Source organism: Cinclus cinclus, chromosome 3, assembly GCF_963662255.1.
Source record: "Cinclus cinclus chromosome 3, bCinCin1.1, whole genome shotgun sequence".
NCBI lineage: Eukaryota > Metazoa > Chordata > Aves > Passeriformes > Cinclidae > Cinclus > Cinclus cinclus.
In genome coordinates, this window is record NC_085048.1 from 59,989,124 (window position 1) to 60,277,481 (window position 288,358).

The window sequence follows — 288,358 nt, forward strand, 5'->3', positions numbered from 1 at the left end:
AGTGGAGAAGACCAAGTGTTTGATTTGTTGTGCACATGGTTTGGGATTAGATTTGTCAGCTGAACAGCTGAAACGTGTGTTTTTTGTCAGCTTTGTTTTTATTTACACTGAAGTAAAATACCTTTTGACCAGACAGAAGTATTTCTACATGATACTTGTGAAATATAGAATGTGGGGTGGGGAGTTCTGTTTTCCTCTGGTTTTGTGTAAGAAGCTGTCTGGGTGAGGATCATAACAACCTGCAGTTTTGAGACAGGCAAAACTTGATGGTGAATGTCTGCCTTTTGGTATTTTTTTCCTATTACATAGCTCATATAATTTCACAGAAATTATTTTATTGTCTCTTTTGACAGAAAATATTACATTTTGTTTAGTTTTTTTCTTCCCCTCATCCTCCAAGTACAAAAAGGAACTCATTGCTGCACACTGAACAATGTTATTAGTAAAACCAAATGTTTCAAACATTTCTTTATATAGTATAATAGCAGAGTCAGTGCACAGCAAAGCCTTTGTGTATCTAAACAATTAAAAATTAGGTTGATTTTGTTCCCCCCCCAGCCCCCCCTCAATCCCAGATATAATAATTTATGCACAGCAGTGGTTACTTACATCTGCAGTTACTTGCTTTTCTTTTTCTGAATTGCTTCCTCTATGAACTACTTGCCTTTACCCAAATTGGAGTTGGAATATGTCTTGTATTAAAAAAAAAATAAAAAAAGATTTGTTTGCTAAAGTTAGAAACCATTCCTCCTTCCCCTGGAAAACATGGTACATATAATTCTGGACATGACAAAGAACAACCAGTCTTAAATCCTTGTGGTAAATTGTCTCCAACAAGCTCCATGTGAGATTTTTATCTTTTAAAGTTGTTACTGTTGAGTTTGCAGTTCAAATCTAGGAAATGTCAGCTTCCTATGTGCTGAGTTGCTCTTTTTACATTCAGCCTTACCCCTGTACTATTTCTGTAAGTTAAGGTTAATTTGTGCTGATACTTCCTTAATGAAATTTTCTACATAAGCTGTAAGCCTCACTATTACATTCTTTTCCACATACAGGCTCGTGTTATGTATGATTTTGCTGCTGAGCCTGGAAACAATGAGCTGACAGTCAGTGAAGGGGAGATTATCACAATCACCAACCCGGTAAGAAAACTGAGATGGAATTGGTTTCAGGGCACTTTTCTGGCCTACTTCTACCAAGATATGAAGGAAAATGGTGCTGGTGACATCTGAAAGCCCCTGGCTACCCTTCCCTGAAGAATTAGCAAAAAACAAAATATGAAGAATTTTTAATAATCTTGTGGAAACAAGCACAATGTTTTGGAGGATGGGGCCTTCTCAAACTGTGCCCACACATTTAAGAATGTGCTCAGCTCTGTTTTCCTCTAAACAGAGCTGAGGGACAATTAAAAGGAAGGAACTAATGGTGGTGATAGCCTTTACATCTGAATGCCTTGTCTATTTTTGTGTACCTAATATTGCACATTTAGTGTGTCTATAATCTTTCAGGTGCTTGTCACTTACATTTAAATGTGACAACCAGCTCACTATTAGGTTATGAGTTTCTTAATCAATGACTTCTCCAAGTTTGGTAAAGAACTCACAACAAACATTTTTTTACTGAATTTTTGTGTTCTTTCATAATTAAAGAAATATGGACAAGGTATAGGGAAGAAATGGTGACAATACTATCACAATGCTGTCAGGGAGTTGTTAAATGAATAGGACTTTTCGACACTGACATTTGATTTATGTCCACATTTTGAATTTCAGTGTACTTTAATTGTCCTGTATAATTCTTACCCTTGGTAACAAGGTGTTTGTTGATTCTGCTTTGATTTTTGTGTAGTGATATAGCTTAGTGAATAGACTTGCCTTTTAAAACAAATACAAAGAAAAATCACCTGATCATGAAGCCAGGTCTTATTTGTCTGTATAAAACACATGGATTCTGCAGAATAAACTTAATTCTTTAAAGATCCTAGTCATGTGTAATCCTGATATTTTTAGTTCCACTGATCTTAAATACTTGAAGCAGATATTTAATAGAGCAAACACCCTCTTGAATAGTGTGCTGTGCTATGGTAGGGGTAACATTTTGAATGAATTTGGGAGCTTAATGTCATTTCACAAAAGTAAGACTAAATATAAATTAATAGATTACCACTTTCAGTGCTGTCTGTGATCAATTGCCACTAAGGTTCTTGATCTTTTTTGATATGATGAGTTTAGATGGCAATAGCTTAAGTCATGCGAGTCCACTAATGATTGCTTTCAAGTGTAGGAGTACTAAGATGACTTCTGGCTCAAGACGTCACTGCTCTTGCAGTTTAAACAAGATAGTTGAATTTATAATCTGAGATGTCTAATTATTTTTGTGTTCTTGAGTATTAAGCTTTTAGATATGTAAGAAAAAATAAATGCAAGTTGTTATTTCACTAACTGCTTGATCTTCACTGAATAAAATCTTGAATGCATAAGCAGGCTTCTTCTTATTGATGTGCCTGTAAAGTGCAGAATTACATGAAAGTTTGTAGTGAAAGAACAAAATAGTGACTAAACAAATGCATCAATTAGAAAGCAAATTAATAGAACCTAAAATTCAGTAATTTCTGTCTAGTGCATGTTGTCTCCAATTTTTATCTGTGAACTAGTTTGGCATGTAGCTATGTGTTCCCTAAACACCTTGATTTAAAACAGAGCTGGCTTATTCCAGATAATGTTGTCCTGGAATTAACTTTGCTTAACTGCAAAGGTCTACAGAGCTTCCTTAGGGATTTTTAAATACATATTCTACATACACTGACAATATCAGGATGTCCCACTGAGATCAGAGCTGAACTGTTGTTAGTTCTTCCTAAACTAATAGCATAAGACTGCCTCTGAAAAAAACATGAAGCAGAAAGACTGAATCCAGACCTTACATGGCATGTGGCTCTTTTAATCTTGAGAATAGCCTTAATATTTCCGTGGGTGGTAGCTACCACTCATCCACATCTCTGCACCTTCAGTAAATGAGGCAGAGGTTTTACAGATATCACCAACAGCTTAATTGAGTCTTGTTTCTTTATAGTCTATTGATTAAAATTAATTCATTGAAACTGACATACTAATAGCTGTTGGCTGACAGTTGACTGTGGTTTCATAAATGATCAAAAGTGCTGAAAAATCAACCATTTTTCCTCTTCATGCTTGTTAAAATCTGAAGACGAGAATAGCTGTGTAAAACCAGCATGGTCTGCATTGTGTTTAAATGAGTATGCTGCTTCAGCAGCTTTGAGCGAGTTTGTTCAGTTTTGCAGTCATAACTGTGTTTTGAACATTTGACAGTAAGACAGTGCTTCCTGCTGAGCTGTTTGAAGCGTGTCATGCAATCTCTCTAGCAAAATTATTTCTATGATACTTCTTTTAGGATGTTGGTGGAGGCTGGTTAGAAGGAAAGAACAGCCAAGGCGAGAGAGGACTTGTTCCAACAGATTATGTTGAGGTAAGTGACTACACTGCTCTGCACTAAGAAAGCAGAACTACTGAAAAGGCCATCCTCTGGTTTGCTGACCAGACTGAAATGCTCAAACAGAAAGCTTGGAATATATAATCTCATGGTAGCAATTGTAGCTGGCTTTGTTAATCAGTGCAAGCATGCTGTCAAAAGCTCCTGAGCTTCTTAGTGGTTTTCCAAGAAATGCAGCAGGAAGCTGCCTATAGTAAATACAGCTGATCTGCAGAACATGAGTTTTGAATCTGCTTTGGAATTTGGGGGTCTCAGTCCAATAATTGTTTTTTTTTTTTTTTTTCTGTCTGAAGATAGAGCTATGGAAGTGAAATGAGTAATGCAAGTTTACACTGGTGTTGCTGTGGCAGACTTGCCACATGCTCATAAATCTGGAATGGAGCACATTTCTGGGGCTCAGGCTGTGGGTTACCAAATCCAGGGACTACTCAGTCTTCTCACTGAGTTTTCTTCTCACTGAGACCCTCTGTTATCTCTTCAGTTTGTGTTGTTCTGATTTTTGTTTAAAGACCAGTGGTATTGTTTTGGGGATGGAATGGGATCTCAGTGCAAAGACTGGAATCTCATTCACTCTTGGATGGCCCAGTGTCTGCATGTATGCAGCTTGCTGGTTAGGTGGGTGAAGACCTTGGCTGTAATTCCTGCAGCTTCTTAAGGCATGTGCTTCTCTTCCTTCACCAGTGCTGTGTTTATTAAAAAAAAAAAAAAAAACAAAAGGGGGAGGAGGGGAAGGGAAAGCAGGATCATGCTGGCTCACGTGACCTTGTGTTTTTACTTCAGTTGGTTAGTTCATGGTCTGGTAGCTTTTGGCTCTCTAAACTTACAATCCCAAATCTACCCTTTGAGCACTGAGTTCCCAGTCTCCAGGCACTTATATTGACAAACCTTTAATCTCTAAGGAATTTATAGGTAGGTGTCCACTGCCACAACTGTCTTGCATGTTGTAGTTGTAAAGCAAACTAGTTCCATCTGGTGTGGAAGTAACTCCTCCAGAGTATCATGTCAGATTCTTGTAAAAAATTCAATTGAATTTGAATTTTAAAAAGTTGTATGCAAACATCTTAAAGTCTATCAGTGTGAGTGTTAGGGTGATTATATATGATAAAGCATAATTTAGTTAATTGAAGCATGAAAAATCTTTCTCAACCTTTTCCATTTCAGATTATAACTGAAGGTGCAAAAGATGGCATTAGCTGTGGTAACTCATTAGCTGACCAAGCGTTTTTTGATTCCCTTTCTTCAAATACAGCTCAGAGCAACTCTGCTGCCAAAAGCAGTAATCAGGTATGTCTTGTGGTTTTTCGGGCACTGTGGGCATGGAAAGTTTTATTGACGTAATTGCTTGCTGTACTGTATTTGTGAACCTTCATGAAAGTACTAATTAAAGTAATTGTGTTTTCATTAGGGAACGCTTTTGTTGAATATTAATGATGTGTGTGACTGCTCAGATATTGTCACTGCTGGAAAATTTAGTAGTTTTAACACTTTCAGGAATGGAGCATTTTTATTCTTTCCAGTCTACAGTGATATAAATCTGTGACTACTTCAGTCTCTGTAAGTGCACTCAGCAAATATATCTTCAAGCTACTTGTTTTACTATGCTAACCTTATTAAGGAACCAGAGCTTTCTTTTTTTGATGTCTGATTAGGTGATCTATACATCAGCAGCCAGAGTGAAGGGATATATTTCTTTCTCAGAATTTGAGTAAGAGTAGTATTTGGATTAAAAAAGATGAAGCAAATTCATGCATTGTGAGTTGAAGAAGAGGCTGACTTGGGTTTGCTGAAAGAGTCTTTTTGTCCCTCTATTCATAACTTTTTGCCTGATGCACCAGTTCATTAAGCAGCAACTGTTTAGTTTCAGGTTAGATATCTGAGGACACATTATCCTAAACACAAGCTGTTTATTATGGTCTACAGACTGGTGCATATCTCACATGTAGGAAGTTAAACATTTCTAAGTCCATAGGTCAACAGAAGAATAAAATCTGCCTTTTTCCCAACAGCAGCATGCAAAGGTCTTTGTGTTGGAAAGTAAATGCTTTACTTATGGTAACAGCTGGCGGGATACATCTGGTTTGTAGGTCAGTTAAATATCAGTTATTAGTTTTCTTAATTGCACCACAGGACTTCGACATGAAGTGAGATATTTTGAAAACTACATGGGACATTCTTGTATGACAATGAATGTAACTGTTCATTGACTATATAGTGTTTGATGTGGGCTTCCTTATAGTCAGCTGGACAATGCCAGGATTGTTACTCTGTGATCATATGTTCTCACTAGAGGACTCCAAACCTCACTCTGACTGTCTCAATGTTTGGGTTTGTTTTTTTTTAAATGGATACCTGGTTAATATGTAAGGCTAAATGCAGAACTCTTGAAATGTCTCATGAGTTTTTCATGTCAGACTGAGACAAAGGTATTGATTATGGGTTAATTTTCCCTCAGTAAAAATTGCAGTAATTTGAGCACAGAGTGGGGAACCCCTTCTCTTCTGTGCTGTTACCCTTGCCCCATTTTTTTTCCCTGCTGTAGTGTTTCTAGCAAGACTTTGCATCTGAGGAGGCTTGAGATATTTGCACCAGCTACTTGCTGCCAAATTGGAGAGTACTTTTTCTCAGAGGAGAAACAAAACTTAGTTTGATCTAGGAAGAATTATGAAATAGAATACTTTGAATGGTGATAAATGTATCTGTCAGAGCTTGTTCTGTGCTTAATACAAGGTGCTTGTGCTTGGAGAAGGGAAGAATAAAGGTCTTGCCTGCATAGAGGGAAAGGTTAAAATAAAGGTATCTGTTACATTCTGAATAATAGGGAATTCCTCTGGCAATCTAGTCCTGGAAGTTGTATTTCTAGAGGAGTGAAAAGCTTGAAAATATGGTCACTTTACACTGTAGTTTACACAAGATCAACAGTATACTGTCTCTGTAATACATGCAGATTGCAGGGTTTTTCATGGATTTTGGAAAAGAGTAACTTCATGAAAACAGCTTGTCACATTTGCATCAGTGCCCTACTCTTAGAAATGTCCTGTTCCTCTCAGTTATCCTTCAAATGCCATGTGAGATAGCTGGGAGAACCACTGTACTGTAGTGCATTACAGTAAAACTGTATTACTGATGGAGAGGGGGAGAGGAGGACAGTGTGCACCTGGATGCAGTCAAGGCCATGCAGGATGCAGTGGGGGCAGATCCCATCAGGCTGATGTCCTTGGGTCTTCAGTTTTCATGTTTTATTTCATAGAAGGAACCATTCTGTTGTGTGGTCAGGATTTAATGTCAAAAGTTATTTTCATTTTCTGAAGTATTTTTTTGTTTAATTGAATTCAGTTACTGCTATTTGGTTATATGCATTTTCTAGAAAATTGTAGATCTTGATTAGAAGACTGGTTTACTCAGCTTCTGACATATATCTGATAGCTTTTTTCTAGTGGCTTATTGCTAATGGGATTTTAATTTGTATACTAAGCAGCGTGGAAGCAGTTCTGGCTTCCACTTCAGGCTGTTAGGCTTTTCTCCCAGATCAGAGAGCTCTCTAGTGCAGGCATTTTCTCCTTGCAAAAATTCTATGGCTAATTGTCTTCTTAATTAAGAAATTCTGTCCGTTCATTGTGTCTGTGTGGTGCAAGAGCCTGTTTTCATGCTCTCAGGAAAAAAAGCAGGTTTTCTTCTGCAATGACTTTGGTCTCATGACATGCCTGTGAAGCGCGTGCATTGCTCCTGTGTGCATTGATTGCATGGTGTCAAATGGGTTTGAGGTTGCTGCATTGGTGTAGAAACACCTGACAGAGTGAAGTATTACATTGGTTCCAGTAATACTGCATCAGGAGGTCAGGCTGAGTCACTCATCCCCTGCATACTGATATGTCTCTTTGGGCCACTTTCAGTAAGAATGCAATCTCCTACTTTGTGGGTATGGCCCTTCTTCCTAGATATATTACTCTGAATTTGGTTGAGATAACATTTATGTTTTTCAACACGAGTTTGCTGAGGCACTTTGGCTTGAGTTCAGATGCACAGTTGCAAGCAAGTGACAGCCTGTTCAAGTGCTTTAATGACCGACTAGGTCAATATACAAAGTTTTTAATCTTAAACAAAACTTACATCCAGGCTATGGAGAGTTAAAAAAGAAAGACAAATTATGTCTCAGTGTAAGGGGAATAGATGCTGGAGGTGGCACAGTAGTGGAAACTAAAATGTTTGTAGATAGATTAGTCTGGTAGACTGAGTAAGAAATAGCAAGTGTTCCTAAATGCTGACATTTGATGGTATCTATTATATTCTGCAGTAACACGGTGGGATTGCAAGTTTATTACAAGAAATCTTTATAAAAGCAATTCTAAATAAACAGGAAGCTTTAGAATTTTTTCTTACTGCTATTGTATTGAAGAAATAGCTTTCTATAAACATTTTCACTCTAACATACACATGGTTGCACAACACCCCCACTCCCCAATTCAGTAAGTCAGAAGATGCTTTAAATCTTCAAATACCTTCCATTCTTCTAACAGTAAGTTTAAAAAAAAAAAAACAAACCAGGTTGTTGTGTAGTCTTTCAGTACCAGCTTTATTAAAAAAAATAGATCTGTCTGAATTGAAATGTGAGTGTGGTGCTTTTTCCTTTTCTGTTTTGAGGAGACCAATTAAACCAGTGTTGTGGTTTAACTCTGGTAGACAGCTCAACCCACTCAGCACTTATTACCCCCTCTAAGGAGTGGGGGAGAGAACCAGAAGGGTGAAGATGGGCAAACTCTTGGCTGAAGATAAAGACAGCATAATAGGTAAAACAAAAGCTTCACATGCAAGAAAAGCAAAATAAGGAATTAATTTGATGCTTTCCATGGACAGTCAGGTGTTCAGCCATCTCCAGGAAATCAGAACTCCATCCTGCATAACCATTACTCAGGAAGATAAATGCCCACTCAAACAACTCTTCTTCTTCCCCCATCCCTTTTTGCTTTCCAGTCAAACAAGAGACTTTTTGGTTTCCCGCTCTGGAAACCATAACTTCTTGGTGTTAAGTAAACATCGACTCAAATATTGTTCTGTTCCCTGTCTATTTTCCTAAGGAGGTTTTTGTTGTTGTTGTTCAGTAAATAGTCTCCCGAAAATTAATTATAAGGCAATAATGAAAAACAGTTTCTTTTCCTTCCTTTTCTTCAGTGAGAAAGACTCAGTAACAACAGCAACACTTTGATATTGTATCCTGCCTGGGTTGGCCATAGATGTGACAGCAGAAAAGGGGCACAGAGATACTTCCTAAGGAGAAGAGAATTCCACCTGACCCTTGGTGTTTTACACTCTCCAGCTCATTCTTTGCCTCAGTAGTGTCCCATCAATGGCTGCCTTGGTAAAGTTTGCAGCTGCTCTTTTAAAGAGCTATCTGAGAAGGTGCTGGGGACGTTGAAGCAATCAGAGGAAGCAGTGAAGCTAATTAAATACAAAATGAGAGAAAAATTTGACTCAAGGTGACTATTTACTCAGAAGAAAATAAGCAGATAGGAAAATTTAATGTTGCATCTGCTCATAACATTTGTGCTTCAACGTCTAAAAAGCTTTATAAAAAGTATTTAAGAAAATACCATTTAAGGAAGCCTTAGTTGCCAAGGATGGAGGTTTGGCTTGGCTTTTGTATGAATGTCATCTGGTCTTGACCTGGTAGCCCTTGGATATAGAGAGTAGAGGGAATGAGTAATCTTTCTTCTCCATCAATCCACTGTTCCTCAGAGCAGCAATGCGAGGTGCTAATTTTAGACTGTCATTTAGAACAGCCAGTGAGTAAGTATATCAGCACTTATGCTGTTTCTATTTGTTAGAGTTGCAAATATATATATATATATAATCTTAAAATAAGTTACCAGAAGATTCTTGGTATTGGAATAATACTGGTAATAATGGCACTGAAATGAATATAAATTTTGTCAGTTAAACCAAGTGAACAAAAAGATCGTAATTTTTGATGTAAAATGCATCACGTGTTTTTCACTTACAGTATTTCTTTGATACTGAGGCTGTAGCAATAGAGAATATTTTGTTTCACACTTTTAGATAGTGCTTCTTATTGCAGTTAACCAAGAGGTTATTATCTTGGTGGCGTTTGGAGCCTTCATAATTAAAGTATGTATGGAGATAAAATAATTAATGTAAAATTCATTCTGAGTTGTCTCCTCCAGCTGGTTTGGTGTGGGTTTCTTTGTGGTGGTCAAGACTAGTACTTTTCTCATTTCAGATGTATTTGCATTATTTTGCTTGTGTTTCAGGTTCAGAGACTGCTGTTTTAACAGAAATTATCTCTCTTCCCGTATTCTGAACCACAACTTGTGGTGGTTTTTTCATTTATCTAACCTGAAACTCCTTAAAAGTTGTGAACAAGCATCAGCTCCCTTTTAATGATAGTGTTTATCTGAATTGTTTAGATTTTGTTACAACTATATTGGCCCAAGCTAGTTCTTCTTGTTGAAAAGTTAAAAAAATGCACTCTGTACAGTAATTTCTTTAGTGGTCTGTAATCAGACTGTATGTACAACTAGCCATAATGTAGTCCAGCTGTTTACAGCCTGTGTTTACAGCTGTAGCTGTAAACATAGGATATGTAGCCTTGAACATAGGATAGAAATGCTATAAATTTTAGTATACTGCATATTTTAGTTTGTATGGTTTCTCCTCTGTTCCTTCTAGAACTCAGGTTTTTTTTTTTTCATTTCCCTCTCTGCAGAATAGAAAGCTAGTATTAGGAATGTATAAATGAAAATAAATTGGAGTACTGTCTGTTTCAGGGTGGAAGTGGATCACAGCTACATTGACGTAAGGAAGTAGATGTGGCTTCCCTATATTTAAGATATAGTTTGGTACAAGAACTATTTTTGTAAATTGCACTTGTAGAGGAGTTTGTTCCCTTTTCTTGACACTGATTCTCTAATCACTGTCAAGTCTAGTTCTCTATGAAGATGACTGTACAGATCTTCTTAGTTTGGGATAAAATAAGTATCCTGAGAGTTTACATTTTTGTGAATTACAGATTTTTCCATTTATTCCTGTTGATCCTAGAGAATCCACCTGTTTTGTGTCTTCAGTTATGTTGTGGGCAGACCAGCAAGGCCCAATGGATAGTGACAGTATGCACTTAACAGAAACCTCTCATGTTTGTATTGTTTTATCCAGTGGTAAGAGTGAAATCACCTGGGATAGTTTCTCTCACAGAAGAAAAGTAAGATAAATGGACTCCTATGTGTGAAAAACCCTTTCCCTTCCAAAAGCTATGGGACTTATGTATAAATAGGATGAATAAGTAGTTTGTGAAAACACTTAATTTGTTGTCCAGGAGCTGAGGCAACTCAAGTTACTTGGTACGTAGACATTAGCTGATGAACATGCATAAGGAGAATGCTAAGGAACCTATTCTCAAAATTTTGCTTTATATCTTTCAGGCTTCTTGCAATGATGTGCTGGAAAGGCTAATTGTCATTGCTGAATTTGCATACCCCACTCCCACTCCCCCTCCCTGAATTGCTGTGAGCAGCAAGAAATGCTAAGATTGAAGAAAATAAATATAGTGCTTCTAGTAAGAGTGCAGTATTCTGCTTATGTGGAAATTCTCAAATGCATGTTATTAAATTCCTGTAACAGCATTTCCATTCTCAGATGATTCTGTGTGTATAGTAAAGCAGAAGTATCATCACAGGAAGTGTAAGTCACTTGTACTCAACTGGGTCCAGTTTGTCTTGTTAAACCAGTATGCTAAATTATCATATAAAATATGCAAGTAGGTTCCCCATGGGAGTTACAATTACAATTGTTACTTCTAGTTCCTGTTACAGGTAATGGCACTACAAAATCCTCTGTTGCTGCTCGTGATTTGAAAGCAACTCTTTCCCTTCTACCATCTCAGTCACAATATTTCATTCAGACTGCTAACAGGAATTTGTGATCAACTCTCATTTAAGCAAAGTATGAGGCAATGGCTTCTCTACAGTGCTGGAAACAGCTGACTTGCTTGCTTTGAAATTAATCACATTCACATATTTAAAAAAAATCCATCCAACATATGACAGTGGTTTTATCAATTCCAGTTACAGAGTTGTCTTGAGCTTTTTTGTGGATGACCCAGTGGAATGCAAAGATTTAGGCAGGAAGTTGTTAAACTGGTGTAATACTGTGATCACTTCTCTCCTTCATCTGCACCCATACCCTCAGGCAAAATCTGAGTATTGAAATAATTTTCCACAATTTAGTGTTGGTATGCTTTTTTTCCTTGTCCGGTTCACAGAATTGCAGAATGGATCAGGTTGGAAGGCACCATAGTGGGTCATCTGGTCTGACCTCCCAACTCAAGCAGGGTCATTCTAGAGCATGTGGCACAGCATTGTGTCCAGATGGTTGTTGACTATCTCCAGTGAGGAAAACTCCACAACCTCTCTGGGCAACCTGTTCCACTGCATGGTCATTCACACAGTAAAGAAGTTCTTCCTGATGCTCAGGTGGAATTTCCTGTGCATCACTTTCTGTTGCCTCTTCTTCTATTACTTGGCACCACTGAGCAGAACCTGGACCCATCCTCTTGACACCCTCCCTTTCAGATATTCATAGAAATTGATGAGGTCCCTTCGGTCATCTCTTCTCAAGGCTGAACAGGCCCAGCTCCCTCAGCCTTTCTTCATAAGAGAGATGCTCCAGTCCATTCATCAGCCCTCCTTTGGATCTCTTCCAAGGGTTCCATGTCTCTCATGTTCTGATAGTCCCAGAACTGGACACAGCTCTCCAGATGAGGCCTCATCAGGGCCGAGCAAAGGGGCAGGATCACCTCCCTTGACCTTGGCAATGTTCTTCCTAAAGCACCCCAGGATGCCATTGGTGTTCTTGGCCACCAGGACACACTGCTGGCTCATGGACAGCTTGTTGTCCACCAGGACCCCCAGGTCCTTCTCTGCAGAGCTGCTTCCCAGCAGCTCAGCCTCCAGCCTGTCCTGGTACCCAGGGTTGTTCTTCCCCAGGACTCTGCACTACCTTTGTTTTCATTTTACTTCTTATTTCATTGAGGTAGTGGTCTAGTTCAGCACTGACAGTATAAAGAATGTTTTAACTTGCTAATGGTGACAATATTGTCAACCCTCCTGTGAGCATTTCTGCTAGCTTGCACATTTACAGTGCCATGTGGCACAGGTGTGTTGCAGGGTCCCCTGCACCACAGCAGGGGGCTTACTGCAACATGTAGTTTCCTTCCTGATTTTTTTTTATTTTTTTGTTCACTGAGCACTTCACTTAAAGTAGGATCATGGGCATTTGTAACTGAAAGTGATAAGCTGAAAAAAAACCAAAAAACCAACAAACACAACTAGGGAAACCCCTCTCTTCTGTTTCCAAGCAAAAATAGAGTGCTTTTCCCAAACTGGAAGGATAAAAACCTTGTTTAATTTTTGTAGCCTGGTCCTGGGTTGTCTAGATGACACTAGACAACATCAAAGGGGAACAGGGAGTCTTTCTTCTCTTTCTGGCATTGCTGTGATTGCTACTTAGAAAACTGTCTGAAATAGCTCATCTCTGTTTCAATAAGAAACCATTAAGAATTGGAATCCGCTTAAGAGAAGACAAGGATATAAAGAAGTGACTTGATTGCCATTTACCTGTTCAGGTGTGAGTAACAAGAACAGAAGCCTGAGAGATCTCCATTGAATAAATTATATAGTATTTTTAGTGTCTGAAAGGTGAAACTAAACAAACTTTAATTTAAAAAAATCCTTGAAGCAGTTAGGACAACAACAGATGTGTTTCCCTCCCCTCACCCTATGACTGAGTATTCTTTACTCAAGTCTAAATTATGTATCTTTCTAAAACACCATTCCATACTTCAGAGATGGATTTTTTGGAGCTGAATCAGGAGATGATGGATGGAAATCCTGTGCCTGCACTGTGCACAAGCAATGCAGCCCCTAGTACAGTTTGGTTGTGAATGACCTTACAGGTAAGGAGATGGGATTTGAAACAGGAAAAGAACAAAAAACTAATGGCTCTGCTCTTCATGGCAGTATCTCAGTTTGTCCACCGGTAGTTTAGATTTATTTCCTGCTGAAAACAAGGAGTGTCCAGTGGGTGTGTCTGAGCTTTGTGTTTGTGAGCAGGCAAAGCCCAGCTCCTGTGCAGAGTTATGAAGGGGGCAGGGGGGGTCGGTAGTGGAGGTGTTAGATGATGGTTTCTTCTGGAAGAAAGTGAGAAGACAGGAATGGCTGAGGGACAAATGGGTTCCTAGGACAGCATTACTACAGCTTCCTTGCCAGCTGCTTCTGGAGGTCATGTTGCTTTCAAGTATTTTTCTTCAGGAACATTCTAGTATCTAAGTCCATAAGGTTGGTTATTCTTTAAAACCTAGCCCATCTTCACTTTTGCTTTTCCTAGAGGATTTCTTTAAGGATGTTTATGTTGTACTGTAGAAAAGAGGGCCTTCCTTCAGAAGTGGAAGAAATGCCCTGGACCACAATGCTAAGGTAATGATCTACCAAGAAGAAAGTGTAGCCATAAAATATCATGGCTATGGCAGCTGCTTCAGTTATTTGCTAATGTACACACTTTATCTGTCTTAAACAGCACTGTGAATGCAGCTCTGTAATTACTGTGAGTAGGCTTTTAGCCCTTCATCTTTCTTCCTGGAGAAAAACACTTGATTTTTAAGCTATTTGTCTATATACTTGCTTAGTTGTTTGGATTTTTTTTTTTTAATGTATCTATCAGAGACTGTTATCCAAAGAACTTAAGTTTAGTGTAATGTCTGAGTATGCTTAAGGCTTTGTTTCCATGCAGGTAAATAAGGCAGCTGTAAAACTGGAGAGGTATGTTCATTCCTGTGAGCTATTCACCTGAGTCACCTTGACTTTTCTTGTGTTTCGTGCCATTGCTCTGTGCTGTCTGTCTCTTTTAAAGCCCTTTTCGAGAGCATAACACTTCTCCTTGCAGCTTTGGTTGTCATGAACTTCCCTTGATCTGATCGGGCTTACTTTTGGTACTCACTGCTTCAGCATGGCTTCTGTCTCTAAGTAGATTTCAAGGTGTATTTCTTACAGTTGGAGGTCATTATTTTTGATGGCAGAGTTAACCTAGGTCTTTCTGGGTACTTAAATTAGTTTTACCATCTGAACGTTGTGCTTTTTTGGGCTTTTGTCCTTCAGCAGTAGAACGGATCTATTGCTCCCTCAGAGGCATGCATTAATATGAGGAAAGAGTGTGCCAGAAACAAATTAGTTGGCCAGGAGATCAAATAAAGAATTTTAGCAAGGGCAGGGAAATACCTCAGTGCCTTATCTTAGCTCTGCTGTCTATAGCTTTGGATTCCCTGGAAAATAGGAAATATGTCACTTCTTCTATTTAATTCAATATTCATTTGGTAAAGATAGTGACCTTCCACTTCCAAGCTGAAGACTTTTCTGTTGTGGTGGAATTTTTTCACATTCAACTATTATCAGATCTTTAAATACATACTAGGCTTCTCCTCCCATCCCCCAGGCCCCACCAGTAATGATCTGTTTCTGTAGTGAGTTTGAATCTGCCCTTAGTGGAATCCTCTTAAAACATTCAGTAATGGTTCCCTCTGTTGTCTGTTCCTGACATAGCCCTTTTGTCTTGTTTTTTCTCCTGGGACAGTAGGAGTGAGCAAGTCCCTCGCAGTCTACAAAAGGGAGAATCGGCTGCCTTTTAGGAGTTTATCCTTGAATTTAATCTCAGTGTACTTGTTTGATGTTACCTTGGGGAGCAAGGAGATGCAATGCTTCATTTGAAGGCTGACCGATTTCTTAGTTGTGTGGTGTGGCATTTCTATTTGTGTACATTTGAGAAGACTTGAATACTTAGATATTAGGTGTGCTATATCAAATTATATTGACTAAATATCAGCTTCTTCCAAGGGCTCTTCACCTTTTTTGTGATACCTAAGGAGAGATCAGAGGATTATCAGTTTCAGTTATGGAAAACTAAAGCTGTAGGAAAGTGGCTTTTAATCACCTGCAAAATACTTGATGGTTTAATTAGGGTTTATTCAACCAGAGCTAGGCCACATAAGTGGCTTCTTGTATGAAGATTGTCAGATGCTGAGATCCACAGAACTGTTCAGTGGAGCTGAGATTACCCTTTTAATAACTGGCATGTCTTTAGTTGGTCCTCTGTGATGCTCTAAGACCTTGAGGATGGCAGGCCTGATTCCTGAGCCGTTCTCCATGTTTACTGATTGTTGAGGGCCACTTAGGAGTGTCCACAGTATGTGTGCATGTAGGGAAACATTTCAAGAAAGTTGAAGAGAGTCCTGTAAGTGCTTTTGGAAAGTTGTTACTTATAAATTCCTAAGCCATCTCTTACTGTCTTCTCCAGTGCTTCAGAAAGAAATGGGGACCCTTTGGCTGAAAGGAACAGAGGGGAGAGTAGCATATTCCACCCCTTTTATAGCCTATAGGTGATACACCTAGGGGCAAGAGCTTACCCCACAGCTTTCTTGGACATCTCAGAAGTAAATTTTTCTGATTTGAAGAGTGCTTCTATATAGGTGCATGGAGATAAGACATCTAGGAACACAATTTGAGTAAGACATTTCCCTTTGATGTACAGCATCTGTGTATATCAGCATTTGTCTGCAAGTGTGATGATTACTCTTGACAGTCATTCTTTAGTAGTGTCAATATTATTGCCTTCATCTTTTTTTGCAGCAGATTTTAAGGTTTCTTTATCATTTATTCATGTACCAGATTTCACCTGAACTACTACAGAAAAGAGGAAAAACTCAGTCTTTTGGTGATCATGCCAATTCTGAGCTTTCATTTGCTAGTGATCAGCAAAACATATATTGCAGAAGTATAGGAACATTAATATTATGCAAACTAGTCTTTTCTAGGTGCTCCAAGTTATGTTAGAAGCAAGCATGCTTTTCCATGTGGTTGGGCCCCAGCCCTGCATGCTTTCATTTAGTAAAGAATGAACTCTGACAAACGCCATGTGTTGGTTATTTCTCTTTACATAAACTCGTATCAGGTGAAGATAGGAAGAGAGCGGACTGGTGTAAGCTACCAGCAACTTCTTTGTAATTTGCTGAAAGTAGCACTGGGTAGCAGCTATCCAAGGATGTTGCTGCTGCAGGGAGTACTGTTCTTGCATCAGTTTCAGCCTCAAAAAAAAAAAAAAAATCCCCAAGCTATCACTATGGAATCTGTCCACATAATCTGTCTCTCTATGTCAGTTCCTAGAGACCCACTGACACTTGCTAGTCTTCTGAATGGTGATTTTTCTCCCCAGCTTGGGGACTTGGTCTTAATTTCCAGATCCTGGAAGGAATTGTGAACCTAAATATATAAAGGTGTTATGTGATAGCATAATTTTTGAGTCTTTATGGTTTGATAGTGTCTGTGAAATCTGTCAGATGACTTTATTTGAGGAAAAACTGAAGAAAGAATTCTTATTCCCAAGGAGAATATCAAAGTTGAAAGGAGAGACTATTTAGTGGAGAAAATTGGAATGTGGAGTAGCTGTACCTTTTTTGTGTAAGACATGTAACATTTTTACAGGTAATTAGTTTTTAGTGAGAGTTTTATTAAAATTCCTGTATTGACAAATGTTCTGAGATACATGTAAATGTTGTGGTCTAATAATAATTAACTTATATAAGGCACTTCTTTCATATGCTTCTTCATGATATAAATAATGCACTAGCATCAGTAGGATTTGAGACTTCTTTTTTACAAAACTCAGTTTCTCCCTCTGCTGAACAAGACAAGCCTTCTCAGCTTTTTTTGCTTTCCTTCCTCTTCTCTTTCTTCCTCCTACACTTTGGGTGTGTGGGTTTTGATATGTGTGCAGTTTTTTCTTTCTGCTGGCAAGTCTCTGCACTAAATGTCTAGAGTAGACTACACTTTACTGGTCAATGCTTTTTCAAAGTGTACTGTTAAAATCAAGGAGCTGAGCAGGATGCTAAGCTATTAAGCCAAGATGAACTTGCCAAATGCAGCATTTAGAGACTCTGCACTGCTTCACTGAGGTCTCCAGCCTTAGCAGAAGGGAGTGTGTGAGTGCCTTCACCACAACCTTATGCTGAGAGAGCAGGTCTACAGGGAGATACCAAACTGTTCCCTGGCAGATGTCGGTTTTCTTCCCCATCTTCACTGTGAATGAGTTAAGCTCTGATAGGGAAGCTCTGCAGGTTAGGCTTTTAACTCCCTAACTGCCACACCAGTAGTGATGGCATGGGTGGGCAATTTATTATTTGCTTTTAGTAAAGCCACTAATGTCAGTTGACAAAATAAGTATTTGTAAAAACCTAATTCTTGACTTCTGAGTTCTGGTTTTAAATGTGCTAATCAGCCCGTGTCTTTAGGTAATTAATAGTTCACAAGTACCATTCTTAATAAGGTGTCAGTGTAAAATAGTTATCATGGGTGAAATTGCTTCCTAACACTGTTGCAACAAATAATTTAATTACCCTGAGGAGAAGCACTCTTATCAGTATGTATTGGTGTCACATTGCTGGAAAGCTGATCAGTTCTTCCAAGTGCTTGCTGCGTGCAAGAGTTGTGTAGCTGGAAATGCAAGATTTGGCAGCTGCTTCTAGATCAAACAAGTGAAGTGCTGAATGCAAAGTCAGCCTACCAGAAGGAGATGAAAGACTTCAAGAAGAAAGTACGTGGTTGTTGCTCATTTCTTCAGCATTTCTTCTTTACTTTTGTCTTTATACAATGTAGGCAAGCATTGCCAATGATCCTTGGTCCAGCTGGAATGTTGGGAAGTCTGGGAACTGGGATAATGGAAATACTGTTGACAGCTGGGGAACGAAACCTGAAAGTACAGCTGGACAGAGAAACAGTGCTTCAAATAACTGGGAGGCAGCAGCAGCATTTGGTCATCCACAGGCATATCAAGGACCAGGTATGCTAAAAATGCACTTTTTTAAAAAATAGAGTAGGTGGACAGTAGAGGTAAGAATTATTTTCTCTTTCATAATTATAGACCATGGCTTATTTAAAACACAAAACCAAACCAGTTTCCTAATAGTACATTCCCATGTGGATAAACTGGGTGCTAAAATAATAAGGGCTTTAAAAATCAAATAATTTTTTAAAAAATTGGATCCACAGTAACAGACACCTCAAATTTTTATGTAAATCTAACGAACCAAAGTCTTGTGCATACATGATCTATTCTCAGGCATGTTGTTCAGCTTGCATAACTGGAACTTTTAAACTCCCTTGAATTTGTGCTCTCAGGCCTTTGAAGGAATAGTCTCTTAAATACTTAATTCTAAGAAGTGACTAGCCTTTTAGAAGGCCTCTCTACCTTTTTGTAGTAACAGCTTAAATTAAGGGGAAAGCTCATAACAAGGGAATGATAACTTGGAGTCTGTGGATATGGAACACAACTGAGTTCATCTTAACACACCATCATCTCTTCTTTATTTTTTATTCTATTGTTTTTTCCCTCCTCCTCAGTGGATTTCTAGTTGCTTTTCAGGTTGTATTTGATGGAGGTAGTGGTAATTGAGGAGGAATCTTAAAATAGAAGGCTGAAAGAGATTTTAATATATTTACCTGGTTGGTTATTCCTATGTGAGTGCTGAAAAGCTGCTTCTGCTTTTGAAGAGAAATTATGTAACTTTCTCCTTTCCCTATCCCCTGATCCCTCCTGTACTTAAGCAGCTGCTGATGACGATGACTGGGATGATGACTGGGATGACCCAAAATCAACTTCACCATCTTACCTTGGTTACAAGGAGACTGAAGCATCAGAGGCTGGGGGGATCCAGCGTGGAAATTCTCGTGCAGCTGCTATGAAGTTACCACTTAACAAGTAATGGAAAATGCAAAGGAAATGTATATATATTGAAGAGAATTGGAATTTGTCAAGATGTGTAAATTCAACATCCTTGAAATAAGCAATGTAAATATTACAGTTTTGGGGCAGAAGAGCAGGTGGATTTGTAGTTCAGAATACTCCTTAAGCAAGCAGAGGACACAGATCCCTGAAAGCTTGAAAGTACTTGACAAAGCTGTATAATTTTTGGAGGTGTCATACAGGCAGATGACACTTTCACAATGCCTGAACTTCAAGTCTTTAAAATTTAACTGTCTTTGACAGTTTGCTCTTAATGAAAGTCAAAGGTGGTGGATGACTTGTCCATACAGTAGAAACTGATCAGAGATGCTGACCCAGAGTTCTTGAGCAAATTGAGTTTCTGGTGGGGAAAAGTTCTGTTGTACTGTGAGCATCATACAGGTTGATTCTTGAGCCACAGAAAGTTTGATTTTATAGAGAAAAATCGTAGAGTAGTGTCAAGTTTTGTCAGGATAGCTAGCATTATCTTATGTTGCAGCTTAATATTTGTTTATTCTAAAACTGCTGTTACTCTGAGAGCTAGTATGTGGTAATCTCTAAGTGGATGAAAGGCAGAGTGGAAAAGGATTGTATAACAATGGTTCCTTGGATATCTAACTAAAATCAAGTGTCTCTGCATGATTAGTTAATTTTGTTCATCAGTGGGTTCTTATGTCCAGTGTTGCATGATTGCATCATTATTTACTTGTTGTAAACTCACAAAAATTCTTTATTTAAGAGATTTTTTTTTTGTCTATGGTGTGTGTCCTACTTTACTGCTCATGTTTCTGCAAGCAGGTTAGAAATACTTCAAGGGCTAATTATCTTCCTAATTAGAAGGAAGCACCATTTGCTTTTTATAAGAACATTTCCTTTTTTTTTTTAAGAACATTATAGTGATTGTTTGGCTTTCTTTTAATTGGTGGATAAATGATATAAAATAACTCATGTTTAGAAGCACGTAATAGATCTTCTGTTTATCATTCTTTCAGATGGTTGAATTCTCATAATTTGAAATCTCAGGTGCATGAGCATCTGTGTGTGTGTGTGTGTGGTGTTTCCAGAGAGGGTGGGGCTGCAGAGAAGTGATAGATGTTGCTTTGTGTCCTCCTGTTGTGTTTGGTATGATGGACGGCAGAGCACGAATAACCACTTTGCTCTGCCAAGAGAAGGGACCTGTTAAACACACAGACACGCAAGACACAAAAAACTTGGATGTCAGTAGCCAAAAATTTTCTGCTTTTTCATTGCAAAATGTTGATTGTTACATTAATTCACATAAACTCTTTTCTATACTTGAGAAATACTTAGTGTGTTTTCCTGTAACGGCAGTTAATTCTGCATATGTCAAAGGAAGGAGAATCTGACAATAACTTATCACTTCATTTTCCTGTTAGATTTCCTGGATTTGCAAAACCTGGAATGGAACAGTATCTGTTGGCAAAGCAGCTAGCAAAACCCAAAGAAAAAATTCCCATAATTGTAAGTAGTGGTTATGTATAATTTTTTTTTGTATGGGCGGTATGGGATTTTTGGTTTTCTTTTTTTGGTTGGTTGGTTGGGTTTTATAATCCTGCTTACCTTTTCCTGTTTTTCAACTGAACTTTTATCCTCAAGATTACTATATATATTTGGGTCAGAAGAAATTGATACTGAACATATAATTAGAAATACAACTGTCATAATAAAATCGTAAGTGTAATGATGATTACTATTTTCAGTACTTTTTTCCTCATGCTGTATCTGCATTACTTGTGATGAACATAGGCTCTTTTTGGGATTGGCATGCAGAGCAAATGCATTACACTGTCTATTCATTATCTAGATAGTAACATGGAAGAGCTACATTTGTAGAGGTTTGCAGTATTCATGCAATATGATGGTCAGATCATTTTCTGATCTAAAAACCAAACTCTCCTGTGTATGTGCCGTTCTAGTGAAATGTGGTTGAAATAGCCCTAGAATTCACCACTCCTTTGTTATTTTGGAAAATTTGGAAAACACATAGGATAAAGTCAACTGTGGTAATTTGTCCCTGCTTGCAAGAAACCCCTCTTTTTTCCAGACTCTCCGCCTCGTACTGAAATCAGTGGAAACTCTCAAGTGAAGAAAGAAGATATTTGTCTCCTGTTTTGCAGCTGGTGCAAAATGATGTATTTAAAGATAATATTTGCAATTTCTTACAGATTGGTGATTATGGCCCAATGTGGGTATATCCTACCTCTACATTTGACTGTGTGGTTGCAGATCCCAAAAAAGGTTCTAAAATGTATGGTCTCAAGAGCTACATTGAGTATCAGCTGACCTGCACTGTAAGTGTATCTGAAACAGGATCTTTTGCCTCGCAAATATGTGTCATTTGTACATATTAATAACAGTTTGTATGACTTGGTAGGAGTGTCGTAAGAGTAAGTAGTAGTTGTCATATTTTTTTTATCCCAAGGATTTGCTTTTTTTCCTAGAATTTCAAATTCTTCTGTATTAAGGCTCTAAATCATAAATTTTCTTTACATTCCATGTGCTTACCATTCTGGTCATGCTTGTTTCTTGTGACTAGGCACCAAGGGAACTATTGGTTGGATATTAGGAAGAAGTTTTCCATGGAAAGAACAATGAAGTACTGCAATGGTCTGCCTGGGGAGGTGGTGGAGTCACCATCCCTGGATGTGTTTAAAAAAAGACTGCATGTGGCACTCGGTGCCATGGTTTAGTTGAGGTGTTAGGGCATGGGTTGGACTCGATGGTCTTGAAGGTCTCTTCCAACCTAGTCATTCTGTGATTCTATGATAAGTGTAGATGCCTGTCCAAGTTCAGAGTTGTGTTTCTCTTACAGAACACTAATCGGTCTGTCAACCACAGATATAAGCACTTTGACTGGTTGTATGAGCGGCTCCTGGTTAAATTTGGATTAGCCATTCCAATCCCTTCTCTTCCAGACAAGCAAGTAACAGGTAATTATTCCCAGTTCTGAATTCATGGAATGGGAAATAAGGAAATTGTTTTTTTTATAAGATTCCATTATTTCTTACTGATTGTTTTTCCCATTATTTTTAAAGAAGGTGTCAAAGAAACCCTGACCTTTCTCCACTCAAAACTTATGATGAGTTGTTATGACTGATTGATAACACATCAGTACTAGGAGAATCACTTCAAAACTCGGGTTCAATTACCTAGTCCAGTGGTTTAAAAAGTAGGTAAATAAAAGTAAAACAAATCCCCCTAGATACTATATGAAATAATAATTACTATTGGAGAGAAGAGATAGCTATTTATGTTCAGTATTTGCTGATTGGCTGGGCGAATGTTTTTGCATGGGGTTTTTTTGAGGGAGAGGTGTGCATTGTGTTTGGTTTTGTTTGGGTTGTTCTCTTTTGCATTTGATTGTACATATGTTATGTCATAGGGGCTTTTGACAGAAAGTTCCCTGAGGAAAGGGAGCATCCCCTGACAAACCGGGGGCTTTTTGCTTCCAAGTGAAATGTTGCAGCTGTTTCTCCTCTTGCTTGATTTCATACTTTATTTAGAAAGCATCTTTCATTCATATAGTGTTCTGCTGTGGTTTGATGTCAGTTCAGCTTGACCAAACCGCCTGAAGCTTGTGGAAATCTCGTTCTGACTTTAAGAAAAGTGGGATTGAGTCCTTTAAATGCACATAAATTTAATCATTGCAACAGTATATGACAATGCCTATGCATTTTCAGTAGTCTCTGGCTCCCTTTCTACAAGACTGTGCTAGAGTGCATGTGAAGAAAAGAATCAACACCTGTATAGGAGGAAACTTCATTACTTTAGCCCATTTTCACTTGTATGTTTTTGGTCAGATTATAGCACATTTAGGATAAAGAGCCAAAACCAAACATACAAGCATTGGCATGTCGCCAACCATGTGGCTGTGGGCATCACTCAAAATGCAGCAGCTCTGCTGTGTTCGAAGAAAGCTAAGCATTGATGAAGTTGCTGGGATAAATGCCGAGGAAACTGAAAAGTGAGGAAGTGACTCCTTCCCCTTAGCCTTGTGTTTAGAATTGACCAGCATTTTTATTTAAACATGTGCATCTCTACTAAAAGGAAACCAGAAGATACGATGGGGTCTCTAGATTTCATTGTAACTATTTCTTAAAAGACCCAAGAGTCTGGTATCACATCTTGGCAAAATTTCTGTGAATTTCTGTCTTCTGGCATCTGTGGGAGAGAATACTTTGCCCCATGCAAAAAAAAAAAAAAAAAAACAAAAAAAAAAAAAAAACAAAAAAAAAAACCACTGTGTCTCTCGTTTTGAAACATGATGAAACTGTAACAGGGGTGCTTATCTTTCACTGTGTCTAGGAGGCTTCTTTCTGAAGACTGTCTATAAAAGCATTTCTGTCAGTGGGTCTTGACAAAATAAGACTCTAGACTGACACTGTTAAGATCCTGGTTTTGATAATACACTAGCAATGATATGCTCAGTCACCAGCATGTAACATCCAACTGCTACTGTTCTGCACTGTCTGCACTCCTTGCATAAATGCTATGGAGATTTCTGTATAGATTAAAAATGAAACAAAGGATTACTAAATTGTATAGAATGTCTCTTCCTAGTGGTGTTTTGTTGCATTTTTTTTTGTTGTTGTTTTTTGGGTTGTTTTTTTTTTTTTTTTGCTGATTTGCAGGCAAAATACCCATAGACAAAGTCCATTTTCCATTAGTTCTGTTATTTACCTGCTAGTCTTGCTAGTTTCTGTATTTGCAAAAAAACGAAAAACCCAAACCTCAAAAAACTCAACTTTGTAGATCTGCTGCCATAGTAACTATGCAGTAGAATTATATTGAAACAGTACATGTGTTCAAGGTTTGTCATCTGTGCTGCTATGGAAATCAGAAGAATTAGGTGCTGGAGGACTCTCTTTCCTTTCAGATCCTGTTCACTGTATGCTTTAAAAGTTTGTTGTTGTGCATTTTTTTAAAATTAGAAAGGATTCTATCAAGAAGACAGTTTCTATTAGAACTAAAAGGTTCTTATGCATACACAGTGATGATGCATTTCTGATTTAAGAAAAAAATGGTTACTTATTTAGTTTGTATTAAAAATATCTTAAGTACAAAAAACATCACTTATAGTCATACATGTATGTGTATATTCTAACCAGTTTATGCATATGATTTATTGGTATTTTTTTTTATTTTTTCCCCAGTTTACCTATATGGAATTATGTTTAAAGGAGGCACTGCTTTTTAAATCTGTGATTTGTATTTGAATAATTTAAAATATTTTTGAGCAGTCCAATTTCAGTGATTTTGGGCATTTTGATTTCAGTGCTTTATTAGCTTGTACGTGGCAACTTGGATTGTAATTCCTTTTTCTTCAATGTTTTTGAATGTCATATTGACCAAGACTTAACTAAACTGTACCAGAAAAATACCTGCATTCCAAGCCTGTGCCTGGCTTTTTTCTTGGGTCATCTGAATACCTAATTTTTCCATCCAAAAGTTTATTAGATTAAAAAAAGAAAATTGAATTGTGAGTGGGTATTAGGTTTTTTTAATATTTCCCGGCTATATTATAAAGGAGAACTCTTGATCAGTAATCAATATACTGTAATTTAAGGTTCTTTTGATTTGTTAGCACAATGGGCCATTTATACACAAGTTGGACTCAGTGATCCTTGTGAGTACGTTCTAACTCTGGATTCTGTGATTCTTGTAAGTTCTGAGTCATTAAATTGTTAATAACTCACCAGATGAATTACAGGTAATTTCAATTTAAAGTAAAAAAAATAAATAAATATGAAGGTGCTAGCCCGTAAATGTAACAATTATTGTTCAATGTCTTAACAGGGCGCTTTGAAGAAGAATTTATCAAAATGCGCATGGAGAGGCTGCAAGCTTGGATGACGAGAATGTGTCGCCATCCTGTCGTCTCAGAAAGCGAAGTTTTCCAGCAATTTCTCAATTTCCGAGATGAGAAGGTTGGAAATGAAATAATGTTCATGCACAGACTGAGATTGAGGAATTGCTGTTCCCCTTCAAACCAAGAGTTCGGCTCTGTAGCCGCCCCACTGTGGGCAGCAGTGACAGGCTGGAAACTGCTGGGATTCCTAGCTCAGCTGATTGGTCAAAACAAGGCATAAAATTGCTCCTGAGAAATGGCTACACACCATTCCCACACAGTTGTGCTCTTCAAAGTAACTTTGTCGCCAGCCTTTCAAGGGACAGTTTGTATCCTCCAGCAGAATAGGAACATACATAAAACTGTTTTGGCCTTTGCCCTGCACTGTCCCTGATAGATTTACTAATCACTGTGATCCTCTGAGTGGTGCTGCTCTTCTAACAAAAGCTACTTCATAGCAGATCTAGATTGTGCCTGATCCTCTGGTATATTTAAAAACAACCCCCTGCACCATCCCCATCCCTCAAAACCACTGTTTTTCACTGAAGTGGGTTTTAATAGCACTGTGTTGGAGCCTTACCTGATATAACCAGCCATTTTTTATTCACACATACACTTTTTAATGTTTTTTTAAAAGACATTTTAATATCTTCAGTAAATGATAAATTAAGTTAGTAACTTATAGGAGATAATGGTTTCTTCATGATTGAGCTCCAGCTCTGTTACTAATGAGGAAATAAACAGAAAAACTCTCTTGGTCTGCTCTGCTCTGCTCAAAAGAGTCCTACTTCTAAATACAGATAGAAGTTACTGAAAAAGTAAAATGTCCAATCTGGTCTTAAAAATTTCCAAGGATCAAGTCTCCTGTGACTAAAGTCACAGCTGACCAGTTTTGAGTCAGAGGTTGAACTACAAACATCTGGAGGTACTTCTAACCAGAATTATTCTGTGATCCTGTAAGCAGAGGCTTAAGAACATAGTAAGTAGTAGTCCTGGTGAAATGTTGGTTGAATGGTTAGTGGGGAGTTGTATAAGTCTGCCAGCTCATCGGCACTTCCTAGTTTCTTATTTATAGATGTATAAACAGAACAGATGTTGCAATACACAGGGAGTTTTCAGCCACTAAGAACTTAGTATGATAATTGCATAATAGTTTCATGATCTTCTTGAGCAGCTTCTGATATGAGACTTACCCTGTGTGCAGAGACAGCTGAATATCATTGCTGTTACACTGTATTTCAATATACAAGTAATACACAGGAAGGGTGTGCTGATCCCAGAATTTAGATACCAAGTGCACAAAGGAGGAGGGGGAGAACTTTGGGAAACTGTAAAAAGCCTTGGCTCTTCTGAAGTTTTCATTTCTTAATGAAAGGTATTAATTCAGGGGTGGTCTGTTGGTTAACAGTTCTCCTAAACCTTTCTTTCATTCACTCCTTAAGCACATGCCCTTAAAGGAGGATGAGTGGTGGTCAAACTTTGTGTGTCTCTTTTCTTTTTTCTTTTTTTTTTTTTTTTTAGGAGTGGAAAACTGGAAAGCGGAAGGCAGAAAAAGACGAAACTGTAGGAGTCATGATCTTTTCTACAATGGAACCGGAAGCTCCTGACCTGGACATGGTAGAAATGTAAGGTGATTTCTTTTTGTATGGGCATTATGCATCTGGGTATACAACAGATGCTGAAATAATCACATATATTCATTAATTTGAAGAGGTATTCATCAAGGCAGAGCTGAAAAATTGTTTAAATAATAAGATTTTCATATCAACCCCTCCAATATTTTGTGGAACACTGTGATGTCTTTTTGACCTCAGTGGGTGAATATTAATCGGAAAACAATTTATGTAAAACTAGTTGATAAGATGGAGTACTGTCAGATTCTATGGAGTTATGTTTTATATTGCTGTGGAAGTATGTTTTGATATTTAATCTTTCAACTGTTCCAAAACATGCTAAACTTACCAAGTACCTTAGGATAATTGGAGATGGACCAATAAGCTGAACAATGTTTCTGTAAAATTGTTGTATGTAATATACACACAGTATGAATTGAATATCTGTAATCCGTGGAAAGCTGTTAAAGATGAAAAGTGACTTAAATGATCAAATTTCATTCTGGAAGGGCAAATGGATGTATTTCTTTTACACGTGTGTATATTACATATATATGCACTTTTAAATGTATATTATGTAGGTGATAAACCTTTGGGTTTCACAGATTTAAAGACTGGATTTACTATGCAGCCTTTATTTCAGTCCTTTAGGCTTAATATTTTTTCTTAGGAGATGTAGTATGTATGACATGCTTTCCTTGCTGTTGTGGAACACAGAAACCTGGATAATGTTTTGTGTATGTGTGGATAAACTGGATAGAAGTGTTTTTAGTAGCAAAGCAGTAGTGTATCTACACCCAATACAGGATTTATGCAAGTGATGCAGTGCATATTGAGTGGATATAATAGCTGTGTGGTAGCACTTCTGTACCAGCAGAAAAACATGCACATTTTTAGGTGACTTACACTTCAGCCGTAGGGGTTTCAACCTTGACTACTTTGCTTAAGTGATGTGGTTTCTGTATATCCCAGTGGTGTAAAAGCTGAAGGGGTGAATGAGGGAGGATTTTGTCCCCAGGTTGCAGGAGAGGGGATGTACTGAGTACACATGCCTGGCAGAGAGTGCCCAGCACGTGGTCTGCTAAACAGTTTATGCCCAAGCAGGGAGGGCACACCAGACCAAGGAGAATGCTCACCAGGGGTATGGGTTCCAGGACTGGGGCTGGCAGCCTGGAGTAGTGCTGGGGACTGGCTGTAGCCATCTCAGATATCCACATGTTCTAGTGCATTAAATGTGGGTGTGAGACTTGAAAAGCATTACTCCACTTACAAAGGGGACAAACCATCTTGTTCAATAACTCTTAGGTTCTTCAGTGTGAAGATGTTCTTTACTGAACAATTTTGCTAGTATTTTGATAGTCCTGCACAGATTCATGAGCATTTTTGGTGGTCTTGATACTATGAAGTATGAAGTTCAGAAAATTAAAGGATGTTTTGCTCCTGAGGTAAGGGGAGTAAAGCAAGAGCCTCTTAGAAAGTCCAGGTGCTGGTTTTGTGCAAATAACTACGTGTGTGTGGTTTCCAGCTGAGGGAGGAAGTGCTGGTGGGGAAGTGGGAACATCTAGGTTGTTGGGCCGCAGCTGGAGCTGCTGTCCTGGCTCTGGGACACTGTGTCCCCTTGCTGTCAAATCTGTCTTGTACAGGCTTTGGCTGAGAACATTTGTAAGATCTGATGCAGTTTAAATAAATCTCATTGGAAATGATAAAATATGTTTAGTTTTCTTTTGTGGAGTTCACAAATCACTGCTATGTATGCAGTGCTGTGTTAATGGAAAACTCTGATAGCTGCATGAAAACAAGCTTAAAGAGGAGAATAAAGGCACATACTATTTCAGAATTCTTTTTTGTTGCTCCCTATAATGTAACTCAGCACAATGATATTGACAATATAATATGAAAGTATGCATATATATTTTCCTAGGAGAGTTGTTATATTAATTTTTATTCACTTTGTTAGACTTCTATCAAAATATCTGCTGACACAGTTATTTTCTTTTTATTTTTTCAATGTTGTATGAATTTCACTGCTTCTATTACACTGTAATAAGAGTGCTAGTCCAGTGCCACATGTCTACAAGTCTAACAGAGGAGGAAAAATGGAACAAATAATGCCTTTATCTAAAGAGGGGAATTCTGAATTCAGTGAAATGGCAGAAATTTCATGGAATTGATTTTTTATCTCTCATATTTTTTAAGACCTGGTTGACATTACTAAACATTTCAGTATTGTAATTAAAGTTAACATTATGCATCTATTAAACTGCCTTTTGTTTTTGCTTTCTCAAAATGCAACAGAGAACAGAAATGTGATGCAGTGGGTAGGTTCACCAAAGCAATGGATGATGGAGTTAAAGAGCTGCTGACAGTGGGACATGAGCACTGGAAGAGGTGTACAGGACGTAAGTGTCCTTCTGAACTCAGCAGTCGTTGCTGTGGTGCTTTTCTCCTTCTTCTTTTTTTTAAATGTGTATAATTCAAGGCACATCTTTAAAAAAACTCCTAAATTATCATGGGAATTACACAGCATTCTGGCTGTTTTCAGTCTAAGAGTATAAAGTGTGCAAGTTCTTTGTTATTATGTTTGATGTGGACCTTTTTTCGGGGTTGTTTGTTTTATTTCTTTATCTCAGAAATATCTGTTCCCTGCCCATAGGTTTCAAAATACTTAAATAATTTTGGTAATGCAGCTAAAGCCCCTTGTTGGACCTGTTCTTATATATTGGTCATTTATTTACATTTTAGTGGCATGGGCAAAATAGACTTGTTTATTTGATGAAATAATATTTTCAAATAATTGCATCTTATTAACCCCTTATTTAGGATCCTTGCATGCTAGGAGGAGTGATTTAAAGATGAAATGAGTTTAAGAGAAAAAGAAAAGAAAAACCAACTTGATTCTAACTTAATCTTTAGCCCAATTCTTTTTTTTCCTATCTTGTCTCTTCCTTCCCACAGATATTTAGGGTTGCAGAACTTCACACCAAGTCCCTATGACTCTGCCTGGGCTCTAATTTCCTAGTCCACAGCAGTGTTCAGTGTTTGTGGCCACCACAAGGCAGCTATTGAAAGGAAGCAGGTACTACAGCTGAGGATCATAAGAAACACTTCAGGGCAGGCTGTAGTGTCTGGCAACCAAAGACCTATCACATAAATCTCCTTGAATCTCCCTAAATGTTTTTACTCTCCTTTTAACGCCCTCAAAAAAACCCAAAACATTGTCCCCAGAACTTGAAGTATATCTCCTGAGTTATGTTTTTGCCTCTTGCTCATCTAACACTACAGTTGAGTATTTGGGGCTGACCAGAGAGAATGGGAAATGTAAAAGCTCCATCTCTTGTCATTACATTAGACTTTAGTATCTATAGGATATTAACTTTAAGTTATTTCCATTTCCCAACTTTGAATAAATCGAGTTTCCTTCTACACACCACTGACACTCCTGCTGGTCAAAAATAGTCTAATGCATGACAGAGCTCTAACGTGATACAGAACTTGCTTCACTAGCAAATTATACTGAGGGGAAACTGGAGAACAGGGGAAGGAATAAGGTTCCTCAGAGGAGACTAGAAAAACAGCATTGCTTTCCAGTTACAGAAGCAATGATCAAATCAAGGGCTGGCTGTGACTTGTGCTTACAGTAGAAATTCAGTATGTTTTTAACTGCTAAAGTCTTCCTGAACTTACAACACTAGTGCTTTAGATAGTGAATGACTCTTCTAATACTTACAACTACTAATCAGTTAGCTCAGATGAAGCAATACAGTAGTGATTGTGTCAAAAATTTTGTTTAATTTTCCAGATATTCATACTGAATACAAAAGAGAGACTCACAGACTGGAACATGCAAAATTTTAGTAGTCTCTTAGGTTTTAAGTTCCTTGTCAGCTGTAGACTTGACTCTTAATCGGAAGTATTTTTGGCGCTTCCTGAGCAATAGTTACATGCCTTGCATTCACTGAGATTTAAAATAACTGACAGTGGAAACTTCTTAAATACATGTAAAAGGAAAACAAAGGTTCTTCACTATAGTTTCCACTGGAGATTCAGTATCAATGTAGTGGCTGATAACAAAACTCCAGTACTCTAAATTGTACTCCTTGTGTAAGACATATCAGTTATCATAAATAGCCTGACTTCTGGAGAAGAGCTTGATCAAAGATAATCAATAAAATTCGGCAGTTGGGGTGGTGGGTTGATTTGGGGGCTTTGTGGTGTTTTTTTATACCACACAAAGGGGTTCTTCTGTAAAAATCAGATTCTGTGGGATGCTAGGGAAGCTAAAAACCTTCTATTTGCCGGGGCAGTTTACCCTCTGAATACAAATATTTGATAACAAAACCCATATCTACTTGTTTTTTTTTGACTAGCATTGGCAGCATATAAAAAATTGCTTTTGCTTTTCCGATTGCATTTTAGGCCTCTGAAGTGGTGTTGTTCAAAGTGTTAATAATGAATGTGCTCATAAATCATAGCTGATTGATTTAATTGTGATGGAGCAATTTATGCATGCATATTCAATAAATAGATTATAAAACCAATTTTATTATTCAGATACTTGCATAATTTTTATACCTAGATAATCTTGTTTTTTAGTGCCTTTAAATTAAAATTCATGATTTGAAGACAGTTTAGATATTATGGATCTATATAATAATCTCCTCTCTTAAAATATTGAGACCTATTTTCCATATCACACTGCAGCACTTTCCCCTCTTCTTTCCCCCACGAGGGGGAGGGAAAAAACCTCACTGTATGCATAGGAGGACTGAGCTAGAAATGCAATGAGATTTCATTTTTTTTTAATAGCATTCACACACCATTTCCCCAAGTGTTTGTACCTTTTAAGAATCCAGATTGCAATTGCTCTATCTAGTTTTAGAACACGTGTAGCAGGGGAGGGGGTGAAGAATATTATTATAAACGTGTCACTAGAGAAAATGTAAAACCTTGGTTTTTTTGACATCTACTTCATCAAGTTTTGGAAATGCTGCAGATTTAGTCTCACTTACCCTTGTTGGTTTTTTGCTTTTGTTTCCCCTCTTTTCCTCATCCTTTTCCCACTTTCAGCACTACCCAAGGAATACCAGAAGATTGGAAAAGCATTGCAGAGCCTGGCACTTGTCTTCAGCACTAGTGGCTACCAAGGTACTTCTATAGCTTCATTTGTATTTTGCTTAAAAAGAGGTATTTTAATTACATCATGCTACATTTTTCTTTTTCTGAAGATCTTAGTGCTTTCCTCTTTGAGATTTAAATGTCAAACATGGTTCTGGAAAAAAAAGTGAAACATTTCTTCTGTGTATGTTTTGGGGTTTTAATGTTCTAGTCTGCAATCTTGTCTTCTCTCACTGTATAATCTTGTGGTGCGTTAGTGGTGGTGGAAGAGTTTAGTTTGATCTCTTAATATATAATCTGGCCAGTGACCTGACTGACCAAACATGCTGTAGCATTTCTGTGATATCAAAGGGAAAGGAGAAAAAAATGCAGCCTTGAAAAATAGCTGTCACAGGACAATTGTGTGACTCTATGATACAACAAATCCACATGATGATGGAAAACCTACAACGTTTTGTAACCCATTATGTGGGTTGAAGGGCTGGCTATGGTAGCCTTTTCTTGTCCTTCACCTTTGCTTCTCCTTCAAGAGCCTTGAAAAAGAGCCTGTCGTGTTAGGTATGAAAGTTGTGGGAGGGAAAAGGAGGGTGTCAATTGCTCAAGGTTTTCCTAAAATGTAGTCTTTAGACCAAATTTTAAATTCTTCTTTGATTTGTTAAGTTCTATTGATGTTTTCCAGACAACTGGTAAATATTTCCTCATATACAGAGAGTGCCTGTTGAGTCAGTTTTCCTTTGGATTCTCCTTTCAAAGGAGTTTGAGGTTTTGTTTTTTCTTTCTAGACTTGATAGCAAAATTACTGTGTTCTAAGACCTTAAATATTGTAGCATAGACGCTTCCTGAAATGTTTCCATCTTAGAAATTTCAGTTGACCAGTACTGACTCTGACTACTTATCTGTCTCTTGCTTTATAATCTTAAACCATTTAGTCCCATAAATGATGTACTAAAATACAGTCTTCTGAAATGCGATCTTCTCTGTCCTGTACTTCAACAGGATGACTGCTTAGGATTGAGCATAGCATATTGCCTAAAAAGTCACTTTTGGATGTCAGAATGAAATAGGGGATTTGCATGGTTATGCATTTTTAGCATGGGTTAGAAAACTGTAAATCCTGCCTGGATAAAATCTGTAGCAAGAAGTCTTGAGAAAGGACTGAAAATTGCTTGGGCTCTAGCACTTTCTTTTGCCAAGGTAAAGGGAAAACAGTATGTCAAAAAGCTAGGATACAAAATTTTATATCAGCCTTAGAAAGGAAAGCTTCGAGTTGATTTCCAGCATATTTGAATGGTATGAAAAAATAGATCCCATAGTTAGTTTGGGAACAAGGTAAGCATGTCTTTGCTCTTTGCCTAGTCCTAGTTGGTTGTACCTGTATCTTGTTGAGAAAAGTGCCCTTCCTACAGATGCCTTTGCCTTGATTCCACATTTTGCTGTTTTCAATAACTTGTACCTTGTATTATTTCCAACGTAATAATATATGAGAATATTTGCTTTTTAATTTGAGTTCCCAGGAAGACAGAGCAAGTAGGATGCAGATATGGCTTTAAATGGCTTCTCACTGCTTTTCTCACTATGTCCTGCCTGCTACTCATGTATGGACTTTTTTGATCCTTCTATCAGGTTCAGGTCTATGGATTAAGCAGATTCTGTGCAAGAGATGTAAGCACTTGGATTTAAACTGATGGGACATGGCTTTCCAGATCTCGGTATTTAAAAGAAGACACATTGCTTCCAATGTTGTAGTAGCTAGGCTGAGTATGATGTATGATTTTTCTGGACAATCAGTAAAGAGGAATGGCTCATTCAGCCATGCTTAAGGACACTCAGTTCAGTTTCTGTTGGGAGCTGAATCTCTTCATCCTTGTCTTTTTATTTTGGTTGGGTCGGTTTTTTGGATTTTTTGTAATACTGAAAGTTCTGAAAATTTAAGCTTATAGGCCACTAAAGATTGCAATGACTGATTTGATGACAGAAACATTTCTAGGTACTGGTAGGTGACTTCTGACATACTGCATTTACTGTTAGTTGGTTCATTTGCATAGTTAGGATGGGATGTATCTACTGTCCATACCACTTTCATTAGTGATGCCTGCTTGCTCTGCAAATCCTTATGTGTGGTGATGTCTACTGCCTTATCTTCTAATTTCTAGCTTAAAATATTTAAGATTGCACCAGGCAAGATACACTTGTCAATCTGACTCACTCCAGCTCTTGTTCTCATGCTACAGAATGAGCCTGATCTATTTATTGCCAGCCCCAGTGTGTGCTTTGGGGATCTTTCCCCAGTATTTGCAGAGGCAAGGTTACCTTTAAAACTATTAAGGACACACTGAAAGGTTCTGATTTAACTTGGCAATGGGCTTATGTACTGCCCAGTTGGTTCCAAGTATGCACACTTGGCAAGCATGATCTGGTCCAAAAATGTGTGTTGGACAGTACCAGAATATACCTGGAAGTGTCCTGCAGCCTGGCAATGTGTTGCCTATGTTATTGTACCATAGGATACTCTAAGGTTAACACAGCCTTAAATAGCATGGCTTCTCTTTTGTGGCACCAAACCTGGAGGAGTCTTTCTCCTATATTAAGAAGTGTGAATGACTGGTATGCCATTCAACCATAGTAAGATCTCCTAATCCTACATCACCCCTCGGGAATTCTGTTAGGCAGTTTCACTATTCTGTCAGCTAGCAACAGGCAAATCCTGCTTTACAAGCTGCTTGTGTGCTGAATGTAGCAATTTGAGGTGTACTTACCAAGCAAAACGTTGCTCTGAAAAACTACTACATCAAACTTTGTGATTTCCCCTACTGAATTATATTAAAATGTACTTTGAAAGAAAAGAAAACAAAAATACTTATATACCAAAAAGAAGTCATCTCTCCCAATCAAGACTTGGAGTATTACTTCCCCCAATATGTCTGGTGTATTCCTTCTGAAATAATTATCACCAGCATTTACCAAGCAGCTGATCTGCTTAAGCATCTCCAATAGGCTCCTCATAGTTTTACGTCTTTCTTCATCTCCTTGTGACGGTATGCAGCCTGTAAATCAGTGAAAATATCTGTTTCTCCTCGTGGTGGGGTTGAAATATCTGTGGAATATTACTGGCCATTTTAACTATTCTTTTTATAGTTTCATTAAATGCTTTTAGGCCCCCTCTGTTTCTTCTGGGAATATATGTACTGAACACTAACATAATTTTTATTATATACATTTGGGACTTTCTGCTATTCTGTTAATTAAAGAACCTCTGACATGCTGACGTATCCTTGCACTGGAACCCAACTCAGCTTTCACAGACTGAGTCAAGAAGGCAATTCCCAGCTTTGCATTGGTTCAGAAGCTGTGAATGCTGAGAATAAAAGATGATTGGTGTTGGGAGAGTTTGTCTAGATCCCTTGAAGCTCTGATACTTGAAGGTTCCTTGAGTGAGCTCGGCACAAAAAGGGAGGATTTTGCTGTTCAACTAAAATATACATAGTCTTCCTCTCTCTCTCTTTTTTTTTTTTTTTTTTTTTTTTTTTGTTCAGATTGGGAAAGTTACCATCTTTTATGGCACTATAAATTGAATAGCAACATCTAGACCAACCTGGCTTCTGACTCTGAAGCCATACCATGTTTTATCCCAAAATCTAAGAGTGAGTTGCCTAAGCAGCAGTTACTTCAAGGTTACCTCTAAGCAGACAAAAGAATTCTGAAATACTGGAAATACCTAAGCCTTAAGCCAGAAATAATAAAATTGATCACGCTCCAATTTTTTTTGTTGTTTTACAAAAAGATGAATGTATCTTATGAATTGTGAACCTCTTGAGTCTCACAATGGGAATTAGTGTTGGTTTTATTTTTATTTTATCCTGACAGGCCCAAATAGGAGAAAAATACTGATTTGTTTAGCAGTGTTTGTTTTACTGAACTTATTAGTTCTTAGGATTGGTCACTTTGTCTCACAGCTTTTTGACTTTATGAAGCCAGTCTAATGGAAAGTAGGAATTGATCAATAGAACTGAGGCAACATTCAGTCATTACCCTGCTTCCTTTAGGACATGCTAAAATGAAGGAATCCTAATAAATATATCTCTATATAATAATATAATATAATAATATATATAATATATAGTGTATTATAATATTATATATAATATTATATTATTATATATAACATCTGTAATAAATCTCTAATGGAGATTAGACCATATGTTGTAGTAAAACAAGATACTTTAATGTTCAGATTAATCATTAATGAAATCTATGTTACTTTTCAATTAAGTCACTGATTAATATCTATAGAACAAAATTTAAAAGTTCATAAAAGACTAACCACTGCCTAATATCAGGACATGTCTGAAAGCATAAGATTTTTTTTTTTTTTTGTAAACTGAAGCTTGATATTGGCAAACTATACCTTCGCCTTTCTACTCTCTACCTCAATTTGCTTTCTGTACTGTTGACTACGGGCTTTGGACAAGCTAACATGGATGGGAAGGTGAAGTGGCATGAAACATACCAGAATGTAAGGCTTGTTTCCATCTTTGTCCCACGTAGCCTGTCTTGTTAGTAATACAGTGTTATGTGGTGTTGTCTATCTTAGGATTTATGGTGATGTCTTTATTGTTAAGCGTAGATTGTAGGGCCCTTTTATCTGTTTTGTATGAGGATGAAAGTTAGAAACTCACTGTCGAAACCAGTGATTTTTGCAGAGCTTGAAAATATTATCTAAGAGTTCCCTAAAGGATGAGAAGTCTTGTTGTCAAGGAAAAAAGATACTTGAGCCTTCTTTTGCTTCTTTGCTCTTTGAATAGTTATGGTCCAGGACTGTCAGAGAGCTCAGGGCTAGTAGCACATCAGCTTTGCCAGTCCATCTTATGTAATCTTCCCCATTCTTTCTTCCTTTCCATCCCGGTAGACTTCCTGTTGCCCCACGTGGAGGAATATCTATGTATTTAAACTGCATAAAATTATTAAATGTGGAAGTAAGTAGTGCTAGTACTGTGGTAGTAGATTAATTTTCTACTAGACCTTCAGTTTTCCTCCTTTAATGTTTTTTTTTTTTTAAATTCTTTACTTCTGCTGGTTATAAAAGGATGGGTAGGCATTTATTATTATTAATAGGCTATTTTATAAATTTGCCTTGAAGCAAGGCAAGTTTCTTGTTGCAATGGACTTACTGTAATTCAAACCCTGATGTTTACTTCTAGGAGAATCTGATCTCAATGGAGCAATAACAGAAGCAGGGAAAACTTATGAAGAAATTGCCAGTCTTGTAGCAGATCAGGTAGGAGTATTGTGAATGCAATGGCATAATGTGTACAAACATATCACCTATTTGGATTACTTCTGACTTTTCTTTTTTCCTCTTTGATTAAAACATAGCTGCTAGTGCTATCGACCAATTAAATGAAATTGCTATTAACACTTTTAAATGCATTTTCATCTTTTCTATACTGTGTCAGCTCAGGGGGAATGTGATGAGAAGGCATTCCTGTTGGTCAGAAAGCCCACATTCTGGTTTCTAAGATACTAAAATGATTGTTTGCTCTTTAAATGTGTTCATTTTCTCATGTCTGTGAACTGTCTTCATTACTGATACAAAATAATGATATGTAATCAAGGACAGAGTTTCTGCCTTCCCTCTGCATTCCCCAAATATCTACAGGATCCAGATTTTGCTGTTGCTCCATCTGGGGAAATACCCGTGTATAGAACCTGTTCCACTGCTTTGACATGTGGCTGCCTGCTTCAGTAAAAATCTGGCTTAAATAAACCTTGACTGGTATTCAAGACATACAATGATGTTTAGCATGTTATGCCTAAAGTCTCCAAAATGTAGATCCTCTTTATCTCAAGGCTGAGTCTGAAAGTTCTTAAAACACATTTCCACATTGACAGCTAAGGAGGTGCACCTCTGCATGTACATATTTGTACATGTAATGAGAGACTGTACTGGAAACTCTTCTTGGGTGAAAACTTAAGGCAAAACCCCTCACTTCACGAGCTAGTGTTAAATGAAACAAAGAACAGAGACATCTGGACAATGATGCTCAGTGCCTTGCTCTAAAAAGCTTATATATTTTTAAAAACCCTTGTCATGTATTAAAAACTTGCATAAACAGTATTTTGGTTTGGGTTTTTCCGATTGTTTCCTTCCTTTTTTTCCCCTTGCCCTTTCTTGTCATCATAGTTTTTTTCCTGTGATATTAATTTGCCACAGATATTTCTACTAATGCTTATGCTTTGTTCATTAGCCAAAGAAAGACCTTCACTTTTTGATGGAAACAAATCATGAGTATAAGGGATTTCTTGGTTGCTTCCCTGACATCATAGCAGCTCATAAGGTATGTGAAGAACCTTTCTTTTAAAGGGCTGGGCAGTGGGAATAGCAGCAAAAGTGGTGGTATGGTACCCTGCATTTGTGCAGCAGCCTGGACCCTGCTGCTGAAACACTAGAAGTTTCTGTGAATCTGGTGTGTTGATTTTTAAAATAAGTAGTACTTAGAGGGAAAGAAAGCTAGAATTTCTCTCAAGAATATATGACTTTCTGCTATAGTAGAGCAGTAATAGGTTCATAATTTTCTTCAGGTTGACTTAATGTCCCACTGGGTTGAATAGCAGTAGTGTAAATTTGTAATATTTGAGCCTTACATGATAATAAAACCATACGAGTATTGCAGGAAAACTTGCGTACTTGCATGGCTGGCTTGCTGATATGTGATAAATAATCATGCACTGCCTAGAAGTTTCTTTAAATCAAAAGCTGGAGACCAGAGCTAAGCTCTAACATTTCTGGGGGGAAGGAAAAACAAACAACAAAATACCATCAACAAAACCCAACTGATTTTTGGGGGGTTTTTTTGGGTCATAGAGTTTTCCTTATGGTCAGGTGTCTGCTGCAATGTATTTTAGGAAACTAAATATTGTGTATATTGTGAAGTATTAAAGCAAGTGCACAAATACGTGGGGTTGGGGTTTTTTGGATCACTTGAAGTATTAAATGTATAGAACAAAAACATAAGAACATACTTCTGAGAGAAACAAAGATAAAAGCGTATCAGATTTGTGTATTCTTTCTTCAGTACATTTACAGTCCCTCATCCCACAGAATCATTGCGGGGAAATACCATAAAAGGAGAAGAAATATCTTTAAAACTTGAAACATAAGCCTCCTGCCAAGAGACATGTCAATGGATTCTCTTGCATGTTGTTTGGCACAAATACATTGTGTAGGGGAGATATATCTTTTTATGCAGGTTATTTATGTGACTCAAGGACTTTCCTGAATCAATGGCTATGCATTGCAATGAGTTGTAGTCTCTTGAAAAACGGTTTTATGTTGCCTGATCTTATAAAATGTGCAAATAAGGTTCTGCAGTCTTTTGGATGTTAGTTACGTTGGTCATCTGTAATTTGAAACTTGGTCCATTTGTCCTTTTTGTATATATCCTTGTGTATTACTGACTGTACCAAACTCAATTTGCTGATGACTCTGATCATGCCTGTGTTTTGAAGTCACTTTTTGCAAGGACTCTTGGAAGCAATGAAGTGAAATAACAAACTTTGGATGAAAATGTGAGAAGGCAGAATCGATGACTTTGTTTACATATGTGTACTGATTGCAAGCTCAAAATGTAGCTAGTGGAATTTTAGATTACTGTGAAGACCCCTACGTTGACTGCTCTTTTAACCTTTCTGCATTTGGTTTCTACAGGGAGCAATAGAAAGAGTGAAGGAAAGTGACAAGTTAGTTGCAACCAGTAAAATAACACCACAAGACAAACAGAATATGGTGAAACGTGTGAGCACCATGGCTTATGCACTACAAGGTAAACCAAATTTTGAGCTAAATGGCAGCGTTGTAGACCTCTGAAGGACTTCTGTTAAGCAGCATACTTTGAAAGAAAATCTTTTGCTACCAAGAATAAAACCTGGGCATGGGTTCTTCGTGGGGGCTTTTTTGTGACCTGCTTCAGTTTTTCTGAATTGTAGTTATTTTGCCTTCCCCCCCCCCCCTTTTTTTTTTTTAATCTCACATCGCTATTGCAAAAGACACATGTTTTGAAAATGAAATTTAAAAACCCCAAAACAACTACTCCAGGCTGATTCTCTGATTTGGAGGTGATAATGTCTCAAATTATGCCTGGTCCAAGAAGCAGGTGGTCATGAGCAGAAATGTTTTTCTGACTTGTAGTTTAGTCAGACATAACCCATCTCCCAGCTGAAATTCACGTTCTTTTGGATAACATTTTTATTTCCTGGATGTTTTTTTGATTAACTTTTTCCTCTTTAAGTTAGAGGTGTTGTAAATATAAGGTGCAGCACACTGCACTAGAAAAACAGGGGAAGTGAGGAGTCAGGGCTCAGTCCTACAGGATATCGAGCCATTAAGTGCATCCTGTTACTGACTTCAATGAGATTACTCATTACTGAGGAGTTGCATCATTTTTAAATTACTTAAAGCCAAGTGTACTCAATATATTATGTGACGAAGTCAGAGCAGCACCCAAAATTGATTTAAAAAACAACCAAGAGAACTTGCCACCCCCATCTTCTTAGTCACAGTGACGCAAGAGGATTGTGATTTATATGTGGTAATTGTGAAGAGACCTCTAGGATGACTTTTACAATGTAGAGTATTTCTTCTCCCTCCACTGATATCCCAAAATATATTTAACTTCTTTCAGCCATAAGCTGTGATCTGAGAAGAGATGTAGAAATTGGTGTAAGGTGTTACAGATTCAGTAATGCTGTTTCTCAGGTATCTATTGAAACAGCCTAAGTCAAGAATGGGTCAGACACTACTGGTTGTGTCTTTTTTTGTTCTCCTTTTTTTTTTAAGCTAAGTGTTTACAGATGTGGCTTGCATCTTGATATCCATATCCTTGGAAATATGAATGTCCTAGCCAAAATTCTGTTGGAAGCTATTCAGGAAGGAACAGTTACCTCAGTAGAAGAAAATTCTGCTTGTATTTTTTTTTATCAAATCTTTGTGCACCTGAGTATTGTAATGCAAGAACCTGGCTTTGGCCAGGAAGTGTGCAGGTTGGTGTGTAACTGAGCCCCTAGCAATCTGACAAACAGTTCCACTATAACTTGAGTGCTGCAGACAGAACAGGTCGTGGAAGCATGAGAAACAGTAACTGTGCTGGCAGGGCTGGACACAGATCTTGCTGCAGAGTAACTAACTTGAACTGAGTGAAACTGTTCCCAATTATAAATGCCTCTGTTAAATAATTTGTCTCCTGGGTCTGATTGCAGCTGAGATGAATCACTTCCACAGTAACCGGATCTATGACTACAACAGCGTCATTCGTCTCTATCTGGAGCAGCAGGCACAGTTCTACGAAACAGTAAGGGACAGGGCTTCAGCACTGTTTGCTTGGCATGTACTGTGCTGCTACTTTCATAGGAAGTACAGGGTTTAATCCATGCTCCCACACAGCACATACATGAAGAATTGTATAAAAAACTGTAAAAGGAATTGTAAAAAAACCTGAAAACTGAAAGAATGAGTTTAAATAGTGTTTTCCTATAGATACTGTCCTGTGTATGTGATTGTTACAATAAGCCCAGTAGAACTAAAAACCACTGTTCAGAAACCATACTGTTGATAGCTTGACTTTTTCCACCCCCAGTGCTGGTACTAGGGTTACAAAGAGCTTTAGTTCTCTGATGTGTAGTAAGCAAGGCCTGCTGCACTGAACAGAATAGCAAAATATTTCAACAAAACTTTCCTCCCATAGGATGGGAGTGAGAAGGGAAGCTTTTGTGATTTAAAGCCTGATGTATACAAGTGTGGGGCAGGAGGGACAGGAATGTTTCAGGTGATGTTAAATATGTTAAATCTGAGCACTCTCCCTACCACTGTAGTTCTCATTTAACAGTGTCCTTATGCACGTATTCCTTGTGATTTTTTAACGTTTTCTAATGTGGTGTGCTGGTAAACATTTGAATTTGAATATGCTGAAACCTGACTTCCATCACAAAAAGGAGTCTCATAAGTAACTTGTGCCCCCTTCACAGCTGTAAAGGTTGCCAGTGGAGTTTCAGAAGTATCAGGGTAACAACTGTAGGCCCCCCATCAGGTCACTCTTCTTGCTTTCCTTGACACATCTGGTGGGGTTAGGTTTCGATTTCCCCTTACTTTCTTTCAGCCCCTTGTCTAGTCTATTTATATCTTTCTGGCTGTAGCCTCACCAGTTTTCTTGTACCAGTCCTCTCTCCCCAGTACATGTTCACATGTGGGGTCATAGCCACCATGAGAACTGTGGGGAGTGCACAGGAGCTCTCTTCTGATGTTTCAGCCTTGCTTCAGCAGGGAGGTGGGATTCCTGGAAAATCTGGCTTTGTTCTTCTAGCTCCCTGGTGCGGTGCAGTGCTAGATAAACAGACTGGCAGAATAACAGCCCTGCCTACAATGCTTTCTCCAACACAACTGGAGCAGTGAAAGTACAAATTAACAAGGCAGAAAGTGTATATATGAGAAGTCTTAATAATGAAATGTTTTGAGAGTCCTGCATACACAAAACCTGTAGTAATGCCTGCAGTTTTTCATCACATGAGGGAACACCTAATTTCTTAGCCTGCAATCATATTTCTGCACAGTGTAAAGTGACTACATGTTAAATATCTTCTGTTTCTTTGTTTCAGATTGCACAGAAGCTGAGGCAGGCACTCAGCCGCTTTCCTGTGATGTAGAGAATAAGGAGTATTCAACAATAAAGAACAACTCCAAAGTGCTTTCCTGATGTGGGGGCAATGCTAATAAAACCTTGTTAGCCTTTGCAAAAAAAATTCCCAAAAACCCCCAAACCAACAAGAATCAGTTGTAATAAAAAGTATTATTTAAAATTTTACTTTTTCAGCCTAAATCATACAGTAAGGCTCTCCTGTCTTGAAAGCTCTCCCATTTGTATCATTATTTAAATAAAAACAGCTAGGTAATGCTGTCAGTTACAGGGATCTAAACTATCAAACTGACTTCACAAAGACATGTCTATCAGATGTTCTTCCAAAAACTCTGGATCAACACCAGAGTGACAGATTTGTAGCTTTTTTTTCCAAAGTGGGAAAGCAGACAAACTTAAGAAAATTTCTTAATACTTTATATTCAGTTGAGATCTCCAGCAATTCCGTAACCAGGAGGAATTATATTCATGTATGTTTCTGGCACATGTTTGTGATAATCTCCTGAATGAACGCTTTGTTCTTAGGTTTTGCTTCCCATATGCAGCCATGGCATCCGGCTCCCAGTATGACTTCTGGTAAATATAAATCATTCTTCTCTCTCTTCTTTTTCCTTCTAACTCAATCTTGTTCTTGTGGCGCACCACCTCAGAGCTTATGTCAGGCTCACTTTTTCACTATGCACTGTGTAAGATGACAAAGTACAAACAAGGAAAGAGCCATTCAGGAAAGTGTGAAAAACAGTTTTCCATACCAGCGCTTTGACACCCCCAATGTTATGCCATAAGGCACTGGCGTTTCTCAGTGCTGTACAGGGCCAGCTTCCCCTCTGACTGTTTGTAGTGTTTCAGCAGAGGGGACACTGCCACATCTAACCCCAACTAGTAGACATCCCCAAATTCCAACTAAGCTCAGGTCTTCATGTAGTAGTATGGTGTGCTATTGGTTCAGGTTAACTTTTTGTTGCCTTCTAATGCAAACTCAAAGGTGAAAAAAGTACTGAATAACATCATTAGTTATCACACAAACTCTGTTCTTTAATCATCTTTTATCATGTGACTCAATATCCTCTTCCATACTACTGAAATACCATTTGAGGCCTTGGCTTTTCACAGAATCAAACCAAAAAAGCCACCACCAACTGTGTTCACAACAGGCACCAAGTACAGTAATTCATTTCTTGCCATAGGCAAGCAGGAAAGCCAAAATGCAGTTTTTGCTAAAATGTGCCTACTAAATAAATATTTTAGTTTTAAAAAACAACAACTAAAAAAGGCATTTTACCAATAAGCCATTCTAAGTGACGGGTACAGTCTGCTGGTTCAATAGTTGCCTTACTCTGTTTTGCATTGGTGTTACTTTTTTTGTGCTAGAAGGAAGATCTGGGTCTGCCTGAATAACCTGAAACCAAACCAAACCAAACAAGACTATGCCTAAGTCTAGATGCTTCTCAGTGTCATGAATTTTGTTCACCTTTTATAAACCTTGTCTTTTCTCCTCTCAATTTTAGTTGTTTGCTTCCAAAATTCCATAGCGCAGTGTTGTTTTATACAGCCATTTAAATATGTACAAATTGTAAAGAATGTGTATAAATGTTTTACACCAAATGTAAGATCTGCTTGCATGTAGAAGCAGCTTATATAATAAATTGTTACAATGTGTACAGTAAATTCTGAAATCACTTTTTCAAGCCAGCATTTTTTTAGCATTTGTATATTCACTTCTTGGTAATGAAATCTCTTTGTAACAGACTCTTCATTTGGGAGGGGGAAGGGGGTTCTTTTTACCAATCCTTAAATAGCTCCATATGCACTAAAGTTGAAGGTTCTTTATCTTGAATAGATTGTTTTGGAATCTTAAGCATAAGCTCTGCATTCCCAGTGTAGGGAAGCTATGACAGTAGCAACTGTGTCAGATGCAACATTTTGGCAAAAAAGAAAAAGAAGTAAAAACTGTTCAAAGATTTCTAGTAAAATGAAGTTAAACTGATAATAAATATTTATGTATATCCACCAGACTATTTTATCTTTTTCTTTGAAATCATCATGTTGGTTTTTACCAGGGTGAATGCAGTATGAGTTAGATCCTCCCTGTAGCTTTTCACCAGTTTACACACGGGCCACCTGAGGAATGAGGAACTATCCATGTGTCTTCCATAAAGCAGGCATCCCAACTGGATGGTATAATAGTGCTAGTGACTGCAAAACAGCAAAGGCTACGCATATGTTGTAAGCTTTCTTTATTCAGGTCAGTTCAGCTTGTGGTTGATGGAACCCTCCTGACTGCAAATAAGTAGTAGAGCACAGTGCTACTGTGTATTCCTGGCTTTGTGTCAGCATGGTGTTGACTCAGAATAGAAATTCAATTGTCTTTGATACTTGTTTTTTAAATTAGACATGAATAGTGGCACGGTTTAATTTCATGAGTTAGGGGCAACAGAAAATGTGCACACTAAAGATGTAGTCATAAAACAGAAATAGCAAGTTAGTGCAAGAGTTGAGCAGTACTCTCCTGTGTTTTGTTTGTCATAGCTGAATAATTGGTGTCTGCAGCACCAACAAGCCTTACTACTGTTTCCTGGCTTACGCTGTCCTTCCAGGGAGAGCCAAACACTGGCATTAGCCCAGTGACTTAATAAAAGACATCAACTGCTCAAGCTTTTGGGTTTAACTTCATTTGCTTATTCTGTTACTGCAACTACCTCCATTTCTTAAAAATGAAAATGTAGCTGTACAGAGAGGAAGGCTATCTGCATTGTTTGTTTGCTGTTAATCGAACATGGGATTAGACTGCATCAGCAGACTTTGTTACAGGGCATGGTTTTGGAGGTGTTCTGTTGACTGCAATTAGAGAGTTCTTCAGTAAGTCCTAACTTTACGTGAGTATGGAAATTTTTACACTCCTGAGCAATTCCCGTTTTCTGCGACAAGATAATTGGGAAAGTACTACCATACACTTGATTCTGTAAATCCTAATTAAATAATACATCAATTTTACTTCCACCAAAATTAGTCTAGTTCAGGATCTTAGAAGGAATTCAGTCTTAACAGCCTTGTAAAGAAAACTCTCACAAAGGAAGAGATGTATCTCTTGTGCTGTGGCTTAGTTTTACATACACCAGACACTCTGCCAGTCTGGATTGGCCAAGATTACTCCCTCCACATCCTCAGGACATGTAGTCCAGCAGCAAGGAAAGCATTTGCTAGGCAAGTGTCCTGCTACTGCTGCTTCTGCCTTTCATAGGGCTTCCCTCTAAGATGTGAGCATGCACCAGGCAGAGGCCAGTTAGTTGGCAAGGGGCAGAGGGGTCTTTGGCCAGTTATTCTTTTCACATACTTTCCTAGAACACTTCTGATAAAACTAATGCTAATACCTGAGATAACCACTTTATCAGATTAAAACATTTTCTCCTGTCTAAGCAACCCTAACAAAAATAACTTTATAGCATTAGAAATATATTGACTGTCTGGTGACCAATCCAGCCATTCTGTTGTGTGGCAATGTCAGTTACACCCATACTGTTTTAAAGAACATCTGTGTCACAAACTTATGGATTAGCTGTTTTCTCCATTTATTTTCCTACCATGGCTCTTTGCACATGAGTTGTGACTCTGAGATCTTTGCCCTATCTTTGGTATACTGAATTTAAACTGGCTTAATTTCCTTGTCTTATAAAGAATGTGTTTTCCTATTTTTAATCTTCTGGGCCTTTTAATTTTTCCTGATTGGCCAGATTTTTTAAACTATCCTAAATTTTTTGTGTTCCTTCAGATTCCAGCTAGTATTCTTACTGCCTTCCAGCTGAATTTTCTTAACTCTAGGTTCTTCTCGTCTACAGGGTTAAAAACTTTGCTTCACAATAGGATTTTTCATTTCTTTGAACTGATCCTGCCTACCTGAAGCCAGCTTTCTCATTTTTACTAAATATTGTTCTTCCCTTATTCTAACCTGTGGCTGTATTCTGTTAAAATACATTTTTTGTATGTCACAGTTTTCTGTCGGAGCTGAAACATGCAAATTATTAAAATATTTATTTTCTGTTAACAGGCTTCTGCTACCCTTAGTTTTCATTTTATACCTACCATCTTCAACAACTATTCATTTTTAAATATGTTTGGTAATAAACTTTTCATAGCACACATTTGTCAATTCGAGGTCACTTTTAATTCACCTTGCCTTCTGCTGCAATTAAATCTCAGTAGATCAAAATCTAAAATTGTTACTCTTCACTGGTTTTTTAGTCTTGTGAAATGTCATTCCCATAAAATCTAAATATTTGATGAACTGTTTTCCTAATAAGTATGTAATTCTAAATATGCAATTAAGTTAAATTAAACCTCCAAGAGGTTTGTTGGAGGTTATCTCAGAAGATTAACAAACATCAGGATTTTAAAAATAACAGAAAATATAGAAAGACTGTGGGGACTTTTTAAAAAACAGTATTAAGTGGTTTGGTTCCTTTTGAATTGTATGTTAGCTATTTGACCTTAGTTACTGACCTGTCCCTATTAAATTGCTTGTCAGAGCATCCCCCCCACACCCACCTGTGTGATTATGTGATGCCTTAATGACTAATGAATTCGGTCACCCACAGGAGACACAAAAATAGTGGGACAGCAGACTGAAGTTTATAGGATGAGGATTGTAAAGAACGTGCTCTCTTCCTTTAGAATAAAGAGGTTGAAAACAGGACAGTAATAAATTGGAAGACAAGACAAGACAAGCCTTTTATTTGTGACCATTTGTAACGGCATATCTGTTAAAAAAATAAAAAAATACAAAACAAAAACAGTTGTGGATGAACCTGAATACTAAATACAACTACTTCCAATGGCAAAGCTAAATATTTATCAGCCTTCATTCAATCTGTAATTATATCAAGATTTAGATTTTTAAGGTACTAAGGTACTATAGCTGTTCTATAAGGTACTAGCTACTCTATACCACTTGGTATACAGGAGTAGTAGCAGTTTCTAAGACTATGAATTATTTGAAATAAAAATTATGCAAAATAATTTGCAAATAATATTGCCATTTCAGACCAAATTCAACAAACACAAACTCTTTGTAATATTTGTAAATCTAAACAGAAGTTGATATCTTAATGCTGTTAAATGAAAGGATTAAATGTATCACTTCATTATGTTCACTTTTCTGCTTCACATTTTGGGGGAAGAGTATCTCCTTGCTCCCATGTGATCCTTGTGCATTGCCTGCTCATCAAGAGCTTTCTGGCCCCATCAAAATTTATTGCACTTCTAACATACATTGCACTACACTCTCCTTGTTGGCATCTCTGAGACCCTCTATCTGCTCTAGGGCAGGAGGGGGCCATTGCTGGTATGTCCTTGCCATTTTATAAGACTGTCATGAGGGCCTTGGCAAGCACAGCAGCCCCTTACAATACTATAAGCACTCACAGCTGTACTACGAATCTGAAATATCTACTCACATTTTTTAAAGTCCCTTAAAATTCTTACCTGAGAACCCAAAGTTTGTGTTTGGTTGGGGGTTTTAAATATGTCACTATAAAGTCCAAAGACAAGCAGGAAACAAAGCCCAAATGAGTGATGCTGTTTATCCAATGTTCTCTCTATATTTTATTATTTTTAATTAAATTCTAAGCCAGATACAGAATCTTGTCAAGTTTGATGTATAAACTCTTGCAAAAGGAAAAGCTGCCTCAAAAGTAGGGGCCAAATAGGGATGAGGGTAATTTTTCCTAACTGTTGACTAGTTCCTGACTAGTTGAGTCATATTTTTAAATTCAGTAACGATTTTGTTTAAAAATTCAACAGCTGGCAGAGAAATGAAAACTTAAATGTAGCATCCGTTGTAATATAGTAGCAAAATATAAACCCGGCTGCTTGCTGCTGGGATGGATTTGCTGAGTTTGACAGTGCCCCAGAAGATTCCCATCTGACTGCAATCACTAGGACTGCACCAATCTGAATTGGTTATGCCAGCAGAGATAACTGAGGAGTAAGAAAACTCTTCATGTGTATTCCTTGTTTAAGTAGTGACACTCTTCTCCCTGGTTAAAATTTAGATCGACCAAACTTAAAGCAAAGACTTTTTTCCAAATCTTTGGGAAGGAAGTAGGTCTAGACCACTTCTTCCCTGCTTGGAGCATGTTTATGCTTGTTTGGCAATAGATAAACTTTATTGGGGTAACAACTTGTGCCAGTCTATCTGCTGCTTACAAGCACAGTCTTAATGCTTGGCAGAAAGGAAACAACATCCAAAAAATAAACAAACCCACAATGCAACTGTTCATTAAAGTCTTCCAAATTTAAACTAAATTCACAATCAGTAAGAGGAGTTTGTTGTCCCCAGACTGCTATACTACGAAAAAAGTCTGCAGGATGGCTGCAGGATTTGGGATCTATTTGAGTGTGCTGTAAAATTATCACTGGAAAAGGGCAACTTGCAGGGACTGCAGTGGTTTCACAGGGGATTAAGGGGCTGCTGGCTGCTCCTAGAATAAGAGCAGAGTTCAAAAAAGTTGTTTGTAGGTGCAGTCTGGCACAGCTCTCTTCTGAGCAAGGAGTTCGTATTGTAATTATGCATCATTAGCATCTAATAAGTATGACTAGTGGTCTTAAGTAATTTTTAAATAGTAAAATAAAACAGCCCTTTCTGAAGGGGATTTTCTGTCACATGAAAAAAACCCAAAACCCAGCCCACAAGTAAACAGTGTATTGGGTGTTTGCAAGGGAGCTTGAACAGACACCTACAGCTGCACCTAGGCTCTGGGCTATTTCTCACTGCTGTGGAGACAGAACAGGAATCAGTTCAGGTCCACTGCTGAACCCAGCTGGGTCCAGGTGTGTGTGTGGCACTCAGGTCTGGTGATGAACTCTGCAGCATGGAGAAAGACAGGACAGAAGTGCACTGTCACTATCTGGTTCCATTACAGCCCCAGGATGCAATGACACCTCAGCTGACCCTCCTCAGACAGTTAAGATCTTAAAGAGCAAAGTGGTTCTGCCCTGTGCTTTGCTAAAGGGACTGTGCTGAACAGCTGCAGGCCCTGAGGGCAGAGAGGTGTTGAGTGTGAGTGTAGCTGACTTCTGGCATGGTAGGGAAACATTCTGAGGAATCTGTCTTGGGATACTTTAGATTTTTTTCCTATGGGACTTCAGCCACCACTAAGTTAAATTCAATAGCCAGCATTAGATTATTAGTTCAAGTGCAGATAAACAAAAAGTAATGTAATCACCCTTATCAACGTGTATAGATGTGCCTCTTAAAGCAGCAGGTTGCTTAAAAGTAGTCATGAAGACTTCTCTGCAATATGGTTTATCCATTCTGAGCAGCAGCTTCTAGAATTAAACTGAGATTAGTTAATCTGACTTCCCAGAGGCATTCTTAAACTCACAGAGCATCTCTGCTTTTATTCAGTCATACTATGAACTCTGTGCATCAGTGTTTCCATGTGGAAAGGATCTGCACTGGTTCTGGCCCTTCCACATAGTTCAAAATAAATCTCCCAAGACCGGATGCAGTCTATTTCAAATTTCTGGAATAAGTAAAAAGAAAATTCTGCTGAACTCCCACAAAAATATGCAGGGAACATTGTTCAAGACAGCTAATCTGTAAGAGCAGCACAGGAAATTTGTCACTGCACCCATCTTTTTAAAAGGCATGGGAAGTAATTGCAATAGTTCTATGTATCAGAGTCACTAATTACAGAGTCTAACCATCAGTGGACCACTCTGGCAAAAAGCATCAGAGAATGAAGCAGGAGGAGGGAGAGAGAAGAGAAAGGGTAACAGGAGGGCAGCAAGAAAGGCAATCCAAAGAGCTACTGAAGTAGAGGTAACAACAACAGCAACAAACAGACATTGTGCAAGGTGAATCACAGTGGACAGGGTCTGTGACAGAAGGGCTCTTACTCTTGGCTTCAGAGGGATGACATGAGCACTGGTGTCATGCTCCAGCTTTCCCTGCCCTCTAAGTTATTTTACATGGCCCAGTAATTTTCACACCCCAGGAGCAGGCTTTCTTCCAAACCTACAGCTTTGCTGAGCTTTTCCAGTCACACCCATACAAGGTCTTTCCACTCCACGCCCCCTCCCCGCCAAACTGCTGAGATTATTTTAGCCTGCCCACACTCTGTGCTCCCCCCTTCCCATGCACACTAGCAGTCCCAGGTCACTGGTACTACTGGGGTGCCTGTAATGTGGCTGAAAGCGAGGAAATGTCCTAGGAATTGAGTGCAGCCTACAGAGGAAGATGGTTTCTCACCTCCGTTTCACCCAGGGAACTTTTGAGATAAACATGCACACAGACACACACCTATTTGGAGCGGGGAAAAAAGAATAGTAGCCTGCAAATGAGTTAAATGTAATTCCTGCAACTTTCAACCAGCTGAGTCAGTGAGCCCTAGCCTAGCCTACTCACTCAGCTATATGGAATAATCATTTTTGTTATGTGCACCATGACCCATCCCCAGGCTAACAGGGATTGCATGAGAGCTACAGGCATAGTGAAATCTAAACCACCTGTAACATGGGGTGGGAATGTATCATTCCAGTCAACCTCAGACTCACATAATGATTTATATGTTAATCATGAATGTGGCATGAGTTAGAAGTAAAGGCAATTCTTTCTGTGAAAGCAATACAAAAATCTTGTTTTACTGAAGCAGAACAGCACACCTAAATAAACAAGTCAAATTGTAAAAAAACCCCAAAAAACCAAACACTGACTAGCAAGCAGAATGAAACCTAATTATGTTTACTTGCACATATACATAGTCTGTGGATTTAACTGGTGCATTAGGAATAATGTAACATACCAAAATGTTTGTTCAAATAACTTTTAACCTTGGTATTCCCTCATTTCTTCTCTTTTCTGGTCTGTTCTCCTCATTCACACACTGTGCTTTGTCAGCTACCCCTTTACAGAAGCACTGACAGAGGTATCACCTCATTCTACAGTCCTCCTTTCCTTTCAAGAAAAACATATGCTATTCATTCTGTCTTCACCATAAATGGGGCTGTGAAATAGCTTGACTCCTTAGCCAGTTTGCTCTATTTTACCATTTTATTTTTTCTTTCATCTTCTCAAGTTCAACGCTGGTGGTATACTGAGAAACTCCATTAACTACTCTGGAACTAGTTCATAATCACTGTCTTTTCAAATTATTCAGTCCAAGTTATGTTGCCACAAAGCTGCTGAGAAGCAGAGAAACACCTGAGATTTATAGCCCAATGCCATTCAAACTTTACAAAAAGCAGTTGAAAAAAACCCAAACCCACACTCTTTCAGGTAAACAAACATGTTCTCTTCCTTCATAGGAATGTGTTATTACACTCCCTCTTGCTCCCCTCGCTCTTTGGTCTGAAACTCTCCCAAACCTGAAAATTAATGGACAGGCCTTTCTAAAGCATGGGGAGGCATAATACCACAAAGCATCTGTTTATAAAATAAAATGAGAGAAAGAAACCTAACTTCATTTTTAAAGAACCACATATGCTGTATTGGAAACAACTCAAATGGAAAAAATGTTGAACATTTGATCATAGAATAGCGAATCTATGCATGCAAGATATTTTGTGCTCCTTTTAGACAGTGACTGAATTACTCTTTTTGCTATGTGGGTTAGTGTCTGGCATACAACCAGTAGTCCATTATCAAAGGCATGAGCTAGAAATTCTGTATCTTAAGAAAGATGCAGCAAACAAATCCCAAATCTTAAACCTGGAGAATGTTTCCCACTGAATTTTGATGTACCAACTAGGATTCTGGATTGTATTCCAGATTTTGGAGAAATTAACCTACTCATTCCAGAGATGTAAGGCTTTTCTCAGTAGTGGTAGGGTGGTGGTACTGGTTGTGAGGTGCTTGATTTTATTGTATAAAAGATGTGTTCTCCAAATAGAAAACTATTTTTAAGCCTTTTTTTTTTCTCATGTAAATACCTGAATAAATCTGAAACTTTTAAATGGACAGGTTGTGTCCAACACTCACTTTTGTTCACACACACACAAAAAAAAAAGCCTTAGTTTTACTTCGGCTTTGTGATTTATATGCAAGAAAAAAAAACAGAACAGGAATGTGAGAGAACTTTAAGATATGAGCCTCCTTGGGTTTTTTTACACATTTCTGTTAACATAGAATATGTGCTCATCTAATTAACAAAATTCTGTTATAAAATTCTACGACTGTAAATAGCCGGTAACAGACATAACCTCAGTTAACACGTCCTATTATGCTCAATCAACTTCCACTAATGTTTGCACACAGGAAATTCATAAAAGATACTCTCCCTTGAATATCTGATCCCACTGAGGGCAAACTAGAGTTCAATAAGGTTTAAATTAATTAACATTAATTAGTTCTCAACTGAACATGGAAATGCCATTCTCTTTGCCCTCTTTTCCCAACCCCCCCATTTCTAAATGCCTCATTATAGGTCTCATCTACCTTGTATGCTCCCTTTTTCTTCCAAGTATAGTTTGTGTTACCCAATAGGACAAAATAACTAAAGATTTTTATATTAATAGAATTCATTTACAAATGGATCACAGTAAGAGGGATCAAAAATTAACATTTTCCTCAATAAACAGAGTGTACCACTAGAATTATCCAGAAACATATGAAGTCCTGCTGTCAATTGCCCAACTGTGTTTTGTCCTTGACTTTCCTGATTTTTGTATGATTTGGTTACTATAAAAATACAAGGGAGGGTCTTATTATTTTAAGTTATTTAGCTTTCAGGTCCATTGTCTGAATCCTGATCAGCTTTCTGCTGTGGTCTTACATTGTCCACTCTTGTATTCATCCATTTCTCTCTGGCTAGTTACAACATTTCAACAGAAAATAAAATTTAGGGGTTCTGAACAACCATGAAAGCTCTGTTTTTCCTACTTACAGATATGGAGCATCAACAGAATAGTTAAACTCTTATTTAAGAATGGAGTTAGGAATCACTTCGTTGCAGGCAGTCTCTTCCAGTAGTGCACTGTCACACCATCTGTGACAATGATGGCCACCATATATTGCTGACATGCCACAACTGGCAATCTGGTATTGCTCCTTCCTGGAGTTTTCTTCATAGCTGATTAATGGACAAAAGGAAGGCATTTCTTTTGCCTCATCAAATCCATATGCCTTGATATGGGGTAATCAATAAACTCTGCTTTCACTGTTGATAAGCAAGAGAGGTGTGTATAATTTTTCTTGATGAGGTATGTGCTCACTGAGGAAAAACTGCCAACATACTTGCTGCAGCTCTTTCTGTGCAGATATTAAGTAGCCCACATTAAATTCACTTTTTCTATTTTATTAAGCATTTTATTTTTCCTATCAGAAGTTCCAGAAAATGAGGCAAGGAGCAGTGGAAAACTCTGTGGCTTCCTAGTCCTTTGAACATGAGAAAGGGATACCTACAACTAATCATAAGCATGTCAGTCTGGAAGAAAGAATAAAAATTTTATCTGGTTGTCTAGTCACTATTGCTGCCTAAATAAACGCCATCTGACTAATGCTGCTCTTCTGCACATAGTTTGGGGATGAAGAATGTTAAACTTTAAAACAGCTGCTGTTGCTGAAAATAGTCTCTTCATCAGAAAAGGCTAGTGCCTGTGAATGCAGCCGATCTGCCTCTCTAGAGAGACCTCTTTCACTTAGCACACATGAGAGTTGAAGTACAGGTGGAAGAGGAAGTGAGAAATTCCACTGAACTCCCAGCAACACAGTTTTTCATTAGCAGTATTTCTAAAACCACTCCACCAGAGCATCTCTCAACCACTTCTGGTATACCATCAGAGATTTAATTCACAGCCCAATCTTCTGCCAGTGTGGAGCCACAGCCTGCAGCCAGATAGACCCTGGCTCAGTCTGAGCCTAGAGCTCGTTGGTTTCCAGTCCAACCACCTTGAGCAGCCAAACCTGCACTGTTTATTCACTTGAGAAGGAAGTTTATTCACCCAAGAAAGGAGCTGTGAGATTTAGGCTACTGATATACTAAAAGTCAGGCATATGTTCAGCTCCTGCTGAACCAGAAACTCGGGTCCGAGCCCATGCCCCCCCCCCCCCCCCCCAAATATTTGCTTAAAGAGTAATATCATACAGACTAATTAGCATAAAAAGTTTCTTTTTCCTGTTGTAAGGATCACAGACCCAGATGGCAAGGAATAATGGGAGCTTGTTATGAAAGGTTGTAAACAGGAGTGGAAATTTGAATATATTGTCACTAACTGAAGCAAAGAAAATGTCCCTGCATCACTCCTCTTACACTCATGGCAACGTCAAACGTTCTTTGTCAAAATCTAATGAACAAAGCATATTCATTTATCACGCATGTTTCTCATGCTCTTCAGTTATTTTTGAGGAAATGCAGTTGATGTTGGTGAGTAACAGTGATTAGCTCAAACTATATTGGCCTGTCTCTGTAACAAAGTACCAGGTGTCTTGCACACCAAGTTCTTTATTAGGCCAAGAGAAGTGTAACCAAATAGAATAGAAAGCTCTTCTCTCAATTTCACTGACAATGTAAGAGGTGACATTAAAACCCTACAGTTACTTTCAAAGCAACATTTTCACCACTTTAGCCTAAAAGTTATAAATGTTTCTCTGTATCAAATTCAGCTGTAAATAAAATTCATTCTAATGTTAATTAGAAAATGTGGAAACATAGTAGAATATTATTAATATTGCATATTAGGAGTAGTTACTTGTTTTGAATGACATGTGCAGGAAAAAAATGCTGAGATATTTCCCCTATTTCTTCTTTACTTGCTAAAGTCAAACATTTGTCATAAAAGGCAAAACCCAAACTGTTTTCAATGACCTTTTAAGCACACACATTTCCTGAGGAATTTGTGACCACTGAGGCTATGTGCAAGTGGCCAAAAATCCTGAGGAAATGCCATCATAAGTAAACTTATATTTAATCTCAGAGCTTCAAAAAGTTACTGAGAAAGCTACTTCAGTAGCATAATACTGGACAAAAAAAGTATATTTTGTTTGTTTCTACAGTGTATCACCAAAGCTTTTTGCAGAGCCCCAGACTGCAAAGTTCACTGAATAGTACATAAAGACAGACAAGTAATACTACAGGGACATCCATCCTATACCCCAAAGTCCAGGATATGGGGTTCACACATCTATTCTGGACAGAGAGCAGACAGCTAAGCCAAATACCCCTTGCTCTATCCAGTTTTTCTAAACTCTGTTTTGCAACATCCCTGTTGCTCCTCTTCAGATGGTCTTCAGACAAACAATGCCAGCTGCTAAGACCAGCATGCAGGACTTTTTTTCAGGGAGGCAATTAGCTGGACCCTGGAAACATCCATTACCAGAAGGACCTAGGAGCAGGAGCCATTATAAGGCATGGCAATGCTTCCAAGGTAAACAAGGGGCTGAGGAAGAGAAGGGATTGGACATTCAAACAAAATGGAGTGATTTTGAAAAAGATAGAAGTGTTCAGAAATTACACTGAGGTGATTTCTACCACTGAGTTAAGAGGTGAATGATTAAAACACTGCATAAACACAGTGTGGACATTGTCTTCAACACCATTTATGCCATAGGTGAGTTAACAGGAACTGAACTTGATTTAGTAGCTGAAGTTTGTGTCCTCCTACCATGAAGGCTGCTCCTAACATACCACTGATGCAATTTTGTTTGAACCCCATTGCACATAGTTCCACAGCCAGCAAACATCAGACCTTAAGGATCCTTCCCCTTCTGATACAGAGAGAGAAGGATCTCCCTGCCTCTATGAAGACAGGAGCTAGAAAAGAAGTTGGAAATAGAAAAGGTAAGCAAAGGGACACTGCTGCAGATGAGATATTCCACCCTCCAAAATGCAAGCCGAATAGCAGAGAGAGCCCAAAGACCCGTTGCTTTTCCCAGCTGAAGGCTGCAGGGGCAGCAGCAGATCACCTCCTACTTTTTAGCTGTGGGAACATTCAGAAAGCAATGCAAAACATTTGTGACTGCTCAAAGGTAGAAAGAGTGATAAAGAACCAAAAATGGATGAAGAGGGGCAAAGAAGCTAGGATGGTGAAAATGTCAAGGCAGGAGTCTAAAAGGAAGGAAGACTCCACAGAGAAAGGAGAACTAAATAAAAAATTGCTGAGGAGGTAACAAGGGTGTATGGCCTGGGTGAAAAGAAATGCTGGAAATCAGGGAATGAGTTCACCTGAGGGACTCATCAAAAGACTGCAGGAATTAATGCTTCCATGACACTCACATACATAAGGTCCAGAGCAAGACAGCTCAAACTCCAAATAACCCTGCTAAAAGATGATCTGTCAGTTTCAACACTTCCACTTAGAAATGGACTTCACGAACAGACAGTGTGGTTAGATGGAAAGGTCTTATCAAAAGCACACTTTTGGAAACATCCCCAGTATATTGAGGAAGCTTCCTATATGAGCCCTAAATCTGGATGTCATTCTTTGTGAAGGAGGTTTGAAAAATGAACGGTTTTATTTACTGCTACTCCTCACCATTTTCTGTTTGTTGCTTTCTCAGGCTTGTGTTTCTAGCAAAGTCTAGTTAACTGGTTTACTGCTTTTTGAGTGGCTGTACTGCAACTGGAAGACACTGAAGAGATCTGTTTGTAACAGATTAGAACAGACTCAATCAGAGAGCCAGCTATGAAGTAGTGTTTTGTCATACACACTGCTAAAGGTTTCCAGTTTGCCGCCTTCATCTGAGTTTTTCACTCACATCCTTATCCCTTCATAAAGATTTGAGGTTCTAAAAAAAATACTGTCCCGGATGCACCAATTCTTTCTTCAGTATTTTACCCAACAAATCCAACAATAAACTTTTTATTAACAATCCTAAATTGTGTGTTCTTGGAGTGAAAATAACTAATGACAAAAATTACTAAGGAGTTAAAACACAGGCAATAGAGAGGGACTTACTCATGTGTCCTCCCAGTGCGAGTTTGCTCTCATGATAGAGTTTAAAGGGGACTGTGAAGAATTATTCCTCAAGGGCAAAGAGACACACACACCGGGAAAAAAAAAAGTGCAGGGATTTTTGCTGCTATTTTTAAACACATAAGCGTATGATCCAGGGCAACTTTTTAAAGAAATGTGATAGTACTCTATTGGGCAGCACTGATTAAATTATACTTTCAGTGTTTCATCTCAAATGAGCACTTTACTCTAGGGAAAGAATGAAAGATGTTAAAGACATAAACCAAAAGACATAAACCAACTTTTGGTCTGCCATTCACATTGGGTAGCTGTTAGAAAGGCATCCCTTTTCTGTTTAAAACTGAGCATGGTTAATCTATGCTCTTACATCCTCTAAAACTCCCAAACTTTGAGCTATTTGCTGTCTTGCTTTTTCTATCCCGGTCACTTAATTTCTACAGCTTCTGGGTAATTTCTTTTGCTTTACTCAGTACTTTTAATCTCACCCTACGTACTATAATCAAAGTTTAGGATGGGGGGGGGGGGGGGGGGGAAAGCCCTAGGCAAACACCAATCCCACTTTCCATACCAGATCCTTAAAAAATGCTTTTATAGGGAGGCACTATAAACAACCATAAAATCAGTCTCTTTTCTGAATTACTGCTGGTTATAAAATAAATAAGCCGGATGTGTGAGATAGAAAGGTAGTACCTGCTTTTCTGTTTGTTTTCATCACATCCAAAAAAGGCAGGGACTGTGACATTCCACCTGGCAGTGCACAGCCATGACAGACATTCTCAACGTAAATGTGAGACAACAATAACCGATGGTAGTTTGGGCATTTCGAGTTTCTGCAGTTTTTCCTATATCTTAATTCAAGTTAAAAATCGTGATGTTAAAAAACTGGATTTCTGCTTGGTTTGCTCGTGTGTGAATAGGACTACATTTTCTGCCAGAGGTTACAGCGAGTTTTTCTCTCATCCGAACACACTGGCGTACCTGTGCCTACCTCCTCAATCCACTCCTTCTGGGTGAACTCCGGGAAAAAAAAACAGCGCTCACCCTGCACAGACTCACTACGGAATTGTGATGGGTACCCTGCAACACCAGAACTGTGCCTTTGCCCGAAACTCTTTATACCGTGGGACAGCGCGCAGTCGGAAAGCAGCCCCGAGGGGAGCGGCGCCGGGAGCCCGGGAAGAAGCAGGAAGGAGCGCGGCTTCTCCCCGGGCAGCAGCCGCGCCGGCCCAGGGAGCGCTCCGGCTCCTCAAGGCTCTGCTGGGCCGCCCGCGCTCCCGGCGGATGGACGGCGACCTTCGCCACCCGCGGGGGTGGGAAGCGGCCCCGGCGGGCCGGGGCAAGCAGAGCCGGGAACAGCCGAGCCGGGAGCAGCCCGGCCGGGCCGGGCCGGGTCGGGGCCCGTAGCGCCTGGCCGGGTTCGGCAGCGCGGCCGCCGCTCCTCCCCTCAGCTGCGGGCAGGGCGGGGGGCAGCGCCCCGCCGGCGGCGTCTACCTGCCCCGGAGGAGGAGGAGCTGGAGGCGCGGAGCCACAGGGACAAAGTTTACTCCGGAAAGTTTACCGCGGGTGGGAAGAGAAAGGCGGGGAGCAAAGGGGAAGGTCGCTCCCGCCCGCCGGCCGCAGCCGGGGCTCCCCGAGGAGGCGGACGCAGCGGCGGGTCCGCCCGCGGGGGACGGTCCGCTTCCTTCGCCGGGCGCCCCCGCCGCGAAGGCACTCGGAGGCCTACGGAGGTGACCGGCGAGCAGCAGCGGGGCACGGCCGCTCTCCTGGCCCCCCTCCCTGGGAGAAGCGGCCAGGACTCGGGACGACTGCCCGGGGGAGCTCCGGCGGGGCTGCCGGGGGCTCCCGAGTGTCGCGCCGTACCCCCGACAAGGAGGAGGCTCCTTTGCCACCCACTCCACCGGGACCCCCGCGTCCTCCTCCCCGGCGGTTCCCATGGCTCTGAGCAAGGGGCTGCGGCTGCTCTGGAAGCAGGAGCCGGGGCCGAGCGCGCTGCTGGAGGTGCGCAGCCGCCAGGACTGCCTGTTGCTGGAGGCCGGCACCGTGGCGGCGCTCAGTAAGTGCGTGTGGGGGCCCGGGGGTGTCCGTGGGTGCGCACCTCTGCCTGTGAAGGGACACTGGGGTGCGACGGCAGCGGGCAGTGCCCGGGAGCACTGGGGCACGTTCCTCCGTGTCACGGAGAGGGGAAGGGGAGCGCGCAGATTCACGTCCAGTGGGATGCTGGCTGCGGGGAGCGCCTCGCCTCACTTACACCCTGATCCCCAGCACGGCCCTCCAGGCCTGGCCGCTTGCTGGCGCGTTTGGGTGACCCCCGGTACGTGCCGTGCATGGAGGGTTGGACAGCATCTCGCCCCGATCCGTGTCCCATCGCTGCTCTGGGTGTCTTTAGCCTCCTCACCAGCAGCCGGGGTACAAGAAGCGGGAGAGGCCACCCGGCTGCCTGGTGGCGGTGGGGTCTCGGCACAGGGCACCTTTGGTGTACAAGACTTGTCCCCTACAGCCTTGACTGCAGAGGAGGGCCCGGGTGAAGGACTGGGGTCCACTGCCTCTTGAGGAAATTTCCACCCAGCTACATCATGTGCTTAACGAGTGAGGACAGCCGGCTCACAGCGATGGTGTTTTGGGATGACTGACTTGGGATTTGTCTCCCGTAAAAAATCCCGGCTTTCTTGCTCTGGCGCCCCAGTGGCTTGAATGGTGTTTGGTTACTTGAGAGTCTGGCTCTTACTGGAGCAGTCTCCTAGACGTACTCAGGGTTGTGTCACCTCGTGTTTTTGATGCTTGTTACACATGAATTAATGCAGTGCTGATGTTGCTAATGTTGAGGCAGACATAGAAAAATGATATGACAGAATGTAAGGGGCAAAAAGCAATGTAGGGGAACACATGCTGGTGCTATGTTCTTAAATTGGTTTCTGTGTAATACTTGCCTGCAGTCCTGCTGCTGTTCACAGCGTTGTGGGAGTCCATGTCAAGCAGCTCAAACTGCTACAGTAAGATCTGTGTGTATACTGTGGTTTGTACAATGTCAGTCACAATGTCACCTCATCATCTGGGTCCACTGAGCTGAATCTTCTGCAGTGTACACCAGCAGGACATGCAGACTAAAATGCTTGATTTTCAGGTGTTGGGAACTTTAGGAATGATGAAAGCCAGGAAGGTCATCAAGGGGCAGCTGATTTTCACAAGAATAGTTCTGATACTGGAAAAATTTTTACCAGTCATGGAAAATATGTTATTGCCACACTTTGTGGATACTTGTTTGTTTTGTTTTGTTTATTTTATTTTATTTGAGTCTTATATTGTGCAGTATTTTGGGGATTCCATTTCTTGCTAAATTCTCCAGTAATAGTGGACATAAATGTGTTATATTTTTCTGGAGGGGGTTTTTGTGTCAGTTTTCAGTGAACTGGCAGTGAAAAGTCAGTTAGTACTGAGCAGCACTTTATTCACTTTCCCTGATTCTGAAACCTGTTGACATTAAAACTCGATATTGATATCAATGGGGTTTGGTCTGTATCTTGTTATTCTGATAAAAATCTAAAGCAGCTCCACTTCCTAAAGCCAGTGTGCATGTATAAAATGGTGACTCCAGTACTCACCTAGCAAGCCCTGAGCCACCTGTATGACCAGTGGTTGGAAAGATTTGAAACCTCACTAATTAAAAGAATCAACATAGAGTAGTTTTTTTCTACCCCAGTGTTGCCATCCCCCATTTGAATTGCTATATCTGAAATTATTCAGTGGCTGGAAAGTTGTCCAGCTGAAAAGGACCTGGTGGTGCTGCTCAGCATCCATCTGAACATGATCCAGCAGCGTGCCCAGGTGAACAAAGAGGCCAATGGCATCCTGGTCTATCTCAAAATAGGAGCATGTCCAGAGAAGGACAGCAGAACCAGTGAAGGATCTGGAGCACAAGTCCTATGGGGAGCAGGTGAGGGAGCTGGGGTTGTTCAGCCTGGAGAAAAGGAGGCTCAGACCTTATCACTCTACACCTGCCTGAAAAGAGGGTGTAGCCAGGTGAGGGTTGGCCTCTTCTCCCAGGTAACAGAAGTGACAGGACAAGAGGAAATAGCCTCAACTTGCACCAGGGGAGGTTTAGATTTGAGATTAGGACAAATTTCTTCATGGAAAGGGTGGTCAGGCATATGGAAACAGGCTGCCTAGGGGAGTGGTGGAACTACTATGCCTGGAGGTGATCCAAAACTGTGTGGATGTGGAAGTTGTGGAAGATGGTTTAAATGATGAACACAGTGGTACTAGTTTAATGGTTTGGCTCACTGATCTTAGACATCTTTTCTAATCTTAGTGATTCTATGCTTATAGAAACTGTACAGTCTCTCTTAAAATGTGTTAGAAGAATTCTAAAGTAGTGATTTGTATAGGGTAAAAAGCCTGTTTGCCATGCCTTTTGGAAGTCCAGTGTCATGTCTTGAGATAACTGTAATCATGTCTGTGTTGGCACTCCACGGTAATAACTTCGTCATTTTATTTAATTTGATTCCTCTATTCCTTCCTGGGTCAGTTCCTGTATTGTAGGAAAAGCTAGTTTTTCCAGTAGAGCCTGTTGAGATAACTTCTGTTTATGCAGTGAAGGACCAGAAAAGGAGGGAAAACCAGTAGTAGGTATTGTGCTGAATTTAGAAGAATTGTGAAGAGGAAGCTTCACAGCAGGGTGGTAACAGAAACAACATTAATTCTGTTTTGTTTGACTTGCCTTTAGGTTGTTACTAACCATCGAATGCGACAGTGGGAGGTTAACATAAACTTTGTATATGTGTGGTTTCAGACATACTAGTCCTAGGATTGTGTTAGTTTTGGCCTCTCTGTCTAGTTTTCTGTTTCTAAAATGAAGTTCTTTAAGAATTGCATACCTGTGGTGAGGAGTTATGCAACTATGCCTTATGCAAACCTCTACACTAAATAAAAGGAGATTGGTATACCTGGAGCACTTAAGTGGTACAACAGTTCATGTAGTTTTGCAATTAGTAAACAGAACTGTAGAGAGGAATAATCACAGATGGACAGTGAAGGCCTGAGAACAAATTTTAGCCATTGTTCATTGTTTTTTTTCCCATAATTACCAAGTATTTCTGCCCTTGAACAGGCATGACATCTGCACTTGCGGAAAGTTTAATTGCTTCTATAATAATTTTGTACTAGAAGAAACTTTAATGTTGAATTTAACCTAGTTCAAGTGGCAAATGGGAGGGAGTTAGAATTGTCCTAGAAGAAGTGATGTTACAAAAAAAAGAAATCTGAAAAACCACGCACTTGTACAGACACAGTGTTAATACAGGCTATAAACCTCTGGCAAACTACTTATTAAAATAAACACTTTCAAATGCATAAGCTAATAATTTGATGCTGTCTTGTGAATGGATGACTTTATACTTTTCTCTTTCTCACTATGTTATAATGATGACAATTTTAGTTGCAAATTGATTATGTTTCACAATTTCCTTACTGCGTGCAGAGATTTAATACTTGAAAAATATTTGCATTCTTGATATCAGTAGTGGAAAAGTATTGTAAAGATCTCTAATTGCCTGAATGTCAGCAATTTGTCAAATGAGAACACTTGTCCTGTAATAGAAACCTAAACTAAAACCTTTTGGAAAAAATCAAGAAATCAAAAATCATTCCAGGAAATCTAGTTGCGTATCCCTAAACCCCGTAATCTGTATGGTGATGTGATATGAACAGAACAGTTTTCTGTTCAACTGTAAGTTAAATAGTATTTTTGGGGCTGGGAGTTTTTCTTCCTCCTCTCATGATGTCACTATAGGGTGGAGGGTAAAATTCACTGTTTTGAATTGAATGACACATTTTGCTGGAGGCTTTTTCTGGTTTGTTTTTTTGTGTTTTTTTTTTTGTTGTTGTTTGTTTTGGTTTTTTTTGTGTTTTTTTTGTTTGTTTGTTTGTTTTTTGTTTTTTTGCCACTGGCAATCCTAAAGTTTCAGTCATCTCCAAAAGGATGGGTGATCGCCCAAAACAATTCTTCCAGGAATTCTCTGAACTATAACATATTCTGTGGAAGAAACCTAGAGTCATGATGGATGAAGAAAAATTGTCATTGATTTAGGAGTTTTTGCATAATGCAACAGGGAGTATAGATACAGACACTGTTACTACTTTAAACACATCACAATTTCAGTGGTTTACAGGTGAAGTGAACTGCACAAGGTAGTTCTGGACTGCTGTCAAGGCAGCTGCTAAACTAAACTAAGGCTATGGTAATGAAAATATGGTGCTCTAACTTTATTATGGCAGGTAGTTTTAGTGAAAAGCTGTCAACAGGAGTGCTGTGCTATTGAATTTAAGCATAATACTGTGTTTTCTCAAGGGCAGAGCCAAAGGGTGCAGAGATTTTTATTTTTTTTTTGCAAGCTCTTTGATTCTGCTGCTGCTTTTATAAAGGATGTTACATCACCTATTACGTTAAATCCTAGATGACCATGTAGTCTGGAAAGTACAGAAGTTCAAAGCTTATACAGTGTGCGTTTTGCAAATATATCTGAGGTTTCTCCTGAGTTTTACCCATAGATGTGGGAAGTTAGCCTTTACTAGAGAGAAACTTACGTAGAGTTAAGGTGTGTATACACTCTGTGGAGGATCTCTGTGCCTCCTCTGTTGCTTCAGTTGCAGGTGTGTGTGTGTGTTTCCCTGATGCAGCAGAGTGAAATTAGGGTAAAGTCTTGCAAAACCAGGAAGCAACAGTTATTTACCTGTGCATCTTTTTCTTCTATTCAGAAAGCAGTTTCTGTGCTGTAGGTACATTCACTGTTTACAATTAGTTTTGGTTTGTGAACAGCCATGCCACTGAGTGGGGTATGGAAACTCCAGCACTTGTGTAATGTGAATGTAATTGTGAATGTATTTCTAAGCACTATACTCTGTCCAAAACAGTGAGCCCTCCACCATGGCTCATTTCTGCTCTTATGCTGGAATATTCATACAGCTAGGACAAACTTTTATGAAGTTTTCTGTAGTTTAGTGGTGTTCAAACTTTTCCATTTGTGGAAACAGTCTACAGAACAGCAGTCCTGTCTTGCTTGGTTATGCTGGCAGTGGGCACTTGCAAGCTGTGGTTTCTGAGGCTGAATTTCACTGTTTTAGAGTATAGGAAAAAGTGTGTGTTGCAATTCTTTCAGAAGGCAAATTGGGTACAGAGAAGAGGGAAGATGTATTTGTGTAAGTGTGTAGAGTGTTGATTACAAGACTTGTTTTCTGTGCTAGGAGACAAGTAGTGGTTGTGAGGGATGAATTCTTTGTAGTGGTTATGTCTGTAGTTGCTTGTATGCTTGTAAAGTTGTATTGTGCAAGTTTCTATGTAAATATGAGTCATATATGGTAGAAACCACATGAAGATAATGGCCAAGGTTCAGAGAAATCACTTAGGGGTTTCCCTTTTATTTTCTTGACTGCCTGCAGCAACATGGAGCTGGCCGGTAGAAACCTGGTGATTTCTTTGATTTGCTTGTGAATTAATATATTCATATATGCACATAATCTTTCACTAGGACCAGATTATTCTCAATCTAATATAGAAATCCAGGGAACTGATCTTTCCAAAATGCCTATTTTCTGTTTTGTTTGTTGTGTTTTCAACTAGAAATGTATCTTACTAGAAAATTGGTAAATACATTATTTATTTATGTTTAATGTTTCAGATATCTGGGCTCTCTGAACTGTAACTGACCACTGACTTTTCCCAACTCTTCACTGTTTGGTCTATATGGTGTTTCTGAATACAGTCCAACTTTCATAATGCCTTTGTAGCTTGGATTGAATGCGAACAGGAAGATTTTAGTGGTGAAAGATATTGAAATGAAAACAAAGTACTTTAAATGTGTCTGCAGATGACTGAAAAAACAATTTGGAGGCAATTGTGCAAACTTACATAATACCAGACACTGGACTTATTTCTAGGTTAGATGCTGATGGTAATGTATAGATGGGAGTTTTGGTATGAGACTTCTGTTTGATTACACTTTTCCCCTGTTTCTGGGGAAAGTTCACACCTCTTTCCCCCAAATGCTAGATAACACAAATAATGTCATCCCATGACACCAAGCCTATGTTTCTTAAAGTACTTAGAAATATGCTTGAGATTACATTTGTATAGCAGTACTGACAGCCAAGCAGATGACTATTTCCAGAATCAGGCTGAAAAATCACGAGGGAGAAACAGAATCCATAAGCCAGTCTCAGACACTTTTTTTTATTTTCAAGAGCTTTTCCTTCATTTTTATCTTTACGTTGCAGGTGTTTCTGTATCTGTCCTTAGTGTTGGACTTGGAATTATGGTACCTTTCTCTACTCTCTTACTACTCCTCTTACTGGCCTTTCTGGGGTCCATATGCTTGAGAGTTGTGCTGATTTTTGCTGAAGTCGGGAGGTTCAGCCCTAAGGAGGGGTTGAATAAAGGAAATGGCCTATGTTTGGCCAGTTCCTACTAGCTGGTAAATTGAAATGACAGCTTTTACAAGCAGGAAGTCACACTTGGTTAAGCCATATGGTATAATGTATGGTATAATGTATGTCTTTTCCTGGTGTGGGAGGTTTTTTTGCTCTGAGATATTTTATGCATGGAAAAGGTCACTTTCAATTGATTTTATAGCATTTTAGTATCATTGAATTATTGCATGCCTCTTGTTTCGCAAGGGTCAAAGTGTTTCATAGAAATTTTTCCCTTTAACTCTCTTCATCCAGCAAAGTAGCACGTAAGTTTTGTTCTCTGTGTAGCCACATTCTTTCTGATTCTGACTCGTGTCCTAGGACTCCTTGAATGCTCTGAGAGGTGTTTTAGGTTCTGATGACAGTTATTTGAGTTTTCAGTAAGATTTTGAGATTTATAAATGCTTCTTTTTGATAACAGGATATGAACCTGGCTTGAGCCCTCTGCAATGTCCTTTGTGCAACACCAAGGAGTGTAACAGGACGAGACTTCAAATTCTATCAGAATCTTTAACAAAGGGAATTTACACACACCACCCTACAAAATGTGGTCCATGGGCACGAAAATATTCTGGCCTCTCTGTTCTCATGACCCGCAGACATACCCGTGTCTGTTCAGCATGTTCCTTTCCTGCTCTTTCCTGCTCTTTCCTGCTCTTTCCTGCTCTTTCCTGCTCCTTCCTTCCAGGCAGCTCTGCTGGTGCTGCTGTCCTGACTGATGCTGCTGTGCAGGCATAGGTTCCAACAAGTGGCCTGCACCAGGACTGGCAAAACACAGCTGTTTGGCTGCATGTTTGGGGAAGTCCTGTGCCAGGAGCTGACATGTGTGTGATGCCACTGGCTTGACCTGGGACACGCCAGTGGCTTCCATCCATGCCAGTGGCTGGTACTCGTTGCCAGTAGTGGAATGAGCTGTATGTTGCCTAATTCCATGCTGAAATAAATTCCATTCTTTTGGATTGTTCTCTTACCAGACACTTTTAACAGCCAACTTTCCAACTTCCAATTCTATTTTGAACAGTGTCACCATGCTTTCAAAGTGACTTCTGAAATTCTTTCGGGTTGTGCCTAGCCTGCAGCTTTATGAGCTCCTGCATCCATCTCAGATCTGAATCTCTTGGTGTTACTCTTGTTTTAGATTTCTTCCTAAAGCTGGAATATTTGGAGCAAGAATTTTTGTTTTGGTTTTCCCTTTTCATTTTAAAGTAGCACAATCATTTTAATGTAGACAGCTTTTAAAGGAGGGAATAGATTTAAGAAAAAAATGTCAGTATATTGTTGCTGCTCTTTTCTACTTAGTAAAGATGCCATGGAAAGTGAAACGTCCCCTTTTTAAACCTGTTTTTTGTAAATACATAAGAAAGCCTTGACATGGAGGTTCTTTTCCAAAGACTGAAATGCTGCTACAGTCTATCTAAACTGGTTTTGTTAATTTATTTTTTTTTAAGTACTTGAGACCTGAGCTTGCTGTCACAGCCCTTAAATTGTACGGTTACTGAGCATTTAAATTGTTATTGTCCAGAGATTTATGTTACCCAATAAAAATTACTTTATCCTCTGCTGCTTATGCTTTGCTTCACTGGTATGTGCGTGGTATCAACATTTTGCTAGTTTCTCCTGATTTATCTCACTGATTTTCAGTGTTCTAAGAAAGTAGAGTATGTAAGTTGTAAAACTATGTTAGTAAAAACAATTAAGAAAAAATTAAACAAGTCTTCTTTATTTGTCACAAGTGAAAAAATTGAGATAAACATATTGTAATTACTCTTGGGGGTTGCCTCTGTTAAAGAATTTTGCAAGAGGAATTGTCCTTCATTTCACTTCTAAGTGTCAGCAATATATGAGATGTTTATTTATTTTCAGTGTTTCTCACTGAGCTTCTTGCCTCTTGAGATTTATAAAGAGAGCTGTCTCTTTCATTTCTCTTCTATCATCCATTGCAAGCAGTTCAGTTTGTGCTTTTTATGCCCAGAGGTTTCAGGGGTTTTTTAACGGCTGAAGTTAATTAGGAATATAAGATTGCATATTACTAGCAAATCTCTGCAAGAACTATGTTGCTGCTTATCTGTAGTTCAAGAAGTAAGAGGACTTTGAGGGTTACAGTCTATTTTCCTCATTTGGGAGATTAACCTTGCTCCTCATTGGGAAATATATACAAAATGCAGACTCATTCAGGAAGTATGATGGTTTTATGTTAAAGTAGCCAGTGGCAAGTTTGATCTGTGGTCTGGCTTAGTATGTAAATGTTCAGTATGTGCCCATTGAAGCTGCTTGTTGCAGAAATGCACAAATATAACATGAGCATCTGACCTTTTTTTATTTACGTAATTCTCACTTCAGTAAAATATGTTTAATTCCTCTTGAAATCAACACCTGGTGTTGTTTCTACATCAGATCATGTTATTCCTGCATAAAAAAGTCCAGTTCTGTCTGAAATTAGACTGAGAGTCTGGAAGTATAAACTCTCTCTTTTTGTACATCAAGAACAGATATTATATTTTCGCTTATGGCAAGACTGATTGTTATTTTTGTTCTTGTTTTAGAACAGCATAAATTTTACATGTGCAGAAGTATTTCTTTATTTATTCTGGATCTGATGTGGCATCTGTACCAGACTAAAATTGTTACTAACAATCAGGTTGATTTGAAAATAAAGTGAATGCTCTTTTTTTCTTCTAGGGTGGTGTGTGAAGATGTGCTTTTCTGTCCCACCATGTTTTAATGGCTATGGTTTTACAGCATTTTAACCCTACCTTTGTACTGTAGTATTATTGACTGAGAAAAATCAACCTAGGTAGCGCTGGTTCCTATGCAATAGGAATAATAGCAATCTGAATTTTTTTATGAAGACTGGATAACTAAGTTTCCTGCCTTTCTCTTTGTTCCTTAGCTCCAGAAGAAAAGGATGCAATTAAAGGACAGTATGAAAAACTCATGGATGCTTACGGCTGCTTAGGAGAGCTTCAGCTTAAATGTGGTAAGTCACTATCTGTATGACTGAGATTATAAAATGCTCAGAAAATGCTAAATAACAATAAATGGCTATAGTTGTCTAATTCCTTAAATTGTGAAAGCTAGTTGCACTTTGTCATGTACAGTCTGGAAAAGATCTGTTTCTTTTTCTGTTTTGGGCCAAAACCATATCACTGAATGATGGATGGATTTTTTCTTAATTTGTTTTGTCTAACATTCTTAGCTGCCTGAAGATAATTGCCATTCTTCTTTCCCTACCACATTTTTCCAAGGCAAGCTATGATTTCATAATTCTTCTCTTCTTTAAGGATCATGTTTAGAAACTGATTATCATGGTCATCTGACAGTGCAATACTTCAGATTGCCAGTTCTTGTTATAATGCCTAATTGCCCTTAATCATTCATACAGATAGGGATTTGCAGAAAAAGGCCTCTGTCTTAAAATAATATAGTAAGGAATGTTTATTGTCATTGATGTAAATTTTTGTAGTTTGGGAATCTTGATTTAGCAAAGGGCTTGTTATTGCACTTCCTGCAGGAATGTTAATGGAAATGACATGTTTTAAGAAGAGAACTGCAGTGATTGATTTGAAGGTAATAGGACCTTACACAATACTTTAAAATCACTGATGATTTAGATGCATAAATAAAAAAGTACTGTATGTGTTGTTCCCAACTTGTTAAAATGAGCCCTAATTTTCACTTGGAGAAATGACAAGACTTTTCCGTATAACTTGATGCTTGGTCAAGGAGTCTACTAAAGGCAGTGATGGTGTAGCACTGGTGTATTTATGCCAATAGATATAACTTGTGTCTTTTTATACCCCACGTACCATTTTGCAGCCTGAGAAATATGACTTGAAATTTACCTTAAGAAGCAACTGCAGTCTGAAGGATTTTTGTGTCGTAATCTAAAACTGTAGGTCCATCTAGTCTTTTTAAATGAATGTGGACTTTTTGTTTGTTTTGTTTCTTGTGGAGTTAATTAGACATTTCTCTGGAGATTTATATCAATTTGCTAATGTAATATAAAATGGAGGACTCATGATTAGTTTTTCTTGGCACTTGGGCCTGTTTTTCTTCATAGAAGTCCAATGAATCCTGTTGTAGTAATAAAGGAATGTTGAATTCAATCTCTTCAAGCTACAGATAAGGGTAGTTTTTGTAGATGGTATGAACCAAATATATCCAATTTTCATCTTCTTGTTAAAAGGTGAATAATTTCAAATGGGGTGTGAAATATTCTCAGCCTTACTTTTTCTCATGTCCTTATTTCTTCTGAGAAACATATGCTTAACTTCAGTGCTCTGAAAGTGTGAGGTTTTTCCTTTCTGAGCTTTGTCACTGTACCTCTGCCCTGTTTTAGCATTAGATTACAAGTTGTGGTACAGGACTTGCTTTGGAAAGGATTGTTAAAATTCAGTGAAAAGTCAGAGGGTCATGCTGTAATGGTAAGTGAAGGTAAGCAAACATTTTCTGCTTCTGAACATTTTGAAAAAAGCAAAGATGCATGTCTGCTATCTCACTATTCAAGATATAGCCCAGGTTTTTGTCAGAGTCTGGTTTAGACCTTCCATCTTACATGTGAGTGAGTTCCATCCCTTTATCTGTTGCTTACATAAAAGATTAACACTACAGAGGAATTATACTGGGTTTGTGTAGGAGGGTTTTGGTAGCAAGAGGGATTACAGGTGTGTTTTCTGTGAGAAGCTGCCAGAAGCTTCCCCTATGCCCAGTGGAGCCAAAGCCAGCTGGCTCCAAGACAGATGTGCTGCTGGCCAAGGCTGAGCCCATCAGCAGCAGTACTATTGCCTCTGTGATAACAGACTTAAGAAGGGGGGGGAAGATGCCCAGCTGAAGCTGGAGAAGAGCAGAGTTAGAATATGTGAGAGAAACAGCTCTGCAGACCCCAAGGTCAGTGAGGAAGAAGGGGCAGGAGGTGCTGCAGGTGCCTGAGCTCAGATTCCCCTGCAGCCCCTGGTGAGGCAGCCATGCCCCTGCAGCCCGTGGAGGTCCCTGGTGGAGCAGAGATCCATCTGCAGCCCATGGAGGACCCCATGCTAGAGCAGGTGGATGCCTGGAGGTGGCTGTGACCCTTTGGGAGGCACACAGTGGAGCAGGCTCCTGGCAGGACCTGTGGACCCATGGAAAGAGGAGCCCACTCTGGAGCAGGTTTGCTGGCTGGATTTGTGACCCTGCAAGGGACCCACCCTGGTCCAGTTTGTTCCAGAAGGCCTGCACCCTGTGTGAGGGACCCATGCTGGAGCAGTTTGTGAAAAACTGCAGCCCTTTTGATGGAGTCATGCTGGAGAAGTTCAAGGACTGTCTTCCATGGGAGGGTCTCCATGCTGGAGCATGGGAAGAGTGTGAGGAGTGCTTTCCATGAGGAGTAAGGAGCAGCAGAGATAATGTGTGATGAACTGATCACAGCCCCTGTTTCCCATCCCCCTGCACCACTGGGGAAGAGAAAACTGGGAGTAAAGTTAAGCCTGGGGAAAAGGGAGGGGTGGAGGAAGGTGTTTTTCTCATTGTCCTACTCTGTTTTGATTAGTGATAAATAAAACTAGTTTCACCAAGTTAAATCTGTTTTGCCTGTAACTGCTGAATTATCTCCCCCTGCCCTTTTCTCGACCCATAAGCCCTTTCTTTCATTTTTCTCCCCTGCCCAGATGAGGAGGGGAGTGAGAGAGCAGATTTGGTGGGTACTTGGCATCCAGCCAGGGAGAATCAAACGACCACAGGAATGCAATGTAACTTCTTCCTTTTTTGTATAATGTATTTTAGCATCTGCAAACAAAGGCATTATTGGCTAGCTCTTCACCGAGCTTCAGTGATTGCATAAACTTTGTTCAGGAGTATCAGCATTTTTTCTTACTACTGGAAACATGCAGGCCATAAGTATTAAATTGATAGTATTTGTGAAAATACATTCCACTGGGATATTAAGACTGGGATATTTGTAGAGCAGAAGGGGAAGCTTTTTGCCAATACATGAAAGATGTCTCTGAACATTTTAATTAATCTGTAAATATCGCTACTTAGGAATCCAAATAAATCACATTGTATGCCTGCCAAAGTAGATCGTGCTTTTCACAAGAAAGTAGAGGAAATATGTGAAACTGACTCACAAAGTTAATGTTTCCCACCAGTAATAACATTCACTTCTATGTACTTATGTCTGTTAACATGACTCACTAAGTTCTTCTGCTTTCTTTTGTGAGATGGATGGCAGCAGAATGAATTGTACAGTGTCTCTGAGCTGTACCTCAGCCAAGATTTTGCTGCCAAAGAAGATCTAGCAGTGACAAACACATCTTCAGCAAAGTGTTAAAAGAGCTGGCTTTACAGTGTTTTTTCAGATACTGTGATGTCAGGAAGAGATGCATACATAAGGGGATATTTTAACACCATCACCACATAGGTTGTTTAGTTTGATACAGCTGCTGTATTTGGCATTCTGAATTAATCTGAATTCAGGCATTCTGAATTCATTTGATTGTGTATATACTCTCACTCTTGTACATATACAGTGTGTAGTTGAAATGAAGAAATTACAAAAGCAAAAAGGACAGCTAAGTACCTGTCTTCTGTTCTTTTTGAACATTTTTTAAAAATGTAACTGTATTTAGAAGAAGGAGAAAGATGAGTATCTTTGATACTAAAATGGTAGTTTGGAAAGTCGTGGCTCTTTTCACAATTCTGCTGTAGATATCCTCAGAAATTTTCAGCTAGATGGTTAGAATGTATTACTCTGCTGTGTTCTGTTGCTATTTTTGAAGACAGATGAGAGACAAAATTGATTTTTAGTGGATTATAAAATGGAGTGGAGTATGTGTGGAGTGGAGATGATAAAGTCTGAGGGAACATAAGGCAATAGCATGACTGCAATGGAATGGAGAAAGAGCAAAAATTGGAGAAAATCCATTTTGAAAAGAAAAGGCAGTCTTGAGTGAAATAGTTACAGTTAAGAAGGACAAAATAAGAACTGAACATTGACTCCTTTTCACTGTAGCTCAAAATATTGAAATCATCCCCTAAGCTGCAGGGGAAACAATTGCTTTGAGTCATGTAGACAGGTTAAATACAGAAACTGCAGCTTATTATTGTGCAGTGTGACGTACCAGAACTGCATTTCCTGTTCAGCTTGGATAAAAGCAGTTGGTTTCACAAGAGCATTTGAAAAAATGATGGAAATTATTATTGTCTTGTTTCTGTGCTAAATATTCTTCATCCTCTGCCTCTCTTGTGCAACCTAATAAAAGGTCATTCAGCACATATCACACACAGTGAGCAAAACATTTCTTACATTTCTTCAAAAGTGTTCTTTACAGATTGTTATAGTGATTCATAGCTGTAATGGGGCAAAATAATGATCTTGGTTGCAGTCACAACACATGAACATTTGTGCCCATTTATCTGAGAACAAAGTTTGGTCCGTAAGCTTTGAAATTATTTTTTTCTTTAGTACTATATGTAAGTCTCGCTTTTTCATAGATGTGTTGCTGTAGAAAGCATGACCAGTTAGGAGCACTTCACTTCTTGCTCTGAAATTATTTCAGAGATTTCTTTAAAACATTCCAGATTGCATCCCAAGGTCAGGAAGGATATTTCTACAGTTGTGACCTTCAGTTGCAGTTCTTACATTCCTAAATCACTTTCATCTATGAGTACAGTTTAGAAAGGCTAATATGAATCAGGATTGTACATTAAACTACTTATGTAAATTAAAGGAAAAAAAAAAATTCCAAGGTAGGGTATGGTAAATAGTCTACAGCTGATGTGGTCAGTGGTTGCTACCAAGTGAAATTGACCTGAAGAGGCAACTGCAATCTGAAGGATTTTCATGTCATAATTTAAAACTCTAGGCCCATCTAGATGTTGCTGGTAAAGAAGGGAAGACAGGGAAAGCCTTCTCTGTGTGTAGCTTATACCTTAGTGGTGAGTAATTTCTTTCACCTTAATGGAGACACGACTAAAAGATTAATAGTGGAGTAGTGTTTTGGCAGCATTAATTCTGCTGTGTGAGGTTCTAAAAGGGTGAAAGGTTGACAGGAACATTACCTCTGTTCAAAACCCCATGGCTATATCTCTGCTGTGAATAAAAATGGGCAGGACACAGGCACAGAGCACTGTCAATAGGATATTGTGATTAGCTTGTTCCCTGTGCCAAGAGAACATGCACATCAGGCAAGGATAGCAGTGATATCCTTCAGTGCAGTGATAGCCCAGAGGTGGTTCTCAGGAACACTGTCCAAATATCATGTGGAATGAAAGTGCTATCAGAGGATGGGGCTTGGGACTTTTTTTCCAAGGTACAGAGTCAGGGAAGATTTGTGTTAAGCTGGGGCTGTGGTATTATAGGGTTTTTGCATTGTCTGTTTTGCAGCATATCCTGAGTGATTTAAGCAAATAAGAGGTTAGAGCTGGTCTGAAGAACACCTCAGCTCACAGTGCTGCCTGGGAGGACTAAGTGGCAAAGCAGGCTAGCTTTATCATGCCTTAAATCTCTCTTTTCATCCTTTTCTCCAATTTTCTGGGCTGTAAGTTTGAGCTCATTTGACAGCCTGTCTCTGTTCAAAGGTATAATGAAAAGTGTGTGGTGGCTGCTCTGTAATTTGGAATACTGTAGAGACTTACTCTTTGTATATAGAACTGTAGAATGGCTCAAGTCAGAGGGGTCCTTTATAGACCATCTACTTCCACTGCCACTGTCGTGGGCAGGGACACCTACCTCTAGACCAGGTTGCTTGAAACCCCTTCCAACGTGGCCTGGAACATGTCCCAGGGGTGGTAATCTATTCCACTGTTTGACCAAGCTCATTGTAAAAAATATCTTCCTTGTATTCAATCTAAACTTGCCCTCTTTCAGTGGAAAACTGTTGCCCCTTGTCCTGTCACTACAAGCCCTTGTGGAAAGTCTCTCCCCATCTTTTGTTATACGCCCCTCCTTTAAATATTGAAAAGCTGTAATAAGGTTTTCTCTGAACCTTTTCTCCAGACTGAACAGCCCTGACTCCTTCATGTGGAGTTACTGCCCACTGGCAGAAAGCTATCACAGCTTTAGAAAACCAATCTCCTTATGCTCAGGGACAATGCAATACCTTCTTAGGTATGATTGCATTTTTGGAGCTTATTAGCTAGTGATTTAAGGGAGTAGAGATGCTGGAGCTTTGAATATGTAGATGAGCATCCCATTTGGGGGTGAGTGGTTGAGTGGAGGAGGTAGTAAAAGGAGTTTATAGTCTCTGGTAAGCAAGAGCAAGTTTCTAGGTAAGGCAAATATTTCTACTCAATGCCTTCTTAAACTAGAGGATTATTCCATTTAGATCCAGTGATTTTCCACTGGTTACAAGCTCCTTGAAAGACAGAACCACAGGTAACAAGCCCTGTATTAAGTTTTTGTTCTCTTCGGCTGTTTTAATGTTGACTTTCTCATTTGATCTCTTCTGAACCATCTAGGAAAGCTTAAGGTCACTGAAGGCAATGAAAGTACTTGTACTCTTTGTCTCAGCATCACACCCAGGCAGCTCTCCAAGTCCTTCACTACTGCTTTTTTGTGACTAATAAAGCTGATTGATATTAAGGCAAACTAATAGTGTTTCTATATATTGCTTCCAAAGTCTTCTGAGTGAAGTTTACTTTGAGCTGATTAGTTTTACATGGTTTCAGCTAAGTCACAGAAGCTTTTAGCTATCCTGAGAGACAGCTAACTCCTTCTAACCCTTTCTGGAAGCTTCAAGGCAGTATTTGCTCAGTTATGAACTCTCGTGGTGATAAGTGATGTGTCTCCTATTCTTTATTCTTTCTAATTACACAAAGTCATGTGCAAAGGAGGAATAAGCTGTTAGTATTTCTAGCCCTCTGCTGTGATATCACAAGCACAGAAGACATACTTCTTGAAAGCACTCAAGACAGAGAACACAGCACAGCGTTGTTACAGAAAGGAATGTGATGAACAGAGCTCTTTAATAAATACCACCTACATTGGCCTTTATACAAAACTGGAGTCAGCAGAACAGAGTGAATAAGATCTGATCTCCCACCTTGTCCTGCCATTCCAGTCCCACGTGCCTACGCAAATATTCTGGCCCTGCTGAAAACCACTCCTAACTCTGGTTTCTGTAGCCAGCCTGTTATCTGAAAGCAAAGACTCCCCTACTGGTGTTTCAGAAAAAGAATAGTTGTTGTGTGAGAGCTTGTGTGCGTTTTCAGACAGTGGGTCACCCTGGAGGGTTGAAAAGTGATCCTAAGAAATGTTCCCTTTTTCTGTCTGAAGCCATACTGTCCCAGATTGTTACAGTGCCCTTAGCTAATTAACTTGCTCTTGGCAGGTCAGCTGTTGGTTCTGCTGTGCTAAATTAATAAATCTTGGCTCATTTCCACTTTTTCTTACTAACTGGAGTGACTAGGATGACATTGTCTCCACTACAGGCCAATTTAAGTGAATAAAAATGTTTCTTTGTAGCAAAACCAGCATTTCCTGAAAAAATGTTCTACTGTTTCTTAATTATCATTTCAGAGAGAATGAGCAGAGGTTGAAATGGTTCTGTGTACAAGAGATCTGATTACAGTGATGTTCTCAAGCTCCAAATTTATCTTTTGGTTTTGAGGCCCTGAAGTTCAGCTGCTTTATGATTTCAAAGTTATGGCAGCTGTAATTGTTTTAGTGATAACTGAGGTTGTCATTGAATCATGTGCATGCTTTAGTGATATAAAAAGCAAAATCTCAAGAATGGGTAATACTGAAATTTTACAGATGTCTGAACATGTCCAGCTTCAGTTGAAGCCAGTGAAGAATCTGAATGCTGTGTGTTCTCTAGGGTGATGAAATGGATTTTTTGAGTAGTCTCCCAATAGTAAGCACATTTCTCTTCATAAAGTCAGTGAGGAAAACACACTCTAGTGCAGCAAAGGATGTCAATGAAGAAATGTCATGGAATATTGTGCAATTGCAGCCACTTACCTACAATTAAGAGGAATTCAGAAGTGTGAAGAACGTGGCCTGCATGTCCATTGTTCCTGTTTGTTCTCTTGTGAAGCAAAAATGCTGGAGCCTCTGCTGGAGTCCTGTCGGCATAGCTTGTGACAGGACTGATGAGAAGCAGTCTCCACATGGAAATAATCCTTTTGTAACTGTCACTTTCTAGGTAACACTCGGCTGCACTTTCTGGTCCTGGTGACAGGCTGTACATCGGTGGGAAAAATCCTGGACGCTGAAGTTTACAAAATCACTGCAACAGATTTCTGTCCTCTCCAGGAAGAAACCAAGGAAGATGAGCGTGTTACTGCCTTGAAGAAAATACTGAACTCTGGGATGTTCTATTTCTCCTGGCCTAATGCAGGCTCAAACTTTGACCTGACTGTGCGGGCTCAGAAGCAGGGTGATAACAACTATGAATCTGGTAACTCGTTCTTCTGGTTAGTACTGCATGTTATACCCAAGTCTTCTGTTGTCCTCACCTGTATCTCATGGGTCAGACATTCTCAGAGGAAAATAAACATGTGCATTTCAAGTGCATCTCCTTTCATTTCATTGATACTTTCTTTTATGGGTCAGATGGCTTTAATGAATTCATGGTAACTTGTGTGCAATTATAGTGCAATTATAAAGTGACATTTTATGCTTCAAAGAGGGAAATACAAGATGTATATATTGCTCATACTACAGAAACATGTCTCTATATGTCATGAATAGTTTCCCCTGAAGTCCTTTCTACTAATTTTCTTTAAAGTTATCTAATAGAAATCTGTGCTTGAACTGTTCGTAAATCACATCATTTGCACTGAAGTATCTGTTATTTTTTTTAATTATGTGTTTAAAGTCTGTAGTTTATTGTTACAGTAATATGCCTTAGTTTTTATTGACATTGACATTAATATGTTTACAGCTTAGTAACATAAGTTGCTTTTTACTTTCTCATGCTTGTAAAGCCAAGGAAAATTATCTCGTATTGTGCTAAGTGTTGGTTGAGGGAAAAAGAGAAAACACAATGCTGGGTTGATGTAATTCAGTTTGTTTGCTTTGCAAGTTTTGGCATAATGCTTGCATTTCTATACCCTTCTCCTCCTGCCCACCACCCCCTTCTTTTTAAACAAAAAGATAGTCACACAGCAGGCATATCTGTTCTGGAAATAAGTGAGGGTTTGATGTAGGTGGAAAATAACTAGCAGGGTTAAATGTGGATGTGCTGCTAGAATGTGCAGTGAGGCTTGTGGCCCAAAGCAGGTGAATATTAAATAAGCAAAAAAGCTTATAATGGTTGATAAATTAACGTGAGAGAGCAGTTCAGTTAGGCTAAATAATCTTTCCAGCTATTATGTGATTTTGACTGGTAAGATTTAGTGGTTTGAGTTTAAGACTGAAGAAAGATACATAATAAATATTTGCTTTCAACTGTGCTAATGATGCATCCCTCTCCAAAAGCTCACCAAGCATTGTCAAGTCAGACACATGGCAGAAATGAGTTGTACTTCAACTATGAGACTGCTAAGATGGCAATATCCCATAATAAAGAAACAACATTTAAAGCAACTATTTCTCCCTCTACTGTCTTTTGAAATTTTTCCTTTTGGAAGATAAGTATATTTGAACCTTCCTTCTTTGCTGCTTCTGGCTAATCTAGAAGTAAATTCTAAAGAGTTTCCATTCTCCAATATGTTGTAGAACAGGGAAAAATGGTGACAACAATGCATTAAGGGAAAAAAGATGTTCCAAAGAAAATTTATCTTGAGGTAATTAGGTGATATGGGAAATTTCAGACCAAGCAATAGCTGCTTGAGGAAAGTAAACAAGGAGATAAATAGTTATACAATGAAAAGTATAGACCTTAGTTATAGGCAACACAAACTGCCTGTTTAATGAACTGCAACAACAACAAAAAATTCCACTGGAATTTGCCTGAGTGAGAACTTCCTTTGTGAGTAGAACTGGGAGAAAGAGGTGGAAGAGATAGAAAAAAAATTTTTAGAGCTGCTTTTCCTGTTACATATTTAGATTTAAAATGTAATAATGGCTTGCACCTTTTTCAGGTAAATGCTGTACTCTAGAGGAACAGTTCTTCAGGGGTTTCACTATCTTTTACAGGTCCTCTATTGAGCCATGCATGGTCATAAAAGATATTTTCCTGGTCCTCCTATGTGACTAAAGGCACATTTTGAATCATGTAATAAAGGACATCATAATAGACTAGCATCTTTGTTAACTAGACATGACAGGTTTCTTGAGTTGTTGATTTTGAAGGTTAGAACAGATGTTCCCCTTCATTTTAGTAGTACTTTTTGCAATATCTCCAGTGATGTACTGATCCAGTTTCTGTTGGTAAATTTTTTTTTCTGAAAATCCTGGTGGATTTTGAACCAGTTCTTCATCCTGTAGTGATGGCAAATACCAAGTTCCAGGCAGTACTTTTCCAGAAAAAGTAATTAGCTTGACAGCACTGTAATTTATGAAAAAGATTACTAGATATAAATTTCTGGGGCTGAAAGAGGTGACATTTGCATCTAAATTTATTAGAGAGGTACAAGATATAAAAACAGCACTTTGGTGGTAGTTGTGTGGTTAAAATTTGCCGTGTTCAGTTCACTGTTGTAGTTCATAAGGGTGAACTTTCTTCCTGATATTTCCTGGGTTTGGGTAGAGATAAGGTAGAGCAGAAAAGGGGTCATAAAGCATTAATTGATTAAATCAGTGATTGTTGTCAGGTGGTACTCATGCCTGTCTGTTTGTTTTATTCGGTAATGTGTCTGTCTGTTGTTGAACTTTTCAGGAACCAGCTATTGCATGTGCCCTTCAAACACTACCAGGTGAACTGCTCTGACTGGCTGCTGAAAGTGGTCTGTGGAGTCGTGGACATTCGCACTGTTTATGCTTCCCACAAGAAGGCAAAAGCCTGCCTCATCTCCCGCATCAGCTGCGAGCGAGCTGGTGTCCGCTTCCACGTCCGAGGGGTCAATGATGATGGACATGTGTCTAACTTTGTTGAGACAGAGCAGGTAAGTAAGTGGATGTATCCAATGGCTTTGCATAATTTAGTCTACTCATGTTTAATTGGGTCAAAATTTTCAACGAGAATTAAAGGAGCTCAGCAAGTGTTTTGTTTTTTTTTTCAAGAATATTTAAAATATTATTGCATGGCAAATCTGTTTGTTATTGTCCATTAAACATTTCTTTGCAATCTGTTTTTCTCTGTTTCTGACATTTTCATTCATGTAGTCTTTGCTAACACTTTTAATTTTTTTTCTTGAGTGTGAAAGTCTGGCCATTTGAAACTGTAGTGAAATGTTGACATGGGGTTTTAAACCATTCAGGAAGATGTCTAGCAAAGGTTCTGGGACCTCATCTTTGACTAGTAAAGTTCACTGTAAAATCATCTTTCCCTAGTAAAGAAAGTGTTGAAAAAATAACATTATCTCAGCCTCAGGCAAATTCCAGTTCATTTAATTTTGGAGGAGACTGCTTTTATATTCCCCATTGGTCTGTGGGGGACTCTCTCCAATGTGAGGTGGTATGACAATTTTTATACATATGTGGTAAAAGCCTCATTTCCAGCTGATGCTGAGACAAATTATGTGTGTGAAATGCATTCAGCAGGCTCCCTTGATTGTCACAGCCAAACAAAACAACAGAGTCACCTGGTTTTATTGCACATGGTTTAGCTTGCTGCCTTGAAATGCAGTAAAAAGCACTGGACCATGGAGAATCTGAAATCTTCTGTGCCAGCCGAAGTGAGTGCTTTCTTATTCAAGTACAATCACATTTTCCTTTTTGAACTGAAGTGGGAATTGCTAGCAGCTAGAACCATCATACAGAAATGGATAAAGAGAATAGACAAATGGCTGGTAGTTTTCAACAAAGAACAGGGATTTTTTTCCTAAAATTTGGTTGTTTTCAGCATCTTCTGGGCCTATCTATAGAGCTGCATAATGGGCCTATCTATAGAGCTGCATAAATGGCATAGATTGCATATGTGTGTGTCTGTAAATGTAGGTGCATGTACAATGAAAGTAGATTGCTTGAAACAGTGAGGGCAGCATTGAGATGCTTGAGCTGTCATTGAAAGCCTGTGCCTGTTGGCTGAGGAAGGCACCCCCTCTCAAAGGTGCCCACACTTTTGTGGGCTGACAACACTATTATTTCCTCACGTGTGAATGTAGTAGCTCTCACCCAGTGAGCTCCTTCCTGTTATCTCACTGCAGAGCAGGCATGCCTTCAGGCACCTCTTGGTCCAAAATCTAGCCATGTTTGGGTACATTCCACATTTCCTCTAAGATGTTGTCATAGTAATACAGCTTTAATCTTTTCACCTGGTTCTGCCTAAAGACACTAATGTAGAGCTACCTTAGATTTGACAGTGCTTTGATCATCAGGAGAATTCCTGGAGGAGTTGCAGACTGGTATCTCCCAGCCTGCTGGTGAAGTTTGATTCCCAAGAGGTACTCAAAGCATGCACAATGTTACACGTGTGACTTTGTGCCCAGTGGTCAAGAGTTCCCTCTGGGGATGTGAGTGATTTTTTGCTCATGTGCCTCCTTTTCCTGGTTTGCCTGCATTTTCAGTTAGGGTGACAGTTTTCCACTTAGTGTTCAGGCTCCCACAGATTCAGCTTGTTGAATGTGAAACTCTTCCCCTGCAGTGCTTGGGTCTCTAATGTCAGCCTCCGATTTCTCTGCCAATAATTCTTTTGTGTGTCACTTCTCCAAAGCAATTACAAGTCAAGTTTTGCAATATCTACACCTTTCTAGAAAGTCTGTCAGTTCGCTGGGAGGTACAGCTATGTCTGCTTACTCAAAAGTGGAATTTTCCCCTGGAACTTGGGAACAGCAGAAAGGAGATCTGCCATTTTAAGTGATACCTGGTACATTCTATTTTATATTTTATATATTTTAGTTTAATATCTCCTTAAGAATATTAGTGCAAAGCACTAATCCTGTTACTCAGGATTTGAAGAATGTTCTTTTGCTGAAATGCTGGGGAAAGAAAATGTTGATAAGGATTGTCAGCTTTTTTCAGTGGGTCTCACATTTGTGGCACTGCACTTAGCAGTTGACTTATTACGGGAAATACTTCTGTTCTCCTGCTCTTTAGGTGGGTCAGTAGTAACTCGTTTTGTTATATTCTTGGAGTACATCATGTTACAAATTATTAGCATGAAAAATAAGGTGGCCTTTGCATTCCAGCAGGAAATCTGAGGATTGGCTCCTGGTGAGTGGTAAAATAGTACTTGATTGCTGATGCTTCCCTTAGCTGGGTCTGGGTCAGGCTCTTCATGGGAATTGCTGTGTTTTTTTCCTGTTCAGCCAGATGCTGAAGTGGGAGAACTGAAGGCTTTTGAGTGTTTTTTCAACTGGGTAAGCAAAAGTGCAAGGATGAAATGGTTTTAGGCTGAAAGGCTTGAGTGGGTTCAAAATTATAACGAAAGTTTGCATTTTTAAAGGGTGTGTGTTTTTGTTTGGTTTCTAAAACCAAAACAAAGAGAAGAAGGAAAAGAAGGTTACTGTTAGTAATGGTGCTAAACGCTGGTTTTACAAAGCTACATGTCCTAAGAAAGCAAAGTTGGGCTAACCACTAGGATGCCTGAGATCCAGTTCAAGCTGGCATCCCCTTGCCGTTAGGAAGGAAGAGTCCAAGAATAAACTCTCTCCTACTTTCATAGTAAACGACTGACTAATCTCCTCTGAGGTAATATCTTGGCTGAATAAAATTTTGTTTCCATTTGCTGCAGCCTGTACAGTATAATGGCATGTTGGCTATGTGCTTTCATGGATAAATAGCACCCTAGGATTCTGAAAACCCAGGACTTTTCCCCTCTTTGCAGGAATTACTTATAACATTTTTCTGTTTTTAGAAGAGGGAGAAACAATTAATCTTATCTCCAGGCAGCTCTTTTACGCATAGATGGTATGCTTTTGTCTCCCACTGAGTTAGCCTTGTGGCATTTCAGCTCTTCAATGAGTCATTTTTTTGTGGGCTCACTTAACTGCTGTGACTCAGTGTTTGAGAAGAAGGGGGAAAATGTAAAATGTCTTCACTTTTTCCGCAAAAAAAAAACCAAAAACAAACAACAGAAAAACCCCAGCCAAACAAAAACTAACATCTTCTAATACATCTTTAAGCTTTTTCATCATTTGGCTTGTGTCTTTATGAAGAAAGAAAGAAAATATTATAGGAAAAAAAAATTAAGGAAAAACAAAATGAAGGGGAAAGAGGGCAATTCCTTCAATGTGTGCTTTCAGATTTGCTGATAAATATTTTTTGATAGGATGGTAGCCCTTTCTACTTGCAGTGCTTGCAGTACTGCTGTTAATTCTCAAGTAGCTTTTAAATCAGTCTCTGTTTCTCAGATGTAGCTTAAATGTTTCCCTTCACCTTTTCTTCCTCCCCTAGTAGTCGTTTGAAGTTGAGACTGTGTTGCATTTTTGTAATTCTTCTGACAGCTTTGAGGAACTAGAAATGCTTTCTTCATTTAGTTTGTGTGCCTGTTACTGTTTACATTTCAGCTTTTCTTCCAGTTTTCCTCCAAAGAGTTATGCTAAAATCTTAGTATGTTGATTACAAGGAACAATTCTAATTAACCAAAGGCAAATAAATGGTTTTAGTTTTTTACCCCCATCATGGAACTGTTGAAATAAAATTGAAACCTTAAGAAAGCATTAAAAGGAAATACCATTAATTTGAATTAACCATTCCTTTCTTCCAATTTCAGAAAAAAAGTCAGGCATGGATTAAGGAAAATGATGTCTATTTCACAATACCTCCTAGACTGTGTTGGATAGCTCTCCAGGAGAGGAATGGATGCAATCATGTGGTTGATTTATTTTCTGGATCAAGTTTTAGTATGACCCCAGGCAAGGCAACAAGGATTATTTTGGCAAATATGTCCTTGTGTCCTGTGGTCTGAGCTAAAGGGACTCACAGAGAGGTATGTAGGCCATCTGCTGTCCCTGCTCTTTGTGTGGCAGAGCTGGGGATCCCTGAATATGCCATCTGAGTAACCATTTCATCAGGGACTGTGTCTCTGTGTACCCCGTGAGTCTGTAGTGAATTTTGCTGTTTGAAGTTGTGACCAGATAATTATTTGTTTCTAATGAAGCTGAGTGATGGAGATTAGTGAATAATTTTTTCCAAGCAATAAATGGGCACAGCATGCTGGGATTAGAACACCAGTGGGTTGACACAGAAGTTTGCTTCTTGCCCAGAAGCTTTCTAACAGTAGCTATGCATGAAGCTTGTTTACCTGAAAGATCCTTGGATTGCAGGGGCAAGGTCTGGCCCTATACAACAGAAGAGGAAGATTGAAAAAGTCCTGTTGAACTGTCAGTACTATCACCCTTGGTCCTGAGCTGGAGAAAGAGACCACAAAGAGAGTCTAAGACCACAAAAGCTGAAAGAAAAACATGGCAAATTCTACCAGCAGAGGCCAGAGGCCAAGTAATCTATTGTTAAGGCAAATAGGTCTTCCACATGGGCTAGCTATCCAGTTGCTACAGTTGTCTGATGAGAACCTGGTCTGAAAGTTCAGGCAGATGACTGGGTTGGATTGCAGTATGGGCCAGAACCCTTGAGATTAATGAAGTAGTCCTCAAGTGTTTTGAGAAGTTGGTAGAAATGAACATTCTCCCCGGGGTACATAGGCACCAACTTGCTGTCATTCTGGATCTAAGACAAGAGATAGGACTCCACAAAGACAGAGATTTAGCAGTACGTATGAATCCTAATGGCCAAGTGATGTCCAAAAACTAACTGATTGTTGTTGAACTCATGGGAAAAACCAGTATGATCTTCTTGTCCATGAGAAAAGGAAAACAGAACAGGAAAATTCTGGACATAAGGCCTTTTCCTTTTCTTTAAGTTTCTTTTCTTAAAGAACTGTTCATCTTTTGTCTGGTACCTTGGAATAAGGAAAATGGCTCTGCTAGAGGGCAGGGTAATAAAGTCAAAACTAGAACAACAAAAAAGTGGGACAGATGTGCTCGTAGAAAACATGACATTGTGACAAAAACTGATCAAGGCTGTGAAGAGTATGAGAAAAGAAGCTATTCTTGCCCATCATAAGCAACAAAGTTGAAATCTTTTATTTATGAGTGTAATTTGTATCTAAATGTATTATCAGTGCTTACTTAAGATTTTAGCAAATAGGGTTTCTTACAGTGTATGGGGCTGCTAAGATTATGTGCATTTCTGATCTGGAAAGTTCTCTTAGTCTTTAAACCTGCTCGCTTAACAAGTGTGCTGGTAGGAAGTCTGTTGCCACTAATACTGTAAGATCAACAGACACGTACACTAAAAGGAAGTGTCAGGATTGAGGGTCATGTTCCTTGGAGTGGTAAACTAAGGCTAGTGGGTATTACTGAAATTGAGGGAAGATTTGCACAGTTGTAATGTTTAATGAAATGGTTAGAGTCTGTTTAGGGAGCAATGACTGGCAGAAAAGTCATTTTAATGAGTTTCCCACTCATTAAAAAAATATTAGGTCTTTTTGCAACTTGCTGGCAGCTTGGAAGAAAATAATTTTGGATTCATTTGGGTCATGAGAATGAGGTGAAAGGATTGTGAAAGACCAGAAATTGCTCCAGAGAACAGAATGATGAGCCCTGTAAGCGAACAGGAAAAAAAAAAAAGTACTTTCCTGTGAATGACTGTGTTGGAGAAGCTGTGCTCCCAGTTCAAAAAACTAGTAAGTTTTCTAAAAGCTACATGGCAACATACATAAAAAAGTTGGTTTCTTTAAAATGCTCTGCCATCATAAAAGAGTCCTGTATTAGGCCTTGACCGTGACACAGTATCCCCCAGCCCATCCCATCAAGGTTTAGGCATTGTGTTTAGGTTGTAGGGATGATCAAATAGTTTGAATATTTTGATTGTTTGTTCAGTTCTCCAAATAGACAGCTTAATAGAGCAGAAAACAGAAGATGTAATGGGTCAAAACCAGTGAACAGACAATATGAGTGGTACTGGTAGCAAATATCTGTTAAATCAATAATATGTGGAATTAGAGCATCCGCTAATGCAGAAATAAGTGTTTGGTCAGTATTTTTCTTCTGTATTTGGCAGGAAGAAGGTAGGTTATATATTCATGATTTGTAACTGAGGAAATTATTTTCATTTAAACTGTAACTCAGAAGGATGTTAAAGTGCAGGTACTGAATTAGAATTACTATCTGTTAATCAGTGGGTCTAGAGATTTACAGCTGGATGTCTAGAAAAGCTGGTCAAAAAAATACTTGAGTTTTGCAGTTAGGTGTGAAAGCAAGGACTTCCCAGAAAACTGTAAAGAAAATTGATCCTTTGTAGCAAGCTGCTTGAGGGGCCACCTTGTAGTTCAGGTAAAACTTTGTCTGTATTTGTCACCATTAGATGTTACATTTCAACTCATTAATTGCTAAGGTGATGATTGTTGTCAAAATTTTAAGTAGGCCAGCCCTGAATCTTTTTTGGCGCAGATTCAGATCCTGATCTTCATTTAGTATTAGTCAGGATAATGCTGAGGCTGTAGTAGCACTATTAATTTTCTTTACCTTGGAATAAGCTTCTTTGGGTCCATAAGTGTGAGTGAAAACATGATTCAGTGTGTAGAAGTCTCTGACTCATCTTGGCACGACCAGTCTCAGGGAGAGTGTGATAAAAAGGAAGAAGGTGGGGCTGCTTACTCCTCTAGTAGTCCAGCTGCAGGAGGAATGAACTCTTCTCAGCACAGATGTACGAAGAAAAGGCTTACCAGTGTGTTGCCATGGTAATTAGCTCCTGCACTCAGGTGCCAATAAGGTGCAGAAAACCTTTCTGGGAGAGCATATTTTAGAGCCCCATTACTCAAACTGTGACACAGGCCTTGCACAAAAGCTTCTCTGAGCAAACCCTCTCTTGCAGGGGGTTATGCTAGGATGGAATGTAACAGAGAAAAGGGTTCTTAATGCTTTGGTGAGAGGTTAAAAAGATCAAAATATAGTTTTGCACTATGTCTGGGCTGGCTATCCTTCTATCACTGACACTGTGTCCATGATGAAGCCGCTTAAATCTTTAATCTTAGTGAAATAGAGACAGTTTTAAGTGCTCTGCAAAAATGTGGTAAATATTAGATAAATGTCTTGTCACCAATTTTATCCAAATACCTCTCTTTTTTTTCACACATGTAGCTCTAAAAACTGTACGTTGATAATGCTTATGAAGATGAGAGGTCAAGGTTGGGCACTTTTGCTGAGCCAGCCATTGGCCACATCTAGTGGTAAATCCAAAAAGACTAAACATTTTAAAGCTTCAGAGAAATCCATTTTCATGTTCTATTCTATTTTCAAAGCTACTAGCCAGCTGGCAGCAGCTGTGCCAAATGATACGATGTGGTGAGTGCAGCTACCTGGATAACCTGGATACCATTCCTCCCCAGGGCTGCAGAGCAGTCATTGTCATGCATGAGATAACGGAGATGTGTATCATGTGTATCATGTATCCCCCGTGGAGAGCAGCCAGGATTCCACTGCTAAGTATAGGCCAGAGGAGTGAGCACAGTTGCTCTGTGGTCATACTGAATCTGAAGATAGTACTTTTCATACTAAGTTAACGTAATGTAACACTTTGATTGGGGACTGTGGGCAGGGGAAGGCAAAAGGGGAAATCAGTCTTTGTACTTCGTATAGGTTTGACCAAAATCAGCTTGTTAACAGTGATCATAAGGACGCATAAAGGGAGAGTTTGAGGTCTGAGTGGGAAAGCAAGTGGAGAATTTGGAACCTCTCACTGTAAGCCCCCTGGAAAAGAAGTAGATCACATTGCTGTTCACTGTACCTCAGGATGGGAGTGGCAAAGCTGCTGGTTTTACAAAGTTTTATTTGGATTCTCTGACAAGACACAGCACGCAGTGAAATAAGAAATGGTAAATGCAGCAGGAGATAAGCTTATCCCCCACCTGACATTACCCATCATCAGTCACAAGGAGCAATGACATTTTGCACAGTTAAGTTTTGTGAGAGGGACAGCAGGAGAGTATATGCCTGGTCTTTCCGAGTGTCTCCACCAGTAGATCAAACTCATCTCAATTGTGGGTGAAAGATGTGGTGGTGTTTTAAGTTTTCTCTTGTTTCTGAAGAGAAGTGAATTGCATCTGCTTTGATGACATGAAACTAAATATGCTGTGCTTTGTTCCACTGCCTGTGAGACTATGGAAAAGAGGCTGAGCGGTAAGTGGATACAGGGAGATACATGGTTTACTTTTTTTACCCTTCGAGTTCAGTGTCTTTAACTGTCACCTGACAAAGGGGCCGCAGACTGATAGCTCTAACTGCTCTATTTTGTTTTTGCAGACAATTTACTTGGATGAGAATGTCTCTTCTTTTGTGCAGATCAGAGGTTCTGTTCCACTGTTTTGGGAGCAAACGAAGCTTCAGGTAAATAATCAGAAAGCATACCTTGCTTCTCTCTTGCTACTTGCAATTTAGAATTAACATACATTTTTTTATGAGGTTCAAAGCTCATTCTGTGAAAGTGCTGAGCTCTTTCATTTTAGGTTTACCTTGTAGGAAATTTTGTGTGTTTAGATAAATAGAACTGTACCAGACTAATGGCTATAGCTGACTAAAATTTAAAATTTTTGTGTTTGAATGTCTCAACAGGGAGTTGTTTGTAAGGGACTGTGTCCTAATGTTATAAACTGAAGCTTACAGCTATATCTTTATAACACTTTCTGTTTTATTTGGAGTAACCTATTCCTCTGAAATGCCTGGTTGGCTTGCTGATATTGATCTCCACAATACAATTGGAGTATCTAGGGATACAAGTGCTCTATAGGAGCATGCTACCTTTAAACAAAGTAAAATGTCCTGATGGCCTGTTTTTGAGATTTCAGTCAAAAGGGTGATAATGAGCTAATCTGATCTTTTGTGAAGCAGAAATGTAGGATTTAATCACGGGATTATTGCACCAAATTTAGTGGGATGCTTATGGTCTGTGACTTGCAGTTTATATACAGTTATAAGCCCAAATAAGAATCTTCCTAGCACACTTTGCATTCTCTTAACAGAGGGATAAGCAACTGAAATGAGTATGCAGATATATTCATGTGTGTTAGTAGAGAAAGTACATCACATAACTGGTTTTTAAAGATACTATAAAGGTTACATGATACATTTTTGATCATTAAACAAGAACCTATTTAGTATTCAGAGGCACTGGATTTAGCACAAAAAGAAATTACTAAAGGATCTCTGTTGTCTGTTAATACCATCTAGTACAATACTTGCTTTTTTTCTATAAAACAAGTTTGTCTGTATGATTGTGCATGTCCTGCCCATGGTGTAGCTGTATCCAGCCCATGGTGTAGCACTGTTGTTATGTATTTCACAGAGCCATTGAGCATTCCCTCGTGTATTTTTTGCTAGTGGGTTTTCTCTAGTTAAACAGAATGTTTGATATTTTAGTAGGCCTGGGTTTTTTTGCCTAATCTGGATTAGATTATGTACTCTTACTCCTTGAGTGTGAATGTACTTGCACTGGTGTTAGAAAGAATTGCAGAATCTCACCTCATGAAAAACAAATAAAGATGATGAATATAGGAAAAAATACATGATCCTATACGTATTTAGAAGTGTAGTTTTTGGGGAGGAAGGAAGCCCTCTGTAATAAACTCATAAAAGTAGATACCATTCAAAAAGAACTTGAGGCTACTGTTGTTGACATCCATATCAAAGATACATTAGACCTGTTAGTTTGATGGTACAGAATTTCATCCTTCATCCTTCATCCTTGAATCACTGTTCTGATACTTTTGAAAGAAGTCAGAATACAGAATGCATGGAACTGGCATAAATGCAGCCCTCTCTACAAGGCAAGGGCAGTAAGAATGCTAGGCTCACAGAATACTCATGTGAGGCAGTGTGTGCTCTTTGCAAGAGGAAGCTGGCAAAGAGATGTGATTTGTTTGGCCATAAAAAGATGTGTAGGTATCCCTTTGCTTAATGGTAATTGTGTTTTCACTTGTAATTGTAAATGTTGTCTAATAAAAGCTGGGGCTTTTGTGTTAAGGATATTATGTGTGGGGGTGGTTGGAGTCTGTTAGAGATGTCTGGTGCTGTTAAAAAAATGTTTTTCTCTGAAGGAAAAAGGGAGACATCTAGTGACTTAGGATTCTTGCAGTTTAAAAAGTCTTTTCTCTTTCTTGGTCTTCTAATATTTTATTTTAGGTTGGTTCCCGCCATTTAAGGCTTAACAGAGGTCTGGAAGCCAATGCACCTGCCTTTGACAGGTAAGTTTCATTCCACTTTTGCATCAACACAGCAGCCTGGCATGTATCCAAGGTTCCACAACTTTGTCTTCCTAGGAAATCTTGAGCTATTTCACCACATGTGAATCATGTCTCAGATGATGTGGCAAATCCCCCAGGTGTGGTAGATTATTAAATTGGCTTAATTAATTTAGTCACTTTTTTTGGTGTTTTTTTCCTTATTGTTTTCAGTGGTAATTGAATTAATCTGGTCTTGCGACTCATTTCTGTAAAAGTTTAGAAGTACTGATTGATATGCAAAAGAAGGGTTTGTGCAATCCTTTGTGAGCCAACAGATGTGAGTTTACACTTATGGTACACAGAATATGTGTGCTTTACAACTTTAACAGAAGTAGTTAAAGATTTAACACTGCTTTCACTCCATTCTGGATTTGGTCTTCTCTTCATTGTTTTGCTCCTACACAGAAATAGCAGTGCCTTATTCTATGACCAGTGTTGTATGATGCTGTTATGCTGATGTTTTCTATTTTATGCAAAGACTGGCTTGTAAACATTTTAAACTATTAAGACTCTGTCAGCTGGAAACTGTAGAAAAAGACATGCATTAGCTTGATTCCTTTGAATGTCTGACTAGGAAATGCTATCCTCTAACTATTTGTACTGATTTCTACCTCTATCTGTATTTCTACTGATATCCATGGGAACAGTGCCTGAAAAACACATGAAGAATTTGGTCTGTGGGAAATTTTCACCGTGTAAGTGCAGGTCAAGTGATTAATTTCTGTTTGGATTTCATTTTGGCAGATAAGGTTGTATGTTGGTTTTGAGTAAGGGCGCTTTATTACCTCAGCTGTTAGCACACAGGACATTATTCACTGTTAATGGCTTTGCAGCACTGAAGACCCCAAACAGGGATTAGAATCTAAAGGGACTATGTACCATAGGAGTTTCTGCTCCAGAGGTTCTTGGCCTACATTCTCCGAGCTTTTAATGCTCTTTAATCCTACTGAATTGAAGTGCCTTTGAGACTCTTGGTCTTGTGGCCATCTGGTGCTGTGATAACTTACCCTGCCAGTGTCCCTGAAGATCCATCCTTAAAGGTTTGTATTCCATAACAGAGATGCTTCGTGTAAGAAGAAAGCAATAACTTATTCAACATCTTCTTGTTCTGTCCATGAAATTCAGAGTGCCTCAGGAAGGAACAACTTTGTAAGACCTTTTAGCCCTGACCCTAATACAACTGGTCAATAGCTTTCTCCTAAGAAAGGTGAACATAAGGATAAACTTGCTCTATTCCTTCTTTCCCTTGTGCCCATAAGTTAGATGAACTTAGGCATCTCTCTGCTTACAGATCTGCAAAAGACAGTCCTTTTAAAATGGGCAAGGAATAAGTGACTGCTTCTATGGAAAAGTACACTGGAATTTAACAATCTGCTACAGCTTTTCTGAGATGTTAATTTAACCTGTTGCATTTAACCATGTGAGAAATGGATGGTAATCTTGTTAGATATTTTTTTCATCCTCTGCCTCTCTGCCTGAGAAATCTGCAGGGAGCTTTGCTTACAGTATTCAAACAAGTGATTTGAGCGTCAGTAGTTTTGTTGTAAGGAAGCAATGCTGGCAGAGAAGTAGGATCTTGATACTGGGATCAGAGGGGTGCAACTACATGGGATGAGTTGGCATACAGAGAACTAATTGCAGAATCAAGAATGCACCAGAAAATATATTTAGCTGTGTTTCCTGAAGGCAGTACTGATGACTTCTTTCTTTTCTCCTCTTCCATGGTTTTCTGTGTAACTTATTTCTGGTTAAAGGATTTAAAGAGTAATGCCAGAAGATGTGTTTTCTCATACTTTGCCATTACACGCTATTTTGCAGCATGTAATAATTTCTCCTTTTTGTGAGTGTTTATTTTTCTTGTCTGTTTCCATCCAGCTTCCTCTTAAGAACTACTACAATGATGTCTGTACATGATGGAAATCAACTTTAGGATCTAATTTTTTCTTGATGAGCCAGCACAGCTTCTGCAGACCATGCACGCCAACTTGAAAAAGAAGTATTGAGGGGAGAATGGTGTTTCAAGTTAAGAGCTTTTAGCCAGATGCTGAGAGTCCCTAAATGTCAGACTTTGAGATTTTTGTGACATAGACCAAAAATCCAGCCCACTTGTCCTATTTTGTGCTTTTCCTCCAGAATATTGTCCAGACAACTTGGCTAAAAGGACCTTTGTTCTGATCCAGTGCAGGAGTTCTTATGATTATTCATCCTCCTGCTTGATCTGAGTTCAGAGTGAATATCTCCATGTTGCAGTAGCTCAGAGATATTTGAACCCTGTGACCTGTGACATGTGTTTGGACCTCTCTGGCCTTGGCACTGGAGTCGTAGGTCCCATTGCTGCTGCTGACTCTTAGTCTCAGCTCTGCAAAATGCCAAGCAATTCCTGTTGAAGTGTAGTACATTTTCCTCTCTTCTTGTCTTTCCTGTGTGGTTCCCAGGCTAACAGCCAAGAGGTAGGAATATAAAGGGCAATGTCAAAGCTAACAGTGACATAAAAGGTTTGCGGCCCATTTCATAAGATGCTTCTTTCTTTAAGTTCAATACAGAATATTGTATCTATTAATTGCGTATTTTCACCAGTTTTACTTCAATAATTGATTGCAAGGAAAACTAAGAAAGATGTCTGTAGATGATGTGGCTAAGACTTTCTGCTGGATGAAACAACTAGTGATCTCTACTTTGTATTTTGAAAATGGCAGTAGGCAACCTAACTTAGTTTTGTTTAGTACCTGTTATGGTTACTTTTGCTGTAGGCATATGATGCTTCTGAAAGAGCAGTATGGAAAACAAGTGATTGTTAACCTATTGGGAAGCAGAGGAGGAGAGGAGGTGCTCAACAGAGCTTTTAAGGTAAAAGCAATAATTTTCATTTTTAAAATAATTTTCTGATTTCCCTTGAGCCTCCATGTTCTTCTGTTTTCCTTCTGGCCCAGGAGGTGATGAATAGTATTTCTAAAAAGATTATGTTAACTCTTTACCATATGTTACATACTGAGAATAGTGCTTCTTGGTTTCAAGGCTTTCCAGCACTTTCTTTCTGCTTACTTCATACATTTGCATACATTCTCTTTAACCAAACTTAAAAAGAAATTGCCTGAACACTCCTCATGATAGTTCACATTTGCAGGAGTGAATCATAGCCAGCTTTGTATGCAGCCACCTATGTGGTCAGGGGCCCCCTGGGGTTGCCAGAGCTGCCTGGGGGCTGGGTCCTGATCCTCCATGCTGAGCATGGTGACTTAGCATCATTAAGCTGTCTTGCTCTGATAGTAATGGGAAATAGCTATCTAGCACTGACTGCATTGGGAATTGGCTGCCTGAGCACCAGATGACAGTTTGGTATATGGAGAGAGATTTTCCTGGCCCCTAAATGTCCCCAGGCCCAACTAATACCTGAAAGCATTGTTGAACTAAAGCTATGATGCTTTCTAGTGTGGTATTCTTTTTAAAACTAATGTGAGTTTAAATCCACAGATTGGCAGAGTGGGATTTGCAGCAGTGCAATAGCTGCCTGAATCTGGCTGGAGGCTGATGGAAGTCTGCCTCCTTGAGTGCCTGTTGCTTTAGCAAACTGACATAGATACTTCAGAGATTATGTTCCTAAAACGAACGATAGGATGGTTTAAGTACACACGTGTAGTAAATGCCATGTATATATCATTGGTAAAGAATGATACCAGCAGTTGTAGCTGAAACATTTACTATGTGAAACCAAGCAAAATAAAAACTATGGTTAAATAATATTGCCTGATTTCTTTCCCTCTCTGTTGCAACTTACAGGGAGCATCAAGTTTTTGTCAATTTTTCTGTGTGACCGTTTCCTCCTCCTGCAAAAGAGCTGGGAAGGACTATCTACTTCCCCAGCAGAAAAAATTTGAAGTGAAGGTCTCCCCTTTTACAGAATGTGGCCAAAGAAAGTGATTAATTACTAAAACTTGCAAAGCAGTGAGGAAGGCACAGGAGTGAAGTCTGGTCCTGGTTTCTGTTTTCAGCTTCTTACTCAATTTCTGCATGACACAGCTAAGCCTCTGTAATCTTTTGGTTTCCCTCTCTTTAAAATAATTTTTCTAGTTTGTTTTGCAAACCCCACTGAAATTTAAAGGTAAAAGATAACCAATTCTGAAATGCTGAAATAACTTATATGGATAAAAATATGATGTTCGTTGATAATTTGATACTGATACTGATATTTTCTCAAACTCGCATTCTTGTTGATCGTGCTCTAGGCAATATCATGCAACATTAAATCAGAAACTGGGTATCTCTAAAATAAAGACCTTGCATTTGTTAATTTAATTTAAATAAATTTTCTTTTGTTTAAATTGTTACATTTTTGCTTATTTTAAAAATAAACTAACTCTGAAAATGCCCCGTGAGCTCAAAGAATTTAGACTGATATCACTGAAAACCAAAGTTTTGTATTCATTCAGAATGACTCCTTGGTAGTTTCTTTATCTTTGTGTTTTAAGAAATGGATGTTAGGAAAGAATATAGAGTTAATTTTACTTTGATGATTTTCAAGGGCTTGAATTAAAAATAAAGTAATTCATAGAAATGTGATTAGGATTGCAAGCTTGCCTCCTCTTATTGTTTCTCCATCTTTTTTTTTTGCTTTTATTTTTTTCTCTTCACTTTTGTTTTAACCTTAGTAATCCTTATTAGCACTGGTTCAAATTATTCTTGTAATTACTGCTGCTGGGCTCTCTTGATCAGAATGTCATGGTTACCATTCATTTACTGTTCATTATCCATTACCTGAATCAAACCAGACCAAAAATCAATACTGTTCCCAGGAAATGCTGTTCCTCCCATAAGCATTTGCTATAACAGATGTAATTATGTTTACAGTAAAAGCAGGGCTGTAGTGTAGAGTAGCAAATACTCTGACAATAATTTACACTACAGCAGTGGGTAAATGCCATCCTCAAGTGCATTACTAGTGCCAGCATCTGTCAGGGCAGATTGGAGTGTCAACAGTAACAGTCTAACGAAATACATTTTACAGGTCTCTTTCCAAGCACTGCCCTTAAATTTCTTTCTGCAGGAAAGGCTTAATGGCTTACTCAATACAATTATGCTGGTGTAACTGCTACATGTACACTTTTAATGTAATATCTGATTTGTTTTGTCCAGTGTGTGCCACAATGTAAGTGGAGAAAAGCATCCATCTCTTGGGGTGAGAATGTGCAGGAGGGAAGAGAATAGACAAAGGCTTGCATAGTTTAAGTTAATGTAATGGTGTTCTCTGCCTTTCTTGTGGAGAACAGGATGTATTACTGTTGCATCTGTTATGGATACCTTAATGAAATTTGTGGTGATTATGGAAATGCATGTGAGGTCATTGGAATTGGAGATGAAATAGTGAGTCTGTTTGTGCCTCTTCTTTCACCTCTGCAGTTTACCACAAACACTTTATAGTACCTTTCCCAGGCTGTAATTGCTTACTTCCTCCCCCTGAGCCTGCCTAGAGCATTGCTAGTGCTGTCCATCCTCATGCACAGAGGCAGCAGCAGCCCATTGCTGCAGGGCTGCCACCAGCCAAGGCACAATTCTGATGTATACTTTGCAGTTACAGTTTGAGTTCCCCTGCAGGAAAATTTGGTTCTAACAGTCAGGTTTACTTCTGTGAAGAAAACCAACAGGGAACTTCAGTTGCTTTTTTCATGTCTGGCCTTTGAAAATTCCCTATGAACTGTGTGATTAGCAGTCAAGGCTTATTAATAATAAAAGCATGCTGGTATCAATCCTTATGTGTAGCTTGAGCGGGATTTGTTTTCCTTCATTCTGTTATCTAAACAGAAACTGCTATGGGCCTCTTCCCATGCAGAAGACAGTCCCATGATAAACTTTGACTACCACCAATTTGCAAAAGGTGGGAAAACTGAGAAACTGGAAAATTTGCTGAGGCCTCAGCTGAAGTTGCACTGGGAAGACTTTGGAATCTTTGCAAAGGGCGAGCATGTAAGTCCATGGTGAGTGTCTCTGCCTCTCTGTCCCAGTATAGCCAGGCACTGCTTGTCCTGGCCTTCCCAGCTTTCTTACTGTGTTTGGACCATGACTGTAAATTGACCATCTTGGAAAAAAATTTGGAGACAAAGTGTAGTCTTGGTGCTAAATCAATGATTTGGCTTAATTGCTCCATGGTTTCAAATCTGCAAATTTACTAGTGCGTGGATTTGCTAATACAGTATTGCAGATGCAGTCAAGTAATTAGATGTGTTAATGGAATATATTGTGCACAGTGGGCTTTCATTGTCAAAATGTTGGTGGGTATATTCAGGCTGAACATTTGATTATCTTGTTCAATCAACTCATGATTAGATGTTATTTTAAAATATACCATTTTCTTCTCCTTCGTCTTGTGTTTGGTTACCAAAGTCTGCAGACAGGTACTTTTCGAATGAATTGTTTGGACTGCCTGGATCGTTCTAATAGTGTACAGTCCTTCGTTGCACAGGAGGTGAGTTTGTCAGTGGACCTTCTGTGGGATACCTGTAGTACATATATTGCCTTTTCCATGGGAAAGACAGAAAAGAGGCTGTAAGTCTCAGTTAACGTGGGTCTGTCTTGCCAGCTCTATGATACAGAATAGTGCTGGCTGGAATACTGAGGGCAAAAAGCAAAAACACATTTAAAAAAAATGTTGGTTTCTTTTCTGTGTTTTTTTTTCTCCTGCTCCTAATCCAGATACTGTTTGCTCAATTAGAGAGCCTTGATCTGAACTCTAAACCTATAATTGAGCGTTTTGTGGAATCCTACAAGGAGATGTGGACTCTCAATGGTCAAAATCTGAGCAGAGTATTTAGTGGCAATCGTGCTGTTGAGGGGAAGAACAAGGTAAAGACAAATGGCAAAACTCTTTATTTACAAGTGAAGAACGATGTCCTGTTTATGCTTCAGTACCACTTGCATTCGTAATTCCTGTCTGCTGTAGGTTGGGAAGCTCAAGGATGGTGCCCGTTCTGTGTCTCGTACTATCCAGTCAAATTTCTTTGATACAGTAAAGCAGGAAGCCATCGAGTTGCTGCTCATGGGTGACTTCTACCGTGAGGAATATGCAGACAAAGGCAAGATGCTCATGGACCAGACTGCACTGCTGGGTAAAGCCAGTCTAAACCCTTCCCTTTGCTTTTGCATCTGCTTTTAGTTGTCAGATATAAACAATTGTACCCTTTTGAAAAAAAATGAATAAATAAGTGGCTTTTGCATAGATCTGTTGTTTAATGCACTACTTGCAGGTGACCACAGCACAACTCTTGTGCTTATTTCTCATATTTTGTTTTGAACTTTTGAGTATGTTTTTCTGTTCTTTGATAATGATATTCTCTGACAGTTTAGAGTTGAACCAGAGGGAAGGATTTTAGGGCTATATTCCCAGTCTGTCCTATTTGAGTTTGTCTTGAGGAAGTCTCTTAAACTCAGCCTTTTTATCTCCTTAGTCATGTCCTTGCTATTTGCACACGCTTTTAGCCATTTTGATCTTTAAAGGCACATCTCTGTTATTTTACTTAATTTCCTGCTTTATTCCAGGCCCCTAATAGTCCACAGCATGGACACATTTGTTTGCACCTATCTAGAATAAACTCATCTCTCTCTGAGAAGACATTTACATGCAAAATATAGGACCATTTAACCCACAATTGTGGTCAGTTTACTCTAGAGAGCCATTCAGCACCACTTCGGTCCTGGGCTTGTTCCCTGATGTCGACCACAAGGAAAATATAGATTACTTCTGTGTGTCTGACTGCCAAAGCAGTTTGAGTAGTTAAAGATTAACTCTGGTTCACTTGCTGAGACAGCAAAAGAACTCTGCTAATTTTCTATACTCAGAAAAAAATGAGTGAATATAGCAGGAGTTTTTTTGAGGAGTTCTTATGAAGCTAGAGAGCCATGGCAGTGCTAGATTTGTACTGGTGTGAGATTGTGCTGTTCTCCATCTTTCCTTCCACATTCTAAACTTCTAAGGGCTTCAGTTTAAGTTGCAACGTCTAACATAATTGATTGCTTGTCCTGGTGTCAGGAATAGAGTTCACTGGCTTCCTAGTGTATGGTATAATGTTGTATTTTGGATTTAATATGAGACTAATGAATGGGCAAGTGCTTGTGTGTTGTTCTTGGTTGCCAGCTGGGTTTAAGCCACAGCAGGCTGGTAACACACTGAGGGTTTCAGCTGTTGCTATATAGTGTATATACTAAGCCAAGGACTTCCAGGCTTCTCATGCTCTCCCATTCAAAAAGTTGGAGGGCTACAAGAAGCTGGGAGGGGATGCAGCCAGGACAGTCAACTCCAAATGGCCATATTCCATGGCAATTCCATGCCGTATTCCAAATGGCAATATTCCATCCTAAATGATGCCATGCTTGGTATATAAACACGGGGCAGGGAGAAGCTGACTGAGGGCTGCTGCTTTGGGTCTGGCTGGGCACTGTGCCAAACTTTTTTTGTATATTATAATTCTATTATCCTTTTCTGTCCTGTTAAACTGTCTTTATCTCAATCCATGAGTTTTCTCACTTTTACTCTTGTGATTCTCTCCTGCGTTTCACTGCGAGAGCAGGGAGTGAGCGAGTGGCTGGGATAAGCAGTAACAAGCACTAGTTGCCCAATGGAGTTAAACCATGACAGTGCTGCAGACTAAACTGAAAAGATTATAGGAGAGAAATAATTTTTTGGTTATTACTTGAAGAAGTACAGAAAAATGTAAGCTGAAAGTGAGTCATGAGCCATTCCCAGGCTTTCAAAGGGTGCCTGGTTTCTGGAAGAGAAATTGCTGACATCAACCCCAGTTATCTTGTAGCTGTTGCCATTGCCATAGGAGTTATTCCCTACCTTTTGTATTGTTGCTCCTTAGGGTCATGTTATTATTTCACAGTGTCTGTGCTGCCGCAGTGTGGATGGTTTCTGTCCTTTTACAGCACATTCTTCTTTTACACACTGTCTTTCTCTCTCCCCTCTTGTGTCAGTAACTCCAAGTATTTTGAAGGCCATGTCAGAGCGTCAGTTTGAATTCACAAGCTCCAAGCGTGTTCGGGTTGCCACGGGGACCTGGAATGTGAATGGGGGAAAGCAGTTTCGAAGCAACATCCTTGGTACCAGTGAGCTGACAGACTGGCTGCTGGATTCTCCCAAGCTCTCAGGGGTTTCAGAATTTCAAGGTAAGATTTCACTGTCAAAATGTGTAAGGAGTATTTGCTGGCATTTCTAGAGACAGTGAGTCAGGACACAAGATTTGACCAGCCTTTCAAAGGCAGTACATGTTGGTGGGCATTTTCTGTCAGTTCTTAGGGGTGTATTCAGCTCCTCCATGCTTTTGCCGCTGCCCTGCAGAGGTGGAATGGTGTGTGAGAGCTCCTGAGAGTCAGGGTTCTTTGAACACTTTAAAACAGTCCATGTGACTGTTTCAAACCTTCAGCAGATCAGAATTCAGAGCTCTCTTTCATGCCATCATGGGATGTATCTGCCTATTCTGCACCCTGTATGTAATTTTCTTCTTCCATATCTCTGTTCTTTGTACTTTATTGTGAGTGGAAGCTACTTGCTTAGGTTCCATCAGAGCATCTCCTTGGTCTCTCATCTGGAGTTAAACACATCTGTATAATCTGAACTACAAGCTTGTCTAGAAATGTTGCTATCAAAGCCTTCAGACAAAAAGATTTACTTTGTTGAAGGTGATATTTCCTTTCTTTAGCAGTATAAAAAATGCTTATGCTTGTGGCTTGATGAAATTGGCTGCTGAATTTCTTATTTATGGAACAAGGTCAGGTATTGTAATTGATTTACAGATTTTTTTTTTAATTGAGGTAAATGAAAAGGGAACATTCTGTCAGTTAAAAATTGAGTGGTTGCAAAACTACAGCAAAACCTGTGCTTTTGTTGTTACAGTGGAACATTTAGTTTCATGCAGGCATCACAGGCATAGTCCTGTACTTAGCCTTGTAGCTCAGGAATACATTCCTCAAATCCTTGGCTCCCTTATACAACTTGTCTCATTTGAACTCTTAGTTCCTGAGTGGTATATGATTAAGTGCAGACCCCTGTATTCTGAGCAACCTAGGTAAAGGATTAGTCCAGTCTAGTCTGTTTCAGAAACACTTCACATGTTAGCACATGACTTTGTCCATAATACCAAAATTTGTTGAGAGCCTGTCATGTATTAGCCTTGCCAGACTGTCCCCTGAGAGAACCAGAGGAGCAGGGCTTCATGGAACAGGCAGCTGTGACATGGTAGGTCTGAGCAGCTTCTGGAAGAGAGCTGAGTTATGTGAATGGGCAGGGCTAAGGTGTGACCATGCAAATGTCTGTATCCATGTTAATGTCAGTGCAGTGCCTACACAAATGGGCAAATGTTCAAAGACAGATGTCCAAAATTATTAATGGGAAATACAAGTGGCTGTGCTTGTCTGGTTAAGCAAGTAAAGAAGGCTAGCTGTCATCCCAGTTTCATCCTTGTGTCTGCACAGAGTTGCTGCATATTTTATTTTTATTTGTGATTTCTGACTCAGATCTGATTTAGGTTCCTATGTTTGTCTGTATTTAGATCTTCATGTTGAATTAAGTTACTATCACTGTGGACACACAATACTTAAAAAAAAATTCTTTAGGCAATGGACAGACCTAATGGGTCAATAGATTTGCTTCACACTATTTTATGAGAGCATCTGGTCTTTGGTGTTTCCTTAGAGTAATATCCACAGAGCTGGGGAAGTGGGGGGTGGTGGGCATCACTGTGCTCTAGGGTGATCTATCTAAGAAGGACTTGGAAGAAAGAAGGCAAGAAGAAACTTCAAAAGCGTTCTTAAACTAGATGAATTTACTAAAGGCATTGAGATGGAGGTGACATACTGGTGTGTGGATAATTAAGTTCAGTTACATAGGAGACCGTGTCAGAAAGGAAGAGCATGTTGGGTAAAATGACAAGCGGATAAGAGATGGTCAGTAGTGAGATGTTGTGGCTTTAGTGATGAGTTGGTGGGAGACAGAGATCTTAACACTGCTACAATATAATGTTCTGTTCTGAGCTGCTTCCTGCAAGAGAGATGGAGGCCAGCTGGTGGGAGAAAAGCAGGAAAAAATTTCAGAGGAACTGCAGGGGATGTTTTATGAGATTAGATTAAAGGAGCCATGAATATGTATAGCTTGGCAGGGGATACACAAGATAAAACTACAGGAAGGATCTCTGACAGAAATTAGAATACAAGTCATTAGAAGAAACAACAAAATAGTAATTCTGGTATGACTTTTCCTTCCTGCCAACAGATGATGATAACTGCCCTCCTGACATATTTGCAGTGGGATTTGAAGAGATGGTTGAGCTAAGTGCAGGGAATATTGTGAATGCCAGGTACGTAAAAAAAAGACCACCACACAAACAAAACCAACACAAAAACCTCTAATCAACCAACCTAAAAAAACCCTGCAACTGTAAACAAACCAAATCAGCCAACCAAACAAAACCCCAACAAAAAGAACATTATCTTCCCAAAGGAACTGGCCATGTTAATTTTTATGGTCACTTGTATCAAATACTCCATTCCAAATCTGTTGCTTGCAACCATAACTGGAAATATGTTTCCTATTAACAAATGTCACTGGGATGGTATTGAAATGCTTTTTCTCTGTGAACTTTTGTACAGTAGAATACACTGTTTGCTAAGTCTCTTAAGTCTTTATGTTGGCAGAGAAGAATTCTAATGGTTGAGATTGATTTAACACTTGTCCTTAAAGCCCTGATTGGTGTTGGAAAAACGTGCTCAGTTAATACAAACCTAATTGCCATTCATGTGAGGATTCTAAAATTGTCTAAAAATGTCTCTGTGACTAATTGTATTTGTGAAAATTATGGCTAGAGAAAATGTTAAATGCAAAGCCTAAGGTTGGCGTATCAGCATGTGCAGTAGGCTGTTGTGTTTACTGGTCCCTGAGAATCTGAATGGAGGTGGAGGCCTGAAGATAATGTTTCCAATGCTTATTCATCAGGATGGCCACTTAGTTGTCTGTTTTGGGAATGAGAAGTTACAGCAGTGCTTAGTCTTGCTGCTGAGCTGGCAGTATATCTGCATGGATATGTTGACTTTGGAGAAAAGAAAAAGCTAGATTCACTGAAGTGAAGATATATGCAGCTATTCACAGATCTTAGCTAAGGACAGCCAACAGCTGTGAGTAGATAGTCACCTTCCAGTCAAAAAAAATCCTAAGATCTCTCCACTGTGAGCGCAAGAAATCTTACAAGTCGTGAGATTGATATGGAAATTTGTTTTTATGGTTATGATTGCTGTAATCAGCTCCCAGTTATCCCCAGTGAATGGGTGTATCCAATGTCATGTGAGTGTGTATGTTTCTAAGCATAGTAAACAAAATCCCTCACACATCCAGAAAGCAGGATAACTGTGTTTGTGTGCTGTGCCTGGGCTCACTGACCCTGCTAACCCTAGGCTGGCTTACAAGGAGTTATTATCGGTCTCTGCCATGCATTCTACAGCACTTCAAGTTCTACTGCCTAATGGGATATCTGTAAACCTAAGGCAGAGTTAATCTGTTCATTTTATTGACTGTATGTGGTTTGTTTGGATTCCATTAAATGATTTTATGTTTGTTCCAGTACAACAAATAGAAAAATGTGGGGAGAGCAGCTTCAAAAAGCTATTTCCAGGACACATCGCTACATTCAGCTGACATCAGCACAGCTTGTTGGTGTTTGTCTTTTCATCTTTGTTCGACCATATCACGTCCCCTTCATCAGGTAAAAAAAAAAAAAAAAAAGCCAAACCAAACAAAAAACCCACCCAAAAACCCAGCGAACCAAACCAAAACCAATAAAACCACCCCAAAATAAAACCAACCTAACAAAAACAACAAACCCCAAACCAACCAAACGAAAAAAAACCCTGAAACCCAACCTGTGTTTTCAGTAACATCTGGTGTTGGAGTGTGGCCAGAGAATATGGGGGGGAGGGGTTTGCTCATCTTGGTGGGAGTCATGCAAACCTGCTCAGCATGGAGGAGAGGCATGCTTCCAAACAGCAATAGGCTGGAGTCCGTCTCCCTTGGTGGCACAAAGGCCAGGCAGCCCCAGTGTCTTCCTCCAGTTAGCTGAAAACCCAGGCATGCTCCAGGTGGGCTGTCAGGGTGGAGCACCCTGTTTGGGTGCTGTCTTTCTGGGAAAGGAATGACCTGGGCTAGTAAATCCAAGAGTGTTTGATGCACTGAGTGAAGGCAGGTGCCTGCCTCTGCCTGAAGGGCAGGTTTTACTTCTAGCCCTGTGCATACTGTTTTCTTGTGGAAGCAGGGGTGGTTCTAGACCTGAAAAGAATGGGGGAAAGAGACCTTATTTTGTCCCTTGGCATTTTATAGAATTGAGAGGTAAGAGAACCTGTGAAGTGTTTGTCTGTCCCAGATGTCATGAGAACCAGAACTGTGTGTGCAGTCAGGAGTGTGCAGAGCTGTGTATCCTCTGCTTACTAGCTCAGCGACCCCTGGAGAGTGACCAAACTCCTCCTAGATTACCAACCTATGGAGATACTTGCATTAAAATGCCTTTGCTGTGGGCAAGAATTGTGCAGGCTAAGTGTAAAAGAATTATGCAGGCTAAATGTAAATGGTTAGGAAGTTAATAATTAGCCAAAACTATCTTTGGGCATCTGTCTGACCTTAAAGCCCTGAGGTCCAGGTACTCCTCTACCCCCTATTAGGGCACTGATTGGCCACTGCATTTTGTGATTAAAATATCAAAAGCTGCCTCTTTCTTCCCTGTGATCTCATGTCTACTGAAGACCTCAGAACAGAGCTTGTGCAACATCAGGTGCTGTAGGCCAGATATAGCAATGCAATCCAGGTAACAAATAGTCTTGCTTTGCTGATTTCCAGTAATCTTTCTTCAAAATTATTTTAAGGAATTAGGTTTTTTTGCTGATATGAAGCAGTCCAGAGGAGAAGTGTTTTTATCAGTTTTTGACTTTTTACCCAGCTTACAAAAAATTGAGTAATCCAGTAGGAAATTAATATTTTAAATGGAAATTGGAAGCAGAACAGCACAGTGGTTCTGTTGCAGTTGTCAAACTGCCAGAAATTGCATGTAGCCCTTTGAAACCCAAGAGAAAAAGGGGAAGGGTTTGATTTTAGTGACCAAGTTTCATCATTTAACGCAAATGTATTACTATGTGAGGGTAATCACACCCAACCTGTGTGCTTGCATATTTTTTTCCCATGTCTAGGAAAGGGAAGGAAAAATGATCAGAAGTGCAAAAAAATGCTTCTGTGCTTACAGAGATTGAAGAGATTTAGACAGAAGATAGCGAATAGAAAATAATGAGACAATAGCTGGTTTATACATCAGTGGAAGGATTGATAAAATACAAGCAGTTGAATTTACAGTGGGTTATCTCAGCATACCCTTTGAATAACAACTTGAATACCAGTCAGGAGCTGGGTAGGCAGGCATAGGAAGGGAGAACTTTAGAGTGAAAAGACTGAAGTGCTTCTATAGGAGTGCTTAAAACCCATTGTTTCATAGAAAACTTTGATGTTCCTCCTTTGCCTCCCTGAGGGTGTCTTCTGGTGGTGTCCTGCTGCCAGGAAAAGACAGGAAATCAAAGAGAGAGAGAAAAGGTACAAAAGACAGGGGAGGAAGAGAAGAAAAAATGAAGGGGGTGGGGAAATGAGACCTTGTAACATCTTGCATCATTTAGATCATGAATTTGAGAATAACTCAAATAAGACTTACCAGTTTTCTGTGTGTGTCTTCTTAAAATCAGTCATATTCTAGTCAGCTCTTCTTGATGTTTTCTCTGGAAAGTAAAATTTTCTCCCTGGGAAAGCTATACACGGTGTTGGGGTTGGCTACAACAATGATCTCATCATTTACTTATCTGATCGGACAGCCATGCTTTGTTCTTGGAGTAGTCTGGCTATTTGGGAGAAATTACCCTGAGAGCAGGTGGTCTGCTTTATCAGGTTATCTTTCTGTAGTGAACTGTGTGCTAATCATCACACTGAAATACTGAGTAATTAGCAACATGGAGACCTTAAGCAATTTGTCCTCAGTACAGAACTCATTTGAGAAGTTACATATAAATAGTTGTATCAAATAATCTCTGATTTTATCACATCTGATTTAATGAGTTATGGGTTCTGATCTGTTGCTCTTTAATCAAATGAAAAATCCATCATGAACTGTGAAGTTCGGTTTCAACACATATGAACAGTAAATTGTTAACTGTCTGGAAAGCAGATTCCCATATGTTCAAAAGTAAAAGGAAGCTTAGTAGTAAATTTAGTTATTGTCAATATTTTAAGGATCATGGTAGAGGTAAACTTGAAAAGTATATTCTGTAGAAATTCCCATTATTTCATAAAGATCTTTCTGGTCTGCTTGGAAGGGACAAGAAAAGGAGAAAAATATTTTCAAATAGTTTTATTTCTCAACTGTTGTATTATACTTAATTTGAAGCATTAGTACATGAACATCAAGAAACTAAAAGATGTGCCTAAAAGCAGCATGCTTTTGAGAGGGAAGAAGACATGGCATTGTAAACTGTTTTTTCCCTTTATGTTGCAGTTAAAGTTACTTGAATATTTGTCCCTGAAGCCCTTTACTCTGTTGTCTTTCTATTTTTTTTTAATGCAGGGACGTAGCAATAGACACCGTGAAAACAGGAATGGGAGGAAAAGCTGGGAATAAAGGGGCAGTGAGCATTCGTTTTCAGTTCTATAGTACCAGTTTCTGCTTTGTATGCAGTCACTTGACTGCTGGGCAGACACAGGTGAAAGAGAGGAATGAAGATTATAAAGAAATCACGCAGAAACTCAGCTTCCCAATGGTAAGTGTAGATGTATGTGTGCTAAAAACATTGGAGATAAAGGTGATATCTTTACATCACAACAGCTGGTCTAGGGCTGCCTTTGATGACAAGTCATCAAAGAAGGCATCTCAATACCATGAAAGAAAATGTTAAAGAAAATATTAGCAATTAAAAAAATTAAATAAAAAACAGTGAAGCATTTTTCACAAAAGACTAGATACCATGCAATATTGCACTTGCTTTACAAAAGTACTAATCCTTTCAAAAAATAGAGTTGGTACAGTGCTTGAAAGGTCCTTGGCTTTGAGCAGTTAAGGTCTAGATGATTGTTGTTAGAACTGGAGAGCATGATATTGATAGCTCTTGCTGGCTCTAGTTAGTGAGAATTCCTGAAAGATCATCCATGCCATTCAGTGCAGCAGTGCATTGGCTGCTTCTGACTGGGTATGATAGATCAGTCCTGGGGCACTGACATGGTACCCTCTGTTCCCTTCGTTTTGTCCTCGTGAATGTGTCACTCTCCAGGAACTGCTGGCTTCTCTTCAGAGCGTGGCAAGTAGGCACCACTGGTCTGCATGAATAACTTTTCCCCTAAATTGTGTCAAATCAATCACCCTAGTGTTTTAATTCTAATTTGTCTCCTTAGGCCAGTAGATAACCCATGGGAATTGATAGCAGGACTCCTTTGCTTCCTTTAATGTTTATTGCTTTAATTTCCACAATTCTTTCTTGGACCTCTCTGAAAAGGCCCTAAGCCAGGAAGGGATTGGACCAGTTTGTGTATTTCAGCAAAAAATGACATTTAGGTTGCAAAGCATAAAATGTTACCTTCCTGTTGTTTGTAAGGTTTAGAGGCTTGGCACGTGCAGCATATCAATCAGTTGGTTTATGTAGGAGCTAATACTGACAGACTGGACGTCCTGCAAAGAAGATCTGTTCCAAATGGCCATAAAGTTGTGCTTATGGTAGTTTTTCCTTCTAATACCTTGTTAACTGTTTGATGTCCTTTACACTGAAAACAGCTTAAGGTACCATGTGTGTATAATGCATATAAAGAGTGCCCTCTAGTGCTGTGACTGCCACAGTCTGGAACGTTTCCCTTATGAATCTCTGGGGTTTGGAGGCTTATATCTGAAATGGGAAGGGGAAAAAAAAAAAAAAACAAACCAAAACTGGTTAGAGGATGGATACTAAATTTAGAACTGGAGTGAATTTTCATTGATGTTTGATTTCAGTACCCCTACAAAGCTGTGATGTGCACATAAGATCAAATTTGGAGCTTGTTCTTCTTACTCAGGAGCTTGTTGCTAAATTTGCCTTGGTACCAGAAGCACATTTTGTGTTATATTTAGAATATGCAAATATATGCATGTGAAATGTTAGGGAAACAAACATACATTTTGAATATTCATGACAGACAAATTGGGAATATACAGCTAGGTTCCAGCTTAGACATACCTTCAGGAAAGAGGGGTAAGACATTCTTGTTTACAAAATTCAGCTCAGTGGGTTGCCAAAGACAGTAAAAGAGCCATTCTATTTTATCACAAAATGAATTTTGATAAATAAATTGTGACAAGTAGGTCCAGTATTTTGTAATTCAGAGAGACTGAGTGCTACATTTCAGTGCATTTTAAAGGTGTTTTCATGAATGTGATTTAACATTAACAGTATTGTGTACCTCAAAACTAGGGGCAGAACATGTTTTCCCATGACTATGTCTTCTGGTGTGGCGATTTTAACTATCGCATTGATCTAACGTATGAAGAAGTCTTTTATTTTCTCAAACGTCAAGATTGGAAGAGACTTTTGGAATTTGATCAACTACAGAAGCAAAAATCCAGTGGAAAAGTAAGGCAGTGTGTCTCATTTTCTTAAATAACTGCATGTTGGCCACGTCTTTCTTGTTCCTTGAGAGCGTGAAGAAGTTGTGTTTTCAGACCCTTGTTTGTAGCACTTGAATGCAGCAACTGGTTTAAAAGTCAGAATATTGTTTGTGAGGAAGTCGATATGTCATGGTGGCACCTTCCTCATCTGTAACTTAGAGATGTTCTTTATTTAATTAGATTTTTAAAGACTTCCATGAAGGGACTATTAATTTTGGACCAACATATAAATACGACGTTGGCTCGGAGGCTTATGATACGAGTGATAAGTGCAGAACCCCAGCATGGACTGACAGAGTGCTTTGGTGGAGAAAGAAACTGCCCTTTGAAAAAACAGGTATGTAGGATCCTTCTTTATCTGTAAGTTGTTTTAGAATTCATCTAGAACCTACTTAAGGGGATTTAATCGAGTTAGTGGTGCTTTACTCAAGCAGATGTTCTTTCAGCTTCACTGGATTAAGTGTCAGAGATAGAGAAGGCTCTTTCTTCCTGTGTGTGTGAACAAAGGCTCCATGCTACAGATCAAAAAGGTGCTGGAAGCCCACTGAGGAACTGAAAACAGCCCAGCTGTAGTAATACAGAAATAATTCTGTTGTGTTTCAACAGAATCATTAGTCTACATAAAGTTCCTGTGTTATAATGGCTAGATTGTTAACACTGCAGTTCTCAGTAGATGTAGAAACCGTTTTCAGAGATTTTCTTCTGTACTGGTAATTCTTAAGAATATTTCTGCTCATTTATAGAATTGGGGGAAGATTCATTAATTAGTGCTAATAAAGTACTTTGAATTCATGAGTGGCCAACACAACAGAAAGGCCATTTTCACTCATTATTCAAAAGTTACAGTTAAGAAATAAAAGGTATTTCTTTGCGTATCCAGGGATAGTTTTCATAATCATTCTCTCAGTCTGCAGGAACATCTATCCCCCAGTGTTTCTAAAATCTGAATAAATTCATATTAAGAGTGTAATTGCTGGAGAATTAATTTGGTCTGTGCCTGCAGATGTAGTTTTTCACATGCCTGGAAATTTCATCTTGGAATCTAAGTCATACCATGACTAGGTTAAGTGTAAAAACTACAAAGCAAAACTAGGGCAATGAGAGAATATATATCATTATGATACAGTTATTTGCTCTTATCTAAGGAATGAAATACTAAGTAAAATGAGGAGCCTAAACCATTTATAGAGATGCAATCCAAGAAAGAAAAGCTGTATGAGACATATTAAGGAAGTTTAAACAGTCCTTTCGTGCTGACTATTTTCATTTTAGGATAAAGAACACCCTTCAGCTTTTCCAATGCATATTCCTTATTTTGCATGGCAAAACTTGCCCCTGGGGAAGTTTACAGCTGGAGTATATACAGCACATGGGACCTGACTAGCTGGTCTGCAAGATTCAAGGCAGGTCCCTTTCTTTGGAGTTTGCAGGCCTCCCACAGCTGGCTCACATGGGTCCATCACTGACTGGTACATTCCCAGCCCTGCAAAGCTTTCTTAGTTTGCTGCCAGAGTTCCTCTCTGTTACTGCTGGTGGCAAGGCTCTTCTGCCTCTCAGCTCTTATTGTTATTCTTATTGTTATTATAGGCTAAATGACTGCTCGCTTTATGAGAAGAAAGTGTAGCCCCAGTGTGAGTGATTAGGAGGAAATGCCATATTCCATATTAACTCATTTTGAGCTTCACAGAAAAGAGGGACAGAGTTATCCATTCATTCAAACAGTGACCTAAAAACTTCCTTGTTACTAACAACGATAGAGTACCTCACTCTAGCATAATGTCTGGAGCACTTTCTGTCACTTTAATGGGTTGCAATGGAATTATTTAGAGGTTGGATTTGCAGGGGTTTGGTTTCTCCTATCTCTTGTGTATTATTTCTCCAGTCTCTGTCTAATACTCAGATTTGCAAAATAATTTCCAAGTACAGTATCTGGTTTTATGCTCAGTGTTTAGGTAGGAGGTGAAATACTGTCTCTATCAACTCATGTTGTACAGATAATTGGGTGACACTCAGGTCAACAATTTTGCAAGTGTCTTACCCTACTGATCAGCTGTCTCAGTTGCACTCCCAGTTCTTTCTCTTTTTTTTTCTTTCTGATTGATAGATCTTGTAGGATATGAGCTCTTCTTTGAATGATATATATACAAGAACAAAAAAACCCCATGTCCCACTACTAGGGTCTGTGGAGAACTTCCTAATAAAATAATGTTTAACTGTTAGTAAAACTAGATTTGAGTGAGTTTTAAATCATGTTTTGTGCTGCATAGCTGGAGAGATCAATCTTCTGGACAGTGATCTGAGTGCTGATACTAAGGTCAGGCACACTTGGACCCCTGGAGCCTTGATGTACTATGGGAGAGCAGAGCTGCAAGCGTCCGACCACAGGTAACTAAACAATAAGAGAGAGGTTAAAATGTGTCATGCTGAATTACACCTTCAGAGTGAGGGACTAACTCTGATATAAACAGAAATTACACCGTTGTTCTGTGTCCAGTATCTGCTTGATGGGTTTTTTCCTCTCATGGTGAGTTTTATATCAGTGTGGCAAGTATCTACAGTCACGTGGTTATTTTTCCTGCACAGTGATTGCAGCAAGAGTTGGATAAGTTGCAGCAAGAGGTATAGAAAACTGAGTTTTTTGTTGCTTAGTTTTGGAAAAGCTCTGATACCTAAGGGAGCTGCTCTGATGGATTTTCACTCAGCTTGCTGCAGGAGAGGAGGAGGTTGGGACTGACTTGTGGTCTGAAGAGGCGTAAGGCAGGCCACACGGGGACAAGTTTGGCCTCTTCACAGTATTCAAGTGTGGGGCTTCTGTGCCTCCTTTAAAAATGGAGATGGGAGAAGGTAGAAAAATCAAAGGCCAATGCTTCTGGTTGGTCTGTATTATTAACTTCTTTTAAGGGATGTGACTGACCTGTACTTTGATAAACTTGTTCTCTGCTTCACTTCTGAGAAACAAATTCTGTAATAAATTCACTTTGAAAAGTCCCTTACATTCAGAGTATTTGTCTCACCCCTTGCATGCTTTGTGGAAATGCTACAATATTACCCCCAGTAGCTGTCTGTGTGCTTCTGGTGGTGGTCTTGCATGCCAGGACTGTTCTGTGCTCCTCTAGCAATGGAAGAACATACCTCTTGCAATCAATTTCTCTACGTCAAGGCTCTGACATTGCTGTGTTCTGCAAAGCACAGTGGAGCTGCTGCTCTCATTATATAGGACCCTGAGGATGTAATCTGTGAAACATGACTGTTATACATGGTTTTCTATTTCAGCAAACTTGACTCCAAAAGCTAGTTCTTAATTACAGTCAGCAGGTTTGCTTTCCCAAGGTTTGTGCTAGAAAAAGGGTATAGTTGTATCTTTGTGACATACAGAAATGCATTATGACTTACAATGCTTTTGGAAATAGTTCATGCTTCCTATACATTTTCCCCCCTTATTATCCCTTTCTTGCCCTGCTGTTGTTGCTTTCATATGTTCTGGTAATGTGTATTCAGGAGCCAGGTCTATTGCAAGTAGAAGGCAGCAATTTTGACACAGTTGTAAGAGCAACCATCTCAGTCACTGCTCTGTGTGTATGTGCAGGTGAAAAATCTGAGAATGTGGATTGCACCCACTGAGGTGAGATGAGTGCTGCTCCTTCAGACAGCTCTCTTAATTTTATTCAGATCTAACACACAAAGAAATTTTGTAAGAAATAGCTCAAAAAGTAAGTTTGCAGTGTTGACTGCTTATAGTGTAATGGATTGACACATATTTGCTACATGACAATGTTATAAATCTAGAATACCTTGTCCTTAGTTTTTGGAAGAAGATATGTGGCCTTGTTTAACAGAAATTATGTATTTCCATCATGATTTATAGATATTTGGGGCCACAGCTGTTTGATAATGAGTGAAGTATCCTGGTATTTTTTTGTCTGTAGGTTTACCACAAGTGCTGCATACAACTGTTATTTTGATTCACATATGATGTGTCTTCACTGTTAGGTTCAGCTAATGCAGGACTGGGAAATATAATTAATAGTGCTCAAGGCATGATGTTGACTGCTGCAGAAAAAAATTAAGATTACCTGTCCTCCTTCTTTATATAGATTTTAATTTTATATAAGCTCTTCTTATTTTTAAATAAGTACTTTTCCTTTGTTTTATGTAGGCCAGTGTTAGCTATTGTAGAAGTGGAAGTTCAGGAAGTTAATGAAGCTGCCCGTGACAGTGTTTTCCGAGAAGTGTCATCTTTCCAGGGACCACTGGATGCCACAGTAGTGGTAAATCTGCTATCACCAACACCTGAAGAGAAAAATGAATTTCCTGAAGACTTGCGTACAGAGCTTATGCAGATGTTTGAGGATTATGGCACTGTTGTTCTGGTCAGGTGAGTTTGGGATCTGAAATGGCATGGCATCTATTAAAAACCACAGACAAGAAGATCCTTTTTGTCCTGACAGTTAGCTTTGTATTGGAAGGAAGTAGGTAGAACTCCTTTACTGCACTTCATTAGAAATTGAATGCAAGTGTTTTGAATATCTTATACCTCTCAGCAACCTTTTAAAGAAATAATCCAACAGCTGTCTTATCTGAGTGGAAGAGAATTTTATTCAGTACAACACCATGAAGCAGAGAGTTTGATGTAAGTCATCATCGTTAGATTCAGGCCTTACTTCCAAGCATTGCTGCTTCTGCTGGATCCTCAGGCCCTGCTTCAACTCCTCTGGGTGGGGGGGGGGGGGTGGGGGGGGGGGGGGTCTGCTCTCTTTCCACCACTCTTTCACACTTGGCAGGATTTCCTGGCTGGCTCTCCTTCCTGTTGAGGGTCATTTTGCTTGTTTGTTAACAGTACGGCTTCTTGCAGAGCTATCACCTACTGGGTTTGAGAGGGAGAGTGTGATACCTTCTGTCAGAGCAGCTTAATTTCATTCTGATTGATTCTCTACAGGGCTCCAGCACAGCTGTGAGACTTCTGTTTTGAGAAATACAAGCAAAAGACCTAACAGTTGACCTCTGGGAAACACTGCCAAAAACTTGTTCATATTTACTTGATTCATTTATTAGTGGAGAAGGCTGATAACCTGTTGTTGTATAGTTTTATGAAGTACCAATATAAGATGAGGGTTCAAAAGCAGCCATGCAGGAAAAGCAGCACCCCCTTGCTTGTGAAGAAAAGGAGCAAGAAAATAGCATGTTTTGGTGGATAGTTCTTGGTGTGTTTTGTTTTTAATTGCTTAGATCCTGGTGAAATACTACTCCTTGAGAACATCACATGTCCTCTGAGGTGAAGGATATGCAGAACCATGGAAGTTAGTCCAGAGGGAGTGTAGATATTGGACTGGGTGTCCTGTCAACAGCTGCTGAGATGTTTGTCCTTTCCAGGGGTGATCCAGAAAAGGGCAGGGTGCTGGGGTCACACAAGGGATGACTGGGGAGAAGAGGAGCCCAGCTGGGATTCATAGATCACCTGCTTCTCCTCAAAAAGTAGAATTGTGAAGGAAAATGCAACTAAAACCTAAATGCAAATAAACTAAAATGCATAGCACTGCATGTGTATCCTGTATATTGATCTATATGATAGTTTTCTATCATGACAGCCTTCAAAGGGTTTTAATCAATGGTAAAATAAAATTGTTTTTCTCCCCTTTTTTCACTAGGATCTGTGGAGGTCAAATGCTGGTGACATTTGCAGACAGCAAGTCAGCTCTTCGTGTGATGGATATAGATGGTGCCAAAGTAAGACTTTCTCAAACCTATGATAATAATTTTATAACAAATTTCTCAGAAGTTGTTGCTTAGAATGAAGTACTTAAGTTTCTAACTAAATCAAGTAGCGTTATTTTGAGGACAGTTAGTGCTCATGAAGTCCCACATCTGCTGAGGCTATTAATGCAGTATTTTAGTTTCAGGATGGCATGAGGTGACTTTTCATGGGTCCCAAGCAGTGCTTAGGGTCTGGTTTCTGACACCACTGCAGAACACATCCACTTGTTTGTGATTGTGGCTCCTTCAAGCAGTTCTCCTGACATTCTGTGTGACTTTATACTGTTGCCAAAGCATCCTCATGATTGTGGATTGGAGATTTTTTGTTTCTCCAGTGTATCAAATAGGCTCCTTCTGCTAAGCTGTAACAACATGATTCATTTGCTTCCATGGCAAATCCAGCATTAGCAGTAGGCGTTCACCTTCCCATCCCCTTCTTTTCATTCCCACCCCCTGCTTTTCCTTCCCACACACATATTCTACCAATCATCAATCCCCTGTTGAAAGAGCAGTTTGTGGGGCTGCCCTGTGAGCCTAATGCTTAAGTAATGGATTTCACTCTCATTCTTCTTTCATATTTGCAGTTTTATCTTCTAGTTTGACTCCTGCCATTGATGTAATTTATAGCACAGACTGAAACACAGTTGTATGCACACAGTATGTGAAGGCTCTGGGAATCTGAGTTGGGAACTTTTCAAAATTATTTTCCTGTCAAAGCTTCTGGCTTGTCTGCATTTCACCCCAAATGTCATAGAGCAACACACATAAGCAGCTGAAGCCTTAATCTGTTTGAAAATACACCTTCCATATACATCATAGATGAGATTTTCTGGTCAGAGTCTCTTTACAGGTGGTAGCAGTACAAAACTCTTGTGTGTTTTAAAGCTGTTGATTCAAAAATACCACCTTCTCATTCCAATATTGCTATTCCAGTGTTGTTTTGACAATATTTGACGTTTCGCCTATTTCTCCAGTATTTCCCAAATGCAGCAGCTGTGCTTTTGAGTTGTGAAGCTCATTTCTTTCAAGAATATTGTTGCAGTCTGAAAACTTGGTTAGTGGAGTAAGAAGAGTGTTTCCTTTCCATTTAGCTTCTGAAGTGAAGCTTTAGTCGCATCAGTTTCTGAAGCAGATGTACAACTTGGTCAGAGCAAGATGCTTGGGGTCCTGGGTTGAATGCCTGCTTGGGCCATTCCCTAGCAGTTGGATCTGATGATCCTTCTAGGTCCCTTCCAACTCAGAATCTGTGATCTGTGTGATTCTGAACAGGCTGGCAGCACTTGCTTATCTTATTCTGTTCAAGCATTTTCATTTTGTGAAGGTGCTTGGCAAAGGGGAACAATTCTTTCTGTGCTTAGGTGAGAGGCAGAACAGTGAAGATCCAGCCCAAGACTAAGGACTGGCTGAAGGGCCTTCAGGAGGAAATTGCTCGAAAACGAGACAGCTTTGTCCCCATGTCCCCCACAGCAAACTCCCATCTTCTGGAAGAAAATTTTGACTTCTCAAGTTTGGACTATGAGTCAGAAGGTAAGCAATGTGTTTCTAAGCAAAGTAGAGAGAAATTGCTTTGCTGACTTTGGTTGCACAGAGATAGTACAGTATGAGTGTCAGTGGCACCTTAATTTGTAATGAAGCCATGCTTCTTAAAAAGATCACTGTAATTAAAGCCATGACCTGACTGTGCCTGGGCATAGAGCTGTTAGGTCATCCTGTCAATTTGGTGTCATATGTTAGCAAATCCAGTGTATGGTACAACTGTCTGTAGAAACAAACCAATGAAACACATGGGGTGGTTACACAAGAATCTTGCCCAACCTATATACTAAATTAACTGATAGTATAGATTAATTAATTGATAGTGTAGAGAGACAGAGTGAATTTGCTCATTAATTCTTTTTAATCTAATATTTTAATCCAGGTGACATAGAGGATGAAGATGATTATTTAGAAGATGCTCTGTGTCAACACCTAGTAACAGACACAGGAGAAGATATGCTGGAGCGCCCTGGACACTGTGCATCTGTAGCTCTTTCAAACAAATCTGGACAAACCCCTCACCTGTATAGAGGTAAAGTATCCACCTTCCTTAAGGTAAAACCTAAAGGATTGTTGTTTGTTCTCCTGTTGCATGTACTTCCCTGTTCATTTATGTTTTTATTCTGGGTTCTCCTGTAGTACCTATTCATGCTCAACTCCCCTTGAGTTAGTGACTGTAACTGAGGTCCTCAGGCATGATAACAGCAGTGCAAATGATCAGACTTAGATTCTCCTCTCTTGGCTAGGGCAAGGGAGGCTGGTTTACCTTTTCTAGCCAGAGGAAATGAAATCTTTTTATGCATTTGATGTTGTTTGGCACCAGAATGTACAACAAAAAAAGGCATGCTATTTTATTATTGGTGAGGGCCAAAGCAAAATCAAACCATAAGAATCCTGTTGATTCAGTGATTGGCTCAATTCTATCCTTTGAACAGTAGCAGTGGCTGAGCAGTCAGCTGTAAGCTGGGAGGTTGTGTTCAAATTACTTCAGAGGCCTGAAGTTACTCCTTTGTTCCCATTTGATTTATTTCTGAAGGAAACAAAGTTCATCGAATACATGTATATATATATATATATATATAATTATTTTTAGGTTCTTCATAATTGTGTTACCTTTTTCCTGGGTTACCTGGCTCATTTGCACATTATTGTGAAGTAACTTGCTAAAAAGAAGATAAAGTTGTGGAGAGAAAACTGATGAAAACTGCAGCAAGAACTAGCTGAGCCAGTTGTAGTCTTACAATGGGATGTGACCAGGACATGCTTCAGTGGCCAAGCATTGACAGGCTGGGATATGTATTAAACAACTCATTGTGACAGCAAGTGATTCAGTAGCTGTCATTCTGCACTCTCCTAGAAGTGCTTTGTCTTGTGACATAAAAGTGAAAACTTTCAATACCTTCAAAGGTTGAGTCATAAGTAGAGTTCAAAAAGATTAAATTAAATTCATACACTTACACAGACAGATTTTCCAAACAGAATGATTTATGGCTTTCTTGCCCACCTTGAGTCATAGGCTGGGTTCAGTGTGACCAGACTCAAAAGCCTATCCCTGAGTCAAGGAGTAATCGGTCATTATTAAATACTGTGAAGTCAATCACTTTGTATTATAGGGTGCCTTGCCCTCCAAGCACCTCTGGCCTACTGTGTGATGATTCATTAAGCCACAGAGAACTGCAGTGAGTCTTGTCACCCACACTGACTCTTCTCCACAAAAAATATCACAAAGTAAATCGAGGTTATGGAGTATAGTTTGGAGGAGGTCAAGGTGGGGTCATGATCTCACATAACTCAAAATATGATATATTCAATTAATCTTAAAGTGTCTGCAATTTCAGATTCCTTCATAAGCTTCCAATTCTGCCTGAGTAATTCCTAACTGAAGGTATGATGACTGTGTAGCTGATGGTAGACACAGATGGAAAACAGTGACAGGCACAATAGTGTGTGTGTGTGCTTCTGAGGTCAGGGAAGGGCACAGCTTCACAAAACTGATGTCCCTGCCAGCAGCCTTTCAGGGGCAGAATTGAGTGGTAATGGCTGACTTTTGTGGTGTTCAGTTTTACTGCCAGAACTTCAAACCATTCCTCCAGGTGCCTGCATGCTTCCTTGGGTCCTGCTGAGGAGCCTGTATCTGCAGCTTAGAAGTACTAAAAATGCAGAGAGCACGGGGAGGGCGGGCTGGGCAGACCACAGGCTCTGTCTCTGTGGCTGCCATCTGCTGCTGAGTGGGAGCAGGAAGCTGTGAGGCAGCTCATGATTCCCTGCAGAGCACAGCTTGCTGAAAAACAAGAACTTGTTTACAAATGCCTGAAGTGCAAGAGACTGCTTCCGCATAATTCCTTCCCCATGTCTCCAAAACATAGGGACAAAACTAAACCCAGTGAATCTTGGAGCTGTAAAGAACAAGAGCTGCATAGCAGGCAGCCATGGCAGGGTGAGAGGACTGAAATGAAAGTCCTCACTATAGCAGATGGAGAATAAAGCAATCCATACTTCTCCCCTCTCCAGCTGTTGTAAAGGCTTAGAGGAGATGAAAGACTGAGTAATTAGTGATCTAAGGTGCAGCCAAGAGCTAGCAGATTGAGGCCACTGTACCTGTTAGGAGATGTTGCTGGGAAGCAGAGACGTGATGATTGAGCCATTCAGACAGATTTTCCTCTGGTATAAAAACAGCTGTCCTGTGCAAGAAAAGGTGTCTAATCCTCAAATGGAATACCTGTGTTTGGGATGGAAAGCAAGGAATTCGCCATGACTAGCCATAACAGTTTGAATGGCAGCAGGTTGCCACTAAGTCTGGCTGTGAAAATTTCAGAATCTAACAAAGGTGCCCAGTAACCCTGGAATCAGATGCAGGAATTCTTTGTGTTAGTGCAAACAGCTAATAAATGGTGGAAAAGGAGAGAGAGAGAAAGAGAAAGAGAAAGAAAGAGGTATTTGACTAAAGGGTAGCTGTTTCCTGCAGTGGGAGCAGGCAGACTTCAGAGGAGAGCAAAAAAGTGAATGGAGCTGTCCTGTTGTTGAGAGACCTGGCTGAGGCTTGCCATTTATAATCATCTGTCTCCTGACCTCTCAGGTCTGGTGCCCCTCACCCAGTGTGTATCTAATGCAGACACTTTCAAAAATGACCCTAGATGATGCAGACCTGGCCGATTTGAAGCAGGAGCTGGAGGGAAGTGGGGAATGCCGGCGGCGGATTCCAAGCAGGTCTCTGTCCATTCCTACCAGGCCTCGGCCACTTCAGCCACCACAGAGGCCTCCCCCTCCTGGTGAGTTGAACTTTCTTTAATGTGGTGTTGGCCCCTGCTGAACAGTTTTTGCCTGCCATGTCTGGCTGACAAAGAAAGTAGTACCTTGTTCTGAAATGTCATGTTGTCGAGGGACTTGTACTTGCTTCCCAGCCTGTTCCAGCCTGAGCATTACTGCCATTAGTAATGGGAGAAGTATGTCTTCAGGATGACAGGTGCTCCACAAAAAAAAAAAAAAAAAAAAAAAAAAGTCAGTAGTCAGGACAGAATAGCCCATATGTTTCATACTAGCTCACCACTCAGGTTAGCAAGTTGAGCAGCCACTTTGTGGCAATAAAGATATCGGTACTTATGCTGCTGACTTCTGAAGTGTTTTCTTGCATTCTGAATTCTTGGATTCTGAATTAATCTTAATCAGAATTTAAAAAACCTTTGACAAAATACTTAATCTGGATAGTTCTCCTTTCTTCGCAAGCAATTCATGTGTTTATGAAAGAAATGCAAAGTGGATTATGATTTTCAGTGCGGCACGAATGGAAATGATGCTCATTACCTAAGCTCTGCTCCCCTGAGATGACATCCAGAACTGTGCTGCTCCTGTTTTCATAGCTACTTCTGGATGAAAGCTGATTGCTAGATGAGCATAATCATCTTTGCCTCCTATATTAGACAAGCCATACATCATGTTTTTCTTGCCCACAGTCTCCCTTTCATGTACATATTCCAGACTTAAATTAGAAATTCTGTGAAGATCACCTGATAGAAGATGAGTCCTTTAGGATTATTCCCATTCATTTTTGAGTCTGTTGCACAGAAGTGCTGACACTGGTATCTGTATTTCTGTCCCTAGAATGCAATGTTAATGCTCAGCTGAGGCTATCTAATTAATTAAATGAAAGAAAGACTAACTACAAAACTTCTTCCTGAAACAGTTCAAGATTTTTAGAGGGTGATGGTATGCACACTGGTTTTGTTCCATTGCAGATAAAATTTTGTACCAGCTCTTGAATGTAAAAAGCCATTTTTTATTCCTCTTCCAGCTGGAACATCAGGCAAAAAGTCCCCCTCAGATGGTTCCCTCTCTCCAGGAAGCCATTCCACCTGCTCCATCCTGGCAACGGCAAAGCTGCTTCCTGGAGCCCCTCAGCAGCCAGTGAGTCCTGCTGCTCAGCATGGCCCCTTGGCATTGTCCTCATCCCTCCCAGCCACACGAAGAATCACATACAGGATGCACCTGTCATACAAGGAAAGAAGTCCATCACATGTCTGAGCTGAAAAAGCAAAGTTAACTTCTTGTACTGCAATACTAAACTGTAGGCCCTGTTAGGCAACAGAAAAATGTTAATGAATTAACAGGAGTTAGGAAGGCCAAAGAGGGACAGAGAATGAATGACGTAAGACTAGATTTAGCACTGTTGCTAAACAGTGCCAGAAAACACTGTTGCTGCTTTCTGACAGATGCTAACTTGATTTTTTAACACCATCATTGTATGATTTAATTATTTTCTCACCTCTGTTTTGTTGGGCCATGCTAGTGCCCAGAATGCAGGAAAAGTCTTCACTACTGGCAGCAAGTTGTATTAGTCCCCTGAGGAAACCAAGACCAGAATGTGGAAATGTCTCCTCACTCCTGTCTTGCTGGATGAGGACCCTAATGCATTGAACAAGGGATGGCTAAGGGACTAGCTGTGGCACACAGGCACTGGCCTTCTGTCAGCTGGCAGCAAAGATGTACAATTTGCTAAAAGATTCCCACTTCTTTAGTATTTATAGGTCACTGAATAGCCACTTGCAAGAGCAGAATTTTACAGGTGTATGAGCTTAGCTGTAAAGTTAGAGGTGTACAAGAAAAATCAGTTCTCTCAAGAAGACTCATTCTCCTATGTTTTTTTAAAGCCCAAAGTCCGGACTGGAATAAGCAAACCTTACAATGTCAAGCAGATCAAAACAACTACAGCTGAGGAAGCAGAAGAAGCTATTAGATGTCTTATGGAGAACAAAGGAGGTAAGCACAACTTTCTAACTGACTTCTAAAGATCTTTAAATAAAGAAAACTGTTGGTTTATTCATCTCACCATAGCCCAGATGCACATATTCCTATTCAGAATTTCACCTGAACACATTCTTGCAAAATTGTATATAGTATTCTCTGTCAGTTCTGATAATATTAAGATGATTAAAATTTTATATTTTCAAGATGATTGAAAGTTTATATTTTGTTGTAGAACGTGCTACTAGGAGAACCTTGGGTTATTTATGTCTGGATTTAGTCAGACAAATGGAAATATAAAGATGGTATTTTACTAAACGGATGGTGCCTGTGTTAGCTCAGACTTGCATAAAGGATATTTGCTGCTCTATTTACTGAATGCTCACTATTCCAAGCAGAACTACACAGCAAATGCAGCTCTAGGAGAAATAATCTGGATTCTGTTCACATTTGGACAGCAAGTATAGCTGTAACCCAGATAAAACCTTGCACTACTTCATCTTGAATAGCTAAGCTAAAAGGCTACTCTGTGCTTAGGCTCTCTGTGTATTCCCTGGAGAAGAGAGCTTCTTGGAAGGGCAAGTTAGAGCACAAAACTAACGTAGATACTGTGAATGTACCCCCCAGGGTTGCATGCAGTCTTTCTGCTGATGCTGTATGAATGAAAATGGCTACCTGAATTTGCAAGGCTCTCAGTTTAGCAGAAAACCATCCCTTTTCATTTCTGTTGAATGAAATACTATAAAGGCATCTTGATGTTTGTTCCTTAGTGCTGTTCATTTCATTTTGAAATCAGATTTACTCTCCATTGATTTTGAAATTCACATTCACTTGGTTGGGGTAAGAAAACTAGTCTGGTCATCATCACTTCCAGTCCCTTGCACTGTACGATCAGTTGGTATTTACAGTTTTTTCCAAAGTACTCTAGAAGATGAACTTGGCATTGTTAATTTTGTTTTCCAGATAATGGCAAAAGTACGCTCAGAGCTTGAGCCCAGTACTCCTGAACCCCCAGCCAGTGTTTTTTCAACCTTACCAAACTGTGGCACAGCACTGCTGGTTTGGCATGAAGTTATTTCAGACAGGGAAGTTTTTCCATAACAGCCTATTAGAGATGTTACAGGTTTGCAAAGGTCTGTGCTTAGTTCTAAAACTGACCTTCTTGGCCTGAGTTGGCCCTATAGGCATGAACATTTTGGGAAACGTGGTTGTGAAAGAAATTATCTTGATCTTCTGATCAGGCTGAGATGCCATACTTGGTTTTGCTTTTCAGGAGTACAGGAAGATGCAGTAAAGCCTGTTCCAACCAAAAACCAAACTTCTTCCAAACCCGAGACTCTTCCCAGCATCACAAAGTCAGCATCATTTCAAGGGCCGCAGGCAGGAGCGGTGCCTGTGCCTCATCGTCCACCACCCAAAGTTCCAACTCCAAAGAAGCCAGTGCCCCTGCAAAGAACTGGAGTCAAGGTGGAAAATGTAAGAGAGTTGCAGCAAAATGCATCCAGCTTCCATTACACAGTGTGAATGATGGAGGGGTTGTTTTTTTGCAGGAACTTCTGTCATGTCAGCAGGTGCTGGAATAATTTTGTGTGTTAGTCACCAGGGCATAAAAATGCAAGAAAGATTGGAAAGAGAGCCATATTCAGCTTCTCTGTTCATCAAGCCATTCTCTTTTCTGGTTTGTCTAAACCTTGTCAGGATTTAAGACTCATCTGTTCTTTTGACAGTGAGTGGTCTGCTCTGTGAAGATTTGAGGCAGCTTCTTCCTCAGTTCTGTGTCTTGTGTCCTTTCTTGCCTTTCTTGCATACCTTGTAATGGGATTCAGCCTTTCAGTTTGAATTCTGGAGTCTACTCAAGAGTTCATGTTCTCAAAAATGCAAAGCTGTAGGTGTTCAGGTTTTAATATATGTCAGGTCTCTATGAGGGAGACAATAGTTCACCTCTAGAGCTGCTAAAATTATAATCTAATTTGTAAAGCAATTTGAGTACAAGGGAAAGGCAAATATAACCTTTTATATTCTTCCTTAGACAACATCTCACTTCTAAATTTTTAGGGCTCCTGCCTTACCTTCCTTTGGTGAAGGCACTCACCGCTTCTCTGTAATGGACTTAGTGCTATCTTTTACTTAGCAGATTCACCAAAAAACCCAACCCAGACAGCACAGTCTGTGCCAAGGAGCAGTCAGTTTGTTTTGTTTAAGTTGTCGCCATTCCCAGGTCACTCTTGAATGGTGCTGAGAGGGTTTGCTATTTTGGTGTTAGTTATGTGAGAGCTTCTGCAGGAACAGATCTATTTCAGTTTGACTCTGCCCTGGAATTCCACTTCTTCCTCCATCTGAGGGGGGTCAGGTGGGAGTTGTGTACTTGAAAACATCTGCCCAATCCCTCTCTACCACAGTCAAACGTAGGGAACTTAACAGCACATAGGAAGAAGTGGCAAAAGATATGTGCAGCATGAGATACTGACTAAATATATTTGCCTGCATGAAAAAGCCTGTACATTATCTTTTAATACTATGCAGGAGTAATAAATAATTTAAATGCTTTCATTCAGTCACACAGTGTGAGAAATCTGAAGCAGTCATTGCCCTCCTAGACTGAGCTGGGCTTATTTGTATGCTTTTAAATGCTGGATGTATGCTAGACTGGACTTTGAGAGCTTATTTTTATCTTCATTTGCCAGCATCAGTGAGACAGGACAGAGCCCTTAATGCATGTATTGGGTTAGCTTAAGCTAATTCTCCTTCAACCTTACCTATCCAAATAAGCTGCACCTAAAGGCATGGGCCTCTCTATGACATCTTGCTTAAGTAATATTAGTCAGCAGAGAGATGTAACAAATAGATAATTCCTCAGAACTGTGTTAATTTGGCCCAGAGCAAAATCCTAACCTGAAAGAGAGATGGTCAGACAGAGCTGTGAGTGAAGAGGTTGTAGAGTCCTGGTCCTTCCCTAGCTCTCTGAAGGTGACTGCAAGGCACAGTGCATGAGCCCAGAGCCCAGCAGGTACAGTGGAGAACTGTGCTGTCAAACCTGCTCTTTGTACTGCTTTTTTTTCTTCCAGGACTGTCAGCTTTTCTTAGTAATGCTGTCAATTAGACTTGCACCAGTTAGTGACTCAGAGTTTAAGGTCCTTTTTTGTTACCACATTTCTTCTTCCATTTCCTCCTCAGGCCATGTCTCCAGAAGAACAATTCGACCAACAGACAGCACAGTCTCCTTTTGGCTTGCTAGAGCCCCATCTAGAAGCTGGAGCTATTCTTAGTCCAACCAAGATCACTCCAGTCCCTAAACCCAGAACACAAGCTGGGAAGCCACAGGAGAGCAGGGGCAGCAGTGAAAGACAGCCCCTGTCAGCAAGCACAGCTGAGGCCATTGTACTGCCTCCCCAGAATGCTCCTTTTGCCCCAAAGGTGCCACCACGAAGAAAGAAGTCAGCTCCTGCAGCTTTTCATCTCCAAGTTCTCCAGAGCAGTGACAGCCCCTTTTTTAGTGGGTCACTGTTCAACTCCAACAACAACAACCCTGGGTCCTGCCCCCAGACTCACGGCCCTGTTCACACAGGTCCCACAGCCTCTGCCAGCCTAGAAACCAGCACCACTCAGCCCTTGGCACCAAGTGCTGCAGAACTGATGGCAAAGCTCCAGGGCCCTTCTGCACCAGCAGGCCAGCATCCACAACTGGATACCAGCTCCCTTCCAGAGAACACCAATCTTCTGGACCTTGACATACATTCTTCCTTCCCTCTTTCCATACAGGCACCATCAGCTACTTCTCCAGCACTCACTTCAGAAAATTTAAATCACCCCAATCTGAAAGATTTCAGTCACTGGGTTACATTTAGTGATGATGAAGACAGCAGTGCAGTGGCAGAAGGGTTCAACAAACTGCCTGTCTTAGAACAAAACAAAAATACTTTAATGAAAACAAATACTGATTTAGAGTTGTAAAATTTTGCTCCCTTAGTGTTGCAAAAGAAATCATAATTATGACGCAAAACAAAAAATAAATCTTTTTTTATTTAATGCAATAGATCATCTGTCCATGTCCATTTCATTTTCGTGTTTAAAATACAGCCCCTGGAGGGAAGTATACAGAGTATGTACAACCTAACATTACCTACAGTTCATTTAAAAACTTCCTTATTCTAAGTTATTTCTTTTTATTAATCCATCTTAAGATGTTTTATTTCATTTCAGGTACAGATCATATGTAAGAACACATAATGATGCATGGAAAAAAAGACATTAAGGAAAGCATTTTCCTGTGAAATATGTATTTTAATCAATTTCTGTTGTTTGAAATAAAGCATCATTACTTTGAAGAGTTAGGTTGCCACAGTTATTCTGGAATGAACATCCAAATGGAGAATGTACACCAGTATAACAACAGCTGTAACACTGGTATTGCTCTGCTACAAGTTTCCAAAACTCACCCTGGTTTTCGTTCCCAAGCCCATGTCCAACAGCATACTTTGAAAAGGGACTGCAGTTTTCCACATGCTGTTTCACTGAAAATAAATGCTACAGGCTGCTTGTGCATTGTCTGTGCAGTTCCTGAGGAAATATGGAGAATGCTTGAGACGAGCTGATGCCACAGGTATTAGCTTAGGCATGTCTTATGCTAAAGGCAGTTTAGCAATTCAGTGTTGTGTCCCTGTTTCCACTCAGTGTCTTCCTAAGCAAATACCATGTCAGTCCTCTAGTTCCACAGTACAGATGAGGAACAAGCTGGTCCTTTTTGCCTTGCCTGTGGGGTAGAACTGCACATAATAGATGCAATTTGTGCAGAGCAGGCAGTTAATAACCAGATTGCAACTTGTCATGGTAACTTAAGAGAAGCATCAAGATCTTCCATTATTAAAGGAAGGAGAACATTTTTAAGCAGGTGGTAAAGCTGAAAAAACAAATGTTAAAAAAAAATTAAGATAGATTTAAAAGTATTTTTTTTTCTTTTTCCATAGGAAAATTAATTGGCTTGTTCTGAGCTTCCTGAGACTGGGAATTCACCCATTTTCTTCCTTACAATGTCTACCTATTTCTCTGCCACTGCCAAATTCTGAACACAAGCCCTCCTGTAAGAGAGGATGCTGCCTTTGAGCACCTGTCATCCTCCTCTGCTCTCTCATTTGCCAGACACTTCAAAAAAAATCCCCAGAACCTTCAAAGGCCAAGCCCATAAAGCCCAGTGCTAGGCTTCTCCTATGAGTGTCAGTTTAATGTGGTTGCAGGCTGGTGAAGAATATAAGATACTAGTTTCCTACAAGATGACACAAAGCCTTTGCCTCTTAGTCCTCCTCTTAAAAAAAAAATACAGTGAATATTTATGGGCACATCTCAGTATAAAACATTAGCAGTAAAAAAAAAAAAAAGAGTACGGTATATGACCAGATCCAACATTTTCTGCAAAGATAATTAACAGCTCTAGGACAGCTAATTTACATGTTAATGAAAGTGTTAGCAGGAAAGCCAATTAAACTGGATTTATACAAGTCAAATAAAATCTGCTTTATTACTCTCCTTGAATAAGAGATGGATGTGGCCTTTAGCATTCTATCTTATGTCTGTGGCAAGCTGCCCACTGAAGGATGAATCCCAGCAGTTCGCTGGTTTATGCTATCAGTGACAGCAGATATTGCTCATTTGCAGCAAATCAAGGGAAGGGGACAGACAGTCCAGCTGAAAAGGTTACAGCACAGAATGAGGAATTTCCTGTCTCAATAAATTACCTTCCACACCGGTGCCCAACATCCCAGCCAAGTGTTTTCTCAAGAGGCAGGATCTTGTGACCGGCTTGTGACCTGGTTTTAGTTTCAATGGCCAGAGGAAGCAAAGCAGAGCCAGACTTGCTCCATGTTTGGGAAAACGCTACTGAAAACTCAGACTGCAGGAGGCAGTGATTCATTCCTTCTCATCTGGGATTAAGCCAGGCCCCATCATGTGAAAAGAGGCCAAGTAACCTGAATGCTTACTATCTGATGTCCACAACCAGGAAACCCACAGCACAGCTCTGTTCTCAGATATGCTGCCCATCCTCACAGGGACATAATCAATGGAAATTAGCATCCTCAGGGACAGCTGTCACTCTTCAGGGACACATAATGGATTGTAGGGAGTGGTTGTCCCTTGGTTACCCCACGGTGAACGTTTTTCCAGTCATGAACCCAGCACTTGGCAAAAATTGTTGATGGCAGCTTTGAATCCAGGTATGAATGATTTACCAGACACAAGTCTACAAGTGTCTGCTTCTTTAATGTGAGGGGCTTTGGCAATACACCACATGAGCTTGCCCAGGGCCTGCAGTACTGCAGTTTCAAGTTGCAGTAGGCACCCTGGTTGCTCTGCTGCATTCGTGTTTGGGGTGGGTAAGTGGTTCTCCTTGGTAAAGCAAGTGCCTGATTTAGCTTTTTTAGGGGGGTTACCACTGAAACAAACAAGAAGAAAGAGAACCAAAACATTGGTTAGAATTTTCACTCTGACAAAAACCAGCATTTTTGCTTTTCTCCTTTCATCCAGAATTGCCATTTTCACCAGATGGAAAATTTTTCATTTCCAGCCAGCTGCTCTGGATGGCACCAGGAAGCACAAGTCATAGCAATTGAATACTTGGTGGCTGCTGCTGCTATAAACACCAACACAGTTACACCAGACTGCTGGACAACAAGGGCAGGAGAGACAAACCCCTTTTAGCCCTTCCTTCCTGTCTATTTTACTCTTGGATGCCACAGTGCAGATGAGATGAAACATCATCACCTCTGACAACTCACACACAACCTGCCCGCCACACCAGCAGCTGAGCCACTTGATGGGATTAAAAGAGTAGTTTGAGACCTGAGAATTTACAGAAGGATACTACTCTCAATTAATGTGACACCAGGAAGCATAAAAGCATCCAATTCCTGTTGGGAAGCAGACACGAAAGCTACGCCACAGACCTGCTGGCCCTCGAACTCGTGTCTGTACACGCTTTAGAAGACACTGCTGCAAAATCCAAAATCCAAAATCCAAAAGCACAGCTGACAAAGTTTCGCAAAACATGCCTGACCAGCCATCCCCCAGCACTGTGCCTCTTACCCAAGTGAAGGGTAATGTTATATTCTCCCAGCACAAGACAACAACTAAAAAATATGCAGGCCATTAACAAAAATGAACATGGTCCAGAGTACTCAGCTGGCAGATCATTAACCTTTAATACACTTTGTGACATATCCAAGACATTTTAAAATCACGTTTTATTACTATTACTATATTCCAAAAAAATAAAACCCAAACCCCCAACCCAACAACCCCTCACCAAATATTAGTTTTAGTTACACACATATAAATACAGATACAAAAAGGAGAACATTGCCTTAAGAATTCCAGTTACAAAACAGATGCATTTACTAAGATTAATGTTTAATGTCACTGATCTGAATCTGTGTAAGCCAGAGGAGTCTATTAAAACCAATAGATTTATCACATGAAATAAGCATTCAGTTATTAGAAGTCCTGTCTATTCACCATTAATTCCACATACTCCCACATACTCTATTCTGTGAATACAAAGTGTACTAATATATTTACACTCTTAAGTCTAAGACAGTGTAAAAAATATAAAGCTCTTTAGAAATTAGGACATTTCTGTTACATTTTCTATACAAAATACTGCCATGCAGTGTTTTTACCTACATCTCTGGGGGGGGGAGGGGGGAAGGAATACTCTTTTTGCCAGTGTAGTGCTGTACAGTCTCTGTACCGCTCTTGCAAATTTTACTTTGCAACTCCCTCAATTTCCAGAAGTATATTTTGAGCTGCAGTGTCTTCCTGCACTGCTCTCAGGACCTGGTAGGACTGCACAGTGCCCACGGCACCAAGCCCATGCAGAACTGCAAGGTACATCCCACCTCCTTGGCAGCTTTCACAGCCATCATTTGAATGGCAGTCATATTGGATCCATCCCACAGGAGTGACGTGAAGAGACACCTCAAGTCATCAATATGGACCTTATTTAACAAACGGTCAGCAAAGGCAGTACAGCCTTATACAGCCCCTTGTGTTTTCAGAGAGGGATGCAGGTGTAAAGGAAGGAAGTAAAGAGCCCACAATAACATGAGGCTGCTTTTAACCACAGTGCAAACTATCTAAGACTTCAAAAAAGTGACTGTGCATTGCCATTTTTTTATCTGTTTAAAAATACTGATTTCTCATCAGTACTGGTAGGGTATCCTAAACATAAACTCAAAGAAGACACTGCTGTTTTCCTCTGTATCTACACCAACAGATTATTTGGGCACCAAGAAACCAAAACATTTGTGGTAATTTCCAGTGAGGCTTAACAATCACCTGGTATTTCTCCTGCTTTACTTTTTTCTACCTCAGCTCCAAACTCTAAGCATTAGCTTTCTTGTCAGGGCCTACATTTGTTGTGCTCCACCTGAGCATTTTCAGTGCTCTACTTTAAATCAGCTACAGAAAAGTTTCTGTATAAGTAACATTAGCCAGGGACTTGAATGTACCAACAACTTGGTGTGTCCCAAGAGCAAAGCAGAAAAGCTGAGCCCATCTTCAGTGTGAGTAAGCACAGAACTGCCCTGTCTGACCAGACAGACACTGTCCTAAGGAAAGCAATCTCACAAATTGTTAAGATTAGAAGGGAAATATATGAGAACATGAATATTTTTTCTTTTGTTTTCATTAATACAAACAGACTAAAACAACAACAATTTTCTAAGCAAGGCAAGCTACCAACCTGTCTTCTCATGCAGAAAAATAGATGCTGTGTCTGCTGACCAATCTGGGTGATCTATTAAATGAAAGGGCAAATGACAAAACCTCCTAAAATCAGGCCACTAGACCAAAATGCTACCCTCATTCACTTGAATACTACTTTTTCAGGCTCCAGTCAGGCTACCCTAATACAGACAGTAAACCAAAACTTTGCAGCAGTCACATGCTGCTTCTGCCCTTTGACACAACAAATAACCAGCTCATTTAATTGTTTCTAATCCTCTCTATAAGACTTTATCCCAGGTGTATATTTACCTGATTTGAAAGCAAGCTCTTTTTTTTTTTGTTTTGTTTTTTTGCTAAAAGAAGATACCCGGGGCACACACTTTGGTTTTGCCAAATTTGTATTTGTTTTGAATGTATTTTAAAAAATAAACTGGACAAGTGTCTGAAGTTCAAGATGCACAGGAAATTATTCAGCAGCAGATACTATTGACACAGCACCCTTATAATTCTGCAGATCCCCAAACAAATGTTAGAAATTTCTATGTTACACCAAACACAGGACACAAGCAGGAAAGGATGGCAAAACCTCAGTCTCACAGTTCTTGGGCTAAAACATCCTGAATGAACTTCAGTGTACGTTGATACAGGAAAGCATCCTTCTTCTTTGGCTTGCAAATATTTAGATGATTAACATCCACTGGAATAAGCTCTCCAATTCCTATGTCTGGGAAAGGGAAAAAACAAAGCAAAAACAAATAGAAAACTACCAGAGTTCATAAGATGATCTAGACTGAAAAGAACATCTTGCATTAGCAATTTCTCTCTCAAAAGCAACTTCTCCTATCTTCAATAAAACTCTTCGTTCATCATTATTTTTTCATGTGCTAAAAGCATCAGTACACACAGTTATGGCCTGATAGAGCTCTGTGTTGCCACAAAAACCCACACTGACACACTACATCATTAAGTCAGAGTTCTACTGTCTTTGTTTGAAATACACAAATGTACATTTCTCCATACAGACAACTTTGCTGAAACAAAACTTTTATTTACTGATAGCACAGTCCTGACTGGGGTTTAAGCATTTATATGATCAGGGATGTAGTTTAATGCATGGCATCTTCAATCTGATCACCACTAATGGCCCATATTCCTTACACAAATACTTGGACATGGACATTAAAATTTGGACTAGAATGAACCTGAAATATGTTGCAAAATCACTATGCACATTTCCAGGTAAATGAAATATTTACATTGCTTAATTGTAGAGTACAAATATTCCATTTTCAGCTACTGATTTTGGGCACTCTACAGCATTTATTCTTTCTTGACAGCCACCACTACTAACTTTCCAGTAAGGATGCTGTGACTGCCACATTCCAGTTTATTCACTCATCATCTAGAGGAATCCTCCATTTTTGCTTTGACTTCTGTATCTTTAACCATGCAAAATTACACTAGAGCAGGATGAAGCTCTGCGTTCATGTGCCCGAGCAGACATGCAAGAAACAGGGAGCTTCCTGCTGGTCAGCCTGTGTTCAGAACAGGGAATGGCCTGCTACGGAACTGCTGTGGGCCCTCTAAAGATTTTCAAGAGTGCTCATGTGTCATCCCTGTAAGAGGAGAGACATGCTACAAAATTACAAGTGCGCAATGCTCATTCCAGCTGTTATTCAGCCCTCTTTTAAACCTTATTTTGCTAAATAATAACAAAACAGGTCCATTTTTTCAGTCCTTGCAAATAAAATTGCATCAGTAACATTTTTGCAAAACATTGCTGCTCAAGAGGACATACTGTAAAAACACTGCTAAACAGTGACTCAGAAAAACAGGGATGTACAGTCCACCTTTTTCAGAGTATCTGACCTTGCACTCAAGCTAGTGGATTTAGCTGGTGGAAAGCCTGGTCTAAAACCTAAGAAAACAATGGTTTCTGGCTTTATAGATACCTTGAGCAGTGCAAAAGAAAGACTGAAAATACAAGACTTAAAACAGTTTTCTAAGTTGAACACACATTAAAAAAAGACAAGGGGAAAAAAAATGTCTGATTTCCCCTTCTACAAAAAGCAAAAATAGGGAGGAGACCCTCAGGGGATTTCAGGAGGCAAACTCTATTGCTGGAGTTCACGAGATGTGGAAGGTAAAGGATTCTTAACACTGAAAACCAACTTTGTGACTTTCCTTTCATTAGCAGTTTATTAATTTTCTTAGCTTTTTAAAGGAGAAAAATGGCTGAAATTTACAGAGGCACTGAAACACTATGCAGCCTACCTATACAAAGATAAACTACATCTAGTCATAATTCCAAAGGAAAGGACTCCAACATTAGACCAGGGTCTACCCTGCCTTTTTTTTAACAAATGCTACTCTCATTTAGAAAAATCAAAACAAACAACTGCTATTCTAAGACCTAAATGTAGCTGTCTCTGATCTCAGCAGGGAGGCCCAATCAAAAGTTTAAACAAAACCCCCCACACTGTAACAGACAGTTATTTTTCTAGGTTCTTACCATAATGTTTATAACCTTCTCTCGTTATTGATGCTTACATCAAGATATACCAAAATAAATAAAATAAATGGCTATTTCTCACTTACCTGCTGACTCCACAGGTACAACATGCAGTTTTATCATGCTGCCTATGTGTGTTGGTAGGGTTTCTGCAAAACTCAGCACTGAAAATTTCTTGTCTTTTGCAAAAGACAAGAAGTCATCATTCAGCTCTTTAAGGGCAGGAGAATCTGAGAAAGAACAAACATAACTTTTGCAGTGTTATAAGATTATAGCATTTTTTTTTTTTTTTTTTGGCAAGACTACATTGCTAGAGATGGTTTTATTACTATGACAGTAAAGGGAGTAGCATTTTATTTGAAATCCCTTTTTCAACTAGCATATGCAACAATTTGTTCTTTTCCCCTCACCTCCACAATCAAACAAAACAGCTACTTAGAATTACTTGCAATAATTCAACACACAACCCAAAACTTAAAAAGGAGGTTTGTAGTTTTTACCCAGCTTTTTCTGGCAGCATGACGAAAAAACCCAAAGCACCAAGAACAGATTAGCAGAGTTCCTGTTGCTAGATGGTAGCAAAGTGAACGTACCTGTGCTGAGCTCTTTAACCTCCACAGACGGGAAGAGGAGATATCTGGCATTTATAGAATATTCAGCCAGCTGGGAACCATGGTGAGGTACACTATAAAATATGATTCCTCTGGTGTTGCTTATAATATTATCCATTTCTGGATTCTTGGAAGCATCCACCAGCATTTTTTTGACTAAAAGACCTGGTAACAGAAGCTGAATTAATGCAGGGATTTAAATCACTGGGAAATAATGATCATGCTATATTAACCATGAAACAACTAACCGCGTTCTTGCCTTGGTTGATTAGTCCTTAGATTGTCAAATATGTAAGATTCAACTTGGAAAAAAACCCAAACCACGCCTGAGGAGGCATCAATATAAAATGTCAATGAATGATGCAAATCCAATTTTAATTTCCTTTATGTGTTGCTAATGACATTTACTATATGCCTGATCATGGAGAAAATTTTGCCTCTGGATTTCCATTTACATGAATTCCAACTCATTGAGTTTTTAAATCAACACAGTAAGAACAAACAGCAATAACAATCCTTTCAAAATGTATGCGCTATTAAATATAATGCATTAAGAAAGTAGAAATCTGCTTTTCATTTTTAGGTCTTTGCCAATTTTTTAAAATAAACTATTCTGAATAATTACATTTCTGCCTGAATTTGGTTAACGGCTTATTCTGAAATCTTTAATGCAAATAAATGCTTTACATCAAACAGGCAACATGCTTACCACCCATGCTATGGGATACCCACACCAGAGGTCTGTCTCCAATGCCAGCAGCTTTGAGCTTGTCAAGCAGCTCACTACTCCTGAAAGCAATAGACTTCCTGCAAAGAAAAAACAAATACAGGCATAATGGAGTATGACAGGTTAAAAGGCAATGTTAAAACACAATGAATTTTAGTGCTGTACATTTATGGAAGTGAATTAGGTAAACAAGTATTAATTTTTTGTTTCTACATTGAAAAACTTTTGTAAGGATGGCTTCACAAGGATAACTGGAATTAATCTAAATTAAATTTCTCACTCTTGCTAGAAAGTTTTATTTTAATTTCACTCAGCAAAGTTGTTTCCTGGAGTTTTAAATAGTTTCATTTACACATTGTAGCAAAACAGTTTTTATTCTATGAAAGCAACATCAACACATAATGAACTTTACACCCTGCAACATGACCAAACCTTAAATATTTTGCTAAACAATACTCAAAATGTGGAACAATGTACAAAAATTTAAAAACAAAGTGCATGATCAGACAATACATTAAAAAAAAAAAAATCACAACTAATGTCAGTTACACTTGCCAGACAATAATTTCCAAATGCTTTGTACTGGAATAGTATGAAAGCACAATAATCTCCATTTTATAAATGAGAAGATTGAGCTCTGGAAAGGCTAAGTTACACATTAAAGTTTGAAAACTAATCTGCAGTAGAACCAAAATAAAACCAATGCCAATGCCCAACCCAAGCTTGAAAGTATAACATTTGCACTTTACACTAAGGCCCTCAGGTAATGAAAACATCAGGATATGGGGGCAACCACTGTGCAAAATAATTCACTTCATCTCTATTTGTCTCAGCATTCTCACTAGATATTGCTTTATAACACATATGAAAAAAAAAGTCAAATGTGTCTTTTCAGTTGAACAGCACGCTCTAGGCTAGCAGAGAGACATAAAAAGTCACCTCTGACAGTGAATGAGACCGTACATTTAAGAGGAAACCCAAGGTTGTTTTTCTACTGCGACCTCACTGTTCTAGTTGATTAAAAATATCTTCAATCTCTTCCATTTATTATTAACCATATAAAATTATAAAACTATCAAATATTATGGTTAGATGACTGTAAGTAGCAGGTCATGTAATTTATCATTTTGTAATGAAGATGTTATCTTAGGAAAAAAATTAGGAAATATATGTTTATTTATTTTAACATGCTTACTCCAGACAGACACATGAAGAGTTTTCTTATAATCATAGAATAATTTATGTTAAAAAGACCTGTAAGATCATTGAGTCCAACTGCTAATCCAAGGTGAACAGCCAAATCCACCACAAACCCATGTCCCTAAGAGCCTTGCCTGCCTGTCTTTATATTATCTCCAGGGATCAGGACTCAACCACTTCCCTGGGCAACCTCTTCCAGGTGCTGGACAATGCTTTTATTGAAGAATTTCTTCCTAACACCCAATCTAAACCTCCCCAGGTGCAACTTAAAGCCAGTTCCAAACTTCTTTGGACCTGCACAGGTAACCACCTACATGCTTCTTACTGTCATTTTTCTGCCTAATTTCAAAGAGGCACATTAACAGTCATGTGTTCCTCATTTTCTCCCTGCTTACGTGCTTTTTGTTTTTTTTTTTTTTTTAATGCAATAATCGCAATGCTCTTTCATACAGCCAGAGAGAGGAGGGAATGAACAAGTACCAAGTTTCCCGGTCTATTACACACAGGTTGAACTTTTTTCTTCCCTGCACAAAAAACATCATGAATTTTCATATTCTTAACCTGTAAACACCCATGCACACACCTCTGCTGCAGTACATAAGTCAAGTTTACAGTACTAGTTACATGTTTAAACATTGACATAAATGTTTGAAGGATTCTGATTTAAAGATCACTGAACTTAATTACTAAATTCTGTTAAAGACAAAAAACCTCTATAGGCTCAAAGTGTTTTTATTTTTCAACATGTTTGGTGGTAGCATCTTCCTCTGATCTACCCTGTTCAAGGTCAGGTAAAACAGGATTCCTCTGGCAAGGGCAATTACACTCTGATAGAATAAGATACAGTTACTGTATTTTATCATCAAAGTAACCAAAGTCACATTTTTTTTTAAATAAAAATATGTTTGTATCAGAAACTGTGTGGCCAGCAGGACTAGGGAAGGGACTGGTGAGCACTGCGAGCCCTGTGCTCAGTTTTGAGGCCCTCACCACCACAAAGACATTGAGGATCTACATCAGGTCCAGAGAAGGGCAACGGAGCCAGTGAAGTCTGGAGCACAAGTCCTGTGAGGAGAGGCTAAAGGAACTGGGATTGATTAGCCTGGAGAAAAGGAGGCTCAGGGAAAACCTTACCACTCTCTACCTGAAAGGAGGCTGTAGCAGGGTGGGTGGGGGTCAGCCTCTTCTCCCAGGGAACCAGTGACAAGATGAGAGATAACAGCCTTACATTGTGCTAGAGAAGGTTGAGGTTGGATACCAGGAAAAATTTCTTCATCAAAAGGGTTGTGAAGCTCTGAAACATGCTTCCCAGGAAGTGGTCGAGTCCCGATTCCTTGAAGTTTTTTAAAAGGCACGTGGATGTGGCACTTAGGAACATTGTTTCATGGTGGCTTTGGCGGTGCTGGGTTAATTGTTGTACCTGATTATCTGAAGGGTCTTATCTAACCTAAATTATTCTATGAAAATATATGCTTCATTTTATCAGGAGTATAAACCCACAGTACAGTGATTTTTTTGCTGTGCTTATGAAGCAATATTGTGTCACTTTAAAAAACAATCCCCTTAATATATTAAAGTTGGTGCTGTATTTTCATTAACTAATAGCATAATTTAGTGTCTCCCTAAAATGAAGCAGAACAGACTGTAAGAATTCATGAAACTGCCACATGTAGCTGTCCATGAGGCAAAAAACTTAAGCGTACCATGACAATACTTAATATTTTTCCTAATTTGATTTTTCAAACTAACAGGAAAAGTAAAATTGACTCTTTCACACTAGATAATCCCAAGGATCAGCTTTACAGGTCTATGTCCTGCCCCGCCCCACCAAACTGCAGATGCTGCATTTGTTACCTGTGAGCCTCAACAGGACATTTTGCTTTCCAGTCACTCAAATGGGTGTCATACTCCACAGATATGATTCTAAGGGAAGGACAGTCTGAAGCAAGCCATGTCTAAATTACAGAAAAGCAAAACCAAAGAAGCTTATAATTGAGGTACTTAAACTCTTGAAAGCAATGGAGAAAATGTGTTACTATGGGGACAATATCAAGCAAGACTTTTGCTCTTCAGTTAATCCCCATGTACATTTTACACCTGGATTATCATTATTTTATGACATACTGGTGAACTCTAGATTGTTCCTGAGCCACAAAGCAGGCAAAGAATAAAGATTCATCTCTAACTCATGCATTCCAGGCTCCCTCTCCTGGGTGAAACAAGAGTTACTAAGATTACCAACAGGACTGATCAGTTCAAGTTTCACAGAGATACTTGAGTTGCTTTACCAGTGTGAATTTGCTTGGAGCAGTAATTACTTATTCACCAACAACACTTAAATAGCAATCTGCACTAAGTGAGGTACTCAGATACCTAGATAAGAAAAGGAACTTGATTTTAAATGTTATACTATAAATCTTTTCCTCAGCAATAACATTCCTTTAAAAAAAACAAAAAAAAGAGAGAGAGACCATAAGGAAAGAAGCCATTGCCTCCTCTTTCACTGGTATGTGGACAATGTTGGGAACATAAAAGTGAGGATTTTTCCTTGCAAGAAGAACAACAAACAACTCCTTAACAAAAAATTTACCATCAGGAACTTGAAAACTGCCACTTGTATAACAAATTACAAGTAATTTAATTCAAAAAAGACATCTCCCAGTGTTCTTCTAGATGCTCTGGACAGCTCTCATGAATGAGAAAACAGCAGCCACATGTGAAAACATTACTGTCTTTTTACCTTTGGCCAGCACTGACTATAGCCTTCTTCCCCCTCTGAGGCTTTTTTATCCACGTGCCGATCAATGTCTTGCTGTCGCCAGGTTTTAAATGCTGCTCCCAAAAGACCATGAACGAAAAGGATGTCTGCTCTGATAGGCTGGCTGATCAACCAAAAGGAAATTTTAAGAGATATGTGGTACATGTTCTTTTAGAAAGTTGGAACTTTTAACCTAAGGGATACCAAAATGCTTTTTTTTTGACACTACATGTGATTTATTATCTTATGGACAACCTTTCATGGTATTTCAAAGAACATACTCAGATAAAAACAAAAACTAGGGAACCACACAGAAGAAAGACATAAAATGAGGTATGACAAGTACCCACCTCACAAATCATCATTTTCTATAATGAAAAACACCTTTTCCTACCAGCTACTGTTCATGCAGCTTGGTAGCTCCAGCCTTAACATCACATTAGAACTTCACTGTAACTGGAGTAACACCAATGATCCAGGGAATAGCTGCCACTAAGTGACACCCACGCTGGAGACTGCTTAAGTTCCAGAAACACAGTCACTATTACTAAGGATGGAAATTTACTGCATCTTAGGCCAACACATGCCAGTAGAATAATTACAAGGCACTGCATCCCAAGACAAAGTGCAAAGATTAGACAGTAGCAACCCACACAAAGCAGTAATTAATTTCATGTTTTGTGTTCATTTTTCCCATGCCTTACAGTACTACTCCATCCACACCTATGGACTGCTCCAACCACTTCTATTGTTCTTCTACTTGAGAATCTAAATTCAGTCCTTTCAACCCACCAAAGAACAGAAGGGGCAAGGTAACATCAGTACAGCAGCACTCTGACGTCAGCTTTTCCAAACTTTTGCAACAGAACAGTAGAACAAGTAACTCCAAGTACAGCATGTACAATGACTCCTACTTTACCTGCTACGATATTGTGGATGTAAGACATAAACACCATCTGGATATTTTTCTTTCACCGTGTCCCTGTCTAGATTAGCCAAAGCTCTGGATGCATGAGAAGATTGAATGATGTGCGGGGATTTCATTACTTCAGCAAGGACAGAAACCCAACCTACATTGAGAAAATGAAGTGGCAGATTAACTAATAGAAACATCATCTGAACAACAGAATTCAGAAACAACCATCAAACGATACATCTGAAAATAGATGTTATAACTTAAATAATGTCAAAAAATTATTTCAATCTACTCTTTATTTCAGGAAAGTCAAGGCTAGGTAAGCAGAATCTCCTAAATTCAAAAATTCAGATGTATTTTACTACTGCTCAGCTTAAGACCTGAAGGAGACCCCTTCTCAAAAGAAAAAGCAAGTGTATCAGCAGGTTAGTACAACTGCAGCCAGAACACATCTCAGATCTCTTTTTGCAGGTAAAATGCCAGGAAGATGGAGATAATGACGCTTAAAACATAAGAAAGGCATAGAATACAACCTACAGAAGCAATGGCAGGTAAAAAAAATTATGCTTGCCATGAAAGTACAATAATTTCTAACTTTAAAATCCAGTGTAACAAAAACTCTTTATGTGATTAAACTATCTTTGCTATCCTAAAATTTGTATACTGCTGATATGCTAGAAACATAACATAATTGAATTGGATACAATCCTCAATAAAATTTTAAGTCAAAGACACCACGACTTACAAACACTTTATGATACTCTACCTAAGGTGTAAAATTTTCCTAAGCATGGATGGGAATTGTCATACACTACGGAGAAATGTAAAGGAATATCTTTTACATACATACGCATAAGTTTCTTTAAAATTCTGATGAATCTTAATGCTGCTAGCAAAGGTGGCCAGTTACATTACAGTTACATTACAGTCAAGTCCATAAATAAAATCTGTGAATTTACTTCATGAGCATTGTTTCAAAACCATGTACATTATGTTGCTACTAGTATAGTCAGTAAGCTACTAATTCAAGATTGTTTACTGTAGACTGAGGAAAAGAACAAATTGATATTTGAGTTTTGCCTTTAACAAACAAACAAACTGTTAGGACCTTTGAGGACTGAATTTTTTTAAAGAACAACATATTTAAATTACGTTTCTAAGCAGGATATATGCTGACCATTGTGAAAGTTGTACTTAAGAATATTGTCTTAAAGTCTACTTTCAGTAATCCAAACATAATAGAAGACTGCCAGGATAGTCTGACTAAAACTAGCTTGGTCACTGGTGTTGCATTTTTTGTAAATGAGCCAAGATGAAAAGTCAAAAAAAAACCTGTTCAGAATCAACAATAGGTGTTCTTCCCCCAGATACCCCATATACTCAGCTACTACACAGTGCATTACTGTTTTTCTTCTTCCTATGCCAGCAGTTTTTGCAGAAAAAGAGCCTTAGAGGTTCTTTCTTCTTATGCATCCTCCAGCAATAAAAGAGAAGCTTTATCAACTCTGGACTAGCAGTATCTGACTGCTCATCTCTGGAGTTTGATTCACTGTCTAAAATTCCTTTTGTACTGAAGAGCTGTCCCATGGAGCTGCTGAGTCCCCTGTTTCAATCTCTTCTACATGTACAGTTTCAACAATCATTAGAATTTAAGAATAGTGCCAGAGCTCAGGACAAAGGCCTTTATAGTCCAGCTCCCTTTCTTCAGAAGTGAGCAGTATGGAAGCTGCAGAACAGTATAAGGATAGAGTAATAGAAGGACAATTATATAGTTCTGATTCTAGTCTATACCCTTGGATTTTCTGCAGTCAACTTGGTTTCCTTGTGTAGAACTTAATGGATTTTTCCTTTCATGAATTTGTCTCATCACTCTTTGAAGCTTTTTGAGTCTTCAACTACCATAATGTTTTGTGGCAAGTTTTATTTTGGTCATGCAGTATATGGAAAATGCCATTTATTTGTTCTATACCTTTACAATTTAATGCAAAAGAACCTTTAGTTTTGCATTACAACAAAAGCAGATGACCATTCCCTCTTTGCCTTCTCTATGCCAGTAAAGAGAATTATATAAATCTCCGTCATATTCTCTTTCAGTTGCTTTTTCCATGCTAAGTATCTTAATCTAGTTATTTGTTCTTCATACCACATACCACTCTCACCCTCTTTTCCTGTGCTTTGCTACTTCTCCTTTGTGTAAAAATGCACACTGAAACTAACAGACAGGCATCAGCTTGGATTTACAGAACAGCATATTGATATTTTCTGTTTATTTATTTATCTGAAACTTTTGGAGTAGAAATCTATCACTGAGACAGCTTTCCTTTTACCTGCACGTACTATGGAGGAGTGAAGATGTTCATCCAAAGCCATATTCCCAATAATGCGGATTATGTTCCTCTGTATCTTTGCTGAATCTTTACGTAGCTGGTATATCCTCTGCAGTAGCTGGAGGCCTCCTTTAGCTTCAATTTTATCACAGTGAGAAGAAATCTGGCATTACACAGTAAATATAATGACAATAAACAGACATTCTGCAAAAGGTGTTTTAGATGCTGTTAATTCATAAATTAGGGAGTTGCAAAAGCAAGTATAACACAAGCTCCTTTTGCATAGGAATTATTATTAATCTAGAATTTATTATGCCATATTTGAAGAGGAAATAGATATTTTAATATGTGAAATGCATAATTCCTAGGAATTAACAACACGAAAATCTTTGAGTACCACCTCTCCACCCTTCTTCATGTCTCAGGGAGATTAAATGGTCTCTGCTTGGCATGATCAAATTTCAACTCAAGTTAGAGGGTCTGAACAGGTCAATTGTCTGCAACTGCTAAAGCACTCTCTCAAATAGAGCCACTTGTCCATCACCCAAAACACAGTCATTATCATTCCTTTTCTTTGAAATGAAAAAGGTTTTTTACATTACAAATAATACTGCTGTCATACTGCTGATCCTAAGGGCAACAATTTAGTCCAGATGAATGTGGTGCGGTAGCTTTGGAACTGCTGATATCCTCAAGTCTGTGACTTTCAACAGGCCTTTGGAATGAGTACAGTCACAACTTGCTTAAACTGAAAATCTAGAATATAACAAATTCCAGAGTAAGTCAGAATTTCTATGTATATGGAAGATGTGAAAAGAATACAGGAAACTGCACTTTACCCACCCCAGCTATCAGTAACCATTTGGCTTTCTCAACACTGTTTTTCACTGTTCTAGGCTTCTGAACAATTAAGTGTACACAGAGGAATGTAGCAATAGGAAACATGAAGCATCACTGTTACAAAATGTCTTCCATACTCTTCATCTGTGTCAGCAAAAAACAGACCAATCCTGGGAAGGCCACAGCATTAACTGCTTGGTATTCAATATTCTGTCTAAAGAATACCTTTGTGCATAGGTAAAGTTTGCATTCTGTTCTAGTTTCTGATTAGAGTGAATTGATGACACTATCTTGCTTGGTGAAAACCTGGCATTAGAGCCTCAGAGCTGCCCTTTTACTTCTTGAAAGACACATAGAGATATAGTACAGAGGAACTTGTAAGGGCGAATTCGAAACAACAACAAAACTTACATGCACTTCCTCATCAGAAAAAAAACAACTTTGTTACAGGAATGTGTTCATTTCACACTGGTCTCAGTAGTTTAAACATTCTTACAGAAATAGAAAGGGTTTGGAGACAAGGAAATGGCAACTCATTTCCAATACATGAGAGTGCATTAGAAAGCAATGTTTATAAATGTAGCTTTTCAGTTACAGTTTAAAGACAAATTACCTTAGAATGCTGTACTAAAGCCTGCAAGCAAAAGAGTTCCACTGTCTCTGAAGGGATTTTACTCAATGTCTCACAATATGGAAGTCCATTTCCTCCAAAGCACCATAAGCCTCCCTGAAATGAAAAACCACACAAATAGTAACACATTTCAAATGGTTACATTATAAAAGGATTGCTAATCTAGAACGCTAAGTGTGCAATGAACTATAGAAATTGCTTTAAAGAGTACACGTGCATGCACTTTACAAAATGTAAATATTACACAACAGTATATCATAAAAGTATTTACTATTTTTAAGTGGAAATATTAACTAGATTTTCAGTATGTAGTCTCCTTAGTCTATTAACTTCAAAGCATACAATAAAGGGGAAAAATGTAGTATTTTCATTTTGTTAATGAATGTCATCTTTTAAGACCATTTGCTTAAGCATAAAAAAGCAAGAATCAGATTAACTCTAGACTTGCAAAACTTAGAGGAGGAAGAAAGGTCTTCAGTATGTGGCACAGCCTCAGAAGACCAGTCTCTCAATCACGCAGCAGAAAGACCAACATAACCTCAATAAAAATCAAAATACTTCCAAGTGTGATGTCTTACCAAAGCTCCCTTTGTAGCACGAGCTCTGGCTGTGAAAACAGTAAAGGAGTAATAGTGTAAAAATAGCACACATAACTCTGTCATAGAAAATAAAGAGTTATTGCACTCTGAAAACTCTAAACGAAGACTGACAAGCACTGTTATTAAAATGACATTCATTTTTGTTATTGTGTCTTATAAAAAATAACAATCACTGATTAGGGAAGTCAGAACTTTTAAACAAAAAGATAGAAAAGTCACAAGTGGATGAACTGGACACAATTGTTAAACAATAATGGAACTTGAAACCTGGATCTAGGTCCAAACAGACTCCAGTTCTGGTTTGGTAACAGGGACCTATTTCAGAGAGGCACTTCCATGTGATATAACAGAGTTTATTACTTAAGATGTGCTAACAGCCTACCATTTTGCTAGAGACTTAAGAGAGGTTTAATAATCTCATCAGTAAAAGAACATTCAAACAACAGTAAGATGAAGTGTGGAAAGTTATTTTATAAGCACGAGGGGAAGGAATGTTTTGGACAGTGTTGAAATGTCTGCTTAATGGGAAGGCTTGTAAGATAGCTAACTATACCTTTCAACTAGTACAGCTGGGAAATATAAACAAGCTTTCAAGCAGACAGACTGTACTTACAAGAGATTTTGCTCATGTTCTACAGTCACAAAGTGTCTGTATTTCTATTCCTCTTACAATGGTCAGAAACACAGAAAAATATTTGTTTTTGAGCTTTGAGCTCTGCAGGAACAAAGAAACCAGACAGTTCTACTCTGCAGATGGAAACTCACCCTTTGTGCAGCAAGAGTCTGGCTACTTTCACGTAATGCAAGAGATGTGAAGTATTGGACGCATGGATCAAGACCAGTCTGAGGTAAAGATACCAACAACAAACGAAGTTCATCTTCTATGGGATAATCCTGTGAGAAGTAAGCATGAACAGCTTTTAGGTTATTTTGTTCAAAGCGTGAAGCAAAACACAGAAGACAGAAATATTTTAAATAATGGAAACAGCCATACTAATGAGGCTATAAAATATGAGCCCTGGACTTAAGTGCTCTGCAACTTCAGCTTAATAGTTTTATCTGTAAAGATTTTGGAAACTGATAATTACAAAACCACCAAATAAATTATTAAAAAAGCAAGTTTTACACTTCATATTTTGGTGACCTTGTTCTAATGGTTCCAAAGAGCAGAAGATAAACCAGTTCCTCTTAGCAGAGGAAACTTAAAATTTCACCCTTAACTACATAGAAATTTTCACAGAATCACAAAATGCTCAGAGTTGAAGTGACCCACAACAATCAGAAGTCCAACTCCTGGTCCTGCACAAGACCACCCTAAGAATCACACCATGTGCCTGAGAGCATTGTCCAAAAGCTGCTTGAATTCTGCCAGGCTTGGGGCCACGACCACTTCCCTGGGGCATCTGTTCCACTGCTCAACCACCCTCTGGGTGAAAAACTTTTCCTGATATCCAACCTAAACCTCCCCTGACAGAGCTTCAGGCTTGGGTCCTGTCACCGGTCACCAGAGTGAAGAGATCAGTGTCTGCCCCTCAGCTTCCCCTCACCCAGTAGTTGCAACTGCAATGAGGGCTCCCCTCAGTCTCCTCCAGGCAGAACAGATCAAGGGACCTCAGCCACTCCTCATATGGCTTCCCCTCAAAGCCCTCCACCATCTTTGCTGCCTTCCTTTGGACACTCTCTAATAGTCTAATGTCTTTTTTACACCATGGTGCCCAAAACTGCACACAGTGTTCAAGGCATGGCCACACCAGTGCAGAGCAGAGTGGGAAAATCACCTTCCTCATTCGCAAACTTTTGATATTGTGCTTTTGGTGTTGCTCCACTAAAATGAATGTATAAATTACTAGTAAAAAATAAAGACATTTCTTTTAAGGTTTTGTCTAAAAATCAATATAAGTATTCATTTAGCAATCCATATATTGATAGATCGATTCAACAAAGCAATTTTCTTTGCCCACAGTCATTGAACTTGCCATCATTCTAACTCGTAGATAAAATCAGAGATGGAGACTTATCTGTGTAGAGTTGCCACAATGATTTGCTTCAATTTGCTAAGCAGCAGATTGGTAACTCCTAGCTTTAATCACCTAGCAATCATACTGCTGTAAAAATATATCTGAAACCATATACTAGTGCAACCTAGTATTTAAAGACTGACAGCTACAGATCCAATATCATATAATGTTACCAAGGCAAGAAAGCAAAAACTGAGAATATCACACCAAATCAAAACTAATATTCAGAGTTCCTGTTGATTAAGACACACAGCTATTTTCTGACAGGGCCTTCTGCCCCTATTAATTCTATTAGCATTACAAAACACCTTGTATATTATACTCCATGTGCCAGTTCTGTTTATTGAAGAAGCTGATGACATGACTCCTCAGAGCATCATATACATAATATATACAAACATATTTAAAATGTGTTAAAAATTGACTTAAAAATAAAGCAAGGCCAAATTTATCCAATAAAGATCTGCTGGCACCCAAAGGCTGGCAGTGAAGAGGTGGGCTTACAGCAGAGCACTACATTAGTACTGAGGAGGCAAAGGCCTCCAGAAGCATGGTCTATGTGTAGGATTCTGTCAGTGTCAACAAGGCAGTTCAGGATGATTTTTTCACATTGCCTACTGCAGAGACAAGCAGTGTGCCTGTCAGACTGGTAACTGGCTCACACTTCAATGCTTGTAAATATGTCATGTGGCTATACAGTCCAAGAAGAATATTTAATCAATGCTTCCAACCTTATTTTTTTCCATCATGCCACTCCCTAAAGCAGATATACCCCAGGGGTATAGCATGTATTACCGTTCTATATTTTGGTATTTTAGTAGTTAGTTACTTTAGAAGAACTTCACTTTTAACAGTTAACAATAAAAGCAGTAAAAAAAAGAAACAAGCAACTAACAATCATCTAATACCTACTTCTCCTTTACTTACAGTCTTTATTTTTGGCAATGGAGGTGGAGGCAGGAAAAAGCGAAGGTCGACATCTTTGGATCGAGCCAAACCTATAGCAGTCCTTTGATCACAGGTTTGAGCAACTGTGCCATACTGATAATCTGTTGTACAAAATTTTCAATGTTAGGGTTAAAACTAACCTTAAATACTTAATTTTCAAAAGTAGCTTGTGATCTACTTTGTAAATGTACTTGAAAAGAAGAACCACCTCTTTGCAGTCTACTTAAAAACACCTTTTGATTTTCTAACCACAGATTCCAAAAGTTAATGCAGATGTTAGACCAGCACTACATTGAGCTGAAATACACCTGGACACAAACTGTTCACTATTGGCCAGTTTGATAATTCAGTGGTAAACTGAAGGAAAAGAAAATATAACCTTGAAGTGGATCAACACTTTTTTCTACAAAAATTTGCTTCTATTCCTGTTACTGTTATACAGTTCTAGAACAAATCTGACAAGCCATTTAAAATATACTTTTCACATCAGATTTGCAACACCTTTCCTATGGTGGAGATAATTTATACCTGCAAACTGAACTCACTGGAGCTGAACACTTTGGTCCTAGCTGAACATTTTGTCCTAGTTGTGAAAAATTAGCACATACTTTCAGTTCTAAACTTCCTTTGATATGGCTTTGAAGTATCAGGTAAAAAAATTCTTGTTCCTCTCATGAGGCAGCTGGCAAGAATAATTAGTGTTTGCGAAATGTCCAAATACTACAACAATGAGCACTGCAGAGAAAGGGAGATAACAAAAGGCAACTAAATTCCTGATACTGGACATTTTGTGCTCTGAAATTACCTGGTACCACTAATCATCTACAAAGGACAAAGCTTAGTTTTGGTACATCCTAGCTTTCAAACATTTTCAAACAGAGTTTGCTGGTGTAAATTTCCTGTGGAAATTATTTAGAACTTTAAAGAGGCAATTTGAAGCAAGATAAATCCTATGGTGTGGAACTGCACTAGAAAAGTGAAAGATCCACAACTGATTTAATTACCAAAATGAGTGTCCAAAATATAATGTCACCTACTTAACGTAGCCTGGTGATGGAGGGGAGAGGAAGAAACACAAATACACATACACACACCTCCCCTTTACTTGAGGTTTCAACGGTATTTGCTGCTAAAGCAATTACTACTAAATAATAACTAGGATCAAAAATGGCTTACAGATTATGCTTCCACAGACAAGCCCTCTACCTCTGGTTTGTCATTACTACCTATCAGGTCCTAACAAACTTTTATTAACTTAACCACAGACATAACCTCGCTCCTAAAGAAGCTTATAAAAAAAAAAAATCACTGCCAAAATTTGCAACTGCATTAGCAATCCAAACAGAAAACCCAAGAAACTCAACTGTGGCTCACCCATGCCAGAGCAATGGTTACAATCCTCTGGTGAAGAAACAGGGAGAGGCCAGCACTGCAGACACTTGCACCGTGTCAGGGTATTAGCAAAGAACAGCTACTTGAAATGTAAATAACTCCCCCACATTTTTAGACCAAGTTTCAGAGCACAGTTATGCTTCTTGCAGCTACATGCTTTTCTTCATGCTGTCAGCTGACTTGGAACAGCTAACTGAGACTCTGTGGAATTTCTGGGACAAATGAGGCTACATCAGCATACATTACCATGCCAGTGACTGTTGCTTGCCAGGTCTTGTACAGCCTGCAGTCGGATTGCTTTGTCTTCTGACTGACTTCTCTTTAAGAGAAGCCATAAGGCACACTCATGATCTTCTCCATCAAAGGTACTGAATTGTTCTTTGACCAAGAAATAAATGAAATCCAAGTTATTATTAATGAGCATTTTAACCAGCCACATTTCACATGTCACATGTCGAGCAAGGACATATGTAGTTTTTAAAAATATTTTAATATTACTTATTCACAGTAATTCAGAGTGCAACATTTTAGCCTTAAATTAGTACAATAAACAATGACAGATGACATCAGTAAAATGCTGATCCTAAAATGCTGAGTTTGGCTTATTTTAGTGACACCAAGTTAATATTTCATGTATGTATGTGAGACACACAATCCCTGGCTGGCACTTGCCAACCAGAATTACCAGGAGGAGCTGCAAATTATTAGCAACTCTTGAAGCTCTGACCTCAAAAAATTAATTTCATAAGATGAAAGTGGAGATGCACTTGCTATAATCATTTAACTGAGTTAAATGAAAGCAGAGAGTATGCCTCAGGAGCACAGTTTCTGATACAAATGGAAATTCTTGTTTCAAATCACTTCAAAAAGCAGCAACACTGTTGCAGCTTTCAGTTAATACGGTCAATTTTGATTAAAGCATGCATGCTTTCCTAAAGTGAGATTTTCAGAGTATTTAATCCCACAAACACCTTTTTTACACAAAAATTATATCACATATTAACTTAGTATCTTAACTTTTAAATCTCTTCTGGAACAAGGCAAAAAAACAACCCCCAAATCTCCTCTTAACCATCACTTTCATGTATTTAAAAAAATAAATTGTTTTAATACAGAGAAAATAGACAACTGACTGATAATTCATACAAATATAGAAATTATAAGATGTATTATCACTGTTTCAAGGACAAAATAACATGTTAACTTCATAAGAAAAAATGCTTTATTTCCAAATTGTCCTACTTCTTACAGTTAAAAAATAATAATCATAGATGAAGTCCTGCTTTCAATACCTACCATTAAAAGGTCTCCGGAAGATTTTAGCTTCTGTTTCTAGAATTCTCCTCACTGCTTTATGGATTTCTTGTCTGGCTTTGTATGTAATCCCTACAAGAGTATTTTTATATTATTGGAATTCTGAAAGACAGTTCCTCACATCACTTTTCATAAATACATGGAAAAAGAAATACACACACATATAAATATGGACATTCTATGAAGGGAATTATCTCATATATAGAGAACTATCTATTAAAAAAAACAAACCAGCCAGCAGCTTAAAATAAATTTAGTGACATTTCTTGGTAACAGACTTCAAGAAATAGAACTTCACTTGTTATATACGGATGACTTCCAGAAACATTCTATTTTCTTAGAATTCTGATTTTAGAACTCAAACAAGTGTGCATCTTACCTTGATATTCACTTGGACTTAGAGAAGCTGTACGTACGTACACATAGGATTTAAGTTTTTCTTGATGTAGAGCTTGAGTATCGATTTGCAGCAACTTATTTAAGGACAGGACTTCATATGTAATGAATACAAAACCTCTTTAAAGAAAAGAAAACTGCATATGAGTATCAACTAAAACAATATAATGAAAAAAATAGAAATCACATTGGTATAAATCGTCCAGAATTTACAAAATATAAAATAGTGTACAGATCTTTTTGATTTAGCAAAGTAGAGAAAAGGCTATAAAATACTTGAAATAAGTTATAACTATCAGAAATTGTGCTTCAAGACTATATTCTACCATGTCTAATATTCCCCAATATTATCACATTTTTTTGAAAGATAAACATATTAAAATTTTAACTGTATCCATAAGTTACATATATGCTCATCACTTAGAACTTACCCTAGTATAAGCGATCCAGTTACCTTTGCAATTTTTCCTTGAAAAAAATTAAAACCAAATGTCAAACAAAGTTATGTGCACCACCTGCAAACAGTCACTATTTGATTGTCAGATAGTAGGAATACCAACCAACAAGAACAAGCTTTTAAAAATTTTCTATTGCTCTCTAGCTCTCAAGAAATTAACCAAAATCTACAACTGGAGAAAACATTACTTGATTCAGATTTCTTGCTTTCCTAAGCAAGATGATAAAACACGTATCCTGTCAGTGCTATTTACTTCGAATATTGCTACCTCTTAATTGCATTCATTGCTCAGCTACCAGAATCAACAGTAAACTTTCTCTGCCTGTAACACTAGCAGTGATTTGGAACTCTAAATAATTTTAAGGAGTTAACTTTTTCTTACATGTTGCAGCTATTTCTTCAATGTATATTATTACATACAGGACTATGTATGTTCTTTGAGAAGTCTTTCAGAGTCTCCGTAAGAAAACAGATTTTAAAATAATCCCATTGAATCTAATTTATAAAGCAAACAGATAATAAATACATGCTACTTGTAACAATTTGCCTTTTAAACCTAAAGATGCCTTCCAGATTTCAGCTACTTTGTATCTACAAAGTTGGTCTGATCATCAGGATAAAGGGATCTCTACATAGAGAAACTCTTATCATTACCAGCAGCAGCGAACCCAATGGAACACATCTCACCTATCATGAATAATTTCTTTTCCTCAGCATGAATTGGGAGACTTGCCCCACAACCACTGCTACCAGCTTCCATCTTTGTGAGGCCATAAGAATTTTGCATGCAGACAAGAGGCAGCAGCTACATGTTGTAGAAATAACTGGCAGAGAAGTTTGAAAAAGAAAAAAATGCAATGCTTCCTGTAGAGCAGAAATTGAAATATCCCATCTTTAATGCTCAGAAATAAATTTCAGAATTGTAATAACTGTCATTATATGCTGAAGGCACCAAAGAAAATAGAGACTAAGCAGAGCTTAAAGTAAGTAAGGAAAAATAAATAATAGAAACAAGCTTTATTAACTGTTTATGAATGCAACTATTTCATGGCTCTAGAGATTACAAAAAAAATCAGACACAAGTGGAATTGAAGACAGTTTAAAGAGATCACATTTAGTTAGGGAAGGACCCTCATCTACTGTTCCTATCTGTTCCCAGATAATCTGCTGGTGTCATATTACATATCAGACTATGCTGCAAAGCAAGGTCAGAAGCAGAGAGCAGGGACAAACAGAAGCTTTTAATCACTAAGTATTCAAGGACTTAAAACTTAAGCATCATTTAATTATGCATGGTGTCAAGTCATTCCTTTTTTATTAACACTTCAGAACATAATGAACTGTACTTACTGATATCATTCCAGGGTAGGTGTTTTTTGGTGGCTGGACCAGAGGTTCCTATTTTTCTGTAGCAAAATACACAGTAGGCAGCCACTGACATTCTGCACATTGAGGGGGAAACAAAGACAAAAAAAAATAAAAAATTAGAATTACAGCAGAAATTCTGTGGCATTTTTTTCCTGTCTTGTTACAGCAAAGGTCACAATAAACCTTCTATGTGTCATTTCGCTCCATATAAAGCACTCCAATTAAAGAACTCTATAAAATTCTCAGTGTAATGACCTGAATTTCAATTATAAGAAAAGCTTAAAGTAGTTTTTTATCAGTTATGTTACTGTTGATTTTAATGACTACGTATCTCCAATTAGATTCTCTGCTTTTAAGTTTGCTTTCCTACTTCTTAGTCACTCTTCTCTAAATACCACGTATGGTCCTAACTCCATCAAGATATTACTCAGTATGACATGGGCTTTAATACAGCTCAGTAACCAACTGCTTTTAAAAGTTCATACTTTATTGTGTTGGCAAGTAAGTCTTTTGACTAACTAGACTTATAGAACTACTACATATAAACTAACACTTTTTGCATACCCTGCAGAAATAACATGGAACTCATATCTTCTAAGTGAAGCTGTAATGTCTGCACTGATGCAATTATACTAACTGAAATACTGAACTAATGTGTTTAAAGGGATGCAAAAATGCCCTAGTATCTCCCATATACTAATCAAACTCTTGTCATGTTAGATCTCTGTTAACACAACCACAATTAACTCGAAATAATAAAATGTCACATGTGTAAACCTGATGTTGAAATATGGAATCCTGATATTCTCCTTGAATTTAAGGTAATCTCTGCAGACCAAGAAAAGTGCTTATATCACTTTTATCATCAGTGTCCAACAACTCTAAACAAGTGGACTCCTTTTGTGTCCGTCCTTCAACATGTCTTCCCTCTTTTCTCATTCCCCCAAGTTTTGATTATTCCCCTCTCTCTTGCCTGCGTTTGGGAGATTTTTGAAAAACATCAGCATTACCCCAGCACTGTCACAATCACTGCAGACTGCTTTTTGACTTCTGTAATTTCAACATCATATAATCCATTCACTTAACAGAGTACACACTGTGAAACACTTTTAAGACTTTGATAATCAATCTTCTAGAGACACCTCTCCTGCTTCCAAATTCTCTGTCTCATGACAGCTCCTTTACTATCTTTATTCACAGAATCACAGTACTTATATTTACTCTTCTCTCTAATCGCAGTCTGAAATAAACAAGTCATTAAGTGACAGCAGGTGCCAAAATTACAAAAAATTAAAATATGCACCTGCAAACACAGGAGGACCAAAGTGAGCACCGCTCCTCTGTTGCCAGGAGCTTCTGTTCAGGTCCAAGGGCAAGCATCAAATCATCAAATGGTAAGGATCTGGAACAGACCTTTAAGATCACGTAATCCCAACACCCCTTCCATTGGCAGGGACACCTCCCACCAGACCATGCCGCTCACAGCCTTATCCAGCCCGGCCTTGAACACTTCCAAGGTTGGGACATCCACAACTTTCCTGAAAAATCTGTTCCAGTGTCTCACCAAATGCACAGTCAAGAATTTATTTTAAAATATCTGATCTAAATGTCTCCCCTGTTTGTTTGCACCCATTACTCCTTGTCCTATACTGGAATTCCTGACCAAGTGTCCCTCTCTGACTTCCCCGTAGGACCCTCCAGACACCGGAAGGTTGCCGTGGGGTCCCCACGCAAGGTTCTCTTCTCTAGACTGAACTGTCCCAACTTCCTCAGTCTGGTTTCACAGGCTAAGTGTTCCAGTCCTGTTATCACCTTCGTGGCCCTTCTCTCGACTTGCTCTAGCAGCTCCTTGTCCTTCTGATGTTGGGGCCCCGGGTGAGGCCTGACCAGAGCGGAGGAGGGGGGCAGGATCGCCTCCCTGGAGCCACCGGACACGCTGCCCCGGTCCAGCCGGTTGCTCTCGGGGCTGCGAGCGCGCACTGCCGGCTCACGATGAGCTTCCCATGCTTAGGGACATACAAATAAAATGCAAAAGGACCCACTTCACACCCTGTTTCACAGCTGGTCCAGGCAGGTCCGAGCGCCGTCCGTATCGGGGCGCAGTTCCCACCTACCCACCTCGCGACTACGCAACTGGGGCGTATTAAAAAAAAAAAAAAAACAAAACAAACAAACAAAACCAAAAAACAACAACAAAAAAAAACCACCGCAAACCCAACTTTAGGCAGTGCAACATGCTAAACGAGCAAGGAGCCAGGCGGGGGTGGCTCTGTGCCTCTTTTCCTCCAGAGAGGAACAAAGAAACCATTACCCCGAGCCCGCTCCCCCGCCCTGTGCCGGCCGCCACCCCCGCGCCCCCCGCCCGGGCCGCAGCTCCCACCTTCCGCCTGCGCCGCCGCCGCTCCCTGCGGCGCCCCCGCGCGCCGCGTGACGCCATCACGCCGCAGGCAGCCCTGGCCAATCCGCGGGCGCTGCCGGGGGCCGGCGAGCGCGTGCGCGTGCTCGAGTAGGGCACTTCCGCCGGCTGGGAAGCGGCCGGGGAGACGCGTGGGTGTGCGGGATCGGATCCCGAGGAAAGCCTCTGTCTGCGGCGGAGGTGAGGGACCCGACCCGACCCGACCCGACCCCACCCCACCCCACCCCACCCCACCCCTTCACCTTCCCCTGCCCTGGAAACCTCTCTGTCCAAAGCGGAGCTCACGGGCGGGCGGAAGGGTTCGGATCCTTTGGGAACCCCTCTAACCAAGGGCAGGACGGGCCAGCAACTCCTCTGGGGAGTGGGGTTGTCGTAAAGACCCTTTGAGTTTAATCGAGGCGTTGTTTGTTTGGTTTTGTGTGTTGAGGGTGTGTGGGGCGTGTTGTGCTTTCAGATTTGCTGTGATCGCCAGTGCGATCCAAAGCAGGGGCTGCTCTTGCCGACTCTTCAGCGTTCGTCAGGGAACCGGGAAGATGGTGAATGTTCTGAAAGGTGTTCTGGTGGAGTGGTAAGTAACACCATTTACTGCCTCTCTTTGTGCCATAGGCTGTGTTTCTTTAGACTTGGAACTAATCTAAGTCACTGAAGAGTCCAGACAAAAAGAATTGTGGAAAAGGGTGGTGCTGAACAATCGGAGAAAAGTGTGGGCTTTGGGGGAAGAAAGAGAAGATAAAGTGTAGGTAGTCCTAATTCCAACCTCCCATTTTTATTTTCAAGAAACTGTTTTCCACTTATGCTTAACCTCTTTAAAGAAAAGAAAACTGTATGAATATGGGGCAAAAATATGATGGCAAAAATTAGCAATTGCATTGTTTTAAAAATCCATTTTTTTCAAAATATATAATAGTTTGCAGATTATTTTTAATTTAGCAAAGTAGAGAAAATTATATAAAATACTTAAAATAAGCATTAACTATGAGAAATTATGCTTGAAAGTATATTCTACCATGTCTGATGGTCCCCTCACATTGTCACGTTTTTTGAAAGGTACACAAGTTAAAATTTTAGCTGTATATGTAAGTTGTCTATCTGCTTGTCAGGTATGATTTACCCTGGTATAAGCGACCCAGTTACTTTGGCAATTTTCCCTTGAAAATATTAAATCCCTTTTGTTCTTTATATTGCTTGCAAACAGAGTTTCTCGTTGTTGTTGTTTGTGAACAAAGTGTTTCTCCATTGATTCTTGAGGGAGATGAGGTAATCTTTCATTTCTCCTTTCCTGTTTTTGTTTTTTTAATAATCAGCTCTAGACTGAATTCCATACAAGGCTAACATGTGGGTTTTTTGTAGATCATATTCAAAAGGAATGTGCTTGGAATTTGTAAATGTCAGCTTTTGGTGTAGGTGCAATGTACCTGTTTTCATATAATCTCGCCTCTGGACTGAGACTCAGGCCCCTGGCTACCTCCAAAATCTGAAGAAGCATCACTCAAGATTTGTGGGATCATTGTATAGCATTGTATGACGTGTGAGATTTCTGCTGTACACCTAATCTATTAATATGTTTGCAGTCTATAACTGCACAAAAGCAGTTCCATACTTCCAAAATGTTTTATTCTAAACATTTAAATTTAATTTAGAAGGTGGCATAATGACTGTTCAGTTAGAGTGTGAGAAATATACAATTCTTATATGAGCACTCTTTGTCTGCGCTATACTACTTTGAGCAAGATCTGTGTTCTCTTGTCTTTGGTTATCCTCATGCTTTAAGGAAACCTTTTTTTTTTTGTTTTTGAGGCTATTGCTGAAATTAGACATCTAAGTTCAGTCTTAAGGGTTGGACTTTTGAGTTTTAGTTTTGGGTTTTTGAGTTTGGATTTTTTTTGATGCTGCCTTAGCAGCGGCAAAGAAACAGCTTTTACTAAAGCTTCACAAACTTTATTAAAGTTGTGAGTGACTCTTGAAATTAATTTTAGTTTTCCTAAAATCTTTGGTAATGTCTTCAAATGGTGTTTCTTCTGTTTGCAGCTGTAACTGTGAGCTGGGATCTGATGTGTGTTTGTTTCTACAGTGACCCAGCAATGAAGCAGTTTCTGCTCTACTTGGATGAGTCAAATGCTTTGGGAAAGAAGTTCATCATACAAGACCTGGATGAAACTCACGTCTTTGTATTAGCTGAGTTGGTCAACTTCCTCCAGGAGAGAGTGGGCGAGTTAATGGACCAGAACTCATTTCCTATTACTCAGAAGTGAGAAAAAACAGAGAAATGAGATTATTGCAGGTTTTGGAATGGTGAATTTCAATAGTTTGGATTGTTACTGTTTTACTAGATAACACTGTGGCATATAAGTTCTACATAGAAATGGCTACTACATAAAATGCATCAGATTCATAGACATAATAGTCTGCAATTGGATTTTGTTTCTCATTTTGAAAGAATGTGGTATCTTTATTAAAATGCTTAAAATTATACACTTAAGGAGTTCCCTTGAGAATTTTTGATGCATGGTCTCTGGTTTTCCATAAGGCTTTTATCTTGCAACATGATATCAACCAAAAAGTAAAGTAGTGTTTCTGTATTGGAGTGAGGTCCTCTGACATGTTCTGTTCCTGTGTGTGATTGAATCTGATTATAGTGTGACTGACAGAAAGTAAATAATGTGTGTTGAAATATGATCTGTGCTTGATGGAACATCTCTCTAAGCTGGAGGCATGGTCCGATACTACTCTGACTTGATGGGTTTTATACAGCAGGATGAGAGTTCGTGTGAGTGTTTTGTTGTGTTGTTTGGGGTTGGGAGTGTTGGGGGTTTTTATTGTTAAAACATGTTACAAATGCCCCATACTATTTGCCTACTTTTACCAAGGCTGTGCTTTCTGAGTTGTTCTGAGTTTGAAGGGGAAGGAGGGATATGGGGGGATTGGGACAGCAAAAACCATTGCCCTAGATCATTATCAATTAAAGGGTAACAGAAATCCTATTGCTTGTGGTTTTTTTACTGTGGTTTTAACACAATCGTATTGCTTGTGGTTTTTTTACTGGAGCTGATAGTCTCAATAAGTTATGTGATCAGACTCCCATGCTCTACTATCAAACAAGAAAGCTGGGTTTGGGTTTTTGGTTATGTTTTTTTATTTTTTCCTTAAGCATAGTTCTTTCTCCCATACCACCTTTTGCTGCAAAGAAAAAGTTTTGTAGTGTCATGGTTTGGTTATTTGGTGTTGTTTTTTTTGTTTTGGTTTGGTTTGGTTTTTTTTGCACTGTATTTGTAACTTTAGCTCAGACAATGGCTTGGTTTTCAGACCTACTCATGTACATCAGATACATGCCACCTTTTTGTCTTTGAGAAAAAGAATAAGTGTAAAGAGAAAGGCTTTTATAAGGAACAGTTTTCCTTACTGAGTCTCCTAGTGCTACTTGTTTCTCTTGTCCAGTAGATATCAGATTAATTGGTGGGTTTGTCCTTGTTTTTTGTTCAGATGGGATTTTTTTGTTTGCTTTTTTCCCCTCTTAGGAATAGGGTATCTTCAAGAGAAAGTTTCGCTAGATGTTTTTAATCAAAAAGCTGTCCAAAGAAAGTCCTGTAGAATTGTGTATATTCAGGCTCATGTGGATGAGCAAATAGCCCTGTAAAATTTAACTTCATATAATTTCTGGTACCTTCCCTTTTCTCTGACTTTATAGAACAATGAGTTTCAGTCCAAGTTGTTTAATCTCTTTCACAAGTGAGTGCTTCCCTGGTCATGTAGATTAAGAACCAGCTACATGTCTTTACCTGAAATATGAAGTTTAAATCTTATTTATAAATGGTTTATGGTTCCTTACCTCTTTATTGAGATTAATCTCAAGAGACTGATCAAACACTGACCTAATTTACTTTGTGGAAGTTTATTGGGTACTCATTTAATGGAGAAATAATCATTAGTTTTAACATGGCATTATAGCTTAGTACAATTTATTTAGAAGTGTCTGTTGCCTTTGTTTTGAATCCTAGTTTATTTTCTATCCAGATTCTGCTGAAAGGGAAATCATCCATCACATGCTCTTCAAAAGACAGCATTTGAAAAGTCATGCTTGGAATTCCACAAGTTAAGCTTCTCTGTATTTAGCATGTCTAGTGCTCCATTTCTATTGCGACTTTCCTTTTCAGTCTGTAATAAAGTTCTTGGCTTTTTCTCCTGGTTAGTTGTAGAGCTTTGCTGCTGCATTCCCTGTATTTTGGCTTATATTTACAACTGATAAATGGCTTATGTAATACAGAGGGATAGAAGTTCCAAACTGTATGAACTAAACTGTTAGGCAATCTTATACTCTCTGCTTGCAGTTTGGGTTTTTTTTTTTGAACAAACAAGTTCACGGACTTTTAACTTCTAAACCTGTCAATACTTTTGATCTTTCCTGTAGCTTAACAAGGTGTAGCTAATTCTGTGCTGGAAGAATAAACAAAAGACGTAAAGATGTAAGTTGATATCATCGTATGTAGTCTAAAGAGCTGAGTTCACTGTAGTTCCCAAGGAAAAAGGGGTCTTTAATCATGTAGTATGGTGAAGGAAATCCAATCAGGAAACTTAGTATATGTATGAATTAAAAAAGCAAACAAACAAACAAAAAAAAAAATCCAACCAAGCAAGGGTTTCTGAGATCTAAACTTTCACCTCTGAAAGGTTTTGATTTTTTTTAAGTGCATGTAGTCCTGGAAGTTATATGCTTCAAAAACAACAACAAAAATATTTGCCTAGATGGGAGAAAAGTAGATGCTAGTGTTAAAAATATCCATACATTTTGAGATAGCCAGCATTTACACTTACAGATTTTAAATGCTGGTGTTGGTTTTCATTTAGGTGTGAAACATTATTGGTGAGTACAGCTTTGAATGAAACAGTGTGTTAGAGATAATTTTTTCAAGGCTGGAAACATTTGTGACTAAAAGCTTTAGGATATCTATTTAAATATATCCATGCTTTGATAATAGAGTTGATCGAGTGAGAAAATCAGCCCTCACTTTATTTGGAATATTGTATGTTAACTTAATGTTTTTATCCATAACTTATAAGTTCACTTTTTTTGCCAGTATCTGTCAAAGAACTATAGTGACCTCAGGTCCTGCTTGAGCAGCAAAAATAGAGCTTGAATGACAGACTTGTTGCTGCTTGTAAAAGCACCAAATTTTGTCTTGAAGGGCTTTCACTGCTCACATTTTGCTTTCAGTTTGAGTTGAAAGTGTTTTGGATACTGGAATAATAGCATGGTAGTACAATTACATAAAAGACACTTACTTAAACTTCATTTATTACTTGCTACTTATTTATAGTTAGATCTAAATAAGATTGCAAGTTCCCTTGTTAGCATTTTGTGATGTAAACAATTGCTCTTGTATAGTTATTGTAACTTGAACATGCTCAAATTCTTCTTTTGTCAACACGTGCAGAAGCTAAAGAATTGTATTTGACAGAAAGATGAGACGGGTCTCCTAAGCAAGGTAAGAGAATTTGAATAACACAAAATGTTATGTGGGAAGAGAGGGATGGAAACTGAAAGTGCAGCTTCCTAGTGAAATAAAGCAATAACATCTTATATTTATTGAAGATTATACTGTTGGGCATTTTGGTTTTTTTGTTCCAAGCCTCAGATTTTAAAAAAAAGTTTATTAATGGCCTTTAAAAAAAGCTATGTAAAAAGCACGTATTCCTAAATGCTCTCAAGTATTTGTAGTTTTATAAATTGTGGGATAAGGTAATTCTGGAGAGGGGGTTATTTTAGCATGGGCGTTGGCAGCACAGTGAATATGGCCCTAGTTGGTCAGGGTAGATAGGGGTTGTAATGACTTGGTTTGCTTGTGATCAGTGCCCGAGTCCCTCTTCCTTCTCTCTGGTACAATAACTAGCCCAGGAAGAATAATTGTCCAGTGCAGTTAAGGAGGAAATAACCAACAATCACTAGAGAGAATGGATGTGTCCTCAAGAAAGAATATAGAGATTGCTAATACAGAATGCTTTAGGAAATTTTACCATTTTACCTGTGAGAACCAGACTGAGTGGACTTGAATCTGTAGCTAAACTGCCTGTGTTTCACAAAAAAGTAGGCACCTGAATCCATTTGAATGATAGTAGTTTTGTTTATTCATTTAAGGTACTTATAATGATAATTGGGAGATTTGGGGGGCAGTGGTTTTGATTTTTTGGTTTTGTTACTTAATGAGAGCTAGATGGCTGTTTGATCTCCTCCAAGTGTTGTTGTACATTAAGAAGTCCTTTTTTTTTTTTTTTTTTTTAAAACAGTCTTTCCGGGGTTTGTAGGGTGCATTCAAAAGCATACTATCTGATTTCCTCTTTTTTTTCCCCCTAATGCACCCTAACAACAGATTTTACAGTTTTTTTTTCTCACTCAGTTCTGCAGGGCCACCTCATGTGTGTGAAAACAATCCAGAGAACATGTATTTTATGCATTAACAGGATTGTTTACTGTGAATTGAAGATAATGGTATTTCATACTGTCATTAAAATTACTTATGTTTAACCTTTCTTAGTTGGCATCTTCACCATAAAAGTTCAGTCAGCCCCTAGGCTGAACTTACAAAAGTAGGGCACTAAAAATCATACTTAAATGTGTATACATACATATGTATCTGTATCTATATCTATGTATATATCTCAACCACTCTTTAGTCATATAAACCAACACAGTCTGAAAATCTTAAAATCAAACAGTAGGCCATTGAAGAAAACAGTAAGCTTTCATAATAAATTTTTTTGCAGTTCCAAATACCATATAAATTTCCAAACTGACTCGATTATCCCACAAATGATCCCATTGAAGCTGGTGGTGATTACTGTGAAATGAATGCATTACTAAGTATGTTAGAATTGGGTGTTTGTTTTGTAATTTAGACTGTGGCAGGGCCTATATGTGCTATACCAGATCAAGGATTCAAAATAAGTTGAAGTTCACAGTGATGGAAGAACAATTTTTTCCTAAAGTAAGTCATTATCTTTGGGTTTATGACTAAGTAGCTAATCAGAAATGTAAGCAATAGGATATCTGGTATAAATTTGATGTGGACCTGGGTTTTGTTTTGGTGGGTTTTTTTCCCCTAATGTGGAATATAAGTAATATTTTACCCATCTTTGTTTCACATAACAAGATTTTCAGGACTGAAGAGCGGACAGTTTGAAGGCAGACCAGTAAGGGGAGCTCTTGCCAATATTTTAAATTGCTTTAAAAAGTTGCAGCCTGCGCAGTTGTGGGTCAGAGACTTACCCTGCTTTGGAATATCAGATATGCTTTCAGCTAGAGATGAACATTCAGCTTCAAAGAGTCCTTCTGAAAAGATATTAGCTTTTGGAGATCTTGGAATATTTTTAACTCAGAAATTTCTTAACTGTTTAGGTATCCAGTGTTTTCTCTCGAAGCATAGGTACGCAACCATGTTGCATTAAAATGATGAGTCTGAAATGTGGTCTTCCCATCAGATATTACTGGTAGATCTGTGTATCTCTACACCATGAGCCTGCTTTAGAAGTTGCTCCATTTTAAGTTAGATAATTTTTAGTGAGTGTAAATCAAAATAAGTCATTGGTAAGAAGTAAGATTTATGAATTTTTTTCTTCTTGATTTCCTCATAATACAAAATGCATGGGATTGTAGGGTACCTGGTGCTCAAATCACATGCATCATACTGTGTGAAAGACCGTACAATGTTCAATTGTACTGTATTTCAGTCTGCACTGGGGATTTCTGCATCTTTATCTATCATTGTTGCTCATAGTGCATGGAAATGAGACATACAGAAAGTTTTTCCCTCATCGGTCTCCAAATGAGTAGCTTTATTGGTTTACACATATGTAATGATAAAATTCAGTACATTCCCTAACCAAAAAAAAACTACAACACCTACCAATTAAGTTTTAATATGAAGTGCAAACCCCCCCTTAGGACTTTGAATATTAGTGATTGTATTTTTCATATAGACTGAAAAAGTAATTTTCTCACTGCTGATTGCTTAGCACTAAAACAAAGATTAAGACTAGAAACAGACTATAAAATTGCTGCACAGTGGAAAAAAAAAATTAAAGTGAAAATTTTAGAGCATTACTGCTAGCTTTTAGCTTTTTGTGCTTGAGCAGTTCTAGCTGTTAGTAACAAGAAGTGTGAGGTTCCTGGAAGAAGTTTTAAGACTCATAATACCCATGCAGGAATGTACTTGAACACACCAATTAAAACCCATCCAACACCAAAACTGATGGATAATTGATTAGCCACACAATTAGCCCCTCAGGAAAGAAACAGCGAGCAAAATTTCTGGATGACTACAGATTGAAGGAGTTGGGTATCAGAGCTGTACAGCTTTTCATTTTTCTATTACAGAAAAGATGGACCCAGCTGTAAATGGCAGGATGTGCAGAGCAATGGGTACCCTTGCAGCTCTGAAGATCTCACTTGCAGATAAGATAGTACTGCAGGTTTCTCCAGTGTTGGCATAGCTCATACACTACCAGTAGAGAGAGGTATGCACACCAAGCAAATACCTCTCACCATTTCATGTGTTGTGCTCCTGATGTATTAAAGCTAGAGGGGTGAGATGGGAGGGTAAAAGATAAAAAAGGCAGGAAAGAGGGGGAAGAGTATTTTAGGCTTGTAATTATTATTTGCTGTTAATTCTGAAATTTAACAAGATCAGAAGAAGCATAAGGATCAAAAATCTTACTTGCAATTAACTAGATCTTAATTGGTTTACAAAAGTTTGTGTTTATCCAGCCAGAGACCAAGCTTTCTTAATATTACACCTACTCTTCTACTTTGCTCTGTCCTGAATGGGACCACTTTTCTCTGTGGAATGATAGTGTAGTTTTTCTTCCTCTTAGTCTTTTCATTCTCCTACACTGGCAACTTTATTGTGTGTAAGACATGTTTTGCATGTGTGTCATGTGTATATCATTAGATATATAGGTATTATTCCAGAAGCTAGAGTTTCAGCAGAAGTGAGTAACCCTGGAATAATGATGAGCTTCTGTATCATCAACCAGCTTGAAATAGAAATATGAAAGAAAAATTTCTCTTCAGCTGTAAAATGAAGCATGGTCCCTATATTTGATTTTAGTTTTGATCTAAACAGACTAATTTTATATTTTCAGTTTAGAAAGGTTGTAAAATCAGTATAAAAATGAAGATAAAACAAGCCTGGTTTCTTAATGAATATTTGAAATCATATTGTTAAGCACAACCACATCAAGGCCATTGCAATAAAGGACTGTGACAGCTTTTAGTGTTTGTCAGGTTGCCTTTTGGGCAGAGGGAGCTGCAAATAGCATTTGAGAGGAGCTCTAGAGGAAGGATGAGGAGCAGGCAAAGCTAAGCATCTGACCAAATCTGTCAGGAGGACTGGGCAACCTGAAGTCTTGGAAACAGTAAATGTTTCCCCTTTTGGCTTTGAATAGGGTTTTTAAAGCTATTTCTGCCTGTTTAGCCTGCTGTGTGACAGCAGGAGCCAGAAGGAGCTATAAGGAGTGGGAGGGGACAATTCTGAGAGTGGGTGTGTTTCAGAAGGTGGTTCCTAAAGTAGTTTGCTGCAAGTGTGAAAAACTAGACAAAATTGAGACTGGCTTTTCAATGTGCAGTTATTTTAGCTCATTTTTAAATGTACTATAAAACAAAAGAAACTGTGAAGATCCTACAAAAAACTTATATTGTTTGAGTTGGTGTCTTGGGGTGACACCTCCCAAATTTGCCCTAAACCAGGACACTTGGTAGCTATGACAAGCAATCTACTACACCTCTAAATTTGAAACAGTGAAGGAAACTTTCATGTGATGCATTTTTTTCATTGTCATTGTAGTTACATAAATATAACCAAAGCAAGTCATAAAAACAGAGAAGATTGTGAATATAGTCTACCTATACTTTCTGAAGCCTTTGACACCATTTCCCACTGTATTCTCCTGGAGAAACTGGCTGCTTATGGCTTGGCCTGGTGCTGTTTGTTGGGTAAAAAGCTGGCTGGATGGCAGGGCCCAGAGAGAGGTGGTGAATGGTGCTGTATCCAGCTGATGATCCATCACATGTGGTGTTACTCTAGGCTGAGTACTGGGGCCAGACTTTATCAGTTGTCTGGACAAGGGGATTCAGGGCACCATCAATCATTTTGCAGGTGACACCAAGTTGGGTGGGAGTGTTGATCTGCTGGAGGGCAGGAAGGCTCTGCAGAGGGATCTGGACAGGCTGGATCGATGGACCAAGGCCAGTGGTTTGGGGTTCAATAAGTCCAGGTGCAAAGTCCTGCCCTTGGGTCACAACAACACCATGCAGTGTTTCAGGTTTGGGGAACAGAGGCTGGAAAGTGTCTTGGCAGAAAAGGACCTGTGGGTGCTGGTCAACAGCAGCTGACCATGAGCCAGCTGTGTCCAGGTGGCCAAGAAGACCAATGGCATCCTGGCCTGGATCAGCAATGGTGTGGCCAGCAGGAGCAGGGCAATGTACTGGGCACTGGTGAGGCTGCATCTTGAATCCTGCGATCAGTTCTGGGCCCACCACTGCAACAAAGATATTGCAACACAGGAGTGAGTCCAAAGAAGGGCAGCAGAGCTGGTGAAGGGTTGGAGCACAAGTCTTACAAGGATGGCTGTGGGAGCTGGGGGTGTTTCACCTAGAGTAAAGAAGGCACAGGGGACACCTTACCACTCTCTACAACTGCCTAAAAGGAGGTTACAGCGGGGTGGGGGTTAGTCTCTTCTCCCAAGAAACAAGTGATAAAAAAGAAATGGCCTCCAGCTTTGCCAGGGGAGGTTTAGGATGGATATTAGGAAAAATTTCTTTACCACAAGGTTGGTTAGGCATTGGAACAGGTTGCTAGGGAAGTGGTAGAATCACCAGCCCTGGAAGTGTTTAAATAGCATGTGGATGTGACACTTGAGGATACGGTCCAATGGTTGCCATGGCAGTGCTGGGTTAACACCTGGACTTGGTGATCTTAGAGGTCTTTTCCAATCTTAATAATTCTATGATTCTACAGCATGCTAACTCTGTGGGAGAAAGAGATCTTTCCTTGCCCAACAATATTAAAATTTAGGGAGGAAAGGGATTTTGCAGTCCTTACACTGAGTGGCATTACTGTAAGGTGGGGGTCTGAAGGGGGAACAAACATAGAAAATTGGAGTGCTAATAAGGATAACCAGACCTTTCACATCTAGAATTTATTTTTGTGTCCTTCTAACACTAGGATTAAAAGGATCAGTGAAATCCCTAATCAGGTGTTCATGAAATAATGGGGTGTTTCTTAAATCATTTTGTTTGGACACGGAGCTCCTTTCTATCATTGTATTATATTTTGCTAAAACCATTACAAATGCAAAAAGTCATCATATTCTGCAGTGTATTTTTCTGCTCTTAAATCTAGGTTGAAATGTGGTTTTTTTCCAGTGGATAAATTGACTTAAATATTTGATCCTGTTCCTTTACAGAACTACTCACAATAATGTGGCCATTATGTTGCAGTTATTCTGGGTTTGATTTTTTTTTTTTTTTTTTAAGAATTAGCATCTGATTTTGCAACAGTCTGTATTTGTCATATCTTCTAAAATGAAAAGTGATAGTACAGAGTATACTAATTTGGGACCCTGGTTCTAAACTCTGCTTAAGACCTTGAACATTTTGGTGGCTTTTCTCTTGTTATCTCACATTTTTCAAGAATTCTCTGTTTTTGTATTTGAATATTATCTCCATTGAATTTTGGGGGGAGGAAAGAAAAAGAAAAGGACTGCTTAAGCTTGATTGTGCTTGGAAATAAGAGGTTTTGAAGAAATTATATATGGCATGGGTCTCTAGATTTAAGCTGAAAAAGTTATAAATTTATATCTCAGCTATTAAGGCACTTGTCTGAAAAGCCTAGGGACCTTGGAAGTATTTTCACCAGCTGCTATTTGTTTTAATATTCTAATGTGCTCTTTGCTGGAAAAGGTGTATTAATTGATCTTTTTAATATTGTAGACATATTCAAAGGGCTCACTTTGAACTAGGGTTTCATAATGCTAAACTTCTTGTGAAGCACATAAAAATGGAACCTAACCTGATACAGTGAAAATAGGCAAAATTACTCTATTAAACAGAGTAACACACAGATAGTCATGTCTATTTTTCCTGGCCCTCCTCAGTACCCATTTCAAGTTTAATTTACCATTATTCAGTGTAATTGATCACTGGTATGGACCAGCACAATATTATTTATATTCCAGAACTCTCTGTGAAATTTTGAGAATATTAGCTTCTTACATTACGTCATCAAATACCTTACAGGTATTCTCTTGCTGATAGACAGGTGCAGATTTTTCCTCTCTTCACTTGATGCCTTCAGTTTAAAATTTTCAAGCCCTTCAATTCGTAACTTTGTATTATCACATTTAATCCTATTCTTTTTAGTGGTCTGCTTCTGGGGCTCATCCATTGTTTTCTGAATGATATATCTATTTTGAGTCTAGGGTGTATTGTTGATCCTCAAGTTTGTGTGACCAGCAAATTTTATTAGCACACTCATGCTTTTGTTCTAGGGTCACCAAACAAAAAATATTAAAAAGATGATCATCATGACTAATTCTTCAGGAGCTCCATTTATTGTATCTCCTCAGTCTGTTTTCTTTGGAGCACAATCCACTGCTACACATAACTAGTTCCGATCCCTTGCCATCTGTACTTATCTTCATCTCTTCAGTTATTATATTGTGTGGCATAATTTGAAGTACTATGTAAGGTTAAAAAAAATAAATCCAACAACCCACACATTAATATATTTCCCTTGTTTAACACTGTAGTGGTTTGACCCTGGCTGGATGCCTGGCACTCACCACTGGATACGTGCCCCTCCACAACTGGACATGGGAGAGAAAAGAGTTCATGGGCTGAGGTAAGGACAGTGAGAGATAGCTCACCAAATACTGTCATGGGTGAAACAGACTTGAATTAGAGCTATTAACTGAATTTATTACTAACTAACAAAATCTGAGCAGGATAGTGACATGTAAAACAAGACCTTAAAAATACCTTCCCATCCCTCCTTTCTTCCCAGCTCTACCTCCTACCCCTCAGTGATATAGGGAGACAGGGAATGGAGGTTTACAGTCAGTTCATCACAGGCTGTTTCTGCCACTGCTTAGGGAGAAGAGTCCTTCCCATCCTCCAGTGTGTGGTCCCTCCCATGGGACACAGTTCTCCATGAACTTCTCCAGTGTGAGTCCATCCCATGGGCAACAGTCCTCCCTAAACTGCTGCAATGTGGGTCACTATTCCATGTGGTACAGTCCTTCAGGCACAGCCTGCTCCAGCCTAGGCCCCTCAAAGGGTTGCAAATCCTACCAGGAACCCTGCTCCTCTCTCCAAGGGTCTGCAGGTCTTGTATTCCCTGTTCAGTTCTTGAAGAAGGAGGCCAGATTATATGTGGAAGGTTGGAGCTGCTTCCACAACAAGAATGAGGCAGAAGGAAGCTGGAGTGAACAGCCAGGGAACTGGAGAGTTTGGTCAATCCTCATTCAGTCTGGCTATTCCCTCAGCTATGGAGGAAATCCTTGATCTGTTGGGGAATCTGCCCAGGTAAGCTGACTTGCTTCTCTTTCTCTGATGTGTTCCTCTGTGGAGGAAAATTCAAGGTGAGGTACATCAAAAGGAATTGCCTTTTGGAATCAGCTGAGCATATAAAACTAAGAAAAATGAGTTAAGTTTGTGTGTGGAAGGAGGGAATAGATTTGCATGTGAAAAAAGGGAGCAAGTGTGCATATGAAACTCTCTAATGCATTAAAAATGGGACAGTCATTGATGCTGTAAATCTAGATAGAGGTGAAGGAGGAAAGTAAAATAATGGAGGCATCTACAAAAGCAGCTTTTATATTGTAACACAAGACACTTCAGTACCTATTCTAGGTTCTCTGAGGTAGTGTTCTGCAAGGTGAATTCTAATTTTTTTTACGACCTATAAAGGAAATGTTTCTATTTCTTTTAATTTAGGACATTTTGGTAATTCTCTGGTTCCATTTATTTCCAGAAGGACAGAAAAACTGGAGTGAAATAAAGGTGTACCTTAATTTTAGTTTTAGGTTTCTTGATTCTATAGCCTGTGTAGTTAAATTAGCTTGTTGAACTCAAAGGTATTGCTAACTTTTTATAACAGTAAGGCTTGTGTGGATTTAATCACATGCCAACACTAGATACTTTTTTGCTTACCTGTTGATGATTATACCTGAAAGATGCAAGCACTTTTTTGTTGCTGTTTGTGCATAAATAGGTAACTGATTTTTATTATTCCATAGTTATCTGGATTTAGTAGATCTGTATGTTAAATGAAACTCTTTCAGATAGGATTAGTTATGAAGAACTGCATTCCAAATGATACTTAAAAAAATCTATCCCCCAAAAAAACAATCCCCAAACAAACAAAAAAGTTCCATGTTAAACGAATGGATTCTAGAGGATCTTAATAATGGTTACATTTGATTTTTCACGTGTACTTTCCCTTTCTCATGAATCATATGAAAAACTTGTAGGAAGTGTTTGTATTATTAAATAACCAGCCACCTGTGGCTTTTCATTTAATGAGTATATAGAGAGCTATTGGCTCACCAGTCCTGGCAACACAATGCCCATGAAAATCACAGTTCTGTTCTTTGCAGTGCTAATGTTGCTTGGATATGGAAGGCAACCAAGTAGTCCTGTGCTTTGTTTCCTGTCCCAACATACCCAGGTTGAATAAGTGAGCATGAACAGAGTGAGCTTGTGAAAGGTGAAGAAATCATGAAAACTGAAATGAAATAGGAAGAAAGTGTCTACACTAAAAAACATTTAAAGTAAAAGAGTACGAATATTTTATCTGACAAGAAAAATATCAGAGATGTGCTATTGGGCAGAACAAGGAAGGTGAGTTGAAGATTTTCTCGTGTTTTTTTGCAATTAAAACCAAAAAGACATTAAAAAAAAGTTTGCATTGTTGCTTGTATACAAATGTGATTTATCATCTGCCTTCATGAAGGGTCATTACCAGTTTTTTTAATGGTGTCTGCCTTTAAAAATAAAGGAGATATTACAAGACAGTTTTTCTGAAAAAGAGGCCAGCCTTTGGTTCCTTAGAGGGTTGTGAAGATGGAATTAATGAATTTTAGGAATGGACAGATATTAAAGTAGCTGCTTACTCATAGCGGGGTAAAATGGACAAGCAGAGGCCTGGTTATGATTGAAACAGAGCTGAGTTCCATCTGAAAGAACGCATCTATTTGCCTTTGACCTTAAATTCACAGTATTCCAATAACAAAAATTAATTTACAAACTTTTCTGTACAGTTACTTCATGATCTTTGTTATCCAGTCAAGCTAGCTAAGCAATTAAGCTTTTCTTTAGGTCAGCAATATCAAGAACTGAGCAGAACCATTCAAACAAACAAAAAAAAACAAGTGAAACAAAAAAAAGGCAGGGTTTTGAGACTTTGTAATAAAATTAACAATGGTGCAGGAGATGATGATTTTGATAACATAATTTTAGGTTAATATTTCTATTAATTTGTATTGCTGAAGTTGCATTAAATGTTGCAGTTGGATTAGTGAAACGTTTATACTGTTAGCACCATAATCTTATGAACTGGGACTTTAGGTCAGATTTAGTGGACTGGAGGAGGAAGGGATGAGTGGGCTAGTGAAGGAAAAGGTTATCTATTTCCTCTTGGTTTTATATGTTTTGTATGTATCTTAAAAAAATACTTGAAGTGTGAATTAAGTATGCTTTAAAATGCTTCAATATCCTAGAGAAGTACCTTTAGTCACAGTAAAAAAAAGTTCATAAAAGTACGGAGTAGTTTGACAAACCTGATGCAATACAGTAGTGGTATTTTCCCAAGTGTGATCTCCTGTTGCATTTGCACGGCAGCAACAGTGTCCCATAGGCAAGTTACAAGACCACGTTCTACTGCTATAAACAGTATTTTTAACTTCTATTTTCACTTTGGAAGATGAGGCCTTGTCTTATGTATAAGGGTACTGCTGGTTTCCACTCACTCAGATTATGGACTTCACCTGAGATTGCTGTAGCTTCCCTTCTACACATGGAGGAATGCTGTAGTGCACCCCCAGCTTGGAAAAAGATCTTGTTGATTCATACATGCAGATGAAAAAGATGGTGCTGTTGCAAGATTTAAACACCTGAATTATCTAGTTCTAGTTGCTGGGGCTCTTGTGCATCTCTGTAAAATCATTTCTCGAAAACAAATGTGTTATGTGGATAGAGTGAGATGGAACAAACATCTTCCCATGTATTTTTCTTTACTGTTCAACAGACAATTGTGCAGAATGGATGGGATTCCTGCAAAGTATCAGCCATGGTCATAGTGTGTAGAGGCTGGTGAACAAATACCAAACAGATTTCTCTTGTGATGATGAACCAGCCACAACTGCTAATGCAGCTTAGAATGAACTAGTGGGCAGCACTGGTGCACTACAGTTAATGTGCCTGGGAAGTGGACAGGATTACAGAGGCAATTAAAGCTGTGATGGTGCTTTGCAAACCTCTCTGTGATTTTTTTTTTTTTTCTTTACTACCTAAATTGAATTCTTACGATGGTCAGTAAACTAGGAATTGAGCTAAGACACAGATAGCTTGAAGTCAGACACAAGAATTGAGTGAACCATGGTTTCAACTATCCTGGCTCACAAAGTTTCTACTGAAATATATGAAATATAAGCCTACCAGTTGTAGTGATGGCTGCTTTGTGAAGATATCCAGTGGGCAGTTCAGGGAAGAACCCCTGGTCTTCACAGCTCACCAGTTGATAACAACTCTGTAATGCACCCAGAAATGGAGCCCGACAGCTTTTTATTGCACTTTAGCTATAGGATCTGTTAAGAGGTGTCCCAGGATTTATCTGTGACTAAAAATCTTCAATAAAAAGCAACTTTTTTCCTAAATGAGAATTTTATTAATAGACAAAATCTATACCCAACTCTAACACATTATCTTAGGCTTCAGTCTTCCAGATTTTTGCACACGTAGCTGGTCCTCTGGCATGAAGTTTGGCCCCCTGCTATAGGTTGTAAGATGAAATCCTTATGGACCTTTGGGCAATGGTGTGAAAAATATTTACCTTTTTAGTTTCTGAAATGGTCGGTAAGTTTTGATTGCTGAAGCCAGCAGGGGTTAGGGCCTTTTCACTTCCTGCTCCCCATGTATTATCCCTTGGATGGCTTTTCTACAGCTGATAATTGCAGGTTGTTCCTGGTTTCCTTAAACTACTGAGTGCTTCACACCTTTTATGTTCAGGTATTTTGTTGCTCCTTTCCGATGAAAGCGACTGTGCATTGAATGTGATACCAGAATACAGCGGTCAGAGTTCACTTTTACTGAGGCTCCCCCAGGGCTTGTACTGTTGGTATCTCAGGATTGTATCCTGAATTTCCAAGTTTGAAGTATAAAGGCATTCTCTCCGACAAGACACCTCCTTGACCCATTACTCAAAGCATTATTTTCTGGTAGCAAAGGTTACCTTAGCACAGACCACTGGTCAGCACAGTTAATTTCGCTCGCTGTGGCGTTTGGTGTGAGTCAAAAATGCAGGAATACAGCGCTTGTGATTCTTGCAGAGAGAAGAGCGTCAAGTACACAATGGCACTCGGCGCCCCAGCTATTGACACCAACTCACTTTCCTTCTCTCTCAGCCCTGAAGGCCGGCGGGGTCCGCCCGCTCTCACATCTCGCCCGCTATTGTGATTTCTGCTCCGGCGGGCGGTCAGGGCGGTGAGGCGCTGGCTGGGCACAGGGACGTGCTGGGGCCGTTTCCCCGTCAGAGGGGCTGTTCCCGCGCCGCGCTGCGGTGTGTCCCCACCGTGACAGTGTCCGCGGCCCAGCCGGGTCCCGCGGGCCGGGTTTGTGGGTCAGCCCCGCACCGCGCCGAGCCCATCCCGGCACATCCCAGCCCATCCCGGTACATGCCGGCACATCCCGGCGGGGGCGGAGCCGGGCCGGGGCAGGGCGGCGGTCACGTGGCGGGGTCACGTGGCGGGGGAGCCGGGCCCAGCCGCCGCCGCCGCTCCGGGAGCGGTGAGAGACAGAGTCGGGAGGGCGGGCAGGGAAGGGAGGAGGGAGGGAAGGAGGGAAACAGGGAGCGGGAGGGAGGGAGCCCGCGGGCGCGGGTGGCAGCCGCCCGCTCCGCCGTCGCTGCCGCGCCGAGGTGAGTGCGGGAGGTGGGGCGCGATGGGCCGGGCGCTGTGCGGGGCCGCGGGCGGCTCCGGGGCTGTTTTCCTTTTGTTCCGGTGGGCGCCGGCCGGCGGCAGGGCGGTCCCGCTCCCCGGGGGCGGGGGGGTCCCGGTGCGCCGCCGGGCCGTGCGCGTCCGCCGTGAGCCGAGTCCTTCCCGCCGCGGTTCCCCTGCGCCCGGCGGGCACCGGCCGGGATCAGCCTCAGGAACGCGGGCGGGAGGCTGCCTGGAGCGCCCGTCCTTCCCTTACACCTGCGGCTCCGGGCCCGGCGGTCAGGGAGCCCCGGGCGGCGGCGGGGAGGGAAGCGCTGGCTCCGGCATCACCTGTGACTCTCCGTGCACCGCCCGTAGCGGTGCCATTTGTAAATATTTTTTGTCTTTTTTTCCTATTTTTCCCTCCTCCCGCTACGTTCCCCCTGTGCCCCCGCCTTAGCGGGGTGGGGGGCGCACGGTTCGGAGTCGTGCCCCGCGATGTGCAGAGATCCGCCTCTGGAGCGCAACTCCTTCGCATTCTTTGTGTTGTGTCTTCTCGTCGTGCCTTTCTGTAAGCGTCTGTGTGCGAACGTGTTCCAGCACCTTGGCTTCCTAAAGGTTTCCGAGAAAGTGCGGGAGTCGGTTACCGGTTCAGTGCTTAAATTTGACTGAGACTGTTAGAACAGACAATTAAAATCAGCTGTATGGGGTGAGATCAAAGGGCTGGCTTGGTTGGATTGCCGTTTCTGCAAGCGGCACATAGCAGATGCTTAGGAAACACCGTAACAACAGGGTGAGCGTGCTGTGATTCTTTGGGAAACCAGCCAGGCCTCCAGCAATCTAAGGTTAAGGGATTGCCTGAGTCAAATGGGATGTTTTTGTATTTAAGAGTCCTCTTTCGCCCCTGGCTTAGATACACATGTTTTTCGAAGGAGAACAAAACAAAGGCCTCTTAATAGAAAATGTTTATCTTAAAAGAAACCACAATTGGCAATATGTTATTGTCATAGGTAGTTTCATTTTGCCAGGATTAAATTTGCCTGCCCAAGGATTACTGATTCATGAGCAACATCCTGTGTTTTGAATAGGTAAGGGGTATTTGCAGTGGGTATTTTCTATACCTATGAAAACTGTAAATAAAAAAAAATGTTTCTTAATGTTTGTTTTTACAAATAGTTTGCAAAATTTAAGTCTTAAAGTAACTGTTTAATAAAATGAAGTATAGTGAGAGCTGTGTCAAAATGGTAGGTGTTTTACCATAATATAGCATTGACAGCTTTGGAGATGATCATATGAACCGCTAACATTTAACTGTTTATACTTAAGCTTAAAGACTTGAATTTCATTGCATCAAGATTTCTGGTAAAATTATTTTGAGGATACCATCACAGATTTTTCCACAATAGCAAAATCATGGTGATCTCCGGGGATGCTAGCTATCAACTTGATCCTGTAATCCTAATTCAAGAAGCAGCTTCATGCCAGTTGTTCCTAACCTGAGTGCTCTTACAAGGAGCATTTGCACGGGTGGGCCTCATTTTTCACAGGCAGTGTGAATGTCAGGCAAAGTAGAGCTATTTCAAAAAAAGCTGCATATTCCCCCACGCCCCCAGTGGAATTTTGTAAGAAGGTCATTAGTAGTTTCTTGGGGGCTGAAAGGAGGTAGTGGGTTGATAGTATATATAGATAGCTATTTTTAAGATTAAAAATAGCTTAGAAAACTGACAACTATAACTGTTATGAATGATTTTAATGGAAAGAGAATTTATTTTTTTGTACATTGCGTCACTGCTACTGACAACATACTGGATTTCTCACCTAGTCAACAGATGTTTATTGTAAAAACCTTAACATATTGCATTATTCTATGAAAACACTGCTCCTCTTGAACTATACTGAGCCTGTGATGGACAGTTTAAAATATTCAGTCTATTTCCTTCAGTAAGGCAGTGAATAGATTTAAGTGGTTCTATTGTGAACTTGCACCAAGAAAGCTGTTGTAGTACAGCTGATTCATTTTTATCACAAAAAATTGATTGATTCAGCTGAACTTTCAAATGAAATCAGTTTTGTTTATAGCTAGCCTTTAGAAAAAGTTGTATTTGTTTTATGTAATTATTAAGCATACTTATAATACACAGCTTTTAGTATTGCTTTTCATTAGTAGGTCTCAAAGCACCTTGCAAAAAAATTCAGTGTAATTATTTTCTTATCTTCAGGTAATTATTATCATGTTATCTAGTGCTCATAAAGAGATCATTGTCTGCCTGTGATTGCTATAAGAAGCTCTATAAGAAGGTCTAATAATAAAATCAGACTTTCTGATTTAATGTTTTTTTTCTTTCAATAAAACCCCATCAAGCTCACCTTTCTGTTTCTGTTGTAGCATTTTTATTTCATTTAATGATGACTGAGGTAATTTCATACTGTACCTTCCATGCCAGTATTGGAACCTAAGCCTATGCTTTGTGGAGAACAGACTTTTCTTCCTATAGCGTCAGAAGAAACCTTGCTGAAGGCTTAACTAAATTTATTGATGAGTTAGAAAATGCTTCAGGACAGCTCCTGTTAAGGTGATCCAGGTACAAATGGTGCATGTCTTTAGTTCAGTTACCAGGGAGCTTGACTGCTCAGAGTTTGTCCATGTCTCTTGATATGGGTCGGGATAAAGAAAAGTGTGTGTGAATGAGCCAAGTTACATGACCAGCATCCTCATATCTTATGTGTTTTCCTTCATCTTTACTGTGGTAGTGCTGGTAGAAATGATACAGAATCTTTGATTTTTTGGAGTCGCCATCAGTGTCTCATTTTTGTAAAGCATCTGGTAGCAGAACAAGTTCTGATGCTAGGGACATGAAGTATGCATCTTTTAGTTGCTTTCCAACTGTCTCTATCAGTTGGGGTATGCAGTTGATTATTACTAATTATATTATTGGTGCATTTTCATCGTTACTTAGGACTTGAGGTCTTATGCTGGGTTGATAGTTGGCAAAATAGAACAAAAAGCTGGTGGTTTTTAAAAATTCAAGGTAATATATTAAATAGTTGTCTTGTAGGGATAAAATGCAAGTTAGGAAATTTATTAATTTGATAATGGAAATATAATTTGAAAATTGTATAGTGCACTATATATGAAATAATATGAGAACTGTGTTCCTAGACAGTATAATGCTATCAAGAGATACAAGCTTGTATAACTTAGATCTGAGTTGTAAACATTTTATTAAAGAGAATGATGGCTTAGCTACTGTAATGAAATGTTTGTCAGAAGTTGGGCAGGTGTAGTCAGTGATTACAGTTGGCTCTCTGTAGAAACAATGCCTTCTTGTTGGCAGACTTGCATTTGGATTTCACTTAGATTTGCGTGGTTGCAGTTTATTTGGAAAAAGGTCCAAGAGAAAATGTTCTGAGAAGTCCAGTTTGAAGAAATTGCCTGTTGTGCTCATTGTTTCTGTGTGACTCTTATTTTGATCCATGATTTTATTATTTGATCAATTTTTTTCTCTATTGTGTAATTTTAAACTAATGCATATGTTTACATCATTTTACAGTATTTAAAACTTTAGTATCTTTTAAGTGGTTCACAATAATAGTTTTCACTTTGTGCTCACACCCTTGTAAGACCTAAGTATTACTCTGCTGCGTGCCATATCCTTGATAGCTATAATATATCAAATCTGGTATTGGAGAACCTCCCTTAGAAAGCTGGGCTGTGTAGTGTAGAGGTCCTTTGTTGCATTCTGCATACTTGGAGAGCTAACAGACCCAGCTGGTAGTCATACACTTTCCTGGTGCCCTGGGTTTGAATTAGTCTCCAACATCCTTGTCCAGTGCAAAATACTCTTTGTAAAAACGTTCACTTGAAGACTGACTCTCCCATTAAAATAGAGAGGTCTAGCATTTCTCAATACTCATATCAATCCATCCTATCAGTTCCTCCTCTGCTTTGTACGTGACATGGAATAGATTCCTCTCTTTTGAAGACGCCCGTTTCACTAAATACTTGTTGAAGCAAATATCTAGCAGCTGAACTGTTTTCTAAATAAAATCCTTGTATATCTCGTTTCACTAGTTTGAACAGTAAATTTCAAAGGCAGCCAAATCCACGCACATAACCATTTAAAGAGAATTGGTGCAAATACTTTACCAGTGGTCTCTGGCACCACTTGAGCAGACAAAAGACATGAAGAGGCGCCATAAATGTTGGACACAATATGCAAGAAAAGAATCTGTCTGCACATACAGCAAGAATGTGATAGAAGAGCAATGTTTTTGAAGATAAGTAGGAAATAAAGTTATTGGGAAAAGCAAAGTCTGACTGCCTGCTGTGATTGTGATGGATCATAGTCTACAGGAGCCTCTTTAGCTGGAGAAAGAGTATAACTAACCAAATTCTTAAATGGGGGAGAAAGCGCTCTCACTTTTATTCTCTTTTGGATGCAATATCTAGTACAATGGGAACCTTGGTCTTTTGAGCATCCAAGCATTAGTAGCAATGTTATTGCTGTCTCTGCTATATAAAGAACAGATCTCTCTATTCTAATGGAATGGTGGGATGATTTTTATGAAATCCTTTCAGTGGTAAATAACTAAAAAATGAAGCAAAACCCTAGAGATCTCCCTATCTAAAATCTGATTAAAATATGCAGAAGGTGGATTAACTAACACAAATCTGTCTTGCAGATCATAGAGGGTATGGATAATAATTGCTGTTGTATAGAAATAGAAAAAACATTACTCATGAAGCTATTTTAAGTGTTTAGCAAAACTTTTTAGCTAAGGGAGAAGGAGGAAGAGTTCTATACTTGTGGTGTCTTCCCCAGCTCTCACGAGTCATGTAAGTATATTAAGAACTGTTACTATATAAATATCTTGGCTGCCATACAAGTGCCCTACATAGTGTTTGGAAATGAGGGACTTGAACAGTGTAGGTGTTGAACCAGCTTTAGCTACTGTACCTTATTTTTTCCCAGGCACAAAAATATGGACCTATGAATGGTGTATCAGCTCAGACCAGAGGTGTTTCTACATCAGTATCTTGTTTTTATCAGTGAATGATAGCAGATGCCCAGGGCAGAGTATGATAGGGAGTGCAAATGACTGAGTGTCTGAAGGGTAGGGTCACTGGGTTCTAGCAGGGTATAATTTAGGGTTCTGTGGGCAGATGGTATTTAATCATTTGGGTTTTAATAGATGTGGCAATTTTTTCCATCTTTTTTTTTTTTTTGAACCCTTGATAGCTTTAGCATCTGTAGCATCCTGTGACACAAGAATGACAGAAGTTTAACGTGTCCGTTTTTTGTTCATCTGTTGCCACCTTAAGAGTTGCAGTCCTCCTCTCCTTTAATTTGCTTGATGTCAAACCATGTTATTTTTAATTTGTAAAATTTGATCAGAAACTTCTAGGGATAAAGTTGAGTGCTTGATGTGGAACACATATGGAATGCCAGGCCTTGTATGCAAATTCCTGTTTAGTGCGAAATATAAAGAAAGGACTCTTCATAAAAGTTCTTTTCATTTTGAGTAAAGTCCAGTTTATTTATGCTTTGCATTTATCTTAAGCATTTCTCAGGTTCCATGTTATAGTGAGTTTTGCTCTTAGCATATATCTTTTTGTAAAGACTGTGAGGTTCATACCTACTGTATATGAATTCTATCTGTAAAAACATTGTGAGCATAAAAATCTGGCCTGTGGAAGATAATCACAAAGTTTATAAGATTGAAGGAAATTTTGATTGATGTTTTAGTAGAGCTTTCTGTAGTTGCATAGTAGAAGACCAGCATTATATCCATATTTGTCCCATTAGTCATTTAAAAATAAAAAAAAAGACGTTCCTGAATAATTTGGAAATAGAACAATAGGTAAACAAAATGGCTCTTTCCTATGGTCAGTACAGGAATTTTCACTTAATCTGTAAGGAAATAATGATATAAATCAAATGGGTTTGATTAGCATTTCCAGACTTGGGTTGACCTGGAGTCTGTTGAGGACTTTGTTAGTTTGATGCAGATTTACCCTGGTTTGGGTTTCTGCTTCCTTCTTGTATCTGGTAGGGTTTGTTAGAAGATCTTTAATGATTTGATGCTTAAGTCAAAGGATCCTTTATGGCACGTGTTTATGTGTTTAAATTTGCCATCAGAACATGGGGCTACAGCTTCCATTGTCTCCAGTAAGTGTTTTATGAATTCAACTGGCTAAAGCAATTAAAGTGCTTGAATTCTAGGAGAGATTTAAATAAATGCATTTGTATTTTATATTGATGTTGGAAGCTATGCAGTGAAAATCTGTTAACTTGCATGGATGATCAAGGGATAAAATTAAACTAGCTCATGTTACAGGTATGCAGTCTGGAACCATTTGCTGTTTTTCCAAAATGGAGATGAAGAAATAAAATAGATTAAAAATAGAGCAGTGGGGGAAGGGACATGGTTCTTCTAAAGATACCTCTAGGAAATCTTATTGTGAATTGTAACAGCGCTATGAGCGAGAATTAGTCTGTTTCTCTCAACAACCAAAGCTTTGATGCAGCTAGAAGATTCCATTAAAAGCAAATACAAAACATAGGATTAAGTCCTCTTTCTCTGAGTTACAGACCTTTGAGAGGTGGATTCCTTCCAGATTTTGCCAGTCCACTGAGGAGATATTCTGTCTTCCTTTATACCAGTAGAATAAATAACCCTATGGAACATGTATTAAATCCAATATAGGTTATTTCCCAATGTTGCAAAGAGAATTTTTTGAATTTGAAAGTCTGTTCACTGGACCTGTAATAAGATTGAGGAAAGTATACTATATAAAAAAGTATAATCTGAGCTCAGTACTTTTGCTAGAAGTATGCCTGTTCAGTATTAGTCCTTCCTCCCAGAAGCCTCCAGGGGACATGCTGGGTAAATGCAGTGACAGCATCTCCTGAAAAACTCCTCAGCCTACATGCTGTGAGTCTGATTAGAGAGGTGTTATGTTCTTCTACAGATGAGATGGACATGGAGAGAAGACATAAGTAAAACAGAGTGTTTTACATAAGTAAAAAAGATGAGGTGTACAGTCACATCCACATACTATCACAAGAACTGGGTATTATATACTTTGCAGTAGCAAATTGATGACTGTGTCTTTTAGGAAGACATATTCTGTCAGAAAATACCCATATCTGATGGATAAATAACCAATACGTGGATGATAGAGAGGTGATAAAGGTGCAGGAATAGGGGTGAAATGAAGCAGTATGAGAATTTAATAACCATATTGACTTTTACAGGTAGGAATCACCATGACCTTTTAAAGAAGGGATTTTAGAGTCTGGCTGCTGTGGCTTTTGCATGGTATCTTTTAAATCCTATTAAGGAGTTAGAGGACTTTGTTTGTTTCCTTAGTTGTTATGGATTAGAAGTCAATAACAGAAACCCCTCCACAAACTAGTACTTGCTTTTATTAATAAAGGATTTAGAAATTACTCTTTCTTCCAAGGATTTAAATGAGACACCACTGAAGAGAAAGTGATGTTGTAGCTTGGGAGTTGAGGAAGATGATGTACAGAAAATTCTTACAATGCAGTTTCATTTTCAGAACTGTATTGGTCGGTTTTGCAACTCTTACTGCAGAAAGCACATGACCTGTATGGTGGTTGTTCTGGGCTAAAAGTGACTATTAATGCTGCAGGATCTCATAAAAGATAGTCTCCTGTTTCCAGGATGTGCAACAGTGAAGTCTTTTGTCTCTGTCATGGGAAGTTTATTTCCAAAGGTTGGATAGTTGTCTTCCCTTTCTCCCTTTGGAGTTTGCTGTAGTATTTCTGGTGGCTTGGAGAGAAAATATTTAGGATTTGATTGTCTGGTGCTGTGGTGCCAGAACAAGCTCTTGCAGTTTTAAAATAGTATTACTTGTTAAAGCTCCAGGAATACCAGGAAAGCTTTGTTCCCTTCTTTAGATTTGAATTTGTGTCCATCCTTATCATCTAAGGATACACAGGGAAACCAAGAAATAGCCAGCGTTTGTTTAATGAAAATTCTCCTAAATCAGTCAAATGACCTTTGCATGGGAAATGGTAATAAAATTTTTATAGTGCCTTCAGGAGGAGATGTGCTACTTGTCCATTTTTTGTTAAGAAAGATGTAATGGGACAGATGTGTTGAGAGGATTTGGATCATACTGATTTGCTTCCAACTATCCGCTTTCACTTAAATTGTCTTCTGCTGTGTTTTGTTGGTGTGGAGGCTTAAGATGTCATGGCTTTCTGAGCCTAATACTTGCTCAAGCTCTGGAATAACTTTTCTGCCTTGGAGTATTCTAAGAGGTTTGGGTTGTTGCCTTCTTTACTGGCAGGACTAGCGTGGAAGATGGAAAATCCTTGAGTGCTGATGTTGCTCATTTTTGTTTTGGTTTTGATTGCCCCTAGTGACTTCTCTAAGTGCACCCATTCAGGTGTGGGGTGATAGCACTTGATAAGAATAGGCTTGAGGTGATGCAAGTTTAATGGAGAAAGCACTGGAGAGCCTACTAAGGAGTACATGAGTTCTTTTGGTTGTGCTCTCGATTAGGCTGTGAGCTTGGGGCATGTGTGGGGCATGTATTGTTTGTATTTTCATTTGTTTGTTATATTTTCTATTTAAAGTTATTTTTCAATGTTTAGGACTATTTCTTCCAGTCTTTCTGGTTAGGAGTTAGGATGTTAGTATTTCCTGGATGTTAGTATTGTTACTTCTTTGCCTTCATTGATATTTACAATTTTGTGATTTTATGGAATGCCAGGCAAGAAACTGCATTTTGTTATTGCTTCTTGATTTCCTCTAACGTTTTTATAGCAAATGTGGTCAGGAGAGAAATCTTGGGGATTTCTTTTGTTTAGTTTTAAAGCACCTCATTCTGTTAGCTGATCTAAAATCGTACCTGGAAAATTACTCCAATTTAAAAATAAATAACAATTGCATGCAGGCATACTTGGCTGCACAGCAAGATCTATTTTTAGAGAATGTTTCTGCCCTGTTTTTCCTTCATTTTAAATTCAGAGTTTTACCTTCATTTGAGACATCCTAAGGAATTTTGTCTTCTTTTCCAGGCTGTCATAATAGATAAATGCATGCATCCTCTGAATCAGATTTCAGAATTGTTTTTGTAAGGGAAGCCATGCTTATGTTCAGATAACCTCAGGTATTCCAGTAGTTCCTAGTGTGTTTGAGTTTCTGCCTCAGCTTGTTTGGTGTTAACTAGTGGGTCTTGTGGTTGGAAAGGTGAAGTAGGTTGTAGGAGGCTGCTGCCATGTGAGTACAATATAAAAAGCAATGGCAACCTCATCAAATGGGTGTTCTGATGAAATGATGATTTGAAAAAAACAAAGCAAACCTGTGTCAGTCTAAAGTAGCACCTCAATTTTTTTTTACACTAGTTGATGATTACAGCAGCAGGCTAGGAGACAGAAACTCCTATACTTCTCTCTCAGTTCTACCACAAGCTTCTGTATTGCCTTGAGATGCTTAAATTGTATTTTACTTAGCAGTATAATAGGAATAATGCTGTTTTATTACTTTTCTTAGAATCATTGACTAGTAGAACTCTCCTAGGAAACTGGATAAAGGGTTCAAAATAACAGGGTCATGTTAAAAGAAATCATGGTGTACTTGAAATTAAGCCAAATGTTCACTCAACTGAAGATGACTAGTCTAGGTACACCTTAAACTAAAAAGGTTGCAGAGAGGGGCCTGAAATGGGACAGGTGAAACCATAAATACTGTTATGCATCTCCTTATTTCCTGGTGTTCTTGTTGATTCTTGACACTGTGAACTCTTGGCTTATCACTTAATGTCTGTAAACTATCAGAACAACACTGCTAAAGTTACAATACTTCAAAATATTATTTATAATGGCAAAAGTGCATGGCTGGACGAGGTACCCACATAGGGCATGTATTTGAACATATCCACTGAAGTGCACTTGTATTGAAAAATTCCTTTGCATGTTTTTAGCAGATAGTGAATCACGGGGTCCACAGCTTAGAGTACTGTGTGTTGGGAGTTTTGGGAGTAGCAATGACAAGTCTTTATCACTCATTCATTGGTAAGGATGTACTTGTGAAAAAAGGTTAGTGCATTTTATTCTCCCCTGTGTAATAGAAAATATATCTGTAGAGTATTCAGCTTTATTCATAGAGATGCTTTCTGGCTGCAGATATTTATGTAAGGTTGTGGGAGTTTTCATTTTCACAGTCCTTTAGCAATGTTTGTATTTACTCAAGCAGTACAAATAAACCAGGGATGCTCTTTTGTTGGAAGGTCTTATCCTACCTGTTTGGGATTGTTTCTGGAGAACAGACTGCTAATTCCTGTTACTATTTTCTTTAATACTTAACTCAGCTATTACACCCCAGATTTGGTTTTGGACAGTGTAGTATACAATATGCAAAATATAATTTATCGATGTCAGTGTTAAGATGAAAATGAAACACGAGGGTTATGAAGTTCCACACAGTGCTGTCTTTGGATTATATGTGAAGATGAGTGCTTACATTAAACGAGTGTTCTTTTCAGAGGAAGTAAGATGTAAATTCATGGTATGGGTGTGAGGCTTGCTTTCACACACTCCAGTGTTAATAAGCCTGCTGTTTTCTTCTCTCTGAATATAGCCAGGGACCTTGTGAAGCAGAAGATTGTACTCCATGCAAAGAGGCAAATATAAAATTCTCCAGGCCGCAGAGAGGAGTAAGAAAAGTCAAGAAGGTCATTTTTTTGTGGCTTATGGGTGTTTTGGTGCGAATGTTTATTCAGAAATTCACCTGAACAAATGAAACGTGCCATGAAAAATGCAATGAACAAAATTGCTTTCTTTTCCGATAATTTTATTTACTATGTTTCTCAAGTTGTGGTGCGAAGCTTCCTGTGTGTCTCACCTTGAGGTACCTGTCACCTCTCTTTGTTCACATGTCTTGTTCACTTACCCTTTTTCCTTTCTATTTTTTGAGGGACTTATTCTTTGTCTTTGCAGGTTTACTTGTCTTCTTTGAGTAGCTGAGTAAATGCAGGGATCTCTCAGGGATTTAAATTCATCAAAAGATGATAGCGCTGTATTTTTTTCTTCCTTTTTCTCTCTGCATTTTTGAGTTTTTCTTTCAGTACAGGCTCCTGTGGCTATGTGGAAGATAGCGTGCACAGATCCTCAAAGTGAGACTGTTAAGGTTTTTGCTCTCTAGACTGTGATGTTTGTTAGGTGGCCTGTACCGTAGCACTCAGGTCTTCTCTTTCAAGCTTTTCTTGCAGGTTATTTCAAAGCTGTCTGTTTTAAGGCAGAATAAGTGATAACAGGAGGGGAGAAGTTGGGGGAAGATGCTGGATACCATACCAAATAAAACTCAAAGAAGTGCACAGCTTGTTTGGCATCATTAGGTTCTCTAGTGCACTTTGCAGCACACTTGCTGTGAACTGAGAGCCAGAGACCTTTTGTTCACTGTTTTAGAAAATTTTAGGCCCAGAACTCTGGGCCAAAACAGTATTTAGACAAAAAATGGTGTATAGGCACTGCTCTGAGAGCTGTAGTCTCCCTTCTAATGTAGAGGTTTTCGGACTCAGCATAGAGATGTCCTATACTCCCTACTATATGAAGGATCAAAGGCTTAATAAACGTGATACTTCAAATTGTGAATTATTTGCTCTAGCACTTGTTCACATGGAGCATCTTCTGCAGAATTTTCCTGGTATTTAGTAACAAAGTGGGCAGATTTTCCTCAAGTAGGTTTGTTTAGTCTGTGTTCAATTTTTTTTTTTTGTCCCCCTCTAGATTAAAAATCTTTACTGATTATAAACAAGACATTCTTACATGCTGGTGATAAATCTAAATCTGCCTTGGGACAGTTGTCTCTTTCTTAGCATGATGTCAGTGGAAAGCCTGAAAATACTGCCACACAGCAGTTTGCTTTCTCAGCTAGAGAAGCATTGTTGGTTGTCAGTGCTTGTTAGATCCTTTGTATCATAGAAATTGGTTGTGTATAGCATAGTAGTGACCTCCTTTAGTTGAATGCCCTCTTTGTGGTGATACCCACAATCAGCGGAGTATCATAGTGTGTTCATACCTTGAGAATTTATTATAAAGATGTATTTTGCTGAACCTAGACCTTGATCAACTGGAAACATTTCTTCCTCCTTTCTAGTGGCGTTTTTATTTTGGTGCATGTTTGTTTCATGCAGAAATGAAAATGAAACAAAGGTACACAGGTTTAGGATTGAGACAGATGTACTGGTTGTCAGAGAGGTATTTTTGCATGTCCTATCCTGTTCCCCCAGCCGTGTTTTGTGGTTGCAGTAGTAGCCAAAAATATGTCTGGAAAGAATCCAGCATGAGGATAACACTCTTCTGTCAGGAGTAAACAATCTGCATAATTTTTTTTTTTAAGGCAAACACCTATTACATATTTCTATCATTTGAGTCTTTAGGGGAATAATATGAAGGGAATCACTGCCCTCCTAAATTTTTCTTCAGAGTTTTCCTCTCTTTTGCTTAATTGCTGATTGTACATCGTTTTTTAAATAAAACAGTCCTATTTCCCTATGTGGACTTAGTGTCTGATTTATGGAGACAGGATTGTTTTGCATACTGGATTTTATGAATGTGTATTTTCTCATGTCGAACAATGTAGCATTTAATTAGCATGAAGATAGAAAAAAGCATCAGTTACTTTGGTTTTGTATAGTTTGGGTGGGGTTTTTTTGGTGGTTGTTGTTTTTTGTTTAGTTTTGGGTTTTTTGAGTGTGAAAGTGTCTTGCAAACATTATTACTAGTCTGAAGGACACAGATTGTCATACTTCCCTTCCACCCAAATCCTGTATCCCAACTTAGCTAACTAAACATCCCTTTTACTAGTTTATGGCTGATGATGCTCTAATATGTGTGTACAGACTCTTTGCCTGTTTACTCAGTCCAGGTAATTGATACCATGCCTGAAGTCTGATTTGAGCCTTTTGGCCAAGAATTTTAGCATCATGGCTTCAAAATAAAACTACATTACTTCCACATGTTAATCTAGTGCTCTTTTTACCTTATGAACCACCTGTCTCTTTTCAGTATGACCTTAATTCATCCTGTTTTCCCAGAAAGAAACTTGCTCTTTTTGTCTTTGCTTTCCTGTTAGTGGGATTCCCTTCAGCTCTGCCATCTCCCAGTCTGCATGAATGGGATAATGCTTGTCGTGACCTGATGCCACAGCTGGAGGGGAGCAGATCAGCCATTGCTGTGGTTGGAGCCAGCTTCTAGAGATTGACTCACTGCTGCCATATGACACTGCAGTTTGGCAAATAACCATTGCAATTTTTCTTGTTGTATGCATAAGTAGGTGGCCTTGAATGAGGGGAAGTAGAAATACGAATTTCTGCGTAGCGCCTCTGTTACGGACTGGATATATGCATTTTTTCATGCCATATTCATCTATCTGAAATCTTGTGGATGTTGAGATTGGAATTATGAAGACTCTTATTTTTCCCTGAAGCTCTAAGTAAATAGAACTAATGCATCCAAAGGGATTTTTTTTTGTCTGTAAAGCAGACAAAATGTGCTTAAGTCTGGCTTTCTCCTTTTTATATGTCTTCTCATGCTGTACCTGGTAGAGACTATCACAGGTTTACTGCTGAACAGTTAGAAGAGGATGTGTGGCTGTACCTCATGCAATTCACTTTAAAATTTGTCTTTTTAGCTTGATTTATCTTCATTATTAGCTTTTTGACTGAGATTTGGGACCTTTTTGTGTTATGATGGAAGTACAGGCATGGATATGTAATGGAAGAGGAGCCTATGGCCATAGCATTGTCAAGTCTTTTTTTACTATGCTGAGTTAGAGAACGTTTACAGGGTGGCTGAAAATTGATATAAAAATATACTATTTTTAAGTAGGACATTTTGTCTTAGTCTATTTTAGTAAATTTAGCCTTTCATAAAAGTTACTGAATTGAAATAAAATAGCTTTAATAATAAATAATGTGAGTATGTATTGCTTAAATGTTTTTTACTGAGGTTTTAGAAGTGCCACAGATCAATAAAATGAGGGAAATTGCTGGGTAAATAACTGGTTTCAGTTTGCTGAAGGGGCAGATCAGCTTGCAACAGATTTTCTTCAGGCATAGAGGAAAAATTGTGTTTATTTCAGTATAGTTTATGTCAGGTTTTTTTTTCAAGGAGAAACTGAAATGGATTGTTTTCTTAGAAAATGTAAAAAAAAAATAGATGTTGAGATCAGCTGTTTCTCCTGGTGTAGTAATTCAGCATCTAAATAAGCTAAAGGTAATTTTTCCTTTTATTTAAAAACAAATTAATTTTCAATGAAAAATTGATTAATATGAATCCAAAACATTTAGTGTGTAGTTTTATTAGTTGCATTCTCTAAATCTTGTAAGCCTTGGGTTTCTCTAAATGGAATTCTAGTTTCCTTTGAAAGAAACTTGATACCATTGTGAGTTTGTAAGATAATCCTAAAATGCAGTCCTTTAAATTATTGCTTTTTGGGGGGGATTTTTTTGTTATCCCCAGCAGTGTTGGAGATTAGACTGACGTTGGATTTTGGACTGTTGTCAGCCTTATTCTAGGCTGCGTCTTGTAATGCTTCAGAGTACCTTGTGTACTTGGGGTTTTATGTATGCATCTATTCTGTGTCAGTGGGGCTTATATGGCAGTTAGGAGTACGTTGTTCCAGAAGGAAGGACCACATAACCATCCTTTTTTTGAATGCAGACTAGAAATGGACAGAAATGTTTTGCAGTAAGGTAGAAATAGACTGGAAAACATAAGATGAGCTATACTCAGGGATGATGGCATTATACCACGGACTGGAAGCAGTAATGTTAAATTCTGCCTTCTTATTTATGAAGAATGCTGTTTTCCCCTTCAGTATTAAGAAGGTGTCTCCAGCTCTTGTCCCATGGGGGAAGCTCCATGGTGCAGCTGAGCTGACCTAGCATCTTTCTGTTTCTGAAAGGTCTTCCTGCATCTCAGTCTTGTGCCTGCTCCTTAGTTTAGTTCCAGCACACACCTGACCTGTCAGTGATTTAGTCTAAATCCTTAAAGCCACAGAATATTTCTCACTTTTTAAAATATGTATTTTGTAGCGTATTAAAAACTGAGTCTGCCCAAGGAGATGTCAGACAGGCACCTGGCAGTGAAAACAGGGATGAGGGCCAAGTGGATCTAGGAAGGGAAATTGGAATGGGTTGCTGAGGTTGCAGAGATTAAGAAGTCTTTCTATGGCATAGGCTTCTTGGAACAGTTTGTTGTCTTGCAGGCCTTTGGAAAGAATTGTACATATCTATCCGACAGAGCTGCTAAAAAGACTCTGTAGTGTGTGCATTAGAGGCATGGTAGGGTGTGAGAGATTTAACAGAAGCAATCCTAACTTACTGTATGTGGAATGTACTACTACTTTGGCCATAAAACTTTATTTCTCAAGAGGTAAGATGTCATAAAGCTGTTGAATTGCCAGTGGTAGTGGTGACTCTGTCAGTCACGTACTGGCTCTTCTGTTGAAGATGGATGAAGCTCTCTTAGTAATTTTGTGGTAAGAACAAGGCTCTCTGAGTCATTGAAGGTTGCTATGAGAAACCCAGTAGTGTTTCCATAGGGCATAGCAATGTAATTATAGAAGCTTCATTTGGAAATTCGTGAGGTGCCAGTTATTTGTGGCTCTGCTTCAGAGCAAGAGAAACAATAAATGTTGAACAGAGCAGATGACCTGTGTGTATCCTGATTTTTCTCTGCATCTGCATGTGGCCTTCCAGAAGATAGGCTTGGGTTTGCTTTTAGTCTGCTGGAGCTCTTGCTGATGTGGGCACTGTTCTGCGAAGCAGCAATAAAGGACATTCCCTATCAACCCAGAGCAGTTGCTTTGTAGTTTGGCTTTTGGTTCTTGCAAGGAAAGCAACAGAGCCAAGAATCACAGAACACATTGCATGAGGTAATGTTATTCAACAGTAAATGCCTTGCTATGCTCTGCCTAAAAATTTTGATAAAATGTTGAAGCATTGAGAGACAATAATCCTGCAACATCTGTAAGGCTCTACATAAGAAACACTTTTATTGTAGAACATCCCAGCATATGTGTTCCCCATCTCCCCAGTGGGAGACTGACTGCCTGGCAGAAGATAGTCTGTAATCAGATCCCTGCAGCTCTGCATTGCTCTAGTGTGTCTCTGTAGAATCTAGCAGTGTCTTGATGCATTTTATGGTTCATATTACTTTCTGTGAGATGGATTTCTTCATCTGAAATGAAAATTGGGAAACATGCAAGTGCAAAATAAAGCTTGTGAGTTACATTTATAAAAACCTATGTTACTGGTTTCAGTCAACTGAAAAATAAATTTAGCTGTTTTTTTTTTTTAATGTGAGCTCTAGCTTCTCAAGCTTTAAGCAACATCGCATATTTTTCCAGCCTTTTTTTGCTGACATTGGTTACAAGACTTCAGAAAGTATTTAACTACAATTAGCATCTGAAGCAAAATTGTAGGGATTGGAACTTATATTATTTTGTTGACCTTTTGCTCTTACGGGGGAATCATCCATGAAACTTGTTAATACTGCCTCCTACCTACTTATCCAATAGAAATAAAAAATTACATGCAAGATAATTAAACAGACCAGATAGGCTTTGCAGATAATTTGTAGCTGTCTTAGAATACTGAGGGTGGAATATCTCATGGATATATAGTCTACATGGATAGGAACAAGAAAGAAGAGTTAGAGATTTCTTACATCTTGTGTTATGCTTTGATTATTCCTGAGAACAGGGGGAGGAAATTTTGGGTTTGTTTACAGGCCCCTTAAATGTCACATTTGTGTGGGATTTTTTTGTGGCTAAGTTGCTTAAGGATTTTGTGTACAGTAGGGATTTGACAGGAAAGGATGGAATGTTTGTTTTATGGGTTATCCCTCAGTAAAATGTTGTTTATTCCAGTTCTTAGTGATGGATTCTGGTAGGATTACTGTGGTATTGACACTGTGGGGAATAAAAATAAAACTGACATATTACATATCTCTCAGGTGCATTAATTTGTAAGATTATTTGTTCCTATATGATAATTGCCTCTAGGGGTTTGCTTTTTGCAAGCTTACTGTGGAACATTTATCCACTCACTTGTATGTTAGGGTTATTTAACATTCTTGGAACAGTGTATGCCATCTACTTGCACTGTCTTATAGCTTTGTGGTTTTATTAATACACTGAATTCATCAACCTAGGAATGTAATGAGTGGATTGTTGTTTTGTTTTGTTTTGGTTTTTTTTTTAGCTCATAGATGCTCCTAGCAACATTTCCACATTTTGTTTTGACCAGTGGCATAAGCATTACACAGTCCCTTTTACAAGACAAATAATGTTACAGTGTAGATGTAAGGAGAAAAGCAGCAGCAGTAAAACAACTCTGCTGTGAAGGTGTACAGGTATAAACAAGGCAGTATATTTACATGTAGTGTAAATCTTGTTTTATGTCTTTTTAGAAAAGAAATAGACTGATTTCAGGCCAGCATATAATCTGTGGATTATATATTAAGTATAACAGATTCTTTTGTTTGGTGTTTTCTTGTTTTTTTGTTTTTTTAATATCTTGCACCATTTCAATCCAGCAGCCAAGTAGTGAGTTTTTAGGTTGACAATCCAATGAAATCAGCATATGTCAGGTATTACTTGAGGTTTCAGAGTAATTGAGTAACTAGATTTTCCCATATTTAATTTAGGCATTTAATTATTTTAATAGCTAGGAATAGAATCTTTGTATTCTGATACTATAATTTCTGTATGTTCATCATTTTTGTTTCACGCTGTCGTTCAGTAGGAGAGTATGTGAAAAGTAATATATAAGTTAATGGGATAGAATTTTTTTACAATATCATTGTTACCTAATTTCAGAAACATGATATGAAAATACTTTATGAAATCCTGTATTTTAACCTTTTTTGCTAATATTTGTTGTGTGCATTCATCGGCTATATATCAAATGTAATGTCAGTTTCAAGCAGATGTGGAGCTGTTGAATTCATTGTAATCTAGCTAATAGAAGTAACAACAAAGCATGTAGTTTCCTCATAGTAACCTGTTATTATGACGTCTGTGAATAATACACAGTTGAGGGAGAATGTATTAAGGTGTCAATGCAGCATTAGACACTGAAGTACTGTACTGTCTTATGGTCCTTGAATCTAAGAAGGAACTAGAATATCCTGATCCTCTTTAGTTACTGAATTGAAATCCTGAAAAAGATGTTTTAATGTAATTTGTTTTAATAGACTTTGTAAGCTTAAAGGGATGACTGACACTGCAAGATTATGATGTTACCTTGCCAAGCTGCTTACCAGAAAAAGCAGCAGAAGTTTCCTTACACAGTTTGCAAGCAGGGTTTTTTAATACAGATGTTGAACCTTCAGTACAGATGTTGAGTTTCACAGAGGGAATGATCAGAGTGGATTATATGTTGTTTCTCTTCTGTGATTGTTCTGCTTTTTCACCTCTTCGCAAAATTCTTAACATAGTAAATATTGGGCTTTCATACAACTCTGGAGGTACTTCATGAAGTATTTGTTTAACTAAAAAAAAATTTGTACTGAATAGGCTTGTCTAAATATATAGTAGTCTTAGGCATAGAAAGCAAAAAGTAATTATGTAAGATGGCTATAAAATTTTAGATCAAAATTGTGTTATGAAATGACCTCAGATTGCTTTTGTCTTATTATTACTTTTGCCTAGAAAAGGCAAAGTGTGCTTGAGCAAAGTGCGATTGCAGGACTCTGACCTATATTTGTCAGATTTAGTAGAAGCTGTCTGCTAACTAGCACATCATCTACTAAGTGCAATCATACTACTTTCCCAAATCCAAGTTTCCAAAATGAAATACAAAATGGATGAAGCTGATATTCTTCAACCAAATCAGTCTTTCCTCTGGCTATTTTGTAAGTTTACTGTCTTCCTCTGAAGATCCTTGTGTTCCTTGGTAAAGGCAGTAAGGTGAAACTTGGCAGTGGAAAAGAAGAAAATCCAAAGGGAAAAAAACCCACACCAGCATTCTTTCTCTTGTTTAGCCATGCATAACTTTAGCTTTAATTGTAGGCAAATGCATTAATTAGCTCTGTGTGTTTATCTAAAAGATACATATTTAACTGTGATGATGAAGCTTCCCTTTTGATTCTCATGCTTTGTAGATTCTGAATCTGAGCTTTACCAAAAAAAAAAAAAACCCTTTTGGGTATAGGTTAGGTAAAGGTGCATTTAAAGAGGCATTGCGAGTTTCCTGTTGAGGAAGAAAAATAACTGGGTCCAAGTAGTTTGACAGTTACTTCATGTATATAACTTCATGGGGATAAAAACAACAGAACAAAATTAATTATAGCACTAGTTGCCAAGTAATGAGAATATTACTTTTCCTTAAAAAACCCACACTAATTTACAACACTTGTTGGTTTTCTTGATGAAACGTGAATCCTTGTTCAATGGAGGAGCATCCTCATAATTTTCTAGAGATTAGAGTTAGAGGCAACCACTATCTGGTAGTTGTGCAGAGGGCATTGAATGAAATATTCAGAATTCCTACTTAAAATAACTCATGTTGCTCCTTGAATATACTTTTCTAGAGTTTTTGCAACCATTTTTCTGTTCATTCGTTTTCATGTGTGATCATTGTAACACGTTTATTTTTCATGTTTAAGAAAACAGACAACGTAGTCATTGATGGCCATCCTCCCACTGAATACCTCTGTAAATGGCAATTTGTAACTATTATGGACTTCTTAATAGTCATGCATGAGGAATAGCACTCTGCTATTTCTTATCCCCACTTCAAAATTTTATATTTTAGTATACCTACCTAAATATTTTGTATGTTTAGCAGGAGGTAGGCCAGTATGAAGAGAGAATTGTGAAGACATCTTCATGAGATTACATAAAGTAAAACTACTTGGACACAAGACTGCTCTGTGAATTTACCTAGGTGCAGATCTGCCTTCCTGCCTTCAGCTCACCCACCAGAACATGACTGTGCCTGGTGGACATCTGTGTCTTGCTGACCTCCTTGCTTCTGTCTGGACAGGTGAGCAGTCAACATCTGGCATATTAATACAGAGCAGATCAAAAACATCATTCATCTTACAGGGCACATGTGTATGCAGCTGATCTCTTGTCCTCTGAAACAGTTGTGGTGAAACAACAACTTTCAGAAGTCTTTGCTTTGCTCCAAAAGCATTTGTTTAAAGCTCCTGATTTTTACAAAGACTTCTTCAGTGATTCTTGATTATCAAGGTTGCCTCTAAAGCAACCACTTCTTGAATTAATCTGTTTCCATTATATTACATGCCTTCTTTTAACCCAGAGATCTTGACACAGCCTTCCAGGACCATGAGGAAAATACATGGAACTTGGAGCAAAAAAAGACAGGTAGAGGGAGGAGCTGAAGCTGTTCTTAAGCTTTGCATCCCTCTGTTGCAAGGGCAGAATATCCTTGCTCTGCATCTGGACTTCTAAGCAGTGGTTGTGAGGTCAGTGCAGATCCTCAGACACAGACTGAAATCTTGAGTTACAGCATGTTTAAGGGACAGCCAGGACTAGAGTTAAGTTCTTCATTCTGAAGGCAAAGACTGAGAAACCCAAGTTCTTTGAAAAATGCAACTCCTGTCTTATTTTTTATTTTTAAATACACACACACACGTGTATCTCACAGTCTGTCTCACATCTGTGGTGCAGCTTGCAGGCATGACCAGGAGCTCCCTCTCTGCTTCAAAACTCTGCACTTGCGCTGTTTCTCAGCAGTTACCAGGTTTCTTGACTTAAATGTGTCTTGCTGTCCAAAAGAAATAATTCTTGTTTATGAAGCTCTTGTGAATTTTAAAAACTGATGACGTCTGTTGTTCTCTCCTTTCATCTCCCCTTCTGTTTTTTTTTTAATGTTATTGTTTGTCTCCAGTGTGGTAGTGCATGTGTCACATACAAAGATGTATTGGGATTTTTGAGGAGAATATCAAAAGTTCAGTGTATGTTCATAAGAAAGTATTAAAGAGCCTGTGGGCAGATATTTGAGATAATTAGGAGCTAGCTGGAACTTCTGCAGACTCGAGGGATGTTTGCAGGCTGCAGAATGTTCCTGCGGGAAAGAAATTGCTCTGTAATTACAGGCAAGGTCAGTGCAGTCAGTTCAGTGGAAAAGAGATGGTGAGAGCTGGGGCTCCCTCCCATGAAGGTCTTTGAATGTTATTAGTGAGACACAGTTGTTGCCACTTTTTGAGGAAGTACCTCAAAAAGCGAAGTATACATTGTCTAGGGGTTCTCTGTGCTGTGAGGATTGCAGCCTTTTCTTGAGAAAGAAGATTGACACTTCTAACTGTAAGGAATTTCTTGGTCACACTTCACATTTCTTTGAATCTCTGAAGTGTTTGGATGTGTTTTTCAGTAATGTGAATCTCCCAACCCTTTAAAAGGCTAATATTTTGTATTTGTGCATTTTTATTTTCTGAAACAGGATTTTCAACACCTGTCTGGAGTGTTTCAGCTCACTTCTGTTTATTTGAAAATGAAGCATATTTTCATGGCTGATGGGTAGCTTTGGCTCCAGGACATGCAAGCCATCTTAAATTCATCCTCAAGAGGAAAAACTTTGTTTCCCTTTCTTCTAAGGGCAAACCACTGAGTTCATAAATATTCTGTGCCCAAACTTTGTTATCAGTAGCCTTCAGGTGGCAATATAAGTTGCAGGTAATCCTCCCTCCTGTTTTTCAGTTGTTTTGTTAACTTTTCCAGTTTACCAGTGCAGCTGAATGTGAGACAGCACTGGGACTGTGTTGGGGATTGAGTCTATGTAAAAGACCAAAAACTTTGGGCACAGCTCAAACTGATTGAAATTTATTGCCGCAATTCCCAACCCCTTTGTGCATGACGAGTTCGGGAAGGGAAGCTCTCTGAAAATCAGTTGCTGTGTTTGGAGAGTAAGTTTTCAGCAAGATCTTGAACTTCTTGAGCTTCTTGAACTGCACGATTGCAAGAGGGCTGGTGGTTTGTGTTAGGAGAGGCTGGAGGGATATGGTTTGTCACAAGGGAAGTTGAGAGTGTATCTGAATCTAGTAAACCAGATGTATATTGTTCAAGTTATGAATCTTAGGTTTTAAAATCTTTCATTGGATCTTTTCTCAGATATCCAGACTGTAGCACCTTGAATGGTCATTCTGGCTTAAGTGAGTGGCATAGTGTGTCATACTAGGGGCTGAGAAAGAAGTGATTAGAGTGGTGGGAGCAGTGACTTCCAGCTGAATGCTTTATGTGAAGTCTAACCTTCAGTTATTTTCCTGGTTCGCTTCCCTACCATGAAAGCATAACATATCTAGCATTGTTTGACTCAGAAGTTTCCTCTGAGAAACTGCTTTTCCTCATGTCTGACCAGTTAAAGGGACTTACATCAGTTCTTTCGTAAATGGATATATTATTTATTCAACAAAAGTATATAGTTGTTACAGAAAATGTTCAATAAAACAACCAAATGTGGATATTCTCTCTTGCATGTTTTAGTAGTTTCAGATATCTCAAATACTCTTAGATTCTAGACTGAGTTAGTTCTGCTGTACTTTTATCTTTTCTACCGTCTTTTCCCTGTGAACAGCATGACTGTTTATTTCACTTCCTGCACACATAGGATTTATAGCAACCTGCTGTATTTCATGTCTGAAGGCCTCCACCTTTTGGAGAACATGTATAAATTTGGCAACTCAAAATTAGTATCTTCTAATAGTTTGCTTAAAAACCCTAGGTGTTTTTCTTGAAAAATATTTTCCCGAAGACACTTAAAAATTTGTTCCTTGGGTATTGTTTCTAGCTTTTTAAATTTAGTTCCCATTTAGACTGTTCGTGTAGCATCAAGAATTGTTAGGGTAATACATATAATAGTCCTAAAAATAATACAGGTATTTCTCTTATTTTTGATATAAGAGCTATAATGAAAAAGGTCTTGCACTTTAAAAAATGCATGCAACATAGATATATTGCCTTCTCTACTATTACAAGAGCCCAGGAGGCTCATTCAGCTACTACTATTTTTTATTTTCACTTCTCTGAGAGTGTAATTTGGGGAGGAGATGGTAATAAGTTTGTCAGAGTATTGCATTGAAATAAATTTTGTCAGTATTCACAATGAATGTCTGCTGAACTGCCTCTTATACAAGTTTCACTTCCCTCAATATGCCAAGAAGTAAATTTCTAGTCAGTTGTGTCTGCTTAATGATACATAGGTACATATAACTAGCATTAGAGTGTCTGTATTAATGGGCTGGCAGTTATCAATGTCACATCACAGTGCCTGACATTACACTTTTGCTACAGGTCTGTTTTGGGGCAGCTGTGCTGAAGCTGCAGTTCTTTCTGCATCTCTGATTAATATGACTGACTGTCTTGCCCGGGCTGTCTCCAAATAGGGGAAGAGCTTCTAGACTTACACAAATACTGTGGGGAAAAAAAAGCCATTTAAGAACAACCACAATGAAAATCCAGTATCTTCTAACTTCCTTTTCATCTCTACTCTTCCTTCATTTTTCTTGGAGTAGAGAGCATTTTTATAACCACTAGTTAGCTTATTGGTATTTATTTAGAATCATGTCCTCCAAATTAATTTTGTATTGCTCTGTAATAGGCAAGGAAGGTGTTAACCTCAGTGACTCATGCCACAATGGGAGGTGAATAAAGTTAAGATGGTTAGAAGGTGTCAGTGAAACCAGAAGAAAACCAGTACCTATTCAGGTCAAAATCACGTTTTTCCCTATGGAATTGGCCCATTTTTAATGGGAAAATGTCTTTTATCTCCAAGCCAGTTATTTTTTTCTTCAGGCTTTATTTTTGTTAAATGATTTTCTTTCCCTTTTTTTGATAGGATTGTTTAATAATTTTTTGTTCATTTATAGATTGGACTAAATAAACAGCAAATTGTATCATCTTACCAGCTTCTATCTCTATAGTATTTAGCCTGTAATACAGTAACTCTATTGCAGGATGTTCCAATTTTGTACGGTAGTGTTCAGCAGTAATCTTGGAGTTTGCTCCCCCACTCCCCATTCGATAGCTGGTGGGATCATCTGCCATCAGCTTGTGCCAAACCAGTTGTTGCACTTTAAAAATACCTTGCTATCTTTGTGGACACTCATGTACATTTTTTCCTTCTTAGACTGTAAAGCTACAATTTCCTTTCTCCTTATGCAGGTTTTGGAGGTGAGAAATCTGGTTAGGATGAAAAATTGTGAAGTCTTTTCAAAGACTCTATCTTCTATTTCTTTCCTTAAGATGTCTGGGCAGTCAGAATCTTCCAAAAGCAGGCTATGAGTCCTTATTTGTTTTGATTTCTTGGAGATGATAATTCAGAAATAGTTGTGTACTCACTTCAGTTTTCCTTCTTTCCTTCCCTTCCCAGTCCCTTTTTATCCTCACCTTCAGATTCTCTGCTCTGGAGCCTTGAAGAGTAGGGGTTTGAATAAACATGAAAATACTGAAGAGCTTGCTGCAGTATTGGTACATTTGGCTGTGCGTGGCTTCTTTCTGTCAACACAAAAGACACCTCAATGAAAGATGTGTGAGAGCAAACAAATATTTTTCTGGTTGTCCAACTGTGGCTTAATACAATTTATATAAGTTAATAGAAACAGAAGATAAAAAATGATGAGCTAAATATTGACACTACAATAGGGGAGCTACTGTTTGTAAGCTCATTTTTAAAAAAATTAGTACCTAAATTTTCCATCATGCAGCAACAAAACTTGCTGCTGGGCTTTGCATTTGAGAAGAGCTGTGCTTTCAAAACACAATGAAATAAAATAGTTGTGGATCCTGCTGATCCTGCTTTCCTGTGTCACAGGTCTAGTATGTTAAATGTTTTACATCACTGGGCTTAGACTCAACAGTATTAGAGGATGAGTTCAAGTAGCATCTCCGTTATTAAAGGGAAAATCCAGAGAAAATACATTTTTAACTATCTTCTTAGCCAGAGTGAAAGTAGGCAATTTGTTTATATTTATGGTCCTAGTAGTATTGGAAATAATTTACCAGCAAAACCAGATTGTGGTGTACTTCTGTGATTAGTCTTTGCACTGCTGTAGAAGGAAGGGTGCATAAAGTTTGATTATAAAAACATCTTCAGTTAAAAATTTAGTTTGAATGAATTCTGGAAGGCCAAGTTCTCCTTATATGGTGAACCCAAACTGACTTTGGACTGGTGGTAGGGTTGTGCAGGTAACTCCCAGCTCTTTTATCGTGCTTTTTATCCTCTGCTATTACACACTTCACAACAGAGGTGGAAGCCATTACGCTGGTGTTCCGTGGTGGAGGAAAACAAGACAAAAAGCTTGGTTTGAACATAGGAAAATGAGCAGAACTGTGAGACTGCTGTAATGGTGGCAGAAGGGGAGTATCTAAATTACTGATTTGCTAGAGGGAAGACTAGCACTTGAATATTTTAGTTGGGCTGTTTCTTAGGAAATAGAGTGGATGGAAATGAAGAAGGGAATGGAAAGAGTTAATATATATGTAATCTTAATTCAGCCTGTATTTTGAATGTTTGATACTACAGTCTTAAAAGTCTTTTTTTTCTTGTCTCTGAATATAACATAAAGGTAGTGTTGATCCTCAGTGATTTAAAGATAAAATATTCTCATAGGTTGTATTGTATTGAGAAAATATTTGAATAATGCATTTGAGTAATGACTGATTTTACTGCTTTTGTAGTTATTTTACATTTTCATCTCTCCCTGTCCAGCATTTCTAATGCAGTTCGGATATTTTTAAGAGGAGAAGCCTTTGTTCTGTCAAATCTTGAAAGAGATTGTAAATGAGACTAAGGTGAGAGAAGGTTATTGACCAAGATGCAGATGAGTCCTTTTCTCAGACTTGGTAGTCTTATATGCAGTGAATAAGGACAGAAATTGCATACAGATTTTATGCAAAGACACTGTATCTGTAGTTACCTGGGTTTTAAAATGCAGTTGTAAACTCATGATTCTTATACAGTTCAAACCATTCTGTGTAGTGCTTACCTCAGTCTGCTGTAACTGATGTTTCAGTGACTTTGTTTTCTCAGTAAACTTTTTTTTTTAAATTTCTCTGTAGGATTAGTAAAGTCTTGCATCATGATACTCATGCTGCTAATAAAAAATGTCAACTCTTGAATGCAGATGTCTGTTGGGAAGAGTCCAGTGGGTATGGAAAGAACAGTGCTGATCCTTCAGCGGATAAAGTTTGCTTATGGGATCAACGCAGAAGTTTGTCTACAAACCATTGTACTCTGAAAGTTTTTCTGTGTTTTCCTATATATGAACTTTCTTTGGACTGTAATTGATAAGCACCAGAAATTTGGAAGGGTGTCATTTCTCATATCATCATCTTGCCAAGATGAAAAAGAAATTAATAGCAGCTATTATTTTTAAAACTTCAGTGACTTGTAGTGCTGAAGAGGTCTGGCAGTGACTCACCAAATCTCATGGACAGCATTTCTGATAAGTCAGCCAACTATGTAGTGTTTACAACTTAGTGCCTATAAATTTGTTTTCTTATCCTCTTTTTTTAAAACAAAATTAATTGATATGTCTATACTAGAATGAAGTAAGTGGTTAATTACAGGAAACATGAGGTTAGTGCAGTGCTTTATGTAATAAAGACAAGACCATTTTTACAGCTCTGGTGACTTACAAATGCAGCTCTGAATTTGTGAGCTCTCTTCAGTAGTAACTGTATAGATGCAATAACTGTGCATGTGTATGCACTTTGGATACAACTTCTGGAATATCCTGAATGGCCTTTTGCTGTTCTCTTGTGCTTTATTTACACTCTTTCGTGTAAAACTGACTTTGGAGAATTTTTGTCCCCTTTTTCAAGTGGAGATTTAAGCAGGATTTGAATAGTTTTTAAATTCATCTGTATTGATTCAGACTTTTAAGTTTTAATTTTGAAGTACCTTAGATCTCTTTAAAGCAGTAGTTTAAGCTCTGGAGGAATCTCCCCAGTCTCTTTGAGACTGGTAAGTTTAGTGCTGTTTTTTCATGGTTTGGAGCATCTTTTCTATGAGGAAAGTCTGAGAGCTGAGACTTCAGCCTGGAGAAGAAAAAGCATAAGGATCTTTTTGTTGTGTACAGTCGATGGGAGGGAATTAAATGAGAGAGACAGGCTCTTGACAGTGGTATCCAGTGACAGAACCAGAGGGAATGAGCACAGACTGAAACACAGATGGTTCCCTCTGAACATCATAAACACTTTACTCTGAGGATGACTGAGCGCTGGCACAGGTTGCCCAGAGAGTTTATAGGGTTTTCATCCTTGGAGATATTCAGAAGCCACCTGGACACAGTCCTGGGCAACTGGCTCCAGGTGACCCTGCTTGAGCACAGTGGTTGGGTCTGATGATGTCCAGAGGTCCCTTCCAGGGCAGCCATTCTGTGAGTCTGTCTGTGTGCCTCAGGGTCTAACATTGTGCCTGCTCTATCGGGCACATTGCCCTTCCTCATCTTCACTTCAAAGTTGTGAAATCTTTAAGACTTTGCCCCAGAGACTGTGACCAGGACAAAGCTCTTCCCTTTCCTCTTCTCCCCTTCCCCCCCCTCACAAGAAGTGTCCTTTCCAGATAATTTCATTAGCTATACTTGTCCATTGTGAAAAGTTTTGGGAATTCGGGAACTGGAAAAGAAAATTTTGTAGTTTGTCTCTGTGTGTATATCAAGTACAAATATATCAAATGTGAGTGTCTGGATAATGTTTTTATCTATATTTAATATACTTTATAGAAGTCCAATATAAAACCCTTAACCATCCTACACTGATCAGTGTAACAGTAGTACCGGTATCTCTAACTTGTTTTCTGACTTATTTTATTCACTTTTTTCTTTTAATGTGTGTGTGTGTTTTGCCTTGCAGAGCTGGAAGAATCCAGGGATTTCAAGTTCTGAGTAGCAGGCATCTTACAGGATTACCACACCTAAACTGAAAAGGCAGATGCAGCTATGAGTACCAGATCGGTGTGTGCACTGCACGTACATGAAAACGCACGTGTTTTTGTCATCACGTAGACTTGCTCTGGCATATTCCTGAGAGCCTTGCAATTGATGAAAATTAATTTGAGAACCAGATGGAGAACCGTCGCAGTGCAGGAATCAGTAATCCATGGAAGGACACCTGCCAGTAATGTTCAACTTTCCACATGGTCTTCACGGGTGAAAAAAGTTTGCAAGAAGAGAAAGAAAAAACACCCTCTGTGCAGAAAAAGCCTAATAAATACCTCCACAATCTAAATCAATAGCTGTGAGGGAAACGGAAGAATCAAGAGGGCAGAGGAAACTGATTTAGTTCCAGCAGAGGAATAATGTACCGTCTTCAACATGTTTTGTTTTGGGCTCAGTAGATTATGAATGGACTAATAAATCGTGACCTCTGCTGAGTAATGATGACTGGAAGTAAATAAGTTGAGGAACTATGGGACAAGTCTGGGCGTTGAACTGAGCAAACTTCGCCATCCTTCTTGAGTTAACCAGGTCACCAAACTTGCGTATTCTTTCTCCCTCTCCTTTTTCCTCTTTTCACTTGGTGTGGTATAAATACTAGCTAATTGAGCTCATAAATGTTATTCAAATAAAACAATTGGAATACTTCATATGTTTCCTTCTTGTACAGCTGCAAATGTTGTGTCTGGAACTATGAATCTGTGCTGTAGACAAGCATCAAGAAGGAAAGATCTGATCAAACAAGCAAGGAAAATACCTAGAGAAATAGTGAACCCAGGAAGTCAGATTTTTAATGCTGCTTCTCTTTCTTTTTTAAATGATTATATTTCATCCTTCCTTGAATTTTAGAAGATTTTGAAAGAGTGCTTACTTGACGTGCTTTAATTCTGGCATTTGTTTTTATGGTAGAATGAAAAGTCTGTGATTCCTTGTAGCAGAAAAAAAGGGAAAAGGAAAAACAGCTTGACATTTTAGCCTGTTTCACAGGAGAGAGAACTTCATGGTTCACCTGAGGCAAACTTATCTACTTTGAAAGCTAAAAGCTTTAGAGCATTTTTGATTCTGCTATAAATGAAGAGGGGGTTATTTTTCATTCGTGTGTGGCAGCAAAAAGTGGGAAAGCAGGCAAGATAGCGTGATAAACAGTTCAGGCTGTGTTGGGTCTCTGGTGGAAAAAAAGTGCTGCGATGAAAATTGGATTGGCTTTGGATTGCAAAAACTTTTGAGTCCAACGAGCGGTTCAATACCAAGAGGGATTTTCCAACTGGCCTGGCACACCAGTGCCTGCACAAGTTTGGGTCTGTTGTTTCACACGGTTTGTGTGCCTTTTTTTCCCTTTATGCAATCTCTTTCAGCTTTAGCAGCAGAAATTCATCAGATGGAAAAGATATGCCAGAGGGCAGCTTGGAAAAGAGGAATGTCATATATATACATATATATGTATGTGCGTGTGTTTAAATTTCTGCAACTGAACTTTTGAAGAAAATCTGACTGGAGGAAATTTTAAAAGCCTTAAGTTACTTGAAACCTACACATTTGCAACTCTTTGTCTCTGGAATTGCATTACGCTAAACTGGAATCTCAGGCTGTATAGAGATTATATCAAGTTGAGCAAAAAGATGACTTAACCATTTCTTGAGCGCCTCTTATGAAGTAGCTGTTTCTCCAAAGGATAAGTGCACCCCCACTCTACAGACTGAAAACAAAAATGAACCTGATTTTTTTTTAAGTGTTACTTTTTCTTAGCCAACTGCCATCATCTTTTATAGAGGAATTTTTCACTATGCATTTGGTGGATATTTATAAACACTGACCCCATCCTCCTCCCTTTCAATGATCTATCCCAGGTCAGTCTTATCAATAAAAAAAAAAAAAAATTGATTTAAATTTTGTGCACTAGACATATTACTTTCTTATGTCAAAAAATAAAATATTTAAAAAGCATGTATGCAGCAGTGGAACATGGGCCTGTTCTTTGCAGCGATTCCAACATCCTCTGCCTCTCCTGGAAAGGCAGAGTCCCCAAAAGTGAGAAGGAGAAACCGGTGTGCAGGAGGCGGTACTATGAGGAAGGCTGGTTGGCAACAGGCAATGGCAGAGGAGTTGTAGGCGTCACTTTTACTTCCAGCCATTGCAGGAGGGACCGGAACACCCCTCAGAGAATCAACTTCAATCTGAGGGGCCACAACAGTGAGGTAAGCAATACATGTGTTATGCTTTCAAGAAAATGATAGCTACCTTTCTTTCTTCTTCTGTTTTTTTTTTTTTTTAATTAGTATTTCTGCTTGAAATTTGACAGAGTGGTATGCTCAAGACTAATCCAAATGTGATTTGGGTCAGTTGGAATTTTTCTGGTAAAATCAAGCATATAAGACTGATGGTGAGAGGTTCTCTGGAAATCTGTCTGGTTTTGGGTTAGCATACTTTCTCATTCGTTCCCCAGCACCTGCCAGTTTACAGGCAAATGCAATAAATGCATGTTAATGGAAGTTAGAAGTTGTAATAGTCAACTGCTTTCACACGGTAGTCAAGTCAGGCCTGGAAGACTAAGGGAAAGGCAGGGGAATGGGAGAAAAGCTTGGTTGAAGTCTGCCAGATTTTCAGAAGCTGCAAACTGGAATAGCCTGTGACAGGAGATAGCTTGTTTCTGGAAAAACTTCCCATTTTGTTATAAAAAAGGCCAAATGTGACTTCCCAGAGAAATGCTGAGGTGCGTTGCAGTAAAATGCTGTAACTTCAGTGTGCAAGGCATTGTCCTGAGTACAAAGATACAAAAACTTTTCCATTTGTGTTTTCCGAAAGGCATAAATTTGTTGGTATAAACTGATATTTCAGCTGTGCTTTATCATCTCCCTGGCACCTATCTCTTTCTCTGTGTAATGCTTCATGGAAAGTGCAGATGATGCCCAGTAGCATACCAAGTGTCTTAGACAACAGGGAGCCTGTTTGTTTCTGTTTTTTAGTTAGGATGTGTTTGGATGTGCTCTTTCAGAAGAATCTGTCCAAATGGAAGATTTGCTGTTAGGTTGGTGGGTGGAATGACATTGTAAGTACTGAAATGAAAACCAAAGATGTAATGTGTTTTTTCTTGGTCTGTTTTGCTATTTATTGGGTGGACTCCTGGAATGCATGTTGCCTTTTGAATGCAAGCTGCACCAAAGTTTCAGAAAGGGGTAGTTTTGTAACATTAGTTACAAAAATTAGGGGGTAGTCTTGTGTAACATTTTGAGGAAAAAAGGGAGCAGCCAATAAATACTAATCTGAAATAATTGCTTCCACATGCTTTGTGTATATGGAGGTGTGTGGGTGTATGGTAAATCATACAGACATCTATATGTATACATGAAAGACAGATTCATATATGTATTTCTATCAGGCTCATTCAGAAAAATTACAGCCACATTTTTCCCAAGGGGAAGAACAATGTTTGTTTGAATCTAGTATTTTGGTTTGAATGACAGCTAGTTGTCAGTTTAATTTTCAGTTGCAAATTGCATTTTATTTTTTAAGTGTGTGACACAACAATCAGTTTTCATTTCTGCATATTTTGTTATCTAACTTTCCTGTGAACCTGGGAACTTGTTTTTCTTCTTTTGTGTAATAATATGCTTCGGGAGCAATATAGGAAGTGCTGTTTACAGGAATGGGTAGTCTTATTGCAGAACTTGGAAATACAAGACTAGGTTTCAGTATGTGCCCATTGAAGTGGAGAAGATGCTCATGTGCATGCTGCCCTTTGGGTTTGGCTAGTTTTGCTTTATTTATTCAGTTGGCCATTAGAGTCTCTGCATGGGTCACTGCATCGTTGCTGTGTGGATTTAGCTGTGCTGTTTGCACATCCTTTCAATTAACAGTGATTGGCATGACATAGACTCAAATGAAATGAGACTTTTCTGTTTGAATCTTTTTGTTGTTGTTGTTGTTGTTGTTTGGGTCAAGCTTGTCTTAATAAAGTGTTGTGTTCCTGTAAGTAATTCTCCTGATAGCAGGAACTGTGTCAATGACCAGAGCAGGGACTGCCAGTTTACATCTCTGTAAAACAAAACTGACATGGTGGAATATGACTGAAGGAAGAGAGAAGTGGCTTTAGTGGAACTAGCCTTCTGTGATGAGTCTGTGGCTGCTATCAGATTTTCCTACTGTCGTGGTTTTTTGACTATCATTCTAAGTAAAAGTTCATTCTTACAGGATGATGTGTTATACAAAGCTCTTCACTAGCTTTACTGAGTTAAATCTTTTTATAGGAGAATCCCACTCATATGGATAGGAATGTTAAAGATATATAGTTGAATGGACAGTGAAATTTCTTTCTTTGGAAAACACCTTTTCTTCTAAATGTGTCTGCCAAGAGGTTCTTGAAGGAAAATACTGAACAGCAGTGCTTATTGCTGATATTTACACAAGAAGAAGTGAATGCTCTGTTTTCCTATTCTCCTGTAAAAAAGCAAGCCAACAACATCTACTGTGTATCACCATTCATAATGGAAAATGCTGATTTTGCGAGCACATCCTGGTATGTGTGTCTGATTAAAGCCACGTTTGCTGCACAGAATGGGCCCTTAGATTGTGATTGACTTAAAACTCATAAGAGCCTGTTAGATTTGCTGACCAGTTCTAGAAGCATATTGTGTTGTCTTGTTCCCAGAAATGGTGATTTGTATCTATTTTATAGTTAATTTATAAATGGTGATTTATACCTATATTTTTCTCTGGGATGAAGCTAGAGTGCTTTATTGCTTTTCAGTCATACAGTGATACTTGAACATTAGTATGCATTCGATTATTAAGTATAAAATGCTGAAATGAACAGAATGGAAGAGTGACAATATAGAAGCTAAAAGCTTTCCATTTGGGGTGTAATTAACAATATTCTGTGTGCAGAGAACTACATTATATTTTGATTTTAAAGTGCAAATCTAGAAGAAGAGCTAATGTAAGACTATTTTTGAGTCAAGAAGGTAAATGCTTGTGATGTATTTTTGCAGTTATTTTGTGACTACTGAAGAGATTCACTGAAATATTTTTGGTATATTTTCTTGACTCTAATAACATGCCTGTAGCCTATCAGAACAAGCAAGAATGAGGATTCCCCAGGACTGAATTACTGACATACATATTTCAGTGCTGGATTTGAATGACTCATCACATTGAACAATAATTGAGAATTAAAAGCGTTGTAGTGTGAGCCGCACTTGTGTTTCTAGGATTGCTTCATTTGGCTGTTAGAGTTTGCAACAGCCTCTTTTATTTTTTTTTTTTTTTTTGGTAGTTACTAAGGAGAATCACAGAATTAAAATCAGCATATTCCCATTTGTTCTGTGGCAAGGGGTGAAAATACCGCATTTTGTGATACAAAATGTGTGACCAGTAGGCTCTGTAGTGTGCCAGGCTGTGGTTTTTTTTTTTATAGTGTCACAGAGATAGCAGCTTTCAGCATCTGCTCCATCTTGAGTTTTCTGGGGAGAGATTTTCAGGGGGCTCTGTGAGGGATAATTTAAAAAAAAGCCCAAACTTAATTTAGGGGGCCTCAGTTAGCCTTAGATGGATTTTCCTGGTAGTGAAATATTTGTAAGGTGTCTGTAAATCTAATTGGTTGGATGGTGCCATCGAAAGTGTTTCTTCTAATGGTTTCTGTTGTGTCTAGCATATTAAGATGATACCAATTTTTATGGCACTTAATGTTTCTTAAATTACTACTGCTTAAAGAAGTGTTTTGCAGGTGTACATTTGCTTTTGACTGCGCTAACTAAAAAGGCATCTTTGATATATTTAATAAGATTCGGTATGCTAATTGCTAGTCTGAAGCATTAAAAAGTATTAAATTATATGCAAATTAGATGCAGTGAATTAAGTAACAAGCTGAATACATTATTGAGATATACATTTTACACTTTTTACTGTAAAGATAAAGGAAATGATTTATTTTTATTTGTCATATATATTTATTTACATTTGTGTTACATTGTGCATATTTGAGGGTTCCAAATGCATGTCTACAGTTGCAAAAAACCCCACCCTGTTTAATTTAGCACAGGTTTTAGTAGATAGGGATGTAAACGTATCTCAGCTGGACTTTCAAATGAATTAGCTTTTCAAAGGAACACAGTTCTTTAAAAATATTCAATACATGTTGGTTTTCATACTACAATAGTTATTGAAGTCTGGGCAGTTCTTGGTTCTGTTTTGGTTTAGAGTAGAAGTAGCTTAAAAATGGTTTTTCCTGTTTTACAAAGAAAGAAAGCTTTTCTTTATCCTGTCCCATTTTTTTTTTTTAGGTTGTATGTATCTTGCAGAGCAGATTTTTTTCCAGAAGTCTTATTGCTTGTTTAGGAAATAAATTTTTAAAACCCAAACAAATAAGCCTTTTCAGTAGCGTTTCTTGATTTGTAGTGTCACTGGTAAGAATACAGAAAAACAATACAGGAAAACTGGTTTGTTTGTTTGTTTAAACTTTGTTTTAATGTAACTGGGATTTGAATGTTAAATGTGATTTTTATTCTGATTCTTGGACAAAAAACTTGAATCAGCATGTGAGTCTTTACAGTATGGATCCCTTGTATCAGGTGTTGCCTTCAGGCACAGCTGGAACAGTTGTTACTGGTGACTAATTAAAAAATCTTGAGGTAGAATGATGCCATGGTGATGCCTTTTGGCTTTAGAAGCCTCAATGATAGAAGGCATACAGTGTTGTAAACTGTAGTGGTACTGCAGATCTCTTTTCTGTTTTTCTGTCAATGCACAAAGAAGACAGGATGCTTGTTGCCAGGAATCCTGTCTCTTTGTTAAAGCAAGCTGGTGTGATTGGAAAAGACAGACAAGTTTTGGGCATGCAGGGTTCTGAAGAAGGACTTGTATTTCTGAAAGCTTGTGTAGTTTTTACATGCCTCCTACCTGATACAATGCTAAATCTGTCTACAAACCATGCTCTTCCTCTGTCCTTAAACTATTATGGCTACAGAAAAATAATGCAGAGAGAGAGAAGAACCAGTGGGAAGTGACTTGTAGGACAACAGGTCCTGTGCCTGATTGTGCTGGCTCTGTTTGGTGTGCACTGACTGGTGTTGCCCGGCTCTTCTGCCTGCCTGTTTTCAGAAAGGACAGACATGTTGAGCTTTCATGTTGACTCCTTATTGAACCTTCCTGAACTGTCTGCACTTAATCGGGGTGCTTGAGTGCTTTTATTTCTTAAAGAAAATATTAAAAGAGCCACAATACATTTTAAGCCTTTTGGATAGTCTTTTACCAGTCTTTCAACCTTTGCTCAAGTTTAAACTTGCTCCATGGCAATGCAGAGGTGTCTTTCATAGCCTTCTCTTAGGGGAATTGTTAAAGAAAATAGAGCAGTAAGTTGGAAATGTTTGATCCTTTTCCCTTAAATGGTAGATAGCAGTCTTGCTGTTTCCCACTTTTATGCTCTGTATCAATTTGCAAATGCCAAGGTATAGCCTGAACTTGTGTGCCAGCACACCTTCTATATAGTTTGTTCACTCTAAGTCTTTTACTTTTTCTTTGTGGCATTGTTTTTTTTCCAGCCACACCCAGCTCCTACTTTCACAAATATTTTTGTGGAAGGCCTTTTCTGTCTGTTCATTTTCCTCAATTGCCTCAGAATCCCAGCCTCTCTCTTCAATGTTTATTCTTATGCAGTTGTGGCTTTGAAGCAAACTGTCCAATATTGCCAGAATTGTTGCTGAGTAATGAGAGTTGGTAATGCTGCATTGATCTGCTTCTTGGAAATTGCTCTTGTAGGTCATGCAGCAGTTTGTTTCCTGCAAAGGTTAGGTCATCAGCTGTGGAAAACTCTAATTACAGTTTTTCTGGTTTGTAGTATTAAGCATCTAGATAACTGCCCCGAAAGCTGGGCAGAAGAAGGAATATATGATGTGAAAACAATACTGTCAGCTTTTAAACAAAATTAATTCTATTTGTAAGTATGTCATCCATGCAGTTAAATTTTTTTTTCATGCCATTACATGTAGCTAAAGTTTTGTTGTTTGATAATTCTAATCAAAATAATTTTCGAAGTGGAATCAAGCTCACCTATATCAGAAATTACCCCAGGCTTTTATTCAAAAATTGCTGAAAGATAACAACATGTGTATTTTAAGATAATGATATGCCTGAGGGGCATTTCTTGCTTTTTGAATTAAGGTAAAGATACTTTGTTGTTCTGTATAGAAGCAGTTGTTCCACATGATAATTTGTGTGTTCAAGGAAAAGAAATGCATTTTCTTTAACAAAAGTTTAATGATGAAAACCTACTGATGTACTGAATAGATGAGATTACTCACCTATTAGACAGTGAATACCTAAGCTTGGAATAAAAGCACTTTCTGAGTAAAGTGTTCAATAAAGAATTTAATATAAAATTCTGAAGGCCTTGTGTAGCATACATATATACTGAGCATCTGAATAGTGGATAAATCAGGTTTTATGATAGTATTTCTGAACCATAATAATCATTAAAGATGCTGCCTTGGTTTAAACAGTTCTCAGAGGAATTAATTGAATTACAGATAGTCTGAACAGATAAGATACCATTACAAACTATAAACATTTCACAATATAATTGAATGTAGAATACCAAATAGCTGCTTGTCAAGTGTAGCTATAATGTAGTGGGACAGACAAAAGATATTTTGTAGGTACTTATCCTTGGGCAGCCATCATCTCTGCTTTATTAACAATCCTTTGTGATCATGCATGAACTTCTGAGGGAGTTCTCAGTATCCACTTCGCTTTAGGAACATGTTTAAAGAGAAGTAATCCACTTGTATAATGCAAATGTTATGGGAAGTAATGAAAATGAAGTTGAATTTGGGAAAATCTTGTGCATTTTCAAAAAGAAATGCTGGTTTATGGTTTTCATCAGAATTGTGATATTCCAGTTCTAGAATTACTTGACAAATTCGTACACTAGGAAATAGTGTCCTTATGTACTGATTTTTTTTTTTATTTTAAGGAAAAGAAATGTACGTAGATGACTTTAATAATGAAGAAAACACGGTTTTGTTTACCCTTATCAGAGTGTTGAATATGAGCAAGCAGTGTGATGCTTACTGCAGAGAGAGCAAATGGTGTCCTTGGTGACACCATGAGAAGTATTGCCAGCTGTTTAAGGGAAGTGGTCCTTACCCACTGCACTGGTGAGGCCACGCCTGGAGGATCATGTTCTGGGGTGGGGTTCCCCACTAAGAGAGGTCAGTGAAGTGCCACAAAGATGACTGAGGGACTGGAGCACCTCAGCTGTGAGGAAAGACAGAGAGCTGAGACTGTTCAGCCTAAAGAGAAGGTTCAGAAGAATCTTATTAATGTGTGTATATACCTTCAGGGAGGATGCAAAGAAGATGGAGCCAGGCTCTTTTGAGGTAAAGGGTGACAAACTAAACCACAGGAGGGTCCCCATGAACATCAGAAAATGGTTTTTTATTGTGAGGGCAGGTGGCTTAGATAGCCCAGAGAGGTTTTGGAGTCTTCATCCTTGGAAATAATCAAAAGAGCCATCTGAACACAGTCCTGGGCAAGCAAATTCACGTCCCTGCTGGAACAGGTAGCTCAGAACTTCCAGAAGTTCCACTCCAGTGACTCTGTGAAATCTATTTGTAAATCGAAGTGAAATCTTCTGCATAAAAAATGGTGAAGCAGCATCAAATAACAGCTCTTGAAGGCAGGCAGGAAGTGCTAAATATACAAAAGGGTGGCGAGAATACATTCAAGTTTGGCTAAAATGAGAACAAACTGATGTGCTAGAAGAGGGGGATTTTTTTTTTTCCTGAGGAGAAATCCAGATGGTTTTCCAAGTAGTCAAAGAGTTGGAGAGTGTAGTTAGAATCCTCATGCAGTGTTATAGGCAGAGGTTATTAAAATGCAGAAAAAAGTCAAGCTGTTGAATGTGAGAGTGACTTCATAAGAGAAACAGGATTTGGGAAGGAAAATTGTCATTGAGCTGAAGAGAAGGAGCTGTTTAGATGCCCAAATCATCGTGCTTGAAAAGTTTTAGAAGAAGCTACAGAACATGAGTCTGTTGTAAGCTCTACAAACCTACAGCTCTGCTTCAAACAAAGTGATAAAAACTGCTAAATGTAGACATTGTAAGATCAGACTTCTGGAGGAAATTGTATCACAAGGTATCAGTGCCCCAGTTACTGACCTGGCTCATCTGCTTGTAAAATGAGAAAATAGCAAGTAATTGTTTCATCAGGGAAAGACAAGACAGAACTGTGAAGAAACATGCAGAAGCAGATGTGCGCTGCCCAGGAGAGTTGCCCAGGAGCCACAGGTGCAGCTGGAGTGCAGCCAGTCTCAAAAGGTTGTCCAAGTGGAGAATGGTGTTGGCTTTTGTGAAGCTGAGCAAACGTGTGGGGGGATCTGGCATGCACAGACAGCAGAAGGCAGCAGTCAGTTCCACAGATGTAACTTGCAGAGGATAATGGCCAACAGCAGAAGGCCGATTATCAGCGCTATGGTGATGTCCTGTTAGTGTCTTCAGCGGTGTCCTGGAGAGGGAGCCAAATATAAGCACCTGCAAGATGTATTGGAGAAGCTGAGAAAGAGTGATTATTTCAGGCTATTAAAGAAGAAATCTGGTCTTCTGAGTAACGTAGCAAAAAGAGAGTTCTTCCACCTAGGGAAGAGACAGCTCTAAAGCCCTGAACCTGAAAGAGCTAGAGGGGGAGTTGAGTTTCACAGGAAAAGCAATTCCACCAAAAGGAGTATCAAGGTCATTTTTCAGGTAGAGACACAACCGAGAATTATTTCAGTGGAAAAAAATAAAGGCAGGAAGGAGACTCAAAATCTTGGTTATTTGATTACAAAATACTAAAAATGGAGACATCTAACCTTAAGGTGTGCCAGGGGAAGTTTAGGTTAAACATCAGAAAAAAAAATTCTTCACTGAAAGAGTGATTGGGCACTGGAATTGTCTGCCCAGGGGAGGTAGTAGTCACTGTCCCTGGATGTGTTTAAAAAAAGACTGGATGTGGCACACACTGCCATGGTTTAGTTGGTAAGGTATTAGGTTATAGGTTGGACTTAATGATCTCAAAGCCCTTTTCCAATCTATTTCCTTCTGTGTGATTTGAAGCTTCCCTAGTGAGAACCTTTCTTGAGCAATGATTTTATCTGTCAAGATACATGTGAGATATCTGAGAAAGCTGTTTTGAGGATACAGTGAGACTTCTTTCTGATGCTCTGCTTTGGGTAAAAGGAGTGTTGATTGCATACTAGAGAGCCTAGTTTGTAAGGGATACAACAGGGCATTTATGTTAGGGCTATTAGAAAGAAAAGGGATCCTGTTTCTTCTTTCCTTTCCTCCAGTTCCAATTTGGTCCTGTGCAGTGTTTTATGACCCTGATAATATACAAATATCTTGCTCTTCAGTTGAGCAGCTTCCTATGAGCACAGAATGGAACTGTGATTCCAGCTGCTGTGCAGAAGTAAGAATGTCAAATACCTGATTAATTAACAGGGGGTTTTGCTGTGGAGGGAGTCATGTTTGTCTTAAGGAATGGATGCTCAAAATATTTAGTTCCTTGAAATAAGGTGTCTTAAAAGTATGCAGAGCGTTAAGTGGCTGAGAAAGGCTGCAGTTTGAGGGTACCTGTTACTTCTTGTTCTGGTAATATCTTGAAGTAGGCATACATTAAATAACCTAAATGGGACCAGTATGGAATAAAATGTGTGAAATGGAAGAATATTTGATGTTCTTCCATCCAGGCTTGGGTTGCTTTACTGTACAAAATGAGGCTTTAGCATAAGTTACATTTATCAGTGTCTAAGATAAATGTTTTCTCATGTACATTATCTTAGCAATCCTGCTTTTGTCCAGAAGATACCCCATTGATCACAGATGTTAGAGTAGGAATTACTGTTTTCCTATGAAAAATCATCATCCACGTGTTTCATTTACTTTTCACTGCATTTCCAGCATTCTTACTGTTTCTAGAATAATACTCTCAACAGTTTCTTCAGATGTAATAGTCCTCTTACTAACTAGAGTTTCCAGACTCTGCATTTCACTTGTGAGAGAAATCTGGTGTCATTATCTTTCTTGAATATTAGCAATAATTATGCAAGTTATAAAAATGTAAACCAAGGCTTGTTTGTTGAGAAATACCTATTGGCAAATACATAGATGTTGTTCTCATTTTAAAGAAATCAGAATTGCTTCAAATTGAGAGTTGTTTGTAATGACAGAATTTGTCCTGCCATGAGTTCTTTCTCCAGATGAAACAGATCCAGCAGGGAGGTTAACAAATTAGATCTTGATATTGTCATTTTCATACACACTACTTATGAAACCAGTTACACCTTGTCACTATACCTTATGGCTACCATAAAGTTATTCTGTTGAATAAACAGATTCAAATTTGGTTTTGACACAATGTTTTTATGTATTATTAAAGGACATATGTGAAGCTGGTGTTTCTTGGGTTAATTGTGGTAAGGGTTATAATCTCTGTGGTCACTTAGTTAAGTGTTAAAATTGTCCTTCCCTCAGCCAGCTTCCTCCTCAGTTGCTGTAGAGTGGAGAAGTGAGCTGTAGCTGTGATTACACTGGTCAGGGAGATGACTGTGTTTACTGCAAGGCAGTGGGTGTCAGTAATTAGAGGTGTAGGTTATTTTTCTATCCTGAAGGTCTTGCTGCTGACAACTAAAATGAGCCATTAAAAGCATGAAATGGGAGAGATGCTTCTCTAAAACCAGGTGATCCTACACTACCTTTTGAGGCAAATACATGTAATTTTGTTTCCATAAGTACTGTTTTCATAATGTCTCGTTCCCATTTTAATTCCTGTTTCCGCAGCTTTATTGCATAATTGTAACAGTAAACAGGTTTGCCAGATTTGAAAAACTTCCATCTTGTCCATAAGACTAGAAAACAGAATATATACTTTTATGCTATGCACTGGGCATCTTTTAAAATCACTTCATTTGAGATTTTTTCAATGTAATTTTTGAGCATGAGACTTTTATACTGAGATGCACTGAGGTTTAATAGCAAGTGTATCTTCTGTTTGAAAAAATAAGAGACTTAAAAGATTTTAAACTTGATGGGTTTGGGCATCTGGTTTTTAAGTTTCTTGTGGCCTTTACATTTGTAATCTTAAGGACAGAAATTTGAAAGTTATTTGATACTGAAGGCGCTCTATTCTCCTAGGTTGTTTTTCTAAAGCTAGTAGTAATATCAGAAATACCTTGCTACTAAAATGTAATTTTTGAATTATTGGTGCAAATACTGGTAGGAACTGAAGTGCTAGTTTTACTTCTACTCACTCTATAGAAATTGTAAGCTTTCCATATTATTATTGTGCTATTGAAAAATAGATAGTATTATCTGGTGAGCATCCATTAGTACTTTTACTCACATTTGTTCAGGCAGAGGTTTTTACTTACTTGAGGTAGCATCTAATATGTAATTAATTTCACATTAAGTGGTAGCAGTTTTTATGAGAATAGGGAAAGAGCTCAAAATTTAGGTAGAAGTGGGAATGAACCTGAAGTGTTGGTAGGGTGGGAGTTTTGGGACGGTTTGGATTCAAGATGCAGGAATACCTGGAGGGAATAGGTGGCAGAGAACAAGCCTGCCTGTTGCTTTTCTAATGTGGCTTTCTGCCAGGTCTTGGGGTTGGACCTATGGTTGTGATGTTCTAAATTTATAAGCAGCTACCAGATGTGGTCACAATATCTTTATCCTCTGCAGTGAGTGATCCAAACCAGAGATGACAACTTTGATAGCTCTTAGTTAAATGTGGATAGTAGATACCAGTCCTGCTCATCGCTTTGTAGGTTGATGGTGGATGTCAGGAGTAATGTGTAGATTTATCCTACTTCTTTTGTAAAACTTGAGCAATTTGTCAGACAGCCATTGTGTATCAGAGAGAAAGATTGAGCTATCACAAGTTATGTAATGTCAGCATTAGCTGCAGTTGATTTACTGTGTCAGTTCATTTCTTTGAATGTGTTGGTGGTGCATACATATTGTGATTCAGTTTTCAATTACCTGAATACATACTCTTTTTTTTTTTTTTTTTTTTTTTTGACTCCTTGTCATTGTCTTTCATTCAGTGCCTGTGTGGTGCCTGTGGATGAGGGAAAGTTGCCGAAACAAGTTCCATATTACTTGTTTTGGAAAGTAGTAAGTATGCAGTGAAGGGCATGAAGGAAAACAAAGTCTAATGGTTTGACATCTCAGTGTTGCTGTGAAGGATTTTTGCTTTTATTTATACATAGCTTTTCACCATAACCTGGATGTATTTCTCATTTTCTGAAAAATCTTAATTTTTCTATCTTTGGTATTGTGAAGATGAATCAATTAATTTTCATGAAATGATCTGATATGATAATTCTGCACAGGTAGCCAACTTTTCTGGGCATTTCTCTTTGTCAGTTAAATCTTGATATTCGTCTGGGTAGCTGATTTCACAAGCCAATTTAAAAATAAATTTTCATGACTCATCTTCAGTGTTTGATCATGAGTAATATTTGACCCCACTGAACGTGGGCACCAGTACAGTAGGGATTTTTGGTATATATCTAGCCAATACTGAGGAATTCCTCAATGGACAGCATAGCTACATTCAAAGCTCAAGATCTGGGTGTACAGCAGTCAGAGTAAGGGGATATATAGCTGTGCTTTACATCCAGCTAGCTGTGATTCAGTCAATTCATCAGCTTAGAAATCACCTGTTCTGAGCTTTAGGAGAATTGTAATGATGTGGATTGTGCCCAGAGGATGGATAACATGATGCATGTCAATGGGAGGTTTTAATAATTGAGTTCAGTGTTGTTGACGATAACATTAGTGCTGCCAGATCTAACATGTTCTTGTTAAGCTTGACTTGTAAAAGCATGCTAAAAAAGAAAATAATCTGTGATGTACTTATATGCTGCAGTGATTATTAAGGCTGAGAATCACAGGTATTTGAGTCTGAAACATGGTTTGTGACTCCTCTGGGTGGGCGTGAAAGCTAGAAGAAAGTCAAATAGTAAATGAAGTTTCTTATTGCCAGTTACCTCCAGAATCACTTGAGAAACTGTGGGAAATTATGAGAAACGTGGCTGTTTATCAGCCAACTTACATACAGTAACTCAGCATTACAGCAAATACTTCTGTGGTCCAAAAAACCAAGTTATGCTTTTAATCCTCACCAGTAATCAAGGTTTTGTAGGTTAACGTAGGTTTGCTCTCTTAGATCATCCGTTAAACATGGTATTTCAAACAGGTTTAAGTGTGTTTAATGGAACATGCTGTTGCATTTATGATTAAAGTTATTCCTTTTGTTGTGAAAGAAACAACAAAAAAAGTTACCTTTCTCTTTACTGTGGTAGCTTTGAGGTATTAACTTTTTATCTTGAATGTCAGTGGAAGTGAGTTTTGAATACATACGGGAACAAATTCATTGAGTAAACAGTTGCTACTGTTAAATAAATCAACCTTAAGGCTGCATTTTCTAGTCCTTACATTGCTAAAATGAGGGGGAGTGCCATAAAATAACCTACAGAAGGTGCATGAACTGTACTGGAAGCTTTAAAAAGAGGGTAAAATGTCTTTAAAGTAATTTTTTTACTTCCAGGCTATGGCAGAGAATGCTTTTTTGGATTCACTGTCCAATGTGATGATGGCTGATTTTCCAAATTATTTTTACAAGTGTTCTTTAGCAGTGACAGTTCCATCATACTGTGCTGTGGCACTCATGGGTAACTTCTGTCAGTGTAGATTTAGTTACTGTTCTTGTGAAATGGAAATTTTCCCTTATAGAGAAGGATGGGTTATTATTTTTTAAGTATTCGTGCGGATGGCACTGCTTTTAGTGGAACATGTTAGAGTCTGCAAAATTTTAGTCTAATCATTTAAAGTGACAACTTTGGGTTTTTGCTTTTTTTTATTTTGGTGGTTGTTTTTGCGGTTCTTTTTTTTTTTACAAATTGAAAGCATTTGAACTTTTCATTTAATATAAAAAGCTTTCAAAAGCCATTTGACCACTCCTCTTCATCTTTGTGTTTCTTCTTTAAAAAAATAGTCTGTTGCTTTCTTCATTCACTATTTGGGATGAGTAAGGAAGGGAAGCCTTGGAAACACTTAATATAGAATTGAAGACACAGATTTCTCTTTCTGTGGGCCAAAAATAGTTGAAGATAAGAGGCTTGTTTTGAGGATTTTTAATTAGCTGGAAATTTTTGGAGCAACTCTAGTCATGGCAATCACAGAAGAGTTTGATGGACGGCTGCTCACCAATTTGAATTCGTTTTTGTGTGATTATTAGGAATCTAATAACTCTGGCTGCTCTTTTGAAATTTCCTGTCACTTTGTCATTGTTCTGGAAGCAGGTGAACAAATATCTTATTCAGGCATTAAGAGAAAATTGGGTGCTTTGGCTTCTCCTCTGCCACATGACTGGACTTTGTGTTGGGCACTACTGTGATTCCCCTCCCAGAACCAATAAAAATAAACAGGTACCATGTACCAGTGGGTTGTGTTTATCCCTCTGGCAGAAGTTACCTGAGCAGCAGCTGGAGAATGGGCTCATGACTGTGCTTTGCTGGTCATCCAGGTGCTTTGTCACAGCCCTGCTAAGGAATGAGGGCTGGCTGCCTGTCTCCTTTGCGTTGTTACCTCCTGTGATGATAAATTGTTCTGCCTTACACAGCTGCACGTTTCAGTGGTAGCACTCTGTGCTGTAGGTAGCTGGAGCTCATGTGTCCCTGGAGCCAGGCTATCCCTGAAGCTGGAGCAGAAGCCTCCCCTGTTCTGCAGGGCTTTTTTTCCACTGAAAGATCCCAGCAGTAAATGACAGCAGGAAAGATGGAGGCAGAATCTCTCAGTCACAAGGATTCCATACCAGGTGACATCAAAAAGCTGTTAAAGCTTTTGACAAACTCTAGCGGAAATAGAATGCAGGATATTTTCGAATATTAATCTATTTTATGATCTCACTTTTATAAACAAAAGCTGTATACCAAAGTGCTCCAGTGTCCTTTCAGATGAAAGACATTAGATAATGGTGCCTTCAAATTTTACCTCTTGCCTGGACCTGTGAATTTGTTCATCACTGAAATGCTTTATTACAACAACTCTGTTCTTGCCCATGTGTGGTATGAAACCGTTTGCATGTCATAGTTATTTATTTTAGATAATTTATTAAGTTTCCTATTGAGGCCTCTATGGCCTGAATTAAAACACTAAAAGGATGTCTCTGCATAAAGCTGCCAAATAAAATACATAGCCAGGCAAGATTAAAAAATAAATAAATAAAAATCAGGCAAGAGGTCTGTTGGGCTTGTCCTTATACAAACCACCCACAAAGGGATTAGTTCCCAGTTACTGAAAGGAATGGAAAAAGCATGGGTAGCAGATAAAAGAGCATAGGAAGGGGATGCAAAATACACAAAAATAGCTCAGTTGAAATAAACAAGTCTTGCAGAAAAGGGCAAGAGAAGAAGTGCGTGCTGAAATGTTAACACAAAAATGTGAGTTGTTCTACAGGAACGGAACTCTTGGTGCAGTGGGGCATCCTGAGCCTGGATCTGTTCCAGAGCAGGCAGGCTGCCTTGCTGACATGCACGCTGCACTTTGGTTTTGCCTGGCCCTTTCAACCTGCCCATGGACGACCATCTGCAGGGAAGGAGATGGCAGTGCTGATACAAGTAAGAAAGCTGCTTTTCTGAAGCTTTGCTTGGAATTGATGTATTGGGACCCTTATCCACCCATTAAGCACAGAATAGTCAAGTAGTTCTCTGTTTTGTAGGACAAAGTCCAGGAGTGCAAAAAGATGCCTCCTTTTGAGGTTTTGGATATTGCTGGCCTGGGTGATATCTTCTTGCTGTCCTTCCCAGGGAAAGCATTTTGGAGCCATCAGAATGCTAGAGCCTAATGAAGATCAACCACAAGGGCTTGTTTAAAACATCCTGGTTTTCTTCATAAATGGATCTTCCTTGTTATAAGATAATTTAAATGAAATCTGTGTTGCTGTTCAGTTTGTTATCTGAACTGTAGTCTTTTACCTGTGCCAAATTATTGTCTGCAAAGAGGTTAAATTATTAAGGGCTGAAGAAAAGTCTATAAATGACTTAGTACTTTGGAAGGGTCCACCCATGCTCTCAGCTTTAAATTTCAAAACAAATACACCCTGAACATCATGCTGTGCTTTCATTATACCTCCTGGCAACCTGTGTTTGTTTTCTGTTTTGCATGGCTGCCACTTCATGGTGGCATTATTGATGTTTTTTCTTTTTTTCCCCACATGGTGCTTCTAGATATTTGTTTAAATGGTAGAAATAAACAAATGATGATGATGATAGTAGCAATAATAACAACAACAGTAACAACTACCATCATCATCATCTTCAATTTTACTGCTGCTTTTTCTCAGGTAACATTTCTGTGATTTTTTTCTCTTCCTGTCCCCATACATTTTCACCCTTTAAAAAAAAAATTATTAAGTTACCTTATTTTGCCTTTTCTTCTTTTATTTCTTTTGAATCTCTCTATGTGAAATCAGTGTTTGTGAAAAGCTAGAAGGTGACTATTCTGAAGGATGATCAGAGAGATACTAGTTAGAGTGGATGTGTGAAAATGTGACAGCTGCAAGAATTTTTTCAGCCTTTAATGTTTATACTCACCTGTTGCCAGCAGTCCTGATGCAGTGCTGGGGTGGCTTCTATGTGCCATTCCCTATACATCAAGATCAGGAGCAAATGTATATTGTCTTTGAAGTGAAAGATTTCAGTCAGTACTGTCCTGTAAGAGCATAAGCAAAGGCAGTCTGCAAGTGGCTACAAGGATGCCATGAATTCTTACCTACAGATTCTCATATAAATTGGAGAATTGTAAACATTCTGGTTTATGACCAATATCCAAGGGTTGTTATATGTGGTATGGCTGAAGGTTTATAAAGTGGGAAGACATTGCAGATTTCAGTTTCTCCTTACTAATGTGTGTTTGGTGTTTATAAGTTAAAAATAGAATGGCTGTTTTAATGAAAAATGTGCATTAATTGAAATAGCTAAAAAGCAGAGTGATAATTTGTGTTGTATCAAGCAGAGCTCTGATTGTGTTGAGGCTTTCTTGGACACTGCAGTTGTCTTTGCCAGTCAAACTTGCCGTACCCCTGCGAAGCATCCTCTTCATTGTAGCTTTAACCGGATCCACAGATGAATGCTATGCCCAGGTATTCAGGAGTGCAGGTAAAAGGAGTGTGATCAAAGAAGTCTGCTTTACACCCTTGTATATGATCTACTGTTTAGCACTTCTCAATTCCTGGTCTTCACTGGTATACTGTCAGAGTGTTACTGCTTGTGGCAGAAGTCAGTAATACTGGTCTACTGTAGTACTGGTTTTATGGTTGTGATAGGGCAGTCTTCTGAACTTTCTGAGACGGTGCTGTTTGAAAAATGGAATAATTTTTTTAAAATTTTTTTTTAAATCTGTCATTAACCATGCTTGAATTTTGCTTTTCTAATTCTCCTAGTATTTTTCATTTTGAAATTAAACTTTTCAGCTTTTCCTCATTCTTATCGCTACTTTGTCTGGCTTGTCTGACTCCTTGTCTTAACCTGTTCCAAACCCCAAACCCCATCGGTATTTCTGAAATGATGTAGTCCTACTTTCTGTTGTGCTGTTTCTCTGCTTTTAATTGTTTGGGCCAGAGATTTCTTCCTGAACTTTATGGTGTTAAGACAATTACATGAGTTCCATAAGGTCTTCAGGTGTTCCTTGCAATTGTGATTTGAGCATTTGGTCTGGTAATGCTCTATGTTACAGAAACAGAAGTATGTTAAGCATGTTAAGTATGTATGCCTCTGTTGTTACACTAGCTTGCTTATAGATATATACTGCTCAGTGTTCTTCAAATGTCCCTTGACAGAATTTAAACTTTATTATGCAATTGAACTTTTGATGTTATGTGAAAATAAAAAATACTTATAACTTCAAATGTTGACCTTTTGAAAACAGGAGTGAAAACGAAATACAGAGCAGATTTTGCCAGAGGAAGAGAGAGAAAAAAAGGTTAATGTTGGCTCTGGCAATTTTTAGAATTAATTTAGAATTAGTCCTAAAATGGAATTAATAATATAATTAATTGTCACTGGTTTGAGGCAGAACAGCATGAAGTTTTACATATTAAATACTTTGTCCACAGTGGTTAATAGCCTTCATAGAGTATCAGATCAAACATCCACATGGCATGGTGTCCTGTCTCTGGCAGTGACTGGTAATTAACACACAGGTAAGAGTTTAAGCACCAGTAAGCTCATAATTATGCTTTTCTGATACAGATCCAGGAGTCTGCAGCTCAGGGGCTCTGTGGGCCAGGTACACAGGCCTTGTTCTTATGAATTCTGTGAATTTGTGTCCTTAGGACTCTCTTTTGTGAATTTGTCTTGCTGCTATTTGCATCAAGTATGAAATGTTGACCCATCCTGTACAGTGAATTGTGCAGTTTACTTGTGGGTTGTGTGGAAAAAGTATTTTTTCTCTTGTTTGAATATCCATGCTTCAGATTTTGTTCAATGATCTCTTTTTCCTTCTGCACTGGAAAAGGTTGTAATGGTTGGTAATTACTTATTCCATGCCACTCCAGTAATTTATTTTCCTGATTTGAATCATGCTAGTCTGTTGCTCATACAGAATCTAATGTACCCTACATCTGAATCATGTGTTTTTTCCCTGTTCTGAGTAGTTTGAAGTTGATTTATATGCATTTTGAGACTAGAGGAACAACACCTACAAGTAGCAGTAATGAAAACCCGTACCGTGGTGTAATGTTGCTCTCTGTTTTCCCTTTCTCCACCGCCTCCTTACAGCTGCTAATGAAGGCCAATGTACTAATGACAGTTGCCACTTGTTATAGTTAGGGCTGATGTGTTTCTTTGAAAGAAAGCCTAGTGGGGAACATTTTAACTGGTGACAGATAGAGGATCTGACATGGGCTCCCAGTACAATTCGTGCTTCTTTGTTCTATGTAATATTTGTCAAAACAGTGGCGATGAATGATGATATGTATTTATTTTATTTTCAGTGTGAAGGATGGCTGCATTCAGCATGCACACAGGCAGATTAAAGGAGTTGAACAGCTTCAAAAGCTGTGTCAGTCAGACTGTCAAAATCACACTGGCAGAGCTGGAGTCCTGTGTGTACAGATGGGACCTGAAAGTGAGATCTGTTTGCTCATGGGGGTAAAGGGAGCTTGATTTGACGAGACTACTGCAGAGAACAGCTGGCTTGCTTGGCTGTGACCACATCTTCATATGTCTCCTAAGAGGTTTGCACCAAATACATATTTTTTTTATTTTATTTTCCTTTCTTTTTTTTTTCTTCCCCCCCCCCCCCAAGCCATGTTTCTCTCTTGGAGATGTGCAGCATTTGTGCGCCATGGCCTCTCTGGGGCACCAGCTGCCTTTGCTATCCTGCCCCTGGGATTCTTCTGAGCCCCTCACTGCATGGGGACTCCATGTGAGGGGTGAACAGGCAGGAAAGCTGCTGTCACTGTTTGCCTCTGTTCCTTCTCTGTAGGGCCTGCAGGGAAGCCAGTAGAGGAACAGAGGCCACTTCTCCATGTAGTGGAGTTATGGAGAACACAAAGCAAGCAGGTTTTGTGTTGAGGAGACGTGTGTCTGTGCTCAGGACATCCAATCTACATCCCTTGGAGAAATCTCATTAAGTGACATCAAGCCTTGGAGCTAAAGCCAAGTCACTTACCTGTTGGCCAGAAGATCAGGGGGTTTTGTTACATGGTTGTCAATTCAGAGCAGCTCTTCACCTACTAACTTAATGTTGGGAGATTCTTCTTTCTGGCATGTGTAGCCTTTATGTATTTAATGTTGTCATATAATCAATTATCTGTATCTTTTGGTTCTCTCGTAAGAAATAAGATCATCTTTATTTGCTTTAAAATGTGAGCACTAAAAACTTGGTGCGTATAGGCATTATATTTGATTTATCTCTCTTGACTGGATAATAGAGATGAATTACTTTGCTAGGTTTGGTCCATGGTAATAATCTTGTATGGAAGTACTGATTGTTTTCTGGTGACTGGTTTCTGTGATTGCCTTTCTCAGAGAGATTTCATACATTGTGGGAAAGAACTGTGGGTTTTACTAGAGGTGTCCACTGCTGGCTCTGATCATGCTGGGTACAGTGCATACTCTGATCTTAGCTAGCAGATCACTTAATTTGGTGACATTTGTCCTCCTGGAAAACGGTGAGCAATTTTACAAGTTTGTTTTTGGTTTTTTGGTTTTTTTTTTAAGTTTTAGCAAGGAAGACATTAGATGTCGAATACCTGTGCTGTTGAATGTGGTAAATATATGGAAATGATGCGACTTAATGAGCATGTTTCCTTGAGAAGATATTAAAATGCAAAGAGTAGGTGAAGGACACAGGCACCTCCAAACTACGGCAAATGTACAAAGGGACAAAAATGGCCATAAGATAAAGATTTGGAAAGAACAGGAAAAACTAGGACACAATAGTAGTTAAAGGGCTAAAGTCTGTAAAGAGTCATTGTATTGGGAAATGGAAAAAGAGAAAATTTGCAAGGGAATGCAAACATTAACATAAATTAAATTCTCACGGCGCAATTACTACCTAAAATGTTCTTTAAAATCTCAGAGGCACATATTTTTATTGTCCCTTAAGTCCTTGTAAATTCTGATTTTTTTTTTTTTTTTTTCGTTTTTGGTTTTTATCTGAGTAGAGAGTTGAGTTGTGCCCAGTGACAAGCCCAGAGGTGATGGGCACAAACTGAAAGACAGCAAGTTCCCTGTAAACATCAGGAAATGGTATTTTACTGGGAGGGTGACTGTACTCTGGGACAAGCTGCCCAGAGAGGTTGTGAACTTAGAAATGCTCGAAAGCTATCTGGACAGGGGACTGGGCAGCCTGGTCTAGGTGTGACCCTTCTTGAGCTTGAGCTTGGGCTTGGGCCACATGACCTCCAGAGGTCCCTTCCAGCCTCAGCTGTGCTGTGGTTTTGCAAAAGAAGTCCTTTAATTTTAAAAAGGAACATTTTGTTGCTATTTGCATGTAAAATGCTTAGCCAACATAGCGGATACTTGTGAAAACATGCATTCACCTCTAGATACTAAAATGAGTTTCCAAATAAATGTTTAAAACTATTTATTTCAGTGATAAATGGGGGTGGGGAAAGGGAAGCAGGAAGCTTCAGACCTGTGTGAATTTGGGGTGTTATGTTCTCTAGCTGCAGAATAGAGGTTTTGCATAGCACTGTTGATTAAACATCTTATTATGGAGGATAATGTTCAGAAACAACCTTGCTGGGGTCTTGTTAGCAGCACTGAGTGTTCAGTGTTCGTGACTCACTGGGATGCTTACTAATGTATTCTTGGGTGAGATCTAAAGCCTTTTGTTTGATAAATTATTTTTTTAAAGTAGAAATGCAAAATTAATGGAGAGATTAATTGCCAACCAAATCTGATTATTTGGCAGGGCTTCATCTATAAATCCATTGACATCTGTGCTTGGTCTAAAATTATTATGACATTGACACAAAATGTGAAGCACTGGCATTTTAAGATGACTCACTTTAGGAAGAAATACTCTATAAAATCAATCCTTCAGTCTGAGCTGCAGGCTGGGAGAATGTTATTTGCTTTTGATAAGGGATATGAAAAAAATATTGATTGAAGGTTTAGTGAGGGACAGAAATGTTGCAGGCATGCAAAATTAGACAAGGTAAAGCCCTTTGGAGAGGACTGTAGAGGAAAATGCTACTTTCAAAGGCAGAGAATACTGTGTGTGATCCAAGACAAAATACAAGCAAATTGGCTGACCTTACTGCATTTTCTATGAGGCTTGAAAAGCAGAGAAGTAACTTCCAGTCGAAGGAAATTTTGTGTCTGCTTCTTCAAACTTCATTCTGACTTGCATTAGTAATTATCAATGCAGCTTGAGCTGAAATACAACTGTTTAAAGTGGTACAGTATTTTTTTTATTCTAGTTAGTTCGCATTCTCATTGCTTTGAATGTGAAAGAAGTAGTGGAAGTGTAAAGTGTTGCATCTTTGGACCACTAGGCCTAATTTATTTACTTGCATTAATTTGTGCTCCAGTTCCACTCTCCCTATGATTTTCCTTGATCTTCACATCTACATCTTGCGATGCTTGGAATAGATGGCTTAGCTGGGAATAAAGCTGAATATTTCATCATTTTCCTCAGAATCACTTAATGACTATTTGTGATGCTAGTTTCCATAAGGGATGCATTCATATTTTTCTTAGTTTTTTCCTTTTTTGGAAAGTATTCAAAGCTTCACATTGTTTTCCTATGTCTAACTCTAAGTTTTATTATTTATTTACTTTTTTTCTGAATTGCAAAGGTATCTTTTATTACTTAAAAAAAGCATGCTTAATATGAAATGCTGTCTTAGTTCCCTGATATGTGACACAGCAGTAATCAAATATATTGTGTTTCATTCTCCATATCAGAGATTTACATAACACTTGAGTCTTCTGTGACTGTGGGGTTTAATAAAATTTAGATTGCATCTTTGCTTTGATATAGAAGTTATTGTTTTTCAAGATACTGTATTTTTCTTCTTATATTTCCTCTCCACATAACTGTAACTGACGGATGCAAATCCATCTGCAGTTCAGCTCACTCTCTTCCTGACTGCTACAAGGTAAATTTGATTTTTATGGAGCAGCTTGAAATAATACTTTAATAAGAAAGATTGGTTAAGTTTATGAAAGGAATATTGCTTTTTGCTGTCTGAGAAACCAGACTTTGCCTTTGTAGATCTCTTTGAAAGAAAAAAAACGCCATGGAAACAAAAGGTCGTCTTAATATTGGGGGGAAGAAAAAGCATTGGGTTAAGCAACATCTTGGTTCCTATTTAGTTGGCCTATTTGGATTTCAGCATTTATGGGAAAGGGTGTTGTCTACAGTTTCAAAAAAGTTAAACCATCCAATTACGGATTCTGCACTGGTTCATAAATGGAAAAGATTCAAAAAGTTAATTGCAAGTTAAACTAATCAGTTGGGATTAAATTGCTTCAGTCAGTAGAAAAAAAAATGTTTCTGGGGAGTCTGACATATGTTTGCTTGGGAAAAAAAAAAAAAGTGATGATAATAACGTCCATTTAGCAGAAGCAATTCACAGCAGGAACTTCACTTTAGAAGTCTGGTAGCAAGAACCGTGTAGTTAAATGGTTTGGCTTGCTGGGGGAGCATATAGGAAGCTTTCTCTGGCTGCTGTGCAATGCCAGCTTTGTTTTGAGTGTGTTGAAAGAAATGAGATGGGAGAGCACAGCAGAGGAAGAAAGGAAAGTAAAGCAGAAGTGCTCACTCCAATAATAATGGAAAAGAAAATATCCTGCAAGACCCCTGTTCTCTTTGCCCCTCATCCTATTTAATGGTATTGAGTAGTGTTTGAACCAGAGCAGGAAACAGCCTTTCTTTTCAGCAGATGTCTTCCAGGAATTTCCAGTAGTGAGTAAATAGATGTGTTCAAGACTGGGACTGGATGTTTCTTTTTATAGGCAGATACTATTTTTGTTATTATCTATTTATAATGCTTTACTGCTTTAGTTCAGAAAAGCTGTAGAAAAGCTTGTTTTTCATATAAGCATCTTTTGGTCCTCACGTTTTCCATGCCTTGGGAAGCTTCTGCTGAGTTGTTTCAAAAGTTAGGGGGGGTTTTGCTAAATATTTTTTTTTTAATTGGTTGATGACTTGAAGCTGCAGTGACTTCTAGTTAGGCAATTAAGCTCTTCGGATGTTAATGACCTTAATTTTAGGCGATTTTCATTTTCTTGAAGGATCTGTGATGGCCAGCACTGTTCAGTCCTCTCATTATTTGTAGAAATGTGCTTTTGAATGTTCTTTTCTAGGAAAAACCCAAATAAGCAGGTCTGGTTTTTTTTTTTTTAATTTTTTAGAGAAATTATTGAAAAAAAGAAAAGAGTTTGAAAGCTGCAGAAGTCAATAAGCTTATGTGATCTCCTGGAGAAAGAATGTAGATGTACTCTGCAGGTAGTCATTTACATTAAAAAAAACATTTGATGCTAGTACTATTAGGATGTCAGTGCAAGTCATGATGACAAGTTCTTTTTATCATCATGCCAGTATTTGCATCATGCGTTGCCAGAATTAAACTCTTCAAAGCTGTAGGAACCCAAAGAAACAGGACAGTGAATCATCAAATTTGGCCACCAGTAATACCAAGTTAACTGCAGAATTCAGTAACTTGGAAATTGATCTCACCAGTTGTATCAGATAAAAATTCTCTCTTGCAGTTAGAAAATGTCCACTCCTTTTGTCTCAGTTGTTGCAAGTTTCTATTTCATTGAGGAAATTAAAATTTTAAGTCCTTAATTTTTTTTCTTACCTCTAAGTAAATATCTAGTGGCAGCATCATCGATAATCTGTAATTGCTTCAAAGTACTACTGAAATACTAACCCTCTGACATGTAGCTGTCAAGAGAAATGCAGAGGGCTACTTGATACAGATTAATTGGTGTGAGCTAATGGGACCCGAAGGCAGTCTGCTTGTAACTGTGTGCAGAGATAACCAGATGCTCCTCTCGCAGTATTGTCTTTCTCATACTGTCAGAAGTCTTTTTAGGTGTCTGTTATTGTTCTAACAAAGGACTGCAGATATTTCACAAAATCAATTATTTCAGTCTTCTCCTCTGGGCAAAGGAAAATTGAAGTAGTGTTTCATGTGATTGCTGAATTGCTACCGAAAGTGCCCCAAAATCAATCTTTTGTATGAGAAGATGTCTCAACACATGCTGCCTTTTTTGACTTGTATATGGACTGTGGAGAGATCAAAATACAAATGCAATGCAGCTGAGTTACAGCTTTTAAACATAGTGGGGAAATTACCTAAATTATCTGAAGTTTGTAGAAAATTAATGTATTCAGGTTGTGTTATGAAAAAGAAAAAAACTTGTCTGCATAATAGCTGTTCTTTAATTTATATATTTATGTGAATCTGTTGGTTTGTTCTATATGTTGCCTATTTTTGTAGCTTAGAATAGGTACAGGGATTGTCACCTTCAGTATTTTTAGGTTTTAGGCCACTTCCTAAAGGAAGAAAGTAAATTATTAAATCTAAACACAGAACTCATTTGTGAGGAGCTTGGTGAAAATCTATTTAGTTTTGGTCATCCTCCTTAAGCTTGATTTTTCTTCTGCCTTTAGGGGAACTTTACCACCATGCATTTTAATAGTGTAAAGTGAGTTATTAATTTTGGAGTGTTAACTTGATAGTATTTCTATGCATTTCTATTGCTACCTCATACACATTGGTCGTGGTTGTTTTTTCTTTCTCAGTCTAGCAATAGGCTGGGGATTACTTCAGTGCCTGTCACCACTGGTTCATATTCAAGCAGAAGAATGGCAGCCAAGCTGAAAGCTGGGCTGATAGTGCAGCTCAGTAGCAGTTCCAGCTCCTGCAGTCCTGGGCAGACAGACTGAGAAAAAGAGCCAAATTTTCCTCTCAGGAAAACGGCAGCCACATCACTGAAGCCACTTGGATTGAAGGCTGCTTAAGTAGTTCTGTGAAGCAGGTTAACTATCTGTGCCTCCTTTTGGGCTATGCTAAACTGGCCACTTCTGCACAGTCTGTACAGTGACAGTTGTCATGGATAAAAGAATTACATAATGTTTTTCTACTTTTCTTTACATACAGTGCCCAAGCAAGACACAAAAATTGTCTTCATAGCCACAGGAAGTATGTCAGCCCTTCTGATGCTTAATGAAAACAATTAAAATTCTCTTCTGATTGCAACAGAATCAGTCAAGGTTTTAGCTTCACAATGAATAATGTATTTGTGAAAAGATGCATAGCCTTAAAATTATTATAATTATTAATAATAATATAGTAGTAATTATTGTATATTAGAATTTTTCTTCAGGAGTAGGAGCTAGTATTAAAAGAAACATTGCTGTATTTTAATGTAATATTTTATTGCTTACAGCATATTAATGACAGATGGCTGTTGTCACTAATTATATTACTACAGAGGGAGCAGTCTAGAATAAGCTTCTTTTTTGTGTGTCTTGGTTCTCTTTTATTCTAAGAGGAAAGTCTAATGCCCAAATGGTTTGGTGTATTGAAGTTGAAAGCATCTGTGCTGGTAAGCCAGCTTCTCACTCATTAAATGCTTTAATTTTACCTAAAATAGGATTGTACTAGGCTGTTGCTTGGTTTGTTGCACCTGTTCTGTTGTTGAAATGAGTGGGTACAATATATTTTAAAAAATATGAAAGAACACTATGGCAGATGAAGTACTGAGTGCCCAAATGTCACAAAATTCCTGAATTAAATTTGTCTGTGACACAAGTTTCTACTTCATGCACAGGCTTCATGAACAAGTCTTTAACTACACAACCATATAGTGGGATTTCCTCTCTTTCCTACAGCAGAATACCTTGCTTGCTTGCATTTACTGCGGAAGCCTCCAAAACCAGCTTGGCATCATCACTTGTTCTAATAGTTGGTGCTCAAAAGTAAAAAGACTTCAAAAAACCTGTGGAGGAGAAGTACTAACCTATATTAAATGTTTGTCACTGCCAGTTGTCTGTGACAGTACAGGATCCCTGGCAAATTGTTTAAGAATTGCTGTTTAAATCCTTGACCAGCATGTAGCAAGAGGTTTGTTAACAAGGTTTGAAAGTTAGGAGAGTTGTAGCACATAGCCACAAAAATTTATGTCAGGAGCTTTGTAGCTGTGAAGAGCAATGCCCATTTTACATATTAAACTGAAAGGTGCTAAAAAATACAAAACCAATTGTGTTTCTGCTCTGTATTATACTTAAAGAAGCATAAATTTAAGAAGTCTAAGTACAAGCTAATGATGAAGAATCAACCTGAGTAACTGATGAAAGATTAGAATTGCATTGTTAGTAATTGACTATAGTAATAATTCCATAATGATAATAAAAATATGGTAATATATAATAAGATATTGTAAGATATTGCATATGCATAATATAATATAATGGAAAAATATATGCACTATACAATATATATTAATTATAATATAATAATGATTATAATAATATAGGAGAAGAATAGGCTTTGATCTCATAGTTGACCTTGCTTTGAAGATACATGCAGTGATCTCTTCTGGGGTCAGTTCCTGGCCTGAGGCTGCATTCCCCAAATGCTGCAATGGAGTGAGTGTTTGTACAGGCTTGGACACAAGAGCAGGGATTATTTTAAGGGGCAAGAAGGTAACTGCTCACTGGTTATTCTGCACCAGACCTAGTGCTTGTCAGCTCTGGGGAGGGACAGATGAGCTGCCTGAGCTGCTACAAAATTAATTTTGTAGAGGAATTAGTGCCTTTTCTTCTCTTTTGGCAGTTGCTGTCCATTTTACTTATTTGGGTTATTGTATGCATGAGCTGTTCACTGATTCTCTCTTTGGGCTGTTCTTTGCAGTTTGTGAGCCCTTCAGTCTTGTACACTGTAGGGATTTACCTGTAAAGGTCATCATGTAGATTTTATGTGGCAATGATTTGGGTTTTAACGTGGCCTTGTGTTTAGTTCTGAATACCATATGAGGAGAAAAGAGAAACACAAGGCTATCATATATTTTAGAGGGAAGTAAGAAAGGAACTGAAGGAAGGCTGTGTGTGGGAAGCAGTTCTATAGGAGTTGGGGTCTTGGTTGCTCTGGTTGTTCAGGGTAAAAGAAGTAATAAATCTATGTTGCTGCAGCCTAGGAAATTAAGGGTGCGTGGATTAAAAATGCAAGAGCAGTTATCCAGTAAGCTAAATTGCCAGGGGAGATAACAGAATTGTTAATTTAAGCCTATGTAATCATAGGACAGATGAGGCTCCTGTCCATTAGAGTCATCTTAGGACCAGTGTTGTCGTTTCTGAGATGTGGCAGCAAAACAACTGGCTGAGGAGCCCTCCTAAAATTAAAATAAGAAACACTTTAGTTATCAGTTATTTGGTGGCTATGGTAAACATAAAGTTCAGAATAAGCTTCTGTTGATTTAGGTGCTGTCATCTGAGCTGCATCTTCAGTGTCAGCTCAGCCAAGCCGATCTGGCTTGTAAAGGGAATGGAAAGGCTTTGTTTTTTCCAGTTTCAGTCTTAATATTTTCAGGGTTAGAGGAGACATTTTCTCAGTAATTTCCTTGCAGTGAATTGTTTCTGCTCTTTTCATTCACTGCTGGGTTTACGTGTAGAGAAAAGGTTTGGGTTCATTTAGGCACCTTGAAAGGTTGCACCTTTATGGCCAAGAAAGCTTCTCCCTTGTGTAGTGAATGCCCATGAGTTTTTTGCATTATCTATAAAAGCTTGTCAAGGAGGATGACAGTCTTTCAGTAGGCAATTGATGAAGATTTGACCAGCTCCAGCTGTACAGTCTTTGGTAAGTGACTCTTTTGGTCAGTCACTTAATCTTTTTCTGGTTGTTTTTTTCCTTTATAAAGCATGAGTAATATTAATTCCCTTGTTGCACCCTTTTGTTCATATATAGATTTTAAACTTTTGGGACACTTTATTGTATAGAGTATTTGCACAAAATCTAGCACTGTGGGATCCTTGTCTTAGTTGAAGCCTTAGAGAACTGTCGTAAGTAGTGGTAGAAATAATTAGCTTCATTCCCTATTTATAAACCTCATAATAAGTAAGAGAGCTCTTTAAGTTGTTACTTAGTGTAACTCCCCATAGACTGCTGAAGGCTTTAATCAGGAAATTGTTATCATATGAACTCAACAGAAAAAGAGTTGAATTTATTAGAGAGTTAATTTTTCAACCCTGTATTCCCAGTGCAAACCCTCATTAAGATAAAAGTCATGTTTAGAATGTGCAAAGTTAATTTAGGAGAATCTACAAAAATGTTTTAAAATACTGGGAGCCATACAGCCTGACATTAAGGAGAGAGTCCCCCAAACATGAAAAGTCCTGGAGTTAATGTTAAATTTCACGCATTTGGCTTTCTTCTAAGCTCAGAAATTTAAAATGTATGACCTACTGGTCCTCTGTGTTATGCTTTAATGGTCAGAAAGTTGTGTCTGTGAATAACAGTGTTGTGTTCCAGTTCAGATCAGTCTGGCTAATTAAAACATGTAAAAATCTGTATTTTCTACCAGTTTTTTCCCTCCAGTTTATAGCCAGAGAGCAAAAGGAAAGCCTTACGTGTTGATTAGCAAAACCTTTCCATGTGGCACTTTTTCTTCCCAATGGAGAAGGGTGATTGTTTTGAAGGAAAGGGACTGACATCTTTCCTAAAGCCAGATCACATCACTGTTCCTTCAGGTGTACTGGGATGTGCCCATCCCTCTGCATTGGCATTCTTAATGGAATTTTCTGCTACAGAGCAAAAGTCATCAGTTGCTGTTAATTTAGAAAGAGTGGGGGAAGATGACATAGCCATTAATCCTTAGGCAGATAAATAGGCAGAATTTTTGAATGATGCATGAGATTTCAGGAAGCTTTTAGAGTGTATGAGAGATTCTTACAGTGAGATCCCTTGGGACACAGGGATTTCAAGCAAGATTTTCAGCATTTTAGTTACCTGTGTTTAATGTGATTTTTATCTAGGCTTACCTCTGAGTTCTGCATTTTGTGCAAGTGTAGCACTTGCAGATGTTGGTGTATATAAAGTATTATTCATATGTAACTGTGATTTGATTTTTTGGTTTACTTGTAAAGCCTTACAATGTATTAAAATGGTATTTGGTATTTCCACAGTATCAGAAAAACAAAGCTAGAAATTTGGTTTTTTAAGAGAGATGTAAATGCTCTCTCCCCCTCCCCAACTGTTTTTTATAGACAAATCTTGAAATACTATTTTTAATGCCTGCTGAAACAAAACATGGTAGTAAATATTAATTTTTCTGATTATTGGCCCATTTTATAGTCTCAGTTCATAAATATGCAATTCAGATTTTGTCTCACTTCATTATTAGCCTCCTTTCTTATTTTTAAAGACACAGTCTCCTGCTGAGCTAAAATATAAGTTGTCTGGTGGATAAAATCTGTTAGGGAAGCACCTGAGCAGACCTTCAATATGTCTACTTATTTGAAAGACAGAGATAATCTGCTGCAAAAATAAAAATAGCGTCTGAATTATCCAGAGGAGTCAGAGAATGAAGCTACTGGATTAGAATACTGCTCATTTGTATGTAAATGTACTGTCTTTGTTCCTGAATTTGGTCCTTAAGATCTATTAATATGGAAGAGTAAGGGATGAAAACAGTTCTTGAAATTGATCTAGACAGATGCACACAGGTTAGTGCTGTGTGGCTAAATCATGTACATCATGTACATGGTGGGGATTATCTGAAGAAAAATCTATGCTTGAAAAAGCCAAGGGGAATGCCTTGGGAGAGCTATGCGCTGCAGCTACGATTTCTGAGACCAGTGATCCTCCATGACTTTAATCATATGAAGATTTATATTTGTTAGAAAGTGCCAGTGCCTAGAAAATCAAATGTTAGATGCCTGGATTTTAGCAACTATACATTGCTGTTTACCTGTGACTAAACATTACTCAAATGATTAGAAGTATTTGGTAGAATTTTTTTTTTTTCCTGACTTGGTTACAGGGTTTATTTTCTGCAGAAAAGTGAGGGAAAGAAAGCAGGAGGTGTGAAAGAAAGGAAAAGAGACCATCTTAGAGACTAAGATTTCAGCTAAACTCGCAAATAGTTATTTGCATATTTGAATTTTGTGGTAGCTCTATGGCTGAGTTCAGTTGCCTGCAGCTTAGACTCTCTCAACTGAGTCCTGATGCCATGCACTTCTAGGCCATACTGAAGTTGTCATTTAGAATCTTGATGTCATGGAAATGTACCTAAGTAAGTTTGCATACCTGGCTGTGTAGGCATTACATAGCGTTATGTCTGTACCTAAAATTATATAAATTCAGATCTGCTGTCATGGTTGCTCACTGTGTCATGAAAGAACAGTTCTGAATCTTTCTGTAGCAGGAAAAAAAATCAGGAAACAAAAATGAAGAAAACCAGAAATGCTTATTTGGAATAAAGAATGGATATGATATCAAGAAATTGAGAAGTAATGTTAGAATTAAGGCTGTTGCTCTTCCTCAGATCCTCTTATTCGTGTGTGTTATAGCTGTCTGCTTGCAGGGATAGTACATTTCATAGGTTTGTTCTTTGGGTCCTTTGCTCTCACCAGAACACATTTTGAGTGATGCAGCCAAAGAAAGAAAAGTCAATAGGATCACAGCTCCAGACTGACTCTCATGGGTGCAGTGATGTGCCTCCAGATGCTTTCTGCAGGAGTGCTCTGGTGCCTGTGGGTGGGAGCAGCCAGGAGCAGGTGCGTGTGCACACAGTCCTGCTGTTCCAAAGGCAGTTGCATTCTTTCAGTGCAGCAGGTTTTTTTTCCCCTGAACTTATGTAACTTGTGTAAGTTGAATCTAATGTTCTTAAATGAGGTGTTGACAGATTATTTGCAGTGTGTTTTGGATGCATTGGACTATGTTGTCTTACAACACAGAATACTAAAAATACATAATTAGGCAAATGACAAGAACTTTTAAAGAGTTGGCATTTCCTAATATTTGTGTTATTATATGTTAGCTTAAATTTGCAGTCAACCTTCTTTTTGATTAACCACACTTAATCTGTCTAATTAATAGAATATTTTTATATCTTCTCATGTAGTGCTTGCAGTAATCAGTCTCTGGATATGCTATTTTGCATAGAACTCATATTTTGCTGATATCTTTAAGTTGCATGGTTATTGGTGTGTAGCACTTGGTATAAAATTGAGAAATGTCATCTGAAAATAATTGTCTTGAAGGAAGAAGGCATACTATGTTTGGGTTTTTTGGCTGGTACACTTGACAGCCTGTTGTATCTTCCATTTGCATGACTTCTTTACCACTTAATTTCATCTTTTACCTCCTGGCAAATAGCAATGTGCCTCAGCATAATGATGGGCAACAGCAAAGGTAAAAACAAATATATTTATATTCTTCCCTGACTTCCAAATTTACAACTGAAAATAGAAACTAGTTAATGTCTGCTGTTCAGAAGGGTAATAAATAAACATGGTTTGGGGAAAAGACTGGATATACTTCAACATTTTTCTGTATTATGCTTTTCTGTAGTATGGAAAGATTTTTGTAAAATAATTTAGGAGTCATGCTGACAATAAAAAGATAAGCAGGAGGATAATTAGCTTCTGGAAACAATGTGTAGCTTTCATTTCACTGAAATTTCAGAGGCTCAGTGCTGAAATACGCTGAACTGTTTGCAGGATTAAATGTGTGACACATGAAAAGCAGCATAGTGTATGCTGAGCATTTGGAGTCCATCAAGGCTTGGAATAGCATCTTTAATGCACATATCCACCTACTGGTGTTTAATAATTCTGCCAACAGTGCCTACTGTTCGTCCTCACCATTAAGTTAGCCCTCTAAATACTGCAGCATGATCCTGTGTTTCCATTATCACTTGGGTGATCAGGTGCTGGAGGATTTTGCTCACAGAGGCAGCAGTGTCCATTCTTGAGCTACTCAAAACCTGACTGGACACAGCTCTGAGCAGGAGCAGGGGCTCCAGCTGAACTTGATCTGAGCAGTACCAAGGTGACCTCCAGAGATCCCTTCCCACCTCAATTCTGTGATGAGGTAGCAAAGAGGGATAGCTTCTAATAAAAAGTGCTGAAAAGGTTGGGTCATGCACAGACTCCGACTACAAGGGGAACTGGGGTTATGTAAGGGCATCTTAGAAAATGCCCTCTCTGATCATGGCTGTAGATGGTTGTTTAAAAATGTTTCCAGAACTAGTAATGCTAGTGAGTAATCAAAGACAGGATGGGTGTGACAAGAATGTTAGCAATCATAATGATCAGCTTAGGTACAAACCCAGTGGAAGGGTTTGAGGGGTTGATCAGGTAAGTTAGCAGATGCTTAAAGATTTTGAAATTAAAGAGTTGGTACCGGATTGTCTGTGGCTGGAGTTTTTCACATACCAATCAGTGATTTCATTCAAGTGAAAGGTGATCAAAACGGTTCTTTTAGCATTGCCTTAACGATCAAATGTTTGGGTGTTTTTTAGTTCTTTTTCCTTCCTTTTCCTTTCTGGAAAGCCTGAGAGGCAGGATGGCAGCAGAAGCAGAACCTTTTGGCTGGTACCTTGTGTCCCCTGACAGCCACATTTGGGCAACAGAGTGACCGGGGCAGGTGTCTCTGCAGGGCCACTGATGGTCAAGCCTTACCAGGCACAGAGATGGCTGGGGACACCAGCTGTGCCAGGACTGTCTTCAGCACAGCTTCTCCCCTCTCTCTCTCTCGGGCTCTGGAGTTCCTGAAGGGGCAAGAGCTCTGAAGTTGTATTTTCTTTCAGATTGTTTCTTGTCCAGGAGTACACAGCCTTTGAGGTTAGAACGGACCATTGCAAACATTCAGTCCTATCTTCTTTACTCTACGCTTTGGGGCATCTTTTAATTATTGTTTTAATGAGCTTAGACATGGATTATCTGGTTTTAGGAGCTTGATAGATTGTCTGTAGTTTACTCTGGTAATTATCATCACTGTTACACATCTACTCCTAATGATTTTCTTGCCAGAATTGAATTTAACCTGTGGTGGATCTTTGTGAGTGCAAGTGGATGTTGAAATAAAAAGCTTGAGGACAAACTATGGCAAAATAAAATATACACTTATGGTTAAATAGTGGGTTATAAAATGTTTCCAGGAAAACTACATTTAAGAGGAGGATACGTAGTTCTGTAAGCCTTTGGTGTTTTTATCTCTGGTAGTGTAATTCCACGGCGTGATGAAGAGATGCACTGGGAGTGATGATGATAATCACAACTCTGAGGCAGGCTGCTGTACAGCTATGCCAGTTTAGTGGCTGGTTACTAGCAAAAAGCAGGCTCCTCTCCTACCCCCAATTTTTTTTTTTAATTGCTTTATTTATTTTTCACTTTCCTGCCAGCTTAGCCCCTGAAGTTAATTTGAGTGCTAGGAGAAAAGGCAGGACAGGAGCAGTTCCTTTCTGGAGCAGCCTTCAGTTAGATGGGCTCAGCAGTGTCATTCAGGTCTATGGGACCATAATGAACCCTGGGAACTAAGGATCTGACTAGGAACAATATAGTTTTGTCTTGTAGCAAAGGTTTGAAAAATCTGTATTTTCTGAGATTTCTGTTCAAATTTAGATGCTTCAACTTTAAAATACTAAATTGAGAATGCAGAATATTACTGTAGTAGGGCATTGCTGTGGGAGTACATTGTTAGTATGGAATATGCAGAGACACCCAAGTCACAGAATTGATGTTGGCATCTCCACAATTTGATAACACCTCCTGAATAATATATGTGATGGGTACAGGATGCACTCACTGGTGTTGAGTGACTGACATGGACGTGAGGAGAGGAAAAAACATTAGGGCAGCACAACACCAGAAACGTGCTTCTGCCTCTGTGGCTTCCTGATCTTACATACCAGGAATTGGAAGAAAAAGGAGGAAAAGTGGATGGTGCTTTGTCATCTTGTCTCACAAAATGGTTAAAATTATAGTATGCTTCTACAGACACACGTACATTAGGGAATTTAATAACACCATCATGTTAAAGGCTGCTCTGTAACTAGGCTTTTTCTGAGGAAGCTTTTGACCTGAGTTGGACCTTACTTTTGAAGATAATGTAGGAGAGAAGAAAGCAGTTTATTGCTTTTTTTTTTTTTTTTTGTGTAGATCCTGAAGTAATCACTATTTAAGAAAATTCTTAGAGGTGCATAATCCTGTTTATCCTTACTTTATTTATTGATTGCACTGGAGAACCAGGTAATTTGTGCTCTTTCGAACTTTCATGAAAAGCAGAAATTGCATTAAACATTTAACAAAAAATGGATTTTTTTTCTGGAATATTGTCCAGACTGTATTTGACTGTAGCCGATCAGAAATAAATAATGAAGAGTTTTATACACTGAATTAAAAAAATATGTCCCCTTTTCAGATCTTTAAAGTATGTGATGTTCATTTATGGGTGTATCATTTATAGTGACATAGAAAGCTTAGCAGTTCTGATATAAAAATGCTTGGGATATTTTAACAATGAACTCTGCTACTCTACACCCCCTCCACCCCCCCCCCCAAAGAAAAGCCCAAATCAAACCCCTTTGTATTTGTGTGCATGAACATGAAACATGTAGTTTTGTGTATGCATATAATGGGGCAGAGTGCCAATAGTAGTTTCTTTTGTGTCTGATTATATTTCTGAAAAAAGTCCTTCCACTCCAATATCAGTATTTGAATGGGATAATGCCTCATTGTCCTGAGTTTACTCAGGTCTGTAACTATGCGGAATGACAGAATAATCGAGTTTCAAGGGAACTCTGGAGATTGTCTAGTCCAACCCCTGTGCTCAAAGCAATGTCAGCTGGGCAGACCAGCCCTGTGTTCAGTCAGATTTTGAGCAGCTCCAGGAATTGTGACTTTGCAACACCCCTGAGTCCAAATAGCACAGTGTGTGGTATAAAATACTGAATATGGGACAGGAAGTGAGGTGAAGAGCCAAGTTTTATGATCTACGCTCCATGGAAGCATGTGAGCATACACCTCAGTCTTACTACAGTAAACACAGTTAATGTTCAGGTTTTAAGTGCAGTACTGAGCTAGAGTCATTGGTGATTTTTATTTACATTTAATGGTGCTTGTGTTATTCTGTTGAGTCACAGAAATCAGATGGACAGTTGCCAGTTCTGCTGCCTTTATTCATGCCTTCTTTTCCTAATGTCAGACAGGGCTACAGTTGTGACCCAGGTACAGCCACGTAACTCTGTGGGCTTTGGTCAGTTTTATTACTAGTGACTAAGACTGTATTTTCATTTTTATTACTGTAATACTACGTAGAACTGTAGGAATTTATAATGTTTGCTTATGTACAGGTGCCATTTATTTAAAATGTGCACAGTAATATTTTTTTTATGTCATAAACCCTTTATATAAAGCCTTTGAAAAAGTAATAAGGCTGCAGCAGGCCTTTGCAATATTCTTGTCATCCTTAAATTATTTTTCTGAAGCACTGCCTCTCAAGCTGTCACGTGGGATACTTTAATCTCTTTTGCTGATGGCATTCACTGTGTCCGCTTCCAGGGCAGCCACAGGCAGACCTCTTTAGAAAAACAGATGAAGCAGTTTATATATAGCATTCCATTTATTCCTAATGAAATCAAATGGCCTTGTGGCCAGGACTTGGGGTAAAAAGAACAGTTTACTGAGAACCTCTAAATAGGATAAAAAGAGTAAGAAATGGTGCTTTACTGCCTGGCTAGTTGCCTTTTCAATATCACATGTAAAATTTCCCTCTGAAATGGAAAGAATTCACCACACCCTATTGATGTAGAGGTGATTCAGTACTTCCTTGGAGATTTTATGAATAGTAAAAAAGGAAAAAAAGGAAAAATTAATCCCCTGTGGCATTGGGTGTCAGAACTGGGACACCAGAGTAACTAACATGTAATACTTACCAGATATGTTTGACTAGATGTGATTTTTAATTGAGATGAAATCACAACTAAAAAAAAAAACAACAAAAAGCCCCAAACATACTGTGATTCATTGTTCCATTGCACTTACGAATTTGGAGGGTAAACCTGAGGTTTATTTGTATAACTGCAGGGTCACAAAGACCTACTGACCATGATTCCTCATGGGCAGAGCTCTAAGTAGAAAGTGTGCTTTATCTGTCAGTGCCTGCACAGTGCCCAGGTGTGTAAGATTAAACACATTTTCACACATACTGGTGTTGGTATGCTTCACTTGCCAACTCTAAGCAATGCTTTTCTGTGGAAAGACATTTAGGGTTAGGATCGCCCCTAGGTCATTAGCTGGAAGAGATGCTGAAGGTACATCAGCATTTCTTAGAAGAATGGTGCATGAAATTCAAACCTGTGAAGTTGTCATCTATTCACCTCATTCATTTGTACTGTTATCTTGATAATGCAGGGTCTGTGTTTGTTTCTTGTCACTGTAATATTGGCATTCCGACTGCATTTTTGCATAGTTTGTTCTTCTAATAGGCTTCTATTATAATCTAATTCTTTAGAGTTCAGCTGGTTCTGTAATATGGCTTCATGGATAAAAATTATTAAAAAACCTCTGAGGCAGAGTAATTTTTCACTTCTGTAAATGTTTGTGTTGGTTTCAGCTGGGGTAGAGTTAATTTTCTTTACAGAACGTAGTATGGGGCTGTGTTTTGGATTTGTGTTGAACAGAGTTGATAATTTAGAGATATTTTTGTTGTTACAGAGCAGGACTTTCACAGAGCCAATGCCTTTTCTGCTTTTCATACTGCCACACTGGCAAGGAGGTTGGGGATGTGTGGCAGTTTGGGAGGAGATGCAATGGGGTTAAACCATGATGATATATTCCATCTTCTGTGTTTATTGTCTTGGTCTTCCACTTTGCATCTGTCTGTATGCCCTTAAGCTAATTTCCTAGATAGGAATGCCTTTCCCTGGATGCATTTCTTCATACATTTTCTTCAGCTACCACTGGTTTTCCACCTCTTTCTTCACTCTTTTAGTCTCTTTTGATTTTTAGTATTTTGACACTTAGATAATGTTAGTCCTCAACGGCCTGGTGATAGAGACAGTTGACTCAGATTTCAATCAGGCTTGAGAGAGCACCTTCCATGAATATGTGCCTAACTGTAATAAGCCTGTAAAAGAAAATTAAATGAACTTCAGCATCTTTACAGTTGCAGTGGTAGTTATTATTTGAAAGTCACATTTTTCAAATACTAAGAAAAATATCTATTTTTTAAAGTGCTTGAATTTGCAGATTCCAGATGCTGGAGGTAACTTTTTATTGACCCAGCTGAGTTATTTCGGCAGTTACTGAAAGAAATGAGCATGTAGCAAATTGGTCCTTATTAGCTACCATGGGCAATCCACTTCTTTTAATGTTGTAATATCAGAATTTACTGAATGAAAAAAAAAATTAGATGCAGAGATTTTATTTGATTTCAATAAGATTTACCTTTTCAATTTGATGCAGTTTTGTGCTAAGTTAGGTGTGAACACAGGCTTCCTAGCCTTCAACAGCCAAAGGCAGAAGTGGCCTTGGTTTCAAGAAGGAAACAAAAGTACGCAGAATAGTAGAGCTCTCCTTTCAATCACAAGTCACTGCTCTTCCACTTGTCCTCAGCTCTCCAACCTCACTTTTCCAATGGTATTGCAGGTAGTATTTCTGAGATTTCATGTTCAGGATTTCTTTTAAAAACGGAAGGAGACCAACTGCAGAGAACAAAGCTTGCCCTGTACCAAATATGAGCTCAGGTTGTTCATTCCTTTCCTAATCCATAAAGCTTTAGTTCTCTCTCATCTATTATTCCTTACTTGCCAACCCAGGAAGCCAGATACCAATATGAACAGTACACTGTGTCATGTAGAAGATACAGGTAAATGCACCCACCAACCTGTAGAGATGGGGCTGGAGCCTAAGGATGATTACTTAGGAATAATGGAATAAGATATTTTAGTGAAAACAAAAGGACTGCAGTTTTTACTTGTCCTTATTTTTCTTCCTAAGCTTCCTAAAAGTGTGTTTGTAAGCAGCTGATTCCAGAGAGTTTTATGACTCTGAGGCTGTGCTCCTGGGCTATGCTCAACAGAGACCTCCATGTCCCACCATGTGGTTCGTGCCCACTCGGTCACTCAGCCAGAGCCTGGCAGAGGCACTGCTATCCATCTGGGCCATTTATCAGCTTTGACTGTGGTTGGTATTTTGGAGCTTTCAAATAGGCACAGGTAACAGAAAGGAGTTATTTTGTAGTTAATCATATGGTGCTGAGAAGCAAGTAAACCACTGAAATCATTGTAGAGAAAGGAGAGGCAGGAGTACAGAAGTGGGAGAGACATACACTGATAAAAGAGATGAAGTGTCACAGATGTTAAATAGATGAATAAAGGTGAGGAAAATACACATGCTGTAGGAACTTGAATTTTAAATTAATATCAGTTTATATTGTAATTTCAAGGTTATACTTTATAGCTGGAGCAGGAACTCTGTTGTAAATCCAGATTAATCGGTTTAGTCTTCAGGAAATAGACTGAGGAATGACTCACTCTTCCTCAGAATTTATGTGCTGTTATTGTTAATATAAGGATGCATTGCCTGTTACACTCTTTGGAAATGAAGGTGTTTTCCCAAGTATTTTGAATGCGATATATACCTTCCTCACCATGGTTTCCAGGGAGGAGGTTTGAAATAGCCCATGCTTTGAGCCACCTTCCTGGAATACCCTGGGAAATGTGTTGAAATATTGGTCTGCTCCTTTCCTTCCCAGGCATTTCTTTAACTTGTCTTATAATTGACATTAAGTCAGGTTAAGGTAAAAGCATATGTGATTTTATTTATGAAGTTTTCTTTATACAATGCAGTGTATAATGTACCCCATAGACACAAAAGTATGTAAAAGAAAACCGAACAATTGTCTGCCTGTTACGTTAAATCAGGGTATTCTTCCTGGCCTTTATGGAGTAGCTCACAGCTTGCTGGATAATTGATGGCCCCCATGGCTGAGAGATGTTTTACAAGGAAATCTTTGGTCTTGGATGTAGAGGAGGAAGAGGGTTAAGGTTAAATATAAACTGCTAGACCCCAACTACTTGTTGCTGTTTTCTGAGGATTCATTTTTAGTTAAATCCTCTTCTCTCTCATTCTTGCACATGTGTAAGAATTTCTGATCCATAGTTTATTCAGTTATAGATGCCATCTGATCTATTAAATATGGTCAGTTCTTTGAAATACAAGGGTCTCTTTGGCTGGATTTCCTGTAAGGCAGTAAGGCTGCATTTTTGGTAGATGATTTTCTCTACTTGATTAAGCTGTTACTAAAGTGTTAATTCAATGAAGAAGAAAACAGTGGTTCTCAACTGCTAAGGAAACAGAAGAATCTCTGTATAGTGCTTTTTCCTGCTCTAGACCTCATGAGCATTCAGTTCAGCACCTTCATACAATTACGTAAACCAAGACTGAATTATGAATTGCTGGCTCTTGAATTAGTCTACATGTGACACTCTATAGACCATTTTGGGGTAAAAAAGTGCTTGAGATAGCTATCTTTTTTTTTTTACCCCCTCCTTAAAACTATTTACCTTTCTTCCCCTTGCTCCTTTTCCCAAAAGTCATAGATCTTGAGTCTTTTGCTCCTCATGTGATGGCAATGAAAAGTCACAATCCCACTGTAGGCTTAGTTTCTGTGACGTTGGGCATTTTGTGATGTAATGATGAGTCATTTCTGACTGTATTACCATATGGCCAGAGCAGTGGGTCTTTCCTATAGTAAGTTTTCCTATGCACTTTCCTTTAGTGAGCTTTTGTAAATAAGGGTGCTAGGTTTTATTTTATGGACTGAAAACTATCAGAACGTCAAGAGTTGGTTTCCAGGGGCCTTGTAGGAGACATGGCATGAAAAATCTGGTGTCTTTGCACAGCTGCATGATTGAATTCAGTAGGTTTGCCCTTTGCACCTTGAAGGGAGTAATTCTCATGTTACTGTTTTTAATCTCGTACAAATCTTTTGATTTTCCATTGCCTTAACTTTTGTAGAGCTAATTAAAATTCCTTCTTTCAGGAAACCATTGTAATAACTGGGGGGGAAAAAAAGGCCTGAAAAATGTATTGCCACCCTGAGCTATAAATGCACTATGGAAATGTGAAATGCCATGCATATATCTGTAATCCTTCAGGGATGCCATTAGCCTTTGATGGGATCATTCAGTGAAACTGCAGTGTGAGTAGCTCTTTAAGATGGTGAGATTTTAAAATAGATTTTAAAATAGAATAGAGTCTGTTGTAATCATTCTGACTGAAATACTAGATTCCTATTACCAGGTTTATTTTTATATCTGTTGTTTGTATTTAGCAAGCTTTAGAGAAACCCCATCTCCTGATGTTTCTTAGGTGTTTGGATGACTGCATTATGTGTTTTTGTTTTAATATGCTCCCTGTATTAGTCTTGTCATTTGGTGCTAGCTTGAAGGAAGATAGGAGCATGCATGAACTTCTGCTGAATGTGTCTTTGCTCTTTTGCTCAAAATCGGTGTGAAGAGAGTGGGTGTTGATGGAGGAAAGCAGCTGCTGCTCTTGCTGTTCCCGTAGGAGATATTCTGTGTTTAGTAGTGCTGGAAGTCAGGCAGGACTTCCACAGGTCAGTAAGGTTTCTCCTCTTTGAACTTGATTGTAGCCTGTCCTATAATAACCCCCATGCACTGTCTTATTAGTCATGGCAGCATTGCTGGGGGTATTTTTGCTATCTGAAAAAAACAACTCCTTACTTGAATGACCACTGGATTTGTTTGTTTATTTTTTAGGCGTACTGTTGGATGAGTGACTCAGGCAAAAAGCACTGATCTGGTTGTTTGCTTAGTTTTGGAAAAGAAGAATCCAGCATTGTTTTAATTTACATTGTGTCAATCCCAAACCCCTCTACTAACTTCATCCATGTATTGGGGCTTTTTTGTATATAACTTTTTTCTGAGTGGTTTTTTTTTTTTTTTTTGAGAGTTTTTGAGAGCAAAACACAGCCTGTAATTTAACACCAGAAAGACCCCTCTGAAGTATTGTCTTTAAAAGTAATTTACTTGCACTGAACTGTTAAATGGAGAACTCTATTTGGCATAGCTTTAGTTTTTGATCTACAACCAGCAAATGCTGGAAGTTCCTTAATAGTTATGCCAAAAGCAAAGAATAAATCAACAGCTGAATAATGTCCTCCTTTAATTACTTTTTTTACTCTCATTTTATATTTAATTTTACATCAAATGAAGTGTTCCTTAGAGTAACTCAGATGTTGATTAGTTAAATGGATTATTCATGATGAAAAAAAGTTTAATTGAAGTGAAATCAAACATCTTTGCATATATGTGAACAAATCCAGGCAATACTTTTTTCCATCTAATTTGCTTTTAGCTGACTTACAGCAGGAATATCACATCTCACAAGGTAGTTTTTGTCATGTATTTTATCATATAGTTACTGAGTTCTCACTTGAGAACAAAATTTTCTTATATTGGTATATAGTGTTTTTACATTGTATGGTTAGTAGAGAGGAACTACTGGGGAAGAATGTGAGCAGGATTCAAAGCCTCTTATTTCTTGGTACTTGGCCGGAACAGAGCCTAGAAAAAGAATGCACTAGGTGATGTAACTGCATGGAATATTTAACCTGCATTGGGAGCATTTTACTGATGTTTTTTAAAAGTGTTTCTTTCTTTCCCCCAAATTTTTGCCAGAAAATGAAGGTCCTTGACTCTTCTCAAGTTGTAGTTGTTAAGCTGTCAGGAAAAGAAAGCAACGCAATTTTAATTTCAGAAGGTTTTACTCTTAGGTGGTGTTAAAATTATCTGTCTAAAGACAAACCAGATACTGCTATGGAAGTGTCACTGGATGTAATATAGAGAGATCTGTTTTGGTACAGTTCCATTCAGCTTGGAAAATCCAAATTGTGAGTTTTCTGTGCAGAGGATGTATTTCAGGAGCAAAGCAGACATGAGGTTGTTAGGTATAGTGTGTGAATTACAGAGAGGAGTGGGTGCAGCAGACATGTCCTCTGCTGCTCCTTAGAATAAGTACAGGTTGAGTTAACAGCATAGATTTTGCTGAGAGGGGAATTTTATCTTAATGTCCTGAGTAAAGCAGCAACGTACTCTCTTAGTTTAAAGGCTTATGTGTTACTGAGGTGGTCTGACACCTATTGTTAGACACTGTGTTTTACAGTGCTGCAGTTTTGTCAGCTGGGACCTCTTGGGCTCAGTTTTTTATTACTTGTTTGTCCGGTTTCAAGATGATACTTCTTTTTTTCTTTAAATACTTCTGTTATCTCTGTATCAAGGAATAGGTATTTCTGCCTCCATATTCCCCAGGTCTGCTTTTAGACCAGTTTGTAACTCCTTGAAATCTGAGGGAAGAAATTTAAATTTCAGCAGTTAAATATTTTCCTGTGCTGGTCAAACTGTACATGCATCCATCCCACAAAGTGACTCAGTGCAATGGTGTCTGATGCTCCAGGGTGAGGTTGTGTTGTTTCTGCTTCAGCTGCTTCTGCACTGAAACAACCAAGCTGAGGGTGGAAATAGGGAAAACAGAGAGCAGGTGAAATGAAAGTGATGTGTATCATTTGAAGGCAGGAACGGTTGGGAGGGGAGAGCAGAACTCATGAGGAAGGGTTGTGGTGGGAGAAGACAAGTGAATTTGTCTGGGAAAGGAGACTGGAAGGTGAGGAAAGGCATTGCTGAAGGGGAGTTTGAATCGGAAAGCCCATCAAGGACACTGGGAGTGGGAACTGTCAAGGGGGAAAGAGGAAATGGTTGAGGAATGGTGCTTCATAAGGACATGAGGAAGGGAAGGGAAGAGGAAGGGAAACTAGAACGAGGTTGTACAAAGATTTGGTGGTGGGGAAGAAATAGAATGAGTTTGGATAGAAAGGGACTAAGGAAATTTAAGCATGGTATGAAAAGGTAAACAGTGTTAAACACCATGGCCAGCCATTACCATGATAAGCCCTGCATTCATGAGTCTCTTGTCAGTAAATATCTGTGGAGGCCACCAGTAAAATCTCCCAGTACTGTGCAGAGGTGGGGATCTCTGGTACAGCAAGCCACTAATGTTCAGTGTGAAAAAATGGAAGAATTTAGATAGTTCTTTTGACTCAGTGAGACAGAGAGGAACATACCAGCAGAATTTTGACCACTTTATCCACTTGGTGCTATCCAAAGGCCAGCATTTGCCCTCAGCAGTGTCAGATCCTCCTTGCTCTCACTGTATAGTTAGTGTGGGAACCTGCCACCCTGTTGGAGATGCTGCTGGTTTGGGACTCCAGATGCACAGGTCTAATCCTAATCTGGCCACTCACCGGCTGTGTGATCTTGGACTAGATAATTCTCCAGAATGTGCTTTGTTTTCCCCATCAGTAATTTGGGGGTAATGATTTCTAACCACCCTCTGTAGAGGACACTGAGCTCCACGAATGCCACAGTTCACGGAAGAGCTGAGAAGTGCTGGTTGTGCTGTTAATGACAATTTCTTTCTGTCTGACTGGTGAGTGTTTCCTTTTTCTCTTTGGACCATTGTGTGACTGTATTAGGACAGAAATTGAGAATAAAGAAAGGAACAGCTGGGGATAATAGGTATGGTGTAACAGGGACAGCTTTCTGTCTTATTATCCAGACTCACTGCTCAGCCAAAACTGGATGCATTTGTGTCTGCAGGCTGGACTGACTCAGACTTCATAGGGGGTCATTTCAAAGACATGCAGACCTCCCTAATGACACTTAGTTTATATGAAATCATTCTAAAGAATCCGGCTTTATTAAGTAATTGTGAGCAGGTTGGACCCTGGTGCCAGACACTCGTTTTGTAGCTGTTGTGATAGTGCTGCATGTGCTGTGATCTTTGGGCTGGGGGATCAGGCAGCACTTCAGGAACATGGAGGGGTGAGAGACAGGACTAGGAAGGGGAAATCTGTAGTGTAGCACATTTATTGTCATACATTGTTACATGAATGTTTTAAGAACTCTGTGCAGCTGCTGGTCTTTGAACAAGAGAGCTTTTTCTGTTTCCTGCTTATTCTTGCTCTTCTCACTCCTTGCAGCTCTCTTTGAGCAGAGAAAGCACCTCAGTGCTGTACTGTAGATGATTCAGATGCAGATTTATGGTGTATATCTGTATGTATGAATTTGGAATTGAATTAAAATGAGAATCTCTGTCAATGTCATAGGTATCTAGCATTGAGAAGCAATTGCCTTTCGGTGGTTTAGTGCTATATTTAGTACCGTTCTTATGAATATTTCTAACCCTTGTCTTTCTGTCAGAGTTGTCATTGAGGAACATGCTCAGGTCAGAAAGCTTTTGGTTTAGAGGAAAAGATGATATCATATGTGGCATAGAAATCAAGAAAATGTCTCATTTACTACCAGTTTTTGAAGTAGTAATTAGTGCATTGCTGCATCTACAGGAGTCTGTGAAAGTAGTCAAAAGACAGTTGGCTAAGAAAGTGCAGAGTTAATTCTGTTAAGGTCTTGCAGTAACACCACTTCTTCTATTAGATTAGAATCTTTCTTTTTTTTTTCCTGCTCTTTTTGTTTTTCTTCTTGAAGTTTAGTGACTTTTTACAAGGGCTTGTAGGGATAGGACAAGGGGGATTGGCTTTAAAGAGGGTAGTTTAGATGAGATAATAGGAAGAAACTCTTTACTGTGAGGGTCATGAGGCACTGGAACAGGTTGCCCAGGGAAGTTGTGGATGCTGCATCTCTGGAAGTGTTCAAGGCCAGAATCAAGGCCAGTGTTCTAGGATGGTGCTCTCAGCGACCTGGTCTAGTGCTAGGTGTCCCTGCCCATCCATGGTTGGAACTAGATGGTCTTCAAGTGTTCTTCCAAACTCCAAGCACTCTAAGATTCTGTGATTCTCTGTTTGTGAGAGTGAGCCTGGCAGGAAGCCAGCTGATGGTAGACTGGCTCTGCAGCCCAGCATCTGTGCTGCTGCTTTGCTCCCAGAAGCTTCTGCAACTTTGGTCTTCAAACAAGCCTCCAAACCCTTCTGGGAAGTTGGTACAAGAACAGATTAAAGTGCTTTGGTATTCTTTTTGGGAACAAGCACAATTTGGCTGATTTTGAAGAAGCAGATGCTTGTGAATTTTGGAGGCTAATATCTTTCTCAACTTCAGTATTTCTTTTAACCTCTTTTTTCAGTTGTTTCTGTCCCAGCTTTTCCTGTGTAACCTGTCCCCGTTAGGTAACAGAAGCCAAAACTTGGATGAAAGTATTTTGACATTCTTTTGTCTCAAATCTGTGTGAAAAGGTACAGATACATATTTTTTTTTTCAGGGAAACTTTCACAAAACATTATTATGGAAATTAATTAAATAATTATATATTTTATGTTGCATTTCCACGTAGTCTAACATTACCTTGAGAGAGCTCTTCTGTTTGTGCTGTGTGATACAGCTCTTCCTTACAAGCCTGGCTGTGGGGCTGAACCTTTTTCTTACAATGTGCCTGTGGTTATGCTTAGGAGTCTTAAAAACCTCCATGGCAAGCTGATGTACTTGCTTTTTATCATACTTACCTGTTGTCTTAATATTTGCTTCTATGCACTGCAGGTTGAAAATAGTCCCTTAAGCCACTCCAGATTGTTCAGTCCAGTACTGTAGACTGGTCTTCTTTCTACACTGACATCTCATTAGAAAAATATTTTTTTTGGGATCACTTCCTCTCATCTGTTTTCAGAAGAGTGTGGCTGTAGTTCCTGAATGCTCATCATGGTTCCCCAGTTGAGAATTTCTGTCCTAGAATAAATACCTCCAATGTCTGCCATTGTCAGTCATGAAATACCTTGACTAGTGGAAAAAAATACAGTACTGTAAATTGTGGTTAATATCATGCAGTGGTGCTATAAAGTGGACACCAAAATGTAGTTAGTGTATGCTTCAGGAATAGAGAATGTAATTAGAAAAGATGATTTACCTGCATTGGAAATTTTTTTTTTTTAGCAAGAGAATTTAAAAAATCAATAAGGTTAATGAAGTAATCTAAGTCTGTGGTCCATGGAGCCTTTTAATCTTTCTTTCTGTTCTTAGGGGTAGCATTGCTGTGTCCTTAGTGTAGTGACGGTAGATTTAAGATTAAAAAGTGGGGTTTGTCAATTTTACCCTTATTTCTGGAGCTTGGTTCTCATTCTGCTGGATCGTAATAAAAATGAGAATTACTTAAATCCTATATCCAGAGAGTCAGGTTTTGGACTTGCAGACCAGAAATGGCTTAAAAGTATTATGTAGACTTCAAATGCTTGAGCTGTATGAGCAGGGATGAGTCTCAAATGAGAGCTTTGTTAAATAGTAAGAGTATGCACAGCTTGAGTCTTAGAATGGTGTGGATTTAGCTCACACAAAAGAAGAACCAGTTGGGAAGAAAATCTCTTTACTGTGGATGAATTACCATATCCTCTAGATTTTGGGTACATGGTGAGAGGGTAAGTTAACCTGGATCACATAGCTGCCCAGAAAGAAAGGAGTTTTAGGGTCTGTTTGTGGAGTAGGTATATTTCTGGCCTTCAACCTTTTTTAATTCACTTCACATGAGAGTTGTGCATTATTTATAGTGAGTGTGGGAGATGGAAAGAGTACTGTGGAAGAAAGAAAAATAAACCTTTCCATCATGAATTCTGTTTTTGGCTGTGATGCCAATTTGGGGCAAGATGCCCATAATTTAGCACCCGAAATAGAAGTGCTAAAATCCCCCAAAATTCACCAGTCTCACTCATGATTTGAATATTTTCTCACATTATACTTAGGAAGCAAAGCACAGAGTCTTGAGGCATGCATCAGCCTCATGATGAGAAGAGCATCCTCTCTTAACTCATGTCCTCCTGCTGCTTTGAATAGTCTCTAATGGCCAGAGAGGACGTCTGTGTTCAGGAGCTGTGAAAACAAACCACAGACTTCATGGATTTTGTTCTCCAGGACTTGGTGCTCCAGCCTGAAGCACTCAGCACTGAAGGCTTCCTCTTGGCTGGGCCAGGCATGCCAAGAGCTCCCTCAGAAGGCTTGGAAAACCAGGTTTTTGAGCTCTGTAGGACTGTAGCCTGTCTTCGGCTGCGGGGTTTAACAAGACAGGTGAAACTCAGTGTAGAAGTTGAGCACTTGGGCACAGCCATCAGGTGAACGTGCTCTACTGCATGGCCAGGCTGCACTTCCATGGACAACCTTGTGCTATCACAGCTCATTCAAGAAGTTTATTTTCCTGCACCGTAGTTCAGCAGCAACTTAATAGTTGTGAGGCTTTCTTTCTGCAATCTGATGTGCGGTGTGGCCGCTCACACGACTGCATTGGCACAAACGAAGGAACAGTGAGATGGGAACCAGCTGTGGGAACAAGCAGCTGGAGTTTTGCCCAGCAAATAAAATTTATAAGCAGCTCTTCCTGAGTCTCCCCACAAAGAATGGTGCTTAGAGAAGTTCTGTCAACCAGCCTGAGAGGGTTTGTGTAGATCCTAAGCACTGCACTGGCACTATTCAACAGTGCAGACTTTTTGTTCAAAGTATGCATCAAGTCATGCCGTTTCATGCATTTCTTGTTTCACTTACAGCTGAACTGTTCATTCTGTTTAGTGCTATGGTGAGAATTGCTTGAAGAGTTGTTTAGAAAACAAGCATTGCATACTGCGTCTGTCAGCTCAGGTTACTTGCAAGGGAAGGCAATGCCCTGTATTGTTAAAGCCAAGTCAAATGTAATTTATTTTGGGCCTCGTTACAGAGTAGCCTAATAAACCCCTGTTCAGCCCAGGTAACAGAGAAGGTGAAGGCATGTCGTGCTTGAGAAGAACAAAAGGATCAAAAACAACACGGGCAGGGCTTTTTGATGGGTTTTTTGGTTGTGAATGTTTTTGTTGTTGTTGTTTTTTGTATATGTTGTACTTTTAGCATAGTCTACTTGTTCTTCTGTGGCTGCTGCAGACTGCAAGGGGACACTTTTCATGTTTAAAGTATCATACAGATAGACACTACATATCTGTGATGAGTAGGGCAGAGTAAGACACAGTGATTCATCCTCAATCTCTTGTGAAGCCATTAACTCTCCTTATCTCCTAAGAAAAGGTGAGACCAGGTCTATAGGATAAGGGAGATAAGGTCTGTAGGAGATAGACCTGCTCAATAATCTCATTAATTGTCTTAGTTTTCTTAGTTGTCTATAGTGTTCATTTGCCTAAGCATTCAGAAGTCATCTCAGACCCAAAATTTACAAATTTAAACTTAAAAATATTAAACTTCTCCAGCTTTTTGTCTGTTGAACTGTTAATATTTGTTATTCTACTCCTGATGGCCATATAAAATACTTGAATATTTTTGTGAGTTAAGCTGTAAATGAGATTACTTTGTAATCTTCTAGTGCATTTTGAAATCTAACAAACAGGGAGAAAGTTACAGTACAAGTGTTCCCCTACACAGGCTTTAACACCAGGAGCATTTTTCCTTGTAGTCCTCCAAGTGAGAGAAGCAGGGAAGGGAGAATCTGTTCTTCCATCCACAGAAGATCCTGGGCAGTACCTCTGCCCTGAGGTCCTGCAACGGGATCCAGTAACTTGATGGTATTTTGTGTGCACCTTGCCTGGAGAGAAGAAAACCACTGTCTTCAGAAGGTGCTTAGCTCTGGGACTCTCCAAGGAAAATAAGCCCATAAGGTAATCCTACTGCTCATAAAAATGAACCCCAAAAGGCCAAAATGATGACAGTGGAACATGCAGCTGAGGGAAAAAAAGAGGAACAAATAGCAGAATGTGCTTTAAATGGGTGGGAAGCTGGAAGTTGGTGAGACAACTGATGAGCCTGCTGGGTGGGTTGCTGTGCAAAGAGGCAGCAGTTCAAGAAAGCAGAATATTGCAGAAATGTTAAATTACTTATTAGTACCAATCCTCAGCCCAGATTTGTGTCCAAATTTATTGAGAGCTCAAGTGTGAGGTGGCTGAGCTGTTGGACAAAATACATACAGTCTTATTAGAAATAACATAATAAAAATGTGGAGCTATAAATGTGTTAGAAGGCTCTAGGAAGCATTTAGAGTATCACATCCCAGTAAGCTTATACTGGTAGCTGGCAAATCAGCTGAAATTATAATTACTGACAGGTCACAATTCATAGCTTGCAACTGTTGAGATTGCAAAGAAGGAAATGGTGCCAGACTGAGAGGCAGAAAGGTGTTTTGGAATATGGAACATCATTTGATTCAAATAATGAAATCTTTCAGAAAGTTTTGTTGTCCTTCACAGATGGTTATTAAGAAACATGATATGACTAAGAGGGCTCAAAACCTTTATTGAACATAGAAGCAAAAGGTGCATTACCCAGTTAGATCTATTAATGGTGGTATGTTGATAGATCCCCACTTCAAACCAGTGGGGACTTTTCTGTTCTCAGAAGCATGAAACGGCACTGTTGTGCCATTTTGCCTGCCCCATTAGCCCTGCTGAAAGGCAGAATTGGGAACTGCCTAAATGGTGTCTGATCCCTGAGCATGGAGAGCTATGAGGCTGTCAGTCCAACACCCCCCCACTGGAGAGCTCCACTTAGGAAGGAGCTGGACCTGAGAATAGCAAGCTCTTTTTCGGTACGTGGCTGACTTGAAAAATACAATAGTAATAGAAAAACATCCAAGTAATGGCCATTAAAAATAGGAAAAGTAATAAAGAACAGCATGGAGATTTTTACCAGAAATAAAAGCCAATATATCAAGAACGCCCTTGTATCACCTCAAAATAGCATTCAAGAGTTCGTGGGAGTTCTGGGAACATGAGATGAAGCTGAAAAAGAATTGGGGAAGTCTCAGTCATGGAGAGTAACTGAAGAAAATTGTGAAAATTGTGAAACTTAGAAAGCAGATGAGTCAGAGAAGAGGCATGCTAAAACTGTATAAGCCAGCAAATGGTAATGAGAAGGTAGATTGGGGTAAGTTTCTGTTTGCTTGTCTAAAAGCACTAAAGTGAGTGACTATTCAAAGAAATCAGAAGGTTGCAAATTCCAAAACTGATAAAAGGAAATTCTTGTTCGGATCTGAGATTAAAGTGTGAAAGTCACTACAGCAGAAAGTTGTTATGCTAAGAATTCAGCAAGGTTTCTGAAAGGTTATTTTAATGGATATCAAGAATATCTGCAGCTGCTGTAATGCATGTTGACCGGTTTTGGAAGGAATATTAGACTTAAGGTTTTAAGACTAGCTCCCAGGGGTATATTCATATTCTGTTGCTGGTTGTCCTTCCTTCTTAACATAAAGTGTTAGGTTAGTGGTGTAATTCATTAATAGTTGTATGCAAGGTGTGCAATTACTTCTGATTCTCATGACACTAGAGAGCACCCCTGTGTGGGTGGTGCCTGAATTCAGAGTGGCTTGTTCTCTTTTCAGGCATTGAAACAGGGTAATCAATGTTAGGGTTGTTCCCAGCATCTCCTGAAGTCCCAAGGATCTGTGGCTAAACAGATGCATTCAGGGATGGGATTCCAGACATGTAATTAGGTCAGGAACTGATGTGATTTAAAATATGGGTAGAAGGTGTTGTGTTGCCTTTTTCTGGTTATATATACATTACATATGTGAGTAAAAGGTCTTTGTCTCCTAAAAAGGCCCTAAAGCAAGAGAGCTGTCTGCGCTCGTGTTCTGGAGTTTGTTTCACTTACAGTGACTGGAAGGCATGATATAAGGAACTGCTGGTTTTGCCTTAAGTTTTCAGCTAAACTATTAAAGAAAATAATCAAGCCTAAGATAAGAAAATTATTGGTTTTGTTTGCCTGCAAAAGCACATGTCATTGGGGCACTTCCAGTGCTTGTGGTTTTCATGCATATGAGTATGTGATGTGTATGTGAATACATAGTGATGAGCAGTTCATGATGTTTGTCAAGATTTTGGTTGGATGAAATTATATTTGTCTCTATGTGAATTTAACACTTGCAAGACATCAGTCAGTTAGTTCATGTAGTCCTGCCATTTTACCTGATAGTAACCTCCCCAGGAACAGTACCTGCAGTCTTACATTCAGCTCTGAGCTGGTGTAGTTATTCTCTTGAATAACTAATATTCTCTTGTGCTCCTTTATAGGTGACATGGTATTTTAGGATAATTCAAAATATTCCGAACAATAATTAATAATGTGTACGGATTTCAAAGGTATGAATTAGATATTATACCTTAGAAATCAAATCCTCCCGAGAAGAGAAAGCTATCTATGCAAAAAAAAGAAACTAATTTCTGCTTAATTGCCAGAAGATAAGGTAATTCCAAAATGTTAATGGAAAATGCTGATATTTGGCCTTCAATGGCAAGCATAATGCAAACCTGCTGATTGGAATCAGTGAAATGGTATGGAAAAAACCCTTCCTACTTGAGAGTTTGGGGAAATCAATGCCTAATAAATTGTGCATATGCCTATGCAGTTATAATAACAGAATTGTAGAAAGATTAAGAAGGCTGGCACAATTTCTGTTAAAATAGCGTTAACTAACTGGGTCATAAATGCAAATAAGATTATTAAGTCTAGATGACTGGCTTGTGGTTACAGTATCTCAGCTATTGGGTTTTCATGGCATTAACAACAGACTCTCCAGTGCATGAGTCCACATCACATGGTTTTATTTTTAGTACTGATAAATCTAATGTTTCAAGATCATGTGAAGCTGGGCACTGGAGGTTTCTCAGTAGCTGCCTCTTCTGCACTGCCTCACTCTGCAGGGAGATGCTGCCCAGGGCTCCCTGAATCGTACTCAATCCCACTCAGCAAAGGTGTCAGCTTTGGTGAATGGTGCGTTAGGAACAAACTCTTTCTTCTGATACTGAGTCTGAGATTTGGTGATTCATACAGTGTCAGGGTGGTTGGGAGCATGGCTGTAGGCCAGGCAGGATGCCCTGCCATGGCTCATACCAAGCTGTGGTCAGGTGTGAGCATCATGGATACTTGGGCACAACATTTTTGTTGGTATTTTCTACAGAAATGTACTTTGAAGGAATTACTGTATAGAAATGATAGCAAAGTGGGATATAACTGCAAGGATGTTGTTGGTGTTGACATGGAGGTTTGCTGAAATACTTCTGGCTGGTGAGCTGGGATGGCAGAGCAGGAGGAGGTTGCCACAAGCTGCATATCCAGCTTCCATCTAAAGCTCTGGGATAGTGGATGGTAGAGGAAGCTAGTAGGTGAGAGCTGTGGCTGTGGGATCTCTGTGCTCCACTATTTGAGGGTTGAGCCTTCTCAGCTCAGCGTCGTCTCCTGCCCTGTGCTAGCTGAGCTCAGCCGTGAGTCAGCTTTCCAGGGCTCCTTCACTCCTGCATCTAAGCATTGAGGTACTTGATGGTCCCTGTGGTATGCTTGAGTCCAGCTCAGAGTACTCTTTGGTACTGCATAAAGGACTTGGTGAAAATCTCTCTCTGTTAGATCTAGAGTCCCAGTGTTGATGCCATGGTTTTGATCAGTGGCTCTAGTGCTCCATCTCCGTGTTTTTGGAGTGAGGCAGACCGCTGGATTTCTCTGTTATGATATGATGCACTCAGAACCACCCGTACAATTAGTCTCCCTTCTAAGACCAATAACTGCTTGATATGAACAAACAGTTTCTAAGGAGAGCCGTTTGATCATCATGCTAGTAATGTCACTGCTCTAATTATTAAAGGTTTCTGAGAAAATTAATGTTTCCTGGGCTGTTGCGCTCCATTGCTCTGTAGGAAATGTTGTGCTCTGGAAATGTAAGTAAAGTAACGTTTCAAAGCGTAACAAGAGCACACACAGAGCAAAACTTACTGGAATAACTGATTGCTTGCAGACGTGAAAATAGCTGGCAGACCATCTAGACAGCCATCCCCTATATCCCAGACTACAGACAGACACAAAAAGATGATTTAATCATAGTTTAAAAAGACACAGGTCATTCCTCTTTACTCTCCTGCATAGAATAGGACTGTTCTGTATGCTGCATCTCTTTATCACATACCTATCCTGACGTAGTAAGTCTTTAGTCCATATATGTGCAATACTTCAGCACTGACATGAGCTTTAAAGTGATACTGTTCTGTAAAAACATTAGAAAATTAAAGTAATGTATGTTCATTAATGAACCACAATTATTCTTCCTAACTCTCAGTTAATGAATAAAAACCCCACTGTTTTAATAACAGTACCACTGAACTGCAATAACCACGTCAGTTAAAAAGAATTCCCTGCAATATACCTTTTAACAATAAATGAAAATTTGTATGAAGTGTTTCCAAAGGCTGGCTTCATTCCACCTTGTCTTTTAGAAGACTGTTCAACTATTCGTTTTGTTGCTGAAAGCTTTACTTGATATTTAACCTAAAACGCAGTTTCCTGAATATCATCCTATTTCTTACAGTAACATTTAATAATATCGTGCCTTCCTTGTTTTTTCATGTCATTCCAGTACTTGCTGACCCCTTGCATGACTACTTTGCCAGTGTGCATTCTTTTATTTTATTTGCTTCTAATATAATATCTCAAAACTTGGATTGCTTTCCATGTTTTGAAACTCTCTTAAGAAGAATAAAACTTACTTTAAAATCTGTAAATCATAAAGAAATGAAAATCATGCATAGGATCAAGGCAAGTGTTTTCTCCATCCCTGTCTGAAGTAATGCTGTGGATGCGTGATAAGGGGTCAATGTTTTCTGCTTTTGAGTTTGAATTCATTGGACTGTGACAGTCAGAGACCTGCTGGCAATGTTCTTCTTCAAGCACCCCAGGATGCCATTGGTGTTCTTGGCCACCAGGACACACTGCTGGCTCATGGACAGCTTGTTGTCCCCCAGGACCCCCAGGTCCTTCTCTGCAGAGCTGCTTCCCAGCAGCTCAGCCTCCAGCCTGTCCTGGTACCCGGGGTTGTTCCTGCTCAGGGGCAGGACCCTGCATCTGCCTTTGCTGAACTCCAGACAGTTCTGTGCCCCCTCTCCAGCCCACCAAGGTCCTTCTGAAGGGCTGCACAGACTCTGGGCTATTGGCCACTCCTCCCAGCTTTGTGTCATCACAAACTCTCCAAGGAGGCATCTGCCCCTGTGTCCAAGTCACTGATGAACAAGTTAAACACTGAGCCCAGTGTTGAACCTTGGGGAATGCCACTAGTGACAAACCCCCAACTAGACCCTGTGCCACTAATCATGACCCTAACAATGTATTTTAAACATTAAACATATGCTAGTTGTCATGCAAGTGCCTTGAGATAGAAAACATCTGCTTAGTTTGCCTGGTGAAATTTTCTTAAGGATTTTACTGAGGGAGGAAAAAAAAAAAAAAAGAACAGAAATGTTTGTACTTACTGCTTTTCCTCTCTCTTTTTTTTGGGTGGAGCAAAGGATAAACTGGACTATAAAAAATACTTTCCGTTGATGCAGTGCATATAACTAGCTGGCTTATGCTCTTGGATACAGATCAGACAACTTCCACCTCTAGGCTGTGGTTCATATACTGGTTGGGTTGTTAAAGGTTGAATACTGTTGCTGGTTGGTCTCTGCAGGTCAGTTTTACCTTAGTTCTTTGAAAACTGCTTTCTGAACCACTGTGAACCACTGGTAATCAATACGTTTGTTAATATTTGCATTAGATAAGGAGTAATATTGTGCTTAGTTAGATGTGTATTACCTATCACCCTTTCTGCCAGCAATCTGATACATTCATTTAACAGTTCTGTAGAGCAAACCTTCCCCTGCAGAGCTTCCCTAACCTGGCTTTTGCTTTGTCTTTGAGCCTAAAAACTCCAAAGGCTGAACTTAATCACAAGACGTGCAGTTCCAGCAACATGGGGGTCAATTTTAGTCGAGACTTCTGTGTGTCACAGCAGTAAAAAAGAATAGCAGTGATTTGTGCTTTCTGGGGTTGTCCACTTTGCCTGTTACTATCCTTCTGTCCAAGTAACTGTCCAATTCAGCCCTGTATTTATAGCTCCCTTGTGTTCTCTGGAAAGTCAGGCAAGTGAAATTACTGGTCATTTGGCCAACTGCATCATAGTACAGCTTTTATTTCATGGAGAAATAGCAAATGTAGATAAAATTTCTTCAGAGAGGCTTGCTCTGAAAACAGTCTGTGCAGAATTGCAGGCCAGACAAAGCAAAGATAGCTTTTCAAAATCTGCTATTTGACATTTCTTAGAGTATGGCATTTCTTTATCTGGTATTTACATTGTCAGAAGTTTCTATCATATTATTGCAAATTAAGTGGGCCGGTGTGTCTCAAGCCTGAATCAGAACCTTCAAGGGGGTAATATATGTGTGTATTTATTAACAAAATAATTATTGGTAGATATCTGTTCTTATTTATTCCAATATGCTGAGTGTATTGCATGTAAATATTGGGATTTTTAGTTACTGTGTTGTTAATTCAGCTCTATCTCTACATTTTTGTCCTGAGAGTTGCAGGTGCTGAGTGGTTGTTCTGCCCTTTATGCATTCCCTGTTTTACTGACTGCTGCCTCCCTCACACTGTCCTTTTTGGAAGCAGATACTGTTTCATTTTCTGCTTTGTTTTCTATGTCCATCTCAGCAATTACACAGTCCCTTCAATAGCTGTCCTGAATGTCACAGGCTGAACATGGTATGAGTGACTCCACTGGGGCAGCCAGCAGATGGGGTTCGGGTGGCCTTGTGCTGGAAGTTAAGGCAGGTGTCCTACCTTCGCAAACTGGTGGAATTTCCTCAATTATAACATGGTGGAATTTCCTCAATCTCTCAAAAGGATTAGGGACGTGCAGTCTCCCTGAGTCACGCAAAGGCAGTCCAATAAAAATTGTATACATGCTTTATTTTCTCAGTATCTGTGACTAATTTAAGGTCACCAGTATTCCTCAGGTGGCAAGAAATGTTCTGTAAGGGTGTGTATCTCACACAGAGGTTGTATGGGTGGACCTGATGATTGGGATAGCAATAGTTGAACCTGCTTCAGCAGTGAAGTGCCCAGCTGCCCCATCTGTGTCAAATCCACCTTATAACTCCACTTAATTACATTAGTGCACAGCTATTATCACCTGGGAGATTGTAATAGATTTGAAGAGCTGATCTGTGCTTCTGCTGAAGTTTGGATTATTTTTAGTACCTTGTGTTTGAAAAAAAAAATAATTAGGGTTGAAGTACTGTAGCTCTTGGAGAAATAACCATGCTTGGGCAGCACTCTCTGACACTCCTTGTGAATTTTAAGGTCTTTTCTGTTTACATTGCTGACAAAAATCAAGTTTTTACTGTTATCTTAAAGAGAGTTCATCTCCTTAGAGAGGGCTTGCACAAATTTTGTGCTGCAGTCAGGTTCTATCTAAGACTTGTTTGGTGGACCTTTACAGTGATTTCAGCTAAGCAGGGTCAAGCTAAATTATAGTCTAGCCTATAAAATCATCAAGAGAGTCACTGATCAGCTTCTGATTATAAAATGTCCACCACAAATGCTAATGATGATTTTCAGAAACCTGGAATAATGTTACTTAATTGTTGTGCTGTATGAATTTGAACTTCTGATGGATGAAAAATGATCTGTCACCTTGATATATTTGAGATAGACAGACTTAGTGTGTTTGATATAGGCAGATCCTCTGTGTGTGGTCGTGAGACACCATTATTTTTCTGGCACTTCTCAGAATAGACTCCAGAAAGTGAAGAACTTGTGTTACCTCCTTCCTCTTGTTAACTAACACAGTTTTATATAACAGAATTTATACTACATTTTAAGAGTTTTCTTTTAAAATTTCCTAGTAGAGTTTTCTTGAATAATTTTTTTGGGATTTATATATGCATGTAAAGTTATAAAATTGCACTTCATTATTACATGAACATTTTATCAGAAATTTTTAGCCACCCAATTGGGAAGATTTAGTGTAAGGGAGAGTGTGTGTCATAGTCACTTCCCTGGCTTTTTCCAGCAATACGTTGCCTTGAGGGTATTCCATTTACAAGGTGGGAAGATGGTGCAGGAATTCCTAAGTAGCTGCTGTTAGAAAGTAGAATAGAGCTAGTTGATTCTGAATTGGAATGGTTTTCAGTAGTGTTTACTGTTAACCTGTCTCCTCTGTTTTGTTCTGTTGTTGCATTTTTTTTTCTTTAATTTTGTTGGGAGTTTTTAGAGTGTGGTGTTGGGGTTTCTTTTGTGTAATCACTTGGTGCTCCTTCTTTTTGGATATTTTTAAAAGGAAGAGAGACAAGAAAAGCCATAGATTCTCTTACAAGGTTTCTGTATCTCTGCATCCAATAATTTTCTCTATTTTTAGCCAGGTTAAAAAAAGTAAAGATAGTATGTTGAATCTACTTTATGCTTGAGGTGTTTTGGTTGGATTTTTTCTTCCCTCAAAACTTCTAACAAAGATGTGCATGGACTCTGAATTCATATAGCACTGATGAGGCATTGGTGGATGTCAGTGAGTGTTATTTTTGTTCTTAAAGCATGAAGTTCATTTACAATGAGCTTCTCATATTCAGTCCAAAGGTGAATGCAAATGTAGGAGTTTTTGAAATGGTCCTGATTTATACCATCTGTAATGTAATTTTGTCAGATGTTAGTTAAATGAGCATTAGGCTCATGCATTTTTAATTTAATGTAGTCTAAATATCAGAGTTTTTAAATCTACTGCTTTTTTTTCTTGTGGGAAAATACTCCACCATAGATGTTCAAACTCAAGGAACTTCCAGCTCAGCACAGTTAATGCATGTGTCTTGTTTTAACAGGAATGAACCTTTCCTAATGGTGCTTGTCAGTGATTTGCTAGAAAGAGGAGGAACTATATTGTTCTTGGTATTTTGATCTTATAGCAAAATAGTTGTTGATCTTTAGCTAGAATAGTTGTCTCTGCTTTCTTTATTATGGTGTTTTATCTGTACAGCAACTACAACAAAGTGAAATCCTTTTCTTACAAAGGAAGGCGATGAAAGTACTATTTTATCTTTTGCTTATCCTTGCCAATAGTAAGGTTTGATTTATTTTTATTTGACTTGGACTTGCCCTTGTGTTTATAGGGAGCATGTATGGGTGGTTAAACAGGCGTATCTTACAGCCTAAGTACAGGATGACCATGGAAAAGAGACAGTGGTAGTAATGTGCATGCTGTAAAGCAATTTGCCTCAATGGAACTGAGTGTGGCATAACTTTAAAATGATTATTCTGTGGCAACAGCTGTCTTTTCTGTGAAAGAGCTTTTGGGATTTGAGAATCCTTGTAAAGGGAAGGGAGTCAAGAACACACCGTAGACCTCTCTGTCACACTGTTGTCTGCAAGATGGGAGAGGAGCAGACCTTCACCAATTTCCCCTCCAAAAACATAATAGTGTGCAGTTATCTTGTGCATATGGGTGATTAAGTCTTAAATTTTCATCCCTTAATTATTTTCTTTCAGATTATAACCAACTATTTGCTTTAAGAGCCCTTGGAGGAATAGCTAACAAACTTACTCAGCTGAAAACCAGTAGCTACACACCATCTTCTCATCCATGTTAAATTCTTATCACCTGCTATTTTTCTCACATGCAATTTTCTGTTCTGACCTGTCAAATCTGCTGCTGCCCAAACATATGTATGGAATGTAGTTTGGATACAGCTAATTTCTGTTGGTGTGGGTTTTTTTTTTTTTTTCATGTCTCCCACAGCTGTGGTTCTCTGAAGTCACAATTAAATGTGGTGAGTTCAAAGTGAAAAGAGTAGTTCCTTTAGAGCTGTGAGACAGTTCATTCATAGGAGCATTATACTTCTTGTTTGGTACCTGTAAAGAGTCTTGGGCGTGTTTTCCTCTAAAGTAGGCAATAACGTAACACATTTTGTGCTCTGTGAAGAAATAAAATGGTTATGTGGCAAATCCTTGGGACTAATAGACATTGAGGAGGGTGTATTTGTAAAAATGAAGTGTGTCATTTAAGGAACGTAAGGAGACTTGTAAAGCTTTAGAGCTTTTCTGAGTCCTCATCTTGGCAGTTTACTATCAAGGCCCCTAAATGTATTCAGTGAGATGTTGACAGTCTAGGTATATTTAAGACAACATCTAACACTAAAGGCATTCCTTCCTCAAAGCAGCTCTCAAAAAGAATTTTTTTCCCATTGTCTGTTTGCCAAAATAATTTCCTCAAGCTTTTAAAGATCAGACTGGCACCCATTGCGGATTGGATGCCAACCCTATGATACCTTTCAGAAATAGGTATATGTGGTGGGTTGGATACCAACCTCAAGATACCTTTTAAAAATAGGTGTGTTTGTCATTCATCTGCAAAGCAAATAAAATTTGCTGGGGAGCATAAACATTGTTCCCTGTGGGTGTGCAACCACACTGTTGCTTGCAGAGGCCACCAGCCACTCACACATTGAGTGAGTGAGTGAGTGAGTGAGTGAGTGAGTGAGTGAGTGAGATCACTGGGGGAGTGGATACCTCCCCTGCACCTGCTCGGAGGGTTATTGCTGGTGAGTTGCAGTGCTCCTACTTGGCCATGTCTCTTTCTGCAGCTGCACAGGGGATCACCTGGTGTGTGCCCTGAGCATTATGGAAACAAACACCAAGGAGAAAGGGTGAAAAAATTAGAGCAAGTGAATCCAACAGTGGCACAGAGCTTCTAATGTATCCCTGCATTGTACTTAACTTCAGAGCTTTACCTGAGGTGTTAGAGTTAGGAATTTGGAGTAGGGTTTCACATGAAAGCCATGGACAAATCTGTGGTCAGAGGAAGGTACAGGGCTGGACCTGGATGTTTCATTTCTATTAAGGTCAGCACTTTCTTTCTGATCCAGCCTTACCTCTGATTTCATTTACCACAAGGCTGAGTCCCCAGGTGACATGCTTCGCTTACTGACAATGTTATACCATTAAATCAGATTGTAAGCTTAAAAAAATTTTTAAAAAAAATTGAAACTCCTTTTCAAAGAGCAGAACAAGCAAGATGGCAACAGCTGCAAATAATACACATCTTTCAATGAAAATGTGGGATGCTGGGATAAAGGATGTATGAGTGGCAGTGGAAAGTTGTGCTGGTGGCAGTGACCAGACCCGCAGGGGCTGTGAGCAGCTTCTGTGCCCTCAGTGCAGGGCACCACTGACCAAAGCTTATCCCAAGGCAGGGATAATGATAATACATGACATCTGTCCATCAGTTTTCTGGAGGCTGCTCCAGCCCTTATAGGAGGAGAGCTCACTTTTGTTGTTAAGACTAGAGAAACGTGAAGAATTTGGGTGGTGTTTCCTGTCTCCCAGAAGTAATTTGCCATTCATCTGTAACCCCTCTGTAACCTGCAGCCCCTATTGTGAGTTGGCAGTTTTTCTCAAGAAATGTAAATGCCATTAAAGACTTGCCATTCTTTAGCTGCAGCATGATGTTTGTTATTAATAGTAGTAGTTTCTTCTTAGTAATAATAATTCCTTGATGGGTATCATACCTAGGAAAGTGACAGCTCTGTATGCAAATGAGGCAGTTCCATCCGGTTGTAATGTCACTGGAAACAAAGTCAGAGCTCTGCAGGTGTGGGAGAGATAGGGAGCATATCACTGGAGAATGCAATAGAAGACAAGGAGGATAGGAAAGATGGGTGATGCCAACTCACTGTCTACCACATCTACTGCTTTTTTGTCTGTTATTATTAGTAGGAGAAATACTTGCTTGATGCTCTGTGTGATTGAATTAGTTTGAATTGAGAGAATTATCCTGACATTATTGTAATCGCACGAAATAAAGGTCATAAGGGAAGGTGAAAGAACAATTGCAAACAATCTGCAGTGTGAAAAATTAGGAGAGATAAAACTTAAATAACCTTTATTTTTAAAAATACTAATATTTAAAAGACAGTTAAATGTTTCATTGAACTAAACATATGCAGAACTATTTAGAACTAAATATTGGTTATAGGTAAAAGTACAGTGAGAAGCAATAGCTCATTAACTACAGCTCCACTGTTTATTCTGGGTGCCTGTTCCAACTTTCATATTATATTTTAGTTACAAAAATCGACTTCAGTTAACTAACTTCAGTTAGTTAACTAGTGAATGTACAAAGCTGGCACAGGATCCTCAAGGATTGATGGGATGTGTATTCATGCACATACCCATGTTATATGTATGTAATATATATATATACACGTGTGTATATATATGTGTAGCTGTATCTCTCTGTACAGTGGAGGGAGAGGCACTGAAATACAGGAGCATGTGAAGGTGGTAATTGTTTTCTCTGGTTCTTGTACTTCAGTGTTCCATTTCTGTTCCCCACTGCTCTCCCATATTTTTTCTTTGATAGATATGCTTACAGAGTTTTTCAGTTGTGTGGCCATTAATAAACTCTAATGTGTGCCAGTGTGTTGCACCTACTGTATACACATATTTATCCATACTTGTAACCATGCGTAAAGATCAATGTATTTATTAGGCAGCTGCATAACAGGACTACTTGATAAAGCAAATAGGTGATGCTCAGTGGTTCCAGGTAGATTGTCCAGTTCCTTTTGTCAGTGCTTTCTTTTGGCCTTTATATGTTCCTTTAAAAAGCTGAGTAGTTTCCTAAAAGCATAGGAATGAAAGAAGTCTTTGGATAGACTGAGTCCTGTACTCTGCTACTGTAGGCAATAGCCTATTCTCCTTTGTTATTCAGTCCTGGGAACAGTTAAGTCTCGTGCTGTCCCTGCTTGGAAGGTGGAACTATTTCAGTGACTTTCAATAGCATTAGAAATGTATGATTTATCTGGGGAGGGAAAGGCCAGCTATTCCATATGCTCAGTGGAGTTACAATGCATCACATCCTGTGCACCTGGCAGAGATGTCAACTTCACTTGTAATTGCAGGAATGCTCATGCCGGGTACAGGAATGTGGCTCTTCAGGTGTAGCAAGTTGTGCTGTAATCAAACATTGGCATGGAGTATTCTCTGCTCTCTATTGCTGTGGCAGTCCATCTGCAAGCACATCTATAGTGTATGTGAAAACAAATGCTGGAGGAGACCTCTATCTTTAGAGCCTATGCTTCTCCCAAGGAAGATGGATGGAGGATCAGAGATTTAAAAATATGAGTCACTGTGACTCACTACAGTATATCCATAATAAAATCTATCTAAATTTGGTAAGGAACTCTAGGAACTAATTGTCCTAGGTACTTACCCTTTTAATTTTTTTGTAGATGCTTGTCCTTTGCTTCTCTAGCAATTATATACTGTATGTACAGAAATAAGATTTCAGTAATGACTGTTGTGTGGTATTCTAGATTAAGGACTTCTGTTCTTGCAAAACTTAATTGATGTCATATTTTCAATTATCTCCTTCAAAAACCATAGTGAAATTAGGAATAACAAAAGCTATCCGAATGCTTTGAATTTTAGTGGTCTTGTATTATTTTAGAAAATGTGAATAAAATTATTAAAAGTGTCAGTAGCGTGTAATAAATTTAGATTACCAAATGTGGTTTCTGTTGGGAAGAGATCACATTTACTATAAATCACACATTTGTTACTCCAAAATTGCAGTTATTAAAAATTTCTTGTCTAAAATCTTAAAATAGAAAACAACATTGTTAGCAACATTAAAGTATGCAGTCAGTTCTTGGGTAGTTTCTAGCACATTTAAGATTAATTAAATTTAATTCCTAAACTTGAAGTTTGCAATTAAACCAGAGATGTTAAAGGTCATTTTTGAATCAAAATTTTTACCACTATTCCTTGTATAAAGAGAAGGTCAAAGAAAGTGTAAGACTGACTCAAAAGCTCACAGCTTTGTGGAAAGCATCCTGTTTAGGGGCAAATCGTTGGCCTTTACATTGTACTTAATATCTCAGGCCCGATTTTATTCATGAAGGATCATGTCCTGTGTGAGGCAGTGGTTTAGAACTTGATTAATACCTGCGATACATTTTTTTTCAAGAGTAGAACAACCATAATTTGTATTTTTTTAATAGAATTTAAAAAAACAAAACACAACCAACAAACAAATAAACAAAAATAATTAGACAATATAGGAAGGCTGTGTGGACCACAAATGGTGCACAGACTACTTACTTTTTGTGTACCAACATTCTTGCTCTTTTGAGTATAAGATGAAACAGTTCAGACCTTCAGTACCTACATGAAGATGCTAAGTAGAAAGCAGAGGACCATAAAGGCAGAAGTAAAAATGGATCCTCTGTGAGTTGAAGCTCTTAGTGAAAGTAATGATATCTTTGCATTTATGAGTTAGCAGTAAAGTTCCTCTTTATAGAGGGATAATTGAAGCTTATGTGTTATTTAAGTGTGCTATCAATGGGACATGTCTTCATATGCTTTGCATTCGAGCCAACATAAAAGCCAAGTCATCTTAATACGTAGGGAAATCCTTCCTTTCTGTCTCTCTTCTTCAGCATGTTAAATGTCTGGAATTAAATTGGAAGTAACTCAAAGCAGTTGTGGACTCAGCACCTGTAGTCAGATGTTAAATGCAAATTATGGCATCATCTTTAAAATGACCTCGTAAAATAACACTTGCTCTGTGTTTAAATGAGTTGAATTTTCAAATTATGAATTTGCTTCCTTATGAGGCTGTTATCAGAAGGCATTGAAAAATCATTGTCTTGCTTTCATGTCTGATTATAAAGCAATACATTTATTTTGGAAGTTACTAATTTGTATGCAATTGAGATAGATGGAGGCTCTAGTTGATCTTGTTTACATTCAAATGCACTCTTGGGTGTTTTACCAAATCTAAACAAAAGACAGGTTGAACAGAATCTGAAATAAAATTTTCAAGTTTTATCAAGGTTCCTATTTAAAATAGAAAAGAAAGAAAGCACAGCAAAATAACTATTGTCACTTTGCCCATAATTCATATTACAAAGTCAGTTTGTGTGTCTAATCTGTAAAACTGTGTGTTTTTCTCAAATCTTTGCCATACCATACAGGACAATTTTAAGACAGGTAGTAGCATTCTTAATGGTGTTAGCTAAAGCATTCATGTTACTTGAACAACGAGTTCTCTTTTTTTTTTTTCCCTAATTTTTGTCTAGCAATCCATTCTGGTATGATGCAGAATTCATTTGGTATGATCTGTGAAACATGAGCAGTGTCTAAGTGTTTTAAGATGGGTGTTTTAGTGGTGATAAGTAGCTTCCACTCATTAATGGTCATTATTAGCCTTAGCAGCTTGTGTTTAAACATATTTTTTTTCCAGTGTTTTCCTTGAGTTTTTCTTCACTTCTTTCATAATACTGTTAGGTATTGCTGGCAAGTACAGTTATGTCATTGTTGCATTTTGCCTCAGGGTAAATGAAATTATGGCTCTGTGTGTTGGATTTATATCAAAATGAAAACAAAATTTTGACAAATCTGTGCTATTCTTGTTTAGGTGGAAGGGATAGAGTGAAACCTCCAACAAAATGCATCTGCTTGCACTGCTCTAATGGAATATTTTATTTACTGCTCTTTCAACATAAGAATTTTTTAAAAAGCCTGAGTGTGATATAATCCATCTAGGGGCACAGTATAATTTGCCCAGCTGGAAACAGGACTGGTGACTTAGAGTGCAGCTGCAAGGTTATATTAAGTAGAAGCCAGTGTTTTTCTGCAAAATCCCAAATGGCATTCTTCTAAGGTGTGTACCGACAGAGAGGTGATTTGTCATACTTGCTTCTCCCCATGGTCTTTACATACGAATGAAGAAATGGTTTTCCTGAGGTTGTTCAAGGGTTCAAGGGTTGATGCTTCAGACTGGTGAGCTCCACTGCTAGACACGTTTTTAAGTTGTGACCTTGACACTCTGAGTAAGTGTAGCATTCAGTATATAAGTGTACGATCATCCCTCAGCTGTCAAGTGTAGGGTTCAGGTATGCATATTTGTATCCTAGTTCTGAAAACGGCTGCTGATTTCCTTGTGAAGTGGGAAGGGTCTGTTTACTTAGAGCTCATCTTGGGACTGGAATCTTTAGGAGAATTGGACCATCTCTCTAAACAGCAAAATATATTTCAGGAAAACTTTGCCTGTCACTTTTAGATGATTAATTATCTATTTAGTTTTATGAAAAAGTGTCATTACAGCTGGATGTTTATTAAGTAATTGAAATAACACTACTAATTGAGTATTTAATACATGTTTACTTTGTTTGCATACTCTCTGTCTCAGTAAAATAGCTGGGGGGGTAATTTACTTGTGTGTGAATGTAAGTGTCCCGATATATCTACATGTTTTTGAAATAAAATTAATTTGGAAAAAAAGTTTTTTAAGAAAAAAACAATTTGGGATAAAAAGGTTTTTTTAAGAAAGAGTCACTGACAGAAGGTAAATTGTTTTACTGCTAATTTTTGCTTCAGGCACTAGGATGATATGCTTTTTTCAGTTTTATACTGAGGTCTCAAAAGATACTGTATTTGTAAAACTGGCATTAATTAAAAATGAGAGAGCAGTTTGTAGGTTTAGACTTGATTAGGTTCTCTAGAAAAGCTCAGATTGCTCTAATGTGGAGAGAAGAATCTAAAGCTGCTTTGTATTCCTTCTACACTCAGTAGCAAAGCAACTTTCCTATGAAATTTCTATTTTTTAATAACTTGAGACTCTCGGGGGTCATTTTGAATATGGGTATTCAATCTGAGTATTTAAATTGTGTGCAGAGCATGCCACTTTATTTGAACTCAGTAAGAGGTGATGATCAGACCAAAAGTCTGACAGCCTCTGAGAGTACAGTGGGGGAATCATTTGAGGGAGTGCTGGATAATCTGTGCAGGGCTTCCTGTCTGCAGCTTCTGTAATGGAATTCTGTGTTCCAGTGTTCCCTGTGATTTTATTGAAAGTGTGCAATGCCTTCCCAAAAAGACCTGACGGTGAAAGATTGCGCATTTCCTGACAACCGTGACAAAGCGATTCCAGCTGTTCTTGAGAGGCGCCTGGTGCTGGGCCAAAAATTGCTATTTTGTGCATCTTTAGGGTTTAAGTGAGATTATATTTATTTGCCAGTATTGTTTAACTGGTTCTTGTTAAATAGCTGTTAGCACAACATGAACTTTCGGTAATGCTGTTTTTGTTTATAATCTTCTAAGGTTGTGCTGGTGAGGTGGAATGAACCATTCCAGAAATTAGCAACCTGCGATGCAGATGGAGGAATATTTGTTTGGATACAATATGAAGGCAGATGGTCCGTGGAGCTCGTGAATGACCGTGGGGCACAGGTTGGTATGCATGTTTTCTCTGCAGCCAAGAGTGATCAGGTCCTGAGAGACCAAATGAAGAAGACAAGGAAGAGCACTTTATACCTTTTGAAAAGCACAGGAGAAAATGAAACATTTCTTTATTTAAAGGAATGTGCAAGAATTGTCACAAAGGCACTTGGTAAGCATAGTGCTTTCTCCAGTAGGCATGATACCACATCTTTGCCTGGGCTAATAGTTGGCCTGTCTCATTCTGTGCACTGCTGCCTTTTATTGAATCAGTAAAAACATCCTACATGGCCCATATATCTACTTTTTTGTCTTTGATATGTTAAGGTAAGCGACTTTACATGGAGCCATGATGGGACTCAGGCACTTATCTCCTATAGAGATGGATTTGTGCTGGTCGGTTCAGTCAGTGGACAAAGACACTGGTCTTCAGAAATCAACTTGGAGAGTCAGATTACCTGTGGCATATGGACTCCAGATGACCAACAGGTAATGAAAATGGGGCATTTAGGGGTGTCAGTTGGGTGGCATTGGTACTCTATGGAATACACCTCTTAAAAAGTTGCCAAGTGAAATGGTCGCTTGTTAAGATCAGTTTCCATCAAAACTGCTGCTCCCACTGATAATTAAAATTTAATTAATCCTGTTCTTATTATGTGAATATGATAGTGTCCCGAGTTCCCTATCATCACTTTTCACCCTGATTCACACACAGGCTTATTCAAAGTTAGTTGTTTGAGACAGGAATCTGTTAATTGTACCCTTAATTTGTTGTTACAGCTATCTTATGAATGCATTTGAGCAGAGATGCAGCCTGGACTATTAAGCATCTGACTGGTCATTTCTGTATAGATTTGTCCAGTCTGCACTTGCAGCAAAAGCAGTTCCAGCAGCAGATATGGTTATGTCTTGCATTCACATAAGCAAATGTATGTAACTGAGTGTTGAAGAGATGTCTCAACCTTATGCAAATAAAATTTAAAAGAATAAATTTTGCTGAGCTTTGAAAAAGCCAGTTAAAATCTTCTTTACCATGTTTCTAAAGAATTATACAGTAGTGGACGCAGCACCATTTACAGCATGGCTGGAGCTGGGGCTCTGGTTTCATTTGCAGAATTTACACTGGTCCCTTGCCTTTCATTGCTGAGGTGACTGGATTAGTCTTTCCTTCCACATGCTTGCTTTCACTGTGGTTGTGTATGTGTGTATAGTTCAGTGCTGAAGGAAATGGTGGGTATGGAACAGTGCAAAGAGAAACCCTGTTAGGATCACAGATGGATTGTTTTCCTTCCTTCATTTTACACTGCCATAGAAAGATGCTGGTTCAAGGCTCAAGGTACTATTGAATTTAGAATATTATAAATTCATCCAAGGTAGAGTTATTTTGGGAGTTGCTAGTGGAATATAATAACACTGATAATATACATTTCTGCAGCAGCCTTTAATAATTTTAGAGTATTCTGCAAAGAATAATGAATTAATTATTGCAACACTGCTTTTTAAAGCCAGGGAGTCTGCCTGCCTCTTTTTGAATCTAGGGAAATGTAAATCTTGACAATAAATAATTTACTTGAGATCAAGAGGAAGAGACAAGCAGCAGAAGTAGGTGGGGAAGCTAAGATCTAATAGCTCTCAGTCCTATGTTTTAAACATGAGGCTACCCCACTTGTATGATGCTCAGTTGTTGCTACTGTATTTGGAAATACGTTCACTTGAGTGTTTAATTTGGAGTGGCTGACTGCCTTTAATTCAGTTTAGCCAATATGTTTGTACTTTCTAATCTGCATGCATTATTTTGAACATAATGGCCAATTCCAGCTATGTGAAAATGACTTACTTGACTTACAGACTCTGCTGCTGACAAACTCACTGAAATAGAGACCCAAACCAGCCATGAGCTTGATGTTGCTCTGCACAGTTCTCCCTAACTATGTGGTTTGCAGGGGTTTGCATGTTAAGTGATGATGGATCTTTGTACTATTCTCTGGAGCTGGTGGAAAGAAGCGATCTTCTAAAATATATTTAGATGTACTTGCCTCTGGAGGCACGAGGAAACATGAATCACAGAGGTGCTGGGTGAGAGACTGTGCTCAGTTCAAATTAAAAATAGCAAATGGGGGGGAAGGACGTTGCATACATTACACATAAATAAGTGTTTATGGAAATGGATACCCTCATTAGCTTATTGCTTTACCTAAATTTTCTCCTGATTGGTACATGTGTGTTTTAGTTTGAAAAGGGAAAGAACCAACCCCCAACAATGTGCAAATGAGAACAGAAAACTGTTCTAGTCAAGAGTAGCTTCAGCATCTTCCCTATTGCTTAATGTACTCTGCTTGTCAGTACAGTGATGGGAAGATAAATGTTGACATTTAAATTTAGATTTTTCTACTGTTCTTTTTGTTACCCCTCTGGCTCCATGAAGGTTGTTGCTAGTGAAAGTATTCCTCGAAAGTATTACACTCCACAGTCCCCATGACCTTTAACACAATTATCTTTAAAATCTACATTTCCAGAGAGATTGTATGGCTCAGTATCATTTTTATATAGTCCTGATAGAAATTTGTTCTATATAGTCTGTCTGTTCGCCTCACTCTTCAGTTCCTTAATTTTCTCCTTCACCCCCCTTCTGCATGCATCCTGCTGATTTCTCCTGTCTCCTCCATCTTTTCTCTTGTATGTTCAGCACCAGTAGGCTGTCCCCTCTGTCACCCCTTGCTGTGAATGGCTCTTTGGCAGCTCTTCAAGAGGAGGGTAATTTCCTACCACCACCTTTCTGTTGAAGACAAGGAAAGGTTGGAGCTGCAACATTGGCACCATCATCTTGTTGGGCAGTGTGTGTGGCCTCTGGGTTTGTGTCCTTACTGTGCTTCAAGTAAAGCACCTTGGAGCTAGTGACTAATGTGTAGGGACGGGATGAAAGCTAGAGAGGTGGCCAGGGCGGACTACAGTCCTGCTGAAATTGAGCATATAATTGTATCTTTTAACTGATTTGATACATACTCTGCCCTTATTAAGTTATCTGCCGATTTTGTTAATACTAGCCAAAATTGTTCTGCATTTTCTTTTAGGAGGAGAGTATTATCATTCTTCTTGTGGCTTAGTTGTTTTTCAGGTTTTTTGAGCTCTCCTTTTTTACTGGGGACAAACTTGTTTTGAGTCACATGGTTGACTGCAGTGCTTTTTCTCAGCATCATCTCTCTCAGATGAACTTCTTACAAAGGTCATTGGCAGATTTTTACTATAGTTCACACCCAGATCTTGAATATGGAGTTTGTGCTTCTTCAGCTAATTCAGTAGGTAGGCTTTTTGAATGTGATTCTGCATGTTTGTTTTGGAGGACTAGGAGTCACTTTTCTCACTTTATGGTGTGTCTGTAGTATGTCCATTTTCTCTCTGAGCATTGTGGAATGCTTCTTCTGGCATTTCCTCCTCCTGTACCCTATAACCAGAGCACACATCTGGCCAAGACAGAGCCCCATTGGACTCTGGGAGATGTATAAATGGAAGATTTTATAAGACTGGGCTGTCTATCTCTCAGGCAGAGTGCCATGCTTGTGTTAAACTTGGATGGATGGAAGTACTCAGGAGCAGAGCTTTCCTTGCAGTTTTTAAGTTTTTTTTTCAGGGCTACAAGAAGCTGTTGGAGTCATGTGGAGTATTTTTCTGGTGAGCAAAAAAAGTATATTTGAAATTAAAAAAAATTTGAAATATCTGAGAATGCTCTATCCTGTCCTGCAGCATTGTCCTATGCTTGTTTTCAAAGAGGGAGTGTACATACCAAGCAGATTGAGGACTTTATAAGTGAGAAAAGCTTGACTTTTGTCTTACCAAAGGTTTTATTTATAATTACAGAAGCAATGTCAATAAGTAATTGAGGATTTTTCCTAAGTCCACAGGTCATACAAAACATCTTTCCAGTGCTTTATCTCCCTTCCTATGTGTTTGCTGAGCTTGCAGTGACATTTTTCTATCAACTTTCACTGCCCTCAGGCCACCCTTTCCCTTTCCTTCTCCCTGTATTTTACCCATTAAAGACATTAACTCTCTTCATGACAGAGAAAGACAGAGAACTGGGAGAGGGTCTGATTATCCCTTCATTTATAGCAATACAGTGTAACTCCTTGAACTTTCCTGAGGTTGTTCCTGTTGCTGTTTTGGTGTGTGAAGAGGGAAATCACTCTCCAATAGAGGAAACCCTCAATGAAAATGAATTAATATATTTTAATTCCTGCATATCCCAGGAGGTGCTGGTAACCTATAGTTGTTCCCTGCATCTATGCCAGTACAAATTATTAGACTTTTCTGACAGCTGTAAGTGCCTGTTTCTGGTTTTCCCCCCCACCCCTTTTCCTGTTGTAAGCATTTATTTGTAGAACTTCAGGCACTGGACAGGATTCTGTTTGGCTAGGACATGACAGGTATACACACAGGTTTATGTGAACTTTGCCAGCATGCTTCCTTCTGTTTGCTTTGAAAATAAGTATATAAGCAGCTAGGCTAATTTGATTTGCATTCTGCTGGGTACAACATTAACTGTTGTATGAGGTCCTATTGCGATGCAACATGCACGAGTACGAAAAATGTGCAAATACAGGCCCCAAGGTTTAGCCTCTTCTGTGCCTAATCAGACAAAATTGTGCTCTCGGTGAAACAGAAAAGCAGCACCATGTTAGGAACAGATATCCTGTGCACTGAAGGGTCTTATAATGCACTGGAAGAAAACAGTGAGACCAGAGATGAATTGTGTTGGATCAAAGGCAGCGCAGGGTGCAGGAGCTCTGTGTGTTGTTTTTTTAGAAGTCTCTTGAAGCTTGCAGTAGCTGCATGCAGGGAGGCAGTTTCTGAGCCGTTACTCACTCTTGCTCCGAAGACTTGCCGTCCTATTCCCATGGTAACCATAGAGATGCTTCAGCATCTTTTTTCTATGACAAGCAGGAGGCAGGGGCAGGCTTCAGCTCCTTCCCCTTGCCTGCAGTGTATCAGGGTGGAGCCCAGGACCCAGAAGGGAGCTCCAGGTGAAGAAGGGGATTCATGTTGTTCCTGGGTCCATTGGTGGAGCTGGGTGGGATCCCTGTGCTGGCACAGCACGCGGTTCCATTTGTGTCCCTGAGCACGATCAGCACTGTGCTGTGCCCAGCTGCTGCCGTGTGGTAGCCACAGCTGTCACGGGAGGAACAAGAAGTGCTGTAGAGTGGTTACCAGTGGCATCAGGTGTTTCATGAGCTTCTCTCCGAGTTCTTGGGTTTGGTATGGCTTTAGTCCTTGGCGGGAATTTCACCTGATAAATCCCCTTTAGCACAGTCTGCTCTTGGATCCCCTGTTTTGGTCTGTGAACTATGATTTGGAGTTATGACTACCTTCTCAAGGAAACGGTGCTGCGTACAGCTCCTAAGCTGAAATTAAGGACAGTAGCCTAACCTAGCTTCCAGAACACAGCTCAAACCCATAGAATTTATAATTGTTTGGAAATGTTGCGTCTGTTGGGGCCCTGCTGTTGCCTTCCACCTACATCTGCATTTGCCTGTGGCTTTGAAACAAGATGCCTGTGCTCCCACGCACCCTCCTTGTTTTGGTTTTATTCAGGTGCTGTAGCACATGTTTAATGTGGGCAGTCCTTGCTATTATGGTAGTCACTCTGATAAAGTTTAATTATTCTCAGACATCTGGATGTGTGGAAAAAATCTTAAAGATGGCTTTCTAATGAGTTGACAGAATGATGAAAGGGAGCTACAAAGGAGCAACTGGGGCAATATGGGGAAAGTAGCTATTTACCATAAGTATTATCATGAATGAAGAGAAGGAAGGACAAAATGGAAAAGGTTACAGCCTGTAAAATTTGAAAGTGTGAGCAATTATTTTGGTCTTTATTAGAATAATTCTTGTTCCTATTAAGGATTTACAGGTACACATAAAGGAGCCTTAAAGATGCCAGGGAATAATTATATTTTTGTGTCTTAACATACAAAAATGCATCATTTTCTCCCAGCAATTGTAGATGCAGACCCAAATGATGGTTACAGTGACTAGGGCCACTCAAAATTGCACTCTTAGATACAGTAGTTGAGGAAGATCTGAAAGCCTTACTTTCATTGATGGATGAATTACTCAGATTACTGGGAAAAATGGCTGGAGGCTTTTTATAGCATTGAAGACGTGTCATTAATTAACCAGGCAGTTTATTCAAGCCACAAGGACTGCAGACAATGGTTACATCGCATATAAGCATTTTAACACTGCATGCTGCATAATTGAGCAGCAGCATTAAAATGCAAAAGTGAGGACAGGGGAAGGAGACTTCAGTTGTCTTTCAAGATAAATCCGTTTTGTTATATAAAACAAACAGATAAAACCCATCACAGCTTAACTGTCTAACGTTTTGGACTGTTTTTAGAAGCATTTCAAACCTTTGTGGCAAACTTGTGATTTAAAATAATGATTTCTGCTTACTTGTGCTAAGGGGTCTGTAAATGTTTACTAAGCTATTTCAGCATTTTGTAAACAAAATATGGGGGAGGGGTTATAAACTTAAAATGTTTAAATATTTTTGCAGAGACTTTGTATTCTTGTTTTATATATTTATACATACTGGAAGGCAGTAACACTTTGGTTTTGCTCTCTGCTTGGGGGACTTGATTTTTATGATGGTACATAATAATGACAGGTTTTGTAGGAAAAGTAATGTGAATTTTAAGTGCTATTTTGCCTTTCTCCCGTCTCTTTTTATTATGTTGTTTTCAAGCTGTATTGTGCTGCTATTTCCTAAATAATAGATATCTCTTTTTTTTCCTCCCCTTTTTTTCTGATATCAGTGTATGGTTGTATTAGCATTGTTTTTCCTTTGCCTTTTTGTCTCAAGTAGGTTTTTATGCATCATTCTGCTGAGAATACAGCTTCCAAAAAGAAGGAAGGAGAAAACTCAGCTTGGTGCACTGTGTCATTTCTTGGTTGCACTTTCCTTTTTTCACTAGCAATGAGCAGCTACACTGTAGATTTTTGTGCTCAGATGAGGACATTTTAGGCTTTTGGCTTGAGTTTTGGGGTGGGTAGGCAGCAAGAATGTTCTCCTTTGGAGCCTCTAGGGCTCATCCACGGCTTCAGGATCTATGGCATCTATCTGTGGGTTTATTCCAGACAAATTTTTCCTGCCAGAAAGCCTAGTCTGTACTGCACAGTCACTGAGCGGGTAATTGGAGGAGCAGAGCAATAAGGTGATACTTCAATGTGCTTTCTTCTTCCCACTCGCTTCATCTGTGCCTCGCCTAATCTTTCCCTGGATGCTCTTCACCCAGCCTGCAGAGGCAAGGCACTGAGAGAGCTAACAAGATGGTGCCATTTGTTCTAGTTGTGAGAGCTGTAACATGGGGGTTGTTTATGGGCTGACGGCATCATGGCTCGTTCTCTCAGTAGCTCCTGCAGTCTTTTGTGTCAAGGCTGTTTCAGATGAGTCTTGCACAGAAATTTTTCTCTTTATGGATCTGTCTGAAAGGAGTAATACAACTGTTTTAATGTTTTGCTCGTCCTTGTATACAGGGTATTTGATGTTTGTTAGTGCAAAAAGCAAATGCCTGAATGGATTTTTACATCCTTTTGGAAGCATAGTGTACCAGGATGTACAGATCAGCCTCAACAGTGTACCTTGTAACTCTTTCCCTGTGACTCTCAGGTTGCAATATTGCTATTTTAGTTGACTGGAATCTGAAGTTTAAATGCTGCACATTCCACCACGTCTTCACCTCCCTCAGGAAAGAAGGATGTTGATGGCAGTGACAAGCAAGAGGTGGAGGGAGAGATGAAAACTTTTTCTGTTCAGTTAATGTGTCCACTTAGCATTTTTATACCTGGTGCTGTTTTACATTTTTGAAGCCTCAATGTTTGAGTCAGCAAAGTAAAGGTGAGTGCGAATAGAAACAAGACCAGTCTCTGTGTGGGAGGTGTCAGGAAGAAAGAAGTCATTTGCCTCTCCTCTCACCTTGCTGGCACTTGTACAGAAAGATTTTGCTTATATAGCCTGAAGTCTTTAGTTCTCTGAGATAGAGAGCGTTGACTTGAACTTGCATTTTTGTAAAGCTCTGTGCTGTGCTTCAGCCCTGGGGCAAATAGTAAGAATGAGATTTCTCAGTGCACCTCTGTGAGGGAGCAGCATGCACTTGTGCTGTGTTTTAGGCAGTGTAGGGAAAAAAATGAACCTTCTGCAGGAAGGTCCTCTAAGGAGAGGTCATATGTAGGGTAGGAAAATTGCTTTGTTTGTTCAGACTTTGAACTGGTCGGAAGAGGGCATGTGAGTGGAAGTGTAATTCTTACAGAGGGAAAACTCTCCAAACTGTTTTACAGCATTTTTCAGGAAGAGGCCATTTTTCCACCTCCAAAGCCACTTGGCTGAGAATACTTTTGCCCCAGGATCCCTTTGGTTCATGTAGAGCTTTGTGGTCTTTTCAGTTCAAAAAGAAATGTAGCTGCCAGTGTGGTTGATTTGAACTTTATCATCACTGGTACTTAATCCATCAATTTTTTGGAAGTTTACTAAGAAGACCAGGAGCCAGATGGGGTCTTGAACTTGGGTCAGATGTCTTCAAGCCTGCAAATAGTCTGAAACCTTGGTGCAGAAAACAGGGATTAGAGTGATTGAATCTCGATGGGGGATATTTGTGGATTTCTGTGCTAGGTTTTGTCTGGGAAAGCAAGGCCAAGTTTCGTAGTAAATGGCAGAGGAAAGGTGATATTTTGGGAAAGTGATATCACATTGTCTTTCCATTGAATTGACAAAAAGAGATAGTATACCAGTGGAAAGCAGGAGCAATTCTCCAAAACCTTTCCCATCAGTGTTGCATCCTGCATGGGTTCAACTAGAGCTCTCTTTGTCCAGGAGCCAGTTTCTTGTCAGTGTTCAGATGTTGAGGGATTGTTGGCAGGTTGAAAAGGAATTAATCTTTCCTTGCTTTTAAAGAGAATAGTCATTCTTCTTCAGTGCCTCATTTGGTAACAGTTTATTACTCAGCCTGACTCCATGTTGTGACTCAGTTCCACTTGACCTCACCCATTCCATGTATTTCCTCCTGACCCCACTGAGTTCCTGCTCTCTGCCAGCACCTGAGACTTAGAAGGAGAGGGCAGAAGCTGAGAGACTAACTCCATTAGTGTATAGCTTAACCTAGGGACTTCTTGATTCTCTGTTACAAAATTCAAAACAGCAAGGGCATTTCTTCTAAACTACTTTGTGTTGCCTTTTCACTGATTGAGAGTGCTGTCCTTGCTTCTAAGTAGTACTATTTTGAATTAGGAAAAAAACAAAAACAAACCACAAAACCCCAGCAGAAACTTTCAGACTTCTAAAGCTCTGAATGGGATTTTAGCTTCACTAGTGAACATATCTTTCAGGAAATAACTAAAACCTGACTTGGGAATAATGCAGGAGACTGCCAAGTGTATCAGTTGACCTCTTTTCCTGATTGAGTGGTTGTTGGTAAAACTAATTGCATTTTCCCACCAGATGTTGTTTTAGTTGCTGTGTGTAATTGCTTATTTGTGAAGAATATGTGTTTTCAGAAACAGACTTTCCCAGCAGTTTTATGGGGAGTCAGAAAACAGTGCTGCTCAAAGAATATTCCAGAGTACTTCTCTGTACTGTGGGAGTTTAGTGGTTCAGGCTCGGGGTCCTCTCCAAGAAGGAATATAGAAATGTGTGTGCCTGGAATACGCAAGTCAGAATTAGTCCAGGTATAATTACAAGAATGTACAATAATCAATCACTCTGTGATTTGCCGGAATACTTTCGTATAACATTTCATATAACTTCTTTGCCTGGACAATTGCTTCTATCCCCACGTGTCTTGAGATCCTGGTTTTAAGATTACTTGTATTTTTGACTCCTGAAGTGACATGCAAGACTGTATCTCATTTACAGTCATTCAGCTACATTATAGTATTTTACTGAGAAATAAAGCCAATGCAGTTTCAATTCCCAGTTTTTTAGCATTTCAGTTTTTATTAAATAGATTTGTCACCAAGATCTCTGATGGATTTACTTTGCCTTCTCATTTGATGGCTTTGTAAGGGTTATCTAGATCCTATGGACTTTGTAAAAGAGAGAATGAACAAGCCTCAAAGTAGGTAACTAAGCCAGTGCTGCTTTTGAAAGGATTAATGGCCTCGAATGAGAATTTCACGGCTATGTGTATGTTTATATATGCAGTTAGCTGAATGATCCTTGACTGTACCAGCCATGTATGGGGCTGGTAACTCCTCACATCCAAACAGAACAGAGTCTTTCAAGGCAATCAAGAAAAAAGTGCTTTCCCCTTGAGCTTGTATGTGAATTTTAGTGATATCTCTTTTTGTGTCAGTTCAAGAAATCGTTTTACAGTGGCTGAATTTTTAATGGAAATAAAAAGTATTCAGCAGGAGAATAGCTGTCTCCTTCACTCTTTTCTTTATTTCTCCCTGTATTTTGAGGCAAAAAGAAAGAAAGCCAGAAATATAACACTGAGAAAAAAAAAACTTTCACTTTTTAATGTATCCTAAGAGGAGCTTGCTGCGCTGTCTCCTGCTTTGTGATGGAGAAACAGTAAACAAGAAAAGCCCAAGGAATGCAAAAACGCCAATACTACATTTAAATGGACTGCAGAATGCTGTAGTTAAGCCATGGCCAGACTGACATTCTTTTGTTAGGCAAATGAATGAAAATATTTAAAGGCAATAATTGTCCCCATACTTCCTTCATTACTAAGCCTACCTGGATAAATAGAAGGTCGATCCATTATTTTGTATATTTATCACTTTGTAGTTCAGTTAATTTTGAATCAGCAAAATAGATTTGTCTCTGTTAGTATGATGGCAGTATGGTGACAACTGTGAAGGCTGTTCCTGTCATAAATACTCTTGTTTGTCCAAGTGGCTAATTCAGATCAAACAGAACTATTTCAGCTTCCTTGAACTGCTCAGCATCTTCTGACAGTAAAACAGTTGACCTTATTATCATTTTTGCAAAGTTTGCTTTCTGAGGTACCTGGTTTTTCCTGTTGGGGGAAGATGGGGAGAAGACTGAAGAAGAAAGCATATAAGGTCTAAATTTGAAGGTCAGTGGAGCAAAACAGAACGAGGCACTGAATGCAGAGCTGTGCAGAGCAAGTGGTTAAGTGGCAGCATTGATGCAGCCTGGTAAGATGGCACCAAAAGTTCTGCAGGTGTGTGTGTGCCAAACACACACACAAAGGTGGAGAATAAAACAAAATAGTGAAAGGGCAGGGTTTGCTAAATGGGTAGGAACAGGAATCCTTCAAACTTTGGAAGTACAACCCTGGAGAATGTTTAAAACCAAAAGCTGCTGTCTGTCCTGTGGGAGAAGATGATCTCTAACTTGAGAAATTGCTCAGTGGAGTTACTGACAGCTTAGCCACATCTTAGGGAAGATTAGAGCACTTAAGATTTCATGACAGATTATGTTGATTTTCAGAATGTTTCAGTGTGTCCAGGAATTTAGATGCAGTCTTTTCATACACCTTGCATAGGCAAATTCTACAGCTTCCTACAAGGCAAGTTCTGTCTGTATGTGAAAATGTGGGTTTTTAAGAATCAGATTGTTCTAGGATAGAGTTGGCTAGACTGATTTTCAATGCTGTTTTAATTAATGGAGTCTATGAATTGTTTTGCATTTGTGAGTTGTCAGATGTATGTTCTTTGTAAAAAGCCAGAGAGGTTCTGTTAAAAATCCTGAGCCAGCAGGAGTAAAACAGACACATGTTCCTTTTTTAGCATTCTAGCATAACGATACTGAAATATCTCACTTTAAAAGTGCTACCCCTAAAGTAACCTCCAACAACTTTATATTTCTTCCAGCTGTAGCAAATTCAGCTTCTAATGCTTCAGCTTCAGTCAAAGGTTAGGTCATTTCCCTGATGCAGAATGACAGCCCCTGTTCTGAAAATGTATTGATTAGATTTCCTGGGAGTTTTGTTTAACCAGCAACATTAGAAACCCTTCAGTGTTAGTAATAAATGTCATTATAAGAGGCGTCTTGTTTTATTGATATCTTTCTGTAACAGTATTGACTGTTTATACCACCAAAACCTGAGGCTGGAAATAATTCTGTCTTCTACTCCTCCTATGTATTCCAATTACCATAAAGCTTGAGCATTCTTACTGTTGATGAGTTCAATTTACTTATATTAAACCAAATTAAATGGCAACAAAATATGTTATGTCTAAAAAAGTGCACTGCTGTTAGAAAATTACACTTCTACAAAACAGTGGGCCTCCTGAGCTGGACTTTCAATGTACCAGGTCTTTGGTCACTCCACTGTAGCTTTGTGGATGTCAGTGCTGCCAAATCACTTTCTGCTAGTCCTGTGTCTGGTCAAGAGCATTGCAGCATTACAACAGATCTTACAGGAGCTGTGGAGTTCAGCACAACACATCCGTATGTAGCAAAGCCAATCAACACATCCAAGCTGTTCTTCTTGAGCTGAATTTTTAGCTTCTTGGCTGTTGTAATATTCCTCTCTTCACAAGAGGAATACTTCAGAGCAAAAGATCCCATCTTTTGCTTACCATATGTCTTTTAGAAATTGATGTATTTCATACTGTTAGTTGAAGTGTCTTTGATATCTTGGGCATTTAAGGGGGTTGCAGTCTTGAATGCTAAGTTTCATGGATGATAGTTCAAAAGTCTTTAGCTGAGAAGCCTATTAGTTTACCAAACCTAGGTTGTGAAACTCATCTCGACTTCGCACATAGACGAAAGTGGTCAGTCAGCACATTCCAGAGAAGGGCATTTTTCAGGTATTCAGATTTGTTATAGTAGATAGGAATCACCCCAAGCTTGGGTTTCATGGAGAACTAAGACAGAACTGAACTTATGTTTCAGAACTGAACCCACCTTTTAGCTCTTGTTACACTTGGAAAACTGTGTGGGTTATCCCAATGCTGTTTATCACAGTTTCCACTTCAAAGCACACAACATCTGGGCACTACAGAATTTGTGTGACTTTTAAGCAGCTACAGCTTCACTCTAGTGTAGGCATTATCATGTTTGATATTTTGTAAAGACATACTGTATTTATGTTGTGGTACTGACTCACACTTGGAATGTATTGGGTGATTTTAGGTATTTGATTATCAGATTTTCCATATTCTGCAAATGCAATTCTGCAGTTGGTAATAAGTGTAAGATCAGTTGTAATATGAAGCAGTATGAAAGGAGACATGATCAGTCAAGAGAAGAACAGAACAAGGGGCCAAAGAACCACTTCACAAAATACTTGGTGGGGTTTTTTAATTACTCGTATTATCACTTAGGTTTTGTGTTCAAGGATTAACGAACTACTGTAACTTGTTACCTTTTTCCAGCATTCTGACCTCCTAGATCCACAAACACCCCAAAAAAATTAAGTATCTAAAATGTAACTTCTTAATTTCTCTGCTAGATCCTTTAGGGATATCCTGTGGCTCAACCTTTTGTCTGAAGGTCAAGAGAGTTTTATTCATCTGACATAAGTAGCTTGAGTGTGACATTTATAACCTGAGTAATGTTATGGATGATAACACCATTAGACATTTTTACAGCTTCAGCAGGAGTTCAGCCAGCAGGACTATCAGGCTGATAAATGCTTTCATCTTAAAGGTTGTATTGCTACAATAACCCTGAAACTTAAAGCTGCTCCTTGAAACCTACAGCCTGGCTGAAGAGATGAAGTGTGCCCTCTGATATTTCTAGATTGCTAAAGAGCTCTCTCAGGTTCCAGTGCTAGAATTAAGATGCTGACATGCAGCTGTTCTGAATTGGAAATTACTGAGTACTTCATAATTTTGAATTATTTGGGGGCACTGCTACTCAAAAGAATTAGCTTTAGATTGAGATGAAACTGAACTGTTGAGTGATGAGTCCAAAGATTATTTTTTTTCCCTACCCAATTATAAAATGTTTCTGCAGGGTTTTAGGAGGCAGGCTCATGTACTGCTATTTTCAGAAACAATAGAGGTTCACCTCCTCTGTCTGGGTATTGGCAATTATAGAACTTTCAGGAAGCTAGTTAAAAACTAATCTATAGTAGACTGAGAGTGGTGTGAAAAGCTAGCAGTGACAACTGGTAAGATTTTGCCTTTGTAAGTTTGTTTTGTTGAGATCAGAGAGAGAGAGTGGCTGCGTTTTGAAAGGGAATGGTGAAAGTGGCTGTGCACTGATCATGCATGTGAAAACAGTGGAAATAATGAACAGTGTGAAAGGAGATGTGATGATACAAGTGGAAGAAGAATAGAATAAGGGATCACAAGGGAGGACACGGAGATGAATAAAGACTGAGTTCTTGCTTTTATATCTAAGAATAGTATTCTGAAGCTTGTAGCAAACTTCAGCTGCTGTTTTAACCCAGCAACTATTTAACACAAAAATATTTTTAACATGTAATGATTACAGTTAAGGCAGCCAGATACTGATTTTTTTCAATATTTTTGATAATGGAAAACAACTCCGTTGTTTTTCTTAAGATTTGGTGGGGGTTTTTTGGTTTTTTTGGTTTTTTTTTACTAAGACTTAAGAAGCCACACTTCCTTTCTGAAACTTTTAAAAGGGCAATAATGACAATTGCTTCCTAAGAGACTGCTATTGTATAAGTCCGATACAATACACACATTGAACGCTGCAAGTCTGACACAGCCTCTCAGTAGGAAGATAGAAAAGAAGACCTCTGACAGCAGAGGTCACTGAGAGTGATTGCAGGCTTTGAACAACAACTGTACATGGAGATCCTGAGTAGGCTATGATTCTTCAGCTTAGCAAAGAGATGACTAGGGCATTGGATAATAGAGGTCTGTAAAATTGTGACCAATGTTAAGAATTTAAGTAAGGAACAATTATTCGTGTTTCTTTCAGTGTAAAGAGCTAAAGGTTGCCAAATGAAAGTATCAATTATCAGAGAAGAAGGATTGATTTTTTTGTTGTTGTTATTGTTGAAAGCTACAGGAGTGTGCAGGAGAGGTGCCTGCTCAGTGCATCCTGTTCTTTTACTCTTCTCCAAACACTTGGCCACCCTTAAAGGTAAGATACGAGGCTAGGTGAATTTCTGATCTGGGCATATAATTGTTAGAACCTTAAATTTACAAGTCTTGGAAATAGGTGGTAGACTGAAGAGCAAGTGTAAGATTTGACCTTCCTTTCAGCTTCATTTTCAATGCTGGCTAGTTTTCAGCTTGATGGATGCTTTTAAACTTGCTTTAAAGTGTATTTGCCTCATGAAGAATTACGTGATAGCAGCAACAGCCTTGGCTAATGCATTTATTGCTTTAGGATTTATTAGTCCTTATTTCCTGAATTTTTTTCCTAAAATTCATCAGATATGCAGGATCTTAACTTTCTTCAATCCTCAAGAAGAATTTATTAAAAAAGAAATTGCAGGTTCCAGTCAGTCTGACTTCAATCTGTGTGATTGGCTTATGGAGTTGTTTAAGGGCAAGAAAGAACTTGAAATACCCATTTTGTGTTTGAAATGTTGGGTGGAAGCTCTTTTCATCTCTTCTTGGATGTGCAGCACATTGCCTTCCCCTTGGCCTATGATAATCTACTTCAAACTGTGACTGATCATATTGCTTTTACCTCTTTTTTTTTTTTTTTTTTTTTTTTTTGGGAAGGCATTTTCCCACCTTCTCTAGCTCATCAGCTGGATAACCTGTCCTTCTCTATTCAGCTTTCTATTTCTCACAAGCCATTTGAAATCTCTGCTAGGACCTCACTTTTGTCAGCTGTGTCTTTTCTTTTGATATTGTTATGACTGATGCACACCTCGGTTTCTGCCAACAGGTTTAGGAGCTTTTGTATTATCCAAGAATACTAAAGAATCTGTGGTAGCCTTTCTGCCATCTCACTATTTGTGGTAATGATCAAATTCAAATAAAGTCTAATGTCTCATATTAAAGTGAACGAAGTGCATCCACCATAAATTACTTGCTCACAGATGTTACAAACTTACCTGTAGAGTCTGCTGCTTTAACTGCATTCTTTACATTCGTCTATGATTGCAGTGTCCTGTTCTGGCACCCTTTCACATCCATGACTGCTTTGCTTTCAATTAATTTCTAGTGTAGCTAGTTAATTACAAGATGCATTTGAAGGAGGACCCCGTGGCTGGCATTTGGTGGGACTGAGAGTTGTTGTGTTATTTTCAGGTACTGTTTGGCACTGCTGATGGACAGGTTATTGTCATGGATTGCCATGGCCGAATGCTGGCCCACGTGCTCCTTCATGAGTCAGATGGCATCCTCAACATGTCCTGGAACTACCCCAGCTTCCTGGTGGAGGACAGCAGCGAGAGCGACACAGACTCTGATGACTATTCCCCACCACAAGGTAGGGTTATGTGCACATCCTTCTGTTTCAGCTTTGCATGTGCTCATGAAGACATCTCAAATGTCAGGGCATTATCATGCCCTACAAAAACAGCAGGGTGGCACAGTTTCAAGCTCTTGTGGAGCAGAGAGCTGGTATGGGAGAGTGGGTTTGTTCCCAGCTCTGCCACCAGCCTTGCTGCAGGTCATACCTCATCTGTGCTGCTCTTCCTCCGTTTGTACAAATGAGATGACAACACAAAGCTTAGAAAGTTTTCAATGAGGGTGAGTGAAAAACAATAGACAGGGGCATGTCAGGTTTCACTGATAAGCAGATATGAGGTATTGCAGTGGTTCATGTATATGGAGGTAGCCAGAGTGCAGCCACAGAAATTAATGCACTATTATATAGATTCATGTGAAAAGACAGCAGTACTCGACATGGGGTAAAATACTATATATTTAATTTTATCTCTGTTTCATAGGATTTCTGTAATACTCATCGTTACAGTCCCGTTTTTCATAGTCCTTACGTAAAGAGTTCCATAAATACCACAGAAGGCTCAGAAATAAAGATATTTCCTGCAATTACTCGGGGTGGAAGCAGGGTGACTGGAGCTAGCTGGAGTTATTCATTCACATGCTTCAGAGCACATTGCCAGTTAGAGAGTCAGGAATAAATCCTTCCCTCTCAATACAACTAGTTTGGTGAAATATTTCGGTTTTAAATCTTTGGAAATCATCGGTAGCGAAGACTTATGAGGCCTAAGTGTCCCTACACAATCAGTCCCACCCTTCTCATTCAGGTAATGATAATACTTCCTGTTGATGGGATTGATCCATTTATAAGCCCTAGGTAAGATGTTCCTGTGTTCCAGTGTATAAAGCCTGAACTAAATTAAGAACCAAGTTTATATAACAGTGATTGTACAGTGAAAATTTTAAATACATAATGATTATTCAAAAATAATTCTGAATTTGCATCTTGGACTTCTGCAGTTTTAATTCTAATTTGGATTCAGACCAAAAGTCTACCTTTTCCCCTGTATGTGTCTATATAATAAGCTTGTATATATAACAAATATTGAAAGAAGATAATCTGATCACCTGGTAAAATGTTACCATATTTTAAAACAGAATTTTGTTTTGGCTTTCATGCCTCCCTTCTGGTACTGGGTAAGATTTCTTACCTTAGGAGGAAAAAAACAGACTTCAACCTAGCAAGCTGTTAAAGCAAGACAGACAACAATAAATTGTATTTTTCCTGGGTTTTTGTTGTGTTTTTTTTTTTTTTAAATACTGAGGCTCCAGCTGGAGGGTGGTGAAATTGCAGAGTACACAGACGAGAACTTAAATGATCCAAATGTGTTCGCTTTTTCTGAGTCAGTCAGGGGGTGGGTGGACTCATTACAAACCTACAAGCCTATTTTAATGATTACCCAAACATGATGTGTTTTCTTTAGAGCAGATGCAGGATAAACCTCTCAAAGGTGACAAGCCTTTGACTCACACAGATGTGTAGGAAGGACTAGAAGTTTGTTGGAATTTTCTTATTAAATTTTATACACACACGGAGGTGCTAGTTACCAGACATCTTTCTCCAAAATGCTTTCTCATCAGCTTTTTTACAAGTTCAGGAAGCAATACTACTCTTAACTGGTTCTGCTTTTTTTGTTGACTGGAAAGATGTTGTCTAGGCCTTGAGAGGCACTTAATCAGGGACCAGTGGCATCTCCTCTCAGAAACTGTAAACAGAAAGAGTTAAACAGCAAAAGCTACAGATGACAATATTGGTCATGAAGTATTTGAACAAAGGAATTTTAGTGAATCGCTGACAAACCCAGAGGACCAGAAACTTTGCAGAAATGGTTTTTAAAGCCAAATGTTCCTTCTGGGCTTGCCACTACCTTTGGATGCATTGGATCCTGTTATGCAGAATGGCAGGTATCTTTTCATGCTGCTGCCTAGACATTTAGAATGCAGTAATTTGTGAAAGGTCAGTATGTTCTCTTAGAAGTTCTTAAAATGTCTCTATGTGACTTCAGGAAGAGTCCCCAGTATCTGCCCAAGCAAAAAGTGTACAGAACTAGTAGTTTTTAATGTTGTTGTATTGCTCATCATGCTGGTTTTCAGCTGGGGTTCTGAGAAAGCCTTCTAAGGCACTGGTTTTCAAATTTTTTTTGTCACTTTGAGGAGTTGAGAATGGAGAAAGACTGAAAAAACGGTGCTGGGTAACACAATAGTGTATGCATTAATCACTGTGGATATGCTGCAGTAAAAATTGACAAAGTAAAAGCACTGAGGTTTCACAGAAACAGAGAAGCTTAACTAGTTAAACCTGCTTTGCTTGTGTTAAACCTGCTTATTTCTGCTTGTGCACCGGTAAGCAGGTAGAGAGGCTTGGAACAACTTCTGATGGTGGTAGGCTGAAGTACAATGTGTTTCTGCCTGGATGTGATTATTTTTGGTTGTTGACCTTTTGCTCACTCGGAGCCTTGTTTTGCAGACGGACCAGCTGCGTATCCTGTCCCGGTGCAGAACACCAAGCCACTACTTACTGTCAGCTTCACGTCAGGAGACATCAGTTTAATGAACAATTATGATGATTTGTCTCCTACTATCATCCGCTCAGGGTTGAAAGGTACAAAAAAGAAGCCATTTCTCTCACTCCTATGCCCTGATTTTCTTGTATTTTTGAGGATGTGTGCATAGGTTACTTTTTTGTGGCTCTCACTCGTTAACCCAGGAGCCCTCGGCGCTGCTATTGCCGTTTCCAGCAGTGACACCTGCTGGAGGAAGAGCAGGTCTTGGCTGATGGAGTTGTGTTTGAAAAAATGTTTCACGGTACTTTTGAGATCGTGTTTCTGTGGCAATTTTGTAGGGCAATTGATCTGTTTTGCACTTTTCCAGCAGAATGTATTAATACGATTATAGTTCTTTGTGTGAATGTCTCTGCTGCATAAACACTTTCTTTGCAAGTCCAATTCACAAGGTCTTCCATGCTTTTGGTAACCTGGTATAAATTGCAATGCTGCTTGGGTTCTCACAGTTATTGAAAACTTGCTAGAATTATTAATTGTCAAGAGGCAAGTTATTCTGAGAGAGGAAAAATTCCAATGATTAATTACTGTACATTTTGCTAAGTGATGTGCATGAATGTTTGTACAATCAGTAGTCCATGTGAAATCTTTAACTCACATTGAAATTTTTACTGTTCTTCCCTATTAAAAATGTCCTTTACTTTGCCAGTACTCTCAGTGCAATTTACTGTGCTTTGCCTGCAGAGACATTTTAATTCAATACAGCACATGGGCGCATACTTAAATACAGGTTCCACTGAAGCTTTTTCATCTCCATAGGTAAATTAGTTTTAAATTAGATGAAAAGAGAATTAGGCTGTTGGAGCAAACTCTTAGCTGTTCTGAAATAGTGGGATGCTTTTGGTGAAAAGTTGCCCTAACACCACCCCCACAGTTTTTGGGTGATCCATTACATACAGTAGTCTTAGGAGGTAAAAACATCACCTTTGAGGTTTCTTTTCCATTGCTTTCTCCATCTGTGCCAACACAAGAAATGTGCAAGTGGCAAAATGCAGCATCATGAGACAGCCCTACAATCCAGAAAACTTCATCAACTGAAAGGATACCAAGATTGTGGAAAACTGGAACCAACATAAAGAAGCTGTTGTGATAATCACCAATAGGTCTGCTCAGCATTTCTACACTATTAGAGTAATTAGGGTACTGAGCAGTCTTGAATTGTCATCTAGTCTAGCTTTCAGCTGGGAACAGTAGGAGAAACAAACACCTTCTTATTTTCTGTCTAGAGTTGCAGGGCTCTATCTTGCTGAGGATGTCTGTCCTGTTTCTCTTTCCTCATTGATTTTCACTAGTGCAAAAAAGATCCCTTAAATATGTCGCCCTCCTGTAGCAAAATATTAATGTGCTAGATAGGCTAGAAATATTTTTATTAGTTATAAACTGGACTACATTTTTTTAATCAGTAGACAAAAACCATGCAGCATCTTACTGGATTGGGAATGTGTGTGTGACACAAAAAGATTATTGGGCTATCACTGTCTGTTGTTAAGCATTGTACAGTGGAAAATAATTTATGTCTGGTTTTATATAGATGTTCATGTTTCCTGTATCTTCATAATTTTTTTTCAAGTGACTCTAAATTTTACTGGATTTTGTCACAGGCAAGAATGTGCAAGACCACAAAGTATGGTCTTCAGTATTATCTATAAGTCCTTGTTCTTGTGTTTGTGTTTAAAATCTCAAAGTATTGCACTGTAGTCTCTGCAGCAGATATCCTTGCCTTTATAGGCTGCTGTAGGCTACCTTTATAGGCTGCTGTAGGCTACTTGATGTATTTTTAAAGTAGGCAATTATGAAATTATTTCAAGCATATATATATATTCTACTAGTTTTGCAGAGCCATCATTTTACTGGGAATATTTCTGTTAATTGACAAGGAAAAGCCTTGATAATTTGATTACCCGAATAAAAGTTCTTTTCATCCAGCTCGAACAGTCCTGATAGTTTTGTCAGTCCTAGTGGAGGTCTTGAACTGTTCAGATGTATCCTTTTTTTTTTTTTCTTTTTAACTCTGTGATTCTCAGTGCACTGCTACCTGCAGACCTGCTGAGCTACATCTACTAATTGTACTAGTTAGCCACAACTACTGCCTGAAGAGCTGTTGCACATTTACAGTGCTCTGTGTTCAAGATTTGCCGATACATGTGGCTGTGGTGGCTGGAAAGCAGTTTTGAGGGATGTCTGATCCAC

At 38.9% G+C, this 288,358-nt stretch overlaps 5 protein-coding genes across 8 annotated transcripts in view; 4 read left to right on the forward strand and 1 right to left on the reverse strand.

The window, feature by feature from the left end:
* The first annotated feature begins 1,058 nt into the window (after window positions 1–1,058).
* On the forward strand, window positions 1,059–42,701 carry SNX9 (sorting nexin 9). The gene is made up of 17 exons (XM_062488877.1): window positions 1,059–1,142; window positions 3,412–3,486; window positions 4,672–4,794; window positions 18,216–18,399; window positions 19,164–19,317; window positions 20,739–20,823; window positions 21,528–21,653; window positions 22,175–22,292; window positions 25,159–25,289; window positions 26,732–26,835; window positions 29,119–29,222; window positions 31,891–31,968; window positions 37,137–37,213; window positions 38,184–38,273; window positions 39,644–39,758; window positions 41,191–41,282; window positions 42,583–42,701. The coding sequence occupies exons 1-17, from the start codon at window positions 1,065–1,067 to the stop codon at window positions 42,628–42,630; spliced, it is 1,782 nt and encodes a 593-aa protein (XP_062344861.1). The 5' UTR covers window positions 1,059–1,064; the 3' UTR covers window positions 42,631–42,701.
* A 16,758-nt stretch (window positions 42,702–59,459) lies between these two features.
* On the forward strand, window positions 59,460–124,380 carry SYNJ2 (synaptojanin 2). The gene is made up of 27 exons (XM_062488878.1): window positions 59,460–59,580; window positions 68,875–68,961; window positions 77,105–77,375; window positions 79,724–79,949; window positions 88,248–88,331; window positions 90,123–90,184; window positions 92,974–93,070; window positions 96,020–96,192; window positions 96,599–96,680; window positions 96,908–97,057; window positions 97,155–97,320; window positions 99,185–99,376; window positions 101,478–101,562; window positions 102,820–102,960; window positions 105,844–106,036; window positions 107,711–107,869; window positions 108,085–108,241; window positions 110,172–110,289; window positions 112,061–112,279; window positions 113,550–113,628; window positions 115,014–115,182; window positions 115,574–115,723; window positions 118,326–118,460; window positions 119,480–119,592; window positions 120,336–120,444; window positions 121,703–121,905; window positions 123,604–124,380. Exons 1-27 carry the CDS (start codon window positions 59,460–59,462, stop codon window positions 124,378–124,380), a joined length of 4,518 nt encoding a protein of 1,505 aa, XP_062344862.1.
* A 3,227-nt stretch (window positions 124,381–127,607) lies between these two features.
* SERAC1 (serine active site containing 1) lies at window positions 127,608–152,560 on the reverse strand. 3 transcript variants are annotated; one of them, XM_062490068.1, is made up of 17 exons: window positions 152,539–152,560; window positions 150,141–150,232; window positions 148,765–148,801; window positions 148,317–148,453; window positions 147,920–148,009; window positions 146,870–147,001; window positions 145,211–145,332; window positions 143,031–143,159; window positions 141,649–141,762; window positions 140,196–140,358; window positions 137,872–138,022; window positions 136,935–137,076; window positions 136,049–136,149; window positions 132,977–133,074; window positions 132,250–132,432; window positions 131,743–131,886; window positions 127,608–129,868 (listed from the first exon to the last, which is right to left on the reverse strand). In XM_062490068.1, the coding sequence occupies exons 2-17, from the start codon at window positions 150,229–150,231 to the stop codon at window positions 129,738–129,740; spliced, it is 1,965 nt and encodes a 654-aa protein (XP_062346052.1). In that variant the 5' UTR covers window position 150,232; window positions 152,539–152,560; the 3' UTR covers window positions 127,608–129,737. The 3 variants fall into 3 exon arrangements, with proteins under 3 accessions (XP_062346052.1, XP_062346051.1, XP_062346050.1); XM_062490067.1 differs by lacking the exon at window positions 152,539–152,560 and adding an exon at window positions 149,478–149,614 and having other exon boundaries at window positions 150,141–150,179; XM_062490066.1 differs by lacking the exon at window positions 152,539–152,560 and adding an exon at window positions 149,478–149,654 and having other exon boundaries at window positions 150,141–150,176.
* Window positions 152,561–152,664: 104 nt separating this feature from the next.
* GTF2H5 (general transcription factor IIH subunit 5) lies at window positions 152,665–155,153 on the forward strand. Its single transcript, XM_062490069.1, has 3 exons — window positions 152,665–152,754; window positions 153,029–153,142; window positions 154,646–155,153. The coding sequence occupies exons 2-3, from the start codon at window positions 153,108–153,110 to the stop codon at window positions 154,824–154,826; spliced, it is 216 nt and encodes a 71-aa protein (XP_062346053.1). The 5' UTR covers window positions 152,665–152,754; window positions 153,029–153,107; the 3' UTR covers window positions 154,827–155,153.
* A 45,494-nt stretch (window positions 155,154–200,647) lies between these two features.
* Window positions 200,648–288,358, forward strand: part of TULP4 (TUB like protein 4) — a 112,198-nt gene continuing 24,487 nt past the window's right edge. For both annotated transcript variants that reach the window (XM_062488880.1, XM_062488881.1), the window contains exons 1-5: window positions 200,648–200,899; window positions 267,138–267,266; window positions 267,582–267,743; window positions 283,410–283,590; window positions 286,075–286,209. In XM_062488880.1, coding sequence (XP_062344864.1) covers window positions 200,648–200,899; window positions 267,138–267,266; window positions 267,582–267,743; window positions 283,410–283,590; window positions 286,075–286,209 — 859 coding nt within the window. The remainder of the gene's footprint in view (window positions 200,900–267,137; window positions 267,267–267,581; window positions 267,744–283,409; window positions 283,591–286,074; window positions 286,210–288,358) is intronic.

Bases quoted from the DNA above. Each gene is read 5' to 3' on its own strand.
- SNX9 (XM_062488877.1), top strand. From the start codon at position 1,065: ATGTATGATTTTGCTGCTGAGCCTGGAAACAATGAGCTGACAGTCAGT. The intron at 37,214-38,183 runs GTAGGAGTATTG...TTTGTTCATTAG, and splicing joins CCAGTCTTGTAGCAGATCAG to CCAAAGAAAGACCTTCACTT. The intron at 38,274-39,643 runs GTATGTGAAGAA...TGGTTTCTACAG, and splicing joins ACATCATAGCAGCTCATAAG to GGAGCAATAGAAAGAGTGAA.
- SYNJ2 (XM_062488878.1), top strand. From the start codon at position 59,460: ATGGCTCTGAGCAAGGGGCTGCGGCTGCTCTGGAAGCAGGAGCCGGGG. The intron at 102,961-105,843 runs GTAAAAAAAAAA...TTTTTAATGCAG, and splicing joins TATCACGTCCCCTTCATCAG to GGACGTAGCAATAGACACCG. The intron at 115,724-118,325 runs GTAAAGTATCCA...AAATGACCCTAG, and splicing joins AACCCCTCACCTGTATAGAG to ATGATGCAGACCTGGCCGAT.
- SERAC1 (XM_062490067.1), bottom strand. From the start codon at position 149,577: ATGCAAAATTCTTATGGCCTCACAAAGATGGAAGCTGGTAGCAGTGGT. The intron at 148,010-148,316 runs GTAAGATGCACA...ATACTCTTGTAG, and splicing joins AAGTCCAAGTGAATATCAAG to GGATTACATACAAAGCCAGA. The intron at 143,160-145,210 runs GTAAGTAAAGGA...TACTTCTCACAG, and splicing joins CATTGCCAAAAATAAAGACT to GATTATCCCATAGAAGATGA.
- GTF2H5 (XM_062490069.1), top strand. From the start codon at position 153,108: ATGGTGAATGTTCTGAAAGGTGTTCTGGTGGAGTG. The intron at 153,143-154,645 runs GTAAGTAACACC...TTGTTTCTACAG, and splicing joins AAAGGTGTTCTGGTGGAGTG to TGACCCAGCAATGAAGCAGT.